This window comes from Hordeum vulgare, chromosome 1H, assembly GCF_904849725.1.
Source record: "Hordeum vulgare subsp. vulgare chromosome 1H, MorexV3_pseudomolecules_assembly, whole genome shotgun sequence".
Classification (NCBI taxonomy): Eukaryota; Viridiplantae; Streptophyta; class Magnoliopsida; order Poales; family Poaceae; genus Hordeum; species Hordeum vulgare.
Genome location: NC_058518.1, coordinates 203190408 through 203478765, shown reverse-complemented (window position 1 = coordinate 203478765; position 288358 = coordinate 203190408). Strand labels below are relative to the sequence as shown.

The 288358-nt window shown below is 45.5% G+C and overlaps 1 protein-coding gene across 1 annotated transcript; it reads left to right on the top strand.

The window, feature by feature from the left end:
- The first annotated feature begins 210575 nt into the window (after positions 1 to 210575).
- On the top strand, positions 210576 to 226234 carry LOC123428732 (RING finger and transmembrane domain-containing protein 2-like). The gene is made up of 8 exons (XM_045112900.1): positions 210576 to 211282; positions 213423 to 213499; positions 214145 to 214313; positions 217706 to 217794; positions 218795 to 218959; positions 219080 to 219157; positions 225069 to 225172; positions 225611 to 226234. The coding sequence occupies exons 1-8, from the start codon at positions 210712 to 210714 to the stop codon at positions 225714 to 225716; spliced, it is 1359 nt and encodes a 452-aa protein (XP_044968835.1). The 5' UTR covers positions 210576 to 210711; the 3' UTR covers positions 225717 to 226234.
- The last annotated feature ends 62124 nt before the right edge of the window (positions 226235 to 288358 follow it).

The window sequence follows — 288358 nt, the reverse complement described above, 5'->3', positions numbered from 1 at the left end:
GTCACTGGGAATGGGTGCCGCAGCCCTGGATCCGCCCATGCCCGCCGAGATCTGGGCCCCATTTCCTTTGAGCCATGATACGTCCCAAACGTATCTATAATTTCTTATAGCTCCGTGCAAGTTTTGGGTGATATTGCTATGTGTTTTGTACACTTTCATACCTTTTCAACATATTGGCACTAACCTACTAACTCAGTGCACCAGCGCCAGTTTCTGTCTGCTGATGTCTGTGAATTACAGGTTTATACCCATATTTACAGTGCCTGAAAAATTCCATAAAAAATATAAAAAATCAGCGTTCCAGAAGACTTCGGACGGCCAAGGAGGGCCAGAGGGGGGCACTAGGCCTCCAGGCGCCCTGGTGTCGTGATCTGCCCCCCTGGTCGTGCGAGGAGGCCGCTTGGTTGGGAGCCACCCCCTCGGGTGCCCTACTTTGGCTCCTATTTTTACCTCCGTGGAGGAAACCCTGATTCCTGAATCCTTTTCTCCAGAAGCAATTTTGATCTCCGCCGCCATCGCCAACAAGTTTCGGGGGACCAAAATTCATGTGTTGGCACCCTGCCGGGATGGGGAAGTGCCCCCGGATTCATCTCCATCGACGTTGCTTCCTCCCTCCATGAAGCGTGAGTAGTTCCTCCTCGGGGCTGAGGTCTCCTACAGTAGCTATGTGGTTAATTCTCTCTCCCGTGATGTGATCTTGATTGTGATCATAGGCTATGTTAATCTAGGGTGATACCATGATGTTTCCCCTTCTTCTACGTATTGGATTGATGTACTCACTTGATCTTATCTAGTATAATCCTCGAGACCATGGTGACTGCGGTCTATTGGACATTGATTAGAAGAATATTTTCATGAGTGATTTCCTCTTTTGTGAATTGATTGAAGATTGAGAGTCTCTTGGTGATTGTCTTTGACTATCCTTGAGATATGTTGTGGTGATTGTGGTACTCTCTTTGGATGGTCGCGGTGACATTGGGAAATCCATAGATGAGGACTACGAACTCTGAGGTGTGCTTTTGTAGCCCTACATAATTCTCGTCCTCTCTTGATCACAGAGGAATGAGCTCCGAGTACGTCTCCATTACATGTTTTAGTGGAAATATCATGTGATTAGACTATGTTAATGTTGTTGGGAGTTGCCACTAGTGAAAGTATGAAGCCTAGGCCTTATTTCTCACCATTGTTACACCGTTTATGCTCACTTTTGTCACTTGCTACCTTGCTATAATTTTTATTACAGATTTATATTACCTTTCTTTGCCACACCTATGACCCATATTTTACCATCTCTTCACTGAACTAGTGCACCAATACAATTTACCATTGTATTAGGTGTGTTTGGGACACAAGAGACTTCTTGTTTCTTAATTGCAGTGTTGCTTGAGAGAGACCATCTTAAACCTCTACTTTCCTGAGTTCAATAAACCTTATGTCATCCACTTGAGGGAAATTGATGTTGTCCTACAAACCTCTGCGCTTGGAGGCCCAACATAGTCTACAAGAATAGAAGTGTGCCTAGACATCAAGTTATTTCTGCGCCATTGTCGGGGAGGTGAGTGCTTGAAGGTATATGTTTAGATCTTGCAATTAAATATTTTTGTTTCTTGTTTTTATTTCACTAGTTAGGCTTAATGGAAAACAACAAAAATATGAGAGAGCTTTATAAACTTTATGTTGAACTAGGACATGAAGTGTTTCAGGAGAAAATTAAAAAACCTATGGAACTTTATTATTTGCATAACAATTATGATGGTGGCAATGTTATTAGTATGCTTTCTTTGAATATCAATATTCTAATGACATGGAAAGTTCTAAACTTGGGGATGACGGGTTTGATGAACTTGTATTTTTGGTCCCCCAACTTTTGAACAGAAAATTTGCTTGGATGATACTATGCTTCCTAAATATGATGATTACCATGATGATAATGATTGCTTTACTCTCACTATTCCTAATAAGAAAGATTTTTCTTATAAGAAGAGTAATGATACTTTTATGCTTTTGGATCATGGAAATAATGCCTTATGTGGTAGTTATATTGTTGATTTCATCCATGATGCCACTGAAATTTATGATGATAGGGGGAGACATGGTTCTAAATATCTAAAAAATAAGAAGTTTCCCCTCTTTATGTCGAAGGTTTTGAAGCTGCACTTGTTTTGCCGTCCTATGCTTATTTCTTTGTGCTTCAATAAATTATTCCATTGCAATATTCCTATGCATAGGAAGCATGTTAGACTTAAATGTGTTTGGTATTTGCTTCTTGATGCTCTCTTTTGTTCTACAACTCTTATTCCTACGAAAGCATCATTAAAATCTTAAGCCTATCTTTACGGCTACAAAGAAAGAGCTCTAGGGAGACAACCCTTGTTATATTTACTTTGAGTTTTTACTTTCATTTTTAGTGGTCTTGATGTGTGTTACTACTGTATGAACATCACTGTATCTTTACTTTTAAGCTTTGTGCCAACCTTTAGCCTCCGATTACAAGAAAGTTCAAAAGTTGTGACATGTTGTCCAGAAACATATTCTGTCTGCTTGACGGAACAATTCACCACAAATCACCATATCATCTTTTCGATCTGAATTTTTTCATTGTATGCTCTATACAATTGGTTTTCTGGCATCTGTTCTAAGTTTTTTGATTTGAGTTGCATAAGTGCCCTAAAAAATTATTTACTACATGTTGGTCTGTTTTTCACAGATAGTGCCACGTTTTGCATTTTCATCTTTTGCAAATCTTAAGCTTGCTTTTTCTTTGCAAAACCTTTTTGGCAATCTTTAGAAACAGTAGCTCTTCAAGAAAATCTTTATTTCCACTGGAGAAAAGCTATTTTATTATGGGTACTAACCACTCTAATCAGCTTATGATGACTTCTGTATGAAGGGAGTTTTCAAGTATGCGATGGAAGATGAAGAAAGAAGATCCAGGAGTGTCAAACGCTCAAGCTTGGGGATGCCCCCATGCACCCCCCCATAAATATCCAAGGAGACTCAAGTGTATAAGCTTGGGGATGCCCCCGTGCATCCCCTTCTCCATCAACAATAATCAGTTTGTCCTACTCCATGCTATATTTTTATCACTTCATATGTTATGTGCTATGCTTGGAGCGTCCCGCTCTTTACTTTTTAGTTTGTTTTAGTTTTGCTTGTTGTTCATAACAAGTTGGACCCTAGCCTTCTTTGTTTGGGGTAGAAACACGCTCCACTCCACTATAGAACACAACATAGGTTTTCATGCTTATCTTTTTGTGTGTTCTTTATCTTTTCATAGCTGTTGTCACGTTTAGCTCTTAGTTTTCATGCTTTATCTTTTTAAGAGCTTTTATTTAGGATGCTTTTGGAACTCTCTTGAGTTATCATATTTTTCTTGTTTAGAGAGTTGCACTGAGTTGTGTGTCTTGCATGAGTAGGTAATTGAGGTTGCTATTTAAGTATAGTAGTAACTTGCAATAGTTTTGAGTTATTAATTTGAGTAATGTTTGTACTTTTGGTGTCAAGAGCTTGAGCCTATTAGTGATAGGTGTCGTATTTTGGAAAATCCGTGTGTATTTTCAAAAACAAAAAATTAGTTGAGAACTCTAGCTACTAGATGGATCGCTAACCTCTGGAGGGGTTGGAATATATAGAGTACCCTCACGTTATCATGGGTCGAGGATGCACAAGGATAACCAAACCCCCAAACACTCCTCCTTGGGGTACTTATCTCTTTGTGAATCTCCTGACTAGATACAGAGTTACCGAAAATAAGTGCATGAGTTCTTCAGACTAATGCGAGTATTCGATTGTTGGCACTTCCACCATCCATATTTTGTAGCATGTTCGGTACCGTGCACTGGCCATTCTCACCTTGAGAGTTGGTGCATACTTCGCCGGTGCATACAAACCCTTGGTATGATACGCTCGGTCATCATAAGCCTCATTATATCCTTCCTCAAAACAACCACCATACCTGCCTATTAAGGCATTTCCATAGCGTTTCCGAGATACATTGCCATGCAACATCAACCATCTCATGACTTGTTCTTCATGTCATACATGCTTTTTATTGATCGAGGAGCCGTATGGTAGTTGGGCCTTGCCCTTATTATTGCTACATGACGCGCTAGTATCATTGCATATCCTGCTAGCCTGGCAGAGGCATACATTTGCATGCATCATGATAGTTTTCATTTATCTTTATGTTGAGTACTTCATATAAAGTGTGAAGATCTTCTTTTTATTCTTGTAAAATATAGAGTGTTGCCCTTAAGTGAGGAAAATATCCCAAAGAGGACAAATTAAAAGATCCCAAAAGAGGACACATGAAAAGATCCGAAAGAGGACAAATGAGATATCAATGGAAAGAGCCAAAGAGGCCACACAAAAAAGAGAAGGGGGCAACACTACTATTCCTTTTGAAAGATCCACACTCGTACTCCATTATTATATTTGTACTTCATAGAGATTATTATTCATGCGTAACTAAGTGGGGACCCTTACACTATAGAACTTGGCTTGTATATTCCAATGATGAGCCTCCTCAAATGAGCTCTAGGTCTTCATGAGCAAGCAAGTTGGATGCACCCCCACTAGTTCCATTGGAGAGCTTACCTTAGCTCATGTGTGCATTCGTTGCATGGCAATCCCTACTCCTCAAATCATATCTATCATTTGGCTTTCTCTCTCCTATGGTTGTCCGCATTGATGTGAGCCTTTCACACCTTTCTTCTCTTCCTTCCCCATCATTATTCTCTTTGCCATCCTAAGTTCCAACATATCTTGCTCGCGCTCATCCATTGCATGAGTGCTCAAAGTCGAAAGGGAGAGGATCATTTTGACTTGTGCCTGACTAGTGGTCTGGGGATGAGTCAAAATAAGATTGCGAAGGAGGCCAAGTGTGAAGTTTTAGTAGATTGAGTTCTCAATTAAACTATATATTATTTTATGCTCTAAACCCATCTCCCAATTCTTGCACGCAAACACCATTTGGAGACATTCGAGTCACGGACAGCGAGAGCTCTTGCACCTTTATGTTCTTACTTTGCTAGTTTCAATACTAGATATAGACTCTTGCTTGTTATTGTCTTGACTTGAATTGCATATCTTACTTTCTTTACTTTGAAGTTCTTATATGTGTGTTAGCATGTCACCACAGAAATTATGCTTGTTATTATTTACCTACTCAAGGACGAGCAGGAATTAAGCTTGGGGATGTTGATACGTCCCAAACGTATCTATAATTTCTGCTTGCTCCATGCAAGTTTTGGGTGATATTGTTATGTGTTTTGTACACTTTCATACCTTTTTCAACATATTTGGACTAACCTACTAACTCAGTGCACCCAGTGCCAGTTTCTGCCTGCTGATGTGTGTGAATTGAAGTGCCCAAAAAATTCCACAAAAATATATAAAAAATCAGCGTTCCAGAAGACTCGAGACGGCCGTAGGAAGGCCACAGGGGGGCCACCATGCCTCCGGGCGCCCTGGTCGTGCGGCCTGCCCCCCACACCGCGCGAGGAGGCCGCCTGGGTGGGGCCCACCCCCTCTTGGTGCCCTACTTTGGCTCCTATTTTTACCCCCATGGAGGAAACCCTTATTCCGGAACCCTTTTCTCCATAAGCAATTCCGATCTCCACCGCCATCGCCAACAAGTTTCAGGGGACCAGAATTCATGTGCCGGCACCCTGCCGGGACGGGGAAGTGCCCCCGAATTCATCTCCATCGATGTTGTTTCCTCCCTCCATGAAGCGGGCGTAGTTCCTCCTCGGGGCTTAGGTCTTCTACAATAGCTATGTGGTTAATTCTGTCTCCCATGATGTGATCTTGATTGTGATCATAGGCTATGTTAATCTAGGGTGATCCCATGATGTTTCCCCTTCTTCTATGTATTGGATTGATGTACTCACTTGATCTTATCTATTATAATCCCCGAGACCATGGTGACAATGGTCTATTGGACATGGATTAGAAGAATATTTTCATGAGTGATTTCCTCTTTTGTGAATTGATTGAAGATTGAGAGTCTCTTGGTGCTTGTCTTTGACTATCCTTGAGATATGTTGTGGTGATTGTGGTACTCTCTTTGGATGGCTGCGGTGACATTGGGAAATCCATAGATGAGAACTACGAACTCTGAGGTGTGCTTTTGTAGCCCTACATAGTTCCCGTCCTCTCTTGATCACAAAGGAATGACCTCCGAGTACGTCTCCATTACATGTTTTAGTGGAAATATCATGTGATTAGACTATGTTAATGTTGTTGGGAGTTGCCCCTAGTGAAAGTATGAAGCCTAGGCCTTGTTTCTCACCATTGGTACACCGTTTATGCTCACTTTTGTCACTTGCTACCTTGCCGTAATTTTTATTACAGGTTTATATTACCTTGCTTTGCCACACCTATCACCCATATTTTACCATCTCTTCGCTGAAGTAGTGCACCTATACAATTTACCATTGTATTAGGTGTGTTGGGGACTGTCGGTGTTGCTAGGTCGACACCTATGGGAATCCACGTGATTCCCTTGTGATCGTAGGGCAGGGAAAGACGACGTCAAGAGGGGAGCTAACGATCAACACCCGGCAAGCCTTTTCACCCAGGTTCGGGCCACTTATGCGTAAAACCCTACGTCATGCTCGTCTGATCGTATTAAGCGTTTCATTGTTCGTTACAGTGACTGATAATAACCGTCTTCTAGCCAATGTCCAAAAATTCTAACTCCTTGTGAATGAGCTAAGGGCCTCTTTTATAGGCAAAGGGTCACCTACAGTGCTCGGTGGTAGGTTCACAAGAAGTTACAGTGAACCTAGAGCGGTGCTTATCCATCTACCGTTGTCAGGTGCATTAAATGCACGTCTTGTCTTTGTCTGCATCATGCTGGTGAAGACATGTGTCCAGGTGTTTCGACACCTGGACACCGCGCTGGCGCATGCAGAATGCGCTGGAACTTGGCGGCGGCGGCACTGTGGCAAGGGTGGTTTCCCTCCAGTGTCTAGCCCGTCATCCCGGGAAGGGAGCTTGCCGTGGCCTTGGGTCTTCATCCCGGCAAGGAAGCTTGCTGGGGGCTTTGGTTGTCGTCCTGGAAAAGGAGATTTGTCGAGGCCTCGTGCTTGGTGGGTTCATCACGCCTTCCAAACGGGCGTGGCCTTGGTTATCCTCCCGGCAAGGCAGGCTTGCCTGGGCCTTAGTAATCTTGGGGGCGCATCTTGTATGTACTCTGCCACGCCCTGCCGTCATGGGCCCTTTGCGCACGTGCACAAGTCTGGGGCACTAGGGACCCCAGTCTTTAGTGCATCGACAAGAGCCCCCGGGCCTGGGCCACACATGCGCGCAGAGCATTGTTGGGCCAGGCCCAAAGAGGTGCACGGGCCTTCGTGGATGGATCTGCTAGCAGTTGCCGTTCCCCACATCGCGCATCAGATACGTGAAGTGGGAGGTCGTGTACGGAGTGGCCTCTCCGCCTCCTGAAACGCGTCTGCCACGCGTGTGGCGTGCACAACCATGGATGAATATGTGGCACACGATGCCTTGAAAGGTGCAGTAGTGGTTGGGCCCTCCTGTGTATGCATTGGCGCATCAGGGCGGTTCTTTGTTTGCCTGTGAACTCGAGCGATTGCGCGCGAGGGGTGGTGGCTTCTGGAGCAAGGGAGGCTAGCCCCCGTGCCCCGTCCTATAAGTTGGGAGGGTTTGCGAGGGGTTTTGCTCACCCCAACTCCTTCTGGATCCACCAACTCCCCGATCTTGGCCTTCAGAATCTCCTCTTGTTTGTAGGTGGCGCTCGCCTCTAACCATGGTTAGGGGACGAGGTCGGCCACCGTCGGCCGCCAGGGCGGTGAGGGGATCCCGTTCGAATCATGCCATGGCTTCTGGGGATGTCGTGGCGGAAGATGGCCCGAACGCCCGTGGTAGAGGAAGGGCGAGAGGCCGAGGTCACCGTGGACGTCGAGGCCGGGGAGGAGAAGCGCTACTCCAACGCCTCCGCCTTCCCCGGGGCTTGCTCCTGTGGGAGCCCACGCTGGAAGGAACCCGATGGAGTTCCTTGTCCAGCTGCGTGGACCCATCCGGTCTCGCCTACGACTCCCTGATGTCTTCCTTGAGGCAACGGAAGGAGATGGGGGGCCCGACCCTGTGGCTCCGCATGCACGGGTGCGACAATGGTGCTTTGCCGGTGGCTGCGGAGCGCACTAGGCCTCGCTCCCTGTTCCTCGTCCGCGGGTGGAAAAGCTTCGCCCGCGCCCACAGCCTCTGGGATAGGCATGTTCTCCACTTCAAGAAGGTGGCGGAGAACACGCTCTCCGTCAAGCTATATGGGAGCTCGGGTGCGCGTCTCGGCTGCTGCGAAGAGAGCTTGAGCGCGACTGAAAGCCCTTTCTCGCATGAGAGTAGCGAGGAAGGAACGGACGATGACGGCAGCGGAAGCGGGTCACGCCCCCTGTAAACACTATCTGTATAAGGGGGCCTGTCCTCGGGCTGATCGTCGGCCGTACCATCGCCGTTAGTCTGCCGCTCGCTCTCTCACGCGTCGGACTGACCGGAGCTGCCTCATCATCCCGTCAGCACCCGGGCTTCTGCTCCTCCATCTCTTTAGGCTCCGTTCTCCTCCGCGCAATGCTGGTCCCAGAGGAACGAGCCTGGATCGCGCGGAGGGCCACTCCATGTCTTCCTGAGCTCTAGCCTGGGGAGCGTAGTTCCTCGCCAATGACAAAAGTTCTAGGTTAGAGTATATCATATCATCCATGTGTCATGTTTGAGAATACCCCAAACAAATGAATTAAAAGACCGGTCTTCCCTTTTTCCATTCTGTTCTTTGTATGATTCGTTTTTGCATAATCTGGGAGCTTGCCGGCAACTATCGGCAAGTCTCCTTGCCGTGTTCAATGCAACCATGAAAATCGCCAAGCGCAGCTTGAGACGAAATCAGGTGCTACGTAGCCGCTTGCTCTGTTGATCAGGTTCGCAACTTTTTGAAGGCGCTCTGTGTCCATTTAGGTCATTTGAACGAGTTGGAAACAGAGACAAGGTGCACCGAACTTTGGGAAGGTCCCAGTACACGCAAACTCCACACACAAAGACCGGAAGCTTTCGAAGGGAAAAAGCAAAGGATCTATTTACTTCAGATCTGAATCTTAAACTTAAAGACTTATCTGCTCACGTCGTGGTTGCGTGGCGTTTGAGTCTTTTGTGAGGGCGCCGGAGCCCTCGGCAACCAGGGAATCACCGCTCCCGGCGGCTTCTTCCTGCAGCAAAGTCTTCTTGTCGACGGTCCTTGACTGTCGTTTGGAGGGAAAGCCGACCGGGGTGTAACCTTTTCATTTTTCTCTTGCTAGGCTATCCTTGCGGAGCCCCCGAGCGTGTCTTTGGGCGACAATGCGATGCTTGCAGGGGCGTAACAGTCGCACTGGAGTGTGCGTTAGGACTTCGGCACCGTGTGGCGCATCCTCAACGACTATGCATCGCTCCGGGAGGTGCGTCTGCCGGAGTATGCGCCGGGGCCTCTGTGAAGTGCCCAGGAACGCTCTCAACAGCTGTGCATCGTCCACCGAGCAATGCATTGGCCTGCCGATGCTTCTCTTGGAGTCTCCGCCTCCCTGTCCCGCACGCGCGTGTAGCAACACGCTCAAGTTGGCTTTGGGAAGCCGTAGCACAACAGGGCACCCAAAATTTGATGGAGCCGGTGTCGAGCTTGCTTTGATTCATGCGTCTCTCCGCCGCCCCCTACCTGGCACGCCAAAGATGTCGGCGTTGCTAGATCGACACCTATGGGAATCCACGTGATTCCCTTGTGATCGTAGGGTGGGGAAAGACGACGTCAAGAGTGGAGCTAACGATCAACACCCGGCAAGCCTTTTTACCCAGGTTCGAGCCTCTTACGTGTAAAACCCTATGTCCTGCTCGTCTGATCATATTAAGCGTTTCGTTGTTCGTTACAGTGACAGATAATAACCGTCTTCTGGCCAATGTCCAAAGAGTCTAACTCCTTGTGAATGAGCTAAGGGACTCCTTTTATAGGCAAAGGGGCTACAGTGCTCAGTGGTAGGTTCACGAGAAGTTACAGTGAACCTAGAGCGGTGCTTATCCATCTACCGCTGTCAGGTGCATTAAATGCACGTCTTGTCTTTGGGTGCATCGTGCTGGTGAAGACATGTGTCCAGGTGTTTCGACACCTGGACGCCGCGCTAGCGCATGCAGAATGCGCTGGAACTTGGGGGCGGCATCACTGTGGCAAGGGCGGTTTCCCTCCAGTGTCTAGCCCGTCATCCTGGCAAGGGAGCTTGTCGGGGCCTTGGGTTTTCATCTCGGCAAGGAAGCTTGTCGGGGGATTTGGTTGTCGTCTCGGCAAAGGAGGTTTGCCGAGGCCTCGTGCCTGGTGGGTTCATCATACCTTCTAAACGGGTGTGGCCTTGGTTATCCTCCCGGCAAGGGAGGCTTGCCGGGGCCTTGGTAATCTTGGGGCGCATCTTGTCTGGACTCTGCCACGCCCTACCATCAGGGGCCCTTTGCACCCGTGCACAAGTCTGAGGCACTAGGGACCCTAGTCTTTACTGCACCGACATGGACACAAGAGACTTCTTGTTTCTTAATTGCAGGATTGCTTGAGAGAGACCATCTTCAACCTCTACTTCCCTAAGTTCGATAAACCTTAGGTCATCCACTTGAGGTAAATTGTTGCTGTCCTACAAACCTCTGCGCTTGTAGGTCCAACATAGTTTACAAGAATAGAAGCGTGCGTAGACATCAAGCTGTCGGTCGAGCTGCCGCAGATCCCGCCGCCAACTCTCGTGCCTGCGGTTCGTGCGCTGCGCATAGGGACAAGGAACCTCGCTCGCCCTGCAGCGCCCTCGCTTGGGCCGCATGAGCCTCTACAGCTAGGCCTTGCCAGGCCTAGCGACCGGACTGCTCGCCTAGCCAGGCCCAGCCGCACCCAGCGCCGACACCACACGCCAACCCACCACGTGGCCAATCCGGCCCAGCCAGCATCGGCCCACTCGCCCGCGCGAGATCGCCCCGGCCTACTCCATCGACCGGCATGCTTAGGCCCATGGTGAGCGCCCCAACCCCACCTATCCCTCACCCAGTGCGATCATTAACTATTTCGTGCGCGTTGCACTGTTTTGGCCCGTAGAAGATTCGGCCCATAGTTGTTTTTTTATTTTAACCTGCGATTTATTCTTTTTTAGATAAAAAGGCATGATTTTAAAACGCCCGTAGTTTTTAAGCCATGCGTCAGATCAGAAGAAATTGGATATGTAAAACATGTAGAATTTTGTGTAGAATAATATTTTCTAACTCTCATGCATAATTAAAGCTGTTTAGTTTGCTGTTTGCATCGGTTTGCGTGCCAACCTTTTAGAAAAGGTTTAAGTCATAGTTAATTAACCGTAGCTCGGTTGGAGATGAGCCATATATGTAAATGGACTAGAATGACGAGTAGAATCACGTGAACCACATTGTTTTGCCATTTAGCAAACATAAAATGTGATTAGGACAAATCTGGACAGAATTAGAATGTAACCCGTGGGATAGTTTCGGAGATGCTATATATCATTTCTAGCCTCATTTGAAATGCCTAGTCAGGTAGTTTATTTGTGCTTCGCCCCTTGCCATGTTCCTCCAGCCAGGCCTTGCCAGGCCTAGCGACTGGACCGCTCGCCCAGCCAGGCCCAGCCGCACCCAGCGCCGACCCCACACGCCAACCCAGCACGTGGCCAATCCGGCCCAGCCAGCATCGGCCCACTCGCCCGCGCGAGATCGCCCTGGCCTACTCCATCGACCGGCATGCTTAGGCCCATGGTGAGCGCCCCAACCCCACCTATCCCTCACCCAGTGCGATCATTAACTATTTCGCGCGCGTTGCACTATTTTGGCCCGTAGAAGATTCGGCCCATAGTTGTTTTTTTATTTTAACCTGCGATTTATTCTTTTTTAGAAAAATGCATGATTTTAAAACGCCCGTAGTTTTTAAGCCGTGCGTCAGATCAGAACACATTAGATATGTAAAACATGTAGAATTTTGCGTAGAATAATATTTTCTAACTCTCATGCATAATTAAAGCTGTTTAGTTTGATGTTTGCATCGGTTTGTGTGGCGACCTTTTAGAAAAGGTTTAGGTCATAGTTAATTAACCGTAGCTCGGTTGGAGATGACCATATATGTAAATGGACTAGAATGACGAGTAGAATCATGTGAACCACATTGTTTTGCCGTTTAGCAAACATAAAATATGATTAGGACAAATCTGGACAGAATTAGAATGTAACCCGTGGGATAGTTTCGGAGATGCTATATATCATTTCTGGCCTCATTTAAAATGCCTAGTTAGGTAGTTTATTTGTGCTTCGCCCCTTGCCATGTTCCTGCAGCAAGGCCTTGCCAGGCCTAGTGACCGGACTGCTCGCCCAGCCAGGCCAAGCCGCACCTAGTGCCGACCCCACACGCCAACCCAGCACGTGGCCAATCCGGCCCAGCCAGCATCGGCCCACTTGCCCGCGCGAGATCGCCCAGGCCTACTCCATCGACCGGCATGCTTAGGCCCATGGTGAGCGCCCCAACCCCACATATCCTTCACCCAGTGCGATCATTAACTATTTCGCGTGTGTTGCACTGTTTTGGCCCGTAGAAGATTCGGCCCATAGTTGTTTTTTTATTTTAACCTGTGATTTATTCTTTTTTAGAAAAAGGCATGATTTTAAAACGCCCGTAGTTTTTAAGCCGTGCGTCAGATCAGAACAAATTAGATATGTAAAACATGTAGAATTTTGCGTAGAATAATATTTTCTAACTCTCATGTGTAATTAAAGCTGTTTAGTTTGCTGTTTGCATCGGTTTGCGTGCAGACCTTTTAGAAAAGGTTTAGGTCATAGTTAATTAACCGTAGCTCGGTTGGAGATGAGCCAGATATGTAAATGGACTAGAATGACGAGTAGAATCACGTGAACCACATTGTTTTGCCATTTAGCAAACATAATATGTGATTAGGACAAATCTGGACAGAATTAGAATGTAACCCGTGGGATCGTTTTCAGAGATGCTATATATCATTTCTGGCCTCATTTAAAATGCCTAGTCAGGTAGTTTATTTGTGCTTCACCCCTTGCCATGTTTCACAACATTTCATATTTCCATGTAAATAAACGGGAGTGAACTAAATAATTAAACGTGGAGTTTCGTCAATATGCAACTTGTTGCATATTGAGCTTCACTTAATGTGTAGTGTTTGATTGTGTGATTGCCATGCCATGCCTTGCATATTTGAAACTGATCATGCATCATATGTGTTGTGCATCATATCGTGCATGTCCCGTGGTGAATATCGTGTGTTGATTGTTGTTTCCGGTTTGCTTCGTCTCGGTAGAGTTCCGGAAGCGTGTCAAAATGTGAGGATCCATTCAACTACATCGGTCTGTCTGCTTCACGGAGTTGTTCTTCTTCCAAGTGGGATCTCAGGCAAGATGATCATTTCCCTAGATACCATTACTATCATTGCCATGCTAGTTGTGTCATTTCTTTTGCTATGTCTCGCTGCCTACCACTTGTTTAATATGCCTCCCAACATTGCCATGAAATCCTTCAACCTATCTACAACATAGCAAACCACTGATTGGCTATGTTACTGCTTGCTTAACCATTGGATAGTGTTGCTAGTAGCAGGTGCAGTTGCTTCCATGTGATAACATGGGTTCCTTGGATGGGCGTCGTTCTTTTATCGTTTGTTTTCGTCCGTAGTCAGACCCTGCTCTTCATCATGATGATTGTATGTATTGTATTGATGTGACTCTGATGTAGCTTGTGGCGAGTGTAAGGCAATTCCATATACTCATCTCTTTAGTACATGTACTTGTAACGATATCCATTCTTGCGAATCGACAAGATACGTTTCTACCCATGTCGAGGCCTTTGCGCCCAAAATAAGGATAGGACCGCATCTTGGACATTACAAGCGCCGAGCTCCAGGTGGGAGCACGCGCCACTCTCTGACCCGAGGTTGTCGATGGTTTGGAGGATATTGGAGACCTTGAAGGAAGTAGGGGTGACCATTGCGCTAATCATGAGGGAGTTCCTCAGGCATCGGATTGCCCTGCTTCAACGTTACTCCCGACCAATGTGGTCCTTCTTCGGGCCGAACGATCCCATGTCGCATCACCCGGGGCGTGTGCCAACCGACATGTTCGACGGGGTGCTCCTGGTCCTGCTCGACAAATCCATTGGTGGCCTCCCCTGCGGGGGGGGGGGGGGGGGCTCCCTTTGTACAAGTACAAGAACAGGGGAGACTCTGCCCGGGCGATGCCTCTCTTCGACCAGCGAGGGGCGCTTCCGTGAGTCAACGAGGGGCCTCGGGACGTGCTTATCTTGGTGGCCTCCAAGTCAGGGGTATTGGGAGCCGCGCAGCCCCCAACTACAGCAGCATGAGGTGGCAGGCCTGCACCTCAGGCCCGACCTGAGGGCAGCACTAGGGCTATGCCAAGGGTGTTGAAGAAGAGGAGGAGGTGGACCGCCAAGGACCCGTAAGCACCACCCTCCATTTTCCTAGCCTTCTTGCTTCAGGTGTGACTGACCCTTCCTCTGTGCACGCTTCCGGCAGGCAAGAGGGCCGGCCAGCCACCTGGCCGGGCGCGAAGTTTCTCGCCATCGGTCGGGGCTGGGGAGAGTGACCTTGGCATGCCGGACCACCACGGGAGCGGTGCGCCTGGTCACGACGAGGCTCCACCCTCGCTTGCCGAGGCCGCGAGGCAAAGGAGGGCAAGTCTCCCGACGTCCCCCGCGGGAACCCTGTTGGTGAGGATGTGTCGAGGGGCACGGAGCCCCCAGTCGTCCCCGGCGCCCCTCGAGACGTTGTAGAGGATTCGGGGGGGCTAACCTCCCGAGATGGCGCCTCAACCCCGCAGCGGACGGTGCCTAGCTCCTACGTGGTGGGGCGGCCATCAACTATATTCTTGCCCCGAGCGAGCAGAGCCAAGGCCTCCCGGGCCCTGCCCGGGAGCGGAAGTGTTGGGCTTGAGTCGGATCGGCCCCTGGAGCTCGTGGGGTACGCCACAACCTCCCGACAGGTACTTTGAGCATGGTGAAATAGCTTGGGGCAGAGCTTCAAGACGTAGATGCGTGCTTTGCCGAGGAACGGCAACGCTTGGCTTGCGTGTGGCTATCAAGTTGAGCCGTCGGCAGCATGAAGAGGCACATGTCAAGATTGAAGCGTCCGCCTCCATGCCGAGGGAGGCGTGCGAGCGCGCCCTCCATGAGGCCCACGAAGCGGGTGAGCACTGCGAGGCCGCCCACGAGCGTGAGCGGGAACTTCGGCCTCGAACGCCACTTTGGAACAATAGCTTTAGGGGCGGAGGGTCGAGACGGAGGAGCTCGCCCTTCGCGAGACAGACCTTTGGGCCCTCGAACAATAGCTTGCCTTGGCACCATCGCAACTGGCCTAGGAACGTGAGCGACTGGATGCGCTGGATAAGGACATCGCCGACACCGAGTCCACCTACAACCAACAAGTGAAAAAGATCCAAGGGTATGCCGATGCGTGGGTCGAGCAAGCCTCCAAGGATTACAAGAGCAAGTTGCAACTACAGGAGAGCTGCTTCATTGCTCGGTGTGCAGAGCTCCAACGGGAGATAGACGGTCTCAAGGAGGCCCTTACCTTTGGAGGAGGCCGGGAGGAAGCCGCGCTTCAGGCTCAGGCTCCCACCATGGTCGACTTGGTGTCGCTCCAAGGGCAAGTGAGCGGCTCCTCTTACCCCGTGGAGCGGGCAACTCACAAAGCGAGAGAGGCCCGGGAGCTTTAGCTTCAGCGCTCGAAGATGTTCCGAGGCCTCTAGCGGTGGGCGCGTCAAGCCCTGGGTTTCATCTGCAGGGGAAGCGTCTCCGGCCCTCTCGTGCTCGACAAAGCCGGTTACCTTGATTTCTTTACCAAGCTCGTGGAACGGCTCGAGGCACGCGCCCGAGAAGCAGAAACCTCCTGTCCCAGGCGCCGATGAGCGTCTTCAGTAACCTTTTCCACAGCGGTCCCGACTTCAATTTCGAGACCGCGATGGTGCCTATTCTAGAGGCAAGCCACGACACCTTGGGGTTGGCACTGAGGGATCACGTCAACACACTAAGCGTGTAGTTCGCCCCCGTCGGCTTCAACGTCCAGGAGGTTCCGAAGCCGTAGTCGATGAAGATGACGATGAAGCCGAAGCACACAAGGACGATGGCAACGGCGATGATAGTTGTGCATATCTCTATGCCTCTCCGGTCTCATGGCCCTGCCGGCTTGTAGTCTCGCCAAGGCGCGAAGCCAGCAACTTTTGCTTGAACCTCATGTTCCTGTCATGAATGTTTGTTTTTGTGTGGATTCTGGTGCCTCTTTTGTCGTTTGGTACATTGCATTGCCCGACTTGTGTCCCGCGTGCGGGGCCTAGCTTCCACCTGGTAACCAGGGTGCGATCACCCATGTCGGGCCAAGCAGCAGGGGTACCCGAGGCAGGCTGGGGGGCCTACCGAGGTGCATGCCCGATAGTGTTAGGGCATATTTATCCCTAAGTGATTTTGGTGATTGATGACAGTACCTCAACGGACTAATCGTGTGCATTGAGCATTTCAGATAATACATGACAAAGGCACAAGACGTTTCGGCTCCCCCTGTGGATCGGAAGCACGGTGGCTTCTACGGTTCTCTTTGGTGGTTTTGAGTCGTGGGAACGCCGTACTATTAAGAGGGGATCCGTGTCGGAAAGGTTGGGTGGAATCAAACTCTCACGCGCACATTTTATCTCCACCGCTTTTTCCCTTGCTGCTATGGAGCTTCCCCCTTGTTCTTTCTCTCTCTCTTGGCAAAAAGGATCTAGCGGTAGTACCACTAGAGGTGAGCGGTAGTACCGGTAGTACTGCTAGTAAGCGGTAGTACCGCCCCCTGGCTAGCGATAGTACCGTTCCAAGACTTTAGTACCGCTCTCGTAGTGGTTGTGCTACGTCGGACTTTTTACGAAGACTTTCTCAGTGGTGGTAGGCCCAGTAGTAGCTCTTGCACTACCTTGGGTAAAGCGGTAGTACCGCTCTAGTCCTAGCGGTAGTACCGCTCGGGCTTGCGGTAGTACCGCTAGGGGCAGCGGTAGTACCGCTGGAGGTAGCAGTAGTACCGCTACCCCTGAGCGGTAGTACCGCTCTGCTCGTGTAGTAAGTCGGGTAACGGTTGGTTTTGTTCCCCCACTATATAAAGGGTTCTTCCACTCCGTGAACCCTACCTTCGACCCTCCAAGACTCCATTATTGCTCCCTAAGCTCATATGTGCCCGATCTCTCTCCCTAGCCAATCAAACTTGTTGATTTCCTAGGGATTGGTTCAGAAGGCCAAGATCTACACTTCCACCAAGAGAAAATTGATTCCCCCCACTAATCCCTTGCGGATCTTGTTACTCTTGGGTGTTTGAGCACCCTAGACGATTGAGGTCACCTCGGAACCATATTACATTGTTGTGAAGCTCCGTGGTCTTGTTGGGAACCTCCAAGCTTTGTGTGGACATAGCCCCAACCTTGTTTATAAAGGTTCGGTCGCCGCCTTGAAGGGCACCTATAGTGGAATCACGGCACCTTGTATTGTGTGATGGCGTGAGGAGAATACGGTGGCCCTAGTGGCTTATTGGGGAGTATTGTGCCTCCACACCGCTCCAATGGAGACATACTTCCTGTCAAAGGGAAGGAACTTCGGTAACACATCCTTGTCTTCATCGGTTCCACTTGTGGTTACCTCTAACCTTTACATTGTGTATGTTATTGTTGTAGAGTATTTCTTACTTGCTTTAGCGGTTATAGTTGGTAGCATCATATAGGTTGCTCACCTAGTTGTCATTTTAGAGAACCTTTATGTTGCTAACCCTAACTTGTTAAGAATAGCTAAAAATTGGTAGTTGCCTATTCACCCCCCCCCCTCTAGTCAACCATATTGATCCTTTCAATTGGTATCAAAGACACGTCTCTTTATTAAGGGTTTCACCACCCGAAGAGTATGGATGATGATGAGGGAGGAGTCCATGGACAAGCCGAGGTCGTGGCCTTGACTTCGGTCACATGGGACGACTTGAATGCGGCTATGGCCAACCTCAGAACGTCCTTGATGAACGAAGTCAAGACCATGCCTAAAGAGATAATTGAGGGGATTAAAAGTTCTCCCGAACCGGCGTTGGTGGCTAAACCCGCCAACACAGATTCGGAGGCCAATTCCTCCAAGGAAGTGGCTAAAGGTATGCGACCTTCTTCCCCTCTCGACAATAATGGGATTGGAACCTATGCCTCAGTTCCACCTCCCCTGGTCTACGAGGACCGGTTCCTACACCGCGTATTAATCCTGTTGGTCCTCCTCCTAAGCTTGTTAAGGGTGATTTTGCTAACTGGGTGTTTTCCATTAAGTCTCATTTGAATCACATCTCAACAAATTTATGGAGAATTATTGAGCAAGGATACTATCCACATGACCCAAGCAACCTCACTCCAAGAGAAGAAGCGGACAATCAATATAATCACTCCGCATTATTCATTCTCCAGTCCGCAGTGCCTCCTGAAGATCTTCCACACTTGCGCCCATTCACTCTGGCTAAGGACTGTTGGGAGCACATTATGGTGATGTACAAGGGAAGCTCAAGCATTCAACGGTCCAACTATGAAGTGGTTCTTGATGAGGCCGATGAGTTTGTGATGTAGGAAGATGAGGACCCTCGAGATCTCTATCGAAGGGTGACTTCTATTGTTGTTGCCCTCAAGGATCATGGAAGCAAGGATGTGGATGACACATGGATCAAGCGCAAGTTTCTCAAGGCCATCATGCCATTCAACAAAGCCATGTCATCCGTCATTCGCCAACGGTCATATTTCCACTCCTTGTCCTCGAGTGAGGTGTTGGACGAATTCATTGCAATGTCAATCATGAACAAGACCGCTGATAATGCTCTTGCTCGCGTACGGTCAAAGATAGCTTCAACCAACCTTGCCTTAAAAGCAAAGGCTGCTTCTGAAGAAGAAGAAGAGGAGGAGGAAGAGGAAGGCTGCCCTGAAGACACTAAGTATGCTTATCATGAGCACATGGCTCTTGCGTCAAGGCAATTCTGGGGCAACAAGAGAAACTCAAGGCCCAATTTCTCCAAGAATAACTCAAGTGGGTTCAAGACAAAGCAACGTGTGAGGACATGCTATAACTGCGGCAATGTGAGTCACTTTGTGGCAGAGTGTCCCTATGAGAAGAGGGAAGATAGCGGGGGTAAGCTCATTCTCAAAGACAAAGCCAAGTCTTTCCCAAACAAGAACAATTTTGTCAAGAAACCCCATCCAAAGGGTATGGTGGCACTTGAAGAGTACCCCTCCGATGATGATGACGATAATGATATGGTGGCAACGGCTACTGTAGCCATCGCCACCCCTCTCCCAAGGTGTCTCTCTTCGGCGCCCCCAACGATAACCGCATCGCCAAGTGCCTTATGGCCAAAGGTATCGATCAGGTAACACCCAGCATTAAGACCACCATCACTACTGCTCCTTCATTGTTAAACGGTATTGATGATAGTGATGTTGTGGAACTGAATGAGCATAATTTTGACAAATTTCCATGTAAAATCAAAGGAGAATCCAAGCAGCACTTTATTTCTCTTTCGGAACAACTGGAGAGGCGAATGACCTCATCGAGTCTCATGAGGAGACTATGTCCAAGCTGCAAGGACATAGTCATGACTATGCCGATGAGATTGCAGAATTATCTATTGCTCTAGAAAAAGAGTGTAGTCTTTGTTTGGCTCTTGAGGAGTCACACAACGATGAATGTGCTAAATTACAAAAGGATCTAGATCAAGCTATTGTCCTTACACGTGTGCTTAAGTCTGAAAAGGCTGCACTTGGGGTTGGCCATGACGGACTCAAGGAGGAGTTTGATACACTTGACAAGGCTCACAAGGTCTTGAAAGGTTCTCATTTCTCCCTGAAAGAGTCTCATGATCAACTCCAAGCAAAGCTTACCAAGGATATCTCTACATTTCTTCCTTTTGTTATAAATGATAATGCTTGTACAACTACCCCTTGTTGTGAGCATGTACATCTAGTGGAGGAAAATGCTAAGTTGAAGGATCAACTTGAGAAGGGCCTTGTGTCATGCCTCCAAGGCGAGAAGAACCTAAACGACCTTTTGATTAATCAAAAGGGAGTTGTAGGAAAGGAGGGACTTGGACTTACATCCAAGTCGAAAAGGAAAAGGAAGAACAGGAACAAGCGATCTCCTACCCTCATGGACATCTTTGTCAAAGAGGGCGAAGGGACTCAGAAGGAGAACAGGAACAAGGTGGAGGATGGTAGCGTCAAGAAGGGCAAAACCATTCCTACCAACACAGACGACAAACTTAACCTATCTTATGTTTTATGTCGTGCTGGTGATGGGCATGTTTATGCCAGATTTGTTGGTTCTTACTATGAGTCCATTGAATGGGCTATTTGGGTTACTAAGACCCTTGTTTCTAACATTAAAGGACCCATTCAAAAATGGGTACCTAAAACCAAGCCTTGATCCATTGGAGGAGTTTGCTTCCCGTGGGGTGTCATGGTTGCTCGATAGCGGAGCAACAAATCATATGACCGGACGCAATGACTTAGTGGTGGACGTGCATCCTTCCCCATATATGCCCACCCATGTCCAATTTGCTGATGCTTCAACATCCAAGTGATACGTCTCAAACGTATCTATAATTTTTGATGGTTTCACGTTGTTATCTTGTCTTCTTTGGTTGTTTTATGTACCTTTTTATATCTTTTTGGGACTAACCTATTAATTCAGTGTCAAGTGCCAGTTCCTGTTTTTTCTGTGTTTTTGACTCTTTTCAGATCTGATTTTGGAACGGAGTCCAAACGGAAGAAAAACCGCGAAATGATTTTTTTCCCGAACGAAAGAAGTCCAGGGGGCTTTTGGGCCAAGCCAGGTGGGCTCCAGGGAGCCCACAAGCCCCCACTCCGCCACCAGGGGGAGGCGACGGTGGGCAGGCTTGTGGCCTCCCTGGTCGCCCCCTGACCTAGGTCTTTGGCCTATAAATTCCCAAATATTCCGCAAAAAATCAGGGGAGCCTCGAAAATACTTTTTCGCCGCCGCAAGCTTCCGTTTCCGCGAGATCTCATCTGGAGACCCTTCCCGGTGCCCTGCCGGAGGGGACTTTGGAGTTGGCGGGCTTCTTCATCCTCATCATAGCCCCTCCAATGACTCGTGAGTAGTTCACTTCAGACCTACGGGTCCGTAGTTAGTAGCTAGATGGCTTCTTCTCTCTCTTGGATCTTCAATACAAAATTCTCCATGATCTTCATGGAGATCTATCCGATGTAATCTTCTTTGGCGGTGTGTTTGTCGAGATCCAATGAATTGTGGTCTTGTGATCAGAATATATTTGAGTCTTTGATCATTTCTTATATGCATGATTTGATATCCTTGTAAGTCTCTCCGAGTCTTGGGTTTTGTTTGGCCAACTAGATCTATGATTCTTGCAATGGGAGAAGTGCTTGGTTTTGGGTTCTGCCATGTGGTGACCTTTCCCAGTGACAGTAGGGGTAGCAAGGCACACATCAAGCAGTTGCCATCAAGGGTAAAAAGATGGGGGTTTTATCATTGGTTTGATATTATCCCTCTACATCATGTCATCTTGCTTAAGGCATTACTCTGTTCTTAGGGACTTAATACACTAGATGCATGTTGGATATCGGTCGACATGTGAAGTAATAGTAGTAGATGCAGAAAGTATCGGTCTACTTGTTTCGGACGTGATGCCTATAGAAATAATCATTGCATAGATATCATCACGACTGTGCACAGTTCTATCAATTGCTCGACTGTAATTTGTTCACCCTCCGTCTATTTGCTTTCATGAGAGAAGCCACTAGTAAACACTACGGCCCCCAGGTCTATTCCCATCCATCGTTTACAACTCCGCTTTACTTTGCTTTGTTACTTTGTTGCTTTCAGTTCTCACTTGGCAAACAATCTATAAGGGATTGACAGCCCCTTCATAGCGTTGGGTGCAAGCTTTTGTGTTTGTGCAGGATCTTGAGATACTCTTTCGCCGGATTGATACCTTGGTTCTCAAACTGAGGGAAATACTTACCGTCGATGTGCTACATCACCCTTTCCGCTTCGAGGGAACACCAATGCAAGGCTCCAAGGCCACGGGGGAAATCCTTTGAATACTTGCCTAGGAAGTCCCTTAAGGCGTAGCCGTAGCTGAAGGATTCCTGGTGCCGTCGACACAACTATTTCTGGCGCCGTTGCAAGGGATACACAGCAAACATCAGAGATATTTCTGGCGCCGTTGCCGGGGAGGAGAAATCAAGATCTATCCAAGTAGGTCTCACAAACTCTTCTCTTGCATTTACTTTTGTTGCCAGTTGCCTCTCGTTTTCCTCTCCCCCACTTCACATTTGTCGTTTTCATTCGTCTTTCTCCTTCGCCGTTTTCTTTTGCCCTTGTCGTTTTCCTTTGCCGGTTTCTTGCTTGCTTGTGTGCTTGTTTGTTTGTTGAAGACATCATGTCTGAAAACACCAAACTTTGCGACTTCTCGAGCACCAATAATAATGATTTTATTAGTACTCCGATTGCTCCCGCAACTAGTGCGAAATCGTATGAAATCAACGCAGCTTTGCTAAATCTTGTTATGACAGAGCAATTCTCTAGCCTTCTTAGTGAAGATGTCGCATCCCATCTCAATACCTTCATTGAGCTTTGTGATATGCAAAAGAAAAGAGATGTGTATAATGACGTGATTAAGTTGAAACTTTTTCCTTTCTCGTTGCGAGATCGCGCAAAAACTTGGTTTTCTTCTTTGCCTAAAAATAGTATTGATTCTTGGGATAGGTGCAAAGATGCTTACATATCCAAGTATTTTCCGCTCGCTAAGATAATCTCCTTACGTAACGATATCATGAATTTCAAGCAACTTGATCATGAACACGTTGCACAATCTTGGGAGAGGATGAAGCTTATGATTAGAAATGGTCCTGCTCATGGCTCAAGTTTGTGGATGATTATACAAATCTTTTACGCTGGCTTGAATTTCGCTTCAAGCAATATCTTGGACTCCGCCTCAAGTGGAACGTTCATGGAAATCACGTTAGGAGACGCTACAAAACTCCTAGACAATATCATGACCAACTAATCTCAGTGGCACACTGAAAGGTCGCCTGCTAGCAAAAAGGTGCACGCTATAGAAGAGATTAACTCGCTTAGTGCTAAGATGGACGAGTCGATGAATTTGGTTGCTAGTAGAAACGCTACCGTAGATCCTAATGACATGTCACTATCTTCTTTGATTGAGAGTAGCAACTCTAGTTTGGACGTGAATTTTGTTGGTAGGAACAATTTTGGCAACAACAATGCTTTTAGAGGAAACTATGTTCCTAGGCCTTTTCCTAGTAACTCCTCTAACAATTATGGCAATTCCTACAGCAACACTTATGGAAATCATAACAAATTACCCTCTGATCTAGAGAGTAATATCAAAGAGTTCATCAACTCTCAAAAGATTTTCAATGCGTCCATAGAGGAAAAACTACTCAAAATAGACGATCTGGCTAAGAGCGTTGATAGGATGTCTTGTGATATTGATGCTTTGAAAGTTAGATGCGCTCCTACCAAGATCAACTTGGATGAAACTTTGAAAGCTATGCATATCTCCATGAATGAGAGCAAAGAAAGAACCGCCCAAATTCGCGCTAGACCTGAATTGTTTAAAAGGGTGCGTTCTAGTGATGCAAATCGTGAAGATCTTAAAGTGCTTGGTGTGTCTCCTCTTGAATCATTGTTTTCGCGTGTCAAACCTACTTATGGAGGGGCTGGATATGAATCCACTTTGGTTGAAAAATGACCCAATGATTCGGAGTCCACCTATCTTGATGATAAAGGTGTGGAGAGTGGAGTAGAAGAAGTCAAAATTTTGGGTAGTAATGAAACTCCCACTTTGGATTTCAAGGAATTCAATTATGATAATTGCTCCTTGTTTGAATGCATTTCTTTGATGCAATCCATTGCAAACTCTCCACATTCTTATAGCCAAAGCAAAGCCTTTACCGCGCATATCGTAGATGATATGATGAAATCTCTTGAAGAGAAGCTCGAACTAGAAGTCTCTATACCTAGAAAAGTTCATGATGAGTGGGAACCTACTATCAAAATCAAGATCAACAACTATGAGTGCAATGCTTTGTGTGATTTGGGTGCTAGTGTTTCCGCGATTCCAAAGTCTTTATGTGATATTCTTTGTTTTCATGAGATTGAAGAGTGTTCTCTCAATTTGCATCTTGCGGATTCTACTGTCAAGAAACCCATGGGGAGGATCGATGAGGTTCTTATTGTTGCAAATAAGAACTATGTACCCGTGGATTTCATTGTACTTGACATAGATTGCAATCCTTCATGTCCCATTATTCTTGGTAGACCTTTCCTAAGGACTATTGGTGCTATCATCGATATGAAGGAAGGGAATATTAGATTTCAATTTCCCTTAAAGAAAGGCATGGAGCACTTTCCTAGAAATAAAATAAGATTGCCTTATGAATCTATGATGAGGGCTACTTATGGTTTGAGTACCAAAGATGACTATACGTGATTCCATCACTTTCGCCTAGGTAAGGGCGTTAAACAAAAGCGCTTGTTGGGAGGCAAGCCAACGAATCTATCCTTTTTCTTTCTGTTTTGTGTTTTCCACACTTTCATAATTCTTTTATGATTGTGTTTTTTGTGTTTCTTTTTGCGTTTGTGCCAAGCAAAACCGTTATGCTTAGTCTTGGGGATGATCGTTTGGTCATGCTGGAAAAGACAGAAACTTTCTGCTCATGAAAAGAATTTTCCTTTTTTTCTGTACGAGCTTTTGAGTTGATTCTTTTTGCTGCTGATTTCTACGCAAATTCTTGAGACTGTCGTAATTTGTTAGAATTTTGGAAGTACCAGAGGTATACGAAACATACAGATTGCTACAGACTGGTCTGCTGTTAACAGATTCTGTTTTTGTTGTGTTGGTTGCTTATTTTGATGAAACTATGGATAGTATCGGGGGGTATTAGCCATGGAAGATTGAAAGTACAGTAACCCAACATCAGCACAAGTAGAATTTAAAGTTTTCTATAGTACCTAAGGAAGCGGTGGTTTGCTTTCTTGTACTAATATTATCACGAGTTTTTGTTTATGTTTCGTGTTGTGAAGTTTTCAAGTTTTGGGTGAAGTTCTTATGGACAAAGAGATAAAGAGTGGCAACAGCTCAGGCTTGGGGATGCCCAAGGCACCCCAAGAGATTCAAGGATGCCGTAAAAGCCTAGGCTTGGGGATGCCCCGGGAAGGCATCCCCTGTCTCGTCTTCAATCCATCGGTAACGTTACTTGGGGCTATATTTTTATTCACCACATGTTATGTGTTTTTGCTTGGAGCGCCTTGTATCGTAGGAGTATTTTATTTTGTTGTGTCACAATCATCCTTGCTACACACCTAGAGAGAGAGACATGCACTCACCGTGATTTTGTCGAGCTTCACTTATATCTTTTGGTAGACAATTCAGCTCACATGTGATTCACTTATATCTTTTGAGCTAGATACTTTTGCTCTGTGGCTTGGTAGTTGATCTATGCTTTGAAAGTAGTCTCAAAATGGGTAGTTATCCAAAGGGATACAAAAACTTCCACCTTCATGTGCATTGAATAGTTAGAGAAGTTTGATTCATCTCAATTAGTTTTGAGTTGTGGTTATGGTAATATTGAAGTCATGCTAGTAAGGTGTTGTGGATCAAGAAATACTTCTGTTGAAGTTAGTGATTCCCGTAGCATGCACGTATGGCGAACCGCTATGTGATGAAATATGAGCATGATTAGTATATTGATTGTCATCCTTTGCGTGGCGGTCGGGATCGCGCGATGGTTTATACCTACTAATCGCGCAATCTCCGGCGTTAACTACACGAATGCTTATGACAACGAACCTTCTCCTGCAACGGCACCAGAAGAATGCTGATAGCACTCCCCGGTAATGAAACTAGAAGAATGTTGTTGACGGCCCACCAGCGCGTTTTGACAAAAATCCCCAAAAATCATACAAAAATTTTTAGGATGTTTGGAGAACTTTGATTTCCGCACAAAAATAACACCAAGGCAATTCTGCTGAAAATAGCGTCAGTCCAGGTTAGTTCCATTCAAATCATGCAAATTATAGTCCAAAACAAGGGCAAAAGAGTTTGGAAAAGTAGATACGTTGGAGACGTATCAACTCCCCCAAGCTTAAAACCTTGCTTGTCCTTAAGCAACTCAGTTGACAAACTGAGAGAGAAAGAAAAACTTTGAGAAACTCGGTTTAATCTTGTTGTTGCAACTATGTCTAACTCATAACCAGAATTTCAGCAAGATCACAAGTTAACCACATAAGCAAATGACACAAAGGTCTCACAGTAAACTAATATCAATGGCATAATCATCTAACGAGCAAATAATAATGAGTTTCAAATACCAACACTTCAATCAAAACAAGCATGAAGCAATATGAATAGGTGGTATCTCGCTAGCTCTTTCTGAGACCGCAAAACATAAATGCAGAGCACTTTCAAAGATCAAGGGCTAACTAAACATTGTAATTCATAGCAACAAAGGTCCAGTCATAGCCATACTCAATATCAATCAAAAGCAAAGCATAAAAATGACAGAGGTGCTCTCTAATTTGTGCTTATAAAAGAGGATGACTCAACAGGAAAATAAATAGACAGGTGCTTCGCAGAGGGAAGCATTGATTTGCAGAGGTGCCAGAGCTCAAGCTTTGAAAACAGAGATAATAATTTTGGGTGGCATGCTTTCATTGTCAACGCAATGACCAAGAGTTCTCAATACCTTCCATGCTACTCATGGTATAGGCGGTTCCCAAATAGAAAAGTAAAGTTTTAACTCCCCCACCACCAATCAATCACACTCCACGGCTAGCCGAATCCTCGGGTACCGTCCATACTAACATCAATCCGGGGGGAGTCTTGTTTTACAGTTATGTTTATGATTTAAGAATGGAACTGGGCATCCCAAATACCGGCCCCTTTCTCGTGAATGACTGTGAGTAAACACATGTCGAGGATAACACTCCTAGCATGGAAGATACCAATAGCCCTCTGTCACCACATGAGCGGTTCGGGCATGCAAAACAGATTATTTCTTGAAGGTTTAGAGAATGGCACATGCAAATTTACTTGGAACGGCAGGTAGATACCGCAAATAGGTAGGTATGGTGGACTATCATGGAAAAACTTTTGGGCTTATGGGAGTGGATGCACAAGCAGTATTCCCGCTTAGTACAAGTGAAGGCTAGCAAAAGACTGGGAAGCGACCAACTAGAGAGCGACAACGGTCATCAAGATGCAATGAGTTTGACTAACATTGAATGCAAGCATGAACATGATATAAATCACCATGAACACGAACATCATAGAGGCTATGTTGATTTTGTTTCAACTACATGCATGAACATGCGCCAAGCCAAGCCACTTGAAACATTCAAAGGAGAATACCATCCTATCATACCACATCATAGTCATCTCAAAATCTATGTTGGCAATCAAGACAAACCATTATAAGCTCTCAGCTAAATAAGCATGGCATCAGAAACTATGATCTCTAAGTTGTCATTGCAAACATGGTTCTCTCACAACAAAGCTAAATCTGGGTCGACAAGCTAGTCATATTTCAAAAACAAAATAGATAGAGTTCATACCAGCATTTTAGTCTCAGTCACTTCATCATATATCATCATTATTTCCTTTCATTTGCACGATCGAACGATGAAAACGATAATAAGCGCATTGGACTAAGCTGAATCTGCAGGCAAACACAAAGGAGAAGATAAAATAATATGACTCTTTGAAAGCTAAACAGGTAAACATGCAAGAACCAATAAACATTGTAACCAATATCTTCTACCTTGACACAAAGAAAAAGAAAACTATTTACACGGGAAAGCTCCCAACAAGCAAAAGAAGAAAGAAAAATCTTTTTGGGTTTTCTCAAAAGGAGACAAAACAAGAAAACAAGAAAACAAAAAGAAACTAGCATGGATAATACAGTGGCAAAGTGTAAACACCGGCTAACAAAGCGAAAGCATAAGCATGAAAATAAAGTCGGTGAGAACACGTACTCCCCCAAGCTTAGGCTTTTGGCCTAGCTTGGTCTACTCCCATGGTGGGAAATAACCAGCTCCAAGATACACTGGAGAAGACTGTGGATACCACTGATAAACTGGCGTGTGGTACTCGACTGGCGGCTCGGGCGCGAGCGCCTGTGGTTGGACCAAGCCCCAATATGCGTAGATGTCCACGGGCATAATAGTGTACCTGCATTCATGAAGATCAAACAAAGAAGGAGCAGGCAAAGTAATAGTCTCCCGAGTACCCTGACTAAACACCAGGTTATAAATCATCCGTCTACTAGCATCTCTATCCAGACAATCATGGCGAACCATGCTGTCATAATCCAGATATCTCTCAGGGAGAAGCATCTCTCCTTCCTCTCCCAGTCTAATGGGTATCTCAAAGTGTCCGGCAAGACGGGTAGCATAGTTACCTCCATAGACAACACCCTTGGAATGGTTCAGGTTCAACCGTTGAGCGACTATAGCGCCCAAGCTATAAGTCTTATCGTTATAAAGGCCTTCGCGCAAAACCGCAAGGTCTGGAGAAGTATGTGATCCAGCCTCCCCACGGCAAATCAAACATTTTCCCACAAATAGTGAGAAATACCCAAGCACAGGAAAATGTATGCTAGAAATTCTAGCACGAGACACTCCTCTCTGCTCTCCAACAGCAATAGAACCAATGAAATCCTCCAAGTCCCGTGGACGAGGGTCACGGATATCCCCAACATAAGGTAATTTGCATACATGGGAGGTAATTTGCATATCCCCAAAAATCCTGCAGCGCCATGCACTGGGGGATATCGTAAATCATGAACTCAACCATGGGAGGATTCTTCCTCGGATAAAAGTTGAAGCTTTGAATGAAAATATTGGTGAGGAGGAGATATTGTGGGCACTTATGTTCAACAAACGCAGTAAGACTTGCGTTCTCCACCAAGTAATAAAAGTCTTCATAAAGTCCGGCGGCGCGCAAAAATTTATCACTTGGCCACTTGCATGCTCGAACTTATGTGAATCAAAGGACTACGTACTTGGGGTGGTTCTTCTCATACTCCTTGGGGTTACGGCTTGAAGAGCCTCTCAAGAACCTCCTCATCTTTTCTCTTTTCTAGCTCTGAAAAATTCTGAAATTTTTAGAGACTTCGAAAGAAAAGTGAATAAGGATTAACCCAACTGGTAGCAACTACTCCTACTAGTGCCTACAGACCGTATCACGCGCTAAAACTACTTGGGACCGGCTAAAATCAACATTTCTAGCTCAAGAACAGGGTCACCAAGGTAGCAAGAATTCGCGAAGGATAAAGCACTAGAGCAAAAACTAATTGGACCAATGGAGGAGTCACTTACCAAGGAGCAATTTCCCCAAAACAGTTCGGAGAATGGTGCTTTGAGCAAGGAGATCGAAAATCACAGCCAAATGAGCAAGAACACGGGTTTGAGCTGCGAAACAATTTTTTCTGGAGGTGGAAGAAGAGGCTGGGAGCTGGAATGAGTGGAGGGGGTGCCTGTGGGCCCCACAAGCTTGCACCCAGCCACCAGGGGGTAGGTGGTGGGGGGGGCTTGTGGCCCACTGGTCAGGCTCCCTGGCCAGCTCTCAGGCCCAGAAATTTTCAAAAATTCGAGAAAAAATCATACTAAATTTTCAAGACCATCGGAGAACTTTTATTTTCGAGGTATTTTTCTCTGGGACGCTAAAACAAAAAACAGGAAAAACTAAACTAATTCTATCATTTTTCTTCTAAGCAAAAGAAAAAGAAAGCTTAAAACAGAGGTATGTGACTCTCTGATTCATCCGTTTCATGGTCATCGAAAGAAATCCGTCAATGGGATTGATCAAGTCCTTATGACAAAACCTTCTTGAATTGCAAGAGAGAACGAAGAATTTTATGATAGCCACTAAGTCACCTCATGGGGATATGTATCTCCCCAACAAGCAAATCATACTTCATCTTGACACGAGGAATAGGGCATTCAAATCTCCCAATGAGAATCGCTGAAGTCTTTTCGATAGCATTGATGCAATGTACTGGATATCATTTCTTCGGAAAGTGCACTATGTGCTCATTACCGTTGACATGGAAAGTGACACTGCCTTTGTTGCCATCTATAACAGCCCCTGCAGTGTTAAAAAAGGGTCTTCCGAGGATGATAGCCATGGCATCGTCCTCGGGGATATCCAAGATAACAAAGTCTGTTAAGATAGTGGTATTAGCAACCACAACAGGCACATCCTCACAAATGCCGATAGGGAAAGTAGTAGATTTGTCGGCCATTTGCAGAGAAATTTCAGTGGGTGTCAACTTATCCAACTCAAGTCTACGATAAAGAGAAAGCGGCATAACACTAACACCGGCTCCAAGGTCACATAAGGCAGTTCTTACGTAGTTTCCTTTGATGGAGCAAGGTATAGTGGGCACTCCGGAATCACCAAGTTTCTTAGGAGTTCCACCTTTGAAAGTGTAATTGGCAAGCATGGTGGAGATCTCAAGATCTGGTATCTTCCATTTATTAGTCACAATATCTTTCATGTACTTGGCATACGGAGACATCTTGAGCATATCAGTTAACCGCATCTGCAGAAAGACGGGTCTTATCATCTCAACGAAGCGCTCAAAATCCTCATCATCTTTTTTCTTGGATGGCTTAGGAGGAAAGGGCATAGGTCTCTGAACCCATGGCTCTCTTTCTTTACCATGCTTCCTAGCAGTAAAGTCATTCTTGTCGTATCTCTTAGGTTGTGGATTATCAGGATTAACCGTAGGTTCAATCTCCACATCCTCATCATGGCTAGGTTGAGCATTATTATGAACATCACTGTCCATATTGTCACCAGGTTCATGTTCATCACCTGATTGTGTTTCTGCATCAGACGCAGAAATATCATTAGGGTCTTCAGGTGTGATAGTATTTGGTGAACTGGCGTGCAGGTTTCTATCATCCTTCTTCTTCTCCTTAGGATGACTAGGTGTATCAGCATTGATTCCTTGAGAATTTTGATCAATTATCTTAGGATGACCTTCAGGATACAAAGGTTCCTGGGTCATTTTGCCTCCTCTAGTAATGACTCTGACAGATTTGTCATTTAATTCATTGAGCAGGTCATTCTGAGCTTTAAGTACTTGTTCTACCTGAGTAGTAATCATAGAGGCATGTTTACTCAGAAGATTCAGAGCATTGACATTTCTGTCTACACAAGCACTTAAATGGCTAAGCATACGAGCACTTTGTTCCAAATGTCAGCTAACATAATCATTGAAACTCTGTTGTTTGGCAACAAAGTTGTCAAATTCAACAAAGCATAGGCTAGCAGGTTTATCAAAAGGAATATCACTCTCATCAAACCTACGCAGAGAATTCACTTCTACTACCTGTACCGGGTTATCGAGACCATGGATCTCTTTGATAGGTGATAGATTTTTGACATCTTCAGCTCTAATGCCTTTCTCTTGCATAGATTTCTTGGCTTCTTGTATATCTTTGGGACTGAGGAATAGAATACCTCTTTTCTTAGGAGTTGGCTTAGGAGGTGGTTCGGGAATAGTCCAAGCATTATCGTTGATCAAGAGGTTATTCAGTAGAGTCTCAGCTTGTTCTACAGTTCGTTCCCTAAAAACACAACCGGCACAACTATCTAGGTACTCTCTAGAGGCATCGGTAAGTCCGTTATAGAGGATACCAAGTATCTTGTTCTTCTTAAGAGGGTGATCAGGCAAAGCATTCTGTAGCTGGACGAGCCTCCTCCAAGCTTGTGGAAGACTCTCTTCTTGGAGTTGAGCAAAGTTGTAAATTTCCTGCAAGGCAGCTTGCTTCTTATGGGCAGGGAAATATTTCTCACAGAAGTAATAGACCATCTCCTGGGGACTATGCACACATCCAGGAGCAAGAGAGGTGAACCAGACTTTAGCGTCATCCTTTAGAGAGAAAGGAAACAACTTAAGGATATAGTAGTGGCGGATCTTCTCCTCATTAGTGAAAAGGTTGGCTATTTCGGATAGTTTGGCAAGATGGGCTATGACCGTCTCAGACTCATAACCGTGAAAAGGATCACATTCAACTAGAGAGATTATCTCAGGGTCGACAGATAATTCATAATCCTTATCGGTGACAAAGATAGGCGAAGTGGCAAACTTCGGGTCATTTTTCATCCTAGCTTCACGAGATTTTTCCTTCCACTTGAGAATTAATTTCTCAGCGTCATAGGCATCCTTACATGCAAGAAAATCCTCAGCTATCTCTCCCTCCATAACATAACCCTCAGGTATATCAGACAGTTCATATCTAGGAGAGCTAGATCTAGCAGGAGCAAAAGCAGGTTATATCTCAATAGTACCGGCAGTATCAGAAGCATCACGAGCATTGGCAGTAACTCTAGAAATATGAGCATCAAGGAACACTCCTAGTGGAACATCAGGCAAAGGAGTATCTCTAGCAGTATCAAGCATAGCATCATCAGGCAAAGCAGTATCAGGCATAACATCTCTAGCAGTATCAGGCATAGTATCAAGCATAGCATCATCAGGCATAGTATCAAGCATAGCATCATCAGGCATAGTATCGAGCATAGCATCTCTAGCAGTAGTATCACAAGCATCATCAAGCACAGGCGACATATCAAGATTTCTAGGAGGAGGTGATGTCGCAAACTTACTCATAACTGAAGATGAATCAAGTGCAGAGCTAGATGGCAATTTCTTAACTCCCCTCATAGTTGAGGGCAATACTTTGGTCTTCAGATCCTTCAGATTCTTCATTGTGATCAGCAGATATAAATCCCAAGTGACTAAGAGAATATAGCAATACCTCCCCGGCAACAGCGCCAGAAAAATGTTGATCGCGCATTCTCTGGCGTTAACTAGACGAATGCTTATGACAACGAACCTTCTCCTGCAACGGCACCAGAAGAATGCTGATAGCACTCCCCGGTAATGAAACTAGAAGAATGTTGTTGACGGCCCACCAGCGCGTGGGTTCGCAGCAGTTTTCGAGGCTAGAGTATTCGACCCAATTTGTTGATAAGCCCGTCAGGAGATGAGAGTATACTCTCAAGTATTAGCAGCTGAATTTGTCAAATTCAACCACACCTGAAAGATTAGTATCTGCAAGCACAGTAGTAACAACAAAGTAATATGTTAACAACGGTGTCAGAAACGATCTGTTGACGGTAGACTATTCCTAACGATTGTATCAATGGCACCTCCGTTGCCGCGTTGACGGAAGTTGTCAATTCCCGTCAACGGTCTGGCGAATCAACAGTGTAGCAGGTAGTAGCAGTGTAATGAGCAATAGAAGTGGCAAGGAACAACAGTAGTGACAGTAGTAGTGACAGCAGTAGCAAGTAGCAACAGTAGCAAGTGACAGTAGTAGTAACAGTAGTAGCAGCAGCAGAGCAAGACAAGTAACAACAGTAGCAACAGTAGTAGCAGCAGCAGAGCAAGACAAGTAAGAGCAGTAGCAACAGTAGTAGCAGCAGCAGAGCAAGACAAGTAATAGCAGTAGCAACGGTAGTAGCAGCAGAGCAAGACAAGTAACAACAATAGTAGGACAAACTCGTAGGCAATGGGTCGGTGATTTGTTTGGATGATATTCATCATGCAACAGCTATAACACGGAGAGATAAGTGGCTAGCTCCCGTTCGTCAATGTAATGTAGGCATGCATTCCGTGTGCCGTCATACATGCTTAGGGAAAAGAACTTGCATGACATCTATTTTCCATCCCTCCCGTGGCAGCGGGGTCCAAAAGGAAACTACGGGATATTAAGGTTCTCCTTTTAATAAAGAACCGGACCAACGCATTAGCACTTGGTGAACACATGAACTCCTCAAACTATGGTCATCACCGGGAGTGGTTCCCGTTATTGTCACTCCGGGGTTCCAGATCATAACACATAGTTGGTAACTACAACTTGCAAGATCGGATATAAAACACACATATATTGGTGACAACATAATAATTTCAGATCTGAAATCATGGCACTCGGGCCCTAGTGACAAGCATTAAGCGTGGCAAAGTAGTAGCAACATCAAATCTCAGAACATAGTGGATACTAGGGATCAATCCCCATCAAAACTAACTCGATTACATGATAGATCTCATCCTACTCATCACCGCCCAGCGAGCCTACGAATAGATTACTCACGAACGACGAAGAGCTTCATGGAGTTGGAGAGGGAAGAAGGTTGATGATGATGATGGCGACGATTTCCCCTCACTGAAGCCCAAGACGGACTCCAGATTTTCCCTCTAGATGAGAAACAGGTGGTGGTGGCGCCTCCGTATCGAAAACGCGATGAAAACTTCTCTTTTTATTTTTTCTAGGACGAAAGACAACTTATAGAGCTGGAGTTGGGGGTGGCAGGTGCCTGTGGGCCCCACAAGCCTGCCCACCGCCACCAGGGGGGTGGTGGCGGACCAGGGGCTTGTGGCCCACTGGCCCACCCCCTGAGGTGGAACTTGCCGCATATATTTTTGATATTTTCCAAAACTGCTCATTGTAAATTTTCAGGACATTTGGAGAACTTTGATTTCTGCACAAAAATAACACCAAGGAAATTCTGCTGAAAACAGCGTCAGTCCAGGTTAGTTCCATTCAAATCATGCAAATTATAGTCCAAAACAAGGGCAAAAGAATTTGGAAAAGTAGATACGTTGGAGACGTATCACCTACCAACCCTTCCCCTAGGAGTATGCGTTGAATGCTTTGTTTCGATTACGAATAAAACTTTTGCAACAAGTATATGAGTTCTTCATGACTAATGTTGAGTCCATGGTTTATATGCACTTTCACCTTCCACCATCACTATCTTTTTAGTGCCGCGCAATTTTCGCCGGTGCACAAAACCCACCATTAGCCTCCCTCAAAACAGCCACCATACCTACCTACTATGGCTTTTACAAAGTCATTCTGAGATATATTTCCATGCAACTACCACCATAACATATGCCACCACGTCTACATTTCCTTTGCATGATCGTAGATAGCTAGCATGATGTTTCCATTGATGTCTATGCCATGCTAGATCATTGCCACGGTACACTACCGAAGGCATTCCATATAGAGTCATAATTGCTCTAAGTTTTGAGTTGAAAGTGCGATGATCATCATTATTGGAGCATTGTCCCATGTGAGGAAATAAAAGAGGCCAAAGAAGCCCACAAAAAAAGAGGCCAAAGATACCACCAAAATAAAAAAAAATGAGAGAAAAAGAGAGAAGGGACAATGCTACCACTTTTTCCACACTTGTGCATATTGAGCACCATGATCTTCATGATTGAGAGTCTCTCGTTTTTTCACCACCATATAGCTAGTGGGAAATTCTCATTATATTACTTGGCTTGTATATTCCAATGATAGGCTTCCTCAAAATTGCCTTAGGTATTCGTGAGCAAGCAAGTTGGATGAACACCCACTAGTTTTCTTTAAGAGCTTTCACATACTTGTAGCTCTAGTGCATCATTTGTATGGCAATCCCTACTCATTCACATTGATATCTATTGATGAGAATCTCCACTGCTCATTGATATGCCTGGTTAATGTGACTATCTTCTCCTTTTTGTCTTGCAACCTCCACCACATTCCACACCATCTATAGTGCTATAACCATGGCTCACGCTCATGTATTGCGTGAGAGTTGAAAATGTTTGAGAAAGTAAAGGTGTGAAACAATTACTTGGCCAATACCAGGGTTGTGCATGATTTAAATTCGTTGTGCAATGATGATAGAGCATATCCAAACTATATGCTTTTGTAGGGATAACTTTCTTTTCGCCTTGTTATTTTGAAAGTTGATGATTACTTTGCTAGTTTGCTTGAATTATTATTGTTTCCACGTCAATAGCATACTATTGTTTTCAATCTAATGGATCTGAACATTCACGTCACATAAGAGGAATTACAAAGGACACCTATGCTAGGTAGCATGAAAGCATCAAAAATTCATTCTTATCACTTCCCTACTCGAGGACGAGTAGGAGTTAAGCTTGCGGATGCTTGATACGTCTCAAACGTATCTATAATTTTTGATGGTTTCACGCTGTTATCTTGTCTTCTTTGGTTGTTTCATGTACCTTTTTATATCTTTTTGGGACTAACTTATTAATTCAGTGCCAAGTGCCAGTTCCGGTTTTTTCCGTGTTTTTGACTCTTTTCAGATCTGATTTTGGAACGGAGTCCAAACGGAAGAAAAACCTCGAAATGATTTTTTCCCGAACGGAAGAAGTCGAGGGGGCTTTTGGGCCAAGTCATGTGGGCTCCAGGGAGCCCACAAGCCCCCACTCTGCCACCAGGCAGGCGGCGATGGGCAGGCTTGTGGCCTCCCTGGGCGCCCCTGACCTAGGTCTTTGGCCTATAAATTCCCAAATATTTCGCAAAAAATCAGGGGAGCCTCGAAAATACTTTTCCGCCGCCGCAAGCTTCCGTTTCCGCGAGATCTCATCTGGAGACCCTTCCTGGCGCCCCGCACAGTTCTATCAATTGCATATTTTGGAACGGAGTCCAAACGGAAGAAAAGCCCCGAAATGATTTTTTCCCGAACGGAAGAAGTCGAGGGGACTTTGGAGTTGGAGGGCTTCTTCATCATCATCATCGCCCCTCCAATGACTCGTGAGTAGTTCACTTCAGACCTACGGGTCCGTAGTTAGTAGCTAGATGGCTTCTTCTCTCTCTTGGATCTTCAATACAAAGTTCTCCATGATCTTCATGGAGATCTATCCGATGCAATCTTCTTTGGCGGTGTGTTTGTCGAGATCCGATGAATTGTGGATTTGTGATCACATTATCTATGATATATATTTGATTCTTTGCTGATTTCTTATATGCATGATTTGATATCCTTGTAAGTCTCTCCGAGTCTTGGGTTTTGTTTGGCCAACTAGATCTACGATTCTTGCAATGGGAGAAGTGCTTGGTTTTCGGTTCTGCCATGTGGTGACCTTTCTAGTGACAGTAGGGGCAGCAAGGCACACATCAAGCAGTTGCCATCAAGGGTAAAAAGATGGGGGTTTTATCATTGGTTTGAGATTATCCCTCTACATCATGTCATCTTGCTTAAGGCGTTACTCTGTTCTTATGGACTTAATACACTAGATGCATGCTGGATGGCGGTCGACGTGTGGAGTAATAGTAGTAGATGCAGAAAGTATCGATCTACTTGTTTCGGATGTGATGCCTATAGAAATAATCATTGCCTAGATATCGTCACGACTCTGCACAGTTCTATCAATTGCTCGACAGTAATTTGTTCACCCTCCGTCTATTTGCTTTCATGAGAGAAGACACTAGTAAACACTACGGCCCCCGGGTCTATTCACATCCATCGTTTACAACTCCGCTTTTACTTTGCTTTGTTACTTTGTTGCTTTCAGTTCTCACTTGGCAAACAATCTATAAGGGATTGACAACCCCTTCATAGCGTTGGGTGCAAGCTTTTGTGTTTGTGCAGGATCTTGAGATACTCTTCCGCCGGATTGATATCTTGGTTCTCAAACTGAGGGAAATACTTACCGTCACTGTGCTACATCACCCTTCCCGCTTAGAGGGAACACCAACGCAAGGCTCCAAGGCCACGGGGGGAATTCTTTGCATACTTGCCTAGGAAGTCCCATAAGGAATAGCCGTAGCTGAAGGATTCCTGGTGCCGTCGACACAACTATTTCTGGCGCCGTTGCAAGGGATACACAGCAAACATCACCAAGGTATTGGGATTTGGTAAGGTGGTCATCTCTCAAGAGTTATCTATTGAGAAGGTCATGGTTGTTGAGTCCCTTGCTTACAATTTACTTTATGTTCGTCAACTTGCAATTATGGGCTTTGCCACATTCTTTAATCTTGATACCGTGGTCCTTTTATGGAGCAAGACTCTCTAAGTGGCCTATGTTGGATATGTCGAAAATGGTCTCTATGTGGTGAACTTTTCACGGCGACCCACTAAGACTGCATCTTGTCTAATGGCTAAATTTGATGTGCGCTGGCTTTGGCATCGCTGACTAGCTCATGTCAATATGAGATCTTTGCAAAGTCTCCTCAAAGGGGACCATGTTCGTGGACTACCGCATGTGAGTTTTGCCAGAGATCGTGCTTGCGGTGCCTGTATTGAAGGGAAGATTCACGAAACTTCTCATCGTCCAACGACTCTCATTTACACTAAGAGGCCTTTGGAGCTCCTTCATATGGATCTCTTTGGCCCTCCATCGTTTGATAATCTTGGAGGCAGAAATGACTGCTTGGTGATTGTTGATGATTACTCAAGATACACTTGGGTATACTTCTTCAAGAGGAAGAGTGAGACTCAACAAACCATCATCAACTTTGCTAATGAAGCTCAACGTTAACATGAAGCAAAGATTTTGATGATTATAAGTGATAACGGCACCGAGTTCAAGAACTACACCTTGGATGAGTTTCTTAGTGATGAGGGAATCAAGCATCAATATTCAGCACCATACACCCCTCAACAAAATGGTGTGGCGGAGAGGAAGAACCGGACGTTGATGGACGCGACAAGAACAATGATGGCGGAATTCAAATCTCCGTATAACTTTTGGGCCGAAGCCATCAACACAGCATGTCATGCATCCAAAATCTCTATATCTGCAAAGGCTGGAACAAGACCCCATATGAGATACTCACCAGAAACAAACCCAATCTCAAGTACTTCCGTGTATTCGGGTGTAAGTGTTTCATTCTCAAGAAAGGTGCGTGTTTAGCTAAATTTGATTCTAGAGCTCAAGAGGGCATTTTTGTTGGTTATGCCATAAACTCTCATTCTTACCGTGTCCTCAACAAGTCCACCAGGCTCATTGAGCAAACGTGTAATGTGGAGTTTGATGAACATAATGGCCCCCAAGTGGAGCAAAGTGGTCTTTGTGATGTAGGTGATGAAATTCCTCCCCAAGCCATAAGAAGAATGGGGGATTGGTCAAATACTCCCCATTGAGGAACCCCTTGTGCCTGAAGGAGAAGGACAATGCTCTAGTCAAGTGGAGCCATCACCCTTGCAAGCCCCACGCGCTTTTGATGAACAAAGAGAAAACCCTCAACCAGCTGAACAGGATCAAGGGCAAGATCAACCACTCGAAGATGGTGATGCACCACATGATGTCCAAGTGCTTACACAGGGTTCCAAATCTGCTCAAGATCAAGATCAAGTGCAGCTACAAGATCAAGATCAACTGCAACACAAGATGAAGATCAAGAGCAGCCACAAGATCAAGAACAAACCAGTGAGTCTGCTCAAGACGAAAATCAAGTTGATCAGGATGTTGCTTCTCAATTTCCTTCTTCAGCACCTAAGAGGGGTAATGGTGCCAAGGAAGGATCAAAACTCAAGGCCAAGCAATATGATCAAGTCGATGCTCCCCGGTTATCAAGCGCGGAACTCTTGGAGCCTCGCGCGGCCAAGATTGCATCCAAGCTGAGAGTCAAGTCACATCTTATGAAGAACGTGCTTGGAAGTTTAAAAAGGGGAGTATCCACTCGTCAACAAATTTCAAATTATTGTGAGCATCACGCGTTTGTTTCGTATTGTGAACCTCAATGGTACAGGAAGCGCTCGATGATGAGGATTGGCTTATGGCCATGCATGAAGAACTCAACAACTTCGAGCGTAATCAAGTCTAGAAATTAGTGCCAAGACCAAAGGAGGAACATAATGTCATCGGGACCAAATGGATCTTCAAAAACAAGCAAGATGCCAATGGGATTGTGGTTCGAAACAAGGCAAGATTGGTGGCTCAAGGCTACTCCCAAGTCGAGGGTATCGACTACGGTGAAACCTTTGCCCATGTTGCTCGTCTAGAATTTATTCACATGCTGCTTGCATTTGCAACTCAACATGATTGCAAATTACAAAAAATGGATGTGAAAAGTGCTTTTCTTACTGGTCCTTTAATAGAGTTGGTTTATGTCAAACAACCCCCGGGATTCGAACATCCCAAGCTCCCCAATCATGTATACAAACTTAATAAGGCACTCAATGGCCTTAAACAAGCCCCATGTGCGTGGTATGGGTACCTTACTGAGGTTTTACAAGATCCTGGGTTTGAAATTGAAAAGATTGATCCCACTCTTTTTACTAATAAGGTCAAGGGGGATTTGTTCATATGCCAACTATATGTTGATGATATCATTTTTGATTCCCCTAACGAATCTTTCAATGAAAAATTTGTTGCACTAATGACCCAGAAATTTGAGATGTCAATGATGGGTGAGTTGAACTTCTTCCTGGGGTTCGATATTAAACAATTTTTAGAAGGGACCTTCATCAAACAAGCCAAGTACACCCAAGACATGCTCAAGAGGTTCGATCTAGAGGACGTCAAGCCGATCAAGTTTCCCATGCCAACCAGATGCAAGCTTGAGAGTGATCCCGTTGGTAAAGCAGTGGATCAAAAGGTATATCGCTCCATGACTGGATCCCTTCTTTACCTTTGTGCATCTAGACCGGATATCATGTTGAGTGTAGGGATTTGTGCACGGTTTCAATCTGCACCAAAGGAAAGCCATTATATGGCTGTCAAACGAATCTTTCGATATTTGGCTCATACCCCAAACTTTGGCCTATGGTATCCAAAAGGAGCAAACCTCAACCTAGTGGGCTATTATGACTCGGATTGGGTAGGAGACTGTGTGGAGAGGAAGTCAACTTCTGGAGGATGTCAATTTCTTGGTCGTTCACTCGTAAGTTGGTCTTCAAAGAAGCAGAATTGTGTCTCATTGTCTTCCATCGAAGCTGAGTATGTTGCAGCTGTGACTTGTTGCGCACAGTTGCTATGGATGAGGAAAACTTTAAAGGATTACAATGTCACTTGTGACAAAGTGCCTCTTCTATGTGACAATCAAAGTGCTACCAAGATTTCCCTCAATCCGGTGCAACATAGCAAGACCAAGCACATTGATATTCGTCATCACTTCATTCGTGAGCATATCAAGCATGGTGATATTGAGGTTCACTTCATCAACAATGAAGAGCAACTTGTAGATATTTTCACTAAGCCCCTAGATGAAGCAAGGTTTCGGGAGTTAAGGCATGAGCTAAATATCATTGATTCAAGTAATGTGGATTGAAACTAGGCACTCTGCACCTCATTCTGCATTATATCTAGTACTAGGTGTAGGCATGGACATAGGGGGAGTGTTGTTCTCTCAATGAACTTTCCCTCCCCCCATTATGCATAAAGCGATCAAGTCTTTCACATCGACCATTATAGATGGCACTTGTGCTTCAAAGATGAGCATTGGTTATGAACCCAAGGATAATTCTTCGCGGTGTCATACTTTTTGTCTCAAACATAGGTGGCTCTGGCCACCGCCCCCCCCCCTTCTCTTCAGATAACGGAAGGTTATAATATGGCTAGTCAGTATATCTTGCTTGTGATTTTATTTCTCCCATAGTGACTACTCGGTGCCCACGATGATTTCGCATTGTTTTGGCAAGTTCTGAAGCTCTTTATGTTTTCTGGAGCGGTACTACCGTTTAGAGGAAGCGGTACTACCGTCAGGGGGAGCGGTACTACCGCCCGGGTAGCGGTACTACTTCTATGACCCGAGCGGTACTACCGCGATGAACAACACGGTAGTACCGCTAGCTAGGGCTAGGTCGGCTTGATTTTGCATTTTTGTCAGGGGGAGCGGTACTACTGCTCATGACCCGAGCGGTACTACCGCCAGCCCAACGGTACTACCACCAGCCCAGTGGTACTACCGCTCCGGCCCGAGCGGTACTACCGCCCTACCCATGACCTAGGGGGTATATAAAGGGAGGGAGCTGTTTTCTCTACCCCGTTTGCTTCTTCTTTGTGGAGCTCTCTTTCTCTCTCTCTATCCCGAAATCCCCAGATCTGGTCCTCCTCCGCGGAGCTTCTCCTCCCTTTCCAGTTGAGGGATTGCTCCCCCTCCTCCTTCCTCCTTCGGGTGTTATTGATTCTGGTACAGCTCCTCTCCTTCCTCTCTTGGTTGGTGTTATTGCTTCTACGGTTAGGAGCTTGATGTACTAGATTCATTGTTTTGATGTATGCTTAGTCTTTGGTTGGAATGGAGGAGAAATCTTAGGAGATTTTAGGTCCAATGTTCTCTCTTGAATCAATCCAACATGCCCTAGAGTTCTACATGTTTTAAAAATATGTTGGTTCTTGTCAAGATTATTATGGATGTGGTTTAGATGTGGATCCTATCTAGAAATCCATCCCTGCGCGGTACTACCGTTGGGGGCAGAGGTACTACCGCTTGCCTGGCGGTACTACCCCTCGGGAGCTAACGGTACTATCGCTGGGGGCTAGCGGTACTACTGTTTTTCTTTGGAGTATTGTGCTTATTATTTTGTGTTTTGGACCTTGCCATGACTCTTTTGTCGCCTTTTTTGTGTGTTTGTGTTGTGTGTCACACGTGGTGGTTCCCGTCGTTCTAACCCAGTCTGTGACACCCAGTTGAAGAGCTTCCGCAATCCTCACATCCCAGAAGGTTCAGAAAGCTCCAATCCGAATCCTCCAAAGCGGCACTTCAAGAAGACTCCCTCGAAGGAAAAGGAGGCCAACATTGACTACATCACTATGCCTCCTAAAGAGTTTATGCGGCACCATGGGAGCAATCCTTATAACAATGAGAGAGTTCAGCTCAGCCGTTCTGATTTGTTCTGGACAAAGCAGCAAGCCCTGATATATCAATTTGTGATCATGTCCTTCAAGAAGATCTATGTCCCTGTGCAGTGGATTGATCTCCATCATCTCCAGAGGTATCCTGATGATCTTAGAGAGGCCCTCTCTTTGATTAAGCAACTTGGTCTTGCAGACGTCATCACCTTCCATCATGACTTCGATCCGGAGATTGTGGCTCAATTCTATGTCACTGTCCACTTTCATAGTGATGAGGATCGTACTATGACTTGTATGACGAATGTCCAGAGAATATCTAGAACATGGGTAGAATTCATGAAGCTTCTGAATGTGCATGACGAGGGGCCGCAGACTGCTATTGTCTTGTGCCCTCATGCCCAACCTGGTGCGACCCCCAAGAACAAGTTGCATCATCTCTATGTGAGGAAGAATGTGCTTCCCCCGCTCTTGGATATCATGCACCGGATCTTCCACAACATGTTGTTTCCTTGTGTTGGCAACAAAAACGAGGTTCATTCCTATCTGGTGGACATGCTTCTGAGCTTAAGAGTGAGGAGGGAAGGACAAAGAACACTGGTCCACTTGACATATCTGATGTGATGTTCTCTGAGCTTAAGAGTTCGATCTCTCATCGTAAGGTCCCCATCTATGGGTCTTACTTGTTCTTTTTCATCAAGAAATAGTGGGCAGAGTCATGTCTGCAAGTGCCCTTTCCTTCTGGCTCTGGGTGTGTCGGCCATGATCCTATCAAGCTGCGCCATAAGGATAAGTGGGCCAACACCTCAAATTCAAGTTTTGCTCAACGTGACAGGGAAACTGCTACCGCTGAGGGAGGCCCTGCCTCGCATACCCGCTCCTCTATTGTGCCATCTTGGGCCGTGAAGCTGAAGGACCAGATGAAGATCCTCTTCTGCATGCGGACCAAGGGACAATATCAGACTCATATGGCCCAAAAGGAGAACCATCAGAGGCACAAGCGTGTCTTGAGGATGATTGATGTGCATATTTCGAGCGGCTCTGAGGACATCATCACTCCAGAGGCTGACTGGATGCTGGCACAAGACTACCAGTGGGCTGAGTCCGACGCTGGGGAGGAGGCATATGACGAGGATGCTGAGGAGGAGGAGGATGAGGAGGATGCGGATGCTACGGAAGAATCTGATGCGGATCCTGAGCTACCACCTGTGTCCTAGGTGTCCTCTCTGCCCTTTTTGGTTTCTTGATGCCAAAGGGGGAGAGAGTGTAGGGATTTGGTTTGCTTTATCGTTGCTTTGTTTTGTGAGTCTTTCCGTGTTCAACTTGGCTGGTTTTATCGCGTTGGATTACTTATCATGGTTGTGAGACTTATTTTATCATATGGTGTGAGACATATGCTATCCCTAAATTATCTTTATTATTATCTTCTTTATCTCCCTATATGATAGCCTCTGAGTTAATTATCGTGTGCCCCTATCTTCATGCTCACATGCTATACCTTGCTTCCTCACTTAATATTGTATCAGGTATTTGCAAGGAGCCTTCTCCTTGGACTAAGTGCACTGTTGTTCATAGCACTAACCTTAATCGTGCACTCATCCAGGGGGAGCCAGTCCCTAGACCATGGACTCTGGGTTTGCAGTTATATTCAGTATACTTTCCTTTTGTGCAAATCCGTTATTGTCATGAATTCACCAAAAAGGGGAGATTGTTAGGGCATATTCATCCCTAAGTGATTTTGGTGATTGATGACAGTACCTCAACGGACTAATCGTGTGCATTGAGCATTTCAGATAATACATGACAAAGGCACAAGACGTTTCGGCTCCCCTCCGTGGATCAGAAGCATGGTGGCTTCTACGATTCTCTTTGGTGGTTTTCAGTCATAGGAACGCCGTACTACTAAGAGGGGATCTGTGTCGGAAAGGTTGGGTGGAATCAAACTTTCACGCGCACATTTTATCTCCACCGCTTTTCCCTTGCTGCTATGGAGCGTCCCCCTTGTTCTTTCTCTCTCTCTCTCTTGGCAAAAAGGCTTTAGCGGTAGTACTGCTAGAGGTGAGCGGTAGTACCGCTAGCATAGCGGTAGTACCGCCCCCTGGCTAGCGGTAGTATCGCTCCAAGACTGTAGTACTGCTCTGTAGCGGTTGTGCTACGTCAGACTTTTTGCGAAGACTTTCTCAGCGGTGGTAGGCCTAGTAGTAGCTCTTGCACTACCTTGGGTAAAGTGGTAGTACCGCTCTAGTCCTAGCGGTAGTACCGTTGGGGGCAGCGGTAGTACCGCTACCCCTAAGCGGTAGTACCGCTCTGCTCGTGCAGTAAGTGGGGGTAACGGTTGGTTTTTTTGCCCCACTATATAAAGGGTTCTTCCACTCCGTGAACCTTACCTTTGACCCTCCAAGACTCCATTGTTGCTCCCTAAGCTCATATGTGCCCGATCTCTCTCCCTAGCATATCAAACTTGTTGATTTCCTAGGGATTGGTTGAGAAGGCCAAGATCTACACTTCCAATGCAGAGCATAGGGACTTTGACTTGGACGTGGGAGGGGCCCTCCACCGCATCCATGACTCGGCTCGTCGTGGGGTCACACATAGGAGGCCCCAGTCGTATACAACCCCCTCGGTATTACGTGAGAGGGTCACGGGTAGAACCTCCGAAGATGCTGAATGTTCCATGCGTTGGCCACCGTGCTCCCACCCTCAGTCTCCAAGCGCGCGGCGCCAAGCCTGGAGACATGGGCAATTATGAAGGGGCTATCCCACACAAGGGAGAGCTTGTGAAGGCCCTCCTTGGAGAGGACCCACCTCAGGACAAGGTCTCCAACTTCAAGGGTGCGGGGGCGAATGTGACGGTTGTGGTAGCGCCGCAGGGCCTGCTGGTATCTTGCGGCACGAAGGGAGGCCCAATGGATGGCCTCCTCGGCTTCCCGTGAGTCGCCTTGATGTGCCTCATCAAACGCCAACACCCACGGGGAACCGCACTTGAGCTCCGCGAGAAGTACAGCCTCTACCCCGTAGACGAGGAAGAAGGGGGTCTTGCTAGTGGGTTGGTCGCGATAGTGCGAATAGACCATAGCATAGACTTTAGCTCGTCGAGCCAGCCCTTTCCACAAGCCTCGAGCTTCTTCTTGAAGCTCCTTGTCTTGAGGCCCTTAAGGACCTCGGCGTTGGCGCGCTCAGCCTCGCCGTTGGTGCGCGGGTGCGCCACCGAGGCATAGCATATCCGTGTACCAAGGTTAGCACAATATGATTCAAAAAGACCGCTCATGAACTGGGACCCATTGTCGATGATGATGTGGTTGGAAACGACAAAGGGTGCACAAGGCTCTTGATGAACTTGATGGCCGAGTCAGCCGGGATATAGCGCATGGCTTTGACTACCGTCCACTTGGTGAACTTGTCGATGACGACGTAGAGGTAGAGGTATTCACCGGCCCCGTGGGGGAAAGGGCCCAGGATGTCCAGCCCCCACATAGTGAAGGGCCACAAGAGAGGAATGGTTTGCAGCCCCTGCGGGGTTGGTGAATATGTTTGGCTTGGAACTGGCACACCTCACAGGACCGGACCAGCTCAGTGGCATCGCGAAGCGTAGTGGGCGAGTAGAAACCGTTGTAGAACGCCTTGCCGATGAGGTTGCGCGACGAGGTGTGGTGCCTGCATTCCCCTCCGTGGATGTCGGCAAGTAACTCATGCCCCTGCTGCTGTCAGATGTACCGCAACGAGACGCTGTTGGGACGCGTGCGGTACATCTCGCCATCCTACATGCAGTAGGTAGTGGCCTGCCGGACGACATGCTCTGCCCCCTCGTACTCTACGGGGAGGTCACCATAGATTAGGTAGGCCTTAATCTCATCGGTCGAATCTCCCTCTGGAGTCTCAAGTGTGAGTAGCAGTCAATCCCTCGAGGGCGAGTCATAGTCCGGCATGGCCATCATTGGCACACGCGACAGTCCTTCAGGAAGCGGTGCAGTGTTGTCGACAAGCGGCACGGATGACGGCTTGAGGAGACGCTCCTCGAAGACACCAGGTTGTTGGGGCTCCCGACGCAATGCCCGCTTGGCAACATCATCAGCCTCCTGGTTGGCATGTCGAGGGATGTGCTGCAATTCCAAATCGAGAAATCGTATCTCAAGTTTAACTACCTCCTCAACGTAGGCCGCCATGTGCTCGTCATTGGGCGTGTACTTCGTGTTGGAAAAGTTGACCAGGAGTTGGGAGTCGCCTTTTACCATGAGGTGCTTGACGACAAGGGCCGAGGCGGCCTTTAGGCTGATGATCAGGCCTTCGTACTCAGCAATGTTGTTGGAGACCTTCATGTCGTGCTTGACGCTCAATTGGACCGCATAGTAGAGCTTGTCGCCTTTCGATGAAGCGAGCACTACGCCAGCCCCTGCGCCCTATATGGAAAAGGCGCTATCAAAGCGCATGACCCAGCTACAAGGCGCTTCATCCCCGGGAAGGGTGGCACGAGGCTCTCCTTTGCTCGGGTCCGTCCACTCTGCGACGAAGTCCGCCAAGGCCGCATCCTTGATGACCCTGGTGGAGCAGAATTTTAACTCGAAGGCTTGTATAACACCCCAAAATTTTGCCAAGATTTTTTTTACAAATTTGGCCTAAATTGTTTTAAATTTTATTTTTGGGTTTTCTGTTGATTTCAAAACCTCTATTATTCTTGGTTTTGTGAATAACTCTTCTATGAGCTAGAGCTTTTTGAAAATTTAATTGTGGCTTGAGTGTTGACTCAAATACTTTCCCCATTGAATACTGCAGATAAGACTTTCTCTTTAGATATTATCTTCCAATTATATTTATTCAAAACTGGTTTTTATTTTCCTAAGGGTCCAGTTTTGAACTGCAGCCATGTGTTATCTTCTTCTAATAAATCCACAACAAACTTGGCAATTACCTACTATGTTTCTGGATCAATTTTATATTATAATATAGCCAAGTGTTTTGGTAAGATTAAGCAAATTAATTGCTTTTACTTTCTGGTCCAATTGAAGATTTGTACTACAACCCCTTAAATAAAGTCTCCAAAAATTCTACCAAAATTTGTGGTAGCAAGGGGTTCATACAAATGAGTTTTGTGCAAAAACCCAGCTGAGTATTTTGGTAAAATATTGCTCATTGATATATTTTCTATTCTGGTCGTCGTAGGTACTTTGCACTGCAACCTCTTCATTGAAGTATTTAATAATTCTGTAAAAAAATTGTAGAAGTCAATAGGTTTATATGAATGAGTTTTCTGCAAAAATATATATTGGCCTTTTGAAATATTTGAGCACCACTTCTTGTTTTCTATTCTGGACCAGATTGGCATTTTGTATTGCAACACCACTTTTTCCTTCCCCAATGCTCTTGAAATATTTTGTGCTTGTAGTTCACCCTATAAGACCCTTAGTTATCAAATTTCAACCCCTCCGGAATTATTTTGATCCCTGTTGCATCATCATATTGTTTCTGTCCAGAAATGAATTTTTGCTATAGCTACATTAGAAAGTTGTTTGGTTGCTAAATCTAACCTTGCCATCTTTGTGCCCATCCAATGAGGCTTATATCTGGTAAATATTATGGCTAGCAAGTGCCCCTAGACGCCCTTGGCATTCTGTCAAACACCTCGTGTCCCTGACAAGAATTGACATGGAGTTCTGTTTGTAAGGTGGAGTTGAACCCCAGTCTAAACCAGCATGTCTAGCAGGCCCCCAGTAAGGCCATTAGTCACTCTGGAATGTTTCACCACTAGCCCAAGCCCCTAGCTAGCTGTGGCAATTCGTCGAGCACCTGGCAGGCATGCCAGAGCATGCTCTGGAGCGCACGTATTGCAGCCAGCAGAACCGAGTCGCCGCGTCGCAGCCCTGCCGCTCCCTCGCTATCCGAAGCAACCTCAGCACGTGGCCACAGTCGCACGAGCTCCTCGTGCACCCCTGTTTTCCCTACTGCCCATGCCGCCACTGCAACACCGTAGCCGCACCAGCCGTCGTCAAGCAAGCCCTCCTCGAGCGCCACCTACCCCGTGGACCACCTCCCTGTGACGAGCCGCTGCTTCCCCGCCTTGTGGCTGCATCGAGGCACTCCTATGTCCTCGCCAGCAGCTGACGCTGACGATCTCATCCATCCCCGCCACGGAACCGACACTTTGAGGCTATAAATAGGACCCCCGGCAACCTCAGAGCATCGCAAGTCCTCCCTGGTAGCCGTAGCCAGCCCCTCTAGCTCCAATTTAAGGCCAAGACCCCTTAGTTCCCAACTCCGGTGACCTCCGGCCACCGTAGCCCTCGGGACGATTCGGTCTAGTTAGGCCCCCTTTGCCCCCACCTGAGCCTACCACTTGAACACCCTGGACCCAGCGGAGCTGCCCCACCCCTTGCCTTGCGCCTAGGACCTCTCCTAGCTAGCGCCCCGTCGAAGCCGAAGCTTCCTCCACCGTGGAGGAAGGGTTGCTCGCTTCCGGCAGCCGCCGCAGCCCCAAGACCGTGAAATGGATGTGCCGTGACCCCCTGAGCATGCCGGTGCCCTCAGTTCCTCGAATGGAGGACCCTGTCATCAGCGAGCCTCGCCGGAGTCCCTCCCTCCTTCGGCCACAGGAGGAAGAAGGAGCCCCGAGTCAAACCTGCGCGTGGGCCCCGCGTGTTAGCGTCCCTGCCCCAGCTAGAGCACGCGCTAGTGGAGATGCCTTCTATCGAGTACGTTTTCTCTCTTGCGCTAACGTATTTTTGTCCGAAGCGTTTCTTTTCTTTTTTATTATTAAAGTAGATTTTTGACCAAACTTTTACTTGCTATAACTTTTTATAGAAAACTCCAAATGAGTTGATTCTTTTTCTCACCTCTTTCAAATTCTGTCTAATTTATTTTAGTATTTATTTGAAAAATTTCGAACACAACTTTATGTGATGTTTTTATATTGTGTGTTAATTAGCATATATTTTAAATAGGCTTTGAAGAGAGGAGTTAAAACTTGCAAAAGTTTTGTGGTGAACCCCACCTCTCTACACTTGGTAGGCAAGCATCCTGAACCTACTTTTAACTTGGTTATGTGTGTTTGCTTGGTGAAAGTAACATAGGGTAATGTGATGCACGTGGTGTTATTTCATGTGGCAAATCATGCATGTGGTTTCATGAGATTGAAAGTATGGATTTCTATGATTTTGGTCCATGGACAGTGGTCACTCTTTCCTACCCTACATGCCTACCGGATGGGATTTGGTGAGAGTCGGTGTCTTGTGGAGACACGGCCGTGGGATTGACATCCCATGGACGAGAGTGGTCAACGAGGCCTGTTAGGTGGGTAGTGGCTCTGCCTGCACATGGTTTGTGCTCATCATGCAGGTAAGACTTAAACCTCCTATTTCGACCATAGATCGAGTCTTGTCAGTATGTCTCCTTATTTGCGTGCTACCATAGCTTCCTGGATAAAGGATTCGGTATAGTCAGTTGCAGACCTATTATCAGTCACACCAGTAGAGGGGTCGGGATGAAGGTATCTACGGCCGTGGTATAAATCCAGTCATACGGTCAAGGGGCATGGGTGTTTTCGGTCTGGGACCAGAAGGGAGGGCACTCCCCGTGAGCGCGCGGTATAAATATTTTTGATCCCATGCTAGTCGAGGTCGGAGCCTCCCCGTCTTATCGTTTTACCTTGGCAGCGTAGTCCGGGTGAATCCGGGCTTCGTGGAGGTAAAGTGGGTGTGTGCTGATTCTCAGTGTCCACTTCTAAAATGTCGTACGCGGGATTAGTCATGATGACTATTGAAAACCGTGAACTACGGGTAAAGAGTACACCCTCTGCACAGTCAAAACTATTCGAGTAGCCGTGTCCACGGTCAAGGACGTTGGTTGACTAGTCAAGTGTCGGTCTAAGTGTCGGTCTTTGGAGGTAGTTAAAGGAGTATGAGACTAATCGGGAAATATGGTTGATGATTACGAATATTATTATTTGTCGACAAACCCTTATGATTTTTATTGTTGAATATCCCTGGGACGGTTCTACCTCCTAGATATTCTTTATTATTTCATATAGGCCCTTTATGTGGTGTCGCTGAGATGCCCGACTGTGGCATGTCTATGATTTCATATAAGCCCTTTATGTGGTTTCGCTGAGACGCCCGACTATGGCATGTTTATTATTTCATATAAGCCCTTTATGCGGTGTCGCTGAGACGCCCGATTGTGGCATGTTTATTATTTCATATAAGCCCTTTATGTGGTGTCGCAGAGACGCCCGACTGTGGCATGTTCATTATTTCATATAAGCCCTTTATGCGGTGTCGCTGAGACACCCGACTATGGCATGTTTATTATTTCATATAAGCCCTTTATGTGGTGTCGCTGAGACGCCCGACTGTAGCATGTTCATTATTTCATATAAGCCCTTTATGCGGTGTTGATAAGTCTCGGTTATATCTATAATTTTTGATTGTTTCATGCCAATATTCTACAACTTTCATATACTTTTGGCAACTTTTTATACTATTTTTGGGACTAACATATTGATCCAGTGCCCAGTGCCAGTTCCTGTTTGTTGCATGTTTTTTGTTTCGCAGATTATCCATACCAAACAAAGTCCAAACGCAATAAAAACTACGGGGATTTTTTTTGGAATATTTATGATTTTTGGGAAGAAGAATCTACGCGAAACGATGCCCGAGGAGGTCACAAACCCACGAGGCGCCCCCCCCCTAGGGCGCTGTTGGAATTATGCCCTAGAGGCAATGATAAATAAGTTATTATTATAATTCATGTATCAAGATAATCGTTTATTATCCATGCTATAATTGTATTGAATGAAGACTTAGATACATGTGTGGATACATAGACAAAACACTGTCCCTAGCAAGCCTCTAGTTGGCTAGCCAGTTGATCAAGGATAGTCAAGGTCTTCTAACTATGTACAAGGTGTTGTTTCTTGATAACTGGATCACATCATTGAGTGAATCACGTGATGGACTAGACCCAAACTAATGAACGTAGCATGTTGATCGTGTCATTTTGTTGCTACTGTTTTCTGCGTGTCAAGTATTTATTCCTATGACCATGAGATCATATAACTCACTGGCACCGGAGGAATGCCTTGTCTGTATCAAACGTCACAATGTAACTGGGTGACTATAAAGATGCTCTACAGGTATCTCCGAAGGTGTCCGTTGAGTTAGTATGGATCAAGACTGGGATTTGTCACTCCGTGTGACGGAGAGGTATCTCGGGGCCCACTCGGTAATACAACATCACACACAAGCCTTGCAAGCAATGTGACTTAGTGTAAGTCACGGGATCTTGCATTACGAAACGAGTAAAGAGACTTGCCGGTAAACGAGATTGAAATAGGTATGTGGATACTGACGATCGATTCTCGGGCATGTAACATACCCAAGGACAAAGGGAATGACATACGGGATTATATGAATCCTTGGCGCTGAGGTTCAATCGATAAGATCTTCGTAGAATATGTAGGATCCAATATGGGCATCTAGGTTCCGCTATTGGATATTGACCGAGGAGTCCCTCGGGTCATGTCTACATAGTTCTCGAACCCGCAGGGTCTGCACACTTAAGGTTCGGCCATGTTTTATGCGTATTTGAGTTATATGGTTGGTTACCGAATGTTGTTCAGAGTCCCGGATGAAATCACGGACGTCACGAGGGTTTCCGGAATGGTCCAGAGACGAAGATTGATATATAGGATGACCTCATTTGATTAACGAAAAGTTTTCGGGCATTACCGGGAATGTACCAGGAGTGACGAATGGGTTCCGGATGTTCACCAGGGGGCCAGCCCACCTAGGGGAAGCCCGTAGGCCTTAGGGATGCCGCACCAGCCCTTAGTGGGCTGGTGGGATAGCCCAAGAGGCCCTATGCACAGGAGATAAGGAAATCAAAAGAAAAGGAAAAAGGAGGTGGGAAGGAAGGGAAGGACTCCACATTCCAATCCTAGTTGGACTACGATTGGAGGTGGACTCCTCCACCTTGATTCGGCCGACCCCTTGGGGCTACCTTGAGCCTCAAGGCAAGGCCCTCCCCCTCCGTCTTATATATACTGAGGTATTAGGGCTGATTTGAGACAACTTTGCCACGGCAGTCCGGCCACATACCTCCACGGTTTTTCCTCTAGATCGTGTTCTGTGGAGCTCGAGCGGAGCTCGGGCGGAGCCCTGCTGGAATAGATCACCACCAACCTCCGGAGCACCGTCACACTGCCGGAGAACTCATCTACCTCTCTGTCTCTCTTGCTGGATCAAGAAGGCTAAGATCATCGTCGCGATGTATTTGTGCTAAACGCGGAGGTGTCATCCGTTCGGTGCTAGATCGGATCGTGGGACGAAGAGTACGACTACGGTGATTTGAATCACGCCAGCTGTTCCACTACATCGTCCGCGTTTCTTAACGCTTACTGTTGTGCGATCTACAAGGGTGCGTAGATCGGAAATCCCCTCTCGTAGATGGACATCACCATGATAGGTATTGCGTGTGCGTAGGAAAGTTTTTGTTTCCCGTACCACGTTCCCCAACAGTGGCATCATGAGCTAGGTTCATGCATAGATGTCATCTCGAGTAGAACACAAAAGTTTTTGTGGGCGGTGATGTGCGATTTGTTGCCCTCCCTAGTCTTTTCTTGATTCCGCGGTATTGTTGGATCGAAGCGGCTTAGACCGACATTACTCGTACGCTTACAAGAGACTGGTTTCATCCCTACGAGCAACCCCGTTGCTCAAAGATGAATGGCGAGTGTGGGTTTCTCCAACTTTAGTTGAATCAGATTTGACCGAGGAGGTCCTTGGAGAATTGTTAAATAGCAATTCATACATCCCCGTTTGGGTGTTTGCGTAAGTAAGATGCGATCCTACTAGATACCCATGGCCACCACGTAAAACATGCAACAACAATTAGAGGACGTCTAACTTGTTTTTGCAGGGTATGCATGTGATGTGATATGGCCAGTGACGTGATGTGATATATTGGATGTATGAGATGATCATGTGGTAATAGTTAATATCGACTTGCACGTCGATGGTACGGCAACCGGCAGGAGCCATAGGGTTGTCTTTAAACTAATGTTTGTTCTTGCAGATGTGTTTACTATATTGCTAGGATGTAGCTTTAGTAGTAATAGCCTGAGTAGCACGACAACCCCGATAGCGACACGTTGATGGAGATCATGGTGTGGCGCCGATGACAAGAAGATCGTGCCGGTGCTTTGGTTATGGAGATCAAGAAGCACATGATGATGGCCATATCATGTCACTTATGAATTGCATGTGATGTTAATCCTTTCCTGCACCTTATTTTGCTTAGAACGAGGTAGCATTATGAGGTGATCTCTCACTAAAATTTCAAGACGAAATTGTGTTCTCCCGACTGTGCACCGTTGCTACAGTTCATCGTTTCGAGACAACACGTGATGATCGGGTGTGATAGACTCAACGTTCACATACAACAGGTGCAAAACAGTTGCACACGCGGAACACTCGGGTTAAGCTTGACGAGCCTAGCATGTGCAGACTTGGCCTCGGAACACATGAGGCCGAAAGGTCGATCATGAATCATATAGTTGATATGATTAGCATAGGGATGCTTACCACTGAAACTATCCTCAACTCACGTGATGATCGGACTTGAGCTAGTGGAATTGGATCATGAACCACTCAAATGACTAGCAATTAGACGTACCTTTTGAGTGGGAGTTTAGCAAGTAATTTGATTAGTTAAACTCTAATTATCTTGAACATAGTCTAAGTCCACTTTGAATATATTTGTGTTGTAGATCAATGGCTCACGCGACAGTCACCCTGAATTTTAATACGTTCCTAGAGAAAGCTAAGTTGAAAGATGATGGGAAGAAGGATTATGTCCTTAAGTTGCCCCTGCAAGCTGGGAAGAAGGATTATGTCCTTAATGTTGCGCTAGGAGATGAACCACCCACCACGGCTGACCAAGATGCTAAGAACGCTTGGTTAGCACGCAAGGAGGACTACTTAGTAGTTCAATGTTCAGTCTTGTATGGCTTAGAGCCGGGACTTCAACGTCGCTTTGAGCATCATGGAGCATATGAGATGTTCCAGGAGTTGAAGTTTATCTTTCAGAAGAACGCCCGGATCGAGAGGTATGCGACCTCCGATAAATTCTATGCTTGCAAGATGGAGGAGAACTCGTCTATCAGTGAACATGTGCTGAAAATGTCTGGGTACTCAAACCGTCTAGCTGAGGTGGGGATTGAACTCCCGCAAGAGGCTATCACTGACAGAATTCTTCAATCACTGCCACCAAGCTATAAGAGCTTTGTGTTGAACTATAACATGCAAGGGCTGAACAAGTCACCCGGCGAGTTATTCGCGATACTGAAAGTCGCAGAGTCAGAACTCTGTAAATAGCATCAAGTGTTGATGGTGAATAAGACCACTAGTTTCAAGAGAAACGGCAAAGGAAAGAAGGGTAATTCAAAGAAGAGCTGCAAGCCTGTTGCCAATCCGACGAAGAAGCCCAAAGTTGGACCTAAGCCTGAAACGGAGTGCTATTATTGCAAGGGTATGCGTCACTCGAAGCGCAACTGCCCCAAGTATCTGGATGATAAGAAGGTGGCCAAGGAAAATCAGGTATATTCGATATACATGTTATTGATGTGTACTTAACCAGCTCTCATAGTAGTGCCTGGGTATTCATACCGGTTCTGTTGCTCACATGTGCAACTCAAAACAGGAACTACGGAATAAGCGAAGGCTCGCGAAGGATGAAGTGACGATGCGCGTGGGAAACGGTTCCAAGGTTGATGCGATTGCCGTCGGCATAGTCTCACTTCAGTTACCATCGGGATTAGTTATGAAATTAAATAACTTTTATTTAGTGCCTGCATTAAGCATGAACATTATATCTGGATCTTGTTTATTGCGAGACGGTTACTCGTTTAAGTCAGAGAATAATGGTTGTTCTATTTCTATGAGTAATATCTTTTATGGTCATGCACCCAATGTGAGAGGATTGTGCATACTAAATCTTGATAGCAATGATGCACACGTACATAACATTGAGACCAAAAGATGTAGGGTTAATAATGACAGCGCCATGTTTTTATGGCACTGCCGCTTAGGTCATATTGGTGTAAAGCGCATGAAGAAACTCCATTCAGATGGGCTTTTGGAGTCACTTGATTTTGAATAACTTGACACTTGCAAACCATGCCTCATGGGCAAGATGACTAAGACTCCGTTCTCCGGAACAATGGAGCATGCAAGTGACTTGTTCGAGATTATACATACCGATGTATGTGGTCCGATGAGTGTGGAGGCATGCGGCGGATATCGTTATTTTCTCACCTTCACTGAGGATTTGAGTAGATATGGTTATGTCTACTTGATGAAGCACAAGTCCGAAATGTTTGAAAAGTTCAAGCAATTTCAGAGTGAAGTAGAAAATCATCGTAACAAGAAGATCAAGTTCCTACGTTCCGATCATGGGGGTGAGTATCTGAGTTTCGAGTTTGGTACTCACTTGAGACAATGGGGGATTGTTTCACAGTTGACACCGCCTGGAACACCACAGCATAATGGTGTGTCCAAACGTCATAATCGTACTTTACTAGAGATGGTGCAATCTATGATGTCTCTTACCGATTTTCCATTGTCGTTTTGGGGCTATGCATTGGAGACAGCTGCATTCACTTTAAATAGGGCACCATCAAAATCCGTTGAGACGACAACACATCAGCTGTGGTATGGCAAAAGACCAAAATTGTCGTTTCTTAAAGTTTGGGGATGTGATGCTTATGTGAAAAAGCTTCAGCCTGAAAAGCTGGAACCCAAAGAGGAAAAGTGCGTCTTCATAGGTTACCCAAAAGAGACAGTTGGGTATACCTTCTATCTCAAATTCGAGGGCAAAGTGTTTGCTGCTAAGAACTGAGCTTTTCTTGAGAAGGAGTTTCTCTCGAGAGAATTGAGTGGGAGGAAGATAGAACTTGATGAGGTTGTCGAACCTCTCATCCCTCCAGATGGTGGCGCAGGGCAAGGGGAAACCCCTGTCGTTGCAACTCCACTTGAGGAGGAAGTTAATGATGATGATCATGAAACTCCGGATCAAGTTCCTATCGGACCTCGCAGGTCGACGAGACCGCGTACTGATCCAGTGTGGTACGGTAATCCCGTCTTATCAATTATGTTGTTGGACAACAATGAGCCTGCGAATTATGAAGAAGCAATGGTGGGCCCGGATTCCAGCAAATGGGTGGAGGCCATGAAGTCCGAGATAGGATCTATGTATGAAAACAAAGTGTGCACTTTGGAAGTACTACCTGAAGGCCACAAGGCTATTCAGAACAAATGGATCTTTAAGAAGAAGACGGACGCTGACGGTAATGTGACCGTTTATAAAGCTCGACTTGTGGCAAAGGGTTTTTCACAAGTTCAAGGAATTGACTATGATGAGACATTCTCACTCGTAGCGATGCTTAAGTCCGTCTGAAACATGTTAGCAATAGCTGCATTTTTCGATTATGAAATCTGGCAGATGGATGTCAAAACGGCGTTCCTTAACGGTTTCCTTAAGGAAGAGTTGTATATGATGCAACTCGAAGGTTTTGTCGATCCTAAAAATTCTAACAAAGTGTGCATGCTCCAGCGATCCATTTATGGACTGGTGCAAGCATCTCGGAGTTGGAATAAATGCTTTGATGAGGTGATCAAAGCATTTGGGTTTATACAAGTGGTTGGAGAATCCTGTATTTACAAGAAAGTGAGTGGGAGCTCTGTGGTGTTCCTAATACTATATGTGGATGAGATATTACTGATTGGAAACAGCGTGGAGTTTTTGGAGAGCATAAAGGATTACTTGAATAAAAGTTTCTCTATGAAGGACCTAGGAGAATCTCCTTACATTATAGGCATAAAGATCTATAGGGATAGATCAAAACGCCTGATACGACTTTCGCAAAGCACGTACCTTGATAAAGTTTTGAAGAGGTTCAAGATGGAACAGTCCAAGAAGGGGTTCTTGCCAGTTTTACAAGGTACGAGATTGAGTAAGACTCAGTGCCGAGCAACTGATAAAGATAGAGAGCATATGAGTGTCGTCCTCTATGCTTCAGTCATAGGTTCTATCATGTATATAATGATGTGCACTAGACCAGACGTTAGCCTGGCCATAAGTTTGGCAGGCAGGTTCCAGAGTAATCCAGGAGTGGATCACTGGACGACCGTCAAGAATATCCTGAAGTACCTGAAAAGGACTAAGGAGATGTTTCTCGTATATGGAGGTGATAAAGAGCTCGCCGTAAAAGGTTACGTCGATGCAAGCTTTGACACAGATCCGGACGACTCTAAGTCGCAGACCGGATACGTATTTATTCTTAATGGGAGTGCGGTAAGTTGGTGCAGTTCCAAGCAAAGCATCGTAGCTGATTCTACATATGAAGCGGAGTACATGGCCGCCTCGGAGGCAGCTAAGGAGGGTGTCTGGATGAAGCAGTTCATGACGGATCTTGGAGTGGTGCCGAGCGCATTGAATCCAGTAACCCCGTTTTGTGACAACACGGGTGCCATTGACTTAGCAAAGGAACCACGGCTTCACAAGAAGACCAGACACATCAAATGACGTTTCAACCTCGTCCGCGACTACGTAGAGGAGGAGGACGTGAATATCCGCAAAGTGCACACGGATCTGAATGTGGCAGACCCGCTGACTAAACCTCTTCCACGGGCAAAGCATGATCAACACCAGAACTGTATGGGTGTTAGATTTATTACAATGTAATTCGCATGACGATGTGAGGACTAGATTATTGACTCTAGTGCAAGTGGGAGACTGTTGGAATTATGCCCTAGAGGCAATGATAAATAAGTTATTATTATAATTCCTGTATCAAGATAATCGTTCATTATCCATGCTATAATTGTATTGAATGAAGACTTAGATACATGTGTGGATACATAGACAAAACACTGTCCCTAGCAAGCCTCTAGTTGGCTAGCCAGTTGATCAAGGATAGTCAAGGTCTTCTGACTATGTACAAGGTGTTCTTGCTTGATAACTAGATCACATCATTGAGTGAATCATGTGATGGACTAGACCCAAACTAATGAACGTAGCATGTTGATCGTGTCATTTTGTTGCTACTGTTTTCTGAGTGTCAAGTATTTATTCCTATGACCATGAGGTCATATAACTCACTGGCACCGGAGGAATGCCTTGTGTGTATCAAACGTCACAACGTAACTGGGTTACTATAAAGATGCTCTATAGGTATCTCCGAAGGTGTCTGCTGAGTTAGTATGGATCAAGACTGGGATTTGTCACTCCGTGTGACGGAGAGGTATCTCGGGGCCCACTCAGTAATACAACATCACACACAGGCCTTGCAAGCAATGTGACTTAGTGTAAGTCACGGGATCTTGTATTACGGAACGAGTAAAGAGACTTGCTGGTAAACGAGATTGAAATAGGTATGCGGATACTGATGATCGAATCTCGGGCAAGTAACATACCCAAGGACAAAGGGAATGACATACGGGATTATATGAATCCTTGGCGATGAGGTTCAATCAATAAGATCTTCGTAGAATATGTAGGATCCAATATGGGCATCCACGGCCCGCTATTGGATATTGACCGAGGAGTCCCTCGGGTCATGTCTACATAGTTCTCGAACCCGCAGGGTCTGCACACTTAAGGTTCAGCCATGTTTTATGCGTATTTGAGTTATATGGTTGGTTACCGAATGTTGTTCGGAGTCCCGGATGAGATCACGGACGTCATGAGGGTTTCCGGAATGGTCCGGTGATGAAGATTGATATATAGGATGACCTCATTTGATTAACGGAAAGTTTTCGGGCATTACCGGGAATGTACCGGGAGTGACGAATGGGTTCTGGATGTTCACCGGGGGGCGCCAGCCCACCCAGGGGAAGCCCATAGGCCTTAGGGATGCCGCACCAGCCCTTAGTGGGCTGGTGGAACATCCCAACAGGCCCTATGTGTAGGAGATAAGGAAATCAAAAGAAAAAAAAAGAAAAAGGAGGTGGGAAGGAAGGGAAGGACTCCACCTTCCAATCCTAGTTGGACTAGGATTGGAGGTGGACTCCTCCACCTTGATTCGGACGACCCCTTGGGGATCCCTTGAGCCTCAAGGCAAGGCCCTCCCCCTCCCTCTTATATATACTGAGGTATTAGGGCTGATTTGAGACAACTTTGCCATGGCAGTCCGACCACATACCTCCACGGTTTTTCCTCTAGATCGTGTTTCTGCGGAGCTCGGGCGGAGCCCTGCTGGAATAGATCACCACCAACCTCCGGAGCACCATCACGCTGCCGGAGAACTCATCTACCTCTCCGTCTCTCTTGCTGCATCAATAAGGCCGAGATCATCGTCGCGTTGTACGTCTTCTGAACGCGGAGGTGTCGTCCGTTCGGCGCTAGATCGGATCGTGGGACAAAGAGTACGACTACGGTGATTTGAATCACGCAAGTTGTTCCACTACATCGTCCGCGTTTCTTAACGCTTACCGCTGTGCGATCTACAAGGGTACGTAGATCAGAAATCGCCTCTCGTAGATGGACATCACCATGATAGGTATTGCGTGTGCGTAGGAAATTTTTTGTTTCCCCTACCATGTTCCCCAACATGCGCGGCTGGCAGGCTTGTGACCAATCCGTAAGGCGGTTGGGGCCCTTCTTTCGCCGAAAGAAAGATAATATCTGGAAGAAAATCGTATTAAAATTTCAGCCCAATCGGAGTTAGGAATCGCTCGGAATTTAAGAAACGGTGAAAGGCAGAATCTGGGAGCGCAGAAACCGAAGGACACAGAGAGAGAGATCCAATATCGGAGGGGCTCTCGCCCCTCCGCCGCCATGGAGACTGTGGACCAGAGGGGAAACCCTTCTCCCTTCTAGGGAGGAGGTCAAGGAATAAGAAGAAGAAGGGAGGCTCTCTCCCCCTCTCTCCCGGCAGCACCGGAACGCCGCACGGGACATCATCGTGTGACGGTGATCTACACCAACACCTCCGTCATCTTCACCAACACCTCCATCACCTTCCCCCATCTATATTCAGCGGTCCACTCTCCCAAAAACCGCTGTACCCTCTACTTGAACATGGTGCTTTATGCTTCATATTATTATCCAATGATGTGTTGCCATCCAATGATGTCTGAGTAGATTTTCGTTGTCCTATCGGTGATTGATGACTTGCTATGATTGGTTTGATTTGCTGGTGGTTATGTTGATGTCCTTTGGTGCCCATCATATGAGCGTGCACGTGGATCACACCATAGGGTTAGTAGTATGTTGATAGGACTATGTATTGCAGGGCAAGGGTGACAGAAGCTTCAGCCTAGCATAGAAATTGATGCATACAGGATTGAAGGGGGACCAATATATCTTATTGCTATGGTAGGGTTTTACCTTAATGAACGTTAGTAGTTGTGGATGCTTGCTAATAGTTCCAATCATAAGTGCATAGAATTCCAAGTAAGGGATGGCATGCTAGCAGTGGCCTCTCCCACATAAAACTTGTCATCGGTCTAGTAACATAGTCAATTGCTTAGGGACAATTCCGCAACTCCTACCACCACTTTTCCACACTCGTTAAACTAACATAATTCTTTCTTTATGTAACGAGCCCCTAGTTTTTATTTACGTGTTTTTTCTTTTCTTGCAAACCTATCCTATCACACCTACAAAGTACTTCTAGTTTCATACTTGTTCTAGGTAAAGCGAACGTAAAGTGTGCGTAGAGTTGTATCGGTGGTCGATAGAACTTGAGGGAATATCTGTCCTACCTTTAGCTCCTCGTTGGGTTCGACACTCTTACTTATCGAGAAAGGCTACAATTGATCCCATATACTTGTGGGTTATCAAGACCTTTTTCTGGCGCCGTTGCCGGGGAGCAATAGCGTGGGGTGAATATTCTCGGGTGTGCTTGTTTGCTTTATCACTAAATAGATTTATTTGTTGTTCTAAGTTGTTCTATATCTTTAGTTATGGATATGGAACACGGAATACCAAAAAAATTAGGTGTACTTGCTACTCATGGAGATGGGGAACCTCCTAAAACCCTCGATGCTCGTTATGTGGAAAATATTATGCACTTCTTTAATAATCCTGAGAAAACCCCCATTAAATTATATAATGGGATACACGTTGGATCAACGTGAATACTTTAGGGATTATCGCTTGACTCAAAAAGGGAAACTATTATCAGATCAAATTCATATGTTGAAATGGTATGCTTGGGAGCTGTGCTCGAGATATGATATTACTTGTTGCTCTAGGATGAAGGCTCAACACCTTCCCTTTTCCTGTAAATTTAATGCTAATGAAACCTTGGCTTCTTATGCTAATGGTATATATGATTACTATATGTGGAACTAATAGAAGAGTTTGTTGCTTTTATGGGTGCTTATGAAATTGAAGCTTTGTTTAAAAGGCGTGATGACAATGATGATGATGCTTACCAATCTGAAAATTTGGTTATGCTTCATTATTGCTATACTAATTATGAATATAATGCCCATATTTATCGATTTATGGAGAAATTCTACGCTTCCCAAGAAGAGACTAATATTTTGCAGGAAACTATGGAAGAAGAAAATGTTGAAACTATGAGCTCATTAGATGAAAAAGATGACGAGGAGAGCCAAGAACAAAAGGAGGAAGATCGGACTAGCTACCCGTGCCCACCTTCTAATGAGAGTAACTCTTCAACTCATACATTGTTTAATTCCCCTTCATTCTTACCGAAGGATGAATGTTATGGTGATTGCTATGATCCCTTGGATTCGTTTGAAATATCCCTTTTTGATGAACTTGATGCTTGCTATGCTTGTGGCCATGATGCCAATATGAATGATGCTTATGAAGATGAACTTGCTATAGTTCCTTATGTTAAACATGAAATTGTTGCTATCGCACCCACTTATGATAGTCCTATTATCTTTTTGCACTCTCCCAACTACACTATATCGGAGAAGTTTGCTCTTATTAGGGATTACATAGATGGGTTGCCTTCTACTATTACACATGATGATTTTGATGAATATAATATGCATGTGCTTGCTTCTCCTACTTGCAATTATCATGAGAGAGGAACTACATCTCCACCTCTCTATGTTTCCAATACGATAAAATTGCAAGAAACTGCTTATGCTATGTATTGCCTTTACTTGATGTGCATGAATTGTTATTTTATGGCATGCCAATGCATAGGAAGAGAGTTAGACTTCGTCATTGCATGATATATGTTACCTTGTGCTCACTACTAAATTACAAATAATTGTTAATTAAAATTGTCTTTGATATACCTTGGGATCCGGGTGGATCCATTACTTGAGCAGTTTATGCCTAGCTTAATGGCTTTAAAGAAAGCGCTGCCTGGGAGACAACCCAGAAGTTTTAGGGAGTCATTTATTTCTGTTGAGTTCTTTTATATAGTTTAAAAACAAAAAAATATAGAGGGGAACTTAAAACTTTTTCAAAAAGAGAAGCGATTGAAAGGTGATGCATTGCGGAAGTGAGGGTCGACCTTGAACACTTGTGTTCATGCTCATGGAAACAATGTAGAATTTTTCATGGAAGTTTCTCACAAAAATAATTATCCCCTTGTACAATTCCATTGTATTATAAAAATAATGTGCCAATTAAAGCCTTTATGATTAGTTTGGGTGATAGTTGTTTGATCATGCTGAAAAAGACAGAAACTTTGTGCTCACGAAATTATTTTTAATTCCTATCCAGAAAGAGCTTTTGAGTTGATTCTTTTTTATGATGATTTATATTAAAATTTCCTTAATTATAATAATTGTTCCAGAATTGTTGGAGTATCAGAAGTATGGTATAAGTTCAGATTACTACAGACTGTTCTGTTTTTGACAGATTCTGTTTTCTATGCATTGTTCTCTTATTTTGATGAATCTATGGGTAGTATAGGGGGTATGAACCATTGTGAAGTTGGATTACAGTAGATATAATGCTAATATGAATTTGTAATGAGTTCACAACAGTACTTAAAGTGGTGATTTACTTTATTATACTAAGGGGTCTCACGAAGGTTTTGTTGAATTTTGTGTGATTGAAGTTTTCAAGTTTTGGGTGAGACCACGATGGATCAAGGAATAAGGAGAGGCAAGAGCCTAAGCTTGGGGATGCCCGAGGCACCCCAAGGTAATAGTCAAGGAAGACTCAAGCGTCCAAGCTTGGGGATGCCCCGGAAGGCATCCCCTCTTTCGTCTACAATCTATCGGTAATTTTACTCGGAGCTATATTTTTATTCGTCACATGATATGTGCAAATGCTTGGAGCGTCTTTTGTGTTTATTTTTCCTTTTTATTTTATGCAACATGCTGGTATGGGATAGTCCTTGGTTGATTTATAGAATGCTCTTTGAACTTCACTTATATCTTTTGAGTGTGGCTTTATAGAATGCTTCATGTGCTTCACTTATATCATTCGAAGTTTGGATTGCCTGTTTCCCTACACATAGAAAACCGCCATTTGTAGAATGCTCTTTTGCTTCACTTATATTTGTTAGAGCGGGGCATATCATTTGTAGAAAGAATCAAACTCTCATGCTTCACTTATACCTATTTAGAGAGTTAACAGGAGTTGGTCATTCACATGGTTAGTCATAAAATCCTACATAAAACTTGTAGATCACTGAATATGATATGTTTGATTCCTTGCAATAGTTTTGCGACATGAAGATGTGATATTAGAGTCATGCTAAGTGATTAATTGTGTATTCGTAGAAATACTTGTGTTAAGATTTGTGATTCCCGTAGCATGCACATATGGTGAACTGTTATGTGACGAAGTCGGAGCATGATTTATTTATTGATTGTCATCCTTTGTGCGGAAGTCGGGATCGCACGATGGTTAACTCCTACCAACCCTTCCCTTAGGAGCATGCGTGTAGTACCTTGTTTCGATGACTAATAGACTTTTGCAATAAGTATGTGAGTTCTTAATGACTAATGTTGAGTCCATGGATTATACGCACTCTCACCCTTCCACCATTGCTAGCCTCTCTAGTACCACGCAACTTTCGCCAGTGCATTACACCCACCATATACCCTTCCTCAAAACAGCCACCATACCTACTTATTATGGCATTTCCATAGACATTCCGACACATATTGCCATGCAACTTCCATCGTTCCATTTATTATGACACGCACCATTATTGTCATATTGCTTTGCATGATCGTAAGATAGCTAGCATGATGTTTTCATGGCTTGTCCATTTTTTGATGTCATTGCTACGCTAGAACATTGCATATCCTGGTACACTGCCGGAGGCTTTCATATAGAGTCATATTTTGTTCTAAATATCGAATTGTAAGTAAATAAAAGTGTGATGATCATCATTATTAGAGCATTGTCCCATGTGAGGAAGTAATAAAAGAAGCCAATGGAGCCCAAATAAAAAAAGGCCAAAGAAGCCCACCAAAAAAAGAACAAAAATAAATAAAAATAATAAAAAAATGAGAGAAAAGAGAGAAGGGACAATGCTACTATCCTTTACCACACTTGTGCTTCAAAGTAGCACCATGATCTTCATGATAGATAGTCTCCTATGTTGTCACTTTCATATACTAGTGGGAAATTTTCATTATAGAACTTGGCTTGTATATTCCAATGATGGGCATCCTCAATTGCCCTAGGTCTTCATGAGCAAGCGAGTTGGATGCACACCCACTTAGTTTCTTTCTGAGCTTTCATAAACTTATAGCTCTTGTGCGTCTCTTGCATGGCAATCCCTACTCACTCACATTGATATCTATTGATGGGCATCTCCATAGCCCGTTGATATGCCTGGTTGATGTGACCATCTCCTCCTTTTTTCCTCACAACCACCACCATATTCTATTCCACCTATAGTGCTATGTCCATGCTCACACTCATGTATTGCGTGAAAGTTGAAAAAGTTTGAGAACACTAAAGTATGGAACAATTGCTTGGCTAAAACCGGGGTTGTTCATGATTTAAATACCTTGTGTGGGGAAGATGGAGCATAGCCAGACTATATGATTTTGTAGGGATAACTTTATTTGGCCATGATATTTTGAGAAGACATGATTTCTTTGTTAGTATGCTTGAAATATTATTGTCTTTATGTCAAATGATAGACTATTGCTTCGAATCACTCGTGTTTTAGTATTCATGCCATGATTAGATTATATGATCAAGACTATGCTAGGTAGCATTCCACATCAAAAATTATCTTTTTTATCATTTACCTACTCGAGGACGGGCAGGAATTAAGCTTGGGGATGCTGATACGTCTCCATCATATCTATAATTTTTGATTGTTTCTTGCCAATATTCTACAACTTTCATATACTTTTGGCAACTTTTTATACTATTTTTGGGACTAACAAATTGATCCAGTGCCCAGTGCCAGTTCCTGTTTGTTGCATGTTTTTTGTTTCATAGATTATCCATACCAAACGCGATAAAAAAACTAGGGGGATTTGTTTTTAATATTTATGATTTTTGGGAAGAAGAATCTACGTTAAATGATGCCCGAGGAGGTCACAAGCCCAGGAGGCGCCCCCCTAGAGCGCGGCTGGCAGGCTTGTGACCAATCCCTAATGAGGTTGGGGCCCTTCTTTCGCCGCAGGAAAGATAATATACATAAGAAAATCGTGTTAAAATTTTAGCCCAATCGGACTTACGGATCTCCGGGAATTTAAGAAACGGTGAAAGGAAGAATCTGGGAGCGCAGAAACAGAAGGACACAGAGAGAGAGATCCAATCTCGAAGGGGCTCTCGCCCCTCTACCGCCATGGAGATCATGGACCAGAGGGGAAACCCTTCTCCCATCTAGGGAGGAGGTCAAGGAAGAAGAAGAAGAAGAAGGGGGGCTCTCTCCCCCTCTCTCCCAGCGGTGCCGGAACGCCGCCCGGGACATCATCGTGTGATGACGATCTACACCAACACCTCCGTCATCTTCACCAACACCTCCATCACCTTCCCCCGTCTATATTTAGCGGTCCGCTCTCCCGCAACCCGTTGTACCCTCTACTTGAACATGGTGCTTTATGCTTCATATTATTATCCAATGATGTGTTGCCATCCTATGATGTCTGAGTAGATTTTCGTTGTCCTATCGGTGATTGATGAATTGCTATGATTGGTTTAATTTTCTTGTGATTATGTTGCTGTCCTATGGTGCCCATCATATGAGCGCATGCGTGGATCACACCATAGGGTTAGTAGTATATTGATAGGACTATGTATTGGAGGGCAAGGGTGACAGAAGCTTCAGCCTAGCATAGAAATTAATGCATATAGGATTGAAGGGGGGCCAATATATCTTATTGCTATGGTTGGGTTTTACCTTAATGAATGTTGGTAGTTGCGGATGCTTGCTAATAGTTCCAATCATAAGTGCATAGAATTCCAAGTAAGGGATGACATGCTAGCAGTGGCCTCTCCCACATAAAACTTGCTATCGGTCTAGTAACATAGTCAATTGCTTAGGGACAATTCCGCAACTCCTACCACCACTTTTCCACTCTCGTTAAACTAACGTAATTGTTTCTTTATCTAACCAGCCCCTAGTTTTCATTTACGTGTTCTTTCTTTTCTTGCAAACCTATCCTATCACACCTACAAAGTACTTCTAGTTTCATACTTGTTCTAGGTAAAGCGAACGTAAAGTGTGCGTAGAGTTGTATCGGTGGTCGATAGAACTTGAGGGAATATTTGTCCTACCTTTAGCTCCTCGTTGGGTTCGACACTCTTACTTATCGAGAAAGGCTACAATTGATCCCCTATACTTGTGGGTTATCAGGTGTCGCTGAGACGCCCGACTGTGGCATGTTTATTATTTCATATAAGCCCTTTATGTGGTGTCGCTGAGACGCCCGACTGTGGCATGTTCTATATTGCATATGTTAATATTACCCTTATTTATTGCTTAATAAATTTCAGTATGATTATAATTTCACTACTAATGGTTGAGTAGTATTTTGGGCTGACGCGGTATTATGGCATCATTATGAGTGTATAATTAACACTGCAAATTATATGTTTGTCTCTTGATGTTTGCGAGTACATTCAAAGTACTCACTGGCTTGTCCCTGGCTATTGTCTTGGCCAGATTGCAAGCTTGGAGAGGAGATGCTTGATGATAAGCTTGGAGCATAGGCTTCGAGGACAGCAGTCGCGCGAGATAGGAATTAATCCGGTCAGCTGTTCCATTGGGAAATTGAGTCCTAGAGGAGTTGGAGATCTGTGTAACGCTTCCGCCATCAACCACTACAAATCCTTTTGATGTACTCATTAGACCACCTTGGTCTTGTAACTCAAATTTGTATTTTGCTTGGACATTTGTATCAAGGCAAGGTGTGCCAGCTAACAGTATTCCTGGGGCTGGTATACTTGAGGGCCACTTGAAGGGCAATTCAAATCCCAGAAAATCTCGTCCCCACAACCTTGGTATCAGAGCCAGGCTGACCGTTGGCTAATCCTATCTTAGCCTGGTCAGTAAGCACTAGACAACCACCCATCAAACTAGTGCCATAGCCACCAGTCAAGTCTGCCCTAACCAGTAGCAGAATAGTGTTCGCCAACACCTTTAGGCAAGGCGGTGCCCAACCTATCAGACTAGCCCTATGGTCACACGCCAATGACCACGGCCATTTTCTCCTTCTCGCAATCTTGTGAGAGAAGACTTTGTTCTCCTTTCTATAAAGGGAGTGATTGTCCCACACAACACATCACGACCACAACCACCTCAAGATTCCAGGCCCCATTATCCACAATGAAACCACTGCTGCAGACCAAGGATGTTTCGTAGCCATTCTGGCCAGCCTAACCCGTCGTGCCTTTGCCATTGAAGAGCCTCTGGAGTATGTTGTGTACGAAGAGCGCACGAGAGGTGACATTCATCACTTTTGGGCCACCGTACACATCTACGGCAGGAGTATCACCCAAGAGCGTCCCCATCGGTTCACCGGAAGGTCAACTTCCTACGAGCCTGAAGCCATCCAGCTGGCAGCTCGAGAGGCAATAGTTCAACTCTGACACCTATTGCCGGGAGTTAACTATCGCTCGTTCTACTACTACCCTAGCCGTGAAGGTTATGGTAGGCCGATCCAGGTCGCCAACAAAGATCATGAGACCGACCTTGCCTTGTTGCACCTTGTGCGCTACGTGAGAGTGCAAGAGGGACTGTACGACCAGGTCATCTTATCTGATTGCAGCTCGTGTAGAGCAGGCTCTTCTGAGGAAGAGAGAAGCGGAGCCCGAAGCCAGCAACCCATTAGTGCTATTTGGGAGACCGATTGAACTCCAGCGGTATGTCCTAGCTGCCGACCCAAATCACGCGCCTATCTCCCCTGAGGAGCTTCGCCGCATTTTGGGGATTTCCTCCAACAGAACGGTAGCCACAACACCCCGCAATGGACACCCCCGCTACCCTGACCTTGTAGCTCCACCCCCTTCCCCGAGAAACCGTGACACCATAGTTCCAGCAAGCTCGACGTTCGCAAGACCTGCTCACCTAGATGTAAACGAAGTAGACTAAGCCTTGACCCTGCGGTAGAGTTTTCTTGCATCTAATGTATGAGATAGTATTTCTGAATGGGCAAACCGTTTTTTTGTTCCATTATTGCAAGCACTGCAGGTAATCACCTATGTATGCTTTTAGGCTGCATAGCTATAGTTGGACGTGACCATGGCAGTCTATCACCATAAGGTGTCACATTTTGTGAACTTTTATCTGTGGTCTTGACCAAACCCCACTGGAGCGAAGCGGACCACCGAGACCAACCCAACCTATGGCTTGTGTCCCAATCTCGCCAATATAGGGGTCACCCAGTGATCTTCCCAGCATCCCTCACCTTATGCACTGCCCTCGTAGCCTTTTGCCATGCTACCCCAAGGGAGTTACCTCAGAACCCTCGATGGAACTCCGGGCAGTTTTGTTGAAATATTGTGGGATATTACCCGCAGTACCATGGGTTCTTCCTTCCCAGCCCGGTACGAGCTGTTCAAATCGAGGATCACTCCCACCACCTCAAAATATTGGGCAGTTGTGCACATTTTCCCAGTAGACCCTAACCAAGACCCCACGGAAATCTGCTTCAGTGGAAAATCTTTGCCTACCCAAGAAATGGCCATAGAGGTTGCTGCCTATGAAGCGGTTACTCGTCTTCGATATGCAGTACCATATGCCAGTGAAAGGGGGTATTGTTATTTTCCCAGCCGTGCAGAACCCAGAGGAGCAGCATCTTTTCCGGGGACCCGTTCAGAGAGAGACCCCGTGTTGGTCAGGCTCGTGCAATATGTCATAGCTCAAGAGCGTTTGACATAGCACGTGATGGATTTTCTCCAGAACCTCGCCATCCAGAACCCTCGGATCGCCATTGGCAAACCCCTAAGGATGGGCCCAGCAGGACGCATTTTGTGAGTCCTCCAACCCCTCTCCCTTGAAGACGAAGTGGATATTCCCCTGCAAGGAATATTTCCCCATGACCATTAGATTTTTCTTTTGTGTCTGATGTTAACGCCTTGTTGTATCTACCAGTATAGTTATGTTTGTGTAATAAGATGATCGTGCCTTGTATTTTATATTATTGCATGCATGTGTTTTAGATTAGTGTGATCGTAGCAAAAATTTGCCTTAAGCTGTTTTTCTTGCAATAACCCTTGCGTAATTAATTTTCTTAAGATAACCACTTCAGTAAATAGATCATTCAACAGAGATTTTTTTTTTCGCATGCCAGATAGCTCACAACCACACACAGTACCCTAGCTAGCTACCTCGCTAACACCATAGTTCCTCTGAAAGAAATACACTGTGAGTAATTTATTTTCGCGAGAGTGCTACCAACACACTAGCAGCCAGCCCCGCAATTTTTGCACACGCCTAGTCTTCTTGTTCATCGCCCTTGAGGAGATCCGCCACTCGAGCGGCAGTATAATGATGATAATCTTGGATCATCGCACACAGCAGCACCAAGAACCCGATCAGCGCGGCCACTCCTCCAACCAGCAAGATGATCAGCCACCCCGGGTACTCATACGCCATTGGAGCCTCGCTTCGAGGTTCTGCTCACAGAGAGGAGGAACAGGAGGAGGCAGGAAGAGTGAGGCCGAGAGTGAGGTAGAGGAGAGAACGTCGCAACTGTTTTATAGCCCGAACTCGTTGCACGATGGACGCAGTCCACCAGCGCCGCTCGTCGCTCGATCGCCGGTGTTCGGAAACGAATCCGCGAGAAGTGACGACAAAGCACTGGCCTGCAATGCGAGTGCTTGTTGCGCCGACAGCTAGTACGTCGCGCACTAGCACGGTACGGCCCTAGACGTCTACGAGCTAGACGCCACGCGTGGAGAAATGTCGGGACCCCGATCCTGAATCATAAGAACCCAGCCTGTAACACATCATATCACTTTGCGGCCTCACGCACGGTAAACTCCACGGCTGCCACCTTACCTTGGCCGGGACCGTTTGCGTCTTTTGGCTCAAGTATATGAATGTGTCGCTAGCATTCAAACGACAAAGAACCCGGGTCGACATGACTAGTTATAAACCCAAGTGGTACATCCGTACAGGGACACACATACATAACCCAGCAAAGCAGGTGTCGGTCATCAGCGTGTGTAGACAAGTCGTAGCAAGCTACAAGGACTCCATTACACCGCGTGACATTTCCCCGAACGGATAGACACAGCAGCAAAGAAGGATACATGTCGGTCAATCAATGTGTCCAGAGCAGTAGCAAGCTACCAAAGCTCGGTGGAAGCACAAAGAGGCATTTCCCCGTAAAGAGTACTACTAAAGGAACACAACTAGGTGTCGAATCCCACACATATAATGCATTTCATAACATACACACAATATGAACGATATGTGTAGATACAACATGGCATCACAACGTAACTCTATGTCTCAAGCTTTTATTAAAGACTCATAGAAGTCAACATAGTATGATATAACAAACAGGGATCTCGTGACCCGACAGTCAAGTCATACAAACATCAAGCGGAAGCACAACATGTCTGGGTACAGACATCTACTAAAAGTGGCTGGAAGAGCCTGAAAAGCTACTACGACCCTACCAAAGGAACCAGACCTATGTCTGGGATTCCCAAGCTATTCTGGTCAACATCGAACACATCGCGTAGAACCTTTTAATGAGACTAAATCTTCTCTGCAAAAACATAATTAAAGCAACCGTGAGTACAAGGTACTCAGCAAGACTTACATTAGAACTATCTACATATGCATCATGTATCAATGAAAGGATTGTGGGGTTTGATTGCAGCAAGCCAGCTTTGACCCTTGGCTAACCTGTACTACGACTACAAGTTCTTTCTTTGAGGTGGGATAGCGCACACGAGTCCACATATTCACCAATTCAATACACCACTATGGATCCACTCTCATCTCCCTACGAGAAGGCCATCCATAGCACTCACACTTATCTTGCATGTTTTAGAGTATCCATTTAAATTGTCTATGTACCACGTAATGTTTCCAAGTAACCCATATCTGAGGATGCGGCTATTCGACCAGATTAAATCACCCTGCAGGGGTATACTTATTCACACACGCTCTCATCACTTAGCACCATATGCACGTCATGCATCTCGGCAACCTTCAAGTGGAAGCACTGGCGTGGGTGTCGGCCACGACCGTTAACCACACAAGACCCTAGTCCAGGTTTATCGCCTATTTGAGACTGAACCCGCAAGGAAGTCCGGCCGAGGTTTCCTGTACGGCCCCAAACGATGTGCGCAGGGTTCCCAAGCCCACCATCTGGGTGCCACTTGGTACACCGTGCCACTGTGTATCTACCGCAGAGAAGCCTACCCCGTCGGGCAGAGCTAAACACGGCCGCCAACACTTTTCCTACAAACACCAGAAACTAGTTGCAACTCCTGGACACAGATCTAGGTGATTAATAGGCCAAGAGGGTCAATTAAGTATCCCAATGTGTGGTAGTATCTTGTCTTGGATAACATACACAGAACTCAGTTCTTAAGGACGGTCCCAATGAGACAACCCACCATGTACTCCTACATGGCCTCTCATCGCTACCTTTACCAAATCAGATTCACACCTTTACTCTCACATTGTAGGACATAACTCAACAATTCTGATTCATCATCCAGATGGATCAGACTCGACACGACTCTAAGCAAAGTAGGCATAGTAAGAAAGCATGGATGAGTAAGCACAACAAGGCTCAAGCAGTTGCTACCCATGCTAAGTGGTTTTCAACTATTTACTGTGGCAAAATCAGGTCATGCAGAGGAATGGGTTCAACTACCAAGAACATGTAACAGTTGAATCGTGTTTGTCCTAATGCAATAAAAGAGAGCAGGAGTGAGAGAGTGGGTTTATATAAATATGCTCAAGGGGGTTTGCTTGCCTGACATGTCTGAAGATAGCAATGAGTCTTCATCAATGTCAACAATCACATCGTCGGAACCATCGTCTACCGAGAGGGAACAGCACCGGCAAACAAGAAAGAACAATAATTACTTCATGAAAATGCAACACTATGATGCATGATCATGAAAAAAAGATGAGAAGTGACAGGGCCAATGTAGCTACCATTTCTTAGGTTGAAGCTGAATTTGAATTAGAATTCAAATATCACTTCAAGCAAGGTATTTTCCGGATACCCTTTTAATTGATTCGACTTGATGCTCAGGTATAACTTGTATTAGCATGCATGAAGATGGCATTTTGAGGTACTAGTTTTCCTAGCTCAATGTTTGGTCTTGTTAATTGAAGTGGAATTCAAATATATATCAAATTCCAACTCCAAACTATTTGTTAAATTTACCCTAATCATCATTTTGCCTACTTGGTGATGTTAACTTTCTCAAACATGCATGAAAATGTCATAATCAGATTCCTTGAATTTTTCTGATCATTTTTCATATATAAATTATTTTCATTGGACTTACAGATTATTTTCTATGATTTTTAGGAGTTTTCAGCATTTTCTGAAATTTCTTTTATATTAGAAAATCAATTATTGCGCCAGCCTGACGCCAGTATTGCGTCAGCAGTCAATAGCGGCCGTCCCAGGTCAAACCTGACGAGTGGGGTCCACTGGTCAGTGACCCAGGGCTGGCTACGGTCACTGGCAGGTGGGACCCAGTGGTCAGCGGCACAGGGATTAATCTCGCGCTGACCCGGGCTTTGACCCACACCAGGGCCCACTGTCAGCGTCTGTTAGCTACACTAATTAGTGGATTAGACTTATAATGACTAGCCACGTCGGACTTCGCCGGAACTTCACCGGCGGCAAACAAAACAGTGGTGGGTTCTCGTCGGAGTTGCTCAAACTCGCGCTACAGGGCTCGGGGCAATGCACTGGGGGCACTGGGAGAAAGCCCGTGCTCGACCGCATCGAGCAGAGGGGTCGAGAGGGCATGGGGTCAACGGAGACGACAACCACGATGAGCTTGGCAGCGGCCGGCGTTCGGCCGCATGTGGATGCGGGGCTGGAGGGCACTAGTGTCATAGAGCAAGGGGCCCTACGAGCTCTACTCAGCTCTAGGAGCTCATTCCCGAGCTCTAATGCATCGGTGGCGGACCACAGTGACGAAAACGACGGCGACGGCGGCGAGGGGATCTCGGCCATGGTGGGGAACGGGGCTACGGGCACGGGAGAGTGTGGGAGGAGAGGAGAAACAGTGCAGCAGCTCACCGCGAGTCCTATGGCATCGACGAAGAGCTCGGGGACGCTTTGGTTGGTTCGAATTGACGACGACGGCTCTGCTGGATCTCAGCCACGGCGAGGAGAAACGACAGGGAGCGAGGAGGGAGAAGAGAGAGGGGGGAACATAGGAGGTTGCAGGGCATCTCCAGGCATGAAGATAGACTCGGGGCGCATCAAACGTGGCAAGCAGGAGGTGGAGGCCGGCGCACGCGCGGGCGACCTCATCTGCACACTGGCGGGAGGAGGAAGATGACCTCCTCGCCCCTGGTAGGCTGGGCCGGCCACGTGAGCGCTAGATAGGTAAGATTTTTATCTTTTTTTATATATTCTTTTTGTTTGTAATTTTTGACATTTCTTTTATTTTGTTTTGGCTTTAGGCCTAACTCAAAAATATTGAAATCATTTTTAGGGTTTGTTTTGGGTTATTTCCTGGCTCCAGAAACAGATTCATCATTTTTGCAAAGACTAAAGTATTTATAGCACTTTAGTTATCATTTTCAGACGCATTTATGATTAAATTAAAATGGCAAAAGACTTGTTAAAAAGTTTATCACCTCTGGTATGTGGCTTCCAACATTTACCAAAAAGGGTGAACATTTTTGAAGACCAATTGAGTTCATTAAAAATAATCCTTGTTGAACCTATTTGGATTTTATTATGTGCTAGGGTTTGGTCATCCCCACTTGTAGATCATCCCCATTTGAATTAAATTGATTTGAATGCATACATGAATGCTCACTGATGCAACTAACTACAAGCTATAATCTAGGGTTGTGACAAGAAAGCAGTGTAAAGCGCACGAGAGAGAGAGGAAAGAGGAGAGACGGAGGAAGAAGAAGAGACTGGACGTGGGCCCTGGACCCACATGTCAGCGAGAGAGAACGCTATGCACTCGGGTACGACAAACAAATTCGGAAATTTAAAATTTTCCTTTTTCTGAAATTTTTGTCGTAGCCATTTGTAGCAACCACTCGTTTTGCCAAACCATAGCTTTTGTCTGTATCACCAGTACCACACTGTAGCTGCACCGATTATTGTTTTTTACTGTGATCTCCTTGATTCTCTTTAAATACCACTTGAGCTTTGTTTCTAACAAATCTTGAGGATGATATTTTTCTTAAGGGGGTAGAGTTTGTAACACCCCAAAATTTTGCCAAGATTTTGTTTATAAATTTGCCCTAAATTGTTTTAAATTTTATTTCTGGGTTTTCTGTTGATTTCAAAACCTCTCTTATTCTTGGTTTTGTGAATAACTCTTCTATGAGCTAGAGCTTTTTGAAAATTTAATTGTGGCTTGAGTGTTGACTCAAATATTTTCCCCACTGAATATTGCAGATAAGACTTTCTCTTTAGATATTATCTTCCAATTCTATTTATTCAAAACTGGTTTTTATTTTCCTAAGGGTCCAGTTTTGAACTGCAGTCACCAGTTATCTTCTTCTAATAAATCCACAACAAACTTGGCAATTACCTACTATGTTTCTGGATTAATTTTATATTATAATATAGCCAAGTGTTTTGGTAAGATTAAGCAAATTAATTGTTTTTACTTTCCGGTCCAATTGAAGATTTGTACTGCACCCCCTTAAATAAAGTCTCCAAAAATTCTACCAAAATTTGTGGTAGCCAAGGGCTTCATATAAATGAGTTTTATGCAAAAACTGTTGGAATTATGCCCTAGAGGCAATAATAAATGTATAGTTATTATTATAATTCCTGTATCAAGATAATAGTTTATTATCCATGCTATAATTGTATTGAATGAAGACTCATTTACATGTGTGGATACATAGACAAAACACCGTCCCTAGCATGCCTCTAGTTGGCTGGCCAGTTGATCGATGATAGTCAGTGTCTTCTGATTATGAACAAGGTGTTGTTGCTTGATAACTGGATCACGTCATTGGGAGAATCACGTGATGGACTAGACCCAAACTAATAGACGTAGCATGTTGATCGTGTCATTTTGTTGCTACTGTTTTCTGCGTGTCAAGTATTTATTCCTATGACCATGAGATCATATAACTCACTGACACCGGAGGAATGTTTGGGTGTATCAAACGTCGCAACGTAACTGGGTGACTATAAAGATGCTCTACAGGTATCTCCGAAGGTGTTAGTTGAGTTAGTATGGATCAAGACTGGGATTTGTCACTCCGTGTGACGGAGAGGTATCTCGGGGCCCACTCGGTAATACAACATCTAACACAAGCCTTGCAAGCAATGTAACTTAGTGTAAGTTGCGGGATCTTGTATTACGGAACGAGTAAAGAGACTTGCCGGTAAAGAGGTGGAAATAGGTATACGGATACTGACGATCGAATCTCGGGCAAGTAACATACCGAAGGACAAAGGGAATGACATACGGGATTATACGAATCCTTGGCACTGAGGTTCAAACGATAAGATCTTCGTAGAATATGTAGGATCCAATATAGGCATCCAGGTCCCGCTGTTGGATATTGACCGAGGAGTCTCTTGGGTCATGTCTACATAGTTCTCGAACCCGCAGGGTCTGCACACTTAAGGTTCGACGTTGTTTTATGCGTATTTGAGTTATATGGTTGGTTACCGAATGTTGTTCGGAGTCCCGGATGAGATCACGGACGTCACGAGGGTTTCCGGAATAGTCCGGAAACGAAGATTGATATATAGGATGACCTTATTTGATTACCGGAAGGTTTTCGGAGTTACCGGGAATGTACCGGGAATGACGAATGGGTTCCGGGAGTTCACCGGAGGGGGGCAACCCACTCCGGGGAAGCCCATAGGCATTTGGGGGGATCACACCAGCCCTTAGTGGGCTGGTGGGACAGCCCACCAATCCCCTATGCGCCAAGAGAGAGAAAATCAAAGGAAAGAAAAAAAAAGGAAGAAGTGGGAAGGGGGAAGGACTCCCTCCCACCAAACCAAGTAGGACTCGGTTTGGGGGGGAGAGTCATCCCCCCTGGCTCGGCCGACCCCTTGGGGATCCCTTGGACCCCAAGGCAAGGTCCCCCTTCCTCCACCTATATATATGGGGCTTTTAGGGCAGATTTGAGACGACTTTCTCACGGCTGCCCGACCACATACCTCCATAGTTTTTCCTCTAGATCGTGTTTCTGCGGAGCTCGGGCGGAGCCCTGCTGAGACAAGATCATCACCAACCTCCGGAGCGCCGTCACGCTGCTGGAGAACTCTTCTACCTCTCCGTCTCTCTTGCTGGATCAAGAAGGCCGAGATCATCGTCGAGCTGTACGTGTGCTGAACGCGGAGGTGCCGTCCGTTCGGTACTAGATCGTGGGACTGATCGCGGGATTGTTCGCGGGGCGGATCGAGGGACGTGAGGACGTTCCACTACATCAACCGCGTTCTCTAAGGCTTCTGCTGTACGATCTACAAGGGTACATAGATCACTCATGCCCTCTCGTAGATGGACATCACCATGATAGGTCTTCGTGCGCGTAGGAAATTTTTTTTTTCCCATGCGACGTTCCCCAACAGTGGCATCATGAGCTAGGTTCATGCGTAGATGTCTTCTCGAGTAGAACACAAAAGGTTTTGTGGGCGGTGATGTGCGTTTTGCTGCCCTCCTTAGTCTTTTCTTGATTCCGCGGTATTGTTGGATTGAAGCGGCTTGGACCGACATTACTCGTACGCTTACGAGAGACTGGTTTCATCATTACGAGTAACCCCCTTTGCTCAATGATGACTGGCAAGTGACGGTTTCTCCAACTTTAGTTGAATCGGATTTGACCGAGGAGGTCCTTGGATGAGGTTAAATAGCAACTCATATATCTCCGTTGTGGTGTTTGCGTAAGTAAGATGCGATCCTACTAGATACCCTTGGTCACCACGTAAAACATGCAACAACAAAATTAGAGGACGTCTAACTTGTTTTTGCAGGGTATGATTGTGATGTGATATGGCCAACGATGTGATGTGATATATTGGATGTATGAGATGATCATGTTGTAATAGAAATATCGACTTGCATGTCGATGGTACGACAACCGGCAGGAGCCATAGGGTTGTCTTTATACTAACGTTTGTGCTTGCAGATGCGTTTACTGTTTTGCTAGGATGTAGCTTCAGTAGTAATAGCATAAGTAGCACGACAACCCCGATGGCAACACGTTGATGGATGATCATGGTGTGGCGCCGGTGACAAGAAGATCGTGCTGGTGCTTTGGTGATGGAGATCAAGAAGCACGTGATGATGGCCATATCATGTCACTTATGAATTGCATGTGATGTTAATCCTTTTTGCACCTTATTTTGCTTAGAACGACGGTAGCATTATGAGGTGATCTCTCACTAAAATATCAAGACGAAATTGTGTTCTCCCCGACTGTGCACCGTTGCTACAGTTCGTCGTTTTGAGACACCACGTGATGATCGGGTGTGATAGACTCAACGTTCACATACAACGGGTGCAAAACAGTTGCACACGCGGAACACTCGGGTTAAGCTTGACGAGCCTAGCATGTGCAGACATGGCCTCGGAACACATGAGACCGAAAGGTCGATCATGAATCATATAGTTGATATGATTAGCATAGGGATGCTTACCACTGAAACTATACTCAACTCACGTGATGATCGGACTTGGGATAGTGTAAGTGGATCATGAACCACTCAAATGACTAGAGAGATGTACTTTTTGAGTGGGAGTTTAGCATATAATTTGATTAAGTTGAACTCTAATTATCTTGAACATAGTCTAAGTCCACTTTGAATATATTTGTGTTGTAGATCATGGCTCACGCAAGTGTCATCCTGAATTTTAATACGTTCCTAGAGAAAGCTAAGTTGAAAGATGATGGAAGCAACTTTGTAGACTGGGCTCGTAATCTTAAGCTAATCTTACAAGCTGGGAAGAAGGATTATGTCCTTAATGCTGCGCTAGGAGATGAACCACCCGCTACGGCTGATCAGGATGTTAAGAACGCTTGGTTAGCACGTAAGGAGGACTACTCAATAGTTCAATGTGCAGTCTTGTATGGCTTAGAACCGGGACTTCAACGTCGCTTTGAGCGTCATGGAGCATTTGAGATGTTCCAGGAGTTGAAGTTCATCTTTCAGAAGAACGCCCGGATCGAGAGGTATGAGACCTCCGATAAATTCTATGCTTGCAAGATGGAGGAAAACTCGTCTGTCAGTGAACATGTGCTCAAAATGTCTGGGTACTCAAACCGTCTAGCTGAACTGGGGATTGAACTCCCGCAAGAAGCTATCACTGACAGAATCCTTCAATCACTGCCGCCAAGCTATAAAGGCTTTGTGTTGAACTACAACATGCAAGGGATGAACAAGTCTCCCGGCGAGTTGTTTGCGATGCTGAAAGTCGCAGAGTCTGAACTCCGTAAAGAGCATCAAGTGTTGATGGTGAGCAAGACCACTAGTTTCAAGAGAAACGGCAAAGGCAAGAAGGGCAATTCGAAGAAGAGCGGCAAGCCTGTTGCCAATCCACCGAAGAAACCCAAGGCTGGACCTAAGCCTGAAACAGAGTGCTTCTATTGCAAGGGTATGGGTCACTGGAAGCGCAATTGCCCCAAGTATCTGGCAGATAAGAAGGCGGGCAAAGAAAAATCAGGTATATTTGATATACATGTTATTGATGTGTACTTAACCGGCTCTCGTAGTAGTGCCTGGGTATTCGATACCGGTTCTGTTGCTCACATTTGCAACTCGAAGCAGGAACTGCGGAATAGACGAAGGCTGGCGAAAGACGAAGTGACGATGCGCGTAGGAAACGGTTCCAAGGTTGATGCAATCGCCGTCGGCACAGTGTCACTTCAACTACCATCGGGATTAGTGATGAACTTAAATCATTGTTATTTAGTGCCTGCGTTGAGCATGAACATTATATCTGGATCTTGTTTATTGCGAGACGGTTACTCTTTTAAGTCTGAGAATAATGGTTGTTCTATTTCTATGAGTAACATCTTTTATGGTCATGCACCAAATGTGAGAGGATTGTTCATATTGAATCTTGATAGAGATACGCATATACATAACATTGAGACCAAAAGAGTTAGAGTAAACAATGATAGCGCCATATTTTTGTGGCACTGCCGCTTGAGTCATATTGGTGTAAAGCGCATGAAGAAACTCCATGCCGATGGACTTTTGGAGTCACTTGACTTTGATTCACTTGACACGTGCGAACCATGCCTCATGGGCAAGATGACTAAGACTCCGTTCTCCGGAACAATGGAGTGTGCAAGTGACTTGTTGGAAATCATACATACCGATGTGTGTGGTCCAATGAGCGTGGAGGCACGCGGCGGATATCGTTATTTTCTCACCTTCACTGACGATTTAAGTAGATATGGTTATGTCTACTTGATGAAGCACAAGTCTGAAACATTTGAAAAGTTCAAGCAATTTCAGAGTGAAGTGGAAAATCATCGTAACAAGAAGATCAAGTTCCTACGGTCTGATCGTGGGGGTGAATATCTGAGTTTCGAGTTTGGTACTCACTTAAGACAATGTGGAATTGTTTCGCAGTTAACACCGCCTGGAACACCACAGTGTAATGGTGTGTCCGAACATCGTAATCGTACTTTGTTAGAAATGGTGCGATCTATGATGTCTCTTACTGATTTGCCGTTATCGTTTTGGGGTTATGCATTAGAAACAGCTGCATTCACTTTAAATAGGGCACCATCGAAATCCATTGAGACGACACCATACGAACTGTGGTATGGCAAAAGGCCAAAGTTGTCGTTTCTTAAAGTTTGGGGATGTGATGCTTATGTCAAAAAGCTTCAGCCTGAAAAGCTGGAACCCAAAGCGGAAAAGTGCGTCTTCATAGGTTACCCAAAAGAGACAGTTGGGTACACCTTCTATCTCAAATCCGAGGGCAAAGTGTTTGTTGCTAAGAACGGAACTTTTCTCGAGAAGGAGTTTCTCTCGAGAGAATTGAGTGGGAGGAAGATAGAACTTGACGAGGTTGTCGAACCTCTCATCCCTCTGGATGGTGGCGCAGGGCAAGGGGAAACCTCTGTCATTGCGACGTCGGTTGAGGAGGAAGTTGATGATGATGATCATGAAACTCCAGTTCAAGTTTCTATTGAACCACGCAGGTCGACGAGATCACGCGCTGCTCCAGAGTGGTACGGTAATCCCGTCTTATCAATCATCTTGTTAGACAACAATGAACCTGCAAATTATGAAGAAGCAATGGTGGGCCCAGATTCCAACAAATGGCTAGAAGCCATGAAATCCGAGATAGGATCCATGTATGAGAACAAAGTGTGGACTTTGGAGATATTGCCTGAGGGCCGCAAGGCTATTCAGAACAAATGGATCTTTAAGAAGAAGACGGACGCTGACGGTAATGTGACCGTTTATAAAGCTCGACTTGTGGCAAAGGGTTTTTCACAAGTTCCAGGAATTGACTACGATGAGACTTTCTCTCCTGTAGCGATGCTTAAGTCCGTCAGAATCATGTTAGCGATAGCTGCATTTTTCGATTATGAAACCTGGCAGATGGATGTCAAAACGGCGTTCCCTAACGGTTTCCTTAAGGAAGAGTTGTATATGATGCAACCCGAAGGTTTTGTCGATCCTAAAAATGCTGACAAGGTGTGCAAGCTCCAGCGATCCATTTATGGACTGGTGCAAGCATCTCGGAGTTGGAACAAACGCTTTGATGAGGTGATCAAAGCATTTGGGTTTATACAAGTGGTTGGAGAATCTTGTATTTATAAGAAAGTGAGTGGGAGCTCTGTGGCGTTTCTAATATTATATGTGGATGACTTATTACTAATTGGAAACAACGTAGAGCTTTTGGAGAGCATAAAAGGTTACTTGAATAAAAGTTTCTCTATGAAGGACCTAGGAGAAGCTGCTTACATTCTAGGCATTAAGATCTATAGGGATAGATCAAAACGCCTGATAGGACTTTCACAAAGCACATACCTTGATAAAGTTTTGAAGAGGTTCAAAATGGAATAGTCCAAGAAAGGGTTCTTGCCAGTGTTACAAGGTGCGAGATTGAGTAAGACTCAGTGCCCAGCAACTGATGAAGATAGAGAGCATATGCGCTCCGTCCCCTATGCTTCAGCCATAGGTTCTATCATGTATGCGATGCTGTGCACTAGACCGGATGTTAGCCTGGCCATAAGTATGGCAGGCAGGTTCCAGAGTAATCCAGGAGTGGATCACTGGACAGCGGTCAAGAATATCCTAAAGTACCTGAAAAGGACTAAGGAGATGTTTCTCGTGTATGGAGGTGACGAAGAGCTCGCCGTAAAAGGTTACGTCGATGCAAGCTTTGACACAGATCCGGACGACTCTAAGTCGCAAACCGGATACGTATTTATTCTTAATGGGGGTGCAGTAAGCTGGTGCAGTTCCAAGCAAAGCGTCGTAGCAGATTCTACATGTGAAGCGGAGTACATGGCTGCCTCGGAGGCGGCTAAGGAGGGTGTCTGGATGAAGCAGTTCATGACGGATCTTGGAGTGGTGCCAAGTGCACTGGATCCAATAACCTTGTTCTGTGACAACACTGGTGCCATTGCCTTAGCAAAGGAACCAAGGTTTCACAAGAAGACCAGACACATCAAACGACGCTTCAACCTCATCCGCGACTACGTCGAGGAGGAGGACGTAAATATATGCAAAGTGCACACGGATCTGAATTTAGCAGACCCGCTGACTAAGCCTCTTCCACGGCCAAAACATGATCGACACCAGAACTGTATGGGTGTTAGATTTATTACAATTTAATTCACATGGTGATGTGAGGGCTAGATTATTGACTCTAGTGCAAGTGGGAGACTGTTGGAATTATGCCCTAGAGGCAATAATAAATGTATAGTTATTATTATAATTCCTGTATCAAGATAATAGTTTATTATCCATGCTATAATTGTATTGAATGAAGACTCATTTACATGTGTGGATACATAGACAAAACACTGTCCCTAGCATGCCTCTAGTTGGCTGGCCAGTTGATCGATGATAGTCAGTGTCTTCTGATTATGAACAAGGTGTTGTTGCTTGATAACTGGATCACGTCATTGGGAGAATCACGTGATGGACTAGACCCAAACTAATAGACGTAGCATGTTGATCGTGTCATTTTGTTGCTACTGTTTTCTGCGTGTCAAGTATTTATTCCTATGACCATGAGATCATATAACTCACTGACACCGGAGGAATGCTTTGTGTGTATCAAACGTCGCAACGTAACTGGGTGACTATAAAGATGCTCTACAGGTATCTCCGAAGGTGTTAGTTGAGTTAGTATGGATCAAGACTGGGATTTGTCACTCCGTGTGACGGAGAGGTATCTCGGGGACCACTCGGTAATACAACATCACACACAAGCCTTGCAAGCAATGTAACTTAGTTTAAGTTGCGGGATCTTGTATTACGGAACGAGTAAAGAGACTTGCCGGTAAACGAGGTGGAAATAGGTATACGGATACTGACGATCGAATCTCGGGCAAGTAACATACCGAAGGACAAAGGGAATGACATACGGGATTATACGAATCCTTGGCACTGAGGTTCAAACGATAAGATCTTCGTAGAATATGTAGGATCCAATATGGGCATCCAGGTCCCGCTGTTGGATATTGACCGAGGAGTCTCTTGGGTCATGTCTACATAGTTCTCGAACCCGCAGGGTCTGCACACTTAAGGTTCGACGTTGTTTTATGCGTATTTGAGTTATATGGTTGGTTACCGAATGTTGTTCGGAGTCCCGTATGAGATCACGGACGTCACGAGGGTTTCCGAAATAGTCCGGAAACGAAGATTGATATATAGGATGACCTCATTTGATTACCGGAAGGTTTTCGGAGTTACCGGGAATGTACCGGGAATGACGAATGGGTTCTGGGAGTTCACCGGAGGGGGGCAACCCACTCCGGGGAAGCCCATAGGCATTTGGGGGGGTCACACCAGCCCTTAGTGGGCTGGTGGGACAGCCCACCAATCCCCTATGCGCCAAGAGAGAAAAAATCAAAGGAAAGAAAAAAAAAGGAAGAAGTGGGAAGGGGGAAGGACTCCCTCCCACCAAACCAAGTAGGACTCGGTTTGGGGGGGGAGAGTCCTCCCCCCTGGCTCGGCCGACCCCTTGGGGATCCCTTGGACCCCAAGGCAAGGTCCCCCTTCCTCCACCTATATATATGGGGCTTTTAGGGCAGATTTGAGACGACTTTCTCACGGCTGCCCGACCACATACCTCCATAGTTTTTCCTCTAGATCGTGTTTCTGCGGAGCTCGGGCGGAGCCCTGCTGAGACAAGATCATCACCAACCTCCGGAGCGCCGTCACGCTGCCGGAGAACTCTTCTACCTCTCCGTCTCTCTTGCTGGATCAAGAAGGCCGAGATCATCGTCAAGCTGTACGTGTGCTGAACGCGGAGGTGCCGTCCGTTCGGTACTAGATCGTGGGACTGATCGCGGGATTGTTCGCGGGGCGGATCGAGGGACGTGAGGACGTTCCACTACATCAACCGCGTTCTCTAACGCTTCTGCTGTATGATCTACAAGGGTACGTAGATCACTCATCCCCTCTCGTAGATGGACATCACCATGATAGGTCTTCGTGCGCGTAGGAAAATTTTTGTTTCCCATGCGACGTTCCCCAACAAAAACCCAGCTGAGTATTTTGGTAAAATATTGCTCATTGATATCTTTTCTTTTCTAGTCCTAGTAGGTACTTTCCACTGCAACCTCTTCATTAAAGTCTTTAATAATTCTGTAAAAAAATTGTAGAGGTCAATAGGTTTATATGAATGAGTTTTCTGCAAAAATATATATTGTCCTTTTGAAATATTTGAGCACCACTTCTCGTTTTCTGTTCTGGAACAGATTGGCATTTTGTACTGCAACCCCACTTTTTCCTTCCCCAATGCTCTTGAAAACTTTTGTGCTTGTAGTTCACCCTATAAAACCTTTAAGTATCAAATTTCAACCCCTCAGGAATTGTTTTGACCCGTGTTGCATCATCATTTTGTTTCTATCCAGAAATGAATTTTTGCTATAGCTGCATTAGAAAGTTGATTAGTTGCTAAATCTAACCTTGCCATCTTTGTGCCCATCCAATGAGGCTTATATCTGGTAAATATTATGGCTAGCAAGTGCCCCTAGATGCCCTTGGCATTCTGTCAAACACCTGGTGTCCCTGACCAGAATAGACATGGAGTTTTGTTTGTAAGGTGGAGTTGAACCCCAGTGTAAACCATCTTGTCTAGCAGACCCCTAGTAAGGCCATTAGTCACTCTAGAATGTTTCACCACCAGCCCAAGCCCCTAGCTAGCCGTGGCAATTCGTCGAGCACCTGGCAGGCATGCCAGAGTGTGCTCTGGAGCGCGCGTATTACAACCAGCAGAACTGAGCCGCCTCGTCGCAGCCCTGCCGCCCCCTCGCTATCCGGAGCAACCTCAGCACGTGGGCACACTCGCAAGAGCTCCTCATGCGCCCCTGTTGAGCATGCTGCCCCTACCGCCCCTGCAACATCGCAACCGTGCCGGCGGTCATCAAGCAGCAGTAGCAGCGCAGCGATGCAGCGCCGCCCAAGCCCTCCTCGAGCGCCACCTGCCCCCTGGACCACCTCCCTGCGACGAGCCGCTGCTTCCCCGCCCTCTGGCTGCATCGAGCCGCTCCTATGCCCTCGCTAGCAGTTGTCCCCGGTGATCTCATCCATCCCCGCCGCAGAACCGACACTTCGAGGCTATAAATAGGACCCCCGGCAACCTCAGAGCATCGCAAGTCCTCCCTGGTAGCCGTAGCCAGCCCCTCTAGCTCCAATTTAAGGCCAAGACCTCTTCGTTCCCAACTCCGGTGACCTTCGGCCACCGCAGCCCTTGGGACAATTCGGTCTGGTTAGGCCCGCTTTGCCCCACCTGATCCTACCACTCAAACCCCCTGGACCCAGCGGAGCTGCCGCACCCCTCGGCTTGCGCCTAGGACCTCTCCTAGCTAGCGCCCCGTCGGAGCCGAAGCTTCCTCCGTCGTAGAGGAAGGGTTGCTCGCTTCCGGCAGTCGCCGCAGCCCCAAGACCGTGAAATGGATATGCCGTGACCCCTAAGCATGCCGGTGCCCTTAGTTGCTCGAATGGAGGACCCTGTTGCCGGTGAGCCTCGTCGGAGTCCCTTCCTCCTTCGGCGAGAGGAGGAAGAAGGAGCCCCGAGTCAAACCTGCACGTGGGCCCCACGCATCAGCGTCCCTGCCCCAGCCAGAGCCCGCGCTAGTGGAGACGCCTTATGTCGAGTACGTTTTCTCTCTTGCGCTAAAGTATTTTCGTCCGATGCGTTTTCTTTTCTATTTGATTACTAAAGCAGATTTTTGACCAAACTTTGACTCGCTATAACTGACGGGGATATAGCCCTAGGGTAGGGTCATAGGTCTGACCAGTACGTCCTACCCAAGGGCACCTCATTACTAGTTTAAGGACTACAAGGGAAATTCCTACTGGATCGTGACAACATCTAATCCACTTGGTACGGATCCACTCGGACAAGTACATTCCATCCACTCGGATGACAGTCAACCACTCGGCCGTATGACTCACTCGGTCATGCAAATACCAACAGTCGGCAAGACATCTGTAGTGGGCTGACATTATGGCATCAATGTCCCATCTTGTAACATAAGAGGTGAGGAGGTGGCGCACTCTATATAAGCCACCCCCTCCACATAGCTAGAGAGATGTTCTTCTTCTCCTCCTTCGGGCTCATTCTTTCCCTCGAGCTCCGGCTCTCTCTCTCTACACCATGTAACTCATGTCCATGACAGATAAAACAAAGCCTCTCCGGAGCACGAGACGTAGGGTTGTTATCTCCATTGTGAGAGGCCTGAACTCGCTAAAACCACCGTGTCACCCATGTGCATCTTGATAGATCATGCTCCGTTATCCTACCCTCTTTCTATTGTCGGAATCGTTACCATGACATTTGGCGCCCACCGTGGGGCGTGGCGTCTATCGAGCCATGATGCATACGGTTTGTGTTCGCTCTTATATCTATTTTTTTCTGTTTTTGATGCATCTTACTTCTATCAAGAACAGGAACACCTCAATGATTCGGTATTTTCCACCGGAGACAAGCCATTTGTCAACGAAGAATTCAATCAGTGAACCTCCGGCCATCAGCTGGAACTTGATTGAGGATCCAGCTCCCGAGCGTCCAAGCACCATTATCGATGGCCTCTTCCTCCAGTCGACTACACATTGGCGGATTCCTCGATGGGAGCGTGGACCCGACATGGTGCGAATGTCGGGACTTGCCATGTATCTACACTTGGTGGATCCTCCCTATAGCATCAACCATCCGACGCGGCGCCGGCGTCGAGGCTGGCCGCGTCCTCGACCGTGGCACTTCCCCATACCGTCAACTGTAGACGGTAATCTCTGCGGTACAGACACGGCTTCGATGCGCGCGCGTGCCAGTGCTGGCCGCTCGTGCTCAACCGCGACACTTCCCTTCCTCTCGGCAAATGCTCGACGGCACCAGCCCAACCGGCGCTCTGGCTCCTCGAGCGACAGGTCGCGGCAACCGGCACGTGGGTCTCCCCTGCCGTAGTGGCCCACGCACCGGGGAGGTGCAGAGTCAACTGGCGTCCCCGACGTTGAAGGTCCAGCGGCCGCCTCTACGGTGGAGGCATAGGGCTGGCACAACGCCACAACCAGGACAGTCCGCTCCACCATGACGGTACCTTCCTCCATTCTACCAATTTCTGCCCATAAATCGCGTCAGTTTGTGAAGCAGGATGTGCACATGTAAGGAAGGCATGCAGCAACGCTCGCGGCTTGAGTGCCTGGGTAGGACCGGCCCACCATTACATGTGTATAATACGCAGCATGTTGGTCTTAGTTATGCGGTGATTAACACCCACGCTTAATTGCATGCTCTTAAAATGAGTAACGTAGATGTTATTTCATCATGAAGTCTGAAATTGCTTACCTTTCAGTTTCCACACCGATTAATTCGTGCATGCATGCGCAGCCATCCGTGGTGTTTACTTCTTGCAAAATAGCATCCATATGTGGACACTTTAGTCCAACAAAAAATATTTTTGGATGTACGTGTATTTGCTAAACTTGCAGGCTTACTGAGACAAATAACGCCGCCCGGCCGACTCATCATTTATTACACTCGGCTGATGGTGTGGCGACCGGATCGCGGCCCAGCTGTGGTTCATTCGGCCGATTCTCCTTTTCACTCGGTCAGCTAACGAACAGGTTACCTGGACGCCTCCGCGCACCATTCTCAACAACATTCTCGATACGGCTGCCCCGCGCACCGTTACACGAACAGTGGACGCTCCTTCGTCACTCGGTCGCTCCGTGCACCGTCACTCAACAGGACGCATCTTCGTCGCTCGGGAGCTCCGCGCATCGCCACTTGACTGGACGCTCCTTCGTAACCTGGCCGCCCCACGCGTCGCCACTCGGCGAGACAGACCTGCATCACTCGGTCGCTCCGCGCACCTTCACTCAGTTGGTCGCTCTTCCATCACTCGGCTGCTCCTGCGCCGTCAGAAAGCTAAGTCATTCTCCATACGCTTCATTCAATTAAATAGTTGCTTCCGCATTACCGAGTGTCGAGGAAGTCTCACATGACGTTCACTCGGATGCCACGCCACCGAGTGTACCTCTGCACTCGGTTGTTTATTTTTATTTGGGAACACTTCACTTTCGCTTCGTTTGGGTCCAGTACTCAAACGAGTTCAGCCGGATCCTTCACTCTTTTAGACTCTTGCTGGTTCTGAACCAGCAATCACGTGGCACAACCAGTGGGTGTCTATGGGTGCAATTTACATGAACTATTTCAGATAAGATCATATTACTTTGATAATTTTTTATGCTGGCTTGTGCTATTTTTCATACACAGGTTACTCGACGCATCCGTGTGCCATCCTCGTCGCTGCTCAGGCTCAGTCGCCGCAACGATCATTCATGCGTTTTCATGTGTTCGGAAGCCCCTGCAATGACGTAGTGGACACGGCCGCCCCACGTGCCGTCAGTGGGTCGGACGCCTCCTCGACATACATCACTTGGCCACCCCGCGCGTTGCCACTCAGCCAGAATCGTCTACCTCACTCGGATGCCATGCGCGTCGCCACTCCGTGTGGCACGTCTTCATCATTCGGCTACCTCGCGCGCCACCGCTCAGCTTAGCTGCGACTCCGTGTTGCCTAAGTTGAAACTACTCCGAGTGCGGACATGCTCCACACTCGGGGGCTTAGTTGCGATTCCGTATCGCCTAAGTTCAAAACTACTCCGAGTGCGGACATGCTCCACACTCGGGGACTTAGCTGCGACTCCGTGTCGCCTAAGTTAAAACTACTTCGAGTACGGACACGTTGCACACTCGGGGACTTAGCTGCGACTCCGTGTCTCCTAAGTTAAAACTACTTCGAGTACGGACACGCTCCACACTCGGGGGCTTAGCTGCGATTCCGTATCGCCTAAGTTCAAAACTACTCCGAGTGTGGACATGCTCCACACTCGGGGACTTAGCTGCAATTCCGTATCGCCTAAGTTCAAAACTACTCTGAGTGCGGACATGCTCCACACTCGGGGACTTAGCTGCGACTCCGTGTCGCCTAAGTCAAAACTACTCCGAGTGCGGACATGCTCCACACTCGGGGGCTTCACTGCGACTCTGTATCGCCTAAGTTAGAACTACTCCGAGTACAGACACGCTCCACACTCAGGAACTTAGCTGCGACTCTGTATCGCCTAAGTTAAAAACAACTATGAGTGCGGACATGCTCCACATTCGGGGGCTTAGCTGCGACTCTGTATCGCCTAAGTTAAAAACTACTCCGAGTGCGGACATGCTCCACACTCGGGGGCTTAGCTGCGACTCCGTATCGCCTAAGTTAAAAAAAACTCTGAGTGCGGACAAGCTCCGCACTCGGGGGCTTCACTGCGACTCTGTATCGCCTAAGTTAAAACTACTCCGAGTACAGACACGCTCCACACTCGGGAACTTAGCTGCGACCCCGTATCGCCTAAGTTAAAAAATACACTCGGAGACTTGACTTTGATCCAGAAATCATATAATGCAGATACAACAAACATTCAACATGACGAGCATTGGATGACTTAAACCCTCTGCCGGACTCTTCTAGTCCGACAGAGGCTCGGGGACTACACCCAGTGGGTGCACTTAGCGTGCCCCCACTAGGAGAGAAGAACAAAAAAGAAACATTATGCTTGGTCAGGTCCACCAACAACATCCAAGTTCAACAGATTCAACAGATTCCAACCGACTACCAGCAGTCAGTCACAGTCTCAAGATCCTGTTGGTCACTCGGATCAACTTCAATTCTTAAGTTCACTCGGACGTACTACTCAGCGGAATCGATCAGGGCGAATGATGAAGACTTCAATCAACGCATAATTTTGCAAGGCCCTGAAGCACATTCAAGTTCGGTCTGCTGCTACAAGATTTACATCGACACCTTCACCACTCAGACCCTGATCCATTCGGGGGCTAATGACGGGGATATAGCCCTAGGGTAGGGTCATAGGTCTGACCAGTACGTCCTACCCAAGGGCACCTCATTATTAGTTTAAGGACTACAAGGGAAATTCCTACTGGATCGTGACAACATCTAATCCACTCGGTACGGATCCACTCGGACAAGTACATTCCATCCACTCGGATGACAGTCAACCACTCGGCCGTATGACTCACTCGGTCATGCAAATACCAACAGTCGGCAAGACATCTGTAGTGGGCTGACATTATGGCATCAATGCCCCATCTTGTAACATAAGAGGTGAGGAGGTGGCGCACTCTATATAAGCCACCCCCCTCCACATAGCTAGAGAGATCTTCTTCTTCTCCTCCTTCGGGCTCATTCTTTCCCTCGAGCTCCGGCTCTCTCTCTCTACGCCATGTAACTCATGTCCATGACAGATAAAACAAAGCCTCTCCGGAGCACGAGACATAGGGTTGTTATCTCCATTGTGAGAGGCCTGAACTCGCTAAAACCACCGTGTCACCCATGTGCATCTTGATAGATCATGCTCCGTTATCCTACCCTCTTTCTATTGTCGGAATCGTTACCACGACAATAACTTTTTATAGAAAACTCCAAATGAGTTGATTCTTTTTCTCACCTCTTTCAAATTCTGTCTAGTTTATTCTAGTATTTATTTGGAAAATTTCTAAGACAACTTTATGTGTTGTTTTTATATTGTGTGTTAATTAGCATATATTTTAAATAGGCTTTGAAGAGAGGAGTTAAAACTTGCAAAAGTTTTGTGGTGAACCCCACCTCTCTACACTTGCAAAGCAAGCATCCTGAACCTAGCTTTAACTTGGTTTTGTGTGTTTGCTTGGTGAAAGTAACATAGGGTATGTGATCCATGTGTTGTTATTTCATTTGGAAAATCATGCATGTGGTTTCACGAGATTGAAAGAAAGGATTTATATGATTGTGGTGCATGGACAGTGGTCACTCTTTCCTACCCTACATGCCTACCGGATGGGATTTGGTGAGAGTCGGTGTCTTGTGGAGACACGACCGTGGGATTGACATCTCGTGGATGAGAGTGGTCAACGAGGCATGTTAGGTGGGTAGTGGGTCTGTCTGCACATGGTTTGTGCTAATCATGCAGGTAATACTTAAACGTCCTAAGTCGAACATAGATCAAGTCTTGTCAGTATGTCTCCTGATTTGCATGCAACCATAGCTTCCTGGATAATGGATTCGGTATAGTCAGTTGCAGACTTATTATTAGTCACACACCAGTAGAGGGGCCGGGATGAAGGTATCCACGGCTGTGGTATAAATCAAGTCATACGGTCAGGGGGCATGGGTGTTTTCGGTCTGGAACCAGAAGGGAGGGCACTCCCCGTGAGCGCGCGGTATAACTATTTTTAATCCCATGCTAGTCAAGGTCGGAGCCTCCCCATCTTATGGTTTTACCTTGGCAGCGTAGTCCAGGTGAATCTGGGCTTCGTGGAGGTAAAGTGGGTGTGTGTTGATTCTGAGTGTCAACTTCTAAAATGTCGTACGCAGGATTAGTCATGATGACTATTGAAAACCGTGAACTATGGGTAAATAGTACACCCTCTGCAGAGTCAAAACTATTTGAGTAGCCTTGTCCACGATCAAGGACGTTGGTTGACTAGTCAAGTGTCGGTCTAAGTTTCGGTCTTCAGGGGTAGTGAAAGGAGTATGAGACTAATCGGGAAATATGGTGGATGATTACGAATATTATTATCTGTGGACTAACCCTTATGATTTTTATTGTTGAATATCCCTAGGACGGTTCTACCTCCTGGATATTCTTTATTATTTCATATAAGCCCTTTATTCGGTGTCGCTAAGACGCACGACTGTGGCATGTCTATCATTTCATATAAGCCCTTTATGTGGTGTCGCTGAGATACCCGACTGTGGCCTGTTTATTATTTCATATAAGCCCTTTATGCGGTGTCGCTGAGACGCCCGACTGTGGCATGTTTATTATTTCATATAATCCCTTTATGTGGTGTCGCTGAGACACCCGACTGTGGCATGTTTATTATTTCATATAAGCCCTTTATGTGGTGTCGCTGAGACGCCCGACTGTGGCATGTTCATTATTTCATATAAGCCCTTTATGTGGTGTCGCTGAGACGCCCGACTGTGGCATGTTCATTATTTCATATAAGCCCTTTATGCGGTGTCGCTGAGACGCCCGACTGTGGCATGTTTATTATTTCATATAAGCCCTTTATGTGGTGTTGCTGAGACGCCGGACTGTGGCATGTTCTATATTACATCTGCTAAAATTACCATTATTGATTGCTTAATAAATTTCACTACTAATGGTTGAGTAGAATTTTGGGCTGACGCGGTATTATGGCATCATTATGAGTGTATAATTAACACTGCAAATTATATGTTTGTCTCTTGATGTTTGCGAGTACATTCAAAGTACTCACTGGCTTGTCCCTCGCTATTGTCTTGGCCAGATTGCAACCTTGGAGAGGAGATGCTTGACGATAAACTTGGAGCATAGGCTTCGAGGACAGCAGTCGCGCGAGATAGGAATTAATCCGGTCAAGTACTCCTGTGGGAAATGGAGTCCACACGAGTTGGAGATCCTACGCTTCCGCCATCAACCACTAGAAATCCTTTTGATGTACTCATTAGACCACCTTGGTCTTGTACCTCAAATTTGTATTTTGCTTGGACATTTGTATCAAGTAAAGGTGTGCCAGCTAACACTATTGCCGCGGCTGGTATACTTGAGGGCTATTTGAAGGGCAATTCAAATCCCCAAAAATCCGGTCCCTGATACGTCCATTTTGCATCATGTTTTCACGTTGTTATTTATCGCTTCTTTGGCTGTTATTTCACTTCACGGTACTATTCTTATGCCTTTTCTCTCTTATTTTGCAAGGTTTACATGAAGAGGGAGAATACCGGCAACTGGAATTCTGGCCTGAAAGTGGGGCAAAGTTCAGATACCTATTCTGCGCAACTCCAAACGCCGTGAAAATCAACGGAGGTTTTTTCCCCAATATATAAAAAATACTGGGCCGAAGAAGTGCCAGAGGAGCATCAAGGGGTGGCCACAAGCCTGCACGGCGCGGCCACCCCCTAGGCCGCACCATGGGGGCTTGTGGGCACTCTGCTGGCCCAATTGCCCCCTCTTTTGCTATATGGAGGGTTTCGTCCAGAAAAAAATCAGAGGGGAGCTTTTCCGTGGTTTCGCCGCTGCCACGAGGCGGAACTTGAGCAGAACCAATCTAGAGCTCCGGAGGACGATCCGGTCAGGGAAACTTCCCTCCCGGAGGGGGAAATCGTCATCACCAACACTCCTCTCGTCGGAGGGGACTCGTCACCATCAACATCTTCATCAGCACCATCTCATCTCCAAACCCTAGTTCATCTCTTGTAACCAATCTCCATCTCGCGACTCTGATTCGTACTTGTAAGGTTGCTAGTAGTGTTGATTACTCTTTGTAGTTGATGCTAGTTGGATTATTTGGTGGAAGAGTTTATGTTTAGATCCTTGATGCTACTCATTACACCTCTGATCATGATTATGATTATGCTTTGTGAGTAGTTACTTTTGTTCCTGAGGACATGTGATAAGTCATGCTAATAATAGTCATGTGAATTTGGTATTCGTTCGGTATTTTGATATGTTGTAAATTGTTTTTCCTCTAGTGGTGTTATGTGAGCGTCGACTACATAACACTTCACCATTAGTTGGGCCTAGAGGAAGGCATTGGGAAGTAGTAAGTAGATGATGGGTTGCTAGAGTGACAGAAGCTTAAACCCTAGTTTATGCGTTGCTTCGTAAGGGACTGATTTGGATCCACTAGTTTAATGCTATGGTTAGACTTTGTCTTAATTCTTCTTTCGTGGTTGCGGATGCTTGCGAGAGGGGTTAATCATAAGTGGGATGCTTGTCGAAGTAAGGGCAGTACCCAAGCGCCGGTCCATCCACATATCAAACTATCAAAGTAACGAACGTGAATCATATGAACATGATGAAACTAGCATGACAGAAATTCCGTGTGTCCATGGGAGCGTTTTTCCTCTTATAAGACTTTGTCCAGGCTTGTCCCTTGCTACAAAAGGGATTGGGCCACTTTGCTGTACCGTTGCTACTTTTGTTACTTGTCACTATGGATACTCTTTTATGGCGCCGTTGCCGGGGAGTGAAGCGCCTTTGGTAAGTGGAACTTGGTAAGGAAACATTCATATAGTGTGCAGAAATTTCTTGTCACTTGTCACTATGGATACTAATCCTTTGAGGGGTGATACGTCCCAAACGTATCTATAATTTTTGATGGTTTCACGCTGTTATCTTGTCTTCTTTGGTTGTATTATGTACCTTTTATATCTTTTTTGGGACTAACTTATTGATTCAATGCCAAGTGCCAGTTCCTGTTTTTTCCGTGTTTTTCACTCTTTTCAGATCTGATTTTGGAACGGAGTCCAAACGGAAGAAAAACCCCGAAATGATTTTTTTCCCGAACGGAAGAAGACCAGGGGGCTTTTGGGCCAAGCCAGGTGGGCTCCAAGGAGCCCAGAAGCCCCCACTCCGCCACCAGGGGGAGGAGGCAGTGGGCAGGCTTGTGGCCTCCTTGGCCGCCCCCTGACCTAGGTCTTTGGCCTATAAATTCCCAAATATTCCGCAAAAAATCAAGGGAGCCTCGAAAATAATTTTCCGCTGCTGCAAGCTTCCGTTTCCGCGAGATCTCATCTGGAGACCCTTCCCGGCACCCTGCCGGAGGGGACTTTGGAGTTGGAGGGCTTCTTCATCATCATCATCGCACCTCCAATGACTCGTGAGTAGTTCACTTCAGACCTACGGGTCCGTAGTTAGTAGCTAGATGGCTTCTTCTCTCTCTTGGATCTTCAGTACAAAGTTCTTCATGATCTTCATGGAGATCTATCCGATGTAATCTTCTTTGGCGGTGTGTTTGTTGAGATCGAATGAATTGTGGATTTGTGATCAGATTATCTATGATATATATTTGAGTCTTTGCTGATTTGTTATATGCATGATTTGATATCCTTGTAAGTCTCTCCAAGTCTTGGGTTTTGTTTGGCCAACTAGATCTATGATTCTTGCAATGGGAGAAGTGCTTGGTTTTGGATTCTGCCACATGGTGACCTTTCCCGGTGACAGTAGGGGCAGCAAGGCACACATCAAGTAGTTGCCATCAAGGGTAAAAAGATGGGGGTTTTATCATTGGTTTGAGATTATCCCTCTACATCATGTCATCTTGCTTAAGGCGTTACTCTGTTCTTATGGACTTAATACACTAGATGCATGCTGGATAGCGGTCGACGTGTGGAGTAATAGTAGTAGATGCAGAAAGTATCGGTCTACTTGTTTCGAACATGATGCCTATAGAAACAATCATTGCATAGATATCGTCACGACTTTGCACAGTTCTATCAATTGCTCGACAGTAATTTGTTCACCCACCGTCTATTTGCTTTCATGAGAGAAGCCACTAGTAAACACTACGGCCCCCGGGTCTATTCACATCCATCGTTAACACCTCCGCTTTTACTTTGCTTTGTTACTTTGTTGCTTTCAGTTCTCACTTGGCAAACAATCTATAAGGGATTGACAACCCCTTCATAGCGTTGGGAGCAAGTTTTTGTGTTTGTGCAGGATCTTGAGATACTCCTCCACTAGATTGATACCTTGGTTCTCAAACTGAGGGAAGTACTTACCACCGCTACGCTACATCACCCTTTCCGCTTCGAGGGAACACCAAGGAAAGGCTCCAAGGCCATGGGGGAAATCCTTTGCATACTTGCCTAGGAAGTCCCTTAAGGTGTAGCCGCAACTGAAGGATTCCTCGTGCCGTTGCTGAGGAGTATCAAGCAACACTCCTATTTCTGGCGCTGTTGGAAGGTCTTTTGTTGCAGTAGCAAGGGGCTTGTTCGGGGTATCTTCACCTCGAATGGAAGAACAAAGAGGTGCTCCTCAAGTTTCTGCACCTACTGAAAATATTTGCTTTGAATTTCCTTCGGGTATGCTTGAGAAACTGCTGGCTAATCCTTTTACAGGAGATGGAACATCACATCCATACTTGCATCTAATCTATGTAGATGAAGTTTGTGGTTTATTTAAGCTTGCAGGTGTGCCCGAGGATGAGGTCAAGAAGAAGGTCTTTCCTTTATCTTTGAAGGATAAGGCGTTGACATGGTATAGGTTATGTGATGATACTGGATCATGGGACTACAATCGGTTGAAATTGGAATTTCATCAAAAGTTATATCCTATGCATTTAGTACATCGTGATCAGAATTATATTTACAATTTTTGGCCTCGTGACAGAGAAAGCATCGCTCGATCTTGGGGGAGGCTTAAATCAATGCTATATTCATGCCCCAATCCTAAGCTCTGGAGAGACATTATCATTCAGAACTTCTATGCTCGGCTTTCTCATGATGATCGCACCATGCTTCACACTTCTTGTACTGGTTCTTTTATGAAGAGAGATATTGACTTCAAATGGAATTTATTGGAGAGAATTAAACGCAACTCTGAAGATTGGGAGCTTGAAGAAGGTAAGGAGTCAGGTATGAATTTCACTTTTGATTGCGTTAAATCCTTTGCTGAGACAAATACTTTTTGTGACTTTAGCGCTAAGTATGGACTTGACTCTGAGATAGTAGCTTCATTGTGTGAATCTTTTGCTGCTCATATTGATCTCCCCAAAGAGAAGTGGTTTAAATTTCATCCTCCTTTAGAAGTCAACGTAGTTAAACCCACTCCAATTGAAGAGAGAGTCATTGCCTATAATGTTCCTGTGGTACCTAGTGCTTACATTGAGAAATCACCTTTCCCTGTTAGGATAAAGGATCATTCCAAAGCTTCAACTATGATACGTAGAGGCTATATTAGAACACCTACACCCCCTGAGAAAATTAGAGTTGAACCTAGCATTGCTATTATCAAAGTTCTTCTGTCTGAAGAAGTTGAGGGACACAATATTCACTTTTGTGAAGATGCTGCTAGAATTGCTAAACCTCACGTTAGAGACAAGCATAGGCCTGTTGTTGGCATGCCTGTGGTTTTTGTTAAGATATGAGATCATTGTTATCATGGTTTATGTGACTTGGGTGTTAGTGTTAGTGCAATACCTCAATCCTTATACGATGAAGTCAAAGATGAGATTGCACCTGTTGAGATAGAACCTATAGATGTCACTATTCAGCTTGCCAATAGAGATACTATCTGCCCTGTGGGAATTGTTAGGGATGTTGAAGTTTTGTGTGGTAAAACGAAGTATCCTGCTGATTTCCTCGTTCTTGCTACCGCTCAAGATAGCTTTTGTCCCATCATATTTGGCAGACCCTTTCTCAATACCGTCAATGCTCATATTGACTGTGAGAAGCAAACTGTCACTGTTGGCTTTGAAGGTGTGTCACACGAGTTCAATTTCTCTAAGTTTGGTAGACAACCTCATGAAAAGGAGTTGCCTAGTAGGGATGAAACTATTGCCTTAGCTTCTATTGTCGTGCGTCCTACTGATCCCTTAGATCAATACTTGCTTGAGCATGAAAATGATATGCATATGGATGAAAGGGATGAAATAGATAGAGTTGTCTTAGAACAATATCCTATCCTTAAGAATAACTTGCCTATTGAACTACTTGGGGATCCGCCCCCACCAAAGGGTGATCCTGTGTTCAAGCATAAACAGTTGCCTGATACTCTTAAGTATGCCTATCTTGATGAAAAGGAGATATATCCTCTTATTATTAGTGCTAGCCTCTCAGAGCGGGAAGAACAGAAGTTACTAAAAACTCTGAGGAAGCACCGTGCTGCTATTGGATATACTCTTGATGATCTTAAGGGCATTAGTCCCACTCTATGCCAGCACAAGATCAAAACTGATCCTGATTTCAAACCAGTTGTTGATCATCAAAGGAGATTGAATCCTAAGATGAAAGAAGTAGTGAGAAAAGAAATACTAAAGCTCCTAGAAGCAGGTATTATCTATCATGTTGCTCATAGAGATTGGGTGAGTCTAGTGCATTGCGTTCCTAAGAAAGGTGGCATTACCGTTGTCCCTAATGATAAGGATGAGTTGATCCCACAGAGGATTATTACGGGCTATAGGATGGTGATTGATTTTAGGAAGTTGAATAAGGCCACTAGGAAAGATCATTACCCTGTGCCTTTTATCGACCAAATGCTAGAAAGACTATCCAAACACACACAGTTCTGCTTTCTAGACGGTTATTCTGGTTTCTCCCAAATACCAGTTGCACAATATGATCAGGAGAAAACCACTTTCACCTGCCCTTTCGTTACCTTTGCTTATAGACGTATGCCTTTTGGCTTATGTAATGCACGTGCCACCTTTCAAAGATGTATGATGGCTATATTCTCTGACTTTTGTGAAAAGATTGTTGAGGTTTTCATGGATGACTTCTCCGTTAATGGGTCTTCCTTTGATGATTGCCTCAGCAACCTTGATCGGGTCTTGCAGAGGTGTAAATACACCAGTCTTGTCTTGAATTGGGAGAAGTGCCACTTTATGGTCAATGAAGGCATCGTCTTAGGACATAAAATTTCCGAAAGAGGTATTGAAATCGATAAGGCTAAGGTTGATGCAATCGAGAAAATGCCATACCCCATAGATATCAGAGGGATAAGAAGTTTCTTGGTCATGCTGGTTTCTATAGAAGGTTCATCAAAGACTTCTCTAAGATGTCTAGGCCTCTTACCAATCTCTTGCAAAAGGATATTCCTTTTGTTTTTGACGATGATTGTGAGGAAGCCTTCGAAATACTTAAGAGGGATTTGATAACTGCACCTATTGTTCAACCACCTGATTGGAACTTGCCTTTTGAGATCATGTGTGACGCTAGTGATTATGTTGTTGGTGTTGTTCTAGGGCAAAGAGTTGATAAGAAGTTGAATGTTATTCACCACGCTAGTAAAACTCTAGACAGTGCCCAGAGAAACTATGCTACTACACAGAATGAATTTTTAGCAGTCGTGTTTGCGTGTGAAAAGTTCAAGTCTTACATTGTTGATTCCAAAGTCATTATTCACACTGATCATGCTGCTATTAAGTACCTCATGGAGAAGAAGGACGATAAACCTAGACTTATCAGATGGGTTCTCTTGCTACAAGAATTTGATCTGCACGTTGTTGACAGAAAGGGTGCTGATAACCCAGTAGCAGATAACTTGTCTAGGTTGTATAACTTTCGTGATGACCCACAACCTATTGATGATAGCTTTCCCGATGAGCAATTGAATGTCATCAATGCTTCACGTAGTGCATCGTGGTATGCTGATTATGCAAACTATATCGTTGCCAAATATATACCACCTAGTTTCACGTACCAGCAAAAGAAGAAATTCTTCTTTGACTTGAGACACTACTTTTGGGATGATCCTCACCTTTATAAGGAAGGAGTAGATGGTGTTATTAGACGTTGTGTACCTGAACATGAACAGGGACAGATCCTACAGAAGTGTCACTCTGAGGCCTACGGAGGACACCATGCGGGAGATAGAACTGCACACAAGGTATTGCAATCAGGTTTCTATTGGCCCACTCTCTTCAAGGATGCCCGTAAGTTTGTCTTGTCTTGTGATGAATGTCAAAGAATAGGTAATATTAGCAAACGTCAGGAAATGCCTATGAACTATTCACTTGTCATTGAACCATTTGACGTCTGGGGCTTTGGTTATATGGGACCTTTTCCAAAATCTAACCGGTGTACGCACATCTTAGTAGTTGTTGATTACGTCACTAAGTGGGTAGAAGCTATCCCCACTAGTAGTGTTGATCACAACACCTCTATCAAGATGCTGAAAGAATTTATCTTCCCTAGATTTGGAGTCCCTAGATATCTAATGGCCGACGGTGGTTCACACTTCATTCATGGTGCTTTCCGTAAAACGCTTGCTAAGTACGATGTCAACCATAGAATTGTGTCTCCCTATGACCCTCAGTCCAGTGGTCAAGTAGAGCTAAGTAATAGAGAGATTAAACTGATTCTGCAAAACACTGTCAATAGGTCTAGAAAGAATTGGTCTAAGAAGCTCGATGATGCACTGTGGGCTTATAGAACTGCCTATAAGAATCCCATGGGCATGTCTCCGTACAAAATGGTGTATGGGAAAGCATGTCACTTACCTCTTGAGCTAGAGCATAAAGCTTATTGGGCAATCAAAGAGCTCAACTTTGATTTCAAACTTGCCGGTGAGAAGAGGTTATTTGACATTAGCTCGCTTGATGAATGGCGAACTCAAGCATATGAGAATGCCAAGCTCTTCAAAGAGAAGGTTAAGAGATGGCATGATAAGAGGATACAAAAGCGTGAGTTTAATGTAGGTGATTATGTCTTGCTATACAACTCTCCTTTAAGATTCTTTGCAGGCAAGCTCCTCTCTAAGTGGGAAGGTTCCTATGTTGTTGAGGAAGTATATCGTTCCGATGCTATCAAGATCAACAACACGGAAGGTAATTGTCCGAGAGTGGTAAATGGGCAGAGAATCAAGCATTATATCTCAGATATTCCCATAAACATTGAAAGCAATATCATCAATACCATAACTCCGGAAGAATACCTAAGGGATATTTATCAGCCTGTTTCAGACTCTGAAAACGAAGAGGTATGTGATTCGGTAAGAAAACAGAGTCCAAAACTTTTCGAGTAGGAAATTTTCTCTCTTTTGGAATATTTGAAAAAATACAAAAATTGGAAGTATCCGGAAAGTGCGCGAGGAGGCGACAAGCCTGCACGGCGCGGGCCCACCCCCTGGCCGCGCCGTGAGGGCTTGTGGCCACCTCGTGCGCCTCCCGAACTCCATTGTCGTGCAGGGGACTCCTTCTGGTCTGAAAAAAATCATTATATATACTTCCGTTTGGTCTGACCCCTGCATCACGCAGATTTCCTTTGTTTTTTTGTTTCGAGCATGTTTCTATTGCAGATCTAGATCACCATGACTTCCCCAAAAGCTCCTAAGGACAAGATCTTCGAGAAGGTCATCAATCCCTACCTCACGGAAGTGCTGCAACACCCTCAATCTATTGAGATGCGTGAGGGGATGTTGCACATCCGTGATGTTGAGGGGCCTAAGAAGACCGGAAGCATGGAGACGAGGCTCGAAGCAATGGAGCAACAAGTCTTCAAGTGCCAAGGGATGGTGGAGCGTGGACTCAACGCCAACCACATGATGATCATGGAGTTCACCAACAAGCACAATATGGATGCCAATGACATTGGGAAGCACCTCTCCAGGCTCTATGACAGGGTTGATCAACTCCAGGGACAGATCTATGACCTGCAGAACCAAAACTGTGAGTATGAGTATAGATTTAAATCAATACGGTTGGGTGCAGATTTGAGGATTCCGGCGACTCGTTCATCCTTCCATGATGGAGCACCTATGCCTTGGAAGACGAAGGATCAAACTAATTTTGCAACAACTCCACCATCACCACCAAAGGAAGACAACTGAGCATTGGTATGGGCAATCCCCTTGGTTTTTTCCAAGCTTGGGGGAGTTGCCCCGGTATCGTATCACCATCACATCTTTTGCCTTTACCTTTTTTTTAGTTTTCCTTTTCAGTTTTCTCTTTTTCTAGTAGAGTAAAGTCTTAGTGTTTTAGTATTGAGTTTTTCTTTGTGTCACCCCCGATGTTTTCTTGCTCGTGAGCCATATAATAAAGAGTGTGTAAGTTGAAGGGCTTTACCTCTTGCCATGATCAAAAGAGTGAGAATAGAACAAAAGCATGAAAGATCATGTAGTGATCTTATGGGAAGTGATGGCTTCACATATAAAAAGAATGATGATTGAAACTTGTTGAGGGTAGGCAAACGTAGACCTTGGTCATTGTTGCAATTAATAGGAAGTGATAAAGAAGGAGAGATTCACATACAAATATATCATCTCTGACACCACCTATGATTGTGAACACTCACTAAACTATTGCATGCATAGAAGTAGATGTTGGACAAGGAAGACAACATAATGGATTGTGTTTTCTTGGCTCTGAACAATGCTATATGATTAGAGATCCCTTAGCATGTGACGATTGCTTCCACCTCACATTAGCCAAAACTCCCGCACTAAGTAGAGATACTACTTGTGCATCCATAAACCTTCAAACCAATTTTGCCATGAGTGTCCACCATACCTACCTATGGATTGAATAAGATCCTTCAAGTAAGTTGTCATCGGTGCAAGCAATAAAAATTTCTCTCTAATATGTATGATCTATTAGTGTGTGGAAAATAAGCTTTATATGAACTTGTGATGAGGAAGACATAAAAGCAACAGACTGCATAATAATGTTCGTTATCACAGGAGGCAATATAAAGTGACATTCCTCCGCACTAAGAGGACACGCATCCAAACCTCAAAAGTGCATGACAACCTCTGCTTCCCTCTGTGAAGGGCCTATCTTGTACCTTTACTTTTTGCCCTTGAAAGAGTCATGGTGATCTTCACCAATTCCTTATTTTGCCTTTGTCTTGGCTACCATCACATGCTTGGGAAAGATCTATACTCGTATGTCAACTTGGAGGTAAGTACCCATGAATTATTATTGTTGACATTACCCTTGAGGTAAGCAGTTGGGAGGCAAAACTATAAGCCCCTATCTTTCTCTGTCTCCAGCTGAAACTTTGATCTCATGAGTACCACGTGAGTTGTAGCAATTGTAGAGAAAGAAACAATGATTGAGTATGTGGATTTGTTTTGCAAGATCTTATTTGACTCTTTCTGATGTTGTGATAAATTGCAATTGCTTCAATGACTAAAGGCTATCGGTTGTTACTTCTTGGTAAGGTTCTTGATCCATGCTTTACTTTGTGAAGGAATTATCACTTTAGCATGAGAGATTATATGTTGGTATGTTGTTCTGATCATGATCATGATGCATGCATGTTCGTATCTTGTTTTGTCGACACCTCTCTCCCTAAACATGTGGACATATTTATTGAGCTCAGCTTTCGCTTGAGGACAAGCGAGGTCTAAGCTTGGGGAGTTGATACGTCCATTTTGCATCATGTTTTCACGTTGATATTTATCGCTTCTTTGGCTGTTATTTCACTTCACGGTACTATTCTTATGCCTTTTCTCTCTTATTTTGCAAGGTTTACATGAAGAGGGAGAATACCGGCAACTGGAATTCTGGCCTGAAAGTGGAGCAAAGTTGAGATACCTATTATGCGCAACTCCAAACGCCGTGAAAATCAACGGAGATTTTTTTCCCAATATATAAAAAATACTGGGCCGAAGAAGTGCGAGAGGAGCGCCAGGGGGTGGCCACAAGCCTACACGACGCGGCCACCCCCAGGACGCGCCATGGGGGCTTGTGGGCACCCTCCTGGCCCACTTGCCCCCCTCTTTTGCTATATGGAGGGTTTCCTTCAAAAAAAATCAGAGGGGAGCTTCTCCGTGGTTTCGCCGTCGCCACGAGGCAGAACTTCAGCAGAACCAATCTAGAGCTCCGGCAGGACGATCCTGCCGGGGAAACTTCCCTCCCGGGGGGAAATCGTCGTCATCGTCATCACCAACACTCCTCTTGTCAAAGGGGACTCGTCACCATCAACATCTTCATCAGCACCATCTCATCTCCAAACCCTAGTTCATCTCTTGTAACCAATCTCCGTCTCGCGACTCCGATTGGTACTTGTAAGGTTGCTAGTAGTGTTGATTACTCTTTGTAGTTGATGCTAGTTGGATTATTTGGTGGAAGAGTTTATGTTCAGATCCTTGATGCTACTCATTACACCTCTGATCATGATTATGATTATGCTTTGTGAGTAGTTACTTTTGTTCCTGAGGACATGTGATAAGTCATGCTAATAATAGTCATGTGAATTTGGTATTCGTTCGGTATTTTGATATGTTGTATGTTGTTTTTCCTCTAGTGGTGTTATGTGAACGTTGACTACATAACACTTCACCATTAGTTGGGCCTAGAGGAAGGCATTGGGAAGTAGTAAGTAGATGATGGGTTGCTAGAGTGACAGAAGCTTAAACCCTAGTTTATGCGTTGCTTCGTAAGGGACTGATTTGGATCCACTAGTTTAATGCTATGGTTAGACTTTGTCTTAATTCTTCTTTCGTAGTTGCGGATGCTAGCGAGAGGGGTTAATCATAAGTGGGATGCTTGTCCAAGTAAGGGCAGTACCGAAGCGCCGGTCCACCCACATATCAAACTATCAAAGTAACGAACGTGAATCATATGAACATGATGAAACTAGCATACCAGAAATTCCTGTGTGTCCTTGGGAGCGTTTTTCCTCTTATAAGACTTTGTCCAGGCTTGTCCCTTGCTACAAAAGGTATTGGGCCACTTTGCTGCACCATTGCTACTTTTGTTACTTTTTTCTTGCTACGAATCATCTCACCACACAATCACTTGTTACCGACAATTTCAGTGCTTGCAGATTTTTCCTTGCTGAAAACCACTTGTCAGATACTTCTTCTCCTCGTTGGGTTCGACACTCTTACTTATCGAAAGGACTATGATTGATCCCCTATACTTGTGGGTCATCAGTCCCCACAGCTTGGAGGTTGATGTTCCATGCGTTGACCTTGCCAGCGGCGTTAGGGCTGCAAAGGATCTACTCTAGGGGTAGGCAGAGATAACCTTGATCGGGTGCCCCTGGAACTAGTGGTGCAGCTTCTTGGAGGCGACGAGGAGCATGAGGAGGAGCTTCTACTGCATGGTATAACGCTCGTGGGGATCCCTCACTACTGTGTTGACGTAGTACATGAGGTGCTCCATGATACGTCTCAAACGTATCTATAATTTTTTATGGTTTCATGTTGTTATCTTGTCATCTTTGGATGTTTTATGTACCTTTTATATCTTTTTGGGACTAACTTATTAATTCAGTGCCAAGTGCTAGTTCCTGTTTTTCTGTGTTTTTGGCTCTTTTCAGATCTGATTTTGGAACGGAGTCCAAACGGAATAAAATCCCCGAAATGATTTTTTTCCCGAATGGAAGAAGATCAGGGGGCCTGTGGGCCAAGCCAGGAGGGCTACAGGGAGCCCACAAGCCCCCACTCCGCCACCAGGGGAGGTGGCGGTGGGAAGGCTTGTGGCCTCCCTGGCGCCCCACTGACCTAGATCTTGCGCCTATATATTCCCTAAAAATCAGAAAAAAAATCACGGGACCTCGAAAATACTTTTCCGCCGCCGCAAGCTTCCATTTCCGCGAGATCTCATCTGGAGACCCTTCCCGGTGCCCTGCCGGAGGGGACTTTGGAGTTGGAGGGCTTCTTCATCATCATCATCGCCCCTCCAATGACTCGTGAGTAGTTCACTTCAGACCTACGGGTTCGTAGTTAGTAGCTAGATGGCTTCTTATCTCTCTTGGATCTTCAATACAAAGTTCTCCATGATCTTCATGGAGATCTATCCGATGTAATCTTCTTTGGTGGTGTGTTTGTCGAGATCCGATGAATTGTGGATTTGTGATCACATTATCTATGATATATATTTGAGTATTTGCGGATTTCCTATATGCATGATTTGATATCCTTGTAAGTCTCTCCGAGTCTTGGGTTTTGTTTGGCCAACTAGATCTATGATTCTTGCAATGGGAGAAGTGCTTGGTTTTGGGTTCTTACCATGTGGTGACCTTTCCCAGTGACAGTAGGGGCAGCAAGGCACACATTGAGTAGTTGCCATCAAGGGTAACAAGGTGGGCTCTGTCGTTGATATGAGATTGTCCATATACATCATGTCATCTTGCTTAAGGCGTTACTCTGTTCTTTTGGACTTAATACACTAGATGCATGATGGATAGCGGTCGACGTGTGGAGTAATAGTAGTAGATGCAGAAGGTATCGGTCTACTTGTTTTGGATGTGATGCCTATAGATATAATCATTGCCATAGATGACGTCACGACTTTGCGCGGTTCTATCAATTGCTCGACAGTAATTTGTTCACCCACCGTCTACTTGCTTTCATGAGAGAAGCCACTAGTAAACACTACGGCCCCCGGGTCTATTCACATCTATCGTTTACACCTCCGCTTTTACTTTGCTTTGTTACTTTGTTGCTTTCAGTTCTCACTTTGTGAACAACCTATAAGGGATTGACAACCCCTTCATAGCGTTGGGAGCAGGTTCTTTGTGTTTGTGCAGGCACTTGTGATACTCCTTCACTGGATCGATACCTTGGTTCTCAAAACTGAGGGAAATACTTACAACCGCTGCGCTACATCACCCTTTCCGCTTCGAGGGAACACCAACGCAAGGCTCCAAGGCCACGGGGAAATCCTTTGCGTATTTGCCTAGGAAGTCCCTAAAGGCATAGCCGTAGCAGAAGGATTCCTGGTGCCGTTGCTGAGGAGAATCAAGACAAGAATAGTCTCCCGTCAGCACGTGTTTCTGGCGCCGTTGGAAGGTCTTTTGTTGCAGTAGCACTCCACGTGCCTTGCGAACGTGGTGTCATCATCGCATTCGATGAAGGGCTCGTGGGGTGGGGCCACGGAGACCATCGAAGGTGCGGAGTTGCGGGCCTCAGGAGACCCTGGCAACGAGGCAGCCTCTCGAGGCAAGATGTCCTTCAAGGGGAGGCTAGTCTCCTCAGAGGGGATGCTCTCCAGAGTAGTGGAGGACTCTCGAGGGTCGACCGTGTCGGGGACTTACGGGTCCTGCTCCAGCCCATGCGAGCTTGTCGCGGGGTCGTCGGCTCCTTCTTGGGGCGAGCGGGGCCTTCCCACTCCACCATGAGGGATGCGCTGGCCGTTTGTGGGATGGCTGCCAGGTACAGTAGCGAGGGTTTGCGAGGCCACAACACAACCATGACGGGAGGGCTCATAAGGTACCGCTTGAGATCCACGAAGGCGCTGTCAGACTCTGGAGTCCATACGAATGGGCCCAACCTCTTCATCAGCTTGAAGAACGGCAACACCCGCTCGCCGAACTTTGAGATGAAGCGCCCCAGGGAGGCTAGTCATCCCGCCAGCTTCTGCATTTCCTTGAGGGTTCGGGGAGGGAGAATTTGCACAGTGGCCTTGACCTTCTCTGGTATCGCCTCTATCCCTCGATGCAACATGAGGAAGCCGAGAAGCTTGCAAGATTGTCAGGGTTGAGCTTTAGGTTGACCTTTCACAGATTGGTGAAAGTCTCCTCCAGATCCCTCACGAGCATTATAGACTCTAACGTCTTGACCAGGATGTCATCGACATAAGCCTCGGCGTTCCTCCTGAGCTAGGCCCCAACGCAATCTGCATCACCTGTTGGAAGGTGGCGCCATCACTCTTCACACCAAAGGGCGTGCTCACATAACATTACACCCCGCAAGGGAGACAAAGGCCGTCTTATCCACATCTTTCTCTGCCATCTTGATCTAATGGTAACCCGAGAAGGCATCCAAGAAGCACAAGAGAGCGCCAGACCATGGAGTCTATGATCTGGTCGATGCATGGGAGCGGGAAAGGGTCCAGCGGGCAGGCCTTGTTGCCCCTGGTGAAATCTACACACATACGTTCCTTGCCTCCCTTCTTAGGGATGATGGAAAGGTTAGCAAGCCACACCGGGTGGGGCACCTCGCGTGTTAGAGCATATATCTCCATATGTGGTTTTGGTAATTTATGGCAATTCCTATGGACTAATGGTTGCCTTAAGTTATATTTATAGGATTTGTCCATAGGCACTTCTTGAAGTCCATCTGTTGGGTTCAAGGAGTGTATATGATGACCAAGATGATATTCAAGGTATTATCCAAAGAATGGTCATAAAGACACAAGGTTGATCAAGATCTCAGACAAAGAGTAAATCAAGATGATCAACACACAAAGCGTACAAGATGTACCGAGAGGAATCAAGTAATCCCATGGTATGGTAAGCATTGTCCATTACGTGTTTGTGTACTAACCCATGGTCTTCGTGAGAGTTCTATGTGGGGGTTAGGTGTGTTTCCATGGGCTTGCTTCAAAAGGAAGATCTCATACAACCCATGAAGGATGACATCAAGTGGTGATCGTCATAAAGATTGCGATGTGCAAGTTCAAGTGGATCAGCACGAATATATCATGCTTGAAGCTTGTAGTCCATTGTGGTGGCCATGGACTTGTGAAGATATGCTGAAGAGTGGCTCACCCATAGTGAGTATGGGGGAGCAATCAACTAGTCTTCATCAAGCCAACCCAATCAAGAAAGGTGGTCCATCTTGAGGAAGCCAAGATCATCATCATCTAGCTCAAGAGGTCGAGGTGTAAGGTATAGGTTTGTCCTTGATAGGTTTTCTGTTTTAGGATAGAATGTTGTACTGTCAAGGGGGCTCTCAAGTGAGTAGCTTGATCGTATCATTCGTTGAGAGCTCAAACCATTTGCATCGTTGCATCATACTTCTTGGTTCTTATTTGGTGTTTCTCTTTGTGAGTTTTATAGCTTATGGTCATCTTCCTAACAAGCTCGAGTTCATCGAAAACGGAGTCCATATGCATCTACTATGATGTTTTCGATATTGGAGTTTTTGTCGGTTCTTCATTCATAGAGATCTCACATCTCTATATTGCTGTTTGGATAGCTCTTGTCGCCCTGAATCCAACAAGCTTGGGTTTGCTTGATTCGAAGCTCGTATGCGAAAGTTATGGTTGTTTCAGTGGCGAGCGGTAGTACCGCTGAACCTAGTGGTAGTACCTCTGGCCCTAGCGGTAGTACCGCTAGAGTTGGCGGTAGTACCGTTGTCCCAGCGGTAGTACCGCCCCTGGTCAGCGGTAGTACCGCTACAGGACTTTAGTACCGTCATCCTTGTGGCTGTATTTCGTCGGAATTTTTGCGAAGACTTTCTTGGCGGTGGTTGGCCCAGTAGTATCTTTGCGCTACCATGGGCTCAGCGGTAGTACCGGTGCAGCCAGCGGTAGTACCGCTGCAGCCAACGGTAGTACCGCTGCAGCCAGTGGTAGAACCGCTGGAGGGTTAGCGGTAGTACCGCTGCAGTCAGCGGTAGTACCGCTGGGCTTGGGCTATAAGTGGGGGTAACGGTCTGATTCCTTCCCCCACTATAAAAAGGGGGTCTTCTTCCCCCTTGGACTAATCCATCCGTTGAGCTCATGTTCTACCTCCATTGTTGACATTCTTAGAGCTTGCTTACTCTCAATCCCTCCAATGATTCTTGCTTGTTCTTAAGGGAAAAGAGAGAGGAGATCTAGATCCACATCTCCACCAATCACTTTCTCCTCTATGTGAGGGGAACCCCTTGGATCTAGATCTCGGAGTTCTTTGTGAGCTCGTTCTTTGTGTGTGTGTATATATATATATAGAGAGAGAGAGAGGGCTTATTCTCCTAACACCCCTTAAGACCGTTATTCCCTTAACACTTCCGACCCACTCATGTAGCTACAAGCCAACCATTTGAAAAGATGTTACCGAACTACTCGGGGTAAAAAAACACAGCAACCTTATCCTCTCCCCCCGTTCCCCCACGACCTCCACCTCCCACACCCCTCCCCCACACCTCCTCCCTCCACCACGGGGCACCACGCCACTACCCGCCATGCCCACCTCCCTCCACCGGCCACCATGCTGCCGCCTGCCCACGCCACCTCCTTCCATGCGCCGCCACGCCACCCCTGCCTCCTCCTCCTCCTCTTCTCAGTCAGCAGGTGCCACCCCGCCTCCTCCTCCCGGCCTCTTTGTTCGCCCCGCTTCCTCCTCCTCTTGGTCGACCGGCGCCGCCCTGAGCTCCACCCAGTCTGCCTTGTCCTTCGCACCAGAGCATTGCACCGCCGACTACCCCTGCCTCCTACTCTCGCGACCGCTGCTTCGTGGAGCCTCTACGAGCCTCCACCATAGGATCCAGCCACGGCAAGGCCTCCACTGCCAGATCCAGCCACCACGACCATCGGACCCGGCCGCAACAACCACCAGTGCAGGCACAAGCGAGCGGATCTGTCCGCCACGACCTCGGCTCCCTACTCCCCATCTCCGACATCAGCCTCCTCTCCTCTTGGCCTCTGCTCCAACGAGACAACACACACCACTGAGCAGCTTGAATAGGTGGGGAGGTGGTCTCATCCACACACATTCAACGGCAGTCATGACAAAATCGATGGAAGAGTATTAGCGAGCGTACAATCCACTTGGTTCTTCTTTTGCGATTTTTGTCTTGAAATGTTGGTTGTGTGAAATCCGCATGTTTTTTCAAGAACACTAATGCACATGTTTTTATTGGTATATGACAGATTTCATACAGAATGTATTCCTCTTATTTGTTTGAATGAGATGGGGGAGAGATGCTTTGGAGAGATTAAGGGTTTTTCTGTAACCACGCAGCAGAGTGCCAGGGTTTTTCTTGTATAAATACATTAGTTTACCACCGATAGTTCATATACTTGATATTTTTTGAAAAGTTTGTGTCATTGTAATCAAGGTGGTTTACTTGTTCCGCTAGCGACATTAAGTTATGGTAGACACGGGGGGTGCCTGAGGCTATGCGGTTCTTTGTGTGTTCCTTTTTTCTTATATTTTTGGCCGCGTGGATGAATTCTTGTATATAATGCATATGTTGGGTGTGTTTGGTTTACCTCTAGTAAGAAAACAAAATATTTTCTTTTACAAAATACTATTGCAGTACACACACAAAAATGCTGTAAAAATGTTAGTTCGCTCAATTGCGTTCATGAAGTCCAGATATGGCATTCATGAATACCAGATAGGGTGCTCATGAAGTCTAGATAAGTGCATGGTTCACTAGCGAGAGTGATATGGTTCACTCGTTTGGAAAAAATCACGTCTGGCAAAAAGAAACTTTGCAGTTTGCTTGTGCATAGGATGCAGTGCAGTTTTTTGTCCAAAGTAGTGCGTTCTTTTTGTCTAAGACTGAACAAAAAGTAACGGGGTTCACTTTGGATAATATTGCGGTTCACTTACGCCCATTGTGAAGTGCATTGCACTTCCTGTCTGGAAAATTCATGTCCAACAAAAGAAAAATCATGCAGTGTAGTTGTCCGTCGGATGCAGTGCGGTTTTCCTTCAAAAATCAATGTGCTCTTCTATCTAATGTGGTTCACGCGTTGATTAGGGTGTCGCGAAAAAACAAAGTGTCCGCATTTCGGTAATTTCAAAACTGCTCTTAAACCATAAGGAATTATAGAGAGTGTTGTACATGAAAAACATGCGCCTCATCAATATCTTTCCAATGCCGTATCATTTGCATCATTCCAACAAGAGGTTTGGAAAAATTTACGAAAATACGCTTCCTGCAACTCATAGGCTCCACACCGTTTTCAAAATTCATTTAAAACCGCGAGGAATCTCAACAAATAATCACCTCATGAAAGTTGCGCCTCCTTCACACATTTTGAACGCGGTATCACATGCCTCGTTCTGATAAACAGTTAAAAACTGCAGCAAAACAGTAACAAAATAATCAAAATATTTGAAAAATAGAATTCTGTTTTTTAGTAAATTTAAAATTACTCTCAAACAGTAAGTAATTAGAGAGAGTGATATACATGAAAAATATGCGGATCGACTATAGCTTTCCAACGCCATATCATTCCTTTCATTCCGACGAGCGATTCCGAAAAAATTGCCAAAATACGCTCCCTGCAGCCCGTCACCCGCCCAATATTTTCGAAACAGCTCTCAAACCGCGAGGAATCTTGAAAAGTGTTCAACATCACGGAGTTGGGAATTTTCCTTACCAATCCAATGATATATTATACGCCTTGTTCCAACAAACGGTATAAAAACTAGAGCCAAAACGGTGTCAAAAAATGAGTGCAGTTTTTTCTAGTGACATTGGAGTGCTTGTTTTTAAAGGGATGGAGTGCACTATCATTGAGCGTGCAGTTGCGAAGTGTTAGCAGAATAACTATTGTGTTAATATTAGCAGAATAGACCGTATATATATATATAGCCAGTCTATTCTTCTGTTATTAGCGAGGGCACTTCACTTTCTGTGGCACATGTACTGCAATACACAAACTCGTGAACTTCGTGTTGGAAAAAGCTGCCCGACACTCTTTCTCGCGACACCAAATTCGACGTGTGAACTGCATCAGAGAGAAGAACACATTGCTTTAGATTGAAATCCGTACTGCATCCTATAGGCAAGCAAACTGCATTATTTCTTTTGTGAGACGTCATTTTTCAAAGATGAGGACCAGGAAACTCACACGTCCACGCAAACTACACGTGTGCACCAAAGGACCAACCAATAGTGAACTACATCACTGTCGTAACACTACTGCACGCATGCCCGTAGTTCACACCACCGGCCGATGGGCTGCAACAAGATAAGCTCTGCACCGCACGGATACATCGACTGAACTACACGTGGGCTGTGGTGGAGAGTGAGCTTATGAGCAACCATAACACAAAAATTCTCAACACGCACATACATTTTCTCACAAAGGGAAAATTTCAATCTACACCAAATAGAGGAGTTCATCATGGGTGAGGTCAACCGTTTTTGTTTTATACGTGTCTCCTTCCATGCAAAAACAACAAAAATGAACCTGCATAGATTAGTGAGCTTACTGCATGTTCGTCACTACCAACTGAACCTCAAAATTCTATTTTCATATGGGAGGAAACTTGTTTCTAGAGTGTTAAATCAAATGCAAGATGACTGCAAGTTGTATGGACCCGTTGTCGAGAACGGACACAAGGAGATGCGACCTGCAAGGAAGGGGTGTGGGCAGAAGCATCCATCATCGAAGACGAGAGGTGAGCTCCCCATCTTCGACTGCATAAAACATAGTTGGTGGAGTAGGGAACAGTGACTTCAAAAAAAGCCTTCTAGGTTGCGTGTGTTCGACATGAGGTGGTGCAGGGCATGAGGTGGAGAACCCCTCCTCCCCCACGATGGTGAAGAGAACGTGGCGATCTTCGATAAGCACCCACCAGATATGTGGCACAGAGGAGTGGCTGGGGTCATGCCCGCTAGATCTGCATCGCGGAAGGATTCTGGTGGCAGCGGATCCAGTGGTCACCGCGAGCACACTCCGGATCCGACGTCGTGCTTGCAGAGGGGAGGATGTTCCTGCAGCGTTCAACACGAGGGAGTTGCAGGAGACACGCAGATCTCGCTGGATCCCGACGGATCTGGTAGGGCGGCGGCGGCCGGGGAGCCTCATCGGCGGTGCTGGTTGTGCTCGAGACTGGAGATGGCTGGGTGGTGCAGACAGCTTGCGGTTTACAGCGGAGGCGCTGGTTGCACCCGTGGTGGGAAGTTGTGGGGGTGGGGGAAGGTGGGACGAGCGAGGTGTGGTGGTAGGCTGGGCTGGAGCGACAAGAAGATCGGGGTTGTTGGGGGGAGTGGGAGGGCGCCGGGAGGTGGGTTACGTTGGCGAGACATAGAGGGGGTATGTGGTTGTGGCGATGGATAGAAATAGGATGGGGAGTGGGTGGTTCGAGGGGTACCGGGAAGTCTGGTGTTTTTTATGTTCCGGTTAGTTTGGGGTAGGACGGGGTGATGGAGGGGCACGAGGTGGGAGGTGTTATTAGAATAAGACTTTTAAGGGTATTATTAGGATAGACCCACCATATCTCTAGGACAACCGTTCGACCCCAAATAGTGTTTTTGATCTCACACCCTTCCTAATGAAAGATCACGGCTCATCAAGGCCAATGACCCATTACGAAAACGTGTTTCAAAGTAGTCCTTACTGACACGTTCCATTAAGGAGATTGTGTCCCTCTTTTCTAGGGATATGGTTTATGATTTGTGTTATCCCGTGCGCGCATAACCATATGATTTTATTGGGAAATGGCGAAGTTCACAACGCAGCAGTAGGGCTCTCCGTATTTTAGCAGTTCGTAAAAGGAAAACCGCCACCATAGCCTCCTTACGATTTCCATATCTCACATCGTCGTCGCCATTCTCAACCCTCAAAGCTCCAGCCTTTAAATGCCCCTTTTCCCCCAACCTCGAACCCTTTCCAGTTCATCCATGGCTAGCTCGGGCTCGAATGGCAAGTGGGAGTTCTCTTGCTTCACCGAGGAGGACATCCAGGAGTTGAAGAGCGCTGACTATTTGTCGGCAAACATCGTCCACCGTGTCCTGGAAAAAGGCCAGGTCATCCCGACGCCCAAAGAGGGTGAGAGGGTAGTCTTTGTCCCACATTTCCTTCGGGATCTTGGTTTCCCTCTCCACCCCTTTGTTATACTACGGGTTGGACTTCCATGACCTCTCCCCACATTCTTTCTTGCACATCTCAGCCTTCATCGTAGTTATCGAGGCCTTTCTGTGGGTCCACTCCCACTTCGGCCTATGGCTGAAAGTCCTCAATGTTAATCCCAAAGTCGTCAATGGTCAACAGTCTGACTCCGGGGAACAATGATTACCAAGCTCCCACTAGTTCAATGGCCCAAGGGTACCTTCGTCGACACAATCAAGGCGTGGCAAAAAGAATGGTTCTATATCACTGAGCCAAGCGACGCTGAAGGGGATGCTCCTCCTGCATTCAGATTCGGCACTCCTCTCCGACTAGTGTCCTAGATGGAGAAATCCCTGGATTTGGGGGAGGCTGCAGAAGTAAAGGCGCCAAATAAGTGCGTCTCTGTGTTGCTGGAGAAGAAAATCGAGTTGACCAATGTCATCCAAGTCATGTTGCATAGCCGCATCCTCCCTTGTCAACATCGAGCTACTCTGATGTCGGCTTACACTCCGGGTGATCCGCCACTGTGCAGGGCTTCTTCCACACTACCACGAGAAATTGTGGAAGGTGTTTTTCAAGCCACAGAAAAATTGGTTGTCCGAAGAGGAGAACATCGGCATCAGCGTTACTAAGCCCTTGGACCGGTAAATTTTACCACACATTTGGTTTTCTTCCTTTAACAAGTTCTCAACTCTCTTTTTCTTCCATATTTGCAGATCTGGTTGAAGAAGTCCTAGCAGATTAACTATCCAGCGCCCTTGCCCGAGGAACCCAAGACGACCTTATTGACAGCCATGCTAGTCAAGAAGCCATATATGGCCCCGAAGAATAAGGAAGAAAGAAGAAGGCCCGAGAGGGTCTTCGGTTGAAAGGACCTCTGAACATCAAGACCGAAGACACCCTTGCTACCTCTCATCTGGAGGGTGAAGAGGAAGAAGACGGGGAGGAGAGCGGCTCCTCTCACACCAAGAAGAGAGCAGTGTACGAAGACGTCAAGGGAGATCCGGCTCCCTCTCCTCCGAAGGGGTAATGCAGGGCCCTAGTGGCCCTATTTGTTAATGTTCTAGACTCTAACGAGGAATCTGAGGAGTTCGAACTAGTCCCTCAAAGGACCCACAGGGTAAAGCCCCGAGCGCATAGGAAAACCCAAATATCTTGTTGTTTTGATATTTTGTTATTAACACTGAGTCTTCTTTCCGTATTATAGCCTACCTCGTGATTTCCTATGGAGACCGTGACTCATAAGTCGTGATCACCGAATGCACGTGCAGAGTGATCCCACGGATAAATGCTCATAGAACACACAACAAGAGTCATACATCCATTACGTACCGTTTTACTCGAATATGGCCTTCATGGACAAGTCTTGATATATATATATATATATATATATATATATATATATATATATATATATATATATATATATATATGTATGTATGTATGTATATATATATATTAGAGTGGAACCCATGCCATGTGCCTTAACCCTATTAGCATTCTGACTGGGAAGCATCCGAGATCGCACGAATGTCACCAAGATATTCTTCATCATATCATGTTCTCTCATGACTGGTCAATGAAATAACCTGCGGCAAGCCAATTATTACTTTGAATGTACTCGCAAGCAACCCATGTTTGGAACAAGGCAATTACAATCCTTGATATAATACTAAGTAGGTCATTTGCAGAAAGCTAATTTTGGGTGCACTGTCACGGTCGATCAGCTTCTAAAAGCATGCATCAATAGGTTGCAGATATGTGTATGAACAAGTTATAGATATCATCATAAGTAGGGGTTGAACATCTCATGTTCATTCATCATGTCAAGTCATCCGACTTAGCTCAAGTATCATTTTTCTCATGCAACCATCTTTCACACACACACACCTGGTTCATGCGAAAACTTATGGACGTACTTTAAGCAACACCACGTGAAAATGTGTTATATCGACAAGAGGGTGTGAATAGGCGATTTTTACAAATTCATCATTGTGGAAATTCCTAGTGAGGAAATTACTCACTCACGAACATAGTGCAACGGAATAAGTACTCAACAGATGTGCAAAAACAACTATAGCTTAGTCTTCAGAGTGAAGTGAACGTTCAGGTTGCACAAGTCATGTGAACAGGATAAGTAGGTGATGAATAACTTAAGTGAAGAATTTGAGGTGAGTAATTGGAGAAAGTCTTCTGTCAAATTCTTCAAACCGTAAAGATCAAAGTAATCAACATGCAACTGAGGAAATGAAAGAGTTGAAGAAATAGAACACGTTGCTCGATGAAGAAAATGGTTTGATGACCCAGTTCCAACTACCGTGACAGTCGTACGTATGGGTTGGAGTGACTTGGTATTCAAACCAAAGGACACACAGTCCCGGGACACACAGCCCCAATCGTATTCTCCTTGAACTAAGGACACACACTCCTAGCCCAACACGTGTGGCAAGTCTTTTGGGCAGACTTCCAAATCCTCACAAAGTCGGTAACTCGGCGACCCACAATTGACTGTTGGATGGTCTAGACCATTAACGCCTAACTGTCTGGAGAATGCATAGTCCTCAAAGGTAACAAGTGTCGATTCCACATAGGAACAATCCCTTCAATGATGCTCAATCACTTTGGGGGTTTTGGGTTTTGGTTTGGGTGTTTGGGGTTTTTCCTCGCTTGATGATTTTTCTCTCAAAGTCCTCGAGAAATGGGTTGCTCTAAATGACCATTGTCAGTTTCTCCGATAGGAGCCAACCAACTAGTGGTTGTGGGGAGGCTATTTATAGCATGGGAGTATCTTGACTTGATTTGACATTAATGTCCCCAATGGTATGATCGTTGTGTGGATAACATTGGGGACAGGTGACGCGCGATGCGGCAACGGTCAGATCTTCCAATTATGGAACTCCTCATGTCTCTCATGTTCCTCACTCATAGGCAGTTCACACTGGTGAAATCGTAACTCCTTAGTTACTGCAATTTCTTTAGCGACCAAAAGAACTTCATCTCTGTCACTTAAGACTTTGACTAAGCCGTGAGAGATTTTCAAAGGCTTCACTTGAAGGATTTGGTATGTGTAGGTTTTGAGTTGAGCATCATTAGGAAGTCTTTCCTTAGTATTACCTCGCCCCCCTTTAATAGTACGGTGTTTCTATGACTCAAGAAAGAAGAAAATGAAACAGAAAGAGTAAATCTTCAAGCTTCAAAGTCTTCGGAGCATTTTCTTCGGGATACACCAAATTCCTCATTTTCAAAGTCTTCATGAGGAATAGCAATTTCTTCGCTATCAAAGTCTTCAAGGAATGAACAAAGTCTTCACCGGAAGACATACTTTTAGGGGTTAATATTCTCGAATAACTCAAACTCCTCGGCGACTTATAGAGCATGTGTACACTCACAAACCTATCAGTCTCTTAACCTATAAGTCTTAAATCCACTAAAATCACTAAGGGGCACCTTTTGCACTTACACCACCCAACTATCCTTCACCGTGTACACGACTATTCAAATAGTTTTACATTGTGCACAGGTTGTGGCTGTACCTGCAAGACTCGGGAAACTTCCGTGTCATCCATGACTCGCGGTATATTTTATACCCGAGGTAATCACCCGAACAATGCCTTTCCCCTGCCAACACTAAACAAAGAGTCCACTCGTTGGCCCACGTCCTCATGATGTACATGTTGGGGAACGCTGCATGGGAAACAAAAAAATTCCTACGCACACGCAATACCTATCCACGGTGATGATCATCTATGAGAGTGGAGAGTGAATCTACATACCCTTGTAGATCATTAAGCGGAAGCATATATAATGCGGTTGATGTAGTGGAACATCTTCGCGATCCAAATCGCATCCCGTCCCGCGATCTCATCGTGATCCGTCCCGCGATCCCATCACGATCCATCTCGATCTAGTGTCGAACGGACGACACCTCCGTGTTCAGCACACGTACAACTCGAGGATGATCCCCGCTTTCTTGATCCAGCATGAGGGGCGGAGACGTAGATGAGTTATCCAACACGACGGCATGGTGGTGGTGGTGAACTAATCCAGCAGGGCTTCGCCTAAGCACTGCGGAACTAGACTAGAGGAGAAGCATATCTAGAGGGAGAGAGGGCATCACGTGGCTATTAGGGTTAGCCCTCACCTCTAAAACCTCTAGTATTTAAAGGAGGAGAGGAGGGAGACCGGCGCCCTAGGTCTTTCCCTTTGGGTCGACCGAAGTGGGGAGGACGGGATGAGTCCTCCTTCAATCCTAGTAGGATTAGGACTCCTTCCTTACCACTTGAAAACTATTTCCACCTTTTGAGTTTTTGCCTTATCTCCGCACTCCAGCCGCATGGGCCCTTAGGGAAAGATTTGGCCAGCCCACCATGGACTGGTATGCCTCCTCTCACAACCCATGAAGCCCTTGGGTCGTCACACCCGTCTCGGTGGTCCCCCGGTACCCTCCCTGCACTCCTAGTACACTACCGATGAGCCCGAAACTTTTCCGGTGACCAAAACAGGACTTCCTATATATCAATGTTTACCTCCAGATCATTCCGGAGCTCCCCGTGACATCCAGGATCTCATACGGGACTCCTAACATCCTTCATTCACCAAAACCTATAACTCAATTATACCGAAACGTCATTGAACCTTAAGTGTGCAGACCGTGCGGGTTCGAGAACTATGTAGACATGACCTGAGACATTCTCCAATCAATAACCAATAGCGGGACCTAGATGCCCATATTGGCTCCTACATATTCTACGGAGATCTTTACCGGTTGAACCTCTATGTCAAGGATTTAGTTAATCCCATATGATGTTCCCTTTGTCCATGGGTATGTTACTTGCCCGAGATTCGATCGTCGGTATCTCCATACCTAGTTCAATCGCGTTACTTGCAAATCTCTTTACTAGTTCTGTAATACAAGATCCTATAGCTACCTCCTTAGTCACATTGCTTGCAAGGCTTGTTGTGATGTTGTATTACCGAGTGGGCCGTGAGATACCTCTCCGTCATACGGAGTGACAAATCCCAGTCTTCATCCATGCCAACCCAACACACACCTTCGGAGATACCTGTAGAGCACTTTTATAGTCACCCAGTTACGTTGCCACTTTTGACACACACAAGGTATTCTCCCATGTCCAGGAGTTGCATGATCTCATGGTCACAGGAATAGATACATTGACATGAAGAAAACATTAGCAATAAACTGACACGATCATATGCTATGTTCCTAGTTTGGGTCTTCTCCATCACATCATTCTCCTAATGATGTGATCCCGTTATCAAGTGAGAACACTTGTCTATGACCAAAAAACCTTGACCATCTTTGATCAACGAGCTATTCAACTAGAGGCTCAGTGGGGACATTGTTTTGTCTATGTATCCACACATGTATTTGAGTTTCCAATCAATACAATTCTAGCATGGATAATAAACGATTATCATGAACAAGTAAATATAATAATAACCAATTTATTATTGCCTCTAAGGCATATTTCTAGCAGTCTCCCACTTGCACTAGAGTCAATAGTCTAGTTCACATCACTCTGTGATTGCAATGAATCTAACACCCATACAGTTACGGGGTTTGAGCATATCTTGCTTGTGAGAGAGGTTTTTACTTAATAGGTCTGAAACTTTCAAATCAGTGTGTACTTTACAAATCTCTATGTCATATTATAGATGTTGCTACTACGCCCCACTTGGAACAATTCCAACCGACTGCTCCACTATATGAATCCGGTTTATTAATCAAAGTCATTCGGATTAGTGTCAAAGCTTGCATCGACGTAACCCTTTACGAGGAACTCTTTTATCACCTCCATATTCGAGAAAAAAAAATCCTTAGTCCACTAGTTACTAATGATAACTTTTGACCATTATCTAGTAATCCTTTCCTGGATCACTTCTGTACCCCTTGACAGATTCATGGCAAGGCACACATCAGGTGCGGTACAGAGCATAGCATACTATAGAGCCTTACGGATAATGCATAGGGGACGACCTTCGTGCTTTCTCTTTCTTCTGTCGTGGTCGAGCTTTGAGTCTTACTCAAATTCACACCTTACAAGACAACCAAGAACTCCTTCTTCACCGATCTATTTTGAACTCCATCAAAAACTTGTCAAGACATGAATTTCGTTGAAAGTTCTACTAAGTGTTTTGATCTATCTCCATAGATCTTGATGCTCAATGTTCAAGTAGCTCAATCCAGGTTTTCCTTTGAAAAACTCCTTTCAAACAACCCTTTATGCTTTCCAGAAATTCTACATTATTTCCGATCAACAATATGTCAACCACATATACTTATCAGAAATTCTATAGTGCTCCCACTCACTTCCTTGGAAATACAAGTTTCTCATAAACTTTGTATAAATCCAAAAGCTTTGATCACCTCATCAAAGCGCATATTCCAACTCCGAGATGCTTACTCCAGTCCTTCGAAGGATCACTAGAGCTTGCATACTAGTTAGCATCCTTAGGATCGACAAAACCTTCCGGTTGTATCACATACAACCTTTCCTCAAGGAAATTGTCGAGGAAACAATGTTTTGACATCCATCTGCATGATTTCATAATTGAAAAATGCAGCAACTGCTAATGTAATTCCAACAAACTTTTAGCATCGCTACGAGTGAGAAAGTCTCATCGCAGTCAACTCCTTGAACTTGTGGGAAACTTCTTTGCGACAAGTCGAGCTTTCTTAATGGTGACATTTACCATCATCGCTTGTCTTCCTTATAAAGATTCATCTGTACTTAAAAGTCTTACGACCATCAAGTGTTTCTTCCAAAGTCCACACTTTGTTTTCATACATGGATTCTCTCTCGCATTTCATGGCCTCCAGCCATTTGTTGGAATCCAGGCCAACCATCGCTTCTCCATAGCTCATAGGTTCATTATTGTCCAACAACATGACCTCCAAGATAGGGTTACCGTACCACTCTAGAGCAGTACGTGACCTTGTCGACTTACGAGGTTTGTAGTAACTTGATCCGAAGCTTCATGATCACTATCATCAGCTCCCACTTCAATTGGTGTAGGCGCCACAGGAACAACTTCATGTGCCCTGCTACACACTGGTTGAAGTGACGGTTCAATAACCTCATCAAGTTTCCGCCATCCTCCCACTCAATTCTTTCGAGAGAAACCTTTTCTCGAGAAAGGACCCGTTTCTAGAATAAACACTTTGATTCCGGATCTGAGATAAGAGGTATACCCAACTATTTTTGGTGTCCTATGAAGATGCATTTATCCTCTTTGGGTTCGAACTTATCATGCTGAAACCTTTTTCACATAAGCGCCGCAGCCCCAAACTTTTAAGAAACCACAGCTTAGGTCTATTAAAACCATAGTTCATACAATGTCATCTCAACATAATTACATGGTGCCCTATTTAAAGTGAATGTGGTTGTCTCTAGTTCCTAACCCAAAAACGATAGTGGTAATTTGATAAGAGACATCATAGTATGCACCATACCCAATAGGCCGCGGCTATGACGTTCGGACACACCATCACACCTTGGTGTTCCAGGTGGCATTTGTTGTGAACCAATTTCCACATTTTCTTAAATGTGTACCAAACTCACAACTCAGATATTCATCTGTACGACCATATCATAGACAATTTATCCTCTTGTTCCGATGATCTTCAACTTCAATCTGAAATTACTTGAACCTTTCAATAATTTCGACTTGTGTTTCATCAAGTAAATATACTAATATCTACTAAAGTCATCTATGAAGTAAGAACATAAATATATCCACTGCGTGCCTCAGCACTAATTGGATTACATACATCAAAAATGTATTACTTCCAATAAGTTACTTTCTTGTTCCATCTCACTAGAAAACGAGGCCTTCAGTCATCTTGCCCATGATTTGCATGTCCCAAGTGATTCAAAATCAAGTGAGTTCAAACGATCCATGTGCATGGAGTTTCTTCATGCGTTTACACCAATAGGCATGGTTCGCATGTATCAAACGGTTCAAAAACGAGTGAGTCCAAAGGTCCATTTGTATGGAGCTTCTTCATGCGTTTTACACCAATGTGACTTAAGCGGCAGTGCCACAAGTAAGTGGTACTATCATTACTACTTTGTATCTTCTGGCATCAATAACATGAACATGTGTATCACTACGATCGAGATTCAATAAACCACTGAAGGTATTTATTCAAGCAAATAGAATAACCATTATTCTCATTAAATGAATAATTGTATTGCAATAAGCACGATCTAATCAAGTTCATGATCAACGCAAACACCAAATAACATTTATTTAGGTTCAACACTAATCCCTATGGTAGAGGGAGTGTGTGATGTTTTGATCACATCAACCTTGAAATTTCTTCCAAATCATCATCACCCCACCCTTGCTAGTATCCGTTTATTCCACAGCTTTTATTTCAAGTTACTAACACTTAGCAATCGAACTGGTATCTATTACCCTCGTGCTACTAGGAGTACTAGTAAAGTACACATCAATATCATGTATATCCAATATACTTTTGTCGACTTTGCTAGCCTTCTCATCTACCAAGTAACTAGGGAAGTTCTGCTCCAGTGACCGTTCCCCTCATAATAGAAGCACTTAGTCTTGGGTTTTGGGTTTAACCTTGGGTTTCTTCACTAGAGTGGCAACTGGTTTGCCTTTCATGAAGTATCCCTTCTTTCCCTTGCCCTTCTCGAAACTGGTGGTTTTACTAACGATCAACACTTGATGCTCCTACTTGATTTGTACCTTCGCGGTGTCAAACATCGTGAATAGCTCAAGGATCATCATCTCTATCCCTAATATGTTATAGTTCATCACGAAGTTCTGTAGCTTGGTAGCATTGACTTTGGAGAACTATGTCAATCACTATCTAATTTGGAAGATCAACTCCCACTCGATTCAAGCGATTGTAGTACTCAGACAATCTGAGCACATGCTCAACGATTGAGCTTTTCTCCCTTACTTTGTAGACAAAGAATCTTGTCGAAGGTCTCATACCTCTCAACAATGGCACGGGACTGAAATCCCAATTTCATCTCTTGGAACATCTTGTATGTCCCGCGATGTTCGAAACGTCTTCAGCGCCTCAATTCTAAGTCGTTTAAGCATTATGCACTGAACTATCATGTAGTCATCAAAAACGTGTATGTCAGATGGGTTCAGTACACTGAGCGGTGCATTTAGGAGATAAGCCTTGTGCGCAGCAATGAGGAAAATCCTCAGTTTACACACCCAGACCGCATAATTGCTACTATCAGGTTTCAACTAAATTTTCTCTTGGAACAAATAAAAAACAGTAGAGCTACAGCGCAAGCTACAACATTATTTGTGAAGACCTTTTGACTATGTTCATGATAATGAGTTCAAATAATCATATTACTTAAAGAACTCCCACTCAAATTGACATCCCTCTAGTCATTTGAGTGTCACATGATCCAAATTCACTAACTCAAGTCCGATCATCACATGAGTTGAGTTTAGCTTCAATGGTGAACATCTCCATGTTGATCATATCCACTATACGACTCATGCTCGACCTTTCCGTCCCTTGTGTTCCGAGGCCATGTCTGTACATGCTAGGCTCCTCAAGTTTAACCCGAGTACTCCGCGTGTGCAACTGTTTTGCACCCGTTGTATGTTAACGTTGAGTCTATCACACCCGATCATCACGTGGTATCTCGAAACGATGAACTGTCGCAATGGTGCACACTCGGGGAGAACACAATTTTATCTTGAAATTTTAGTGAGGGATCACCTTATAATGCTACCCTTGTCCTAAGAAAAATAAGGTGCATAAAAGGATTAACATCACATGCAAATCATAAGTGACATGATATGGGCATGAGCTTGTGCTTCTTGATCTCCATCATCAAAGCATTGGCATGATCCCCATCATCACCGGTGCCACACCATGATCTCTATAATCATGATCTCCATCATTGTGCTGCCATCGAGGTTGTCGCGCTAACTATGATGTTACTACTAAATCTAATACTAGCGATAAAGCAAAGCATCACCAAGCGCAAAATAATTAAAGACAACCCTATGGCTCATGTCGGTTGCCATAGCATCGACGTGCAAGTCTATATTTAACTATTACAACATGATCATCTCATACATCCAATATATCATATCATGTCTTTGGCCATATCACATCACATGCATACCCTGCAAAAACAAGTTAGACGTCCTCTAATTTGTTGTTGCATATTTTACGTGGCTGCTATCTAGTATGATTGCATCTTACTTACGCAAAACCACAACGGTTCTATGCAAGTTGCTATTTAACCTTCTCCAAGGACTGCCTCGGTCAAATCCGATTCAACTAAAGTTGAAGAAACAAGCACCCGCGAGTTATCTTTATGCAACAAGTTGCATGTTAGTTGATGAAACCGGTGTCTCGTAAGCGTACGAGTAAGTTAGTCCGGGCCGCTTCAATCCAACAATATCGCCGAATCAAGAAAAGACTAAGGAGGGCAACAAATTGAACATCAACGCCCACAAACTATTTTGTTTTCTACTCGAGATATCATCTATGCATGAACCTAGCTCTGATACCACTATTGGGAAATGTTGCATGGGAAACAAAAAAATTCCTACGCACACGCAATAGCTATCCATGGTGATGATAATCTATGAGAGTGGAGAGTGAATCTACATACCCTTGTCGAACGCTAAGCGGAAGCGTATCTAACGCGATTGATGTAGTGAAACATCTTGGCGATCCAAATCGTAGCCCGTCCCGTGATCTCATCACGATCCGTCCTGCGATCCAATCACGATCCATCCCGATCTAGTGCCGAATGGACGGCACCTCCGTGTTCAGCACACGTGCAGCTCGATGACGATCCCTGCTTTATTGATCCGGCAAGAGGGGCGGAGAGGTAGATGAGTTCTCCAACACGACAGCGTGGTGGTGGTGGTGGTGGTGGTGGTGAACTAATCCAACAGGGCTTCGCCTAAGCACTGCCAAACTAGACAAGAGGAGAAACATATCTAGAGGGAGAGAGGGCGGCACTTGGCTATTAGGGTTAGCCCTCACCTCTAAAACCCCTAGTATATATAGGAGGAGAGGAGGGAGGTCGGCGCCCTAGGGATTGCCCTTTGCGTCGGCCGAAGTGGGGAGGATAGGAGGAGTCCTCCTCCAATCCTAGTAGGATTATGACTCCTTCTTTCCCACTTGGAAACTCTTTCCACCTTTTGGCTTTTTGCCTTATCCCTCCACTCCAGCCACATGGTACCTTAGGGGAGGCTTTGGCCAGCCCACCAGGGGCTGGTCTGCCTCCTCTCAAGCTCATTAAGCCCTTGGGTCGTTACACCCCTCCCGATGGTCCCCGATACCCTCCCGGTACTCCCGGTACACTACCGATGAGCCCAAAACTTTTTCCGGTGACCAAAACAGGACTTCCTATGTATCAATCTTTACCTCCAGATCATTCTGGAGCTCCTCGTGACGTCCAGGATCTCATCCGGGACTCCAAACAACCTTCGGTCACCAAAACCTATAACTCAACTATACTGAAACGTCATCGAACCTTACGTGTGCAGGCCCTGCGGGTTCGAGAACTATGTAGACATGACCTGAGACATTCTCCGGTCAATAACCAACAGCGGGACCTGGATGCCCATATTGTGTCCTACATATTATATGAATATCTTTATCAGTTGAAACTCTATGTCAAGGATTCAGTTAATCCCATATATTGTTCCCCTTGTCCATGGGTATGTTACTTGTGTTGGAAATATGCCCTAGAGGCAATGATAAATAGTTATTATTATATTTCCTGTTTAAAGATAATCTTTTATTATCCATGCTATAATTGTATTGAATGAAAACATAGATACATGTGTAGATACATAGACAAAACAATGTCCCTAGCAAGCCTCTAGTTGGCTAGCCAGTTGATCAAAGATAGTCAAGGTTTTCTCACTATGTGCAAGTGTTGTTGCTTGATAACTGGATCACATCATTAGGAGAATCATGTGTTGGACTAGACCCAAACTATGAACATAGCATATTGATCGTGTCGTTTTATTGCTATTGTTTTCTGCGTGTCAAGTATTTATTCCTATGACCATGAGACCATATAACTCACTGGCACTGGAGGAATACCTTGTTTGCATCAAACGTCACAACGTAACTGGGTGACTATAAAGGTGTTCTACAGGTATCTCCGAAGGTGTCCGTTGAGTTAGAATGGATCAAAATTGGGATTTGTCACTCCGTGTGACGGAGAGGTATCTCGGGGCCCACTCGGTAATACAACATCACACACAAGCCTTGCAAGGAATGTGACTAAGTGTAAGTCACGGGATCTTGTATTACGAAACGAGTAAAGAGACTTTCGGTAATGAGATTGAAATAGGTATGCGGATACCGACGATGAAATCTCGGGCAAGTAACATACTGAAGGACAAAGGGAATGACATACGGGATTATATGAATCCTTGACACTAAGGTTCAACCCATAAGATCTTTGGAGAATATGTAGGATCCAATATGGGCATCCAGGTCCCACTATTGGATATTGACCGAGGAGTCTCTTGGGTCATGTCTGCGTAGTTCTCGAACCCGCAGGGTCTGCACACTTAAGGTTCGATGATGTTTTAGTATAGTTGAGTTATATGTGTGGTTACCGAATGTTGTTCGGAGTCCCGGATGAGATCACGGACGTCACGAGGGTTTCCGGAATGGTCCGTAAACGAATATTGATATATAGGATGGTTTCATTTGGTCACAGGAAAAGTTTCGGGCATTACCGGCACTGTACCGGGAGTGACGAATGGATCCGGGTGTTCACCGGGAGGGGCCCACCCACCCGGGAGTGAGCCCTAGGCCCTAGGGTGGCGCCACAAGTCCTTAGTGGGCTGGTGGAGTCAGCCCAAGTGGTCCATGGCGCCACATAAGAAAATACGAAAAGAAAAGAAAAAGAAAAAGGAAAGAGGGAGGTGGGAAGGAAGAGGACTCCTCCTTCCCAAACCGAATTGGAGGAGGAGTCCTCCTCCTCCTCGCGGCCGAGACACCTTGAGGGACTTGTCCCTCAAGGCTAGCTCCTCCCCTCCCTCCTATATATAGTGATGGTTTAGGGCTTTTTGAGACACAACTTTGCCACGTGCAACTCTAGCCTATACCACACAGTTTCATCTCTACATCGGATTTCTGCGGAGCTCGGGCGGAGCCTTGCAGGAGTAGATCATCACCACCACCGGAGCGTCGTCACGCTGATGGAGAACTCATCTACTTCTCTGTCTTTCTTGTTGGATCAAGAAGGTCGAGATAATCGTCGATCTGTACGTGTGCTGAACGCGGAGGTGTCGTTCGTTCGGCGCTAGATCGGAACGGATTGTGGGACGGATCGCGGGACGGTTCGTGGGACGGTTCGAGGGATGTGAAGACATTCCACTACATCAACCACATGTCTTAACGCTTCCCGTTGTGCGGTCTACAAGGGTACGTAGATCTAATCTCCACTCGTAGATGGATATCACCATGATAGGTCTTCGTGTGCGTAGGAAAATTTTTGTTTCCCATGCAACGTTCCCCAACAACTTGCCCGAGATTCGATCATCGGTATCTCCATACCTAGTTCAATCTCATTTCCAAGGAAAGTCTCTTTACTCGTTCTATAATACAAGATCCATAACTAACTCCTTAGTCACATTGCTTGCAAGGCTTGTTGTGATGTTGTATTACCGAGTGGGCCCCGAGATACCTCTCCGTCATACGGAGTGACAAATCCCAGTGTTGATCCATGCCAACCCAACAGACACCTTCGAAAATACCTATAGAGCACCTTTATATTCAGCCAATTACATTGTGACGTTTGATACACACAAGGTATTCCTTGATGTCCGGGAGTTGCATGATCTCATGGTCATAGGAACACATACATTGACATGTGGAAAACAGTAGCAACAAACTGACATGATCATATGCTACGTTCGTAGTTTGGGTCTTGTCCATCACATCATTCTCCTAATGATGTGATCGTGTTATCAAGTGACAACACTTGTCAATGGCCAGGAAACCTTGACCATCTTTGATCAACGAGCTAGTCAACTAGAGGCTCACTAGGAACATTGTTTTGTCTATGTATCCACACATGTATTTGAGTTTCCAATCAATACAATTCTAGCATGGATAATAAACGATTATAATGAACAAGGAAATATAATGTAACCAATTTATTATTGCCTCTAGGGCATATTTCTAACAGTACACCATATGATCCTCACTCAAGGTCATACCATCCCTGAGGGGACACAATGGTGTGCCCAGTAACTGCGAAAACAGCCCATGGTCGCCCTACGTGGCATGACTCCCTATTGAGAGAGTGACTAGGCTCTCCCGCCACTAGTAATGTGAGATCTCTGCTAGCATCCACCAAGGTAATCAATAAAGCCCCGTCCCATAATGGGGTATCGTGGTCGCGCATGTAAGGTTAGGACGATCAACTAATATTAAATCTCTCCTATTTCAAAACCACTCACGCAACTTGCCTCGATACACCACTTCTTTCTCAAGTGGTTGCCTAGCTCAACAACATCTCCCTCGGGCATTAGTGGCACCAAATGGAGTTTTTTGAAAAATCTTCGAAATCATTTCCTTCATTGTCACCATGCATATTCCCATCCCATTTGCATAACAACTACTAGCATCCTAACTACTTCCCAACCACTATACCCTTATAGGAAGGTAGGGTCATGCTTAGTGCAATTATCTACGAGGAGTTGCCGGAGACAACCACCATGGTGGTCACCGTTTCAACATGATTCAAATGGATCAAAATAAAATGCCACATGACATGCATAAAAATGGTTTCAAGTCAAGGTCAAGGGGCTGCTTGCCTGGCTCAGCAAAGTCTTTGAGGTCGTCATAGTTTCTTGTCCAACTCAGACCACTTCGTCTACTTCATCAACTATCATTGCAAACAACCACTCTAAGCCACACAACAAGCAGAAAAACAAAGTGCTCTATAAATATGAATTTTATTTTTCTTGGACATCTCTAGTCATAAGAAAAATACCTAAGATTTATGACGGGGTTATAGCCCTAGGGTAGGGTCATAGGCCTCACCTATAAGTCCTACCCAAGGGCACCTCATTATTAGCTTAAGGATCACAAGATACTTACCAACTGGATTAAGACAACCTCTGATCAACTCGGTAAAGAACCAATCGGAAGGTTACCTAATAATTGACGACTGGATTCCACTCGGTAAATACCAGAAGCCAATCGACATAGAAGGCCAGAAGCCACTCCAGCGAGGCTAACGGTCACACGTTATACTACTGTAGTTAATGTCATTAATGGCATACGTTACGTGTAACATATGCATTCAATTTCATTTATTGCGCCCTTAAAGGCTGGACACTTATGAGGGGTAGTGCACTCTATATAAGCCACCCCTCCCCTTTGGCACAAGGGTTCACATTCTGTAACATTCATATTCCACTCGACACCAAGCTCCAAGAGCACTGAGACGTAGGGTTGTTACCTCCACCGCAGAGGGGCCTGAACTCATACAACCTTCCCATAGCTAGGACTCTGCCCTCTACTTTCATACCCTACACAGCTATTGTGAGGCTTATATCCACGACAGTTGGCGCCCATCGTGGGGCAGGCGTCTAGGCGACTTCCGGCAAGTTTGCATTTTTTTCTCTTCACCATGTCTTCCGGCAGTGATTTGTGCCTTGGCCACGAGATTGTATTCGGCACACTCGTCTTCATCGCCGATGATTCGGCATGGCTCCAGGAGGCGCCTCTCGATGTCGAGGTGCTTCCAGTCCACGGAGCGACGTTCTTCCACGCCAGCTCCTACGGAGTCCTTCTTCGCCAACCGTCGACTCTGACGTCGACTGTGCTACCCATCGCACGTCGCCACACGCGATCGGTCGCTCATAGCTCCAGTGTTGGGTGCGTCATGCACTCGCGCGTCAAGCATCTTCGCCGCAGGTGGCAGCAATCGAACCTGCTACACCTCTGTGTGTTGCATCTCACTCAGTGTTAGATATGTATGGCCCTCCTTCCGAGTGTGAGAACCGCGGCCCTGTGGCGGAGGTTTTCATGGCCGGCTCACACGAGAGCCCTCCAAGGACCAATCGGGACAAGTGGGAAACCGGAGAGACTTCTGGTGCGCGTCATCATCTGCGTCCCCCAGCATTCGGTCGGCGTTCTCATCAGGTCGACAACATCGACGTATTCCGCACGCCTACCCTCAACTTGGCTGCGGCCGCAAGGATTGCTGACTCCATCCAGCCGTCAAATTCATCAGCGGGCACAGGAGTGCAGCAGATCCATGCCGTGTTGCAGGCGGTGGAGCAGCAGAATTCCGCTGTCTCTCAGTCTCACAACAGACTGCACAACAATTCTGTCCGAGCAGACACAGTTCGGTCGGTTTACAGCACGGGTTCTCCTCAGTGTCGCAGAGGAGGAGATCACCGAGAAGATCAGTACAGAGACCAAGGGCGGAATCAGCTTCCCCCCGGGTTCAATCGTGAAGATCGCCATTGTTCGGACTCTCCTCCATGGAGTGGTTCGTATGCGCCCCGACGCAATGACGAAAGGCGGTCGGTGGGCGACGACCGCGACCAGAGGCGTGATGTAAGGGACTATCTCACTCAGAAGAGAGTTGATAGAGGTCGAGCCCATCATGACGGATACGACGGCGATCGTCCGAGTGGAAGTGGCTCTGTCATCTCTGGGCCCGAGTGTTTTAGTCGAGCAATCCGCTCCGCTGATATTCCCCCCAACTTCAGGTTGGCGGCCGGAATAAGCAAGTTCACTCGAGAGTCCAAGCCAGAGACGTGGCTAGATGATTACCGAGTGGCAATTCAGATCGGCGGCGGCAATGACAACATTGCAATGAAGCACTTACCCCTGATGTTGGATGGTTCGGCCCGCGCCTGGCTGAATCAACTGGCTCCATCAAGCATATATTGCTGGGCAAATTTGGCCCGAGTGTTCATCAAGATCTTTGAGGGCACTTGCAAGCGCCCTGCTGGTCTCTCAGAGCTACAGCATTGTATCCAGAAGCCGAGTGAGTCTTTGCGCGATTACATCCAGCGCTGGACCACTCTTCACCACACTGTGGAGAATGTCACCGAGCATCAAGCAGTGTGCGCTTTCAAGGCAGGCGTCAGGTACCGTGAGTTGTACTTGAAGTTCGATCGGACAGGAGATATGTCTAAGAGAAAAATGATGGAGATAGCAAGCCGCTATGCCAATGGAGAAGAAGAAAACCGCCTCCGTAGCGGCAAAGGCAAAGCAGTCGACGGAGATGCCAACCGAAAGCAAAAACAGAAGATGGAGCGCACTCCCCCGACAGAAGCAGCCGCTCTGAGAGAGGGAAAGTTCAAGGGAAAAGGCAAGGGCCAATTCCCCCAAAGAAATTCAAGAAGCAGTCGGGACCAGATGTCCTTGATCAGCCATGTGCAATTCACACGAAGATAGATGAAGAAGGAAACACCATCGTGCCTAAACTTACTACTCGGCAGTGCAGACTGTTGATCCAGAGATTTGGAGAGGATCGGTCGAGTGAGGAAGACCAAGAGAAAGAGGATGAGGAACAAGAAGACCACTTCCCGAAGGTCCATGCCACTCTGATGATCTTCGCTGATGTCGAAAGCAAGAGTCGACTGAAGGTGGTCAACCGAGAGGTCAACATGGCGGCTCCTTCCACCCCGAAGTATCTGAAGTGGTCGCAGACTACCATCACCTTCGACCAGTCGGATCACCCACCACATGTCCCCACTCCAGGACGTCAGACTCTTGTTGTCAACCCGATGGTAGAAGGAGTTCGACTCCACAAGGTGTTGATGGATGGAGGGAGCAGTTTGAGCATCATCTACGCCGACACTCTCATAGGGATGGGCATTCCGATGTCCAAGCTCAGCGACAACAATATGCAGTTTCACGGAGTGATCCCAGGGAAGAAGGTTGTTTCACTCGGTCAGATCACGTTGGATGTCGTCTTCGGCTCTGACAAGAACTTTCGCAAGGAGAAACTCATGTTCGAGGTGGTAGACTTCCAGAGTGTCTACCACGCCATACTTGGGCAACCAACATATGTACGTTTCATGGCCTAACCATGTTACGTTTATTTGAAGATGAAGATGTCAGGACCGAAGGGAGTCATCACCATCACTCGTGATCGGCAAAGAGTAGAAGAATGTTTGCAGCAGGGCTGCAAGATCGTCGACCAGCAGATGGCAATGGCAGAGCTCGATGAGTATCGGGAGACAGCAGATCCTGCCGAGCTCATGCACGCAAAGAAGCCAGCTTTCGAGTCAGCATTCCAGTCGGCAGGCAAAATCAAGAAGGTCAGCATCCACCCGACGGATCCTACAGTTGCCCCGACCAACATCTCAACAACCCTTGACCCTAAATAGGAAGCCTAGCTCATCCAGTTCCTACGTGACAACTGGGACACTTTGCATGGAAGCCCGCTGACATGCCTGGTGTACCCAGGGAACTGGCTGAGCACCGACTGAGGGTCGACCCCAAAGCTTGACCTGTCAAGGAACATCTGTGTCGGTCTGCCACCCAGAAAAGGAAAGCAATCGGCAAGGAGGTGGCTAAGCTCCTAGAGGCCAAGTTCATTCGCAAGGTTTACCACTCTGAGTGGCTCGTGAATGTTGTCATGGTGCCTAAGAAGGACAAGTCACTACGAATGTGCATTGACTTCAAGCATACCAATCGGGTCTGCCCGAAAGACCACTTCCCACTTCCCCGCATAGATAAGATCGTCGGTACCACCAGATCCGTCTTTATGGCCCAGATGAAATAAAAACAACCTTCATCGCCCCTTTTGGGTGCTTCTGCTACATCACTATGCCATTCGGTCTCAAACATGTAGAGCCACTTTTATGCGCATGATTCAAAAATGCCTCCTCGATCAGATCAGTCGGAATGTGGAGGCATATATGGATGTTATCGTAGTCAAGTCACGCAAAGGTTCCGACCTGCTGACTGACTCGGCTGAAATATTCGCCAACCTTCGAAGGTACGATATCAAGCTCAACCCAGCCACGTGCACGTTCGAAGTACCCAGCGGCAAGTTACTCGGTTTTCTTGTTTCCGGACGAGGAATCGACGTTAACCCCAAAAATATCGGGGCAATCGTCCGAATGAAAAGCCCCGTGCGAGTGCACAATGTCCAGAGGCTTACAGGATGTTTGGCAGCATTAAGCAGATTCATATCTCAACTCACAGAGAAATCTTTGCCATTATACCGACTCATGAAGAACTCAGATACCTTCGAGTGGACTCCCGAAGCAGAAGTTGCATTCGTCGAGTTAAAGACTCTGCTATCCACCCAGCCGGTTCTTGCTGCTCCGTACAGCAAAGAGCCACTCCTCTTATACATAGCGGCTACAAATCAAGTTGTCAGCACAATCCTGACAGTCGAGCGAGAGGAGGAAGGCAAGGCTTACAAGATTCAGCGCTCAGTATATTATGCTTCTGAGGTATTGACTCCTTCCAAGCAGAGATATCCCCACTATCAGAAGCTCCTTTATGGGATTTATATGACTGCCAAGAAGGTAGCTCATTATTTTCAAGATCACTCGGTGTCTGTGGTCAGTGATGCCCCAATGTCTGAAATCAATCACAATCGGGATGCATCAGGCCGAGTGGCGAAATGGGCAATGGAGCTATTATATTCTGACATAAAGTTCGAAGCCAAGAAAGCCATCAAATCTCAAGCTCTGGCAGATTTCATGGATGAATGGGTGGAACAACAACAACCGGCCCCTACTCACTCGGCACATTGGACTATGTTCTTTGACGGCTCGAAGATGTTGAGTGGTTCTGGTGTTGGCGTTGTTCATATATCCCCGAAAGGCGACAAGCTCAGTTATATATTGCAGATCCACTTTGATTCCTCTAACAATGAAGTAGAGTATCAAGCTCTCCTTTATGGGTTGTGTATGGCCATTTCACTCGGCGTTCGTCGTTTAATGGTATATGGTGACTCGGATCTAGTACTTAATCAAGTAATGAAAGAGTGGGACGTGAGAAATCCTGCCATGACTGGTTACTGTAATGCGGTCAGAAAACTTGAGAAAAGGTCTGAAGGGCTGGAACTTCACCATGTTCCTCGACTGAAGAATCAAGCTGCTGATGAGTTGGCAAAAATCGGATCCACTCGGAAGATGGTGCCTAGTGATGTTTGTGTGGAGCACATTCATACACCTTCAGTCCAAGAAGATCCATTCACTGAAGAACCTCCTCAACCTACAAGTGCAGTTGATCCGACTCAAGTTGAGATCCCGACAGTCGTCGACCTAATCATGGAGATTCGAGTAGTCATGCCCGATTGGACAGTATCGTATATCGCATATATCTTGAGGCAAGAACTACCCGAAGACGAAGATGAAGCTAGATAGATTGGTCGCAGATCAAAGGCTTTCACAGTCATGGGAGATCAGCTCTACAAGGAAAGTGTGTCTCGTGTAGCTCAACGTTGCATTTCTCCTGAAGAAGGCAGACTGATTTTGGAGGAAATTCATTCGGGAACCTCTCGACATCATGCATCCTCCAAAGCCATCATTGATAAGGCGTTCCGAGCTGGATTCTTCTCGCCACGTGCAGGTGAAATGGCTAAAGAGCTTGTGGACCGCTGTGAAGGATGTCAATTCTACTCCAACAAATCGCATAAGCCATCATCTGGTGTGAAGACATACCCCCTCATATGGCCTTCTGCCGTATGGGGCTTGGACATGGTTGGACACTTTCGTATAGGGCAAGGCGGATTTACTCATTTGCTAGTTGTAGTCGACAAGTTCACTAAGTGGATAGAAGCCAAACCAATCAAGAAGCTAGATGCTCGCACTGCAATAAAGTTTATGAGAGAAATCATTGTCAGATTTGGAGTCCCACACAGCATTATCACTGACAATGGATCGAACTTTGACTCGGACGAATTCAAGAGTTTTTGTTCCAATCAAGGAACCCGAGTGGATTACGCATCTGTTGCTCATCCCCAAACAAATGGCCAGGCAGAACGAGCGAATGGGATCATACTTTAGGGGTTAAACCTCATCTCTTGAGAGAGATAGGGCAGGCTGCGGGTGCTTGGGTCACCGAGTTACCTTCTGTGTTATGGGGACAACAAACGACCCCGAACATGTCGACTGGACGATCTCCATTCTTCCTTGTGTACGGTGCAAAGTTGTCCTTCCGAGTGATCTGCTTCACAATTCCCCTAGAGTTGAGATCTTCTCAGAAGCCGAAGCTGAACAAGCCCGCCAGAATGGAGCCTTTTGATGTGACCAATCGCTCTGTCAGTTCCGGATTTTCTGGGATTTGAAAATTTCGGTTGTCGCGCATTACGCGAGGGTGACATCCTCGCCATCAAGTGGATCTCGTCGCCTCGATTCTTGTGCCTCAATCTCCGACACGTATCTTGCGGTGGCTCACGCAGAGATAGGCTAAGGGTCCACCTGCCAGAGACATAGTCGGCTGGATATAAAGGTCTTCAACGTTAGGGTTTGGAACCGCATCGTCTTCTTCCTCTCCTCTGCTCTTCCTTCTCCTTAGCCACAAGCGCACACAGAAGCGACCAATCTTGCCGCCGCCACTATGACGAAAGGGCAGACCGGCAAACTAGAGAAGGCAAAGAAGAAGGGCGACGCCAAGTCGAAGAAGCAAGCCCTGCCGCCGGGCTAGAACCAGGGGGATTTCCTCCCTTCCACTGTGCAGAAGGAGGATCTCCTTGAACTAGTCGAGCATGTGATGCTCATGGACAAATCTTGGCGTCTTCCTGGAGATGACGTTGAGCCTGAGCCGCGAGAGGGGGAGCGGGTCCTCCTCCTGACTCATGTAGAAAGAGGTTTCTCTGTGCCACCCCATCCTTTTATTCGGGGGTTTCTGAACTTCTTTGGGGCGCAGCTGCATCACTTTTCGTCGAATGCTATTGCCCACCTTTCTTGTTTTATCACCTTGTGTGAATGTTTCCTGGGGTGTCCTCCTCACTGGGGACTCTTCAAATCCATCTTCACCGTACGATCTCAGTCGGTGAAGAAAGTCAATCTGACTGATGACAAGACTAATGTCATCCAGCTGTGTGGGGGTCTAGGGCTTCAGATAAGAGCCAAAAGTAGCTACCCTGTAATGACCTTTCCCGAGTCGGTTCGCAATTGGCAATTGACTTGGTTCAATTGTAATGATGTAGCTTGCGCGAACATGTCGAGTGGACTCCCTCCCTTTACTCTAGAACGACCGAGTGCCCCGAGGACGTTAGTGTTGACGAAGGAGGAGAAAACTCTCATTGATCCCCTGGTCAAAGCACTGATTGGTCTGGTCCGCAATAGAGTGACGGGAATGGATCTATTAGACACTTTCCTGGGCAGACGCATCCAGCCTCTCTAGGCTCGAGATCACACCATGTGGCACTACACCGGTCCTGAAGACTCCACTCGGTCTCATCCTCAAGAGGTGAGTGAAGACACAGTAGCCAAGTGGATCCGCGGGATAGTGGGTCCTTTTGACAACCCGATGGGGACAAAAAGGGTCCTGCCCTTCTCAGCTGACAATCCGCTGATGAACAAGGTTAGTTCCACTTTGTTGAACATTGTTGTGTTTGAACCAAGTGCTTGTAATTGCCTTGTCGACTGAATTTGTGTATTGTATCTTGCAGGAGTGGACGAACCTTCATTCCCCAGTACCAAATGGAAACTCACTCGACCTTGATGAGGGGAGGACGGAGGACAGTGCGGACAACGAGGAATATGCTGAAGACAGCAAAGAAACTGAAGAAGATGAGTCGGAGGAAAGTGAAGAAGAAGACTCATCTCCATCTCGTCACGAACATCGGTCCAAGCTGCGTCACGATCCCGCGGGCACCCCGAGCAAACCTTTGGCGCCGAGTGGCAAGAGCACCAAACGTACCAGGGGGTCGTCTGGTGAACAAGTGGAGCAACCTGCAAAGGTACCCAAGCCCAACGGACCCAAACCTCAGAAGGCTCTGCCTAGGATGAAGATCGTCGTGCCAGTTGCTTCTGCGTAAGTTCTTAACCTTGTTCTCTTATCCGAGTGAAAAAAATTCAATTGGTGATGACCGACTGAAACTATATCAACAGGGCAGCTACCTCTGTGACATCACCACTTCGAGGGGCGAAGACCCCATGGAGGTTGACACCGCAAATGCCGCCACTTCTCAACTAGGTATTGTTGGTTTACCACTCTGTATACTCTTCCATGTATATGCTTTCTTGTTTGTAATCTATGGTGTTTCTGTCTGCCAGCTGCGCCTGCCGCAAGGGAGGTCATTCAGCTAGAGGACGACGATCAAAGGCCACCAGCTGCTACGATGGAACCTTTAGTGTCCGAGGTGCCCGTGGCAGAAGCAGCTGTAACGAATGCTCTGCCTGTTAGTTCAGTCGTTGTCACTACAACTCCGACTGGATTGCAGCCGAGTATTCCAGTTGTTTCTACTGCTGCCCCATGATTGGTATCACCCGTGCTCGTGTACACCACGCGACATGTCCCTGAAGACCAGACTGGTGCCGCCAAGGAGGCTATGATCCAGGCAAGGCTGATGACGCAACAAGCAAGAACACCCTATGACGCCATCATGTCGGTGTACAACCACAGCGTGGTGCTTAAATATAACGTCCGAGTAAGTTCGACCATAAGTTTGAATTCTAACTCAAACCCAGTGGGTGGTTTGTAGAAGTATCTTCATTTTGTTTGTGTTTCCACTGGGGTCACTCCGAGTGAACCACTGGGTGTAGTCCCCGAGACCGCTATCGAGTGCTTGCACAGGCACGGGTCTTAATCGGTAGAGACTTTTTCTTTACTGTTGATCAAAATCAACCAGAGCTGATTTTGTTGATTTCTGAATCCAGTAGGGGCAGGCTAAGTGCACCCACTGGGTGTAGTCCCCGAGACTATTATCAGTTCTGTAATGAATGATAATAGTCTGAAGTTCCGTTTTGAATGTATAATCCTTTTCGCTCGTCGGGATAAACCTGATCAAGTGATAAGCCAGTGGGGTCACTCTGAGTGAACCCACTGGGTGTAGTCCCCGAGGCCACTGTCAAGTGCTTGCACTTGGAGGTCTGATCGGAAACATTTCTTGTACTTCAATTTGGGTGAAATTACTATCACCCGGAAGTGATGTTAGTAGGACTATATATCACTCGGAGGTGCTATATATGTCGACTGATGTTTATCTTCTCACTCTTTCAGAAAGCTTGTGAAGTGGGTTCTGCGTACGCTACCTTAGCTGTAGAAAAAATGAACTAGTGGCGAACCTGGAGAAGGCCACAAATGAAGTATGTGCTCTGAAGAAAACACTGGAGGAGAAAGATAAAGCGCTGGTAGAGGCTCAGGAAACCAGTAAGATTTTGCAGGTGGAGGTTGAAAAATTGCAGAGTGAGTGACAAAAGTGGATGAACCAGCTGAGGGATATGAACAAGAGGGTGAATGCCCAAGAGAAGTACGTGGGAGACTTTGCCACCAAGATGCTGGAGTTGCTCACTGGTAAGTGTTTCATCGAATGAATAATGCTATTGAGTGTGTGGTGTTTCATTGATGATCTGAAAACTTCTCTCCCGCAGAGTTCTGTCAAGACTTGGAGAAGGAAACTGAAGAGGTTGAGCATTCGCTTGACCTAATCAACACTCCACTCGGTGACGGTCCAGCTTTAAATCTTTTCCGAATGAGTTTTCGACTGACGAAGGTTAATAAGTATGTCGCAACTCAGGGCTGCTGTGAGCAAGATTCAAAAGGAGTTATGGCCTGAGGACGAACTCCAGCATGACGTGGAGGCTATGATGACCCGAATGGAGCAGATCCCTCAGCGTGTTCAAGCGTGGAAGAAGTCCGTTGCTCGGTGTGGGGCGGACGTAGCTTTGTCACTCGTCAAGGTCCATTGCAAGCAGACTCGAGAGGAGAAGCTGAAGGCGTTGCAGGTTGCGAACACGAAGAAGCTTCATTTTGAAGACTTCATGGAGACCTTCATTGATGCCGCAACCCGTATCGCTGACGCCATCGACCTCGACACCTTTGTGGAGCCAGCCAGTCCAGGTGAGCTGTAAGGAAATCGATCACTCGTGAGAAAAAACAATTATTTGCCTCGGTATGCCGAGTGGATTTTGAAAACTCTTAAAACTTCGTTCGTGTCTTGACTCGAGTGCTTTTGTCCGGCATGGATAACCTTGATCTGCGCTGGGTATTATTCATTTGCTCGCTTCGACTGAATTTTGAGTTTATCGTTGTCTAATGAACTTTTTCTTTTGGGGATGCTCTTGGGCATACTCAAAGTCTTCCCACCTAAGCGAAGTTGGATTCACAGTTGTGTAGGGATTTGGGCGGGATTCCGACACTTCGGCAAATCTGGTTCGCAACTAAGACTCTGAGTGAGATGGTAGCTCTTCACTCGGAGAAATTTTGAACTTAGGCGCTAAGCCCCCGAGTGAGACGGTACCTCTTCACTCGGAGAAGTTTTTTAACTTAGGCGAATCTGGTTCGCGGCTAAGCCCATGAGTGAGAGGGTAGCTCTTCACTCGAAGAATTTATTTAACTTAGGCGAATCTGGTTCGCGGTTAAGCCCCCGAGTGAGAGGGTAGCTCTTCACTCGGAGAAGTTTTTAAACTTAGGTGAATCTAGTTCGCGACTAAGTCCCCGAGTGAGAGGGTAGCTCTTCACTCGGAGAAGTTTTTAACTTAGGCGAATCTGGTTCGCGGCTAAGCCCCCGAGTGAGAGGGTAGATCTTCACTCGGAGAAGTTCTTTAACTTAGGTGAATCTGGTTCACGGCTAAGCCCCCGAGTGAGCGGGTAGCTCTTCACTCGGAGAAGTTTCTAAACTTAGGCGAATTTGGTTCGCCGCTAAGCCCCCGAGTTAGAGGGTAGCTCTTCACTCGGAGAATTTTTTAACTTAGGTGAATCATGTTTGCGACTAAGCCCCTGAGTGAGAGGGTAGCTCTTCCCTCAGAGAAGTTTTTTAACTTAGGCGAATCTCGTTCGCAGCTAAGCCCCCGAATGAGGGTAGCTCTTCACTCGGAGAAGTTTTTTAACTTAGGTGAATTTGGTTCGCAGCTAAGCCCCCGAGTGAGACAGTAGCTCTTCACTCAGAGAAGTTATTTCACTTAGGTGAATCTGGTTCGCGGCTAAGTCCCCGGATGAGAGGGTAGCTCTTCACTCGGAGAAGTTTTTAACTTAGGCGAATCTGGTTCGCAGCTAAGCCCCCGAGTGAGAGGGTAGCTCTTCACTTGGAGAAGTTTTTAAATTAGGAGAACCTGGTTCGCGGCTAAGCCCCCGGTGAGAGGGTAGCTCTTCACTTAGAGAAGTTTTTAACTTAGGCGAATCTGGTTTGCAGCTAAGCCCTCGAGTGAGAGGGTAGCTCTTCACTCAGAGAAATTCGCTAAACTGGAGTCGACAGTTATATTGTCGTGATCAATACCTCTGCCAAGTAAATTGCTTTATGGAATCTTGTTCGTTACATCAAAACAGTCGAAAGTTAGGCATAAAAACGCTTAAGTAAGTCTCCGTTCCATGCTCGTGGCTCGTCGATCCTCTTCTCCAAATTGTAGAGTCTATATGCTCTGTTGTTCAACACCTTGGAGATGATGAAGGGTCCTTCCCAGGCGGGTGCCACCTTGTGTGGTCTCTGCTGGTGCACTCGGAGCACCAAATCGCCTGATTGGAACGTCCGACTCCTGACGTGTCTAGAATGGAACCGTCGCAAGTCTTGCTGGTAGATCGTTGACCGAATCAACGCCATCTCGCGCTCCTCCTCCAAAAGATCAACTCCATTCTGGCGGGCTTGTTCAGCTTCGGCTTCTGAGAAGAGCTCAACTCTAGGGGAATTGTGAAGCAGATCACTCGGAAGGACAGCTTCTGCACCGTACACAAGGAAGAATGGAGATCGTCCAATCGACCTGTTCGGGGTCATTCTGAGTCAACATAACACAAAAGGTAACTCGGTGACCCAAGCACCTGCAACGTGCCCAATCTCTCTCAAGAGACGAGGTTTTAACCCCTGAAGTATGAGCCCATTCGCTCGTTCTACCTGGCCATTTGTTTGGCGATGAGCAACGGATGCGTAATCCACTCGGGTTCTGTCATGGTTTTGTCACGGCAGATGTCCCCGCGAGAGAACTTAGATGTGAGGCCATCGCAGCTATGTGGCGGCTTGAGAGGGGTTGGTCAGAATCGAGAGACGCAGATTTACCCGGGTTCAGCCCCTCCGATCGAGGTAAAAGCCTACGTCCTGCTTGTGTTTCATTGGTGAAGATGATGGTCTCGATTACAAGGGTGCAGACTTGGCACCTCTAATCTCGTGGGTGTCTAAACTATCTATCTCATGATCTGTCTTGTCTAGACCTAAGTTGTGAATCTTGTCCCTCTTGGGGGACCTTACCCCTCCTTATATAGGTCGAAGGGGTAGGTTTAGTAGAGTCCTACTAGGAGTAGGAATAGTACTAGTCTCTCTTGAATCCTAATCCGGGTCTTGTTCCATTCTTGTGGGAGTCTTTCCTCTTCTTGGGCCTTCTGTGTGAGTCGGCCCTCATGGCCCCTCTATGAGTCGCCTTATGCCAGGGTGCACGCTGGGCCTTGGGACTTTGTCGTTTGTGTGAGTCGCATGTGAGTCATGTATGACCCGCCGGCCAGGTCACTGCTCAGTTGCCGGTGAGTCGCCAAGTCCTTGGCGGGTCATACTTCAAGCCTAGTTACACCGTGGGGTATATCCCCCGGGTTAGGTTGAATTTATTCAAGGTAAGCTCCAGAAATTAGAATAATAAATATGTCAAGGGACCAGCTTGCTCCACTGGCCGGCTTGATTTATTGAAGTGTCTCTTTGAAAAATCCGGGTTTCTTCGAGCCGCCTTCAATCATCTCGTAGGTATGTGTCCTTTGCAATAAAATACATATGTCATTGAATCGGCCTCCAATGCTTTGGCTTGATGAAAATTTCGGGAATAAAAAATCCACACAATGTTGAACCAGATTTTCTTGCTTCGGCGGGATATGATTGACAATGGCGGGTCATGATTGCTAATGGCGAGTCATGATTATTGGTAGTGCCCCGTCAAACAACTGAACTCCAATTGACTATATCAAATTATTGGGGATAAAGAAATCCGTGTGATGTTGAGCCGGTCTTTCAATGCTTCAACTAGATAAAAAATATGTTGAACCGGTCTCCCAATACTTCACCTCCATGACGAAATTAAATGTGCTCTTCAACTTTTTGCTATATTCATATTACCTGTAGCCCCCAAGGGTCGGGTCATCAGTGTGTGATGGGCCGGCTCTTCAATTTGAACCTCGTGATCTATGAAACAACTTAGTGTTGTAGCCCCCAAGGGTCGGGTTGTCTTGCCTGCGGCAACGTGGGACTTCAGAAATTATGATCTGAATAGTGTAGCCCCCAAGTGATGGGTTTGATTGCTTGTGGCGACTCGGGACTTCCACGTTCTTCTCCTTTGAAAATAAAACATCATATGATGTAGCCCCCAAGGGCCGGATCACTATGTAAATTTGAGCGGCAATGTGTAGCCCCCAAGGGTCGGGTCATTATAAAAATAATGAGACGGTTCTTCCTTGAATCCATACTTGAATAAAGAGCGACCTGTAGCCCCCCAGGGCCGACTTATCTCCTTGAAATAGTCGGGTCTGTTGATGATGTGATGATTTGAAAGAGCAGTTTGAATTAGCCCCCAAGTGTCATGGTGGATGCTTACAGCGACATGGGACTTTCATACTTTGATGTAATCTTGATCTGAATAATGTAGCCCCCAAGTGTCGGGTTGTGTGCCTGCAGGGATTGATGATGATTCCCTCGAGACCTGAAGTTCGGGTCATGGTCTCACAATTTGTACGATGATTTTGGTGACAAGTGCACACAGCCGCTTAACAAAAAATAAGTAGACTCTATCCCTGTCAGTCTCGACGACTAATCTGTTTTCTGATTCGACCGAACGCCAAGAGGTGCACACGCGGTGACGTGAAGTGCGGCCGCAATAGCGGAAATCGATATTCGGACGAAATCGACGGATCGTTCAAGCGCGCACGGTGGCGCCCGATAACCCTAATTTCTCTTGTCTCGATACGCCGGATCTTTTCCAAGGTTGTCCCGGTCGGGTTATCCTGTGTGGTTGCTTCATGTCATCTCTTCTTCGTCCAACCAATTGCGATCTTCTCGATCCCTCAAGAATTTCCTCCAAGAATACAATACCACCGTACGATCAGCCCCACGGTGGGCGCCAACTGCGTGGTTTTGTCACGGCAGATGTCCTCGCAAGAGAACTTAGGTGTGAGGCCATCGCAGCTATGTGGCGGCTTGAGAGGGGTTGGTCGGAATCGAGAGACGCGGATTTACCCAGGTTCGGCCCCTCCGATCGAGGTAAAAGCCTATGTCCTGCTTGTGTTTCATTGGTGAAGATGATGATCTTGATTACAAGGGTGCAGACTCGGCACCTCTAATCTCGTGGGTGTCTAAACTGTCTATCTCATGAACAGTCTTGTCTAGACCTAAGTTGTGAATCTTGTACCTCTTGGGGCGCCTTACCCCTCCTTATATAGGTGGAAGGGGTAGGTTTACATGTAGAGTCCTACTAGGAGTAGGAATAGGACTAGTCTCTCTTGAATCCTAATACGGGTCTTGTTTCCTTCTTGTGGGAGTCTTTCCTCTTCTTGGGCCTTCTGTGTGAGTCGGCCCTCATGGCCCCTCTATGAGTCGCCTTATGCCAGGGTGCACGCTAGTCCTTGGGCCTTTGTCGTTTGTGTGAGTCGACTATGAGTCATGTATGACCCGCCGGCCAGGTCACTTCTGAGTCGTCGGTGAGTCGCCAAGTCCTTGGCGTGTCATACTTCAAGCCGAGTTAAACCGTGGGGTATATCCCCAATAGGTTCCTTGATTGGAACAAAAACTCTTGAATTCGTCCGAGTCAAAGTTCGATTCATTGTTAGTGATAATGATGTGTGGCACTCCAAATCTGACACCATTTCTCTCATAAACTTGATAGTAGTGCGAGCATCTAGCTTCTTGATTGGTTTGGCTTCTATCCGCTTAGTGAACTTGTCGACTTCAACTAGCAAATGAGTAAATCCGTCTTGCCCTGTATGAAAGGGTCCAACCATAACCAAGCCCCATACGGCAAAAGGCCATATGAGGGGGGTTGTCTTCAGAGCAGATGATGGCTTATGCGATTTGTTGGAGTAAAATTGACATCCTTCACAGCGGTCCACAAGCTCTTTAGCCATTTCACCTGCACGTGGCCACAAGAATCCAGCTCGGAACGCCTTAGCAACGATGGCTTTGGAGGATGCATGATGTCCACAGGTTCCCGAATGAATTTCCTCCAAAATCAGCCTTCCTTCTTCGGGGGAAATGCAACGTTGAGCTACACCAGACACACTTTCCTTTTAGAGCTGATGTCACATGACTACGAAAGCCTTTGATCTGCGAACAATTTGTCTAGCTTCATCTTCGTCTTCGGGTAGTTCTTGCCTCAAGATATATGCAATATACGGCACTGTCAAATCGGGCCTGACTACTCGAATCTCCATGATCAGGTCGACGACTGCCGGGATCTCAACTTCAGACGGATCAACTGCACTTGTAGGTTGAGGAGGTTCTTCAGTGAATCAATCTTCTTGGACTGAAGGTGTATGAATGTGCTCAAACAAACATCACTAGGCACAATTTTCCGAGTGGACCCGATTTTTGCCAACTCATCAACAGCTTGATTCTTCAGTCGAGGAACGTGGTGAAGTTCCAACCCTTCAAACCTTTTCTCAAGTTTTCTGACTGCATTATAGTAACCAGTCATGGCAGGGTTTCTCACGTCCCACTCTTTTATTACTTGATTAACCACTAGATCCGAGTCACCGTATACCATTTAACGATGGACGTCGAGTGAAATGGCCATACAGAACCCATAAAGGAGAGCTTCATACTCTGCTTCATTGTTAGAGGAATCAAAGTGGATCTGCAATATATAACTGAGCTTGTCGCCTTTCGGGGATATAAGAACCACGCCAGCACCAGAACCACTCAGCATCTTTTGGATGAGGAGCGCGAGATGGTGTTGATTCGGTCAACGATCTACCAGCAAGACTTGCGACAGTTCCATTCCAGACACATCATGACTCGGACGTTCCAAGGAGGCGATTTGGTGCTCCGAGTGCACCAGCACAGACCACACAAGCTGGCACCCCCCTGGGCAGGACCCTTCATCATCTCCAAGGTGCTGAACAACGGAGCATGCAGACTCTATAATTTGGAGAAGAGGATCGATGAGCCGCGAGCATGGAACGGAGACTTACTTAAGCGTTTTTATGCCTAACTTTCGACTGTTTTGATGTAACGATCAAGATTCCATAAAGCAATTTACTTGCAAGAGGTTTTGATCACCACAATATATGTGTCGACTCGTGTTTAGCAAATTTCTATGAGTGAAGAGCTACCCTCTCACTCGAGGGCTTAGCTGCGAACCAGATTCGCCTAAGTTAAAAACTTCTCCGAGTGAAGTGCTACCCTCTCACCCGGGGGCTTACCCACGAACCAGATTCGCCTAAGTTAAAAACTTCTATGAGTGAAGAGCTACCCTCTCACTCGGGGGCTTAGCTGCGAACCAGATTCGCCTAAGTTAAAAACTTCTCCGAGTGAAGAGCTACCCTCTCACTTGGGGACTTAGCCGTGAACCAGATTCGCCTAAGTTAAAAAACTTCTCTGAGTGAAGAGCTACCCTCTCATTTAGGGGCTTTGCAGCGAACCAGATTCGCCTAAGTTAAAAAACTTCTTCGAGGGAAGAGCTACCCTCTCACTCGGGGGCTTAGCCAAGAACCAGATTCGCTTAAGTTGAAAACTTCTCCGAGTGAAGAGATACCCTCTCACTCAGGGGCTTAGCCGCGAACCATATTCGCCTAAGTTGAAAAACTTCTCCGAGTGAAGAGCTACCCTCTCACTCGGGGGCTTAGCCACGAAACAGATTCGCCTAAGTTAAAGAACTTCTCCGAGTGAAGAGCTACCCTCTCACTCGGGGGCTTAGCTGTGAACCAGATTTGCCTAAGTTAAAAACTTCTCCGAGTGAAGAACTACCCTCTCACTCGGGGGCTTAGCCGCGAACCAGATTCGCCTAAGTTTAAAAACTTCTCCGAGTGAAGAGCTACCCTTTCACTCGGGGGCTTAGCCGCTAACCAGATTCACCTAAGTTAAAGAACTTCTTCGAGTGAAGAGCTACCCTCTCACTCGGGGGCTTAGTCGCGAACCAGATTCGCCTAAGTTAAAAAACTTCTCCGAGTGAAGAGCTACCCTCCCACTCGGGGGCTTAGCGCCTAAGTTAAAAACTTCACCGAGTGAAGAGCTACCCTCTAACTCAGGGGCTTAGCTCCAAACCAGATTCGCCTAAGTTAAAAACTTCTCCGAGTGAAGAGCTACCATCTCACTCGGAGACTTAGCTGTGAACCAGATTTGCCTAAGTGTCGGAATCCCGCCCAAATCCCTACCGAACTATAAATCCAGCTTCTCTTAGGTGGGAAGACTTTGAATATGCCCAAGAGCATCCCCAAAAGAAAAGGTTCATTCGACAACGATAAACTCAAAATTCAGTCGAAGCGAGCAAATGAATAATACCCAGCGCAGATCAAGGTTATCCGCGCCGGACAAAAGCACTCGGGTCTAGACCCGAACAAAGTTTTAAGAGTTTACAAAATCCACTCGGCATACCGAGGCAAATAATTGTTTTTTTATCATGACTGATCGATTTCCTTACGGCTCACCTGGACTGGCTGGCTCCACAAAGGTGTCGAGGTCGATGACGTCAGTGATACAGGATGCGGCATCAATGAAGGTCTCCATGAAGTCTTCAAAACGAAGCTTCTTCGTGTTCGCAACCTGCAACGCCTTTAGCTTCTCCTCCCGAGTCTCCTTGCAATGGACCCTGACGAGTGACAAAGCTACGTCCGCCCCAAACCGAGCAACAGACTTCTTCCACGCTTGAACAGGCTAAGGGATCTGCTCCACTCTGGTCATCATAGCCTCCAGGTCATGCTAGAGTTCGTCCTCACGCCATAACTCCTTGTCAATATTGCTCACAACAGCCCTCAGTTGCGTGACATACTTATTCACCTTCGTCAGTCGAGAACTCATTCGGAAAAGATTTAAAGTTGGACCGTCACCGAGTGGAGTGTTGATTGGGTCAAGTGAAGGCTCAACCTCTTTAGTTTCCTTCTCCAAGTCTTGACAGAACTCTACAGGAGAGAAGTTTTCAGATCATCAATGAAAAACCACACACTCAATAGCATTATTCATTCGACAAAACACTTACCAGTGAGCAGCTCCAGCATCTTGGTGGCAAAGTCTCCCACGTACTTATCTTGGGCATTCGCCCTCTTGTTCATATCCCTCAGTTGGTTCATCCACTTTTGTCACTCACTCTGCAATTTTTCAACCTCGACCTGCAAACTCTTACCAGTTTCCTAAGCCTCTACCAGCGCTTTGTCTTTCTCCTCCAGTGTTTTCTTCAGAGCATATACTTCATTTGTGGCCTTCTCCAGGTTTGCCACTAGTTCAGTTTTTTCTGTAGCTAAGGTAGCGTATGCAGAACCCACTTCACATGCTTTCTGAAAGAGTGAGAAGATAAACATCAGTCGACATATATAGCACCTCCGAGTGATATATAGTCCTACTAACATCACTTCTGAGTGATAGTAATTTCATCCGAATTAAAGTACAAGAAATGTTTCCGATCAGACCCCTGCCAGTGCAAGCACTTGACAGTGGCGTCGGGGACTACACCCAATGGGTTCACTCAGAGTGCCCCTGGCTTACCACTTGATTAGGTTTGTCCTGACGAGCCAAAAGGATTATACATTTGAAACGAAACTTCAGACTATTATCATTCATTACAGAACTGATAATAGTCTCGGGGACTACACCCAGTGGGTGCACTTAGCGTGCCCCCACTGGATTCAGAAATCAACAAAATCAGCCCTGGTTGATTTTGATCAACAGTAAAGAAAAAGTCTCTACCAATTAAGACCCGTGCCAGTGCAAGCACTCGACAGCGGTCTCGGGGACTACACCCAGTGGGTTCACTCCGAGTGACCCCACTGGAAACACAAACAAAACGAAGATACTTCTACAAACCACCCACTGGGTGTGAGTCGGAATTCAAACTTACGGTCGAACTTACTCGGACGTTATTCTTTAAGCACCACGTTGTGGTTGTACACCGACACGATGGCATCATAGGGTGTTCTTGCTTGTTGCGTCATTAGCCTTGCCTGGATCATAGCCTCCTTGGCGACACCAGTCTGGTCTTCAGGGACACGTCGCATGGTGTACATGATCGTGGGTGATACCAATCCTGGGGCAGCAGCAGGAACAACTGGATCACTCGGTTGCAATCCAGTCGGAGTCGTAGTGACAACGACTGAACTAACAGGCGGTGCATTCGTTACAGCTGCTTCTGCCACAGGCACCTCGGACACAAAAGGTTCCATCGCAGCAGCTGGTGGCCTTTGATCATCGTCGTCCAGCTGAATGACCTCCCTTGCAGCAGGCGCAGCTGGTAGACAAAAAACACCTGAGATTACAAACAAGAAAGCATATACATGGAAGAGTAATACAGAGTGGTAAACCAACAATACCTAGTTGAGAAGTGGCGGCATTTGCGGTGTCAACCTCCATGGGGTCTTCGCCCCTCGAAGTGGTGATGTCACAGAGGTAGCGGCCCTGTTGATATAGTTTCAGTCGGTCATCACCAATTGAAAAAAATTCACTCGGATAAGAGAACAAGGTCAGGAACTTACGCAGAAGCAACTGGCACGATGACCTTCATCCGAGGCAGAGCCTTCTGAGGTTTGGGTCTATTGGGCTTGGTTACCTTTGCAGGTTGCTCCATTGGTTCACCAGACGACCCCCTAGTACGTTTGGTGCTCTTGCCACTCAGCGCCCAAGGTTTTCTTGGGGTGCCCGTGGGATCGTGATGCAGCTTGGACCGATGTTCGTGACGAGATGGAGATGAGTCTTCTTCTTCACTTTCCTCCGACTCATCTTCTTCAGTTTCTTCGCTGTCTTTAGCATATTCCTCGCAGTCAGCACTGTCCTCCATCCTCCCCTCATCAAGGTCAAGTGAGTTGCCATTTGGGACTAGGGAATGAAGGTTCGTCCACTCCTGCAAGATACCATCCAAAAATTCAGTCGACAAGGCAATTACAAGCTCTTGGTTCAAGCATAACAATGTGCAACGAAGTGGAACTAACCTTGTTCGTCGGCGGATTGTCAGTTGAGAAGGGCAGGACCCTTTTTGCCCCCATCGGGTTGTCACTAGGACCCACTATCCCACGGATCCACTTGGCTACTGTGTCTTCACTCACCTCTTGAGGATGAGACCGAGTGGAGTCGTAAGGACCGGTGTAGTGCCACATGGTGTGATCTCGAGCCTGGAGAGGTTGGATGCGTCAGCCCAGGAAAGTCTCTAATAGACCCATTCCTGTGACTCTGTTGCGGACTAGACCAACCAGTGCTTTGACCACGGGATCAACCAGAGTTTTCTCCTCCTTCGTCAACACTAACGTACTCGGGGCACTCGGTCGCTCTAGAGTAAAGGGAGGGAGTCCAGTCGACATGTTCGCGCAAGCTACATCATTACAATAGAACCAAGTCAATTGCCAATTGCGAACCGACTCGGGAAAGGTCATTACAGGGTAGCTACTTTTGGCTCTTATCTGAAGCCCTAGACCCCCCACACAGCTGGATGACATTAGTCTTGTCATCAGTCGGATTGACTTTCTTCACCGACTGAGATCGTACGGTGAAGATGGATTTGAAGAGTCCCCGGTGAGGAGGACACCCCAGGAAACATTCACACAAGGTGATAAAACAAGAAAGGTGGGCAATAGCATTCGGCGGAAAGTGATGCAGCTGCGCCCCAAAAAAGTTCAGAAAACCCCGAATAAAAGGATGGGGTGGCAGAGAGAAACCTCTTTCTACATGAGTCAGGAGGAGGACCCGCTCCCCCTCTCGTGGCTCAGGCTCAACCTCATCTCCAGGCAGACGCCAAGATTTGTCCTTGGCATCCCATGCTCGACTAGTTCGAGGAGATCCTCCTTCTACACAGTGGAAGGGAGGAAATCCCCCTGGATCCAGCCCGGCGGCAGGGCTTGCTTCTTTGACTTGGCGACGCCCTTCTTCTTCGCCTTCTCTAGTTTGCCGGTCTGCCCTTTCGTCATAGTGGCGGCGGCAATATTGGTCGCTTCTGTGTGCGCTGGTGGCTAAGGAGAAGGAAGAGCAGAGGAGAGGAAGAAGACGATGTGGTTCCAAACCCTAACACCGAAGACCTTTATATCCAGCCGACTGTGTCTCTGGCAGGTGGACCCTTGGCCTATCTCTGCGCGAGCCACCAAAGATACGTGGCGGAGATTGAGGCGCAAGAATCGAGGCGACAGGATCCACTTGATGGCGATGACGTCACCCTCGTGTAACGCGCGGCAACCGAAATTTTCAAATCCCAGAAAATCTGGAACTGACAGAGCGATTGGTCACATTAGAAGATCCTGTCAAATGCGCCGTTTTGTTTTCTCACTCGGATCTTTGAATCTATTTTGCGCCAAGTAGAATCGATCAAGATAGCTAACGAAGATTGCAATCGACATCCCATTCATCAAAACCTTGAAGAACGTTCAAACGCAGTTTTTCATATGAGGATTTGCAGCTGCACCTTCGCCACTCTAACCTTGATCTATTCGGGGGCTAATGACGGGGTTATAGCCCTAGGGTAGGGTCATAGGCCTGACCTATTAGTCCTACCGAAGGGCACCTCATTATTAGCTTAAGGATCACAAGATACTTACCAACTGGATTAAGACAACCTTTGATCCACTCGGTAAAGAACCACTCGAAAGGTTCCCTAATAATCAATGAGTGGATTCCACTCGGTAAATACCAGAAGCCCTTCGACATAGGAGGCCAGAAGCCACTCCAGCGAGGCTAACGGTCAGACGTTATACTACTGTAGTTAATGTCATTTATGGCATACGTTACCTGTAACATATGCATTCAATCTCATTTGTTGCCCCCTTGAAGGCTGGACCCTTATGAGGGGCAGCGCACTCTATATAAGCCACCCCTCCCCTCTGGCACAAGGGTTCGCATTCTATAACATTCATATTCCACTCGACACCAAGCTCCAAGAGCACTAAGACGTAGGGTTGTTACCTCCACCACAGAGGGGCCTGAACTCATACAACCTTGCCATAGCTAGGACTCTGCCCTCTAATTTCATACCCTACACATCTACTGCCAGGCTTATATCCACGACAATTTACTCTAAGGGATTTGGATCATCTGAGAATTTCGAACGGTGGAAATGGAGGCATCATTGGCCCCACAAGAAGTCTATAGAAGATACTCTTTAAAAATGAGTGGAGGCACTCATTTAATGGGGCATGATTTCAGAAACATTTAGGAAGTGGTTTCACTCGATTTGGAGTTGGTATGAATTCCCTAGAGATTTAATAAGATGGAATAAATGGAAATGGGGATATTTATTTGGCCTAGCAGAAACAATGCACAAGAAAAATGTTGACCCATGCTAGAAAAATAGAGGATAATTTTATAGAAAACTAGGAACTTGAATCACTCCATTTGGAGTTGATTTGGATGTTCTAGGAAATTTGCAAAGTGGGAGTCTGAAATCTTCAAATTCAAATTTGAATCGTAATACTACAGAAAAGTTCTTTGGAAAAATGTGCAATGCACATATTTGGATAGGCCATGATTTTAGAGATATGTAGGAATTTGAATTATAAAAATTGGAGGCTATTTGAGTATTCTATGATTTTTCAGAATCTATGAGAAAAGAAAAAGCCTAAGCTACACACTGGGCGTAACTTAGCACCTCTGATAGTTGGGTCGGCTCAACCTGCTCAGTCGCGCATGCGGAGGTCCATGGCAGAGGCATACTTCCAGGAGTATGCTTCCATCACAGACAGGTGCAACCTATGGAAGATGTTTCCACTCAAAACTCTAGGCCCAGCCGACGGGTCGGTGATGAGTGGGTCGGCCGGTCGGGTCTCCTTCCTCCCATGCTGACCTTGGGGCGGACAGGGGCGATGCCGGTGCCTCCCGCCGGAACTGCTCGCCACCATCTTGGTTGACCTGGCTACCGACGCGTTCAGGAAGGCGAGCCACACCCACGTGGGTGTTGCACGCCTACCACGGAGAGGCATAGTAGCGAGGGCCTGGCTGACAACACAGGGGCCGCTAGCCATCCTTGGCTTTAAGCGCTCGATGCTCGGAGTAGGAACAATGGTGAGGGGAGCTTCGGGGCGATGAGGAGAAGGCGCTAGGTTGTCAAGTAGGGAGGAGGAGTTGAGGGTTGGGATGATTTAGGAGGAGGACGAACGATGACATGGCGGCCATGTGGGGGCAGTTCGAGCTCGAGAGCTCCAATGGATGGGTCAGGGGGGTTCCTGGGAAAGAGGGGAGTAGCCTAGGGTGCGAGAGTGAGATCAGAGGGGAGCTAAATGGAGGGGGCAATGAAGTGGGGCTTGGGCGCGCCTTGGATGCCTTCGGACACGGGGAGCACACGTGCCATCGGTGAGTTGGCGGCTTCTTGGCATCGGGGTGAAGCGTGGGAGGTCAAAGGAAGGTGTTTGGCGCGTATGGACACCCTGCTGCAGCCGGACGCAAGCAACAAGACATCTTCCTTAGCTAGAGCAGCGTTACTACAGGTCCGCAGTGTGGTCACCACGCCATGGTCTGTCTAGGAGGACTATTTGGTCGGACAACCATGTTTAACGCGTGAGGCATGCATGGAGGAGAGCACTCATGCATTTAGGTCTCATATGGGGCACGGTAAGTGGGGTTTCAATAGGGGGTAAGTTTGCAACAGAAAACTTGGGCTCTTTCAAAAGTGGTTTTACTCCTGGGCATAGGAGATGAAACCTTGTATAGAGGTATTAGGTATGGAAGGACTACAAGTACACAAAGTTTGAGCTCACAGAGATGATAATAACTAGTACTTACAGTTCAAGGCTACATTTCTACCAAAAATCTAGTTTTCGAAGGGTTGCTCATATTTTCCACATGAGCCTGCCATTTTTGGGAGTGGCAAGATGCATTAGCATACTAGAGGTGTTGTGGAAAAAATTGGGAGCATTTGCATGAATATAAATAATGGGAGAGGGGTAAAACATGTGTTGCCATGGTGAAAAGGAGAGAGAAAGAGAGGGAGTTACCCTCCCATAATTGACCAGGGGCCATGGCAAGGTTACTAGGGGTGGAAGAGGGCCATCACATGCTATGGTAAAAATCTTGAAGCAAGGAGAAAATAATGTCCACATTTCTTGTCCTCTAGCTTGTGGATGAAGGTGTTTGGTGCTGTCTAGGGGCATCTAGGGATATCCAATTGCATTGATACCTACCAGGGGTAAATGGTAAGACCATTTGGCCTTGATAACTGCTGCGGCAACAAAAGTCCTTCCCTGGCGCATAGGAATTCTTCTTGTTACTTCTCTGGTTTGCATCGGTTTTTCCCTTGAAGAGGAAAGGGTGATGCAGCACAGGAGCAGTAAGTATTTCCCTCGGTTTGAGAACCAAGGTATAGATCTAGAAGGAGGGCCTCCTCAAGTCCAAAGTACCTACGCAAACACAAACAAGCTTGCACCCAACGCTTCAAAGGGGTTGTCAATCCCTTCAAGCTTGTTTGCAAAGTGAGATCTGAAGGCGGAAAGTTCAACGAAGTAAAAAGTGTAAGGCTGAAAATATGGTGTGGAGTAGACCCTGGGGGCCATAGTGTTCACTAGAGGCTTCTCTCATAATAGCAAATATCACGGTGGGTGAACAAATTACTGTCGAACAATTGATAGAACCGCGCAAACTCATGACGATATCTAAGGCAATGATCTAGCATATAGGCATCACGTCTAGACAAGTAGACCGATACTTTCTGCATCTACTACTATTACTCCACACATCGACCGCTATCCAGCATGCTTCTAGTGTATTGAGTTCATGACGGACAGAGTAACACTTTAAGAAAGATGACATGATGTAGAGGGATCATCTCAAACCAATGATGAAAACCCCATCTTTTTACCCTTGATGGCAACAACACGATACGTGCCTCGCTACCCCTTCTGTCACTGGGTGAGGTCACCGCACGATATGAACCCAAAACCAAGCACTTCTCCCATTGCAAGAATCATAGATCTAGTTGGCCAAACAAAACCCACAACTCGAAGAGAATTACAAGGATATGAAATCATGCATAAGAGAGATTGGAAGAAACTCAAATAAGATTCATAGATAATCTGATCATAAATCCACAATTCATCGGATCTCGACAAACACACCGCAAAATAAGATTACATCGGATAGATCTCCATGAAGATCATGGAGAACTTTGTATTGAAGATCCAAGAGAGAGAAGAAGCCATCTAGTTACTAGCTATGGACTCGTAGGTCTATGGTGAACTACTCACGCATCATCGGAGAGGTCATGGTGTTGATGGAGAAGCCCTCCGTGTCCGAATCCCCCTCCGACAGGGCACCAGGAAGTTCCCCAGATGGGATCTTGCGGAGACAGAAGCTTGCGGCGACGGAAAAGTAATTGCGATCTTCTCTTGATTTTTTTTGGGAATATTTGGGAATTTATAAGCGCAAGATCTAGGTCAGCGGACCTCCAGGGGGCCCACAAGCCTGGATGGTTCCCCCCGTGGCCGCGGGGTGGGGGCTTGTGGGGCCCCTGGGGCTCTTATGGCTTGGCTCCCAAGTCCTCCGATCTTCTTCCGTTCCAGAAAAAATCTTTTCGGGGATTTTCTTCCGTTTGGACTCCGTTTCAAAATCTCCTCTGAAAGGGGTCAAAAACATGGAAAAAACAGGAACTGGCACTTGGCACTGAATTAATAAGTTAGTCCTAGAAAATAAATAAAAGGCATGCAAAACATCCAAAGTTTGACAAGATAATAGCATGAAACCATAAAAAAATATAGATACGTTGGAGACGTATCAAGCATCCCCAAGCTTAACTCTTGCTCGTCCTCGAGTAGGGAAGTGATAAAGAATGAATTTTGGATGTGGAATGCTACCTAGCATAGTTGTCCTTTGCAACTTCTTTCACGTGGCATGAACGTTCAGATCCGTAAGATTCAAAACAATAGTTTGCTATTGACATGAAAACAATAATACTTCAAGCAAACTAGCAAGGTAATCATGAACTTTCGAAATAACAAGGCCAAAGAAAGTTATCCCTACAAAATCACATAGTCTGGCTATGCTCCATCATCCTCACACAACTAATGTAAATCATGCACAACCCCGGAATTGGCCAAGTAATTGTTTTCGCACTCTTACTTTCTCAAACTTTTTATAACTATCACGCAATACATGAGCGCGAGCCATGGATATAGCACTATAGGTGGAATAGAGTGTGGTGGTGGTTGTGAGACAAAAAGGAGGATATGGTCACACTGACTCGGCGTATCAATAGGCTATGGAGATGCCCATTAATATATATCAATGTGAATGAGTAGGGATTGCCATACAAGAGATGCACTAGAGCTATAAGTATGTGAAAGCTCAAGGGGAAAACTAGTGGGTGTGCATCCAACTTGCTTGCTCACGAAGACCTAGGACAATTTTGAGGAAGCCCGTCATTGGAATATACAAGCCAAGTTATAAAACGAAGATTCCCACTAGCATATGGTAGTGACAAAGCAAGAAGCTCTCAATCATGAAGAACATGGTGCTAGCATGAAGCACAAGTGTGGAAAAAGATAGTAGCATTGTCCCTTCTCTCTTTTTCTCTCATTTCTTTTTTTTATTTGGGCTCTTAGGCCTCTTTTTTTCTTTTCTCTCTTCTTTTTTTTGGGGCTCTTTGGCCTCTTTTTTTCCTCACATGGGACAATGCTCTAATAATGATGATCATCACACTTTTTAGTTACTCAAAGCTCAAAGATCACAATGATGATGACTCCATAGGAAATGCCTCCGGCAGTGTACCAGGATGTGCAACGATCTAGTATGATCATGCAATGGCAATATGAGAGTGACGGCACAAGTCATGAGACGGAGCGGTGGGAGTTGCATGGAAATATATCTCGGAATGGCTATGAAAATGCCATAGTAGGTAGGTATGGTGGCTGTTTTGAGGAAGGAGTTTGGTGGGTTTGTGCACCGGCGATAATTGCGCGGCACTAGGGAGGCTAGCAATGGTGTAAGGTGAAAGTGCATCTATACCATGGGCTCACATTAGTCATGAAGAACTCATATACTTATTGCGAAAGTTTTTATTAGTAGTCGAAACAAAGTGCTAAATGCATACTCCGAGGGGAAGGGTTGGTAGGTGTTAACCATCGCGTGACCCCGACCTCAACACAAAGGATGACAATCAATAGATCAATTATGCTCCGACTTCCTAACATAGTGGTTCACCATACGTGCATGCTACGGGAATCACTAACTCCAACGCAAGTATCTCTAGATGCACAACACCCTACTAACATAACTCTCAGTATTACCGAATCCACGTCTCAAAACTAATTGAGAGGAATCAAAACTTCTCTTTCTATTCAATGCACATAAAGATGGAGGTTTTCGCATCCTCTTTGGGTACCTAGCACATTTGGGACTACTTTCATAGCATAAGCCAACTAGCAAATCACGCACCGCTGTGCTCTAAAGATATAAGTGAAGCACAAGAGCAAAAGTATCTAGCTCAAAAGATATAAGTGAAGCACTATGAGCATTCTAGCAAAATCATGATGAGTGCATGTCTCTCTCTCTCAAAAAGGTGTGCAGCAAGGATGATTGTGACACAACAAAAAGAAAAGACTCCTAAGATACACGACGCTCCAAGCAAAATACATATCATGTGGTGAATAAAAATATAGCTCCAAGTAATGTTACCCATGGATTGAAGACGAAAGAGGGGATGCCTTCCCGGGGCATCCCCAAGCTTAGGCTTTTTTGGTGTCCTTGAATTTTGCTTGGGGTGCCTTGGGCATCCCCAAGCTTGGGATCTTTCCACTCCTTACCTCTTTGTCCATGAGAACGTCACCCAAAACTTGAAAACTTCACAACACAAAACTTAAACAGAAACTTGTGATAACATTAGTACAAGAAAACTAACTACCACTTCTTTTGGTACTGTAGCAAACTTGAATTCCATCTATATTGATGATGGGCTACTGTATTCGCACTTTTCCATGGCTAGTACCCCCCCCCCCCCCATTACTAACCATAGTTTCATCAAAACAAGCAACCAACTCAACAAAAACAGAATCTGTCAAAAACAGACTAGTCTGTAGAAATCTGTACACTTCGTATACTTCTGGTACCTCAAAAAATCTGAAAAATTACGAAGGTCTGGGGAAAAAGCATATCAATCAGCAGCAAAAAGAATCAACTCACTCTTTCTGAATAAAAATGCAAAATCATCTCGTGAGCGAAAAGTTTCTGTCTTTTTCCAGCAGTGTCAAACAACCATTACCAAGACTAGTCATAAAGGTTTTGCTTGGCTCAAACACAAAAAACACAATCACAACAGAATTATGAAAGTGTGGACGCAACAAAACAGAAAGAAAAAGATAAATTCATTGGGTTGCCTCCCAACAAGCGCTATTGTTTAACGCCCTTAGCTAGGCATAAGGATTTCAATGATGCTCACATAAAAGACAAGAATTGAAGCACAACGAGAGCATCATAAAGCATGTGAAAATCACATCTAAGTCTAACGTACTTCCTATGCATAGGCATTTTATGGGAAAACAGATTGTCAAGACAACCAATAGTTGCCATATGCAAGGAAAAAGAAAGAGACAATAGCAATCTCCACATAACAAGAGGTAATTTGGTAACATGAAAGTTTCTACCAAAATATTTTCCTCTCTCATAGCAATTACATGTGGGATCATATTCGAATTCAACAATGTAACTATCACATAGGATATTCTTTTCATGATCCACATGCATGCAAAGTTGACGCTCTTCAAAAATAGTGGGATTATCATCAACTAAAGTCATGACTTCTCCAAACCCACTTTCAATAATATTGCAAACATCATAATCATCATGAAGGTTAAACAAATTTTCAAGAAAGAAAAATCATCACCCCAATCATGATCATTGCAACCAGTAGTGGACATAGCAAAACTAGCATCCCCAAGCTTAGGGTTTTGCATATTTTTAGCATGATTGTCACTAATAGAATTTATAGTGAAACCATTGCAATCATGCTTTTCATCCAAGGAGCCCTCGTGAATGACTTCATAAATTTCTTCCTCACAATTTTCAGATTCACGCAACTCAAGCAAAACTCCATAGAGAAAGTCAAGTGCACTCAACTCACTAGCGATTGGATCAACATAATTGGATCTCTTAAAGAGATTAGCAAGTGGATGAGGATCCATATCAATAGATTTTCAGCAAGCAAAGATGCAAGCATATTGAAGGCACATAGCACAAAAGAAAACAGAAAGCAAGCGAGAGAAAAGGGCGAACGAAAAAGGAAAACAAAAAAGGCAAACAAAAAAGGAAAACGGAAAAGGCAAATTGGTGAAGTGGGGGAGAGGAAAACAAGAGGCAACTGGCAAACAAAGTAAATGCAAGAGATGAGTTTGAGACACCTACTTGGATGAGTTCTTGACTTGATCCTCCTCCCTGGCAACGGTGCCTGAAATTCTTCTGCTGCGGCCACAAAAGTCCTTCCCTGGCGCGTAGGAATTCTTCTTGTTACTTCTATGGTTTGCCTCGGGTTTTCCCTTGAAGAGGAAAGGGTGATGCAGCACAGGAGCAGTAAGTATTTCCCTCAGTTTGAGAACCAAGGTATCGATCCAAAAGGAGGGCCTCGTCAAGTCCAAAGTACCTGCGCAAACACAAACAAGCTTGCACCCAACGCTTCAAAGGGGTTGTCAATCCCTTCAAGATTGTTTGCAAAGTGAGATCTGAAGGCGGAAAGTGCAACGAAGTAAAAAGTGTAAGGCTGAAAATATGGTGTGGAGTAGACCCTCGGGGCCATAGTGTTCACTAGAGGCTTCTCCCATAATAGCAAATATCACGGTGGGTGAACAAATTACTGTCGAGCAATTGATAGAACCGCGCAAAGTCATGACGATATCTAAGGCAATGATCTAGCATATAGGCATCACGCCCGAGACAAGTAGACCGATACTTTCTGCATCTAATACTATTACTCCATACATCGACCGCTATCCAGCATGCATCTAGTGTATTGAGTTCATGACGAACAGAGTAACGCTTTAAGCAAGATGACATGATGTAGAGGGATCATCTCAAACCAATGATGAAAACCCCATCTTTTTATCCTTGATGGCAACAACACGATACGTGCCTCACTACCCCTTCTGTCACTGGGTGAGGTCACCGCACGGTATGAACCCAAAACCAAGCACTTCTCCCATTGCAAGAATCATAGATCTATTTGGCCAAACAAAACCCACAACTCGAAGAGAATTACAAGGATATGAAATCATGCATAAGAGAGATCAGAAGAAACTCAAATAAGATTCATAGATAATCTGATCATAAATCCACAATTCATCGGATCTCGACAAACACACCGCAAAAGAAGATTACATCGGATAGATCTCCATGAAGATCATGGAGAACTTTGTATTGAAGATCCAAGAGAGAGAAGAAGCCATCTAGTTACTAGCTATGGACCCGTAGGTCTATGGTGAACTACTCACGCATCATCGGAGAGGTCATGGTGTTGATGGAGAAGCCCTCCGTGTCCGAATCCCCCCTCCGGCAGGGCACCAGGAAGTGCCCCAGATGGGATCTTGCGGAGACAAAAGCTTGCGGCGGCGGAAAAGTAATTGCGATCGTCTCTTGATTTTTTGGGAATATTTGGGAATTTATAGGCGCAAGATCTAGGTGAGGGGACCTCCAGGGGGGCCACAAGCCTGGATGGTTCCCCCCTGTTTGTGGGGTGGGGGCTTGTGGGGCCCCTGGGGCTCTTCTGGCTTGGTACCCAAGTCCTCCGATCTCCTTTCGTTCCAGAAAAAATCTTTTCGGGGATTTTCTTCCGTTTGGACTCCGTTTCAAAATCTCCTCTGAAAGGGGTCAAAAACATGGAAAAAACAGGAACTGGCACTTGGCACTGAGTTAATAAGTTAGTCCCAGAAAATAAATAAAAGGCATGCAAAACATCCAAAGTTTGACAAGATAATAGCATGAAACCATCAAAAACTATAGATACGTTGGAGACGTATCAATAACCAATTTTGAGATTACATGGTGAAAGTTGACAATGTAAACTTGATAAACTACAAAAATGGGCAGAAATGGTTTCTCTTAGACAAATCCATGCAATTTAATTCCACCTAAGGCACCACTTGGACTGGTGGCATTATTTCAGGATTAGAGCATGCCCAAAAAGTTTGGGGTCATTTGGAAAAACTTCCCAATGCAAATACTCCCAATTCTAGAAATCAGCACGAGAGGTTTTGAGGGATTTTGGACTGGTTTTCTTGTTCTCCTTTATACACCACTTTGTGTGGATGCATTATTAGAGTATTAGAACATGTCAAAAAAATATCACAAAAGGAGTAACGTGGCAATGCAGAGTTGCTCAAATTTGGTTCTGGATAGAGAGGGTTTTGGAATATTTTGGTGAATCAAATCAACTTGGATTGAGATGAAACTTTGCAAGATCGTCACATATATCATGTGTGACTCGCTAAAATTTTCCTAGAAATTATTGAGAATATTTCCTATGGAAATATGTAAAAATCTTGAAAGAGGCAGAAAGGGTGTAGAGGGGTTTTGTCCAATCTTTCGAACATGACCATGTGTTCAACCTCTTATATATGGATAATATATGTCCATTGTGTTCCCTACATATTCTCAAATATTTTGAAAGCAAGAAAATAATTTGTTCTTCACAAAAGACCATTTCTGGTCTAAGAAAAAGGTATTTAAATAAAATAGGAAAATAGCTTTTAAAATAATAATTTTGTGGTTTTGTGAAGTCATTTTTTGGAAAGCTAAATCAAATAAATGCCATGTTGTTAAAGCAATATTTTATAAAGATAGTTTCTGGTCCTGTACACATTGCATGATCATTGGGAAAAGGTGTGGGGTCAATGAGATGAGTCTAGAGAGGAGGAGAATGTTTGTGATTTTAAACACAATCAAACAAGCAAGCAATCACAATCAGTTCAAGCATCACATCACACAGAAATAGTTTTAATTGGTACTAATTTCTGAGTTGTGTTAACTTAGCAAAGTAAGGGAAAATGGAGGGTGTGATAGACCTACCCCCTTACAAGAATCTTGTCCCCGAGATTCCTAGGCTAGGCATTGAAAAGATACGTAATTTGGGTCTGAGGTGGTCTTCACGTTTCCATGTTGTTCCTTCTTCAATGTGATGGCTTGAGTGGGTCTTGATGTGCTTGATGACACCGCTTTGAATGCTTCTCTTGGCTTCGTTTGAGAGTGAACGGGGTTCTTGCAATATTTTAGGGTTGGCTAAGGGTTAAGGGCTTGGTGAACGAGGTTCAGGCAAAGGTCTGGTTTGCGTGTGTATTCCAAAGTCGGAATACACAAAAAAGTAGTGTGTGTGTGTGTGTGTGTGTGTGTGTGTGTGTGTGGGATAGTCCTGGGGGTTACTCATGTTGGTTAGCGATATCCACATGTCTCGTGTTAGAATAGAAGGGTCGAGTCTAGGTGTAGCTCTCTATTGACAGGGAGGTCCTTGACTTCCTTGAAGCTGGTGATCTTGAGTCACAGGTGGTCTTCTTTCTTGAGAGTGTGAACATAAGCTTGAGGCCTTCATCTTGACAAGTTGTCCAGGTACGTTCCCTATTTGTCTTTAGCCATTTGTCTTTGTCGACACAGATGCACGTTTCCAGTGTGCCTTCGGATGCTTGGTCTTTGTAGCCTTTCGTGGCTACTTGCGAAAATGTCTAGGTTGAGTCTCGTCCATAAGACTAAGCTTAGAGACACGGTGTTTAAAACAAGTTCTACCATCTAGGAAAGTTTTGAGGACCCTAGATGAGCTGGATGCCCAAAAGTATAGACCGGCCATCCAATCCCAATGTCTGAGGCTTGAAAAGCGGGGTGAACTTCCTTTGACAAGGGTTTTACCATGGCCAATCAGGACTCACATTCTTGATTGGACCAAAAAGGGCTATTTGATTTCTCTTGATGTCCAAAGGCTTCATCGTGCTTGAATGTCGATGCTTCCTAACATAATTGATGTAGTCGGCAGATGAGTGGTGGTTTACTCCTGTTGTTTCTTATTCATTGTCGTGGCTTCCTAGTCGTGGTGGTTCTTCACCTTGCTTGGGTAGGATTGTCTATTGCTTCTTGGAGGGTGCTTCGAGGAGTCCATCTCCTTCATGGTAAAACCTTACACTTGAGAGGCATGGCCATTGGTGCTTCTGGAGGCTTATCCACACAGAACTAAGGTGTTCCTTCTTCGACCGGGTAAATAAGTATGTCATCCATGAGGACAACGACATATTTATCCAAGCATCACAACAGCACAATGCTCATGGGATGTGTGAGAGGAGCAGGTATTTGTTCTGGACGGTCACTTGCCCAGGGGTTTAGTGGTGGTCGAGGTGGAGTATTGCCCATAGTCTAAGGACTTAAAGCCAAGACCAATGGTCACCATCCGGCCATTTTATGGCTTGGCAAAGCTTCAGGGTTTTGAGGAACTTAGGATGTGACTGAACGATTACCAACTTATCGTTGAGCACACTTACTTAGATGCCAATAGTCCTACCTAATCTTCTAAACAGAACCATCCAATATCATAAAAAGGTACCACGTCATATAAGTCAACTCCAACCTCACTTATGCTATTCATATCCCCATGGATTTGAGGGAAGGACTAAACCATAAATCTCATAGTATATTATAGTTAACTCATGTATATCCCTATGTAAAAATCCTCGGGAAAGCATACAAGCTGCTAAGCTTTAATAAGATTCTACAATCCAAGTTCTTAGCTAAATTATCTAGGGCCTAAGGTAATGTTGTTCTATGCTAAGGAAATACGTAATATACCAATCCGAGATCTTGTTTCCTCCCTATGAATCCTATCAAGGGGGTCCTTAAATGCCATCGATCATTACATGATCCATTAATACTACACATCCAATTATCAATGGAGTTCTACATATTTTCCTAAAGTCCATATAATCCATATATCATTACAAGGACTATAGCACATTATATCCACCAACTCCTAATATCATGAGCAACTAAAGTCCAAGGTCGAGCTATACAGGTTCTTAAAACATCCATAGCAATCATCAAATTTCTCCTACTTATCATCCACCGAAAGACATGGTATCATCATAATGTCACTCGACTAAATCCAAATTACTCTGAACCATGTAGACTTATTTAACACCAACACCCAATTAGAGTTACTATTTAAATCCAAATCTCATGTCCGACGAGAATTCCTACTTGCATATCCAAGTCATTATTGTAACATCATCAAACCATGACCAATACTTGTCAGAGTCAAGTTATCATACCACCAAGAATTCTAGCTCGTCATCATAATTGCCCTACTAAATCCAAATTTACTCTAGGAATATGTAGGTTATGCTACTTTATCAACTTGTTCCACCAAGTCACCTATCACCATGAAAGTTCCCGTAATCCACCAAAGGGGTTAGCTACATCATTAAGACACCTACTATAGTCACATCAAATCATTGTCTACAAATCATATGTCCTTAGAACGATCATTCCTATGGCATCAAGGTTCTCGTGCTATCTTAAGAATGAAGGATACTTGTTCACTGCGCTCGTTAACTACTGAAGCCAGTGCTAAGCAGGGTTTATCGGAGCTCAACGGGTGCTCTAGAAAATATGTGCATTAAACATGTGATCAGAGGTTTGAGTTGGGGAAGCTTGTGATGTTTAGGATGGTTTAGGGAGGGTTCCCAATCAGGGAGAAGCATAAACCTACGGGGTTGCGTGTGGCTGAGTACGTTGTAGTCAAAGTCTTCCGTGTTAGCCATCTGTCGAGGTGGATCCTTGGTGCATCTTGTCTTGCTATTCTTCAGTTGTCGAGAAAGGTGAGAGAGAGAAAATTAGCATAGAGGGGAGTAACTAAGGGGGTGGTATAGTGCAAGTGCAATAAAACAAGTGCCAAAATGCCAAACACAAACATCATGATGAGGCACGTGACATAGTCGCGTACTTGTTGCCTCGGAAAAAGTGTGGCTTATATCAAGGCCCAAACAAGCAAAACAAGCAACACACAATATGGTTCCATTTGAATCAGCACACGGACTCAAGTTCGCATATGGAATTCACAACTCATCCTACTCTAGGGGGTCTCAGACTCAATAATCGTGCTCGCTTTGTGTCTTGGAGGGAACTCTGCTCAGTCTTCTAGGTCTTCTCGGGTGTTGATATGCCCCTTGTAGTTGTTTGTCGAAACGACTCGGTTCAGCTGGAACGAGTCCTTGATAACCTCTCATCTGGTGAGCTGACGGCAAAAATGGTTCCTCATGGTTGTCGTTGACAGGGCCTCCTGTTGTCTTCGTAATCCTGTCAATGCATTCTTGTGTTCACGACGTCGAGGTTTCCGAGTGGACAATCCATTATGCAATGACATCGACAAAGCATGATAGAGTTTCGAATTTTTCAGTTATGTTGAAGACAATATCGACAACAAGAGTGGAGGATGGTGATATAACAAGGAACCCATGTTATCACATGGAAGCAACTGCACCTGCAACTAGCAACTCTAACACATGGTTAAGCAAGCGGTAACATAGCCAGTCAGTGGTTTGCTAGGTCGTACAAGGTTGAAGGTTTCATGGCAATGTTGAGATGCTGACATTTAATAGGTGGTAGGCAACAAGACATAACGAAAGAAACGAGACAACTAGCATGGCATTGATAGTAATGGTATCTAGGGAAATGGTTATCTTGCCTGAGATCCCGCTTGGACGAAGAACGACTCCATGAAGCAGACGAACCGACGTAGTCGAACGGATCCTCACATTCCGGCACGCTTGCGGAACTCTATCGAGACGAAGCAAACTGGAAACAAGAATCAACACGCGGCACTCACCACGGCACATGCACGATATGATGCACAACCTAATATGATGCATGCCCATTCAAATATGCAAGACATGGCATGGCAATCACAACAATCAAACACTACACATTAAGTGAAGCTCAATATGCAACGAGTTCCATATTGATGAAACTCCACGTTTAATTATTTAGTCCACTCACGTGCGACATGATATGATAACACTACCCGTCCAGTGTATCACATCCTTCAACACATAACCATAGATCTCAGAAACTCATCTATCTCAGACCCTCGTAATCACAATGATACTAAGTATGGCGATACATCCGGACCTATCTGCACCAGTACTGGGGAAGCCACAGTCCTCTCGCCACTACTAGTATTGAATTTTTTTCGAACATCCTTCATCCTGAGATACTAACAAATATGAATGATAACGATGTGCTCAAAATCCCCTACAGCTCTACTCCGTGGAATAAAATCAACACAGCAGGAGGCACAAAGTCAGACCTCAGCCACATCAGCATCATATATATTCCAAAAATATCCGCGTGATCCTAAAAATTTTTGAGTGAGAAGAGTAGTAGAATTAAAATTATTACGTCAAGATTCCTCTCTAGAGCATAGAAGAGGAGAAAAAAGAATCCTACTCTCCGATATATATAACTAGACTCAAAGCAGTTTTTTCACTAGACTCGCCTCGGCCAAGTTCGATTAATCAAGGGGGCTCATGGGTCGGTACTGCTCTAATACCAACTTGTAATGCCCAAGATGTGGTCCTATCCTTTTTGGCGCGAGGACCTCAACATGTATAGAAACGCATCTTGTCGTTTCGCAAGAATAGATATCGTTACAAGTACATGTACTGAAAAGATGAGTATAAAGAGTTGGTTTACACTCCCCACACGCTACATCAAGATCAAATCAATACAACAATATCGAGTCATCATGAAGAAGAGCAGCGTCCGACTACGGTCAAAAATAAATGATAAAAGAAGGGACGCACATCCTTGCTATCCCAGGCTGCCGGCCTGGAACCCATCCTAGATCGATGATGAAGAAGAAGAAACTCCAAATAACACAATCATCGCTCCCACGTCAAAGTATGTCAAAGTATAGCTTTCAATGTACCTGCAACTGGTGTTGTAGTAATCTGTGAGCCACAGGGACTCAACAATCTCATTTCCAAAGGTATCAAGACTAGCAAAGCTTAATGTGTGAGGTATTGTTAAGTGGTGAGGCTGCAGCAGTGTCTAAGCATTTATTTGAGGTGGCTAACTAACGAGTACAAGAATCAAAGAGGGAGATGATCTATGCATAACGAACGTGAACTACTGATGATCAAATGAATGATCATGAACTCCTACTTACGTTAGACATAACACCACTGCGCCCTAGGTCGGAGAAGGAGATCACGAAAGAGACAGTCACGGTTACACACTCAGTTGGCATATTTTAATTTAGCTTACTTCAAGTTATCTAGAACCGTATGTTAAACAAAGTTTCCAAGTAAGCCACATAACCGCGGGCATGGCTTTCTGAAAGATTTAACCATGCAGGGATGCTCCAACTAGTCCATCACAAATTACCACAAGCCGCATAGAAACCCTCGATCACGAAACTCGTGATCTCCTCGGATTCCTCAGTGGAAAACCTCAACTCCGAGATACCCAAAGCATCACTAGAATCCCGATGCACAAGATATTTCATAAAAGGTAAAACTAATCCAGCAAGGCCGTCCGATGTGTCGACGAACCCGATAGGAGCCGCGTATCTCGTTCTCAGGACACGACCGAATGGGACTAGCTACGAGTAAAACCAAACGTCGAGTTTCCTTGTTGTGGCCCCGCAGGCAGCCCATTTTGGATCAACACTCATGAGCAGCACTGGCCTGGGGGTTAATTAATTATCCACGCGGCGATCAAACCCTACACGGTTCATTAGTTAATTAGGCAAATATAGTATCAAAGTTGGGCCTTGCCAAACCAGTTTTAATCTAAGACGAATTATCAAGGGGGTCCCCATAACAACCCTCATCGTATTAGGAGCGCTCAATTATGGAATATAACACCGGTAGCCAAAACTAAGGCGGCAAAGGTGGAACAAAATACCAGGCTAGAAAGCCGAGCCTTCCAACTTTACCAAATATATAGGTGAATTAAATTAAGTAGCAATTATATGGTGATGTAACAAGGAACCCATGTTATCACATGGAAGCAACTGCACCTCCAACTAGCAACGCTAACACATGGTTAAGCAAGCGGTAACATAGCCAATCAGTGGTTTGCTAGGTTGTACAAGGTTGAAGGTTTCATGGCAATGTTAAGAGGCTAAAATTTAATAGGTTGTAGGCAACGAGACATAACGAAAGAAACAAGACAACTAGCATGGCACTGATAGTAACGGTATCTAGGGAAATGGTCATCTTGCCTGAGATCCCGCTTGGAAGAAGAACGACTCCATGAAGCAGACGAACCGACGTAGTCGAATGGATCCTCACATTCCGACACGCTTACAGAACTCTACCGAGACGAAGCAAACCGGAAACAAGAATCAACACGCGGTACTCACCACGGCACATGCACGATATGATGCACAACCTAATATGATGCATGCCCATTCAAATAGGCAAGGCATGGCATGGCAATCGCAACAATCAAACACTACACATTAAATGAAGCTCCTAGAACCGGATGTTAAACAAAGTTTCCAAGTATGCCACATAACCGCGGGCATGGCTTTCTGAAAGATTTAACCCTGCAGGATGCTCCAACTAGTCCATCACAAATTACCACAAGCCGCATAGAAAGCCTCGATCACGAAACTCGTGATCTCCTAGGATTCCTTAGTGGAAAACCTCAACTCTGAGATACCCAAAGCATCACTAGAATCCCGATGCACAAGATATTTCGTAAAAGGTAAAACTAATCCAGCAAGGTCGTCTGATGTGTCGACGAACACGATAGGAGCCTGATACGTCTCCATCGTATCTACTTTTCCAAACTCTTTTGCCCTTGTTTTGGACTCTAATTTGCAAGATTTGAATGGAACTAACCTGGACTGACGCTGTTTTCAGCAGAATTACCCTGGTGTTATTTTTGTGCAGAAATCAAAGTTCTCCAAACGTCCTGAAAATTTACGGGAAGCAGTTTTGGAAAATAAGAAAAATATATGTGCCAAGTTCCACCTCAGGGGGTGGGCCAGTGGGCCACAAGCCCTGGCCCCGCCACCACCCCCCTGGTGGCGGTGGGCAGGCTTGTGGGGCCCACACGGCTCTACCGCCCCCAATCTTAGGTCTATAAGATCCCTTTCATCCCAGAAAAAATGAAAAGAGAAGTTTTCGTCGCGTTTTCGATACGGAGGCGCCGCCACCACCTGTTCTTCATCTGGAGGGCAGATCTGGAGTCCTTCTTGGGCTCCGGAGAGGGGAAATCGTCGCCATCGTCATCATCAACCTTCTTCCCTCTCCAATTCCATGAAGCTCTTCGTCGTTCGTGACTAATCTATTCGTAGGCTCGTTGGGAGGTGATGAGTAGGATGAGATCTATCATGTAATCGAGTTAGTTTTGATGGGGATTGATCCCTAGTATCCACTGTGTTTTGAGATTGATGTTGCTACTACTTTGCCATGCTTAATGCTTGTCACTAGGGCCTGAGTGCCATGATTTCAGATCTGAAATTATTATGTTTTCACCAATATATGTGTGTTTTAGATCCGATCTTGCAAGTTGTAGTTACCTACTATGTGTTATGATCCGGCAACCCCGGAGTGACAATAACCGGAACCACTCCCGGTGATGACCATAGTTTGAGGAGTTCATGTGTTCACCAAGTGCTAATGCGTTGGTCCGGTTCTTTATTAAAAGGAGAACCTTAATATCCCGTAGTTTCCTTTTGGACCCCGCTACCACGAGAGCGATGGACAATAGATGTCATGCAAGTTCTTTTCCCTAAGCACGTATGACGACACATGGAATGCATGCCTACATCACATTGACGAACGGGAGCTAGCCACATATCTCTCCGTGTTATAGCTGTTGCATGATGAATATCATCCAAACAAATCACCGACCCATTGCCTACGAGTTTGTCCTACTGCTGTTACTTGTCTTGCTCTGCTGCTGCTGCTACTACTGTTGCTACTGTTGTTACTTGTCTTGCTCTGCTGCTGCTACTACTACTATTGGTACTGCTGTTACTTGTCTTGCTCTGCTGCTGGTGCTACTACTGTTGCTATTACTGTCGCTTGCTACTGTTACTACTTGCTACTGCTGTCACTACTGTTGTTCCTTGCCGCTGCTATTGCTCGTTACACTGTCGTTACTCGCTACTTTGATTTTACTACTGTGCTTGCAGATACTAATCTTTCAGGTGTGGTTGAATCTGACAAATTCAGCTTCTAATACTTGAGAGTATACTCTAACCTCCTGACTGGTAAACCAACAAATTGGGTCGAAGACTCTACCCTCGAAAACTGCTGCGAACCCACGCGTTGGTGGGCCATCAACAACAATCTTCTAGTTTCGCTGCCAGTGACTGCTAGCAGCATTCTTCTGGTGCCGTTGCAGGGGAAGGTTTGTTGTCATGAGCATTCGTCTAGCCATCGCCAGAGATTGCAATCAACATTTTTCTGGCGTCGTTGCCGGGGAGGTATTGCTATATTATCTGAGTCACTTGGGATTTATATCTGCTGATCACTATGAAGAACCTGAAGGATTCAAAAACCAAAGTCTTGCCCTCAACTACGAGGGGAGGTAAGGAATTGCCATCTAGCTCTGCACTTGATTCACCTTCAGTTATCAGTAAGTTTGCGACATCACCTCCTGCTAGAAATCTTGATATGTCGCCTGTGCTTGATGATGCTTATGATGCTACTGCTAGAGATGCTATGCTTGATACTATGCCTGATACTGCTAGAGATGCTATGCTTGATATATGTCTGATACTGCTGGAGATACTATGCTTGAGACTGCTTTGCCTGATGATGCTAGAGATGCCATTTTGCCTGATGATACTATGCTTGATACTGCTAGAGATACTATTTTGCCTGATGTTCCACTAGGAGTGTTCCTTGATGCTCATATTGCTAGAGTTACTGCCAATGCTCGTGATGCTTCTGAAACTGCCGATACTGTTGAGATAGAACCTGCTTTTGCTCCTGCTAGATCTAGCTCTCCTAGATATGAATTGCCTGATATACCTGAGGGTTACGTTATGGAGGGAGAGATAGCTGAGGATTTTCTTGCGTGTAAGGATGCCTATGACACTGGGAAATAACTTCTCAAGTGGAAGGAAAAATCTCGGGAAGCTAAGATGAAAATGACCCGAAGTTTGCCACTTCGCCTATCTTTGTCACCGATAAGGATTATGAATTCTTTGTCGACCGTGAGATAATCTCTCTAGTCGAATCTGATCCTTTTCACGGTTATGAGACTGAGACGTTCATAGCCCATCTTGCCAAACTATCTGAAATAGCCAACCTTTTCACTAATGAGGAGAAGATCCGCCACTACTATATCCTTAAGTTGTTTCCTTTCTCTCTAAAGGATGACGCTAAAGTCTGGTTCACCTCTCTTGCTCCTGGATGTGTGCGTAGTCCCCAGGAGATGGTCTATTACTTCTGTGAAAAATATTTCCCTGCCCATAATAAGCAAGCTGCCTTGCAAGAAATATACAACTTTGCTCAACTCCAAGAAGAGAGTCTTCCACAAGCTTGGGGAGGCTCGTCCAACTACAGAATGCTTTGCCTGATCACCCTCTTAAGAAGAATGAGATACTTCATATCCTCTATAACAGACTTACTGATGCCTCTAGAGACCACCTAGATAGTTGTGTCGGTTGTGTTTTTAGGGAACAAACTGTAGAACAAGCTGAGACCCTACTGAATAACCTCTTGATCAACGATAATGCTTGGACTATTCCCGAACCACCTCCTAAGCCAACTCTGAAGAAAAGAGGTCTTCTATTCCTCAGTCCCGAAGATATGCAAGAAGCCAAGAAATCTATGCAAGAGAAAGGCATTAGATCTGAAGATGTCAACAATCTACCACCTATCGAAGAGATACATGGTCTCGATAACCCGATACAGGTAGTGGAAGTGAATTCTCTGCGTAGGTTTGATGAGAGTGATATTCCTTTTGATAAACCTGCTAGCCTATGCTTTGATGAATTTGACAACTTTGTTGCCAAACAACAGAGTTTCAATGATTATGTTAGCAGACATTTGGAACAAAGTGCTCGTATGCTTAGCCATTTAAGTGCTTGTGTAGACAGAAATATCAACGATCTGAAGCTTCTGAGTAAACATGCCTCTATGATTACTACTCAGGTAGAACAAGTACTTAAAGCTCAGAATGACCTGCTCAATGAATTAAATGACAACTCTATCAGAGTCATTACTAGAGGAGGCAAAATGACTTAGGAACCTTTGTATCCTAAAGGTCATCCTAAGAGAATTGATCAAGATTCTCAAGGAATCAATGCTGATACACCTAGTCATCCTAAGGAGAAGAAGAAGGATGATAGAAACCTGCAAGCCAGTTCACCAAATACTGTCACACCTGAAGAACCTAATGATATTTCTGCGTCTGATGCAAAAACACGATCAGGTGATGAACATGAACCTGGTGACAATATTGACAGTGATGTTCATAATAATGCTCAACCTAGCCATGACGAGGATGTGGAGATTGAACCTACGGTTAATCCTGATAATCCACAACCTAAGAGATACGACAAGAATGACTTCACTGCTAGGAAGCATGGTAAAGAAAGGGAGCCATGGGTTTAGAGACCCATGCCCTTCCCTCCTAAGCCATCCAAGAAAAAGGATGATGAGGATTTTGAGCGCTTTGTTGAGATGATAAGACCCATCTTTCTGCAGATGCGGTTAACTGATATGCTCAAGATGTCTCCCTATGCCAAGTACATGAAAGATATCGTGACTAATAAACGGAAGATACCAGATCTTGAGATCTCCACCATGCTTGCCAACTACACTTTTAAAGGTGGAACTCCTAAGAAACTTGGTGATCCCGGAGTGCCCACTATACCTTGCTCCATTAAAGCAAACTACGTAAGAACTGCCTTATGTGACCTTGGAGCCGGTGTTAGTGTTATGCCGCTCTCTCTTTATCGTAGACTTGAGTTGGATAAGTTGACACCCACTGAAATTTCTCTGCAAATGGCTCACAAATCAACTGCTTTCCCTATCGGTGTTTGCGAGGATGTGCCTGTTGTGGTTGCTAATGCCACTATCTTAACAGACTTTGTTATCTTGGATATTCCCGAGGACGATGCCATGGCTGTCATCCTCGGAAGACCCTTTTTAAACACGGCAGGGGCTGTTATAGATTGCAACAAAGGCAACGTCACTTTCCACGTCAACGGTAATGAGCACATAGTGCACTTTCCGAAGAAACGGTATCAAGTACATTGCATCAATGCTATCGAAAAGACTTCACCGATTCTCATTGGGAGCTTTGAATGCCCTATTCCTCGTGTCAAGATGGAGTGTGATTTGCTTGTTGGGGAGATACATATCCCCATTGAGGTGACTTAGTGGCTATTCAAAAATTCTCTGTTCTCTCTTATGATTCGAGAAGGTTTTGTCATAAGGACTTGATCAATCCCATTGATGGATTTCTTTTGATGACCATGAAACGGATGAATCAAGGAGTCACATACCTCAGTTTTGAGCTTTCCTTTTCCGTTGCTTAGAAGAAAAATGATAGAATTAGTTTAGTTTTTCCTGTTTTTTGTTTTAGCGTCCCGGAGAAAAATACCTCGAAAATAGAAGTTCTCCGATGGTCCTGAAAATTTAGTATGATTGTTTTTGGAATTTTTGAAAATTTCTGTGCCTAAGAGCTGGCCTGGGGGCCTGACCAGTGGGCCACAAGCCCTGCCACCGCCACCTACCCCCCTGGTGGCGGGGTGCAAGCTTGTGGGGCCCACAGGCACCCCCTCCACTCATTCCAGCCCCCAGCCTCTTCTTCCACCTCCAGAAAAAAATTGTTTCGCAGCTCAAACCCGTGTTCTTGCTCATTTGGCTATGATTTTCGATCTCCTTGCTCAAAGCACCATTCTTCGAACTGTTTTGTGCAAATTACTCCTTGGTAAGTGACTCCTCCATTGGTCCAATTAGTTTTTGCTCTAGTGCTTTATCCTTCGCGAATTCTTGCTACCTTGGTGACCGTGTTCTTGAGCTATAAATGTTGATTTTAGTTGGTCCCAAGTAGTTTTAGCGCGTGATACGTAGTCCCTCGAGTCACAGAAGTTCGAGCGTGCGAGTGGCCAAGTGATGAATTTTTACGCGCCGCCGGACTTTATGAAGACTTGTATTACTTGGTGGAGAACGCAGGTCTTACTGCCTTTGTTGAAGATAAGTGCCCACAATATCTCCTCCTCACCAATATTTTTGTTCAAAGCTTCAACTTTTATCCGAGGAAGAATCCTCCCATGGTGGAGTTCATGATTTACGATGTCCCCCAATGCATGACGCTGCAGGCTTTTGCAATGTATGCAAATTACCTTATGTTGGGGATATCCGTGACCCTCGTCCACGGGACTTGGAGGATTTCATTGGTTCTATTGCTGTTGGAGAGCAGAGAGGAGTGTCTCGCGATAGAATTGCTAGCATACATTTTCCTGTGCTTCAGTATTTCTCACTATTTGTGGGAAAATGTTTGATTGGCCATGGGGAGGCTGGAGCACTTAGTTCTCCACACCTTGCGGTTTTGCGCGAAGGACTTTATAACGATAAGACTTATAGCTTGGGCGCTATAGTAGCTCAACGGTTGAACCTGAACCGTTCTAAAGGTGTTGTCTATGGAGGTATCTATGCTACCCGTCTTGCTAGACACTCTGAGATACCGATTAGACTGGGAGAGGAAGGAGACATTCTTCTCCCTGAGAGATATCTGGATTATGACAGCATGGTTCGCCATGATTTTCTGGATAGATATGCTAGTAGACGGATGATTTATAACCTGGTGTTTAGTCAGGGTACTCGAGAGACTATTACTTTGCCTACTCCTTCTTTGTTTGATCTTCATGCAGGCAGGTACACTATTATGCCCGCGGACATCTACGCATATTGGGGCTTGGCCCAACCACAGGCGCCCGTGCCCGAGCCGCCAGTCGAGTACCAGACGTCAGTTTATCAGTGGGAGCCAGAGGATCTCACACAGCAGTGGCATCCACAGTCTGCTCCGGAGTATCCTGGAGCTGGTTATTTCCTACCTTGGGAGTAGACCAAGCTAGGCCAAAAACCTAAGCTTGGGGGAGTACGTGTTCTCACCGACTTTACATTCATGCTTATGCTTTCACTTTGTTAGCCGGTGTTTACACTTTGCCACTGTATTATCCATGCTAGTTTCTTTTCATTTTCTTGTTTTCTTGTTTTGTGTCCTTTTGAGAAAACCCAAAAAGATTTTTCTTTCTTATTTTGCTTGTTGGGAGCTTTCCCGTGTAAATAGTTTTCTTTTTCTTTGGGTCAACGTAGAAGATATTGGTTACAATGTTGTTACTGTTGTTACTTGTCTTGCTCTACTGCTGCTGCTACTATTGTTACTTCTCTTGCTCTGCTGCTGCTGCTACTACTGTTGCTACTGCTGTTACTTGTCTTGCTCTGCTGCTGCTGCTACTACTGTTGCTATTACTGTCGCTTGCTGCTGTTGCTACTTGCTACTGCTATCACTATTGTTGTTCCTTGCCGCTACTATTGCTCGTTACACTGTCGTTACTCGCTACTTTGCTGTTACTACTGTGCTTGCAGATACTAATCTTTCAGGTGTGATTGAATCTGACAAATTCAGCTGCTAATACTTGAGAGTATACTCTCACCTCCTGACTGGTACACCAACAAATTGGGTCGAATACTCTACCCTCGAAAACTGAAGCGAACCCACGCGCTGGTGGGCCATCAACAACAATCTTCTAGTTTAGTTGCGGGTGAGTGCTAGCAGCATTCTTCTGGTGCCGTTGCAGGGGAAGGTTTGTTGTCATCAGCATTCGTCTAGCCATCGCCAGAGATTGCAATCAGAGTCGCGTATCTCGTTCTCACGAAACGACCGGATGGGACTAGCTACGAGTAAAACCAAACGTCGAGTTTCCTCGTTGTGGCCCCGCAGGAGCCCATTTTGGATCAACACACATGAGGAGCACTGGCCTGGGGGTTGATTAATTATCCACGGGGTGATCAAACCCTATGCGGTTCATTAGTTAATTAGGCAAATATAGTACCAAAGTTGGGCCTTTCCAAAGAAGTTTTAATCTATGACGAATTATCAAGGGGGTCCCCATAACAACCCCGATCGTATTAGGAGCGCTCAATTATGGAATATAACTCCGGTAGCTGAAACTAAGGCGACAAAGGTGGAACAAAATACCAGACTAGAAAGCCGAGCCTTCCACCTTTACCAAATATATAGGTGCATTAAATTAAGCAGTAGTTATATGGTGATATAACAAGGAACCCATGTTATCACATGGAAGCAACTGCACCTCCAACTAGCAACGCTAACACATGGTTAAGCAAGCAGTAACATAGCCAGTCAGTGGTTTGCTAGGTTATACAAGGTTGAAGGTTTCGTGGCAATGTTGAGAGGCTAACATTTAATAGGAGGTAGGCAACGAGACGTAACGAAAGAAACGAGACAACTAGCATGGCATTGCTAGTAACGGTTGTTGGGTCACGTAGCATAAATTCAAAATTTTCCTACACCATATTCAGATCTTCCTATGGAGAGACCAGCAACGTGAGAGGGGTGAGTGCATCTTCATACCTTTGAAGATCGCTAAGTGGAAGCGTTGCTAGAACGCGGTTGATGGAGTCGTACTCGCGGCGATTCAGATCGCGGTGTGATTCCGATCTAGTGCCGAACCACGGCACCTCCGCGTTCAACACACGTGCAGCCCGGTGACGTCTCCCGCACCTTGATCCAGCAAGGAGGAGGGAGAGGTTGGGGAAGATCTCCGGTAGCACGATGGCGTGGTGTCGATGGAGAGACGAGGTCTCCCGGTAGGGCTTCGCCAAGCACCGTGGGAGAGGAGGAAGGAGGGAAGCAGGGTTGCGCCGAGGGAGATGGAAAACCGTGTGTAAAATAGCCCCAAAACCCTCTCTATATGTAGGAGGAGGGGAGGGGGTGCCACCCCTAGGGTTCCCACCCTAGGTGGTGCGGCAGCTCCGCCATATGGGAGGTGTGGCGGCCAGGGCAGGGGGAGGGGTGGCGCACCCCTAGGTGGGCCTTAGGCCCACAGCCGCCTAGGGTTCCCCCCCCCCCTCTCCACCTCCTGCGCCTTGGGCCCCTTTGTGGGTGGTGCACCAGCCCACTTTGGGCTGGTTGCCCTCCACCTTTTGGCCCATGCTACCTCTTGGGGCTGGTGGGCCCTCCCGGTGGACCCCCAGAACCATTTCCGGTGGTCCCGGTGGTCCCGGTACGCTACCGGTGACGCCCGAAACATTTCTGCCGTCCAAACCCATCCATCCTATATATCAATCTTTACCTACGGACCATTCCAGAGCTCGCCGTGACGTCCGGGATATCATCCGGGACTCTGAACATCCTTCGGTAACCTCGTATAATAATGCCCTATAACCCTAGCGTCATTTAACCTTAAGTGTGTAGACCCTACGGGTTCGGGAGGCATGCAGACATGACCGAGACACTCTCCGGCCAATAACCATCAGCGGGATATGGATACCCATGGTGGCTCCCACATGTTCCATGATGATCTCATCGGATGAACCACGATGTCAAGGATTCAATCAATCCCGTATACAATTCCCTTTGTCTGTCGGTATAAAACTTGCCCGAGATTCGATCGTCGGTATACCTATACCTTGTTCAATCTCGTTACCGGTAAGTATCTTTACTCGTTCCATAGCACGCCATCTTGTGACTAACTCCTTAGTCACATTGAGCTCATGATGATGTTCCACCGAGTGGGCCGAGAGATACCTCTCTATCATACGGAGTAACAAATCCCGATCTCGATTCGTACCAACCGAACAGACACTTTCAGATGTACCCGTAGTGCACCTTTATAGTCACCCAGTTACGTTGTGACGTTTGATACACCCAAAGCACTCCTACGGTATCCGAGAGTTGCACAATCTCACGGTCGAAGGAAAAGACACTTGACATTAGAAAAGCTTTAGCATACGAACAATACGATCTAGTGCTATGCTTAGGATTGGGTCTTGTCCATCACATCACTCTCCCAATGATGTGATCCCGTTATCAATGACATCTAATGCCCATGATCAGGAAACCATGATCATCTATTGATCAACGAGCTAGCCAACTAGAGGCTTGCTAGGGACACATTGTGATCTATTTATTCACACATGTATTACTGTTTCCTGTTAATACAATTATAGCATGAACAATAGACGATTATCATGAACAAGGAAATATGATAATAACCATTTTATTATTGCCTCTATGGCACATTTCCAATAGTCTCCCACTTGCACTAGAGTCAATAATGTAGTTACATTGTGATGTATCAAAAACCCATAGCAATATGGTGTTGATCATGTTTTGCTCGAGGAAGAGGTTTAGTCAACGAGTCTGCAACATTCAGATCCGTGTGTACTTTACAAATATCTATTACTCCACTCTGGACATGGTCCTGGATGGAGTTGTAGCGGCGTTTGATGTGCTTGGTCTTCCGGTGAAACCTGGGCTCCTTGGCTATGGCAATGGCCCTAGTGTCATCACAGAAGAGTGTCATTGGACCCGATGCGCTTGGAACCACTCCAAGGTCGGTAATGAGCTCCTTCATCCAAATTCCTTCATGAGCCGCTTCTAAAGCAGCTATGTACTCCGCTTCACATGTAGATGCTGCCACGACTTCTTGCTTGTTGCTGCACCAGCTCACTGCCCCACCATTCAAAACATACACGTATCCAGTCTATGACTTAGAGTCATCTGGATATGTGTCGAAGCTAGCATCAACGTAACCCTTTACGACGAGCTCTTCGTCACCTCCATAAACGAGAAACATCTCCTTAGTCCTCTTCAGGTACTTAAGGATATTCTTGACCGCTATCCAGTGTTCCATACCGGGATCACTTTGGTACCTCCCTACCAAACTTATGGCAATGTTTATATCAAGTCTGGTACACAGCATGGCATACATTAGAGAGCATACGGCTGAAGCGTAGGGGACAGTACTCATCTTCTCTCTATCTGCTGCCGTGGTTGGTGACTGAGTCTTACTCAATCTCATACCTTGCAAAACTGGCAAGAACCCCTTCTTTGAGTTTTCCATATTGAACTTCTTCAATATCTTGTCAAGGTATGTACTTTGCGAAAGACCTATGAGGCGTCTTGATCTATCTCTATAGATCTTGATGCCTAATATGTATGCAGCTTCTCCAAGGTCCTTCATTGAAAAACTCTTGTTCAAATAGGCCTTTATGCTCTCCAACATCTCTATATTATTCCCCATCAATAATATGTCGTCCACATACAGTATGAGGAAAGCTACAGAGCTCCCACTCACTTTCTTGTACAGACAGGCTTCTCCATAAACCTGTATGAACCCAAACGCATTAATCACCTCATTAAAGCGAATGTTCCAACTCCGAGATGCTTGCACCAGCCCATAGATGGAGCGCTGGAGCTTGCACACTTTGTTAGCACCCTTATGGTCGACAAAACCTTCTGGTTGCATCATATACAACTCTTCCTTAAGATTCCCGTTAAGGAACGTTGTTCTGACGTCCATTTGCCAAATTTCATAATCATAAAAGGCGACAATTGCTAACATGATTCGGACTGACTTCAGCTTTGCTACGGGAGAGAAAGTCTCTTCGTAGTCAACTCCTTGAATTTGTCGAAAACCCTTTGCGACAAGTCGAGCTTTATAAACAGTCACATTTCCGTTTGCATCAGTCTTCTTCTTGAAAATCCATTTATTTTCTATGGCTCGCCGATCATCGGGCAAGTCCACCAAAGTCCGTACTTTGTTTTCGTACATGGATCCTATCTCGGATTTCATAGCCTCAAGCCATTTGTTGGAATCTGGGCCCGCCATTGCTTCTTCATAGTTCGAAGGTTCACCGTTGTCTAACAACATGATTTCCATCACAGGGTTGTCGTACCACTCTGGTGCGGAGCGTACCCTTGTGGACCTTCGCGGTTCAGTAGCAACTTGATCCGAAGCTTCATGATCATCATCGTTAACTTCCTCTTCAGTTGGTGTAGGTGCCAGAGGAACAATTCCCGCGCTGCGCTACTTTCCAGTTCGAGAGGGGGTGTAATTACCTCATCAAGTTCTACTTTCCTCCCACTTACTTCTTTTGAGAGAAACTCTTTCTCTAGAAAGGATCCGTTCTTGGCAACAAAGGTTTTACCTTCGGATCTAAGATCGAAGGTATACCCAATAGTTTCCTTAAGGTATCCTATGAATACGCATTTCTCCGCTTTGGCTTCGAGCTTCTGTGGTTGAAGTTTCTTCACATAAGCATCGCAGCCCCAAACTTTAAGAAACGACAACTTAAGTTTCTTGCCAAACCATAGTTCATACGGTGTCGTCTCAACGGATTTAGACGGTGCCCTATTTAAAGTGAATGCTGCAGTTTCTTATGCGTATCCCCAAAATGGTAGCGGTAAGTCGGTAAGAGACATCATAGATCGTACCATATCTAATAAAGTGTGATTACAATGTTCAGACACTCCGTTGCGTTGGTGTGCCAGGCGGCGTCCGTTGTGAAACGATTCCACACTTCCTTAGGTGTGTGCCAAACTCGTGACTCAAATATTCTCCTCCACGATTAGATCGTAGACACTTAATTTTTCTGTCACGTTGATTCTCGACCTCACTCTGAAATTCCTTGAACTTTTCAAACGTCTCAGATTTGTGCTCCATCAAGTAGATATACCCATACCTACTCAAATCATCGATGAGAGTGAGAACATAACGGTAGCCACCGCGAGCTTCAACGTTCATTGGACCACACACATCAGTATGTATTATTTCCAGTAAGTCGGTCGCTCTCTCCATTATTCCTCAGAATGGAGTCTTAGACATCTTGCCCAAGAGGCACGATTTGCATGTGTTAAATGATTCAAAGTCAAGAGACTCTAATAGTCCATCAGTATGGAGCTTCTTCATGCGCTTAACACCGATATGACCAAGGCGGTAGTGCCACAAGTATGTGGGACTATCATTATCAACTTTACATCTTTTGGTACTCACACTATGAATATGTGTAACATCACGATCGAGATTCATCAAGAATAAACCATTCACTAGGGGGGCATGACCATAAAACATATCACTCATATAAATAGAACAACCATTATTCTCTGACTTAAATGAGTAGCCGTCTCGCATTAAGCAAGACCCTGATACAATATTCATGCTCAAAGCTGGTACTAAATAATAATTATTAAGGTTTAAAACTAATCCCGACGGTAGATGTAGAGGTAGCGTGCCGACGGCGATCACATCGACCTTGGAGCCATTCCCAACGCGCATTGTCACCTCGTCCTTGGCCAGTCTCCGCTTATTCCGCAGTTCCTGCTTTGAGTTGCAAATGTGAGCAACAGCACCGGTATCAAATACCCATGAGCTACTACGAGCACTGGTAAGGTACACATCAATAACATGTATACCACATATACCTTTAACGTTGCCGGCCTTCTTGTCCGCTAAGTACTTGGGGCAGTTCCGCTTCCAGTGACCTTTTCCCTTGCAATAGAAGCACTCAGTCTCAGGCTTGGGTCCATTCGTTTTCTTCTTCCCGGTATCTAGCTTACCGGGCGCGGCAACGGCTTTGTCGTCTTTCTTTAAGTTCTTCTTACCCTTGCCCTTCTTGAAACTGGTGGTCTTGTTGACCATCAACACTTGATGCTCTTTCTTGATTTCTACTTCTGCAGACTTGAGCATCGAGTACAACTCGGGAATGGTCTTCTCCATCCCTTGCATGTTGTAATTCAGCACAAAACCTTTGTAGCTTGGTGGGAGAGACTGGAGGATTCTGTCAATATAGCATCATCCGGAAGTTCGACTCCAAGTGAAGTCAGACGACCGTGTAACCCAGACATTTTGAGTATGTGCTCACTGACAGAACTGTTCTCCTCCATCTTACAGCTAAAGAACTTGTCAGAGACTTCATATCTCTCGACACGGGCATGAGCTTGAAAAACTAGTTTCAGCTCTTGGAACATCTCATATGCACCGTGTTGCTCAAAACGCCTTTGGAGCCCCGTTTCCAAACTGTATAACATGCCACACCTAACCACAGAGTTGTCATCACTCGATGTTTGCCAGACGTTCAGAATGTCCTGGGCTGCTGCACGAGCAGGAGGGTCACCTAGCGGCGCATCAAGGACATAAGCCTTTTTAACTGCTTCAAGGATGAGCTTCAAGTTGCGGACCGAGTCCGCATAGCTGCTACCATCATCTTTCAGCTTGTTTTTCTCCAGGAATGCGTTGATATTGAGGTTGACGTTGGCCATCTACAATATTTATAAAGACAACTTTTAGACTAAGTCCATGACAATTAAGTTCATTTAATCAAATTAGGTATGAACTCCCACTTAAATCGACATCCCTCTAGTCATCTAAGTGATACATGATCCATGTTGACTAACCCGTGTTTGATCATCACGTGAGACGGACTAGTCGTCATGGTGAGCAACTTCATGTTGATCGTATTCAACCATACGACTCACGTTCGACCTTTCGGTCTCTTGTATTTGAGGTCATGTCTGTACATGCTAAGCTCGTCGAGTCAACCTAAGTGTTTCGCGTGTGTAAATCTGGCTTACACCCGTTGTATGCGAACGTTAGAATCTATCACACCCGATCATCACGTGGTGCTTCGAGACAACGATCCTTCACAACGGTGCACACTTAGGGGAATACGTTCTCGAAATTTCTAAGAGGGATCATCTTATCATGCTACTGCCGTTCTAAGCAATAAGATGAAAAACATGATAAACATCACAATGCAATCATATAGTGACATGATATGGCCATTATCATCTTTGCTCTTTCAATCTCCATCTTCAGGCATCGCATGATCATCATTTTCACCGGCGTGACACCATAATCTCCATCATCGTGTCTCCGTGAAGTCATCACGCCAACTACTACTACCACTGCTACTATAGCTAACCGTTGTCAATGAAGTAAAAGTAGTAAGCACATGGCGTTGCATCTCATACAATAAATTAAGACAACTCCTATGGCTCCTGCAGGTTGTCATACTCATCGACATGCAAGTCGTGAAACCTATTACAATAACATGATCATCTCATACATCATAAATGCAACATCACAACTTTGGCCATATCACATCACATGTCAAACCCTGCAAAAACAAGTTAGACGTCCTCTAATTGTTGTTGCAAGTTTTACGTGGTTGATTTGGGTTTCTAGCAAGAACGCCTTCTTACCTACGTGACAGCCACAACGATGATATGCCAAAGCTATTTACCCTTCATAAGGACCATTTTCATCAAATCCAATCTGAATTGAGTGGGAGAGACAGACACCCGCTAGCCACCTTTATGCACGGTGTGCATGTCTGTCGACGGAACCAGTCTCACGTAAGCGTACGTGTAAGGTCGGTCCCACAATACCGCCAAAAAAGAATAAGACTAGTAGCGGCAAATATGATGCATGCCCATTCAAATATGCAAGACGTGGCATGGCAATCACAACAATCAAACACTACACATCAAGTGAAGCTCAATATGCAACGAGTTGCATATTGACGAAACTCCACATTTAATTATTTAGTTCACTCCCGTTTAGGTACACGCCAATATTAAATGTTGTTTTAACATGGCAAGAGGCGATGCATGTGATTCTACACGGCATTCTCGTCGGTTTACACCCTAGAACAATTAAACGGAACTACGGTCTACCAGACACGTGGAATACACGATACTAAGCCATGAATGCAACATACATGCAAATGACAACCACAAGACATTAAACATTTCAAACACATGTGAGAGTTGGATATTGTGAAATTCGCAGAGACGTCCAAGTACGTGCGACAGCAAAAATAAAAAATAAAGGACAAAAAAAAGATGGGGCGCATAGGATTTGATCCTATGACCTCCTGATGGGGCATGGACGCGTGACCACTAGGCTAGATGTGCGATCTTGGCAAAGTAATAGTTGCGGATGGAGTATAGCGTGCGTGCGAGATTTAAAATACAACATGCAAAAATTAGGGGTGCCTCGGACACGAACCCGGGACCTCGCGTTTGCAAATCGATGAGCTGATAGAGGCGAAGTTGTCCATGTCTTTCCAGTGAGATGATAACTATCGATCTGATGGAGACGACTTTGACGATCCGACTACAAACATGCACGACGTTGCGCCTTAGCAATCGCTAAACCAATCTCCAAGAGGTTATTGACCACGCCGGAGCACGATCAACCTGACCACGAAGGTCTATTCCTGCAAGCAATCGAAGAACAAGCAATAATATGATATTGCAATCTAAATATTGCGAATATAGATGAAGTATTGATGAGGGTGGGGATCCAAAAACAGTCTTAGTCTGGACGTTGGACACAACCAAAGTACACGAAGTTGCAATGGCTAACTTTTAACTAAACAAATCCCAAGCAAAAAGCTACTAGGTTGATCTACTTATATAGGAGCAAGGGGTGGCGGCCAAGGAGGTGGGAGGACGTCCCAAAGCAGCCTAAAACTAACTCTAGGTCATACAAGGCCTATGGTCCCAAGTGGAGGTGATGCAACACCTTTGGGTTTGTTGTTTGACTCGGATTCTGATGCAACGTCATATTGTTTGGTCGATATCTCCATGCTCCAGAGAATTTTGAAGGTGATTCAAATTGGGCTGGAAAGCACATAAAATCTACTTTGCAGCCCCAAAAAATCACCCAATTCAAAGTCCAGATGTAAAAGTTCTTGGCGTTTTGGTGTAGGCATGTCTGTGCAGTCCTAATCTGAGTCCAAAACGTGAAAGAATTGGACTCTATCTTCTCTTGGGCTAAAAGTGACGTGAGAGAGCTTCTTGAACAACAACTAATTACTTACTTTGACATGAGAGGACCTATTGAATAGCACCCAACTATTTTCTCATCGCTTGTCATCACACGTTGTTCATACAAGTGTTCAGCCATTCTGCATTTAGGCATAAAATAAAAACAGGTGAATTATTTTTGTTTCGGATAACGTAACTAAATTATTGCATGAATTTTATGAGAAATCACCTCAAATAAATACGCATATGCAATGATTTTGATAATATCCAAGGTAGCCATGTCCTCATCATGAGCTAACCAGCCGGGCTACGACGGAACTGTGCAAAACTACGGGCGTTTCTCTAGAAGAACTTACCGAGCCACGAATTCTGACGAAACTGAACAGAGATAGCTCTATTGTCGTGGTTGAAGATAAAACAGATGCACTAATTCAAACTATGAAAACGCAAATAACTGCAGAAGCTAAAAAACAGTCGTGGGATTTGATCCCTGGACATCAGGATGTAGCACTGTTGCGCTAACCATCTCGCTAATACTTGTGGAGGATAACAGGGGTGATGGGATATAACATCTACGGCAAAACAGATCTAGCCAAAACACTGATTTTTCAGTTGCGTAGAACTGCTCACATCGGGGAAGCAGGGACCGGCGAACAGAGTTGGTAGCCATGGCGCGTAGGGGCTTGCTCCAGCCAGATCCGACGCGGCTCTTCGCGGAGGGGGTGGGTGAAGACAACATATCCAAGCACGATGAACCCGTTCCCGACGGCGAGGCTCGACGGTGTTTTTTGGGCTGCCATGGCGTGGCTGCATCAGGAGAGGGGGAGAGGGGTTAGGGAAGAGGAAAAGGAGGAGAGCAGGAAAGGAAGGAGAGGGAGGAGCGGGGCATGGGGACGACCTGCTGCTGCTCGGGTGCAGGGGAGACACACGGACGACGCTGATGGAGTCCGGTGGCTCACTGGTCAACAATGGCGCTGGCTCCTGACGGGTACAACAAGGGGAAGTGGAGCTTGGGCGTTGGGGACGAAGGAGAGGAGGAAGGACCACGTCGGGGTGCGAGTGACGGGCGCCACGGGGTTGCAGAAGCTTCAGACGGCGCTCTCCTGCTCGTGTGTGGACGCGGCCTCCACTGAAACCTCGCGTCCACGCACACACACAGGGCTGCGGTGGAGATGCTCCTACGAAAGAAACACACACACACAGAGAGAGCGCTAAGAAAGAGAAGGAGAAGGGAAGGAGGCGCGATGGAGAACTGTCTGGTCCGACGAGGCGCTGCTGCTGCCGATGGCATCGCGACAAGGCCAGGGAGCTGGTTGTTGCGGGGCGCGCTCGAGGGGAGGCTCGAGCGATGGGGAGCTAGTTGGTTGGCTGCAGGTGCAAAACGAGGTCGATGGAATGCATTAGGCTGGCCATAGTGAGAGTAACTTAGTAGTATCATGTACTTGGATTAGCAAACATGTTGATGTGGCACACAATTAAAGAGGAGAGAGATGGTTAGAGTAAGAGCAAGTACAATAAGATACAGTCAGCAGGCTGTAAGGATTAAAATAGTATATTTTTGCTGAGTTGGATGAGAGAGAAGAGGAGAGAGAAGTGAAGCGGGCTCTTCGTGAAGAGCCAGCTCTAGCACGTGCTCCTAGGTGCTTTGTGAGAATGAAAGGTGGGCCATATATGATAAAGGTAGTACTATTTTATAGCTAACTATTATACAAGCTAGCTATAAGATGGGCTATAAGACTGCTTATAGCCAGCAGTTGGCTATACTATTAACCATGCTCTAATGTAGGTAGATACCGTAACATGTTAAATGCTATACTACTATTTGTCATGCATGTCAATAAATAAGGTCATGTATGATACTAATTTATGATACTATGCACTATGGATATAATATCATATAATAGTATCATATGCATGATACTACTATATGATATAATAGTATCTTGATCGAGTGGTCGAGAAAAAAAAGGGGTAGGATGACTAATTGACAAACCGAAGATGGTTTGTGGTATAACGGGGTTGATCCGGACCCAACGGTTACGATCGTGTGTTTCGGGTACCCGGAGTTTTCGGGCTAGGTTGCCAACAGGGTCGGTGCACTATGCAGAGGGGCTAGGCGAAGATGAGAGGGAAAACATGCAACCCGGCGACAGAGTTTAAAGCAATGAAAGACGTCCAACGTTGGACCGGCTTTAGTGCCGCTATAGGTTTGACGGTTCGGGTATCAAACGATCTCCAATCGCGATGAAATTTGACACGTGGTCTACCTACACTATATTAAGACCACACGCCAACTTTCAACCCAATCCGAGAAAGTTTGATACATGTTTTTAAAACAAGTGTTTTAACGATGTCGCGGGCGCGGGCGTGTATGGTTAGTCTCGAAACGGTCAACGAAAAAACAGGAGAGAACCGGGAACTAACGACGGATGCAAGTTTTGGAAACACGTGACAATGGAGTGCCGAGGCAATGCGGATGATGTGAATGATGAGACAAACAAATAATCACACAACATCAATGGAACAAAAGGGGAATCTTCTCGAGCGTCGGTCTCGGGTTATCACAAGATGCCATAAGGGAAAGCTATGGCCCATGGGTCTATTCACAACATATAAATAAAACCTTCACTACCTTGTTGTTATTTTCTTGTTTTCTATCTTACTATCTACAATTAGCTACACGCCTCACTTGCTTGCAAATAACCAAGACAAGAGGATTGACAACCCTCTTGCCCATGTTGGGTGCAAGTTGTTTGTTCTTTTATGTGCAACCGCTGAAGATGGTTGTGGTTGATATTCATATTGGTTCGATAAACCTTGGTATCATATCCGAGGGAAATAATTACCCACTTTGTGTTGCAATAACCCGCTCCTCTTCACAGAAAACCCAACGTAGATCATGAGTATCAGGAAGGATTTCTGGCGCCGTTGCCGGGGAATATCATCACCACCTACCAAGTAACTCCACACAAAATTTCATTCACTTGTTCCTCTTTTTATTTGCTGGTATATTTAGTTTGTCTCATAAAAAATACAAAAATAATTATCTTTGCTTTCTACTCACTTAAAGTCATGGCTAGTTCTCCGTTTGTTCATAGTGATACACATGTTCATAGTATTGATGCCAAAAGATGCAAAGTTGGCGATGATTGTACCACTTACTTGTGGCACTGCCACTTAGGTCATATTGGTGTAAAATGCATGAAGAAACTCCATGCCGATGGACTTTTGGAACCACTTGATTTTGAATCGCTTGATACGTGCAAACCATGCCTCATGGGCAAGATGACTAAAACCCTGTTTTCTGGTACGATGGAGCGGGCAAGTGATTTATTGGAAATAATACATATTGATGTATGCAGTCCAATGAGTGTTGAAGCACGCGGTGGATATTGTTATTATCGTACCTTCACAGATAATTTGAGTAGAGACGAGTATATTTACTTGATGAAACACAATTCTGAAATATTGAGAAGTTCAAGCAATTTTAGAGTGAAGTTGAAGATCATCGTGCGAGAAGATAAAATGTATATGATATGATCGTGCAGATGAATATATGAGTTATCAGTATGGTATGCAAGACAATGTGGAAATTATTTCACCACTCACGCCACCTGGAACACCATAGTGTAATGGTGTGTCCATACGTTGTTGCCGTGCTTTATTGGATATGGTGCGTACTATGATGTCTCTTACCGATTTGCCACTATCGTTTTGGGGTTATGCATTACAGACAACTATATTGTCACGCCCAAGATGCGACCCTATCCTCAATTTGGCACGAAGGCCTTGTCAGGGATAGAAGCGCATCTCGTCGTGTCGCAAGAATGGATATCGTTGCAAGTACATGTACTGAAAAGAAGAGATATATATACAGAGTTGGCTTACACTCGCCACAAGCTACATCAGAGTCACATCAGTACATTACATAATCATCAAGAGTAAGAGCAGGGTTCGACTACGGATGAAAACAAACGAGAAAAATAAAAGCGATGTCCATCCTTGCTATCCAAGGCTGCCGGCGTGGAACCCATCCTAGATCGATGAAGAAGAAGAAGAAGAAGCAACTCCAAATGAACAATCAACGCGCTTGCGTCAAGTAACCTTTACCTTTACCTGCAACTGGTGTTGTAGTAATATGTGAGCCACAGGGGACTCACCAATCTCATTTCAAAGGTATCAAGACTAGCAAAGCTTATTAGGTGAGGCATGGTTAAGTGGTGAGGTTGCAACAGCGGCTAAGCATATATGAGGTGGCTAAACTTACGAGTACAAGAAATAAGAGGGGGAAGATCTACGCATAACGGAAGTGAGCTACTGATGATCAAATGAATGATCCTGAACACCTACCTACGTTAGACATAACCCCACCGTGTCCTCGATCGGAGAAGGGACTCACAAAAGAGACCATCACGGTTACGCACACAGTTGGCATATTTTAATTAAGTTAACTTCAAGTTATCTAGAACCAGTGTTAAACAAAGCTTCCACGTTGCCACATAACCGCGGGCACGGCTTTCCGAAAGATTTAACCCTACAGGGGTGCTCCAACTAGTCCATCACAAATTACCACAAGCCGCATAGAAATCCTCATAGAATATGTAGGATCCAATATGGGCATCCAGGTCCCGCTATTGGATATTGACCGAGGAGTCACTCGGGTCATGTCTACATAGTTCTCGAGCCCGCAGGGTCTGCACACTTAAGGTTTGATGATGTTTTATGCGTATTTGAGTTATATGGTTGGTTACCGAATGTTGTTCGGAGTCCCGTACGGGACCACGGATGTCACGAGGGTTTCCGGAATGGTCCGGAGACGAACATTGATATATAGGATGACCTCATTTGGTTACCGGAAAGTTTTCGGGCATTACCGGAAAAGTTTCGGGCTCATCGGTAGTGTACCGGGAGTGCCGGGAGGGGTAACGGGGACCATCGAGAGGGATGTCATGCCCCAAGGGGTCTCATGGGCTATGGGAAGAGATAAACCAGCCCCTAGTGGGCTGGAATAAGTTCCCACTAAAGCCCATAAGGTTCAAGAAGGGAAAAACACAAGGTGGAAAGAGTTTCCAAGTAGGAAGGTGGAATCCTACTCCAAGTAGGATTGGAGTAGGACTCCTCGACCTCAAATTTTGGCCAAACCTTGAGTATTTGAGGCTGCCTCCTCCCCTCCCTCCCTCCTATATATACTGAGGTATTAGGGATGATTTGAGACAACTTTTGTCATGGCAGCCCGACCACATACCTCCACGGTTTTTCCTCTAGATCGCGTTTCTGCGGAGCTCGGGCAGAGCCCTGCTGAGATTAGATCACCACCAACCTCCGGAGCGCCGTCACGCTGCCGGAGAACTCATCTACCTCTCCGTCTCTCTTGCTGGATCAAGAAGGCCGAGATCATCGTCGAGCTGTACGTGTGCTGAACGCGGAGGTGTCGTCCGTTCGACACTTGATCGTGGGAAGGATCACGGGACGGTTCGTGGGACGGTTCACGGGGCGGATCGAGGGATGTGAGGACGTTCCACTACATCAACCGCGTTCACTAACGCTTCTGCTGTGCGATCTACAAGGGTACATAGATTGGAAATCCCCTCACGTAGATGGACATCACCATGATAGGACTTCGTGCGTGTAGGAACTTTTTTGTTTCCCATGCGACGTTCCCCAACAGTGGCATCATGAGCTAGGTTCATGCGTAGATGTCTTCTCGAGTATAACACAAAAGTTTTTTGTGGGCGGTGATGTGCGCTTTGCTACCCTCCTTAGTCTTTTCTTGATTCTGCGGTATTGTTGGATCGAAGCGGCTCGGACCGACATTACTCGTACGCTTACGAGAGACTGGTTTCATCGCTATGAGTAACTCCGTTGCTCAAAGATGACCGGTGAGTGTCGGTTTCTCCAACTTTAGTTGAATCGGATTTGACCGAGGAGGTCCTTGGATGAGGTTAAATAGCAATTCATATATCTCCGTTGTGGTGTTTGCGTAAGTAAGATGCGATCCTACTAGATAGCCATGGTCACCACGTAAAACATGCAACAACAATTAGAGGACGTCTAACTTGTTTTTGCACGGTATGCTTGTGATGTGATATGGCCAACGATGTGATGTGATATATTGGATGTATGAGATGATCATGTTGTAATAGTTAATATCGACTTGCACGTCGATGGTACGGCAACCGGCAGGAGCCATAGGGTTGTCTTTAAACTAACGTTTGTGCTTGCAGATGCATTTACTATATTGCTATGACGTAGCTTTAGTAGTAATAGCATGAGTAGCACGACAACCCCGATGGCGACACGTTGATGGAGATCATGATGATGGAGATCATGGTGTGACGCCGGTGACAAGAAGATCGTGTCAGTGCTTTGGTGATGGAGATCAAGAAGCACATGATGATGGCCATATCATGTCACTTATGAATTGCATGTGATGTTAATCCTTTATGCACCTTATCTTGCTTAGAACGACGGTAGCATTATGAGGTGATCTCTCACTAAAATTTCAAGACGAAATTGTGTTCTTCCCGACTGTGCACCGTTGCGACAGTTCTTCGTTTCGAGACACCACGTGATGATCGGGTGTGATAGACTCAACGTTCACATACAACGGGTGCAAAACAGTTGCACACGCGGAACACTCGGGTTAAGCTTGACGAGCCTAGCATGTGCAGACATGGCCTCGGAACACATGAGACCGAAAGGTCAAGCATGAATCGTATAGTTGATATGATTAGCATAGAGATGCTTACCACTGAAACTATTCTAGACTCACGTGATGATCGGACTTGAGATAGTGGATTTGGATCATGTACCACTCAAATGACTAGAGAGATGTACTTTTTGAGTGGGAGTTCTTAAGTAATATGATTAATTGAACTAATTGTCATGAACATAGTCTAATGGTCTTTGCGAATTACGATGTAGCTTGCGCTATAGCTCTACTATTTTTATATGTTCCTAGAGAAAATTTAGTTGAAAGTTGATAGTAGCAAACTTTGTAGACTGAGTCTGTAAAACCGAGGATTGTCCTCATTGCTGCACAGAAGGCTTATATCCTTAATGCACCACTCGGTGTGCTGCACCTCGAGTGTCGTCTGTAGATGTTGTGAAACATCCAACATACACGTTTCTGATGACTACACGATAGTTCAGTACAAAATACTTAATGGCTTAGAAGCAAGGCGCCGAAGACATTTTGAAACATCACGGAACATAAGAGATGTTCTAAAGAGATGAAATTGTGATTTCATGCTTGTGCCCTTGTTAAGAGGTATGAGACCTCCGACAAGATTCTTTGTCCACGAAGTAAAGGAGAAAAGCTCAATCGTTGAGCGTGTGCTCAGATTATCTGAGTACGACAATCGCTTGAATCAAGTGGGAGTTGATCTTCCACATAAGATAGTGATGGTTCTCCAAAGTCACTGCCACCAAGCTGTGAGAGCTTCGTGATGAACTATAACATATCAAGGATAGATACAATGATCCTTGAGCGATTCGCGATGTTTGACACTGCGAAAGTAGAAATCAAGAAGGAGCATCAATAGTTGATGGTTAGTAAAACCACTAAGTTTCAAGAAAGGCAAGGGCTAGAAGGGATACTTCCTGAAACGGCAAAGCAGTTGCTGCACTAATGAAGAGACCCCAGATTAAACCCAAGCCCGGGACTAAGTGCTTCTGTTATGAGGGGAACGGTCACTGAGGCGGAGCAACTCTAGATACTTGGTAGATAAGAAGGCTGGCAAAAGTCGAAAGAAGTATATTTGATATACATGATGTTGATGTGTACTTTACTAGTACTCCTAGTAGCGTGAGGGTATTGGATACCAGTTCGGTTGCTAAGTGATTAGTAACACGAAATGAAAGCTACGGCATAAATAGAGACTAGCTAAAGGCGAGGTGACGATACGTGTTGGAAGTGTTTCCAAGGTTGATATGATCAAACGCCGCACGCCCCCTCTACCATCGGGATTGGTGTTAAACCGAAATAATTGTTATTTGGTGCTTGCGTTAAGCATGGACATGATTGGATCGTGTTTATTGCAATATGATTATTCATTTAAAGATAATAATGGTTACTCTATTTGCTTGAATAATCACCTTCAATGGTTTATTGAATCTCGATCGTAGTGTTACACATGTTCATGATATTGGTGCCAAAAGATACGAGGTAATGATGATAGTACCACTTACTTGTGGCACTGCCGCTTGAGTCATGTTGGTATAAATTGCATGAAGAGGCTCCATGCTGATGGATCTTTATACTCACTTGATTTTGAATCAGTAGTGACATGCAAATCATACCACATGAGCAAGGCCTTGTTTTCATTGAGATGAAACAAGATAGTAACTTGTTGGAAGTGATACATTTTGATGTATGCAGTCCAATGGGTGCTGAGGCACGCAGTGGATATCATTATGTTCTTACTTCAATGACGATTTGAGTAGATACAAGAGTATTTACTTAATGAATCACAAGTCTGAAATATTGAAAAGTTCAATTCTGTTTCGGATTGAAGTTTGTCGTAACAAGAGGATAAACTGTCTACGATATGATCATAGAAATGAATATATGAGTTACGAGTTTTGGTACGCAGTTAAGACAATGTGGAAATTGTTTTGCAGTTCATGCCACCTGGAACATCATAGTGTGATGATGTGTCTGAACGTCATAGCCACGCACTATTTGGTATGGTGCATGCAATGATGTCTCTTATCGAATTACCACTATCGTTTATGGGTTATGCATTAGAGACAACCGCATTCACTTTAAATAGGGCACCGCGTATTTCCGTTGAGATGACACAGTATAGACTGAGGTTTAGAGAAATCTAAATTGTCGTTTCTTGAAAGTTTGGGGCTTCGGCACTTGTGTGAAAAAGTTTCAGTCTAATAAGCTCGAACCCAAAGCGGATAAATGCATCTTCATAGGATATCCAAAACAGTTGGGTACATCTCCTATCTCAGATCCGAAAGCAAAGCGTTTGTTTCTAGAAATGGATCCTTTCTCGAGGAAAGGTTTCTCTCGAAAGAATTGAGTGGGAGGGTGGTAGAAGTTGATGAGGTTATTGAACCATCACTTCAACCCGTGTGTAGCAGGGCGCACGAAGTTGTTCCTGTGGCGCCTACACCAATTGAAGTGAAAGCTCATGATGGTGATCATTGAGCATCGGATCAAGTTACTACAAACCTCGTAGGTTGACAAGGTCGCGTACTACTACAGAGTGGTACGGTAACCCTGTCTTGGAGGTCATGTTCTTGAGCAACAGTGAACCTACGAGTTATGGAGAAAGCAATGGTGGGCCCGGATTCCGACAAATGGCTGGAGGCCATGAAATCCGAGAGAGGATCCATGTATGAAAACAAAGTGTAGACTTTGGAAGAACTACCTGATGGTCATAGGACTATTGAGTAAAGATGGATCTTTAAAAGGAAGACAGACGATGATGGTGATAAGTCACTATTAAGAAAAGCTCGATTTGTCGCAAAGATGTTTCCGACAAGATCAAACAGTTAACTATGATGAGACTTTCTCACTCGTAGCGATGCTAAAAGTCTGTTAGAATTATGTTAGTAGTTGCTGCATTTTTTATGAAATATTGCACATAGGATGTCAAAACATTGTTTCCTCGATGGTTTCTTTGAGCAAACATTGTATGTGATACAACCAGGAGGTTTTGTCGATCCTAAAGATACTAGCAAGTATGCAAGCTCCAGCGATCCTTCAATGGACTGGTGCAAGCATCTCGGAGTTGGAATATACACTTTGATGAGATGATCAAAGATTTTGGGTTTGTACAAGGTTTATGAGAAACTTGTATTTCCAAAGAAGTGAGTGGGAGCACTATAGAATTTCTGATAAGAATATGTGGTTGACATATTGTGGATCAGAAGTAATGTAGAATTTCTGTAAAGCATACAAGGTTGTTTGAAATGAGTTTTTCAAAGGAATACCTGGATTGTGCTACTTGAACGTTGAGCATCAAAGATCTATGGAGATAGATTGAAAGCGCTTAATGGAAGTTTCAACAAGATGCATGCCTTGACAAGTTTTTGGAGGAGTTCAAAATAGATCAGCAAAGAAGGAGTTCTTGGTTGCGTTGTAAGGTGTGAATTTGAGTAAGACTCAAAACCCGACCCCGGCAGAATAAAGAGAATAGACGAAGGTCGTCTTCTATGCCTTGGCCGTAGAATCTGAAGTATGCCATGCTGGGTACCGCACCTGATGTGTGCCTTGACTCAAAGTTTGTTGAGAGGTACAGAGAGTGATCCATGATTGAATCACTAGCAGCGATCAAAATTTATTCTTAGTAACTGATAGACTAAGGAATTTTTCTCGATTATGGAGGTGGTTAAAGAGTTCGTCGTAAAGGGTTACGTCGATGCAAGCTTTGACACTAATCCGAATAACTATGAGTAGTGAAACGGATTCGTATAGTGGAGTAGATATTTGGAGTATTTCCGAATAGCACATAGTAGCAGCATCTATAAGATGACATAAAGATTCGTAAAGAACACACGGATCTGAAAGTTTCAGAACCGTTGACTAAAACCTCTCTCACGAGCAAGACATGATCAGACACCATAACTATATGGGTGTTGGATTCGTTCGAATCACATGGTGATGTGAACTAGATTATTGACTCTAGTGCAAGTGGGAGCCTGTTGGAAATATGCCCTAGAGGCAATAATAAATTAGTTATTATTATATTTATTTGTTCATGATAATCGTTTATTATCCATGCTATAATTGTATTGATTGGAAACACAGTGCATGTGTGGATACATAGACAAAACACTGTCCCTAGTAAGCCTCTAGTTGACTAGCTCGTTGATCAAAGATGGTCAAGGTTTCCTGACCATAGGCAAGTGTTGTCACTTGATAACGGGATCACATCATTAGGAGAATCATGTGATGGACTAGACCCAAACTAATAGACGTAGCATGTTGATCGTGTCATTTTGTTGCTACTGTTTTCTGTGTGTCAAGTATTTGTTCCTATGACCATGAGATCATATAACTCACTGACACTGGAGGAATGCTTTGTGTGTATCAAACGTCGCAACATAACTGGGTGACTATAAAGATGCTCTACAGGTATCTCCGAAGGTGTTCGTTGAGTTAGTATGGATCAAGACTGGGATTTGTCACTCCATGTGACGGAGAGGTATCTCAGGGCCCACTCGGTAATATAACATCACACACAAGCCTTGCAAGCAATGTGACTTAGTGTAAGTTGCGGGATCTTGTATTACGGAACGAGTAAATAGACTTGCCGGTAAACGAGATTGAAATAGGTATGCGGATACTCACGATCGAATCATGGGCAAGTAACATACCGAAGGACAAAGGGAATGCCATACACGATTATATGAATCCTTGGCACTGAGGTTCAAACGATAAGATCTTCGTAGAATATGTAGGATCCAATATGGGCATCCAGGTCCCGCTATTGGATATTGACCGAGGAGTCACTCGGGTCATGTCTACATAGTTCTCGAGCCCGCACGGTCTGCACACTTAAGGTTCGACAATGTTTTATGCGTATTTGAGTTATATGGTTGGTTACCGAATGTTGTTCGGAGTCCCGGATGGGATCACGGACGTCACGAGGGTTTCCGGAATGGTCCGGAGACGAAGATTGATATATAGGATGACCTCATTTGGTTACCGAAAAGTTTTCGAGCATTACCGGAAAAGGTTCAGGCTCATCGGTAGTGTACCGGGAGTGCCGGGAGGGGTGACGGGGACCATCGAGAGGGGTGTCATGCCCCAAGGGGTCTCATGGGCTATGGGAAGAGGTAAACCAGCCCCTAGTGGGCTGAAATAAGTTCCCACTAAAGCCCATAAGGTTCGAGAAGGGAAAACACAAGGTGGAAAGAGTTTTCAAGTGGGAAGGTGGAATCCTACTCCAAGTAGGATTGGAGTAGGACTCCTCCACCCCAAATTTCGGCCAAACCTTGAGGGTTTGAGGCTGCCTCCTCCCCTCCCTCCCTCCTATATATACTGAGGTATTATGGATGATTTGAGACAACTTTTGCCACGGCAGCCCGACCACATACCTCCACGGTTTTTCCTCTAGATCGCGTTTCTGCGGAGCTCGGGCAGAGCCCTGCTGAGATTAGATCACCACCAACCTCCGGAGCGCCGTCACGCTGCTGGAGAACTCATCTACCTATCCGTCTCTCTTGCTGGATCAAGAAGGCCGAGATCATCGTCGAGCTGTACGTGTGCTGAACGCGGAGGTGTCGTCCGTTCGGCACTTGATCGTGGGACGGATCGCGGGACGGTTCGTGGGACGGTTCGCGGGGCTGATCGAGGGACGTGAGGACGTTCCACTACATCAACCGCGTTCACTAATGCTTCTGCTGTGCGATCTACAAGGGTACATAGATCGGAAATCCCCTCTCGTAGATGGACATCACCATGATAGGACTTCGTGCGCGTAGGAATTTTTTTGTTTCCCATGCGACGTTCCCCAACAGCAAACCACACCTAAACATGCATTTCTATTGCAACCAAAAATAACAGGGGCTAGTCTAAACATCCAAGATCAACTCTCTAGTTGACAACTTAATCAAACGAAGCTCGGAATAAATCCTACAAAATAAACAAGAGGGCAACATAGCAAAATATCGCGCGAACTAACTTGCTCTAATGCTAAAACTAATTGCACAGAAAAATCCATGGGATTTTTCTACCCGGGAACATATAAAACATGTGGGTTGCACAACAATATAATGCCACACGAAAAATGCGAAATAATACCCTAGACACGGTAAAATAAACTAGCGCATTTCCCTACACGCAAAAATATGAATGACTACTCTAAAATACATGAAAAAATGGTCCCTAAAACATGGACATTTTACCTAAGGCATCCGAGCTATCCGGACACGCGCGAGAAAGCAATCGGCACGTAAAACTACGTCAAACAATTGGTCAAGTTTTATAAACTGATTCTACGCGCAAAACTACCCGAAAACCATATAAAATACGCCTCGTTCCGACTTACGGATTAAAAATTACGGGCATTTTAATATTGTTATATTTCTGGAATTTATTAAATTCCAAAAAAATCCTATGTGGTTAACGGGCCGAAACCATGGGCGCAATTTAGCAACTCTCGCCCAGGGCGAGATATAGCTCACCTTGGGGGGGGGAAGCCACTTGGGCCGGATGGTGGAGAGGAGGATGGGCCTCGGGGCAGAGGCGGTTGCTGCTGGGTCGGCGTGGCCCACCTAGCGCTAGCCACGGGAGACTCGCGAGCGGGCGGTCGGGCAGCCCCCTGGCTCTCCCGCACAAGGAGCTCATGGGCAGCCATGGCGGCGGCCATGCAGACGAGGCGGGGCGAGGAAACCGGCGACCTGGGGCGGCGTGATCCGGAACGGGGCGGCGTGCAAAGGCGCCGCGGGCTGGCGGCGCATGGCGGCGGTGCCGATCGGGGAACCCGCGCGTCTCGGAGGAGGCGTGGGCGAGGCGGCGGCCGGATCTGGCTTTGCGGCGAGCGGAGGCGCGCGCGGGCAGGAAGGGGCGACGAGGAGGGGGCCCCGACGGCCAAGGCGGCCGACGGCGGCGCGGCGACCAGTGGGAGACGCTCGGGCAGGCAGGGCGTGCTCCTGTGGGAGGAGCTTGGGGAGAGGGAGAATCCCCTGTGGTCGCCCGGACATTGTCCACTAGAGTGGACATTGTCCGGTAGGTGGGATTTTTGGACGAATCTGAGCCCCATATCTTAGATCCGAAGGCTGAGAAAGGCTATGGAGCTTGGGCTGCGGGATTTGAAGGGTGTGGGCTAGCAGGTGGGGATTTCAAGGGGGGGTGGCTGCAAAACGACTAGGGGGAACCCTAGTGAAGTGAGAGAAGTCTCTCTAGAGGGTGCTACTTATATAGGGTTGGTCTCCGGTGGGGTGGACCCCGTCCGTCCGATCGCGATCCGATGACCACGAACGGAGGAAGTGGCTAGGTGGAACTAGTGGGCTGTGTAGAGCGGTTATCCGGAGACGAGAGGGAAAACGGACGGCGCGGCAACGCAATTTTAAAACACTGACAAACGTCCGACGGTAGACCAAATACGGTGCCGCTACGGTCGACCGTTCGGGTACGAGACGAACTCCGATCGTGACGAAATTCGACAGGCGGCCTAGCTATATCTGATTACGACCGCATGCCAAGTTTCACCCCGATCAGAGAAAGTTTTACGCACACTTTCGAAAACAAGGTTATGACGATGCCGCGGGCGCGTGCGTGGTGCGGTCGGGCTCAGAACGGACAACGACGAGAACCGGCAACTAACAACGGATGCAAGTTTTTGAAAACTGGCGGCAACGGAGAGGCCGATGCAATGCAGATGATGCGAATGATGCGATGATGATGCGACAAAAGAAAATAGACACATGACGAAAATGGAAAGAAGGGGGAATCTTCTGGAACGTCGGCATCGGGCTGTCACAACTCTCCTACACTACAAGAGGATCTCGCCCCGAGATCCAAGAATGAAAGGGGGAGAGGATGAGAAAGCAAGAGGTAAAAATTTAGTCGCTTCTTTGACAAACGAGTGAAACCAATGATCCTTGAAAGGTTGCAAAGCGATGAGGAATGATATGAGAAAGAAGCAAGAATTCACGGAAAATTTCGGCAGCACTTCGATAGGAAAATGGGACAAAAAATTCGATAAGATGGAAGAAATAGACAATATTCACAACAAACAACTAAGTAGAGCAAGGGAACACCATGATCTTGGTAGAACAACAAGATTGACCCAAAGAGCAACATCACAATGCCTCCGGAACAAAAGAATAGGAACTAGCTCATACGGAAGATGAGAAAGAAGAAAAGAATGACAACTATCATCACAATAGAATTGAAGAGCCTTCGGACAGAGAATTGACTTAGTAGTTGGAAAACCAACAACGAAAAGAACAAGATAGTAGTGGGCTTGTGAAAATCATCTCAACAAATATTAGGTGACAACCAACCACTAAAAGAAACAAGGATTGATTGGGAGAAACAAGATATGAACAGTTTCTTACACCAAGAGGATACATTGAAAACTAGGATTAATGACAAGCACCATGATAGCAACAATCCATAGGAAAAGCTTTAGGTGAAATCCAAACCAAGATAGCTCAAAGAAGAACTCATGGGTTGAAAATATCTCATGATCATAGAATTGGTCGGTTTAATTATCTCATTCTTGAAAGGAATTCTCTTCGAGGCTCCTACACTAACAAGAATGCTATAATACCACCTCAAAGGATAAAGGAAGAACAATTGCACATATAAATGCAAGAGAAAGGATACTTGAGGTTCTCCAATAAGATTCTTGAAGAACACTTGAGAATGGATTGAAACCTTGATGAACCACCAAGAAGGACCTCCGTATACGAATGAATGATGCAAAGATATCAAGGAAGAAAAGAATAATATTATGACCTTGCCAAGATTTAGATGAAGCAACACGAAGAGATACTTGAGAAAACTTGGAACTCCGGAAAAGAAAGATAAGAACACTAGAGAAAAGGAATTGATATCGTGAGCCACTCCGGAAGAAGAATTGAAATCTCTTTGAAGAAGGAAGAACAAGAATAAGAATTATGTTATGCTCATCCTTCATCAAGTATAATTGATGACAAGCAACGGATCTAGCATACAACTTATTCTTCTTGAAAAGATTGAGGAGAGATATGAGCACAAACTAGAAGAAGTCTTGAAGGAGACACCGGTGAGAATTGAAATAATGAGGCAACCATGAATGAATGGAGATACAAGAGAACAAAGAGATCATGAGCCACCTGAGAGAAAAACTAGAACACGACACCAGAATAATTGAGAGACGAACGAAGAGACAACAATTGAGAAGAATTGGAGAACGAAAGCTGAAAGCTGAGAACGAAAAAGTCTTCTGAAATGATGGCCTTCGGAGGAACGAGAAATAAAAACAACTCAGAAATGCACCGGATAGCAAGAAAGGGATACCCATGATTGGAACAAATAAGATGACGACACCAAGCTGAAATGATGAATCTCCAAGAGAATGGACAAAGATTAAGAGAAACACTCCTTCGGATTTGCAAGCTGAGAATGATGACGAGAAACAACACCAAGAATACTGAGACACTCCGGAATAATGAAGAATGAAAGGTTGAGCCAAATATGAGAATTAATTCAAATTGATCTTGAAGAAGGAATATGACTGATGAAAATCATACTTACGTCATAGTTGAAAATAATTAGAGATCTCCGGAAAGATTAAAAGAGCTATAACAGATCCTGGGAAAAACCTGTGGGTTATGGGCCCACTCAAAGAAATCATCGTTGAAACAACTGATTATAAGGAGAGATATTGCACCAGTATAACGAGAACTAGATGAGGTTGGCACCTCGAAATAATGAAAGATCCGAAAACAAGAAACTATTGGGATATCTTCAACGCTCCGGAAAGAATAGAGATAACTGACAACAGAATACTAGATAAGAATTTCCAACACATGAAAGAATTACAAGGACGAAAGGAATATGATGAACACGGAGAACTGAATTAAATTCACCGGTAAGGATGACAAGAATGAACAAATATGAACACGAATCTCGTGAGAATCTTCACAACGAATCACCGGATAAGAGAGAAAAGAACAGACAGCGGGAGCATAATGAAAAGAAAACTCTTGGATGAAAATTGAATCACTGAAGAAAAGGGTGGGAGGGCGGGGAAAAACAAAAATAACTTGAGACAGATGAGATGAACTCCGGAATAAAATGAGAGAATGATCTTGCGAAAATTGGAGAGGATTGAATCCACTGAAGAGAAGCACACCGATTGGAAAAGAATTAACATGACGACTCCGATTGACAAGAATGATAAGACAACTGATTGAGCAAAAGAGTTAGTACTCTCATAAAAATATGAGAACACCACTTGGAAAGGTCTGAAATCACTAGTTGACATCGAAGCAACACAAATTACCATATACAACAAAACAAAGGGAGAGGCTTATGAAACAAGCCAGAATAAACTCATGAGAAAGATTTTGTCCAATATTTTGATGGACTGGAATCCACTAGATGTCGAACCCCAACCTAACATCATGCATTTGTTGGAAGATTGTCCTATAAGCAACTACTTGAATTCCCACCTATGAATTCCCGAAATTTTTGGTCATGCAATCTGGTACACGGATACAAGGAGTAATATCACACAACTCCTATACTAACCCGTCACATGTATCACATCCGTCAACACACAACCAGAATCTCGGACCTTCATCTACAACAGACACTCGTGATCACAACGATACAAAGTATGGCAGTACTCCCGAACAATCTGCACCAGTACTCGGGACATCAGGGTTATCTCGCCACTACTAGTATTGAAGCAATTACGAACATCCTTCGTTCTGAGATACTAAGAAATCTGAATGATAACGATGTGCTCGAGAATCCCCTGGAGCTCAAATCCCATGAAACTTAGAGCAGATAGGAGGCACCAAGACAGAACTCCGTCACATCGGCATCATATAGATTCCAAAAATATCCGCGTGATCCTAAATTTTTTTTGAGTGAGAAGAGGAGTAGAAAAAATTATTACGTCAAGATTCCTCACCAGAGCATAGAAGAGGAGAAAAAAGAGTCCTACTCTCCGATATATAACTAGACTCAAAGCAGTTTTTCACTAGACTCGACTCGGCCAAGTTCGATCAATCAAGAGGGCTCCTAGGTCGGTACTGCTCCGATACCAACTTGTCACGCCCAAGATGCGACCCTATCCTCAATTTGGCACGAAGGCCTCGTCAGGGATAGAAGCGCACCTCGTCGTGTCGCAAGAATGGATATCGTTACAAGTACATGTACTAAAAAGAAGAGATATATATACAGAGTTGGCTCACACTCGCCACAAGCTACATCAGAGTCACATTAGTACATTACATAATCATCAAGAGTAAGAGCAGGGTCCGACTACGGACGAAAACAAACAAGAAAAATAAAAGCGACGTCCATCATTGCTATCCCAGGCTGCCGGCCTGGAACCCATCCTAGATCGATGATGAAGAAGAAGAAGAAGCAACTCCAAATGAACAATCAACGCGCTCGCGTCAAGTAACCTTTACCTTTACCTGCAACTGGTGTTGTAGTAATATGTGATCCACAGGGGACTCAACAATCTCATTTCCAAAGGTATCAAGACTAGCAAAGCTTATTAGGTGAGGCATGGTTAAGTGGTGAGGTTGCAGCAGCGGCTAAGCATATGTGAGGTGGCTAAACTTACGAGTACAAGAAATAATAGGGGGAAGATCTACGCATAACGGACGTGAGCTACTGATGATCAAATGAATGGTCCTGAACACCTACCTACGTCAGACATAACCCCACCGTTTCCTCGATCGGAGAAGGGACTCACGAAAGAGACCGTCACGGTTACGCACACAGTTGGCATATTTTAATTAAGTTAACTTCAAGTTATCTAGAACCAGTCTTAAACAAAGCTTTCACGTTGCCACATAACCACGGGCATGGCTTTCCGAAAGATTTAACCCTGCAGGGGTGCTCCAATTAGTCCATCACAAATTACCACAAGCCGCATAGAAATCCTCAATCACGAAGCTCGCGATCTCGTCGGATTCCCTAGTGGAAAACCTCAACTCTGAGATTATGCAAGTTTTGAAAACTAGCGGCAACGGAGATGCCGATGCAATGCAGATGATGTGATGATGATGCGACAAAAGAAAATAGACACACGACGAAAACAGAAAGAAGGGGGAATCTTCTGGAACGTCGGCATCAGGTTGTCACATATATTCACTTTAAATAGGGCACCACCTAAATTTGTTGAGATGACATCATATGAATTATGGTTTGGCAAGAACCCTAAGTTGTCATTTATTATAGTTTGGGGATATATACGACACTTATGTCTGATAATCCTGAACCGAAAGCAAAAAATGCATCTTCATAAGATACCCTAAGCGACAATTGGGTATACCTTCTATCATAGATCCGAAGGCAAGTCTTTGTTACCAAGAATGCATGTTTTCTAGAGAAGGAGGTTCTCTTGAAAGAAGTGAGTGGGAGGAAGGTAGAACTTGATAAGGTTATCAAAATTTCACTTGAATGGAAAGTAGCATAACGCAGAAAGGTGTTCCTGCAATGCGTACACCAATTGAAGAAGAAGCTAATGATGATTACCATTAATCTTTGGATCAAGTTACTACCGAATCTCGTAGGTCGACAAGGAAATGTACTGCCCCGAGTGGTATGGTGACCCTGTCTTGGAAGTCATGTTATTAGACAACGATGACCCTACGAACTATGAGGAAGTGATGATGGGCCTGAATTCTGACAAATGGCTAGAGGCCATGTAATGATAGATACGACCCATGTATGATAACCAAGTATGGACTTTGGTAGACTTGCCCGATGACGGGCAGGCCATTAAGGATAAATGGATATTTAAGAATACAAATGCTTGTAGTAATGTCACTATCTATAAAGCTCGACTTGTTGCAAAGGGGATTTTGACAAGTTCAAGGAGTTGACTATGATGAGACTTTCTCACCCGTAGCGATGCTAAATTCTATTGGGATTATGTTAGTAGTTGATGTATTTTCCGATTATGAAATCTGGCACATGGATGTCAAAACATTTTTTCCTTAATGGTTTCCTTAAGGATAGGTTGTATGTGATACAACTAGAAGGTTTTGTCGATCCTAAGGATGCTTAAAGGCATGCGAGATCTAGTGATCCTTCTATGGACTGGTGCAAGCATCTCAGAGTTGGAATATGCGCTTTGATAAGGTGATCAAAGCTTTTGGGTTTATATAAAGTTTATGGAGAAACTTGTATTTACAAGAAAGTGAATGGGAGCAGTATAGAATTTCTAATAAGTATATATGGATGACATATTGTTGATCATAAATGATGTAGAATTTCTGGAAAGCATACAAGGTTGTCTCAAAGGAGTTTTTCAAAGGAAGACCTCAGAAAAGCTGCTTATTGGTCATAAAGATCTATAGAGATAGATCAATACGCTTGATAAGACTTTCACAAAGCGCATGCCTTGACAAGATTTTGAAGGAGTTGAAAATTGATCAGTTAAGGAATGAGTTATTGCCTGTATTGTAAGGTGTGAAGTTGAGTAAAACTCAAAGCTCGACCATGGAAGAAGAAAGAGAAAGGACAAAGGTCGCCCCATATGCCTCAGCCATAGGCTTTGTAGTGTATGCCATGGTGTGTACCACACCTAATTTGTGCCTTACCATGAGTCTGGCAACGGGGTACAAGAGTGATCTAGGAGCAGATCACTGGACAACTGCCAAAATTATCCCTAGAGGACTAAGGACATGTTTCTCAGTTATGAAGGTGATAAAGAGTTCGACATAAAGGGTTACGTTGATGCAAGCTTTGACACTGATCTCGATGACTCTCAATAGCCAACCGGATACGTATAATGGAGCTGTCATTTGGAATAGCTCTAAGTGGAGCGCGATATCTACATCTATGGTATGACATAATAATTTGCAAAGTACACATGGACTTGAATGTTGCAAAGTCATTGACTAAAACCTCTCTCACAAGCAAAACATAATCAAACCCCACAACTCATTTGGTGTTAATCACATGGCTATGTGAACTAGATTATTAAATCTAGTGCAAGTGGGAGACCGTTGGAAATATGCCCTGGAGGCAATCATATTTTTTTATTACCATATTTCCTTGTTCATGACAATTCTTTATTATCCATGCTAGAATTGTATTGATCGAGAACTCAGATACATGTGTGGATACATAGACAACACCGTGTCCCTAGCGAGCCTCTACTAGACTAGCTTGTTGATCAAAGATGGTTAAGATTTCCTAACCATAGGCATGAGTTGTCATTTGATAATGGGATCACATCATTGGGACAATGATGTGATGGACAAGACCCGACCGTAAGCATATCATTTGATCATATCACTTAGTTTATTGCTACTGCTTTCTTCATGTCAAATATCTATTCCTAAGACCATGAGATCATGCAACTCTCTGACACTAGAAGAAAACCTTGTGTGTATTAAATGTCATTTTTTAACTAGGTGATCATAAAGATAATCTACAGGTATATCTAACGGTGTCTGTTAGGTTGGCATGGATCAAACTGGGATTTGTCAATCCGTATGATGGAGAGGTATCTCTGGGCCCTCTCGGTCATACAACATTACAAGAAGCTTGCAAGAAATGTGACTACGGAGTTAGTCACGAGATCTTGTATTACGTAACAAGTAAAGAGACTTGTCGGAAACGAGATTGAACTAGGTATGAGATATTGACGATCGAATCTCGGGCAAGTAACATATCGCTAGACAAAAGGGAATTGCATATGGGATTAACTGAATACTTTGCATCGTAGCTCAACCGATGAAGACCTTCGTGGAATATGTAGGAACCAATATGGGCATCCAGGTCCCGCTGTTGGTTATTGACCAGAGAGGTGCCTCGGTCATGTCTACATGATTCTCGAACCCGCAGGTTCGCACGCTTAATGTTTGGTAGCGCTAGGAATATTAATAGTGGAAATTTTGAATGTTGTTCGGAGTCACGGATGGGATCCGAGACATCACGGGGAGCTCCTAAATGGTCTGGAGGTAAAGATTTATATATGATAAGTCATATTCAAGGTTCCAGAAAAGTTTGCTATTTTTTTGGTAGAGTGTCGGGAAGGTTCTAGAAGGTTCGCGGGGGGGGGTCCACTGCGGGTCCCAACGACCCAGGAAGGGCCCACGTGAAACAAGGGCCGGTCTACAGCCCACATGGGCTGGTTGCACCATTCCCCAAGGCACATGTCGTTTAACTCTAGAGATAAGATCTTATGACTAAATTTAAAGGGTTGATTCTAAAGATAAGATGTTATCTTCATGTATAAAGGGTTTTCTGCCTTGTGGCCGACCCTAGGAGGGTTTTGGATGCCCTCCCCTGCCTTGTAGCCTATATATAGATGGGGGAGGTGCATGGGGGGGGCAACCAACACTTCACCCTTGGTCGTTGTCTCTCCCAAGTCCTCCTCATGTTTCTTTGGTACGTGCTTGGCGAAGCCCTACCAGAATTCCGCTACCACCACCATCACCACCACGCCGTCGTGTTGGTTCGGATCTCATATACATATTCTCCCTCTCCCGCGGTACCAAGAAGGAGGATATGTCACCGAGCCGGACGCGTGCTAAACTCGGAGGTGTCGCACGTGCTGTGCTTATATTGGATTGGATCGCGATGTGAGTACGACTACGCCGACCATGGTCTCTAGATTGTTAACGCTTTTGGTCTACAAGGGTATGTAGACACCTCCCCCTCTTGTTTCTAGCATCTCCATAGAATAGATCTTGGGTGTTTCGTAGGATTTTTTTGTTTCCCATGCAACGTTCCCCCAACAAGGAGATGACTCACCTTTATATGCATGAAGTAGTAGATGACACACATGTCACTTGGCAAAGGTGATCTTGACATGGTGTGTCCGTAGGATGCTTTGCATCAATCATTCAGGGTTGTAGGACAATAAAATCCTTGCTAGAAAGGCTATTCGACGAGTGATTGCGACCCATAGTGGGTACCACACATCCCTTTACGAATCTCCGCCAAGAGAGCTTGTCCTTGTTTTGTGGGAATACATCAAAGTTTCACCCCCATTTGGACGTCTTCGATAAAGGTTCCCATCTATGAACACATACATTCTGGCTTGGCTGGATACTTTTTTGGCTTCTTTTAGATCCTTTGCTACCTCATCTTTTTGGGTACAACGAGCGATCTTTGTTGCCCAAGTTGGAATTTGGGGCCCAACCACACATACAACAACGTTGACAAAAGTTGTGTCTCCCACAACACCCGAAGATAATCTTCGAGGAAAGTGTTCTTTACCAGGGTTGATTCTGGGATTCTTACTCTTGTGCTCAAAGTGGGAGGCACATGGTTAGATGAGCCTTTGGACAAATATACCTGGTTCCACAGGTTCCTTACGAGCATCGATCCTTGATAACTCATGTGTTGGAAAATTTTGAGCATGGGGGGTGTGCTCCATCCGGAGGATATCAAAGTGACGTTCCATTTTCCTCACCTCGTCAACATATGCTTCCATCTATGGACATTGGTAAGCCTTATTGACTTGCATCACAACCAACCGAGAATCACCCTCAACTATTAATTTCTTGATGCCCACACTAGATATTGCCCTTAATATGGCGAGTTAGCCTTCATACCATGTCGTATTGTTGGTTGCTCTGCTGCCAATGTACAACATCTGAACAACATATTTGAGGTGTTCGCCAGTCGGAGAAACCGGTACCACACCGGCTCCTGCACCTTCAAGTGAGAATGAGCCATCAAAATACATTACCCATTCATCGGAATCTTCATTCCTAGGCAGCAAAATCGGCTCTTCTGTATTTTCTTGAGTGTCATTGGGGTGACCCCATCCTTTGCCCCTAGAGCTTGTCCGTAAAGGGGCGACTCAATGCCTCAAATGCCTCTTGCACGATATGAGGGACGACCCAACACATGCTTGGTTCAGGATTTTTGGCCGCATTCTAGGCGGACCATAATAATACAAACACCAAACAGATCTCTAATTCACAACTAAAGTACATAACATTACTCCATATATTGATTCACAACAGGTGTCCATCACACGATAAGTGGTGGGATGAATCGGCTCCAGCACCGCTGTAACTCCTTTGGTATGCCTACACAACTGCCACGTGTTGTAAAACGTCTGCGTACACAGAATTGGCATGCCACGCGTTGGGTGCGGTGGCCTATTGCTTTTGCTTGCCGAGTGTGTGCCACTCAAATTGGACGTTGACGGGTGCCACGGCTATCCTCGAATTCCTCCCTCCATGAGTCGTTGTCGAGTTGTTGGCCCGAGCAACTTCCCTTAGTCACACCATGCCGTTGAGGCAGAAAGTTACATGAGATATTGACAAAGATCGCCACTGATCGAGGTGGTATTTGCTCGCCGGAGAGTTCTACGTGCGACTTCTTGTTGCAATGAGACCACCGTGGCCAGTGTGTAGTTGAGTTAGTGAACCCAATGGTCACGGAACCACCAACCACGGGGTGTACATGCCGGCAGGCGTGTTCGGCTCGCCTACCACACGTGGGACAACGCGCCAGACCACACATGCGAGCGTGGGTGCCACCGCCCAATGACGGTGACCTTGGGCACGCTAGGTGGTCCATCCATCATGTACCTCCGAGCCGGGTCGCACGGGTCGAGTCAGCCGGGCAAATTCGATGGCTCAGAGCGACTTCGAGAGGCTCGCGTGGCAAGCCACCATAGTCAGATGGCCATGAGGCTCTTTTCACCCACGAGAAACCCCTAAGGCCTTGTTTGGTGCGCAGGGTTTGAGGAGGGTTGTAGGGGATTATCCACGAGGGGATCAGAAACCCCGCGATTCCCTACATGTCCATTTGATGGACAGGGTTTGTGATGAGCAAACCCCTTCAATCCTCTCTAATCCCCCTCGATTTTTTCCTACCCACGCGGCTCAGAAACCTTGTCTCATGGCTCAGGGATTTGACAATTGAGGGGATTTGAGAGTATTGGGTGGAAGGAAGGGATTCACCCAATCCTCTACCCCCCCTCCACAATCCTCCCCAACCCCTTCCTACCAAACCAGGCTTAAAGACGGGTGCTCCATCATCCTTTATATGAGTAATTATTCCAATACCAATTGTTAGACATATATTTAGTAGTAGAGATTGTCCGGGATTAGATATATTTATTTCCATCTTATTTCTAGGAGACGTCTTGATGTGCAAATCTTGTACTCTCAGTTTCTAAATATAAGTTTTTTTAAATGTTTTACTAGTGGACTAATACAGATGTATATAGACATATTTTAGAGTGTAAATTCACTCATCTACAAAAACTTATATTTAAAAACGGAGAAAGCACTCAATATATATACCCACCTCGAGGTTCAATAATACATCCATCATAATTCCATCAATCCCTCTCTATTCCTTATATACTAATGTAATTTGCCCCTTTTCTACAACCCTTTCTCAAAGGTTAGATTGAACACATAATTCATGCTGTACATTGTAATGAATTCTGAATGAAAAAGTGGGATTGGATGGCGCCTTTTTTGTGTTTAAACAGAAAATGAGGAGGTGTTTGTTTTGTCAAATTTTACCCGTCATGTGTTTACTCCGTAAACAGAATACGTTCCGCGCGTTTGTTGATCCATCTCCGTAATCGCATCCCTCCGTAAACAGCTCCATACCAGCTATCCATCGATACCACTCACCCCTCACCGACAAGCGTTTGCGTTACCACCCACGAGCCCTCCTCCTTCCCCACGACTCCCTCGTCCTCTCCTCGAGTTGTCCAGCGCTGCCACTCCCTCCGATCTCCTTCCAAGTCCAGCGCAGCTGCCCTCCCTTCACCCCCTTTGAGTCTAGCACCGCTGCCTCCCTCGATCCTCTCCTCCTGGTCGAGCGCATCCGCCTCCTTTCGATCCATCCGCGTCGACGGAAATGATCCGCATTACCACGCCGCTACCAAATAGGTTTTGATTTTTGCAGTCCGAAGCTATTACATCCTGTGATTTGATTTCGTTTTCATTTATATTACCACTCCTCAAAACAAACACCTCCTAAAAATCCACAGGTTCGAATTTTGAAACCAAATTAAAGCACACAAGGAAAAAGAGGGGAGGGGCGCCTCGACGAAAGGTCGAAAACGAAAACAAAAGCAATGTAAACAACAACCCAAGCAAAGTGGGGATCTCCCGAACTTCCCATTTCAGGGGTCTCCGCCTCCGCGTGTGCCGTCGGCTTCGCTTTTCTAGGTTTCCGCCGCCGGTTATGGAGACACCGTCGGGAGGTTCCGCCGATCGCCGGGGAACCGTGTCTGGCGCCTCCGCCGGTGCCGCGGCTTCTGGCCTCAGCCGCTACGGTCTCAATTTCTCCGCCTCCAGCCTTCTTCAGGCTCCGCTCGCCGCGCTCCTCGAGTACTCAGGCATTGTCCCCTCGGGGCCCGGTCCGCACACTTTGCAGCAGGCGGTACCCTCCTCCTCATCGCCGTCTGAGGCTGACGGGCTACTTTCTGCCGCCGCTGCTGGGGATGGAGAGGTCTCGATTCGGATCCAGGGTGGCCCCGGCGACCCTGACGCGAGCGCGACGGCTACAGGGGCCTCGCCGCAGGACTCGATTGAGGTGGCTGCCGCCTCCAACTTTGACCCGGCCTCCGTGGCGGGAAGGGGAGGCGGTGCTGATGCGGAGGCAAGCGGCGGCGGCAGTGGCGGTGCTACGGGGAATGGGGTGGGGGACCGCGCGTATCAACGTTACGACGTGCACCACGTTGCTCGGTGGATTGAGCAGATATTACCATTCTCTCTGCTGTTGCTTGTCGTCTTCATACGGCAGCATCTCCAAGGTTTGATACTCATTTTCCTCCCGGTTTAAATGATGTTTTCTCTGCGGAAATGGCATGCTCTCTGTCTAAATGTGGTTGCAATTATGAGCGTTGTAACCTCTCAAGAATATGTTGTCAAACAAATTGGATGCCTTTTAGGGCACAAGTCCACAAGAACATAGTTGGGGTGTATTAATGGTTGCCATAGCTTTGGTACATTCTAATGTGGATGCTAAAAAAAATACTCCCTCCGTCACGGTTTAGAAGGCACACTTGAAAAATCTATGGAACCAAGGTAGTCACCGATTGGTTGTGAGATGTAGTAGGTGTAGATGCTAATGCGCCTAATCAACTGAGAAAATACTAGTACTAATGCGTGAGCAGCAAATTAGGAGGGCGCATGCATGAGTAGTACTAGTACTAATTAATGAGAGTAATTGCTTTCACGCCTTAAAGCTTGTTTATTTTGGAAACGCACGCAAGTTTAACTGTGCCTTCTAAACCGTGACGGAGGGAGTACAACATGTTTTAGGTGTTCAAGTACTTAATTCTCATGATTAATGCCTGCTTTAAGCTTGTGATATTTTGCATTTTGTTTTGTCATAGCGTCCATTTGACTTTTTTGTTGTTGCGGGGGATCATTTAGTTCTTTTTTTGTTAGAAATACAAGATCTTAGTTCTGATCCCTAATGCTAGTAACTAATATGATAACATGTTAAAGTTCGATTTTTCATAGCGCCTATTCAACTTTATAATGCCATGGTATTATTTTATTAACTTTAGGTCATCATGGTAAGATGGATATTATGGTTTTTATTTACAGTTTAGTGACGTGAATGCAATGTGGATACACTCATAGCCAGGTCTTGGGAGTTAGCTTTCATTACTTAACATAACTAGCTATTTGCCTGTGCGTTGCAAACGGGGGCATAAATATTCTAGTGGTTCAACATCAATCATGTCCCACGTATACCTTACACTCACCGTATTCTTGATTTTGATAAGATTTAATTTGATTTGAGTAAGGGTAGGGGAATGCAAGGAAATTGTTAGTGTAGTTGAGGTTTTGGTAATATTTGATTTGATTTTGGTATGGGTAGGGGTAGGCAAAAAAAGTTTTGATTGAGTTGGGATTTGGTAAGAATTGATTCTATTTGACTTGGTTGAGTGAATGCATGCCTTGGTTTTGGAAAGTACCGATTTTATTTTATTTATTTCAAGTTACTATGTTTATGTTGGTTTTTATTTTGTGCGGCATCTGTTGAGATTACCAATACCCAAAAGGAAACCAAAGTGGAGGTGGAGGCGTGGGGAGGAAAAAACCAGTGGAGGAGGTGGAGGCGACGCTACCAATTCCCCTTTAATAGTAAAGATTGTTCTGGCTTGTCCCTCTGTTAGCTGAGAGCCATCCTTCTCTTTCCCAATCTGGAGGAGCTTTTTTTACCAAATCTGGTGAAGCTTGAGATTAGTTGATGAAGTATTCCAATCAGTCTTCTATGCTTCCAAATAAATGCATTTTCTTCCTGCCTTAAGCGATGATTCAAAAGAGATATATCAACACCTATGAATAACTAGAACTTTCTTGTATGGTGTGTTTATGTTTTCATGGTTTTGCAGTTATACTTAAGATTGGTATATCTGGCTTAGTCTCTTAGCACTTAATTTGTCTGGCAGGGGAGCCTATGCCAACCAGCTTATAGCTTGTGAGGTTTGGGCCAACCTTCTTTTTCCATACAATAAGGGAGCATCTGGTGTAACTATCATTTTCCTATATAAAGTTTCATTTGTTGGGTCCTTTCCATTTCTATCTTATCCATTCATATTATACTTTGCCCATATAATGTATGGACAACAAATCAGTTTTTTCTACTACTCCCTCCGTTCCTAAATATAAGACCTTTTAGAGATTGTACTATAAACTACATACGGATGTACATAGACATATTTTAGAGTATAGATTCACTCATTTTGCTCCGTATGTAGTCTCCTAGTGAAATCCCTAAAAGGTCTTATATTTTGAAACGGAGGGAGTAGGAAAGTTGTAAGAATCATATTGAGTTGGATTTAAATTTCCCGCTTCAGTTGTATGTTCCTGTTACCTTTTTGGCAATGGTGCAATAGAAGAATTTGCATCCACAATAATGGAAGGATTGATCTGCAGGTTTCTTTGTCACAATTTGGATTGCTGCTGTAATGTTCAAGTCAAATGATATATTGAAGAAGCAAACTGCTTTGAAGGTTTGATATACCAAATTTAGCATACCATAAGAAACTCAGTTCCAGTCTAGTATGACATATGTGGAAGTCTACTAAGACAGTCCTTTCTTTCTGTCATCCTCATTGATCTGGACGGACCATGATGACTGTCTGAAATAAACTGATGATCTGTATTACTAGCTTCATGAACATAAAAGCATTTTCAAATAATGAATTTCCTGATGCAATCATTTATAAACTCTTGTAGTTAAAAGAAGTGCTAGGCATTAATTGTGCGTTTTGCCACTGCTTTGCGCTTTTCTGATCAATGCACACGCTTACGCGCAGATCAATCGCTAGGCGTTTTGCTATTGCCTAGAGCCTTAGGTCCACTTAAACGCCCGCCTAGGTGTGCCTTTTTTAACTAGTAGAGAGCTTTTAGTCATAATGGCCTCCCTTTTATCCTCGGTGTAGTGTGGAAATTATTATAGAAAATGAAAATTTCAATGCAGCTGATGTTGATTTATATTTTTACCATTCATATTAGGTCATCTAATAGCATGTGGCTCGGATTGTGCCCTATCTTTTGTGGTCAAACATGTCGGAAACCCATTAGTTAGATCATGAGAACATTTGCCAGTGTCAGCAATATTGATATACCTAACTCTTATTTTAACTCTTCTACAGGGTGAGAGAAAAGTTGCTATGCTTGTTGGAATCACCATAATCTTCATGGTTCACGTGTTTGGCTTCTATTGGTGGTACAGAAACGATGATCTTTTTAGACCTCTGTTCATGGTTCCTCCAAAAGATATACCACCATTCTGGCATGTAATTTTTATCATCATGGTCAACGGTATTGCTACTGCCTGAAACACTTGTCAAATTTGTTCTCACATATTCACAATGCTATCTAGTGTACAATTGCTGAATCTTGTCCAAGCTATATAGAATTGTCTTCCTTGAGTTGTTGGCTCTTCTGTTTATAGGCCTACTAGGAAAATACCCGTGCGTTGCTACGTGCAAAAGGTGAAAATGCTTCAACAAGCACTAGAGTTTCTCTTCTCACATCCCACCTTTTCATCGACCACTGTGATTCCCAAGCAGGCTTAAGTTTTCAAGATCAGACATGGGAATAATATTCTAGTAGTTCACTTCTCTTCCTCCACACTTCTCCACCTTTCCAATCTTAGTTCGTCATGACCTGTCAATTCATTTCTTCTTCAGAAGGAATAGTCATTGTTGCATACTATTTGGTGCAGGAAAATAATATACCTTTTACAATCTTATTTTCCTCTTGAAAACAAATTATTACACTTCTACATCGCACAAATTAAATCCCATAGCTAAGAGACGACATGCTTGCGACGAAGCAAGTGAGCAAGAAAGGAGATGTATGGACCATAAATGCCCCCTCCCAATTGTCTTGGTCATCAGTGTATCTAGATTCACTCTTAGCCTAACCCAACTCACATCCCACATGCAATTGTGCCCTTCTACAAACTTCGATGACCTTCTTCGGCGGGGTTGTGATTACTAACCCTTTATTCTTCTTATCAATGGATCATTTGAATTCAGGCCAAACCATTAATCAATGTCCCATAATTCATTTATTCTTGCAAATTAGTTGACCTTTTTTACCGTTAAATAATTTCTTCGCCATCATGCAAGTAGTACTGTAGGCAATGTCGATAGTTGTAGAAGTAACGAGACTGAAAGAACTATTCTTGTGTTCTACATAATTTTGCAAGAATAAATTTACTAAAGGTGCCTAAGTGTGCTATTTCTTAATCAAGTAGTAACCAACATATGGGCACCGGGCGAAAGCGCGGGCAGCAGGCTCCCCCATGACGACATAGGGCGGGTGGCAGCAGGGAACTGCAGTTTGGTCGGCCGGGTGGGCTGCAATTGAGATTCGAGTAGAGGATGGTGGGGTCGGCGGAGGCATGAGGAAGGGCGCTAAGTTTTGGTGCCAGATGTGCGAGAAGTCATTTTGATTTTTCTCGTACCCTAGCCGGGTCAGAGCACAGAGAGTACAAAACGAAAAAAAACATCAAAACCAAAATGGAAGGAGGACGTGTGGGAGGTAGATGTGGATGGAACGGGAGCGAAACAGGGTGGAAGCCAGGAAAAAGAACATTGCTTCTCAAAAAATAGTATAGCTAGTTGCTTGTAGCACTATTCCGAATCTTGAAACACCTAGGGCGAAGATACATCTGCTTCAGTGGAGCAAAGCCACATGTTACTATATATATTCTATGTATCATGAAATCATCAAACAAAAATCTCCAAGAGTTGCATCTTTCATCATCTGCAATTCAAGATCATTCAAGCAAACTCTTTTATAGGATGAGAATTCTAAAAACCAAATCATCATATTTGTTAGAGCTCTGAAAGAAAAAAAGACCAACAAGTGCACGAATTGGAATGGACAAGAAGCTCACCTTTGCATGATGCCATCTGAGTGTGTAGTTGCTCATCTCCAGCTCGACAATCTTCTTTCTTATTGTTCTGCCACGCTCAATCTTTATATACCGCTCCTGCTGTGTAAGGAGCAGCGTAAACCAGCCACGATTCAGGGCCGCACCGTCGTTCTCACTTGGCATGCAATATTAGCGACGCGTTCTTCTCACGTAGCGCGTTTGATGCAACTTCCCTAATCAGATCCACGATCCACGTCACGGGGTTCCTTGTGTCGTCCATGTCGGTTGCCGTTGCCATGTGTTCCTTGAGGACGTTGACCTACCTCTCCTCATGCACATGATCCACCACATGATCCACCGTGCGCGAGGCGAGATGCCATGTCCATGGCCTAAGGCATGTCTAGCCCGCAGCATCTCCAACACACGTCCTGCATGGTGTGGTGTGCCTTACGTCGAGATAAAACTTCACGGGGGAGGCGACACCCGCTTGCAAGACGCCGATGGGGCCGCATGGGGCTGCTCCGTCGTGGGAGAGGTTGCAATCGCCGGCTCGGCGGCCGTGGGGGAGGCGGCGACACGGGAAGCGTATGGACTGGAGGAATCGGGGGTAAGGCCGTGGCTCGTGGCCACCGGCGCGGCACCGGTCGAGGTCGCATGTGGATGCCGAGCGCGATAGTGAGATTTGTTTTATTCGAGATGTTGTGACCTCGTGTAGATGAACGGAATCCAGCAGCTGAGCTCGGTTTCTTCATGTCCATGATCTCGTCGGATGAGAAGTCCTGTGCAAAAGTCCATACATCGCTCATGGTAGTTCTCCACGGGTGTGGCGTGCGAGGTTCCTAGGGAGCCCTGGCCAGTGGCGACCCCCCTCTGTGCGGGTCTATTTACAGTGCCATGCTTGGTCCCGGCCCTGGAGTGCTCCCTGTCCGTGGAAACAACAATTCCGTAAATAATGCAATTATCCCGTGCAAAGCTCGATGAGGAACTGCATGCCACCCGTTGAAGGCAAAGTAAAAACATCGGTTCATGAAAGGGTAGCACCACTTTTTATGGGATCTTCCCCCAAGATTTACGTAGTAGTATATGTACGGGTGGTTTTCTCCCGATTTTTTCCATGCGAGCGAGAGGTGGAGGCATGTGCTTTCTTTGGAAAAAATCGGTGGGGGTTCCTATCGATTGATTGGGAGGTGAGGAAACGAACGAAACGTACTCCCCCTTTAGGAGTAGAGGTTTGAATCATTTTGTGTATTTCTTATTTATTCTAGATAATTTCATTTTGGACTGCCAATTGACTAATTCAGCTTGTTACTTTGACTGGCTACTAATATAGTACTCCCTCTGTCCGGAATTACTTGTTTTAGATGTATCTAACACTAAAACATGTCTAGATACATCCATGTCTAGACAAATCTAAAACTAGTAATTTGCGACGGAGGTAATATAAATGTATAATTGGAGTTAGCATTGTTGTTTTCTCCCGTTAGCTTGTTAGAACTTTATGTGGTACAGCAGAAATAATGCTCTTGTTGTGCCTTCATTCCTTTGAGGTTGTCAACTTCTCTCGATTGCACCTTTAGAGAAATTGTAAAAAGTTCCAATAAAATACTCAAAAGAAAAATAAGTATGCTGGAAAACTTATTTCAGTATTTATCTGCACCAGAAATTTGGGAATGCTAGAAATACGGCGTGAACTTGATTGCATCCAGCAATTTCAGTGTGGAGTTGGCAACTCATATTTTTTCTTCAGCCAAAAGGAAATCTTCATAGCTATAGGTTAGCATAGTTGGTTCTGCCGCATCTATTTATAAACAAGAATTACCTGCAGATACAATGGTCCGCCAGGCAGCTATGACTGTCAAGTGCATGCTACTTATGTACTACAAGAACAGCAGAGGCCGTAACTACCGTAGGCAGGTAAAAAATCTCTTGTGTGTCTGTGTACTTACACTTATTATTTACTTATTTAGTGATGCTCTTTTAGTCATATTTATAACATCCTGTGTGTAGTGTTTTGAAAAAAACCTTCTGTCCCCCAACTGCACAATCTTTGTTGTAAGAGGAATTTGTCCATGCCCATAGTAGTACTGGTCTTATTCTCTTGGATACCCCTATGTACTCGTATTTTAGTTGGCTGGTCATCCCCAGATACTCCTGGAGTGTAAGTCGGGTGCCTAATTAATTGTAAGGGCCAAAACTGCATGCTCTCATTTCTAGCCTGTATGCCCTCCTTTCCATCCCTTGTAGAACGGCTAGCCAATGCATTCTGCGGTTGCTACTCAATGACAGGGCTGCATGGGGAGGCCAACAAGCGTGCAATAATGATGGCAATTAACCGCTAATTTCTGATTCAGTTAGGGAGTAGATTTAATATGCATCTTGATCGCGGAGCCATGGTCCTCCTGACTTACTATCCCGTCCAGACTGAGTACCAAAAATCTCTACTGAATTAGTGTGTGCAGCTGTTGAGTGCTTCATGTGTTCTCACAGTATGCAACTTTTAGCAGCAGCTAGTTTTTAACATTCTCACACCTAGGAAGAATTGCAAGTTTCTCTCACAAGTTTCTGACGGTATGCCGCTTGTTGAATAATATTGAAAATTCATCATTTGTCTGAATTCTGCTGTTGGCTTCTTCCGCTATTTGTTCTGGAGTAAGAGTAACATGGACCGAACTTTCATGTTTAGAACAACTGGTTATGGGGACTTCATTCATGCCTAAATGGGATAATGCTTCCAAATGTTGGGTTTTCAATCATTGTGATTTTGATGCTATTAGATGAGTCATATCTCGAATTCAGTTAAGTTCTTGTGTAAATTCTCTCTGTTATTAGAAGCTGCCAAGTTCCTTTGATCCTTTGTTAAGTACTGATGGGCTTTTACCTGGTTCTGAGGATTTTCCTATTCTTATTTTCTTAGGGACAAATGCTAACACTTGTGGAGTACCTTCTGCTTCTATATCGTGCTCTGTTGCCGACACCTGTTTGGTACCGTTTCTTTCTGAACAAGGAATATGGGAGTCTGTTCTCATCTTTAACTACTGGGCTATACCTAACTTTCAAGTTGACTTCGGTAGTTGAGAAGGTACTTTTGCTTATTGCTTATTGCATTTCGCATGCTGATGCAGTTGGTCAAAACCATAAAAAATTGTCTTGTGCATGTGACATTTTTACCATCTTCTCATTTTGGCCATGTGTCCTCCAGGTTCAATCATTCTTATCTGCAGTGAAAGCATTGTCACGTAAAGATGTGCACTATGGGTCTTATGCAACAGCAGAACAGGTGAAAAGATAATTTGTTCTCAAGTGCCTGAACTAAAAATGCAGTATCCTGTGAATACTCGTTACATTATAGGATACTATCTTTCCTACAATAATGTCGATAACTCCCTGCGTTCAACTGTGTAATAACGTTTGCTAATGTTGGCGCACTTCTTACAAGTCGATCTTTTGCAATGGCTGTTTTTAAATATGCGAAGTTGGCAGTGTCATATGCCGAATTAACCCAACTCTTGCTTGTTGTGATTAGTTTTTTTTTCTGTCTCCTTTGTGGAGTTAAAAATGATTGCTAGCAGGAGTTTCAGTGTCACTTAACTCTTATTTTTAATTGCAACACAAAACCTGAGGAAGTTTCTAATTCTGTGTTGCTCTTCTTATATTATACTCCCTCCGTCCCAAAATAAGTGTCTCAACTTTGTACTAGTTCTAGTATAAAGTTGTACTAAGCTTGAGACACTTATTTTAGGACGGAGGGAGTATATGTTAGGAATAAGCAACTTGCATTCCCATGAGGCCATAGGCCGATATATATACATGTACATGTGTGGAATATATGCAGGAAACCCTTATACAATGGGATAAGTACAAAAGGGTACATGGCTATATCACCCCCCTCAAACTTATGTCGGATGAACAACACTGAGTTTGGAGAGATAGAAGCCATGTTGTGCTCTAGTCTGGGCCTTCCTCAGGAAATCCGCCAACTATAACTCGGAAGGCACATACTGAAGAGCAATAACCTGATCCTGCACACCAGCGCGCACATAGAAAGCATCAACACCAATATGCTTGGTGAGCTCATGCTTCACAGGATCGTGTGCAATGCTGATAGCACCTGTATTGTCAGATAAGAGCAGAGTAGGTGTAGTGACAGAAACACTAAAATCCTGAAGTAACCACCGTAACCAAGTCACCTCTGCTCTCAAAAGAGCCATCACTCGCAACTTAGCCTCTGCACTCGAACGGGAAACTGCTGTCTGTTTCTTCGTCTTCCAGGCAATGAGAGAACCACCAAGAAAAACACAGTAAGCAGAAAGTGAACGGCGATCTGAAGGATCACTAGCCCACGTAGCATCCGAATAGGCCCGAAGCTGTAAAGAACTGGAGCGACGAAAGAATAGACGGTGAGAGATCGTTGCCCGAAGATATCGGAGACCACGAAGGAGGTGACTAGTGAACCGAGGTGGGAGCGGAGACAAACTGACTCAGAGTATGAACCGGATAAGAGATATCCGGACGGGTGACAGCTAGATAGATAAGACTGCCAACAAGATGACGATAACGCGTGGGTCAGGCAGGGGGTCACCATGAGTATCACGGAGGTGAACATTGAGCTCCATGGGAGTCTCAACAATGCGCTCGTCAGTAAGAGCAGCACGAGCAAGAAGATCCTGGAATACTTTTCTTGGGATATAAAAAAACCATCAGAGGTAGAAGAAACTTCAATCTCAAGAAAGTAGCGAAGAGGTCCAAGATCAGACATAAGAAACTGCTCACTAAGACGGGCCTTTACAAAGGCAATATACTCGGGGTCATCACCAGTGATGATCATGTCATCAACGTAGAGAAGAAGAAGAGTCCGACCACGAGGAGAAAGGTGGACAAACAATGCTGGATCATGAGCACTTGCTGAAAAACCAGCGACAGTCACCACAGAGGCAAAACGCTCAAACCAGGCGCGAAGGGCTTGCTTAAGGCCATAGAGAGAGCGACGAAGACGACATACCATGCCATCAGAAACATAATACCCAGGTGGTGGCTGCATGTACACCTCCTCACGCAGCTCACCATTAAGAAAGGCATTCTTAACATCAAGATGAGATACAAACCAGTGGCGTGCAGAGGCCACGGCAAGAAGTGTACGAATAGTGATCATATGGGCCACAGGAGCAAAAGTCTCGTCGTAATCACGACCATGCTCCTGCTGAAAGCCACGAGCCACAAGACGAGCTTCGCAACGCTCAAGAGAACCATCAGAGCGAGTCTTAACCTTGTAGACCCACTTACAAGTGATGGGACGGACACCGGGAGGAAGAGAAACAAGATCCCATGTACCAGTGCGTCCAAGAGCAGTAATCTCCTCTGCCATCGCAAACTGCCATTCAGGATGAACAACAACCTGACGATAAGAAGTCGGCTCAAGAACAGCAACACCAGCGGTGGGAAATCCAAGGCGATCAACAGGCGGACGAGGACATGGGCGCAAGCCATAGGTAGGCTAAGACGAGGAGGACGACACATCCGCAGAGGCATCCACATTACGTGAACGACGAGTGAAATACCGAGGAAAAGATGGAAGAATACAAGGAGGAATCGCTGAGGTAGAATCGAGGGGTGGAGACGAAGAAGTCACCGGAGATGAAGGTGCAGAATCCGGTGACATGCTAGGTGAGGAAACCGTGGGAGATGGTGGCGGCAAATCGGTAAGAGGTGGAGAAGCAGAGGTAGCAGAACGAATAGACAAAGGCTCGGTGGGGGTGATAGGTATGTCAGGAAAAGTGAGGAAAGAGATATCCTCCACTGAAAAGGTCGAGGAAGATGGGTGCGAGTACAAGGGACGAGACTCATCAAAAGTCACACCCCGAGAAATACGCATCCGACGACCGATAGGATCCCAACAACGATAGCCCTTATGCTCATCACTATAGCCTAAGAAGACACACTCAACAGACTGAGCAGTCAGTTTGGTGCTTTCGCGAGGGGCAAGAAGAACATAACAAACACAACCAAACAAACGAAGCGCTGAGTAATCGGGAGAACGATCAAAGAGACGCTCGAAAGGAACGCCACCCTGCAAGGCAGCGGATGGCTGAAGGTTGTTGAGATAGGTGGAAGTGGAGACAACCTCAGCCTAAAAGTGAGGCGGAAGAGAGGCAGCGATCATCATCACATGAGCCGTCTCAAGAAGGTGACGATGCTTGCGCTCAGCCACACCATCCTGAGCATGAGCACCAGGGCAAGAGAACCGAGCAAGTGTACCCTGCTCAGTGAGAAATCTACGCAACATCTTGGAGATATACTCTCCAGCAGAGTCAGCACGAAACACACGAATAGGCGTAGAGAACTGAGTGTGAACCATGGCAGCAAAATGCTTATAGATAGATAAGACCTCACTACGAGAAGACATGAAATAGATCCACGTGTGTCGAGAGAAATCATCTATAAAGATAATATAGTAGCGATGGCCTCCCTTCGAGGCAAAGGGAGCTGGACCCCAAACATCAGAGTGAACAAGGTTAAAAGGACGCTGAGACACAGTCTCGCTATGAGGATAAGGTAACTGAGCCTGTTTACCAAGCCGGCAACCCGGCAACCCTGACAGTCTAAAGACACACCACCGGAGACGGATCCAAGAAGACCACGTCGAACTAAGGATGAGAGACGAGAGCCACATAAATGACCCAGACGATGATGCTACTGCTGAAAAGAGCTGGTAGACAAGGCAACAGAGGTGGAGAGACTGGCTGCGGTGGCAGCGGATGGAAGGTGAAGCCAGTCAAGCTCCTAGAGACCCTGAGAGTCACGGCGCCGAGGGCCAGCACCAAGAAGAGCACCAGTGTGACGTCCAGAACTGAACATGAGTCAAAGTCAAGAATGACCCGACAACCAGAGTCAACAATCTGACCACCAGAAATGAGCTGCATGGTAAGCCGAGGAACATGAGCAACATCGGGAAAATGAAAAGATGGAGTGCTAAGAGTGCCTCGGCCAGTAACCGGGAGAGAAGTACCATCAGCAGTAAGAACATGAACAGGAGAATCAAGAGGTCGAGTAGATGACATAGTCGATGAATCACGAGTCATATGAAAAGATGCTCCAGTATCAAAAATCCACGGAGATGTACCTGCTTGTGTAGAAGGTGGTCTCACAATGCCAGAAGAGTTCGTAGCAGAACCAACATAACCTTCGATGAAGAACCAGAAGATGGAGCGAGCAGACATCGAAATTGTCCAATCTCCTGCTCAGTCAGGGGCGCAACTGAAGATGTCGATGTAGACGCACCCGAGAATAGAGTCAGAGGCAATCAGCAGGGTGCGAAGTCGCGTAATCTCGTCCTCGGTGAAGGACATAGCTGAAGCAGGCGACGGAGTGGCACGAGGAGAGAAGCGATCACCACCACCTGTGGAAGCCGCTAAATATGGTGGTGTAGCATGTCCAGGATCGTCGGCAAAGGTCGGTGAAGAAGACGAGGCCGTGTGCAGACAGTCACCGAGCGCCAAGGGGAGACGCATGGACGAAGAGCAGTCCATGGAGTCAGAGGCACCAGGGCAACCGGTGAAAGTCGCGAGAGGTGTCGGGGAAGAGCGACATGCACCGATGAAAGACACGAGAGGAGTCGGTGTAGAGTGACAATCACAATATGTAGAGCCCGCAAGAAGAGCAGCAGAAGAGCTACCAGCACAGCCGTCAGGAGTCACCGGGAAGCAAGGGACTGGGACATAGCTGAAGCAGGCGACGGAGTGGCACGAGGAGAGAAGCGACCACCACCACCTGTGGAAGCCGCTAAATATGGCGGTGTAGCATGTCCAGGATCGTCGGCAAAGGCCGGTGAAGAAGACGAGGCCGTGTGCAGACAGTCACCAAGCGCCAAGGGGAGACGCATGGACGAAGAGCAGTCCATGGAGTCAGATTCACCAGGACAACCGGTGAAAGTCGCGAGAGGTGTCGGGGAAGAGCGACATGCACCGATGAAAGACACGGGAGGAGTCGGTGTAGAGCGACAATCACCATATGTAGAGCCCGCAAGAGGAGCAGCAGAAGAGCTACCAGCACAGCCGTCAGGAGTCACCGGGAAGCAAGGGACTGCAACGTTGCGCGCTGGTGTATATATATATATATATATATATATATATATATACCAAAGGAACTCAGTCAACGAAAAACAGACCAGGAAAGTCTGCCATCTGGCAGAAACACCTGCTCGTGCGGGCAGGGCAGAATTGATCTGCTGCGTGGGAATCCGGAACCCGGCCTGGAGGCTGCTTTGCTCGATCTGGAAACCGACCTGGAGGCTGCGTGATCTGGAAATCCACCCGGCCTGGAGGAACGACGGAGTGCTGCAGCAGCAGCAGCGAGATCCAGCGAGATCGGCGGCTGCGGCGGAGGACCGGCGAGGGCGAGATCGGATTGGGGCGGCGAAGGACCGGCGCGGCTGCGGCTGCGGCGGAGTCCAGCAAGACCGGCAGCAGAATCCGGCGGAACTGCTGCAGAGGACGGGTGGAGGCAAGATCCAGCGAGCGTTGGCTGGAACAGGGTTGGTGGCGGAGTTGACTGCGAGCGGGAGAAACCCAGCTGCCGGTGGCTGGATCCGGAGCGGGGTTGGTGGCGGGGTTGACTGCGATCCGGAGCGGGGTCGATCCAATCGGGAGAAACCCAGCGGCCGGTGGCTGGATCGGGATGGGAGACTGGGCGGCCCAAGATCGACTGCAGGGCGGAGGCGATCGGCAGCAGCAACCAGCGCGACTGGATCCTTGGCCAGGAGGAGGAAGCAGCAGCCGGACCAGAGGAAACACGGCGGTGGCAGTGACGAGAAGAGGATCAAGCACGGATTGCGCGTGCTAAAAAAAATGTAGGCTCTAATACCATGTTAAGAATAAGCAACTTGTATTCTCTTGAGGCCATAGACCGATATATAGACATGTACAGGTGTGGAATATATGCAGAAAACCCCTTATACAATGGGATAAGTACAAAAGGGTACATGGCTATATTATATATACTAACAATATAAAGATGACTACACCACATTATTGTTTTGTTATTTACCTTCTACTTCAGTATATAAGTTCTCAGTAGTCCACAATCTAGTGAATATGGATAACAGATTAGTTCTTCTGTCTGTTTTGCTATTTCAGTTAGGAGCTAAGAATTTTCTGATTGCTAATGTATCTGTGTGTCGGTGGAACTCACTGCAGGCAATCGCTGCTGGTGATATGTGTGCCATCTGCCAGGAAAAGATGTATGTTCCTGTCCTCCTTCGCTGTAAACATATTTTCTGCGAGGACTGTGTCTCTGAATGGTAACACTCTCTTCTTATATGTTCTTTTATTGTGCTTTATTTGGTTGGTTGAATGCGTAATTGATTCTCTAATTTTATTTGGTTGGTAACACTCTTCTTATATCTAGTTTGTTGTACAATTGATTCTTCCATTTTCTTAACATTTGGCAATATGTTCTTGCACATTCATTGTGTTTGAATGAACTTGCAAGGGGTTTACAGGATAATGGACCACTTTGTAACTCTTATTACGACAGGGGTTCTAGAGCTCATATGAACAAGGCCTTTTAATTGGCAGTGCAGAAGTTCTATTGAATTTTTGTAATTAGGAGTTCATTAGAATTTTCTTTTCTTTCTTTTCAATACCATATTTCAATGTATAGTTTTATGCCTTAATTTTACCTTTATCCACATCTTGAAATTTCAACTAATGATAGTTTTATCCTGTTTCTGTTCTAGGTTTGAGCGAGAACGAACTTGTCCTTTGTGTAGAGCATTGGTAAAGCCTGCTGACATTCGGTCATTTGGTGATGGTTCTACAAGTCTCTTCTTCCAGTTGTTTTAGGGCCCAAATGGCAAACCCTAACACATAATAATCGATCACAAGTAATTGGCTATAAGGAAAGTTCATGTGGAAGTCGTTTGTTCTTTATCATGTGGCATCATCTTCCCTCCCTGTGTGGAATGAGTATACTGAGAATGTTTTGTGAAAGTTATCTCACTGCAACCATTCCATTCAACCATATGTTCAAGCAATGGTTGGAGAGCTGGTCAGTTGCAGCATCTGCATAAGTTTGCAACAGAAGGAAATATAGCTGGAGGAATCTGCTCCTGCGAACCCTGAAAAGCCGGACCACATCTTGCTATTGACTTGCGTAATGTAAATTTGGGAACATTTTTTTTACAAAAGTGAATGTGTCTTGGTTTAATTCGAGCTTGCAAGTTTTGCATGCTAGCGAGAATTCTGTTTGAGAAAGGCATAGAAATGTAACCTGTAAAGCTGTGATACATGAAATGTTGAGAACCATATACATTGTACTATTTACAAACAGTAAATATTACGGGGACCACAATGTTAACACATGTCTTGTTCTGGTAATCAGATATGTTTCCGGGATTGCTTGTAATCCTGAAGCGCTGGTACATTTTGTCTCAATATTCGTTGTTTCTGGTTTCCTACTCCTTCTTTGCTATATTTGTTTATAATAATCGCAATTCTAGTTGTACCTCTTTAATTGGCCATTCTCATATTTTTTTTTTCCAACCAATAGAATCAGTTCTTTGTACGCAATTTCATTGCTTTGTTGTATTTTGTGACTTAATTTTGACAATCAATTAGGCTAGTACTACTATATATGACAAAAGTTATATCTTTGAGCACTTTTAAGAACTAGCAGGTGTTTGCTACACCAAAAGGTAACGGGACTGGTAATGGAACTAGGTTCCGGTGGGATCATGATGTAACAGTAATAGGAGCATTTGCTCTTCTGTTTGTTTCATGCATGTGAAGGTATCAAATTTCTAAAGTCTGTTTGGATGTGTTGTGTAAACAGATTACAGGCTAGCACTAGCTTACGCATGACATCAACGAGCACAATTTCAAAACCATCAATTTGGCATAGGATTTTTAAAAGTATTTCACATGAGCAAACACAAATACGTCGCTATAAATTCTCAATCAGGACTTTAACACACTTCAAAATAAAAAGAATGACATAGTTCTAAAATTCATAATTTAGTCCTAAGATTATACCTCCCAAGTGTCCTAAAATTCCCAAGTGACCTAGAATTCATAATTCAAGAAAGTTCAACGAATGAATTGACTAGGAATTGTGAGAAAGATCCCCTAAGATGCAAATAACACCTATTGGCAAAAGCTCTAAGACTCTACATTTTGTTTTATGTAAGCAATCACATTTTTTTGAGAAAACCCCCACTGTATTCATTAGAGATAACCAATACATCATTTGTGAGGATCATTACAATTTCACATAAAGGTTCCTCGAACCAATCCGAAGTGGAAGAAAATCTAGCTAATCTAGCAAGCTCATGAGCTACTTTATTTGCTTCTGTGTTACGATGTTCAAATCTCGAAATTATGAAATCACAGGCATAATGGAAGTAATCATAAGAAATAGTTGCCGCCACTCCTGCCGACTGCCCTTCGTCCTGCATGGTCTCAATCACCTCAAGGTTGTCGGAGTTAATAATGAGGCGGTTACATCCTCCCCTCTGCGCTAGTATTAGACCAAATTTGAGAGCTAAGACTTCCGCCGTTAAAACATCCGTGTAATAGTCAATCTTCCCATTTGCTCCAGCGATGAACCCACCTTTGTCATTTCTCAGAACCGCCCCCATCGTTCCCTTAAGGTTGTCATGGTCAAAAGAAGCGTCACCATTAAGTTTAACAAATCCCCTAGGGGGACTGACCAACCCCTTTTCGCATAGAAGCCTTTATGGACGATGCATTCACACAGTATGACGTATGCGCTAGAATCCCCATTGAAATCTGTTGTGCATTTTGGTTATCTCGTTATGCACCACTTTTCGTCTCTCCCACCAAAGGTACCATGCAGTAATAGCAATCATTTCACGTACATTGTGATGACCCAAAATACATAATTCTTGATCTGGCAGAAGCAACAAATATGCCAACACATCTTCTCCACCTCGATCAATCTTGCATGCTTTATCAATAATATCATCCAACCCTAGCCTTTTCCAGACCTCCTTGGCTTTACTTCATAGGAAGAGCATGTGTTTTGCGTCTTCTAAGCCCTCTGAGCAAACATGACAAATGGGCGAGATCTTCATATGTCTATTTGCAAGTGTAACCCAACATGGAAGCGTTCCATGAAGCATGCACCATATAAAGATTTTAACTTTTGCTGGACAACATAAATGCCAGATTTTACTCCAAATAGGGTTTGCTATGGTTCGTCCCATCCCATTAGAATATCTTAATTTATTTTCATATTGGTAATCCCACTCCACTGAGTAGGCATACCGAACCGAGAACATACTATTTTTTGTAAAGCTCCAAGCAATTTAGTCCATAGGAAAGCCAATACTATTAAAAAGGGATGAGGTATTGATGATGAACTCGTTGCTCAAGTGCTTAGAGATATGCCACCAAAAGCCTCAACCAAATTCGCACAAGAAGATTCTGTCCAAAACCCTAAACTACCAAAATCGGTGGAACCAAGTCCTCACTTTGGTCTCACCGAGTTAGCCCCACACAGAGCCTATGCCAAACCGTAGCACCTCAGTAGAACCGAGACTGCATTCGGTGGAACCAAAAAGCAGTGACCAACTTTCTATGGTCGAGATTTCGAGTTTCGGAATTTCTGAGATTTCATTTTCGGAACCTCCGAAGTAGTGATCTACTTAGGTTAAGCTGAATCGGCCTCACCGAAAAGCCAAAACTTAGGACATTTTGCACTAGTTGGTAGAACCGAGTTTTCGCTTCGGTGTCACCGAGTTGGACAATAATGTTGCAATGGTTGAATTTTTGGAGATTGCTATATATAGCCCTCCACCACCCTCTCTTTCATGAAGAAAGCACTGAGAACGAACCAACATTTCCACCATCCATTTTCCGAGAGAGAATCACCTACTCATGTGTTGAGATCAGGATATTCCATTCCTACCATATGAATCTTGATTTCTAGCCTCCTCAAGTAGCTTTCTACCCAATCATCCTCTTCTACCATGCCAAATTGTATGAGAGAGTGATTGAGTGTTGAGGAGACTATCTTTTGCAGCACAAGAGCAAGGACTTCATCATCTATACACCATCTATTACCTTATGGAGAGTGGTGTCTCCTAGAGGTGTCGCTTGGGAGCCTCCAAATCTTATGGAGTTGAACCAAGAAGTTTGTAAGGGCAAGGAGATCGCCTACTTCATGAATATCTACCCCGAGTGAGACTAGTCCTTTGTGTACCTAAGCCATGGTGAACCCTTCGTGGGTGGAGCCCTTCGTGGACTCGCACAACCGTTACCCTTCGTGGGTTGAAGTCTCCATCAACGTGGACGTACAACAGAACCACCTATCGGAACCACGCCAAAATCTCCATCTTCATTGCGTTTGATCTTCCTATCCCTCCCTTTACTTATACTTGTTATGTCATTACTTTCCGCTGCAAAACTCTTAGACTTCCATGTGTAGGATGTGCTAGACTTGGTAAAATCGCTAAAACTTGCCAACCAATAAAATTAGGAAAAGATTAAGTTTTAATTTGATCAAGTAGTCTAATCACCTCCCTGTAGATATAATTTCGATCCTACAAGTGGTATGAGAGATTTGGTCTCCATTGCATTGGTTTGACAACCTAGGAGAGTATGGCGTCTAGCGAGGGAAATTATCACCATAGAGGTCCATCTCGATGATACAAACTTTGCTAGTTGGAAGCATAAGATGAATGTAACATAAAAAATTCTAATTTTTGGAATGTTATATTAAGTAAGTGATTATAATTGCTTCAGTGATTGTTGTTTGAAATTGAGTGGAATTTGAAACTTTTGAAACCGTAATAAGAGGGAATAAAAGGACTTTCCCAATTCTTTCTTTGATGACAATTTGAATTTCATTTGAAAATAATTCAAATCAAAAACTTTACGCAACTAAAGGATTTTCATGAGAGAAGATAATATGAGTTCTTCACAGTATGAAATAGAGTGGGGAGTTGTGGAAAATCATTTGTGACTTTCCATTTGAATTCACTTTTGGAAAGTTTCCATTTTGAGTTTCAAGTTCAATTCCATTTATTCAAAAAAAGAGAGAGAAGGAAACATGAATCCTTCAAATACCACAAAGAAAATTTGGAAAATGAAGTATGAAACCAAGAGAAACTTATTTAAAAAATATTTGAAATCCAATTCAAACTCATTTTTGGATTTTTCAAAAATGTATTTTCAAAAAATATTTTATTTGGCCTTGAAAATATGTTCGTGTTTTAGGAATTTTTGTTGAAATTTTTGATATATTATATGTCTATGAGATTTGTATATTTTTATTTTATTTTATGCCTTTCTTTTCTCTCTTTATTTAAAAAAGAAAAAAAACTTTCTTTTAAAAGAGGACGAAGCCTTTAGCCCTAGCCCACTAGCCACCAAGGCCCAACCCAAGGCGTAGTCTCCCGAATCATCTATGGGTCCACGCCCGTTACATCTCTTTGATCGTGGGTCCCACTGCCCGATCGGCCCCCTTTTTCCTTCTCTTCTTCCTGGTGCCTTCCCTCATCGGAACCACGCCGACAGCACATCCCCGCGTCTATTCCTTCCATCTGGTGACACCTCCTCCTCGACGGAACCCCATCTATAAATACCCGAGGGGAGGGCCTCCCGTTTTCATCAAAACCCTAACCCCACAGCCCACCCTGCTCAACGTGCCCACCGGAGTTCCCGAGCGCCGCAACACATCCATTGCCGCGCCATGCTCGGTCCTGATGCTCTCGATCCTTGACAACGTCGCCATCCTTCGCCATCACTGGTCGCATCGCCAAGACGTTCCCCGAGCATGGAGACCCTTGGGAACTGTCGCCTCCATCGAGCCGAGCCGCCGTCGGGACATCGCCGGAGTCCGTCCACCTCGCTGTAAGTCGCTGGCATCCCTTTCCCCGGTTAGATCTCGTACGTACGTCTAGGATTAGAACTTTTAAATCCTGAAGCTGTACACGCTAAAGATCGGTCTTCCGCCCGTTAGCTTCCGCGATGCACACCACCAACCAAGCACATATAGCCATGTGTCCCTTAGCCGATCCCTAACTAGTTTATATTTTTCTATTTTATTTCTTTTTGAGAAATAGTTCCTGTTTTAGATTCTTTATATCTTTTATGTTTTAATCCAAATTGAGTGATTTTTTTTGCATTAGATCAATATTTTTTTCTAGTTTCTGTAGATGCAAAGTTTGGTCCTGTTTGAAAACTATAAATTTGAATTTGATGAAATTTGTTCAAATCACTATTTGGCTTATAACTTTTATGAAAAAATAGGTTTTAGTTAATTCTTTTTTGCTCCTGTTTTGTAGTTGATGTTATCTACCAAGAGGAGCAATTTTTTTATATTTTATTTCTTTTTGAGCCAGATTCAAATCTGACTTGTTTATGTGGTTTTATTTGAAAAGAAAAAGTAGTTTATTTTATTTCTTAGTATTTTTATTTTTGTCAAATTCGAAAAATTATTTTATGTTTGTGTTAAGCATTAGTAGAGACTTTTTATAGTATTGAAAATATTTCTTTTGCTTTTGTGTTGTATTAAAAACTTGTATAGGTCATACATCGAGTTTTATTAAAGCTTTTTAGTTGATTCTTTTTCCTATGGAAAAATATTATAAAATACTTTATGTTTATTATTTTATTTTCTATTAATTTAGTTGTTTAGATTTTTCTTTGCTGTTAAGTTTTACTTAGGACAAAACCTCCGTTCCTAAATATATGGTGTATAGTTTTTGGCACAGAAATTAAAGAACGCACGTGGAGGGAAAATTTCACAAGTTTTGAGAGAGATTACACGTGACTAACTCACATCAGAAAATAGAGGAGCTTGTGTGATGTAAGGAAATGCAATCAAATCCCTAAAACAAATATCCTAATGAGTGGTGCAAGGCAATACATCTTATATTTCAGATTTTTTTCTCAAAAATCTATACACCTTATATCAAGGAATGGAGGGAGCACTATTTTTTGTTGTTTGTTGTAAAGTCCGATAGTTTCCTTTAGAAGTTTTCTTTGGATTTCTTGAAGTTTTCTTTGGATTTTTATCTGGTTTTATTTGAACTCATTATTGTTTATTACTTTTAATTGTTGTTTGTTATGTTGATTTCTAGAATGCTTGCTTATTGGAATGCAATGTTTGAATATATTGATTTTCATCGAAGAGTGATGAATAGTTTTTTCAAGTTTTATGAGCGATATTATCTTCATTAACTAATACTAGGCAAGTTCACTTTGACCATATTTTCATGCCTATGCTTATTGCATTTTAGTGTCACCATTTCACCATTTTCTCTAGTAGTGATACTGAATCTTGTAGTCGTAGAAAGCATGAGGTAGGAACCGACCACCCTATTATCAAGCCCCCAAACGTTATTTATTTGCTATGCGATAGTAGAAGGGGATTGGTATGAGTGCTCGGGAGTGGTGTGAGAAGGACGACTCTACATGGAAGACGACTACTTCATGAAGGCACCTTCAAGGCCTACATTCCTCAATACCTAAAGACCTCAAGACTTCAAGACTCAAGACAAGATTTCAATACGCACTACTAGGTGGACTGGTTGTGAGGCACCCTGGAGTGCCGAGTGGATGCCTAGTGAGATGGAGTAGGCCATTACTCATGAGGAAAGTTCCACCTAGACTCAAAGAGATGGATGAACACTTCATGCGAGAAGCTTATCCATGCAGCCACAAAATAATTATGGGCTCTCGCTTGGTTGATCTTAGTTGCGACTCTAACTGGACAATTGCTAGAAGATGTAGACGAATGGTAGGGTTGGATGGACACTATTAGTGGTTAGGGAACTCTTTGAAAGGCCATGTTTTGTTCTGTTATGAAACACCAGGTAGTGCGATGACATAAAAAGAGGGAATGATTCTTGTGGGTAAAGTGCACAAGACTCTATAGAGTTAAAACCTTATCGATTAGCCATTTCCCCGATGATGGACAGTTTGAGTCTCTGGAATTGGATCTATCTCAGAACTCTTAACACCGGACGGATAATTAATAGTGGGCAACTTATAATTATTTGGGTTACAAGACATCAGTTGGCGGAACCATGTCATAATAGATAACTCTGTAGTGAAGACTCCTAACATTCCCGTGATGTAGGGAAAATAAAACCAACTTTTACGCAAAAACTCATACACAGAGCCACAAAGCCATATTGCATATAGAATAGTTTTATTATCTGCTTTCTTATTGTGATCTTGCTGGTACATTCAGTGTACTGACCTACACGGCTGTAACATCTCATGTTGTAGATATTTCTACTGACGGATAAGAGTTATGATACAGGGTTATGATCTACACTCAACTTGGAATTGGCGTTGATGCCACACCATTATTGATTTGTTTCCACTTTGATAAATAAGGTATACTCTTGATCTACAATACTTATTTTACATATGATGTTATGGAATTTCATCGAAGCATTGTGTGTGCCAGCATACTGATCTAGGGATGACACAGAAAGCACAGAGACTTGAACATAGTAGGCCGGGTCGCTGTAGAGATGGTATCAGAGCACATGTTGACTGTAGGACATGACCCAAGAAAATGGCTTATAAATAGGAAGACCGTGATAGGAACAACTTTTACTTTAAAATACCCTCGTAACCTTTGAATTCTCTTACTAAAACATTCCTTACTTAAAATTATAGATGGAGAGCTACATAGTGAATGAAAGAGAACACTACGAGGATGTTCTTGGTGGCCCATTCTTTATGGAGCTAGTCAGACTGCTGAAGCTGCCGATACATGAGATCGAGGTGTGTAAGAGGAAGTCTTGGATCATAGGGAGTCAAGACTGAAGTTTTTATTCGTAAAGAAGACCCCAAGACTGAAGACATCACCTATGGGATGTTAAATCACAACTCTGATTTGGGCATAAACACTGCCATCCATGATGCTATTGCGCGGTTACGCTATCGTCATCCGGCTGAGCTAGGCAATCACTACTTTGGAAAGGTTGGGTGGTAGAAGGTTGATGAAGCAACTATTGCCCTGACGAATGAGTTGAAGATGAAGTTTTCACCTATATTGTTTTATAACCAGGATCTCGAACAATACATCAAGAATCTACACATGGACCTTCTCAAGCTTTATTTGACAAGGAAGCAATTCATGGGGAACTCAAGACCCAGAAGGTGAAGGTAGCCAATTAGGAGAAACAAGACCTCGAGATCCAGACGATTTGTCAGGAACTGAAGGACAGTCGGACCATGGCTGATGCCAAGGATGTTGAAATCCACAAGCTACGAGCCCAACCCTAGGAGATTCAAGGACATCACAAGAAGCTCCACATCAACAGTGATGATGTCGCAGAAGAGCTTGAGAACATCAAGCATGACCAAAAGAAGCCTATTGGAGATGAGAATCAAGACCTGGATAAGCTAGCTTAGTAGTAGCCCCACCATGAGAGAATGAAGATGAACGTTTTGTGATTAAAGTACCTGACCGTACCAACTCATGTGGCTGGCGGTACTATAAGATCGATTGAATAAATGAATGTTTGGTTGTTTTTATTTTTGTGTTTATTGAGTAGTTGGATATATTATATCTTAAGATATGACTTTTGTAGGTTAGCATTTATTCGACCATGAGATACATAAGTTACAGAAGAATAACAAAGGCCTTCATATGTGAGATACTACAACAATTGGAAAACTCCCGAGCATTGAAGACCCGAAGTAATGAAGACTTGGTAACAAAACCGTAGTAAACTAACCCATTACAAACGGTAGAAACCTTGAGCTAGGTAATGTTTGTTGATTGTGGGTGGGTATTTCCCTCTCTTTATCTTCCCCACACCAAAGCCTTGAACCCATGGACTATATGATCACAAAACCTTTTCGGGAGACAACCACATTTTACCCAACGAGATACATACTTTATTTCGAGTACCCATTTTCTTACACCTACAAATGATAACCCTTTATGAGTCTTTCCTCAAGGGACCGTTAACGATCATGACCCTGACTAGTGATCATAATTACCCAAAGATCCCGAAGGATATGATGAAGCATATTCATCTTGAAGGAGATACAACCTACAAGGGCTATCCTTTCATGGACAATGGAGTAGTACTTTGGTACGTGGAGGTACACCTCCACCATGTGAAAGGAGTTTTCCCAAAGACCATGGTTCAATAATTTTTAATTTCTTGAGTACCACGAGCAACTTTCTTCGACTCTATTCGTGAAGCTTCCATTGAAGCCATACATAAGATTGGAGAAATACTTGAAGCAAGACTCCATCATAACCAGGAATACCTGAGAGAGGTGCCTGCACATATGATGGGGATTAATCTCATGACCACCATGATAAAGAAAAATATGGATGATTTCAAGGAGCACATCACAAAGTTAAAGTGGGGCTTAAGCGTATTCAAGGGGGACAAATGAATAAAGATGGAAGTAATGCTTGACCATACAAAATTATGTGGATGGCAGCATTTGTAATAAAGTATTTTTGAATTTCGAGTTCTGAGAAGTGGTTCAGGATGTAATAAAGGATTTGATATGAAAAGAATATGCTTTATGAATGAACCAGTGCTTTTTTTATGGTGATATTCCCATTGTGAACACTTTACCAATGGAAAATAAAAATGTATTCCATAGAGTGGTTTGGACAAAATAAGTTTGTATTTTATTTTGATATGTTGGTTACCCCAAGAGTATGAAGAAATGAAGTACTAATGGTTTTAAAGGAGGTGTAATGTTGGAATATGGAAAAGTAGTAACGCCATGGATGAGTTAAATCTATACAAGTGTTGAAGTGAACTCATAACCCACACGACCGAGATTTAATAAAGATCAAGCACTACCTTGTTGAAGGAAAAAAATTGGAAGACGCTCTAATTTCATGAGCAAACATTTTTGTAAGGATATGAAAACCTTAGAGTCGTGAAGAAAATGCTTGCCCCACCCATGAGTAAATATTTCATAGTTGCCTCATTAGACCGTACGCTACACCCGCTTGTGAAATAAAGACTAAATAACCTCCTCTCACCCCCATATCCAAATAAAAAAGCGCTCCTGTTTTTTTTTGCAACTTTCGTAGTTGCTGGAACTATGTGGTATGTGGTATGGGTCAGCAACGACCCCAGTCAAGAATTGGGGCTTCACAATTACTAGCCAATATTTATCTCATGCCTTTCCTCGTTCATGGTTCGATATTCTGGTGTCCTAGGCATAGAGGAACCACACCAATCCATCCCGAATTTGGTGGTTAAACTCAAGAATTTGCAAACTAATAAAACCGGGTGGACAAATTTTCCATCTCCAGGGAAAAAGGCTATCATCAGTCAAGAAATTCTCATCGAAATATCGAGAAATTGCGTCGGACCTCCCCTACAGTACCATCACCGCAGTAGAGTTTAACCACCAAATTCGGGATGGATTGGTGTGGTTCCTCTACGCCTAGGACACCAGAATATCGATAGATGTTTTGTTCAGCTTGCAGAACCAATGGATTTATCCGAACTTAGTTCGTCGGTAAGAGAATATCTGCAAAGCTTGTGAGGATGCCCTCGTGTTACAATAAATGATTCACTATGTACGTATGCAGTAATGATTCAAGTACGGGATGGATTGGCCCCTACCCCGGAGACTTCTCTCATGAACTATCATATGTTGATGGAAAATCCGAGAGCCTTAAAACCTTGGGAATTTTTTTTGCCACACTAGATTTTGCCAATTTTCCTAAAGACACTCTAGATTTTGTCATTTCACTTTTACCACTCTTAGTTTTTGACAATTATCACAATTGCCATTCAGTGGCAAAAGAAAAATAATTTTATTTCAGTTTTGCCGCTCTTAGCTTTTGACAATTATCACAGTTGCTAATCTTGAAATTTTTGTTTTGCCACAAAATGGAAATTCCTATAATTGTCAAAGACTAAGAGTGGCAAAAGTAAAATGTCAAAATCTAGAGCGACATAAGAAAAAATGGCAAAATCTAGAGTGACAAAAACAAAGTTTTTCCTAACACCTTAGAAGAGTGCCGATATGACAAACCAAAAACCTAAGAATGACAGGACGATGGAACCCTGCACATGCAACCATTGGCATTGTAAGTTATACGTTGATAATCAACCCACACCCATTTCCTGTATGAGAAACCATTAATAGTTGACCTCCATGAGATTTCGATAGTTGTTTAGTATTGGTGACATACCTGTTAGCTAAGGAGACCTAGTCTCAGAAGAACCATACCATGATGAAAGGACACAAGAATTTGAGGAAAAGGTTATGTCCCTATTAGAAGAGCCTTAGTGAAAGAGTTATCCTGGAGAATATGAGAAGACCGACACCGTCAACTCTAAGGATGGAGTACATGAGTTTTGATAGAACCGTAGCCTTGCTTTTGAGTGTGGTAGCACCCCAAAACTTTGTGATGATCAACAAATTTTCAAGAAGCTCCATTAAACCTAACCTTCTTTCTAGCCTCTCCAAATCTCAAGGATGAGATTCATTTTATGTGTGGTAGTTTGTAACATCCTAAAATTCTGAATTTTTGGAATGTTATATTAATTAAGAGATTATAATTGCTTGAGTGATTGTTGTTTGAGATTGAGCGGAATTTGAAACTTTTGAAAACTTAATGAGAGGGAATAAAAGGACTTTCCCGATTCTTTCTTTGATGACAATTTGAATTTCAGTTGAAAACATTTGAAATCAAAAAAATTATGCCACTCAAGGTTATCATGAAAGAAGATAATATGACTTCTTCAAAGTATCAAATAGAGTGGGCAGTTACGAAAAATCATATGTCCCTTTCCATTTGAATTTATTTTTGGAAAGTTTCCATTTTGAGTTTCAAATTTAGTTCTATTCGTTCAAATAAAATAGAGGGAAAAGTAAATATGACTCCTTCAAATATCTGATAGAAAATGTGGAAAATGAATTATGAAACCAACAAAAACTGATTTCAACAATATTTGACATCCAATTCAAACTCAATTTTGGAATTTTCAAAAATTATTTTATTTGGATCAAAAATTATGTTCATGTTTTAGGAGTTTTTCTATTGAAAATTTTGATATATTATATGTCTTTGAGATTTGTCTGATTTATTTTAGTTTGCGCCTTTCTTTTCTTTGTTTATTTTAAAAGAAAAAAGCTTTCTTTTTCGAAGAGACTGAAGCCTTTAGCCCGAGCCCACTAGCCACCAAGGCCCAGCCCAGCGCGTAGTGTGCCGAATCCGTTAAGGATTGGCGACCGTACCTCTCTCTTTTTTCCCTCCTTCTGATCGTGGATCCCACTGCCCGATCAGATCCCCTCTTAGCTTCTCTTCTTCCTCCTTCCTTCCCTCATTGGTTCCGCGCCGGCAGCAGATCCCTGCGTTGATTTCTTCCATATGGTTGACACCCCCTCCTCCACAACCCCATCTATAAATACCCGAGGCCAGACTCTCCTGTTTTTGTAAAAACTCCAGCCCCGGAGCCCTGTGCTACTCACAAGCGCCCGTCGGAGTTCCCGAGCGATGCCAAACCTCAATTGTCGTGCCACGCTCACCGCGACACTCTTGACCCATGACGCCGCCGCCATCCTCCTCGCTATCATCCGCCGCATCGTCATGATGTTTGCCCAAGCGCGGAGACCCTTAGGAAGCGCTGCGTGCATCAAGTCGAGCCGCCACCGCTATCGGGACATCGCCGGAGTCCGCCTACCTCGTTGTAAGTCGCTCGCATACCTTCCCCCCGTTAGATCTCGTACGTACGACTAGGATTAGAACTTTTAAATGCCAAAGTCGTACGTGCTAAAGACCGATCGTTTGCCCTTTAGCTTCCGCGGTGCACACCACAATCAAACCATAGATAGCCACATTGTAGCGACCCGACTCAAAACGAGTCAAGCCTCTGTGTTTCTGTGCCATCCCTGGATCAGTATGCTGGCACACACAGTACATCAATGTATATATCAAAGTGCAATCACATGTAAATAGCGTAAAACTGATATATACCTTAATTATCTCAGCGGAAGCGGTCAAGGGAGTGGAGTCCCAATAAACACCAACGGCAAGTTGAGTGTAGACCGTAACCCCGAATCGTACTCTTACTCGTCGAAGAAAAATATCTGCAACATAAGACGTTGCAGCCGTGTAGGTCAGCATATTGAATATGCCGACAAGTCACAGGGGTGAAAAGTAATCATCTATACTATATGCATATATGGCAGGTGGGGCTATAAGTTTTTAGCGAAAAGCAAGTTTTCTCCTACATCAAGAGAGGGCTAAAAGAAAAATGTTACTACATTGTTGGTTGTTAACGAGATGGTTCTGCCAACCAGTTCTCGTACCTGAGTTGTCAATAATTACCCTCATCAAATATATATAATGGTGTTGAGAAATCCAGATAACTCCTTTGGCTCAAGTTGTCCATGACCGTGGACACGGCTAATCGATTAGGTTTGAGTACTCTGCAGAGTTTTGCACACGTTCCCCACAAGATTTGATCGCCTCCGTGTATGTCCTCGCACTTCAGGGTGTTTGAAGACCGGATGATCAAAACATGGTCTTTCAACGGGTCCCTCTGAATCCCTGTCGGTGCCCATCCATTCCTACCGTTCGTCTACATCTGCTAGCACCGCCTGTCCAGAGTCGCCGCGTTGTCCAACCAAGCCAGAGCCCATAATGACTTGTGGCTGTGCAGGTAAGCCTTGGGTCTTGAAAATATCCGTCCGTCTCTTTGAGCCTGGGTGAAGCTTTCCGCAGGATGACATGGCCTCTCCAGCATCCCGGGTTTTCACTGGGTTCTCCAGGGAGCCGATCAACCGTCCTTCACCCAGAGTTGCATTGCGTCCGAGGTCTTGAAAATCTTGTCTTAACCGGTCTTGATTATTATATCAACCTTGCATCACTCGTGTTATGCACTCGACCGAAATCCCGTCTACTCAAGCATAGCAATATGAAATTTGTCGTCCCGGGGCCAAGTATCGGGGTTGTTGTGTGCCTACCACATGATACTACAATCTATACTAAAATTTCCAAGTACCTAAGCAACATGCAATTGGGCATAGGATGGTAGAACTACGATGCATAAAATATAGGTGATAGTATGATCAAAGTGACTTGCCTGTGATGTTGACGAAGAAGAATTTCTCGAGAAAATAACTTGATAGACTACTCGTCACTCTCCGATGAAATCTATATAGCAAACATAGCATTCACATAAGCACTCATACTAGCAATCATTCTAGCAATCAAAACAAAAGAGAGAGCGAATAGGAAACCGAAAGAAACTTCAAATAAGACTAGGGAGTCTTCTACTACGTCAAACACTAAATAGTTTTTGTCTAAAAGAAAATAATAACAAGGAACTTAGATATAAATCTAACTAAGATAAAATAAAGTATTTTTCACAAAACTTTTTGAAAGTATTCCCAAATGGGATTTGAAACAACGGTGAAACCAATTGCAAGTTACTAAGGAACTAGAATTGAGTTTGTGAAAACAAATAAATATAAAATAAAAACTTGTTGCAAAACTACTGTTTAACTAACATAAACAAAACATAATATTTCTGAAATCATAAAGAAAATATTTTAAAACAAAAGTAGAAAAGGAATTAGCCGAAATCCTAAAAGAGGTGAAACAGAAATTGTTTCACATGAAACAGTGAGCTAAAATACTCAAAAAAAATCTGAAATTTTTACCACTGATACATAAGATCACTAGTGATCAGTACCAAAAGGAATCAAATTAAAAGCTATTTTTAAACTCCTGGAATAGGCAAAACAAGGTTTAAACTAAATCTGATCTAACTTATATTTTAAAATTTCAAACATAGACAAATTATATGTTTTTAAAAACTACAGGAAATTTGTGAGCTACAGGAAAATGAATCACTATCATTGGACCTCGGGATCAAAAGTTATGGCCAAAACAAGATTGAAACTTTCTGTTTTTGCAATTTAGACAGAAAAAAAACTGAAGTTGACTAGCTAACAAATAGGGGTACACGTGGCAAGTTGCTATAGGCCGAGAGGGCTGTTTGTCGGAATGCTTTGGGCAAACGGCCGAGGCTAAGCAAAACTCGCTGGTTAAATGATAAGTGAAACTAAAAACCGCTGGCTTTCTAAACTAAACCGAAAGGGTAAACTAGGGATCTAATCTACACCATCTAAATATGATCTAAGGGCTAACAAAACAAAAGAAAAAAAAAACAGAGAAGGGGAGGGAGATTACCGTGGCTGGGAGGTTGCTTCCTCGCTGGCTATGGTGGCCGAGGGGCTGGGTCGCCGGTGGTGGAGCTCCGGTGAGGATGGGGTGGTGGCCGGCGAGGGTGGGGAAGGGGGGCCGAAGGTGGGGTGGGGCGCTCCTGGGAGGGGGTGGTGGCGAGGTGGAGGGGGAGGGGCTGTAGGGGGCGAGGTGGAGGAGGAAAGCTACTGGAAAAACTGCTGCTCGCTGGTTCCAGAGGGAGGAGCCGAAGGGTGGGGGCCGAAGGGTGGCAAGGGGGCGGCGGTGGAGGGGGCCGAGGTGGGGAGGTGGTGGCCGAAGTGGTGGAGGTGGAGGAGGTGCAGGGGGTGGCGAGGTGGAGGAGTTCCAGTGAGTTTTCCGGTGACGACTCCGGCGAGGGGTGCGCGAGCTAGAGGCGAGTAGAGGGGGTTCTCCCGGGAAAAATGGAGAGAGGGGGACGGTGGGAATTTATAGGCGGTCTCGGATGGCGTCCGGAAGGAAGGAGGAGGGAGATCGGGAAGGAGGGGTTCCTTCCTCCATGGATGGAAGGTTTCTGTCACGTGGGAGAGATGGAGGTAGGAGAAGATCTCTTGTTGGGCCAAAAATAGGAAAGTGTTTAATGGGCCAGGGGGCATTTCCTAATAAAAGTGATTTCCTTCCTATTTTCAAAACTAGGAAACTAAAACGTTAAAAAGGAAATCAAATCAATTCGGAATAAAGAGTTTTTATATACTAAAATTATCAGAAAAATAAAATATAGATGATGGGCATTTTTCCATGGCAAAAATAAAAAATTCAGTTATTTTCACAAAATTGCCTAAAAGATTTATTTTCTTTTGCAAATAATTTTCAAATGACCCTCTAAGTTTTTAGGGTGCAAATAACATTCAAAATGCCCGGGTATTTGAGGGTCATGTTCCTTCGCTCTTTTTTTTTCTGTTTGACGGAAAGTATTTCCCGGCATTTCTAGCACGAAGAAAACAAATAAAAAGGCAAGAGAATTCAAATGCAAATATCTCCGTTCAAATTATTTATAGTTGAAGAAGTCATGTCATCTTCTCTCTTTGCTTTTAAAAGCTTGAATTTGAATTCACCGGAGAAGGGGAAAGTCATTTTATTCCCTCTCATTCAAAAGTTTCGAAAAGTTTCAAATTTCACACAAGTTTCAATCACTCAGCAAACAAACAAACAATCAATCTAATAATTATATTAACATTCCAAAATTTATAATTTTGGGATGTTACACACATTTTCGTTAGCCGACGAGTAACTGATTTTTATTTTTTGTTTTATTTCTTTTTTCAGGGATAGTTTATATTTTAGATTCTTTATTCTCTTATGTTTTTAATCCTAATTGAGTGATTCTTTTTTGCATTAGATCAATAATTTTTTCTAGTTTCTGTAGATGCAAAGTTTGGACGTGTTTGCTAACTCTACATTTGAATTTAATGAAATGTGTTCAAATCACTATTTGGCTTATAATTTGTGTAATTGATGTTATTTATCTAGAGGAGAAATAAATTTTTTGTGTATATTTTATTTCTGTTTGAGCCAGATTCAAATGTGACTTGTTTATGTGATTTTATTTAAAAAGAAAAGTAGTATCTTTCATTTCTTAGTATTTTCTTTTTTTCAATTTTGCCAAATTATTTATGTTTCTATTAGGCATTAGTAGACACTTTTTATAGTATTCAAAATATTTCTTCTGCTTTTGTTTTGTATTAAAAACTTGTATAGGTCATAAATAGAGTTTCACAAAAGCTTTTTAGTTGATTCTTTTTTGCTTGAGAAAAATATTATGAAATACTTTATGTTTATTTATTAGTTTATGGTTTTATTTTCTGTTAATGTACTTGTTCAACATTTTATTTTTCAGTTTAGTTTTATTTGGGACAAAACTATTTTGTTGTTGTTTGTAGTAAAGTCCTATTGTTTCCTTTATGAGTTTTCTTTGGATTTCCTTGAAGTTTTATCCAGATTTTTGTTTTGTTTTATTTGACTTAATTTTTGTTTTCTTTATTACTTTTAATTATTAGTTGTTATGTTGATTGCTAGAATGCTTGCTTATGTGAATACAATGTTTGACTATATAGATTTTCATCTTAGAGTGACGAATAGTCCTATCATGTTTTGTGAGCGATATTATCTTCATCAACTAATAGAAGGTAAGTTCAGTTTGACCATATTTTCATGCTTATGCTTATATTGCATTTTAGTGTCACCATTTCACCATTTACTCTAGTAGTGATATCAAATCTTGCAGTTGAGTAGAATGCATGAGGTAGAAACCCACCACCCTGTTATTAAGCCTCAAAACGTTATTTATTTGCTATGCTATAGTAGACTGGGATTGGTAGGAGTGCTTGAGAGTGTTGTGAGAAGGAGGAATCTACATTAAAGACGAATACTTCATGATGGAATCTTCAAGGCCTGCATTCCTCAAGACCTCAAGACTTCAAGACTCATGACAAGATTTCAATACAAACTACTAGGTGGACTGGTTGTGAGGCACCCTAGAGTACCTAGTGGATGCCTAGTGGGATGGAGTAGGCCAATACTCACTAGGAAAGTTCCACCCAAACTCAAAGGGACGGATGAATACTTCATGCCCAGAAGCTTACGTGCGTAGCCACAAGTCACTATTGGCTCTGGCTTGGTTGATCTTAGTTGTAACTCTGGCTGGACAATTGCTAACAGATGTCGATGAATGATAGGGTTGGATGGTGATACGTCTCTAACATATCAATAATTCATAAAGTATTCATGCCGATGTTCTACAAACTTTCATATACTTTTGGCAACATTTTATATTATTTTTGGGACTAACTTACTTATCTAGTGCCAAGTGCGAGTTCTTGTTTTTTGTGTGTTTTTTGTTTCGTAAAAATTCCATATGGAGTATAAACGAGATAATTTTTATGGAGGTTTTATTTGGAATACATGTGAAGTTTGGGAAGAAGAATCAATGCCACACGATGCCCAAGGATGTCACAAGGCAACAAGGCGCGACCAGGGGGTGGCCGTGCCCTGATGCCTTGTGGCCACCCCTTAAGTCGCTTTGGGCCTACTTTCGGTGCAAGAAAGATATTTTTGTGATATAAATCCCCTCAAAATTATAGCCCGGTCGGAGTTACGGATCTCCATATATTTAAGAAACGATGAAGGACGAGAAAACAACAACGAAAACAGGAGAGAGAGAGAGAGAGCAAGAGCGGGCGAGCGAGCGAGCGAGAGAGAGAGAGAGAGAGAGAGAGAGAGAGAGAGAAAGATCCAATCTCGGAGGGGCTCTCTCCCCTTCGGGAGCCATGGCGGCCAAGTACCAGAGGGGATAACCTCTCACCATCTAGGGAGAGGCCATGGAGGAGGAAGACTAAGGGGGAGACTCTCTTCCCCTCTCTTCCGTGGCACTGGAGTGCCGTCGGGGGAACCATCGCCGCAGTGATCGTCTTCATCGACATCACTGTCTCCATCAGCTTCCCTAATCTATCTATGGTGGTCCACTCTCCCGCACCCCGCTGTAATCTCATACGTGAACATGATGTTTCATGACACATATTATTAATCAATGATGTGTTGCCATCCTATAATGTTTGAGTAGATTTATGTTGTCCTTTGGGTTGATTAATGAACTCGATTGATTTGAGTGTTTTTTTTATTTTTGTGCTGTCCTATGGTGCCCTTCGTGCCGTACACACGTGTGGGAATTCTCCCTATAGGGTTTGCAATATGTTCATGTTTCTCTTATAGTGGGTGGTTAGAGTGACATAAGCTTATACCCGAGTAAGAGAGTTGTTTGCGAGTGGGAGTAAAGGGGACTTGATATTTAATTCTATGGTTGGGTTTACCTTAATGATTTCTAGGAGTTGTGGATGCTTGCTAGAGATCCGATCATAAGTTCATATGATCGAAGTACGGATATTATGTTAGCTCATGCCTCTCACTCATATAAAATTGCAAGAATGATTCTCAATCTTGTTATCAATTGCCTGGGATGACTCCGCACACCATACCATCATTACTCCACAGTCGCTCTTTGTAATATATTGTGATATATTCTAACTCTATCTAGTGCAGCAACTATTTTTCAAATTTTAGTTCTCCAATATCATGCAACACCATGCTCTCGTTACTAGATAGAAGCAAACGTTCGGTGGCATATATGACTTGAGAGAATATTGATCTTACCATTTGCTCCTTGTGGGTTGAACACTCCATACTTACCACGTCCATCTCTGGAAAGTGGTGCGATGATTCCTTGCAATTAGGGATTATCAAGCTCTTTTTTGGCACCGTTGCCGGGGAGCAATATCATGGAGTTAATATTTTCGTGTATGCTTGTTTGCTTTTATCACTTAGTATATATTTTTTTTCTTTTGTTTCTTTCTTATTGTTTTCCTTTTTTAGTTGTGGGTGAAACAAACAAAAAAATTGAAAATTTAGAAGTCAATTTTTTTACTTGCTTCTTAAAAAAGAAGCGATTGGAAAGTTATGCATTGAAGAAGTGAGGGTCAACCTTAAACACTTGTGTTCATGCTCATGGAAACAATGTAGAATTTTTCATGGAAGTTTCTCATAAAAAATTTTATTCCCTTACATTTACCACTGTACCATACAAATAGTGTGCTTGTCATAATATTCAGGATGCTCTTTTGCATGTTTCATCTACTATTCTTATGTGAGCATCATTGATATTATCATGCCTAGCTAAAAGGCTTTAAAGAAAAGGGCTTGTTGGGAGACAACCCAACACTTATCCTTTTTGTATTTATGTGTTCACATGATTAAGCTAGTGTATTAATTATTTTTTGTGTCTCTTATTTTGATAATGTGCCAAGTAAATCCTTTGAGATGATTTGGATGATAAGTAGAATTGATATGGTGCAAAAATAGAAACTTTGACGTCCAATGCAGAATTTCTATGATATTAAGGGAATGTATTTTTTATCTGAATTTTTAACACATAATTAATATATAAACTCCCCAGGTCCTCCTAAGTTTTCAGAATTGTTTGAGTTACATAAGTTTGGTATTTGTGGTGATCATTACAACCTGTTCTGCTTTAGACAGATTCTATTTTTCCTTACATAGTTTGCTTGTTTTGATGATGCTATGGATTGTATTAGGGGGTATAAGACATGAATAAGTTAGAATACAATACCTTATGCAATAATTAAATATGACTAAATTTGTAAAAGTACCTAAAGTTTATGATTTGCTTATTACACTAACGAATCTCACGAGGTTTCTGTTAAGTTTTGTGTGATTGAAGTTTTCAAGTTTTGGGTGAGATACCGATATGAGGGGAATAAGGAGAATAAAGACCCTAAGCTTGGGGATACCAAAGGCACCCCAAGGTAATATCCAAGTAATACTCAAGCATCTAAGCTTGGGGATGCCGTGTAAGGCATCCCCTCTTTCGTCTTCAACACTATCGGTATATCTTACTTGGAGCTATATTTTTATTCGTCACATAATTTGTGTTTTCCTTGGAGCGTCATTTTATTTTGTTAGTATTTTCTTGCTTTTACTTATAATCTTGTTTCTCAATAAGAAGTTCCTAGAATTTCCTTTAGAATGCTTGAATTGCATGTGTGAGGTGTGCTGTACAAAAACAGAAAGTTTTGCTGTAGTATTTGAATTATGAGATTTTACTGCAACATGGAAAGTTTCTAAATTTTTTATATAGTACTTCCATACAAATTCTTTAGCTTGTTCTAAATTTCAGAAATAAAGAAGTACTGTTTAAATGAATTGCTACAGACTCTTCTGTTTGGACACATTGCTGCCATAGTTTTGTTATCTACTTATCCTAGTGTTTTCATGGCTTATATTGGTAGATATAAATTGTGGAAATGATAATATACACCTTAATGTTTGAAAATTATTATGCAACTTGTCTTGGAAATACATGAAGTGTAGGTTTATTCTTATATGTACTAACTTATCTCACGAGTTATTTTCATGTTTTGTGCGGCTGAAGTTTTTGAGACTTAGGTGAAAACTGGATATGAGAGGATTGAACGGGATAAACAGTCTCGAGCTTGGGGATGCCAAATCCACCACAAGTAAATATTACAAGAATTTTCAAGCATCTAAGCTTGGGGATGCTACACATCCCACCTCTCTTTGTCATCGGTTAGCCAATGTTGAGCCTAAGTTTTCATCGTTCACATGTGCTATTCTTGGAGCATATTTTGTGTTTACTATTCCCTTTTATTTTATGCACCACGCTGGTATGAGATAATACTTGGTTGATTTATAGAATGCTTCAAGTGATTCACTTAAATCTTTTGAGTATGGCTTCACGTGCTTCACTTATATATTTAGAGCTTGGATATTGGTCTCTCTATATTCATTGAAGAGTGCTCTATGAACTTCACTTATATCTTTTGAGAATAGTTTGATGTTTACTCTTGTGCTTCACTTATATCCTAAGAGTAAATTGTGAATGAATGAAATATTATAAATACGAATTATCAATGCTCTATATTGTTAGCAGTAATTTCACATTTGGTTCTAGAAAGTAAAATCTATTGAAGTGTGATAATCATAGTATTGGTCATACACGCAATTCATGAATGACTAGTATAAGAAAGAGAACTTTCACACAGAAATATATTATCTTGGACATATTTTATGATTGTGACCACCCATTTATTATTTCAAACTTAATCAAATAGTTTAAGTTCTGAGTGCTTCTCTCTCGAATGAGAGATGGGTGGTGGGGTATATATAGGCAGTCTCCGACAAGGTGCCTAACGGTTAGATGACACAACTCGGTGACACCGATTCCCAAACTAAGAAATTCCGATTTTGTGTACCGAGGCAACATGAAGTTGGTCACCTAAACTCGGTAGCACCGACACAGTTTCTGCTGCACCGATTTTGTGGCTCTAGCTAGGGTTCTATTTGGGATGAAAATCGGTAGGGCTGAATTGAGAAACTTGGTGACACCAATTTTGCGTATGTGGCTTTGCACAGAATGGTTATGTGGGAAAATAACTGAGCATTTTTGGTAGCTATCTCTGAGCACTTGAGCAACCAGTTCATTTTAATACCTCACACCCTTTTAATAGTATTGGTTTTCCTATGGACTCGAAAGTGATTTCTCACAAATATAACATGAAGAGTCTTCTAGCTTGAAGCTTGGGCCAATCTTATTCCTTTCTTGCATCAAGGGGCATCTCCACATAAGCCTTTAGACAATGCATCTTTTTAACTTTTGTGAAATATACTTGCATAGAGATATTAGTCCAATGATTCATATGTTGTGATCAATTATCAAAACTACCTTAGGGAGCAATTGTGCTTTCACTTTGGCCCTGCATTACACGCGGTATGACCTGATAGGGGGGAAATATGGCGATGCGAGACTTAACCATCCACTGGCCAGGTATGACACGTGGCACTTGATGGAGCGCACGCTGCCCCACTCCCCACGACGCATCAGGGACTGCGGTTGCACCTATAAATCAGCTACACTACAGGGGCGGAGCCGCCATTGCACAACTTTCCCCTTTGCTTCCTTCCCGTGGTGCTCCTCCATCCTTGCGGGAACACTGCTTCTTCCCCTTATCCTTTCCATGGCGGTCAGGAGGAGTGCTGCGAGCGCAGAAGCACGGGCGGGGTCTCCGGCTCCGCCATCATTGTAATGCCCCAGATGTAACCTTGCCATATTTGGAAACCCTTCAAGTTTGGATCCATTATGTAATGCTTTGGAGTTATCATTTCATGTGATCATGTGGCTTACTTTCATGTCTTCTCTCATGCATCATACCATTCAATGCATCATGTCCTATCCCTGTGTTGTTGTTGTTGGATCTATGAGGAGTGCATGTGTTATGTGGTGTGTGATGATGTGGTGTTTGCAAGATTGGGTTTCAAACTATGTTAGTTTTCAAACTAGATTCCAAAAGGCCCCTTCTTCTTTATTCTTTTGAGCTCATGTTTTACTTGCTCCATTCCTGTTTTAAAAATGTAGATCATTTAGTGCTTTTTCTTGTGGATGTGGAGATGTGACTAGGGGTTTTAAAAACTTTGCTTAGATGGGGATTTATTTACAAAACAGATTAAATTAATTCTGTATTGTAATTATTTAATTGCTCCAAAAATCATCCTTGTATTTTATTTAATTGGGTCATAATTCCCTTATGACCAGGGTTATTTTATTTTTATTCTTGGAGACCTAGAATTCCCTAGGTGATTTGTTTTGCTGTGTATTTCTTTTAAATGGAAAAACCCACTTGGGGTTTCTCCCTGTTATCTGGCACCGGCGAGGTGGGCCTCCTCCTTCCCGCACGCCCAGTACCTCTTCTCCTCGCAGCGCAGCCCAAACCCCCGTCCCTCTCTTCTTCTCTGACGGCATCTTCTTCTTTCTCTGCTTTCTGTCAATCCCGAGAGAGAGAGAGAGCGCGCCCGGCGTCCCCCTCACGGACGTCGAGGACTCCCCCTCGCCCTCTATTTATCCCCCCTCGACATCTGGACCCGTCTAGGGTTCCTCCTCGCGCCGCCACCTCCTTCTCCTTCCTCCATCTCCCTCTTCCTCCCCCTCGACAGGTAAGTTTCAGTGAGGTTCAGAGAGTTGCCTCCGTCGATCCGCGTCCTCCTCGTCCGGTAGCCGTCCCCGCAGCGTCCGAGGCGTCTGCGAGCATGGGGCACCCCCGTTCCGTTCCCGTTGCTAGAGGGGTGGTTCCCCCTCTCTGGCGATCCCTCCGCGGCGGCTCCGTCAGGCCGGAGTAGCTCGTCGTAGTCTGCTTCCTCTTCTCCCTCTTCGCGGTAGCAAGCCTTCCCCGAGCACGCCAGCGTGAGCAGCTCATCCCCTCCTTCCTTTTCCCCTCGCGCGTAGAGTCTCCAGATGCCGTAGCGTCGTAGTTTCTGTCGCCGTTGCCGCCGTGATGCAGAGCATAGGTGCGCCGCCGTAGCGGGCCTCCTGCTGCTGCGGTTGGCACGGGAATGGATCTCTGGGTTACTCCTTTTCCTCCCCGCTAGAGCCGCTGTGCCAATTTGGCCCGTAGCAAAGCCGATGTGGTTCCCCTGTTCGTGTCACCATCGATCTGTAGAAGGAACAGAGGGGGATGCTCAAAAGAGCAACGTCCCCCTCTCTGGTAGACTCCGATTCGTGTAGCATAGTGGTTTGCTGTTTCTTGTGCAACGGGCAGGTTGTGGGTTCGATCCCCGGTGAAGCCCCCCTTTTGGCTATTTGTTTAGTATAGTGGTAGTTCGACACCAGGGGTAGCTTACTTGTCCTGCTGCTCCTCTTAGAGCAGTAGTCGAGCAGTAGCTCAGTGGTAGTAGGGTTGTGATGTAGTCTAGGGGGTCCTGGGTTCGAAACCTTGTACCCCCCTTTTATTTTTTTTGCCTTGGTCATTTTTATTTGTTCTGTTGCATTGCCTTGGGCAGCAAGTTGTTTGTGTTTACATCACAAACCAGTGGGTTTTAACCCCTTTTATGCTAGCTCGTGTATGTGAGTGTGTGAGCATGTGCTTGTGTGTGTGCACCATTGTATGTGTGCACTTGTAGGTGTGTGTGTGTATATGAAGTTGTGTGTGCATGTGTGTGGGTTACACCCACATACTTTTGCAAGTGTGCACCAACACATGAATGTGTGTGTGTGTGTGTGCAAGTGCTTGTGCATGCACTAGTGTGTGTAGGTGGTGTGTATGAGTGAGAGTATGTGGTGTAGTTTGTGTGTGTGTGCACTTGGGAAGAGGTGCATATATGTGAGTGTGTGTGTGTATGCATGTGGTGGCACATTCATATGTGCAAGAGGCAGCTCTCTAGATGCACCCCTTTTTGGTGTGTGTGTGTGTGTGTGTGTGTGAGCACACATGATGATGTGTAGGTGTGTATGTGTTCATGCATGTGTGTGTGTGGGCATGAGTGCACCTATGCCCTTGTGCATGAGGGCTAAACCCTCATGCTTGCCACTATGGTGTGATGTGGTGATAGATGGGCTTGTGTGTATGCATGTGTAGGTGTAGGAGTGGCTAAATATGATTTCTACACATGTGATGATGTCTCATATAAGCATGTTGATTTCTATGTTGTTTTTCGAGCTAGCTTTGTGCCTACTTGTTCCATGAAAGTACCCATGTATTATATATGCTTTTGGGGTAGAATCATCCCAGGAATCCACTGGTGGAATCAGATTTCAGTTTAGAGCAACTTCATAAACTGTCATTTTTCTGTCTTGATGCCATGTTTAGAGCTTAGTGTCAGGTGGTGTGTCGGCCCTATGAGGATGAATCCTTGATGTGGCAGTAGTGGGTGAACCCCTATACAACATGGAGTCTTTGTTTTATACATAGGAGTTTGTATGCACTTGTTGTGCCTTGTCAAAGTTGACATTTGGCTGAAATTGTCAGCTTTGTGAAAATCTGTGATTTTCACTAAGTGTGAGAATCTGCTGTTATTTTCTTCCCTTGTTGATGTGGTTGCACAAGCTCATGTGTTGGGAATCAGCCCATGCAACAAACTAAGGTTTGTGAGCTTTTGGATTTGTCTAGCTCTCTGTTAAATTTCATGCTCTTTTACTTCCTGTAGATATCATTTTGGAGGCTGCCAAAATGCTTCATAGCATAAGCAGCTGGTAAAAATCTGAGATTTTCACTAAGTCCCAGAATCTGTTATTTTTTTCCAAGTTTGTGTCCATAGATCTTCTCATGTGAGATGCCTTTGCTGTAGCTTCTTGCTCAGGCTTGTAGAGCTTTTTAATGGCTTTTGCCAGATATCTTGTTTGGCTCATTTGGGTGGTTGTAGGTACTCTGAATGTTGTAGACAAACTGCTATGATGCCGTTTAGAACAGATTGAATGTTTTAGTTGTTTTGAAGCTTGTGTGGGCATTGTTGGTGGTGTGGTGTGTTCCCATGCACCACCCCACTTATATTTGTTTGTTTGATCATGTGGCAACCTAGGAACACCAGAAGAGTGCCATTGGAGTGTGCTTGTGGTGGATTTGAACCGTAGGACTCCATATCTTGTTTTGTAGTTTCGGATTGATCCGTAACTCCGTTCTCAATGTTCTTTTTATGTTTTTGCATCGTTTTCTCATGATGCACCTGTTCATGCCATTCCCATGCATGTCAATATAGCATAGTATGAAGTTCTGTCCAAAAGTTTATCAACTCATCTCATGCATATGAAAGTGACTAGAATAGTGATGCATGCTTCCTTCTCATCTCATGCATCATAGTGTTTGTTGCATCATGTTGTGTTGGTGTTCATTGGCTGTTATGTTTATCTTGGGTAGCATCGGGATCGTAGAGCGATTACGTGGATTCTAGAGAGGACGTGCAAGATGATCAAGAGCAGTTCCAAGCTGAAGACATCACAGGCAAGATGACCGTGACCTTGATACCGTATCTAGCTTTGTTATGCTTAGAATCACGTTTCCTTCGATATATGCTCGCTGCCTACGACTTGATAAAAATGCCACATGTCATTTGCATGAAACCCAAACACCTTCTCCATCTAGCTAATGTTGTTTGGCTAAGTAGGCTTCCTCAGCTTCTAATGATTAGCTTGGCTAGTTGCAGGTGCCAGCTGTCTCATGTGATAACATGATTATTTTGATATCATTATGATTAAAATGCTATTTAATTAATGCACCTATATACTTGGTAAATGACGGAAGGCCTAGCCTTTTGCCGGGTGATTTGTTCCGTTGTTGCCGCCTTAGTTTCGGCTACCGGTGTTTGATTCCATAACTGATCACTCCTAACACGTTCAGGGTTGTTATGGGGACCCCCTTGATAAATCGTGTAGTGTTAAGGCTTGTCCGGCAAGACCCAACATTGGTTTTAATTTCCTAATCACCTAATAATAATTTGCATAGGGAATAGCTACCCCGATGATTTAATCAACAACCCGGGCCAGTGCTCCTAATGAGTGTTGGTCCAAACTAGAGCACCGTGCGGGGCCAACCTGGGGCAACTCGGGAGATTTCTATCAGGCCACCGTACGCTTCGCTTATCCGGCGTGTCCTAAGACTGAGATACGTGGCTCTTATCGGGGTCGTCGACACGTCGGGAGGTCCTGCTAGATTTGTCTTACCTTAGTGATATATCTTGCGTATAGGAATCCCGGTGAAACTTTGGGTCTCCTCGAAGTTGAGGTTTTCCTCTAAGGAATCTGACGAGATCACGAGATTCGTGATAGAGGATTACTTTGCGGCCCGTGGTAGTTTGTGATGGACCAGTTGGAGCACCCGTGCAGGGTTTAATCTTTCGGAAAGCCGTGCCCCCGGTTATGTGGAAAACATGGATAATTTGTTAACATCCGGTTCTAGATAACTTGAATTTAATTCTAATAATAATGCCAACTGTGTGTGTAACTGTGACTGTCTCCTTCGAAGACCTCTCTTCGATCGAGAACACGGTGGGGTTATGTTTGACCTAAGTAGGTGTTCAAGATCACTTAGTGATCATCTAATCTTCGACCGCTCGCGTAGAGCACCATATCAATAACTCTGATCATCGCAAGTTAGACACCATATAAGCTTAGGATGCTGCAACCTATACACTGAACCTTCCACACCTAATAACTTGACTAGTTTCGGTACCAAGGTCATCCGATTGCTGAGTCCCCGTGGCTCACAGTTTACTACAACACCCCAACAGGTACAGGTATGCCCGACGCAGGAGATCCTGACGGCACACAGCTCGCGTGGTAGTACGATGAGGAGAATGACCGACTGCACGTGAACTATCCGGAGGACTGAGGCCGTGGTCGTGATCGTGGGCCAGCATGCAGGATGTCATAGTCTTTTCCTTGTTTCATATTGTCCGCAGCGGGACTAACTTGTCTGAATAATTATGTGGATGTAAACCTTATATTATACTATGTCAGATGGCAAATGTATGCCCTATTTGTCATTCTTCAATTATGTATTGCTATGATTATCTCGCTTGCGAAATGTTTAGATGCGCCTCTTTCCCTTTTGGGGCATCGCCCCCAAAATAGGAAAGGGCCTCATCTTAGTCGTTACAAGTTGGTAATCAGTGCCTTACGACCATAGGAGCCTTTGTGTGATCGAACTTGGCCGAGTCGAGTCTAGTAAAATGTTTTGAGTCTTAGTTATATCTGAGAGTAGGTTTCTTTTTTCTCTTCTTCTATGCTCTGGTGAGGTTGTCGACTTAGGAAATCTTAATTCTACTCCTCTTCTCGCTCAATTTTTTTAGGATCAAGCGGGTATTTTGAAATCTATATGATATCGATGTGACGGAGTTCTGTCTTGGTGCCTCCTGTCTGACTTGATTTCTTCCAGGGAGTCGAGCTCGAGGGGATTCTTGTGCACATCGCCATCATTCAGATTTCTTAGTATCTCAGGACGAAGGATGTTCGAAATTGCTTCAATACTAGTAGTGGCGAGATAACCCCGATGTCCCCAGTACTGGTGCAGATTGTTCGGGAGTACTCCCATACTTTGTATCGTTGTGATTACGAGGGTCTGTAGTAGATGAAGGTCTGAGGTTTTGGTTATGTGTTGACGGATGTGATACACTGGACGGGTTAGTATAGGAGTTGTGTGAAATATTACTACTTGTATCCGTATACCAGATTGCATGACCTGATATTTCGGGAATTCATAGGTGGGATATCAAGTAGTGACTTATAGGGCAATCTTCCTGCAGATGCATGATGTGAGATTGGGATTCGACATTCCGTGGGTACATTTGTTCACGGTCGTCTTACAACGGTTCTCGTTGTGTCTTAAAGAGTCCTTGTAGCTTGCTACGACTCGGGGATGCTTCGTAAGTCGTGTGCACTGCCTTGCACAGGATGGCTACTGTAAATTCGAGCCCGTGCGATCATATCCACGAAGATATCGGATGGAATCTCGATCATACGTCTGTTCCGAGCAGTTCTTTCTCATACTTGGTTTGCAAGTGGTCTTTAATCAGAATTTTGTCGACAATCACTTTGAGGAAGCATTCTTACTATTTTGTTCGAGTGCAATTGCTAATATTCCTGTTCAGATATTCGTGCCTTTTGATTCAGCTTTACCTTCAATATTGTTCTCTGGTCTAATGTGTTGTCCATCTTCAGGATGGATCCACCAACTCGTCAGAATCCGGGTCGTGAGGGTGCTGAGATGCTGCCACCACCCCCTCCGCCACCTCCTCCTCCGCCGCCTCCTCCTCCTGCAGAGGCTTGGCAAGCGGTGATGGCTGCAACAAATGCTAACACTCAGATGCTGATCTAGCTGTTGCAAGAGAGGACTAATCAGCAGCAGGGCAACTTCAACCATGGTGGTAATCAGTTTGCTACTCTGAGTCAATTCCTGGCAAACCAGCCGAACACCTTCACGTCGTGTGATCAGCCATTTGACGCTGATGACTGGATTCGGGATATGAACAAACACTTTGATTGCAGCAATGTCCGTCCACAAGATTTCGTCAAGTTTGCAACATTCCAGCTCAAGGGGCAGCATCAGTTTGGTGGCAGCAGTTGAAGGACTCCAGGGGTGCCAGAGTGATCACTTGGGATGAGTTCTGCAGAGATTTCAGGTCCCACTATATCCCGTCTAGCTTTGTGAAGGAGATGCGTGAGAAGTTCAGGCGCTTGAAGCAAGGTGGTTCCTCCGTGTACAAGTACAATGTCGAGTTCCACGAGCTATCCCGATATGCCTTGCAGGACATTACATATCAGAAGAGTAACATCTATCAGTTCAGAGGTGGTTTGAAAGAGGATTTGTAGCTGGCCCTCGCCTTTCATGATCCTGATGAGTTTGATAAGTTCTACAACTTGGCTCTCAGGGCTGAGGCAGCTTTGCTCAGGGCAGAGAATTCGAAGAAGCGTTTCAGAGATTCCAGCTCGTCTTCCTCAACTCAGGTGGTTCAGAAGCAACAGAAATATTGGGTTTCTCCTCCTCCTCCTCGGCACACACAACAGTTCAAGCAAGCAGGTGGTCGTGGTTCTTCCCACCCACCCAACCCAGCTTTCGAGCAGAGGTTTTTGCAGCAGAAGGAAGGGAATCCTCAGACACAGTTCCGTCAGCCGGCAGATGTTACTTGTCACAAGTGTGGGAAAAAGGGTCACTATGCCAACAAGTGCACCTCTCAGCTGCGTCTTCCGCCTCCTCCTCCAGGCAAACCTCCAAGCAATGATATAGTGAAGTTCAACCCCAGGTCTACGAGAGTCAATATGGTGAATGCAGCTGAAGCAGATAACTCCTGAGACGTGATTATGGGTAATCTCTTAGTCAATGATTTTCCTACAAAAGTCTTGTTTGATTTTGGTGCTTCGCATTGCTTTATGTCAAAGTCATTTTTTCATCAAGCATGATTTCCCCTCGACAAATTTGGATATACCTTTGGGTGTTGTTTCTCCGGGTGCGCAGATGAGGTCAAATTCTGTAGTTCCTCATGTCTCTGTCAAGGTGGGCGATTATGCTTTTCTCGCATCTCCGTATGTCTTAGGCAACTCCGACATTGATTTGATCCTTGGGATGGATTGGTTGGCTATGAACAAGGCGTCTATTGATTGTGAAGCTAAAGAAGTGAAGCTAACTCATTCTTCGGAGGACGTGATTATCTCCGCAGCGCGTGATGACACAATCCATCTGTTTTCTTTGAATGAGAAGGGTGAGATCTCTCCAATTTCGCAAGTCCCAGTGGTCTGCGAATATGAAGATGTTTTTCCGGAAGAACTGCCAGGAATGACTCCGCACCGAGCAGTTGAGTTTGTAATTGAGCTTGAACCGGGTACTGAGCCTGTGTGCAAACGGCCATACAAACTGGGTCCAGAAGAGCTGAAGGAGCTGAAGAAACAACTCGATTAGCAGGAGCGTCTGGGTCTGATCAGACCAAGCTCATCTCCTTGGGGCTGTGGAGTTCTTTTCGTCAAGAAGAAGGATGGTACAGAACGACTGTGTGTCGATTACCGCCCATTGAATAATAAGACGATTAAAAACAAGTATCCACTTCCCAACATCAATGAGTTGTTCGAGCAATTGAAAGGGGATACGATCTTCTCGAAGCTTGATCACATAATGGGTTATCATCAGATTCACATTCGCGAAGAGGACATTCCAAAGACTGCTTTCAGGACAAGCTTTGGCTCGTATGAGTATACAGTGATGTCTTTTGGTGTGGCCAATGCTCCACCGAACTTCTGTCAAATGATGAATTATATCTTCTCCCCATTCAAGAATGAATTCGTCTTGTTGTATCTTGATGATATTCTGGTCTTTTCGAAAACCGAGGAAGAGCATGAAGAACATCTCAGGCTGGTGCTTGATAAGCTAAGAGAGCATAAGTTCTATGCCAAGTTTTCCAAATGTGAGTTCTGGTTGAAAGAAGTTGTCTACCTTGGGCACATCATCTCTCCCGAGGGCATCAAAGTTGATCCGTCGAAGGTGCAGGCCATTGTTTAATGGGAGCCTCCGCAAAATGTGAAGCAGATTCGAAGCTTTCTCGGGCTTGCAAGCTATTGTAGAAGATTCGTTGAGAATTTCTCCAAGATTGCTAAGCCTCTCTCAAGTCTTCTTCAGAAGGGTGTGAAGTATGTCTAGTCTCCAGAGTGTCAGTTGGCTTTCGACACACTCAAAGAGAAGCTCACTTCTATTCCAGTCTTGGTTCCTCCTGATGACTCCAAACCTTATCAAGTGTTGTGCGACGCCTCTCTTCAAGGTCTTGGTGCAGTGTTGATGCAAGACAAGAAAGTGGTAGCTTATACCTTGAGGCAGTTGAAGCCAAGTGAGAAGAATTACCCTACTGATGATCTTGAGTTGGCGGCAGTGGTACATGCTCTGATGACTTGGAGACACCTCTTGTTGGAACGAAAGGTTGATGTGTTCACCGATCACAAGAGTCTCAAGTACATCTTCACCCAGCCTAACCTCAATCTTCGGCAAACTCGTTGGGTGGAAATGCTCCAAGATTTTAATCCGAGCGTTGAGTACACTCCAGGCAAAGCTAATGTCGTGGCAGATGCTTTGAGCAGGAAGGCTTACTGCAATAGTCTCATTCTAAAGCCTCTCCAGCCTGACCTTTCTGAATCTTTCAGAAAGCTCAACCTTCAGTTAGTACCTCAGGGATTTCTTGCAAATCTTTAGATTTCTCCTAGCTTGGAAGACTAGGTCCGACAAGCCCAACTTCTTGATGCAATGGTGAAGAAAGTTAAGATTGGCTTGGCAAAGGGAGCTCCCAAATATAAGTGCTTCAGTGTTGATGCGAGAGATACATTATTCTTTGAGGATCGTCTCATCGTTCCGAAAGGGGATCTCAGAAAGGTTATCATGGAAGAAGCTCATAACTCTCTTCTCTCCATACATCCAGGTAGTTCCAAGATGTATCAGGACTTGAAACAGACCTTCTAGTGGACTCGCATGAAGTGTGAAATTGCTCAGTTCGTAAATGAATGTGATGTATGTCGAAGGGTGAAAGCAGAGCATCAACATCCAGCAGGTCTTTTGCATCCATTGCCCATTCCTGAGTGGAAGTTCGCCATATTGAGATGGATTCGTCACCAGGTTTCCGAAGTCCAAGAAGGGTAACGATTCCATCTTCGTCGTCATCGACAAGTTGAGTAAAGTAGCTCATTTCCTTCCAGTCAAGGAGTCCATCTCGGCAGCTCAGCTTGCAGAGTTGTACACTTCGAGGATAGTCTATTTGCACGGCGTGCCTATGCTGATTTCTTCGGATCACGGAAGTATCTTCAATTCCAAGTTCTTGGACTCTTTTCTGTCTGGGATGGGTACGAAGATTCAATTCAGCACAACCTTTCATCCTCAGACTAGTGGGCAAGTTGAGAGAGTCAATCAGGTCCTCGAGGATATGCTAAGAGCCTGTGTCATTTCCTTTGGCATGAAGTGGGAAGACTGCCTACCTTTTGCTGAGTTCTCTTATAACAACAGCTATCAGGCAAGTTCAGGCAAAGCTCCATTTGAGATTCTCTATGGCTAGAAGTGCTGTACCCCGCTCAACTGGTCCGAGACCGGCAAGCGTCATATTCTTGGGAATGACTTGATCGAAGAAGCAGAAGAGATGTGTCGGGTCATTCGGATAATCTCAGAGCAGCACAGTCCCGTCAGAAGAGCTACTATGATAGCAAGCATCATGACATGTCTTATGAGCTCGATGACTTCGTCTATCTCAAAGTGTCTCCTATGAAGGGCACTCAGCGTTTTGGCATCAAAGGCAAGCTTTCTCCTCGTTTCGTTGGTCCTTTCAGAGTTGTTGGCAAGAGAGGTGACCTTGCTTATCAACTTGAGCTCCCTTCAAACTTCGCAAATGTGCATGACGTGTTCCATATCTCTTAGGTCCGGAGATGCTTCAAGACTCCCGAGCGCACAGTTGATCTTCAGGATATCGACCTTCAACCCGACCTATCCTATCGTGAGCATCCAGTTGTAGTTCTTGAGACAACTGAGCGCAAGACCCGCAATAAGTCAATCAAGTTTCTCATGGTGCAGTGGTCACATCATTCCGATAAAGAGGCCACTTGGGAGCGCGAGGATCACCTCCGTTCCGAATTTACAGATTTCTTTCAGTCCTAGATCTCGGGACGAGATCTTCTTGTAGTGTGGGAGAGTTTGTAATTCCCCAGATGTAACCTTGCCATATTTGGAAACCCTTCATGTTTGGATCCATGATGTCATCCTTTGGAGTCATTTCATGTGATCATGTGGCTTACTTTCATGTCTTCTCTCATGCATCATACCATTCAATGCATCATGTCCTCTCCCCGTGTTTTTGTTGTTGTTGGATCTATGAGGAGTGCATGTGTTATGTGGTGTGTGATGATGTGGTGTTCGCAAGCTTGGGTTTCAAACTATGTTAGTTTTCAAACTAGATTCCAAAAGGCCCCTTCTTCTTTATTCTTTTGAAATCATGTTTTACTTACTCCATTCCTGTTTTAAAAATGTAGATCATTTAGTGCTTTTTCTTGTGGATGTGGAGATGTGACTAGGGGTTTTAAAAACTTTGCTTAGATGGGGATTTATTTACAAAACAGATTAAATTAATTCTGGTTTGTAATTATTTAATTGCTCCAAAAATCATCCTTGTATTTTATTTAATTGGATCATAATTCCCTTATGACCAGGGTTATTTTATTTTTATTTTTGGAGACCTAGATTTCCCTAGGTGATTTATTTTGCTGTGTATTTGTTTTAAATGGAAAAACCCACTTGGGTTTTCTCCCTGTTATCTCGCGCCAGTGAGGTGGGCCTCCTCCTTCACACAGGCCCAGTACCTCTTCTCCTCGTAGCGCAGCCTAAACCCCCCGTCCCTCTCTTCTTCTCTGACGGCGTCTTCTTCTGTCTCCGTGTTCTGTCAGTCCTGAGAGAGAGAGAGCACGCATGCCGTCCCCCTCACGAACGTCGAGGAGTCCCCCTCGCCCTCTATTTATTCCCCCTCGACGTCTGGACCAGTCTAGGGTTCCTCCTCGCGCCGCCACCTCCTTCTCCTTCCTCCATCTCCCTTTTCCTCCCCCTCGACATGTAAGTTTAAATGAGGTTCAGAGAGTTGCCGCCGTCGATCCGCATCCTCCTCGTCGCCGGCAGCCGTCCCCGCAGCGTCCGAGGCGTCCGCGAGCATGGGGGTCCCCCCGTTCTGTTCCCGTCGCTAGAGGGGTGGTTCCCCCTCTCCGGTGATCCCTCCGCGGCGGCTCCGTCAGGCCGGAGCAGCTCGCCGCAGTCTGCTTCCTCTTCTCCCTCTTCACGGTAGCAAGCCTTCCCCGAGCACGCCAGGGTGAGCAGCTCATCCCCTCCTTCCTCTTCCCCTCGCGCGTAGAGTCTCCAGATGCCGTAGCGTCGCACCTTCTGTCTCCATCGCCACCGTGATGCAGAGCACACGTGGGCCGCCGTAGTGGGCCTCCTCCTGCTGCGGTTGGCACGGGAATGGATCTCTGGGAGACTCCTTTTCCTCCCTGCTAGAGCTGCCATGCCAATTAGGCCCGTAGCAACTCCGATGTGGTTCCCCTGTTCCGATCGACGTCGATCTGTAGAAGTAACAGAGGGGGATGCTCAGAAGAGCAACACCCCCCTCTCTGGTAGACTTCGATTCGTGTAGCGCAGTGGTTTGCTGTTTCTTGTGCAACGGGTAGGTTGTGGGTTCGATCCCTGGTGAAGCCCCTTTTTGGCTATTTGTTTAGTACAGTGGTAGATCGACAGTAGGGGTAGCTTACCTGTCATGCTGCTCCTCTTAGAGGAGTAGTCGTGCAGTAGCCCAGTGGTAGTAGGGCTGTGATGTAGTCCAGGGGGTCGTGGGTTCAAAACCTTGTACCCCCTTTTATTTTTTTTCCTTGATCATTTTTATTTTTTCTCTTGCACTGTCTTGGGAAGCAAGTTGTTTGTGTTTACATCACAAACCAGTGGGTTTTAACCCCTTTTATGCTAGCTTGTGTATGTGAGTGTGTGAGCATGTGCTTGTGTGTGTGCACCATTGTATGTGTGCACTTGTAGGTGTGTGTGTGTATATGAAGTTGTGTGTGCATGTGTGTATTTGTGTGGGTTACACCCACATACTTGTGCAAGTGTGCACCAACACATGAATATGTGTGTGTGTGTGTGCAAGTGCTTGTGCATGCACTAGTGTGTGTAGGTGGTGTGTATGAGTGAGAGTATGTGGTGCAGTTTGTGTATGTGTGTGCACTTGGGAAGAGGTGCATATATGTGAGTGTGTGTGTGTATGCATGTGGTGGCACATTCATATGTGCAATAGGGCAGCCCTCTATATGCACCCCTTGTTGGTGTGTGTGTTTGTGTGAGCACACATGATGATGTGTAGGTGTGTAGGTGTTCATGCATGTGTGTGTGTGGGCATGAGTGCACCTATGCACTTGTGCATGAGGGATAACCCCTCATGCTTGCCACTATAGTGTGATGTGGTGAGAGATGGGCTTGTGTGTATGCATGTGTAGGTGTAGGAGTTGCTACATATGATTTCTACACATGTGATGATGTCTCATATAAGCATGTTGATTTCTATGTTGTTTTTCGAGCTAGCTTTGTGCCTACTTGTTACATGCAAGTAACCATGTATTATATATGATTTTGGGGTAGAATAATCCCAGGAATCCACTGGCGGAATCATATTTAAATTTCGAGCAACTTCATAAACTGTCATTTTTCTGTCTTGATGCCATGTTTAGAGCGTAGTGTCATGTGGTGTGTTGGCCCTATGAGGACGAATCCTTGATGTGGTAGTAGTGGGTGAACCCCTCTATAACATGGAGTCTTTGTTTTATACATAGGAGTTTGTATGCACTTGTTGTGCCTTGTCAAAGTTGACATTTGGCTGAAATTGTCAGCTTTGTGAAAATATGTGATTTTCACTAAGTCTGAGAATCTGCTGTTATTTTCTTCCCTTGTTGATGTGGTTGACAAGCTCATGTATTGGGAATCAGCCCATGCAATAAACTAAGGTTTGTGATATTTTGGGTTTGTCTAGCTCTTTGTTAAATTTCATGTTCTTTTACTTCGTGTAGATATCATTTTGGAGGCTGCCAAAATGCTTCACAGCATAAGCAGCTGGTAAAAATCTGAGATTTTGACTAAGTCCCAGAATCTGTTATTTTTGTCCAAGTTTGTTTCCATAGATATTCTCATGTGAGATTCCTTTGCAGTAGCTTCTTGCTCAGGCTTGTAGAGCTTTTGAATGGCTTTTTCCACATATCTTGTTTGGCTCATTTGGGTGGTTGTAGGTACTTTGAATGTTGTAGACAAACTGCTATGATGCTGTTTAGAACAGATTGCATGTTTTAGTTGTTTTGAAGCTTGTGTGGGCATTATTGGTGGTGTGGTGTGTTACCATACACCACCCCACTTATATTTGTTTGTTTGATCACCTGGCAACCTGGGAACACGAGAAGAATGCCATTGGAGTGTGCTTGTGGTGAATTTGAACCGTAGGACTCCACTTCTTGTTTTGTAGTTTCCGGTTGATCCGTAACTCCGTTCTCAACGTTCTTTATATGTTTTTGCATCATTTTCTCGTGATGCACCTATTCATGCCATTGCCATGCATGTCAAGATAGCTTAGTATGAAGTTCGGTCCAGAAGTTTATGAACTCATCTCATGCATATGAAAGTGACTAGAATAGGGATGCATGCTTCCTTCTCATCTCATGCATCATATTGTTTGTTGCATCATGTTGTGTTGGTGTTCATTGGCTGTTATGTTTATCTTGGGTAGCATCGGGATCGGAGAGCGAGTACGTGGATTCTGGAGAGTACGTGCAGGACGATCAAGAGCAGTTCCAATCTAAAGACATCATAGGCAAGATGACCGTGACCTTGATACCGTATCTAGCTTTGTTATGCTTAGAATCACGTTTCCTTCGATATATGCTCACTGCCTACCACTTGATAAAAATGCCACATGTCATTGCCATGAAACCCAAACACCTTCACCTCCTAGCTAATGTTGTTTGGCTAAGTAGGCTTGCTCAACTTCTAATGATTAGCTTGGCTAGTTGCAGGTGCCAGCTGTCTCATGTGATAACATGAGTATTTTTATATAATTATGATTAAACTGCTATTTAATTAATGCACCTATATACTTGGTAAATGACGGAAGGCCTAGCCTTTTGCCGGGTGATTTGTTCGGTTGTTGCCGCCTTAGTTTCGGCTACCTGTGTTTTATTCCATAACTGATCGCTCCTAACACGTTCGGGGTTGTTATGGGGACCCCCTTGATAAATAGTGTAGTGTTAAGGCTTGTCCGGCTGGACCCAACATTGGATTTAATTTGCTAATCACCTAATAATAATTTGCATATGGAATAGCTACCCCGAGGATTTAATCAACAACCCGGGCTAGTGCTCCTCATGAGTGTTGGTCCAAACTAGAGCACCGAGCGGGGCCAATCCGGGGCCACTCGGGAGATTTCTATCAGGCCACCGTACGCTTCTCTTATCCGATGTGTCCTGAGACTGAGATACGTGGCTCTTATTGGGGTCGCCGACACGTTGGGAGGTCTTGCTATATTTGTCTTACCTTAGCGAGATATCTTGCGTATAGGAATCCCGATGAAACTTTGGGTCTCCTCAAAGTTGAGGTTTTCCTCTAAGGAATCCGACGAGATCATGAGATTCTTGATAGAGGATTACTTTGCGGCCCGTGGAATTTTGTGATGGACTAGTTGGAGCATCCCTGCAGGGTTTTATCTTTCGGAAAGCCGTGCCCGCGGTTATGTGGCAAACATGGTTAATTTGTTAACATCCGGTTCTAGATAACTTGAATTTAATTCTAATAATACTGCCAAGTGTGTGCATAACTGTGATTGTCTCCTTCGAAGACCTCTCTTTGATCGAGAACACGGTAGGGTTATGTTTGACGTAAGTAGGTGTTCAGGATCACTTAGTGATCATCTAGTCTTCAACCGCTCGCGTAGACCACCATATCAATAACTATGATCATCATAAGTTAGACACCATATAAGCTTAGGATGATGCAACCTATACACTGAACCTTCCTCACCTAATAACTTGACTAGTTTTGGTACCAAGGTCATCTGATTGCTGAGTCCCCGTGGCTCACAGTTTACTACAACACCCCAACAGGTACAGGTACGCCCGACGCAGGAGATCCTGACGGCACGCAGCTGGCGTGGCAGTACGATGAGGAGAATGACCGACTGTATGTGAAGTATCCGGAGGACTGAGGCCGTGGTCGTGATCGTGGCCCAGCATGCGGGATATCATAGTCTTTTCCTTGTTTCATGTTGTCCGTAGCGGGACTAACTTGTCTGAATAATTGTGTAGATGTAAACCTTATATTATACTATGTCAGATGGCAAATGTATGCCCTATTTGTCATTCTTCAGTTATGTTTTGCTATGATTATCTCTCTTGCGAAACGTTTAGATGCGCCTCTTTCCCTTTTGGGGCATCGCCCCCAAAATAGGAAAGGGCCGCATCTTAGTTGTTACAATCATCCCCCGGGGGTGATGGGTGCTAGCCCTCGAGGCCGGTTCGGACGTGCTGGCCGTGGACTTCCAATGATGAGTAAGTGCGTTGTCGTCATTGCTCTTTCTCGCATACCTTGTCTGGCCCGACGAGTCTGATTGCCAAACTCTTCAGGGCGCTTACACCCAAGAGGCGCAGGGATGCCTCGCCAGGGATGCTCTCTCGTGCGTCGCTTATCATTGAGGCCTCTTCCTTCGCACTTGGCTAGATGAGGCCCGGAGGAACCGTGGCCCCCTCCGGGGCAGCTATGGAGCCATGGCAGCGCGCGGCTCATGCCGCCGCACTCACCTCCCGACGAGCCAGGAGAAAGGTGGATCTGACCCGCAAGGTCGCAGCCGTCATCGTGCGGGAGGCGTACATTGCCCTCCGTGAGCGGGAGGCGAACATGGTACTCCATGAGCGGAGCGGGAACAACTACATGTCTTGGAAGGGCGTGTCCTTGCCGAAGATGCCGCCCTCACGGCGTCGCGTAGGGAAGCCCTTGCCGAAGTAGACTCGGGGGCGGCTCAAGAGCAGGAGTCCGCCCTGTGGGATCATCGCACCAAGCTTGCCCGATAGGAGGCCCGTCTCCAGCTCAGGTACGATGTGCTCTAGGATGAGGTGAGCACAGTCAGTGCCTAGCTACAGGGTGCCCAGGCCGCCCTCCAGGCCTTCTTCAGGAGTGAGGGGGAGGTCAAGGAGGAGTTGAAGTCGCTTCAGGCCGAAGTTGGTGAAGCCATCAATGCCATGCAGGCGATCAAGGACGACAAGGCGCACACACGACATATGGAGGCGCAGTGCGCCAAGCAGTTCCTAGAGCTTGCATGTCGCGCGGGCGGTGCGCTCCGCCGCTTCGTTAGGGACGCCCCTGCGCTACTGCAAGCGCATGGCGATGGAGGCTTCCTCGATTTCTTCCTCAAAGTAGTGGAGGCGGTGGAGTCGGGCGTCTCCAAGGTGGACGAAGACATCGAGTCCAGTACGTGCGATCTCCTGCAGAGCGCGTCGATGCGCATCTTCTCCAATCTGCATTGATGTGACACCACCTTGGACCTCTCCCATGCGATGGAGATGGTGCCCGTGGAGCTTTGGACCACCCTCTAGGATGAGGTTCTCGAGCACATGGAGTCCTTGGTCGGGCGGTTCATTCAGGCGGCATCCTTCGAGGGGAGCAGCAGCCTTGGCGCCGAGGCCTCTGGGACCCACGATGAGGATAGCGCCTCCTCCGCTTGAGCTTTATTTTTCCTTTCCTATTTCATTGAAAACCTCTGGGCCGTGGGAGGGCGTTAGGCATTTGTAATATACTTTGGTGTTCAGTAGTAGTTTCCTATTATGATTGGTGCGCCTTTGTTCCTTCCACGAGGTTTTCTGTTTTCCTTCGCGTGTTCCGCTTGTTCTGGCCTGTGATGGCTTGTCCTTTGATCTGGCCTTGCATTGATGATGGTGCGTCCCCACGCGTGACTCATGGGCCAGGGGCGGAGGCTTGTGAGGATGACAGGGACCCGCGGGCGCGGCTCCCGTGGCTCTCATTCTTGACGCGCGTCATGGGCCCTGAGATGAGAGCCGTCGGACGTTTTTCAGTACTTGCCCTTTCCTTGCTAGGTTGCTTATTTTTGCCAGATCTTTCTTAAGGGACCCCGTAGTGGGGCGCCCTGCCCCAGGCATCATATGCCCGTCGGCAGGTGCCCGGATTCTACACGAGGGCCCCTCTACCGGATGTCTCAGAGAAGAGACCAAGGGCCTCTACATTTCCTCACATGCGGTGGCGAGCTCACGGGCCAAGGCCAGCTTTGGGGCCGGTCGGCCGTGAGCACCATGCCCAGCTTCACGTCTCCTTGGCCATCTGTCTTGTGAAGCACCCGAGGGCAGCCTTCAAATGCAGCCCCACAAGAGTGCTACGGATCCTCTGACGGTTGTTCCTCGCGCGAGTCTTGCGAGGCTGGTGCTCTTGCTAGGGTCTTGTCCGCAAAACTCGATGGTGGGCCCATCCTGTGCCCCGACACGCGCTGTGACTGGGGCCGCAGGCAGACGTATCTGAGCTTCCTTAACCCGCGGGCCCAGTAGAGCGGCCCATGGAAGCGATGGCCGCGCCTTACCTGGCAGGGGAATCGGAACAGGCCGTGATCGCGTGGGTAGGGCCAAGCGGCAAGGATGCCCGGAGCAAGTCGGGATCATCCCGAGGTGGTACACTTAATAGGCCGTCTTTTTTCCTAATGTCACCCTTTCCTGCGCATGGGGTGTTTTCCCTCGAGGGCATGACGCACGCTTGTCAGCTTGGTCTTGCGTGTCATATGAGAGAATTAGGCACTAAGGGACTTGGTGAGGTGGTGCGTGTGGGGACAGGCCCGTGGACGATGCATGTATCTCGGGCATGGGCACCGTACCCCAGCCCCAGCTTGTGTGACATTCAAGAGGGAGACACCGAGCGCACGTGGTAAGAAAATAAAAAAACAACAAAACTCCACGAAAACCATAAGACCAATATCTTTATTGAAACCAGAGGCGAATTTGTTTACAAGCCAAAAAGGGGAGATGCGGTTGCCGTGTCCGATAGAGGTCAGCCTGGTGAGTCTGTTTACAAGTCAAAAAAGAAGGGAAGAAAAGTGGCTGCCGTGTCTAGCATGGGTCAGCCTAGAAAGAAATGTGGTTGCCGTGTCCAGCACGGGTTAGCCTAGAAAGAAATACAGCTACGGTGAAGGTAGCGCCGACAATAAAGTGTTGCCACATTTCTTTCTAGGCTGACTTGTGCCGGACATTACAGACGCTTTTCTTCCGTTCTTTTTTGACTTGTAAACAAACCGGACACGGCAGGCGCATATCCCCTTTTTGGCTTGTAAACAAGTTCACATATGGTTTTAATAAATATCTTTGTCTTCTAGTTTTCGTGGAGTTTCAATGGTTTTCTCTTTTCTTACCACGCGCTCTTGGCGTCTCCCTCTTGAATGTCACACGAGTGGAGCTAGGGTATGGTGCCCATGCCCGACATACATGCTTCGTCCATGGGCCTATCCCCGCGGGCACCACCTCACCAAGGCCCTTGGTGCCTAATGCCCTCGTACGACACAGAAGAGCGAGCTGACGAGCGTGCCTCATGCCCCCGAGGCAAAAGACCCCATGTGCGGGGAAGTGCGATACTCGACAAAAATATGGCCTATTGAGCGTACCACCTTGGGAGTATCCCGACCTGCTTTGGGCATCCTTGCCGCATGGCCCTACCCAGGCAATCGCGACCTGGTTCACCGGTGACGGTTGAGCCTCACATAAGGGCTGCATTCGGATAATACAAGGTATGGAGTGGCACCAAAGGGGGCCACACGAAAGCACAAGTATTCATGATAGGAGCGCGGAGTTCGAAACAAAAGCCATTGGCTTCATGCCTTGGCGGGACTACAACCTGTCTTGTACATGGGGGTTGAGGGAAGCGTGGAGGGACGCGTCGCTCTCATCGCCACTGTCATCCCCGTGCGCTTCAACTCCATCACGGACATCATCGATCGCGTGTCCCTCAGCACCCCCTAACCCTCAAGGTAGTTAGGGGTTAATTGTGCGCTCCACACATCAACGTGGTCTCCCACCGTGTCCCCCAGGGCACCACATATCGCCTCAGGAACGGGGGCCATTGCATACTCGAAATCGAAGTTGGGGTCGTTGCGAAGGAGGTTGCTGAAGACACACGTCAACGCCTGGGATAGGAGATCACGACTTTCCTCCTCGATCAGGACGCCCACCAGTCTGGCACATTCCTCAAGCCGTTCCATGACCTTGGTGAAAAAATGAAGATAACTAGCATCATCGTGCACGGGAGGACTAGAGATGCTCCCTCCGAAGATGGAACCCAAGGCTCGGCATGCTGGCCGCTCGAGGCCTTGGAACATCTTTGAGCGCAGGCATTGCAGCCCCCGGGACTCCTTTGCCTTGTCAGTCGCCTGCTCCAGAAGGGACACAACACCACCCACTTGCCCCTGAAGTGACGCCAGCTCGGCCGTGACAGCGACCTCGGCCTGAAGCGCAGCTTCCCACTAGCCTTGAGCGAGAGTAAGAACCTCTTTAAAACCATACGTCTCCTGCTGCAGCTCTGCACGCCGAGCAGTGAAGCGGCTCTCCTGCATCTTTAGTTTCTTTCCGTAATCCTTGCAGGCATACTCAACCCACACATAGGCATCCCCTTGGATCTCTTCCACTTGTTTATTGTAGGTGGCTGCGGCAATGGCAACGTCTCGATCCAGGGCCTCCAGCCACTCGCACTCCAAGTCCACCTCTGAGGACGTCAAGGCAAGCTACTATTTGAGGGCCTTGAGATCTGCCTCGAAGAGGCTGAGCTCACCCGCCCTCTCTGCTTCGACCCTCTGCTCCTGAAGCTGCTGCTCCAAAACTGTGTTCAAAACATGAAGCTCTTGTTCACAAGCCTCTGCGGCCTTGCGGTGCTTGTCCTCTTCTCCGGCTTCTTGGAGGGCGCAATCACGTGCCTCCCTCGCCTCGGCGGTGGATACTTTGACCTTCGTGCGTGCCAATTCATGGTGGAGGTGACTCAGCTTGACGTCCACGTAGAGCTGATGCCACCCGTGAGCCAAGCGCAAGCGCTCCTCGGTGAAGCGCCCGTCGACACCCCGAAGCTTTGCCCCGAGATGCCCCAGCATGCTCACGACATTCCGCAGGAGCTCGTGATGGATCAAGGTTCGAGAAGCCATTAGTGTGTCGGCGTTCTAGGAATGGGGGTACCCAGACCTGCCTGCCTGTAGCCCAGGGCTGACCCACTTCATCAAGCAAGCACAATCGGGCACGACACCACTCAAGGCAAAGTCCTCGCGAGGGGCCAAGCTTCATGAGGCAGAACAACATCAAGACCCGCAGGGCCTCATCTAGATCCCTCCGGAGCGGCGGATATTCCAAGGCGAGACCCAGCCTCAGGAGTAAAGGATGACGCGGAAGAAGGATAGGCGAGCAACAGACAACAGGACGGAGAAGTTTCCCCTTTAGTGCAAAGGGGGCAAGGACGAACCGGGTTCCCAAGGCATCTTCCAAAGGTTTCCTTTCCGATGCAAAAAGGCCATCGCCGCCCGTCAGCAGGGAAGACGTCATCCCTGGACCCGCCCCTGCAGCGCTAGGAGCCATTTTTGCAGGCGAAGACTACTTTTGGACATGGGAGGTAGGTTCCCGTGCCCCCCTTTGAAAATTGGCCGTGGTGGGATCTCTTCCCGCTAAAACGATAAGGGAAGAGGACCAGGGCCGTCACTATATATAGAGAGAGTAGGTTACTTCATAGGGGGGAGATTCATTCCTTCGCCCACCGACACCACACAAAGGCCACCCAGCCTCCGGAAGCCCTCGAACACTATACTAGTTCATCCACCAACCTCCACGAGAGGAAATCCACCTAAGCAGGAGTAGGGCATTACGCTTCTCAGAGGCTCGAACCTGGGTAAACTGCCGTGTCCTGTGTCTTCCTCACTGTCGAGTGAGTTCTCTGCCATCCCTAGTGAGTAGCGAGTTAGATGAGGCGAGGCCGCGAGAGATCATTGTACACGCCCCTGAGTTCGAATCTTTAGGGTTTTGCGGAGCCCGAAATTTGACATTTGGCATGCTAGGTAGGGGCTGTGTCAAGATCTCTCCCGGGGCTCGACCCGCTGAAGCTGGTCACACTCATGGTAGGGAGACGACGAATCTGCGCAGAGAGGAGGGCCGCTCGTGTGGCGCGGCCGGCGCAGACGGGCCGGGACGCCCTGCGACGCTCCACCACCCCGTCGGCTGATAACCCACAAGTATAGGGGATCACAACAGTGTTCGAGGGTAGAGTATTCAACCTAAATTTTTTGATTTGACACAAGGGGAAGCCAAAGAATATTCTCGAGTATTAGCAATTGAATTGTCAATTCAAGCACACCGGAAAGATTTAATATCTGCAACAAAGTTTTAGTAGTAAAGTAGTGTGATAGTAACGGTAGCAGCGGTAACAGTAGAAGTAGTGACTACAGTAGCGGTATAGTAACTTAGCAAGGACCAGTAGGAAAAGACTCGTAGGCATTGGATCGGTGATGGATAATTAGGTCGGACGGCATTCATCATGTAACAGTTATAACATGGGGTGATTTGTAGCTAGCTCCAGTTCGTCAATGTAATGTAGGCATGTATTCCGTATATGGTCATACGTGCTTATGGAAAAGAACTTGCATGGCATCTATTGTCCCTCCCTCCCGTGGCAGCGGGGTCCTAATGGAAACTAAGGGATATTAAGGTCTCCTTTTAATAGAGAACCGGAACAAAGCATTAGCGCATAGTGAATACATGAACTCCTCATACTATGGTCATCTCCGGGAGTGGTACCGGCTATTGTCACTCCGGGGTTGCCGGGTCATAACACATAGTAGGTGACTACAACTTGCAAGATAGGATCAAGAACACATATATACTGATGAAACCATAATAGGTTCAGATCTGAAATCATGGCACTCAGGCCCTAGTGACAAGCATTAAGCATAGCAAAGTAGTAGCAACATCAATCTTAGAACATAGTGGATACTAGGGATCAAACCCCATGAAAACTAACTCGATTACATGATAGATCTCATCCAACCCATCACCGTCCAGCAAGCCTACGATGAGATTAGTCACGAACGGTGAAAAGCATCATGGAATTGGCGATGAAGGATGGTTGGTGATGACGACGCCGGTGATTTCCCCTCTCCGGAGTCCAGAACGGACTCCAGCTCTGCCCTCCAGAGGAAGAACAGGTGGTGGCGGTGGCTCCGTATCGTAAAACGCAATGAACTCTTCTCTCTTAATTTTTTCTGGGCGAGAGAGACTATATAGAGCTGGAGTTGGAGGCGGCGGAGCCACGAGGGCCTCACAAGCCTGCCAGGCGCAACCTGGGGGGGGGGGGGGCGCTTCCTGGGCTTGTGGGCTCCTCGCTCCGTCCCTCCAGGTCATTCTTGCGCCAGTATTTTTTATATATTCCAGAAAAAATCCTCGTAAATTTCCAGGTCATTCCGAGAACTTTTATTTCTGTGCAAAAACAACACCATGGCAATTCTACTGAAAACATCGTCAGTCCGGGTTAGTTCCATTCAAATCAAGCAAATTAGAGTCCAAAACAAGGGCAAAAGAGTTTGGAAAAGTAGATACGATGGAGACGTATCAACTCCCCTAAGCTTAAAGCCTTGCTTGTCCTCAAGAAGTTCAGTTGACAAACTGAAAGAGACAAAAGAAAAACTTTTACGAACTCTGTTTGATCTTGTTGTTGTAATTATGTCTAACTCATATTTAGATTTTCAGCAAGATCATAAGCTAATCACATAAGCAATGACATTTAGGTCTCATGATGTACTCATATCAATGGCATAATCAACTAGCGAGCAATAATAATGAGTTTCAAACGTCAACATTTCAATCAAAACAATCATAACACAATATGAACAGGTGGTATCTCGCTAGCTCTTTCTGAGACCGCAAAACATAAATGCAGAGCACCTTCAAAGAACAAGGGCTACTGAACATTGTAATTCATGGCAAAGAAGATCCAGTCACAGTCATACTCAATATCAATTAATAGCAAAGCATAAAAATGATGGAGGTGCTGTCCAACTCGTGCTTTTATAAGAAGAGGATGACTCAACAGAAACGTAAATAGATAGGCCCTTCACAGAGGGAAGCATTAATTTGCAGAGGTGCGAGAGCTCAAGCTTTTAAAACAGAGATAAATAATTTTGGGTGGTATGCTTTCATTGTCAACGCAATGACCAAGAGTTTTCATCATCTTCCATGCTACACATACTATAGGTGGTTCCCAAACAGAAAAGTAAAGTTTTGACTCCCCCACCACCGATCAATCACACTCCACGACTAGCCAAATCCTCGGGTGCCGTCCATACCAACAACAATCCAGGGGGAGCTTTGTTTACAATTATATTTTCGATTTGAGCAAGGAACTGGGCATTCCGATTACCAACCCCTTTCTCATGAGTGATAGTGAATAAACACGTATCGAGGAAAACACGCCTAGCATGGAAGATACTGACCGACCCTTGTCACCACATGAGCGGTTCGGGCATACAAAACAGATTATTACTTGAAGATTTAGAGAGTGGCACATGCAAATTTACATGGAACGGCAGGTAGATACCGCATATAGGTAGGTATGGTGGACTCATATGGAACAACTTTGGGTTTATGGAAGTGGATGCACAAGCAGTATTCCCGTTTAGTACAAGTGAAGGCTAGCAGAAGACTGGGAAGTGACCAACTAGAGAGCGGCAACAGTCATCAATAAGCATTGAAATTAACCAACGTTGAGTGCAAGCATGAGTAGGATATAAATCACCATAAACATGAATATCATAGAGGCTATGTTGATTTTGTTTCAACTACATGCGTGAACATGTGCCAAGTCAAGCCACTTGAATCATTCAAAGGAGGATACCATCCTATCATACTACCTCATAATCATCTTGAAATTCATGTTGGCATCCAAGACAAACCATTATAAGTTCCTAGCTAATTAAGCATGGCATCAGAAACTATGATCTCTAAGTTGTCATTGCAAACATGTTTCTCTCATAACAAAGCTGAATTAGGAATGATGAGCTAGTCATATTTACAAAAACAAAATAGGTCGAGTTCATACCAGCTTTTCCAGGCTCAATCACTTCATCTTATATCGTCATTGTTGCCTTTCACTTGCACGACTGAATGATGTGAATAATAATGAGAGTGTTCGTGCATTGGACTAAGCTGGAATCTGCAAGCAAACTCAAAAGAGAAGACAAAGTAATATGGCTCTTTGACGGATAAACATATATGCATGTGAGAGCCACTAAACATTTTAACCATGGTCTTCTACCTTGACCCAAAGAAAAAGAAAACTATTTATACGGGAAAGCTCCCAACAAGCAAAAGAAGAACGGGAAATCTTTTTGGTTTTTTTTAAACACCACTAAGCAAGCTGGAAAGTAAACTTGCAACTATTTTTTTTGTTTTTCTCAATATAAACAAACACACGAGAAGAAAGCGAGAAAAAAGAAATAAACTAGCATGGATGATACAATGGCAAGGTGTGAAGACCGACTATCAAAGTGAAAGTGTGAGCTTGAATATAAAGTCGATGAGAAACACGTACTCCCCCAAGCTTAGGCTTTTGGACTAAGTTGGTGTACCCCCACGGCTGGTTCGTGCGATATCCAAAATCATAATGGGGGTTGTACGGGAACGCGGCAGCTACCGCCTGAATAGTTGCCTCGCGGAGGCGAGCAGCCTTTGCCTCCCTCTCATACTCCTCTGCCTCTCCTCTGGTTATGTAATATCTCCATTTTACCTGAAAGTCAAAGAAGGTAGGAGCAGGAAGGGTAATATGGAAAACATGTTGTCGGTTAAATATTAACCGGTATAGGAGGGGTTCATTATCCCTCTCAAGGAACTGATAACCTGTCATAGCGGCGCGATCAAGGAAAGCTGTATGGAGCGGGGGTCTCCTTCGCGGATGGGTACTCCAAGAAAATTTGCTATGCGAGTGGCATAGATCCCACCAAAGAAATCCCCTTCATTAGCATTATTATTTAACCTCCTCGCGATTATAGCTCCCATGTTTAAACTTCTATCACCCGTTACTGCGCTCTTAAGAATACTAAGGTCAGGTGCGCAGAGGTGATAATGCTCAATCTTGCCGTTAATGCATCTACCTATGAAGAGGGCAACGTAATGTAAGGTAGGAAAATGAATGCTCCCCATGGTAGCCTGCGTAATATCTCTAGTTTCTCCAACAGTTATACTAGAGATAAAATCTCTAACCGAAGACTTAGGAGGATCATTGAGACTACCCCAATCAGGTATCTTGCAAATTCTATTAAATCCTCTAAATCCATGGTATACGATTTGTCATAAAGATCAAACAGTATGGATGTGTCACGGCCAACTGAAAATTTGAATCTGCAAACAAAAGAGGCAGTGAGTGTAGTATACTGTTCGCATTTGTTGGAGACGAATTCTTCGAGCCCGATGTTGTGAAAAAATGTATCAAACTCGTCCTTGAAACCTGCATCAATCATGAATTCATCGGAAGGCCATTTACATGGTTGTACCTGTGCGTTCCTCGGCTGATAGGGATTGGGCTCCCGAATCGAGAGAAGGGGACCCCTTTTGCTTGAGGAACCACCATGATAGTTTCTCCTAAACATCTTCTTTTTCTGAAATTTTTTAGTGACTCAAAAGAAAAGTGAACAAGGCTCAACAAAATTCATAGCAACTACTCCTACAAGTGCCTAGAGGCCATATCATGCATCAAAACTACTTGGGACCAACTAAAATTAACATGCAAATCTCAAGAACAGGGTCACCAAGGCAGCAAAAATATGCAACGAATAAAGCATTAGAGCAAAAACTAATTGGACCAATGCAGGAGTTACATACCAAGGAACAATTCCCCCCAAAACAGTTTGGTAAATGGGGCTTTGCACAAGGAGTTCGAAAAATGCAGCAAGAAGAGCAAGAACACGGGTTTGAGCTGTGGAATGATTTTTTCTGGAGGTAGGAGAAGGATATGTGAGCTGGAATAAGTGGAGGGGGGCCACGTGGGGCCCATAAGCCTGCCAGGCGCGGCAGGGGGTGCCCGCGCCTCCTGGGCTTGTGGCCCACTGGTGCATCCCCCTGACTAGCTCTCTATCTCAGATTTTTTCAAAAATTTCAGAAAAAATCATACTTGATTTTCAGGGCATTTGAAGAACTTTTATTTTCGGGACACTTTTCTAAGGGACGGAAAAAGCAGAAGACAGGAAAATAAAGCTAAATTTATCATTTTTCTTCTAAACAACAGAAAATAAAAGTTCGGAACAGAAGGTTGTGACTCCTAGATTCATCCATCTCATGGTCATCAAAACAAATCTGTCAATGAGGTTGATCAAGTCTCCTTGACAAACTTTTTGGAATCACATAAAACCAGAGAATTTTCGAATAATCACTAGGTTACCTCAATGGGGGTGTGCATATCCCCAACAAGTAAATCATACTTCATTTTGACAGTAGGTATAGGGCATTCAAAGCTTCCAATAAGAATTGATGAAGTTTTTTCAATAGCATTGATGCAATGTACTCAATATTGTTTCTTCGGAAAGTGCACCATGTGCTCATTACCATTAACATGGAAAGTGACATTGCCTTTGTTGCTATCAATAACAGCCCTGCAGTGTTTAAAAAGGGTCTTCCAAGGATGACCGCCATGGCATCATCCTCGGGAATATCCAAAATAACAAAGTCCGTTAAGATAGTAATGTTAGCAACCACAACATTCACATCCTCGCAAATGCCGATAGGAAAAGCAGTTGATTTGTCGGCCATTTGCAAAGACATTTCAGTGGGTGTAACTTATCCAATTCAAGTCTACGATAAAGAGAAAGAGGCATAACACTAACACCAACTCCAAGATCGCATAAAGCAGTTCTAACATAATTTCCTTTAATGGAGCAAGGTATAGTGGGCACTCCGGGATCACCTAGTTTTTTAGGAGTTCCACCCTTGAAGGTGTAATTAGCAAGCATGGTGGAAATCTCAACCTCAGGTATCTCCCTTTTATTAGTCACAATATCTTTCATGTACTTAGCATAAGGAGACATTTTGAGCATATGTGTCAAACACATTTGTAGAAAGATAGGTCTAATCATTTCAACAAAGCGCTCAAAATCCTCATCATCCTTTTTCTTGGATGGTTTGGGAGGAAAGGGCATGGGTTTCTGAACCCATGGTTCTCTTTCTTTACCATGCTTTCTAGCAATAAAGTCGTTCTTATGGCCTGTTCTTAGGTTGTGGGTTATCAAGATCAACAACAGGTTCAATATCCACATCCTTATCATTACTAGGTTGAGCATCAACATGAACACCACTATCAATATTATCAACATGCTCATGTTCATCACCAGATTGTGTTTCGGCATCAGAAACAAAGACATCATTTGGATTCTCATGTGTAATAGCAACAGGTTTGCTAGCATGCAAGTTCCTATCATCTTTCTTTTTCTTCCTACTACCAGGATGACTAGGTGCATCAGTGCTAACTCCTTGAGAATCTTGTTCAATTCTCTTAGGATGGCCCTCAGGATACAAAGGTTCCCGAGTCATTCTACCACCTCTAGTGACAACTCTAACAGAATTATCATTCAACTCATTTAGCAAGTCATTTTGAGCCTTAAGTACTTGTTCTACTTGAGTACTGACCATAGAGGCATGTTTACTCAAATGCTTAAGATCATTGACACTTCTATCTACACAAGCACTTATATGACTAATCATGCGAGCATTTTGTTCCAATTGTCTGCTAACATGATCATTGAAACTTTGTTGTTTGGCAACGAAGTTATCAAATTCATCTAAGCATAAGCTAGTAGGTTTATCATAAGTAATATCACTCTCATTGAATCTACGAAGAGAATTTACCTCTACTGCCTGTGTCGGGTTATTAAGAACATGTATTTCTTTGATAGGTGGTAGATTCTTAACATCTTCATATTTAATACCTTTCTCTTGCATAGATTTCTTGGCTTCTTGCATATCTTCAGGACTGAGGAATAGAATACCTCTTTTCTTCGGAGTTGGCTTCGGAGGTAGTTCGGGAAAAGTCCAAGCATTATCATTGCTCAAGATATTATTCAATAGAATTTCAGCTTGTTCCACAGTTCTTTCCCTGAAAACAGAACCAACACAACTATCTAGGTGGTCCCTAGAAGCATCGGTTATTCCATTATAAAAGATATCAAGTATTCCATTTTTCTCAAGAGGGTGATCAGGTAAAGCATTCAGTAAGTGGACAAGCCGCCCCCAAGCTTGTGGGAGACTCTCTTCTTCAACTTGCACAAAGTTATATATATCCTGCAAGGCAGCTTGTTTCTTATGGGCAGGAAAATATTTCTCAGAGAAATAGTATATCATATCCTGGGGACTACGCACACAACCAGGAGCAAGAGAAGTAAACCAAGTCTTAGCATCACCCTTTAGCGAGAAAGGAAACAACTTAAGGATATAGTAATGTTGATTTTTATCCTCATTCGTGAATAGGGTGGCTATATCATTCAGCTTAGTAAGATGTGCTACAACCGTTCCAGACTCATAACCATGAAAAGGATCAGATTCAACCAAAGTGATCAACTTAGGATCAACATGGAATTTATAATCCTTATCAGTCACAAAGATGGGTGAAGTAGCAAACTTAGGATCATATTTCATTCTAGCATTCAGAGATTTTTCTTTCCACTTGCGCAATAAATTCCCAAGATCATAGCTATCCTTACAAGCAAGAAAGTCTTGAGCTACCTCTCCCTCCATAACATAACCCTTAGGTATATCAGGCAATTCATAACTAGGAGAGCTAGGTCTAACAGGTGAAACATCAGGTTCTACTTCAATAATTTCATCAGTTTCAGAAGTATCATCACATTCAGCAGTAACTCTAGCAATTTGTGCATCAAGAAATGCACCTAGTGGCAAAGCAGTATCAAGAAAAGCATCATTATAAGAATCATGGATAGCAGAAGTAGCATCATCAAGCACATGCGACATATCAGAATTTCTAGTAGGTGGTGGTGTCACAAACTTACTCATAACTGAAGGTGAATCAAGTGCAGAGCTAGATGGCAGTTCCTTACCTATCCTCGTAGTTGAGGGCAAGACTTTAGTTTTTGGATCTCTAGGATTCCTCATAGTGATGAACAGACATAAATCCCAAGTGACTCAGAGAAGAGAGCTAGGCCTCCCCAGCAACGGCGCCAAAAAATAGTATTCATAACCCACAAGTATAGGGGATCGCAACAGTTTTCGAGGGTAGAGTATTCAACCCAAATTTGTTTATTTGACACAAGGGGAAGCCAAAGAATATTCACGAGTATTAGCAGTTGAGTTGTCAATTCAACCACACCTGAAAGATTTAGTATCTGCAGCAAAGTTTCAGTAGCAAAGTAGTGTGATAGTAACGGTAGCAGCGGTAACAGTAGCAGTAGTGACAGCAGTAGCGGTATAGTAACTTCGCAAGGACCAGTACGAAAATACTCGTAGGCATTGGATCGGTGATGGATAATTATGTTGGATGACATTCATCATGTAGCAGTTATAACATGAGGTGATTTATAGCTAGCTCTAGTTCGTCAATGTAATGTAGGCATGTATTCCGTATATAGTCATACGTGTTTATGGAAAAGAACTTGCATGACATCTATTGTCCATCCCTCCCATGGTAGCGGGGTCCTAATGGAAACTAAGGGATATTAAGGTCTCCTTTTAATAGAGAACCGGAACAAAGCATTAGCGCATAGTGAATACATGAACTCCTCATATTATGGTCATCTCCGGGAGTGGTACCGGCTATTGTCACTCCGGGGTTGCCGGGTCATAACACATAGTAGGTGACTACAACTTGCAAGATAGGATCAAGAACACACATATATTGATGAAAACATAATAGGTTCAGATCTGAAATCATGGCACTCGGGCCCTAGTGACAAGCATTAAGCATATCAAAGTAGTAGCAACATCAATCTTAGAACATAGTGGATACTAGGGATCAAACCCCATCAAAACTAACTCGATTACATGATAGATCTCATCCAACTCATCACCGTCCAGCAAGCCTATGATGAGATTACTCAAGAACGGTGAAGAGCATCATGGAATTGGCGATGAAGGATGGTTGGTGATGACGACGACGACGATTTCCCCTCTCCGGAGCCCAGAACGGACTCCAGATCTGCCCTCCACAGGAAGAACAGGTGGTGGCGGCAGCTCCATATCGTAAAACGCGATGAACTCTTCTCTCTTAATGTTTTCTGGGTGAGAGAGACTATATAGAGCTGGAGTTGGAGGTGGCGGAGCCACGAGGGCCTCACAAGCCTGCTAGGCGCGACCCGAGGGGGGGGGCGCCTCCTGAGCTTGTGGGCTCCTCGCTCCGTCCCTCCAGGTAATTATTGTGCCAGTATTTTTTATATATTTCACAAAAAATCCTCATAAATTTCCAGGTCATTCTGAGAACTTTTATTTCTACGCAAAAACAACACCATGGCAATTCTGCTGACAACAGCGTCAGTACGGGTTAGTTCCATTCAAATCATGCAAATTAGAGTCCAAAACAAGGGCAAAAGAGTTTGGAAAAGTAGATACGATGGGAACGTATCATCGCCCGACGTTCACACCGGACGAGCTTCCAACGAGCGCCGGGGGCTGCCGCCTTCACCAATCACATGGCATCCCCCCGTCACACCGACCCTTACACGCGTCCAGGTTGTTCCTCCCCTCTTCCGAGTCTGTTACCACCCGACGCACAAACATGTTGCGCTCCTCGTGGCGCATGAGCTCAGGCGCCGACACGCCGCCCGCCGCAGCCGCGTCAGCGGGCACAAGCGCACTTTTGGGCGTGACGTCGCCGGCGAGACCAAAGCGCGCCCGTGTGGGAATCACACTCGTCTGCCCGCATGGCCAGGGGCTACGGCAAGGGAACCACGCGGGCGCATCCCAAACATCCACTCAGGCCTACCCCCACTCGGAATTCGGCGGGAGCTGCTTGAGGCACGGGAATAGGCCGCACTGGGGAGGCATCGTCCAGCGTCCCCCGACGTGCTTTACAGAACAAGGAGGGAGTATTAGAGGCCTCACTACATCAACCCTTGGAGGCGCGAGCAGTTCGACGACGACCGCTTGGGCACAAGTCCGGGCTACGGAGGAAGCGGCGCAAACCATTACTGCGGCAGGAGGCACGCCCGCGACCCCGCGGCAGCCCCCACGCAAACAGGTATGAACAACACCGCGGGGGTGGCCCGCAGAGGTTGCTTAGCGGGGACACCCAGTGCAGGTGTCCTCGTGGGGCACACTTGTTGACCGGGAGCTGCTTTGGGCAGACGTTTGGGTTTGGGGACCGGGGATCTCTCTCCTGGGACAGGGTGGACGCACCCTTGTATCTAGGCTGAGAGACCCCAGCCTGGGAACAAAGGGTGGAGCGCACACCCATGTTCCCGTGCTAGACGATCCTAACCTGGAGGCCGGGGGTGGTATATCCGCTCCTGCCTCCGGGGGGCGCGACGCCCGCCTGGGGACGGAGGGTGCAACACACGCCCATGTCGCTAGTGCGGGCTTCGTTCGATCGTCAGCGGGTGTTCGGGTACCCGCCGCTGCCCTCAGGTTGGGCTAGCCCGGCCTGGGGGAATGGACCAGGGTACCAACGTGGGAACCTGGGGGGCCCCAGCGAGGCGCTTTGGGGCAACACCCTGGGGACTCAGGACCTACCGTCTGGGCGAGCTCTCCGGCCAGCGAGCGTTGGGGGCTCCTCGCACGCTCGAGGGCTCGCTCAAGGCAGACCACGCCACACCGCTACGAGCCCGGGGACCACGAGAGGGGCACACACGTGTGAGGCATGGGGCTCCCGAAGCGTCCCCGGGACCTACATCGACCCTTGATGTCTTTGCATCATCCTTCAATCCTTCCGGAACCTACTTCATCACGTGACACTCTCATGTAATAACGAGCTGCACCTGTATACGCCCGGGGCCCCCCGAGGATGCGGAGGGGTCCCTCCCACGCCGAGTGGATGACCTATGCTCCGCGCTGGGTGAAGACCAAAAAGGAATCAAACGTCTATGCCTTGGGGGTAGGGAGACTCGCGAGGCCAAAGCATCCTCGCGACCTCCGAGATACACCCCTGACACTCTCACGTAATAACGAGTTGTTGTTGTATATGCCCGGGCTCCACCGATGACGCGGAGGGGTACCTCCCATGCCTACTGTAAGCCCTATGCTCCTCGCTGGGGGGAGATGGCGGTGGAGAATAGCTTAGGTGCCGGACACGGCCGTTTTCTCGTTCCTTTCTTGCGTTTCAAGTTGTGACCCTCAAGGGCCTCCCCTTTTGTATTTTGAGCTATCAAAGGCTCGAAGATCTCTTCGCTTAATGTTTTGAAAAGAAAAGAAGGGCGGGGATTTCTTCTCTATGTTCTCTCATTTTACCAAACTCGAGTTCTCTTTCTCGCTTTGTTTTGATTGGTGTTTCACAAAAACCTCAGGAGACCGTCGGGCCTCCTGAGACAACCACAAGAGGGGCGGAATGGGGAATCGCTCGAGCGCCAAAGGGGACTCATGAGGCGCGCCTCAAGAGCCTTACCGGTCATAAGGCCACTTGCCCTCTTTGATGCTGTCCTGGAATTCCAGTGGGTATCAGGGGAGGCGGGCCCCCGCCCCTTAGACGCGCCCTTCGTTGCCGTACCTAATGGTGGCGGAGAAATGTGCGGGACTGGGACCTGTCGACGTAGAGCGGATTGAGTGTCATGGGGGACAACTGAGCAACATGCCTCGGGAGCCTTACCGCTCGCAAGGCCACTTGGCCACCCTGGTGCCGCCCGTGTCGGCACCCAGGGTGTCGGGGCTTTGCCCCGTGACGAACAACCTTGGTAATGGGTTGCGCCTCATGACGGCAGGGAAATGTGCAAGACAGGGACCTGTAGACATAGAGTGCCGAAAGGGTCCTCAAACCGCCCCACAATCACGGAGGAAGCGCTACGAACGGAGCCATGCTCGTGGGCTAGACCGTCAGCGTCACGACAACACGAGGCTGGCCACGACCGCGACCTGGAGGAAAGCATTGAGCACACCTCGTCTTCAGAGAACACATTGAAAGGTACACTCCAGATACACCAAAGTTACTGTTAAACCTAGTACATATCCCAATCAGGAGAACAAGGCGGCAGATCAGGAGGACACATCGCCGCTAGAGCTCACGCCGCAGCCTTCGGGAGCAAGCCTTGTCACCAGGTCTTCCACATGGACCTCGACCCATTCGGCTAGGGCGGCGCAGATCGTCTCTGGCACCGGACCCAACACTGCGGGGAAGTCAAGGTCTGGGTCGAGGCAAAGGAGGTGGCTGAAGACGTCGGGGCCTCTTGACCCAAGAGGTCATGGCTCTTCTCCTCTGTGAGCCCATCGGCCTTCTCGGCATTGTCGGGGACCAGGGGGCTTGAGACACCCTCGCCACAGATGTCACTCAAAGCCTGAGAGGCTCTCTTCTCGAGGGATTGGAACATCCGAGAGCATTCAAGCTGGAGGCCGCGAGCATGGATCGCCTCTTCGGAGGCCTCTCCAACCACGGAAGGCGCGTCTTTCACGTGTTTGTAAAGAAGAGACAGTTTACATTCGACAGTAGCCTCGGCGTCCAGTGCGACCTGCCGACGTTTAACTTCCTCATCCAACCTTTTCCAGAGGACATCGACCTCGCATTTCAGGTGGCTGCGGCGCTCGCGGAAGCGGGACTCCCAGAGCCTCAGCTTCGCACGATAGTCAAGAAGGGAATGTTGAGCCTCCGCCACCCCTCTATTGATTTCCTCCTGAAGCTTCGCCTCACGAGAGGCAAGGGATTTCTCAGAAAGCGACACCTCGCGCTCCCTCACCTCCAGACGCTCCTACTCCACGCTCTGCTCCACCTCTACAAGCGCCAGCAAATCGGCCAACTCCCGAAAGCCCATGCCGGAAGGGAAGAACTCAGCAGGCGGACCCCCTAGGATGACCCTCACGTGAGCTTTCTCTTCAAGATCGGCTTGAGGGTGCAAAGCTCCATGTGGCGATCCTTTGAGGCCCTGCGCTGACAATCAGCCTCCCGAGCCTCGGAGAGAGCACGCTCGCAGGGCTCCGCCGCCACGGCAAGGGACCCCTCTTCCTCCGCGCGGGCGCGCTCACGCTGCAGACGACCAAGGTTCACGGCAACTTCAAGCTGGCGCCACCCTCATGCAAGGTGCCGGCGTTCACCTTCCAGGCGGGCTTCGTTGCTGGCAAGCCCCGCCCCTAGACGTTGAAGCGCGTCCGTCGCGGTGCGGAGCAATCCCCACAATGCGGAACGCGAACCTTCGACACGTTCCAGTGGCCAGCGAGAGCTCTTGCCTTCCTCATGGCGGACGGGAGAAGGGTACGAGGGGCCCCGCAACCCGGTCCTATAATCAGGGGCTGGGGGCTCCTGTGCAAGCGCTGCATCGGAGGGGAGCGCCCCCTGAGGCCCCACATCACCAGGCAAGAGGGGGCATGAAGAAGGGCGCGACATGGCTCTAGGAGGGGCCGCAGGCGAGGGGAACGACCCCTTCCCGTGGAGCCTCAGGCCAGGGGCGAAGAAGACCGCAACACGCTCACGTGGCGGGGGCTTGGGAGGAAGGACCCCAAGGAGTATGCAAGAAGAAACCACGGGACGCTCGACGGGCATAGGGGCGGGCAGAACTGACTCGCCTCTTCTGTCGCCAGTAGGGAGCCTGCAGAACAAAAGCTTAGGAGGGAGGTGCTGAAAGAAAGACGAAAAATGAGCTGGAGCGCTTACTCGTCCACGGCGACCCATTTCCTCTTTACCGGGGCCCATGGCATTGAAGGATGGCCGTCCTCCGGCGACCTCCTTTTTCGGCTGACGTGGGGGACGTGGCGTGGAGGCCCAACAACTTGCGACCGAAGCTTGGAGGTGGGGACGACAACTTCCGCCATCAGCCGACCACCACCACAGGCCCCGGCTTGACCCGGAGCAAGAGACAGGGAGGCGGGCGGCAAAACACTACTCGCCCTGGCCGCGGAAGGGGCAACGTGACTGGAGCTCATGAAGGCTTGAACCCCGAAGGTCGGGGCCCCTCGGGGGCATGCGTCCCTCCCAGAGAGGAACCCCCATTCGTCAAAGAGCGGCATCTCCGCGACAAGGGCTTCTGGGCCTTGAACTTGTATAGAGGAAGACCGTTCAGGGGAAGCTCGTCGGGATCGCCGCCCGCCAGCCGACGGAGCAGCTCACGCAAGTCGGCAGGAGGATGCGGCAAAACCTGAATCCTCATTGGGTCCCGAGGCCCCCTGAAGGTCCACATCGGGCGGGAGTGGCGCTGGAGGGGAGCAAGCCGCCGATAGATGAACTCCCGCACCACCATCGCCATTGTCACCCGCGCTGCTTGAGCTCCTCCAGCCGAGTCAGGACCGGCGCGAATCGAGAGTCGCTGAGCTCCCGACACGTTCACCCCTGGTTCGGTGTTGCGGGGGTCGACGGAGGTCGGAACAGAGCTCCAACCTCGGCCGCTTCGACCAGTACCCACTTCTACCGGAACCCTTCCGCCTCGGGCAGGAGCATTCCATCCTTCAACGACGCGCACCCGGAGCATTGCTGTTTAGAGACCAGTTCGAGAGAAAAGAAGTGGCGAAGCAATGCCACAGAAGGGGTAACGCCAACAAAAGCCTCGCATAGAAACGCGAAGGCCAAGTGGAGAACAAAAGACCTGGGGTGAAGGTGGAGCGCATGGATCTGGTAATGCAAGAGCACTACGACGAGGAAGGTTGAGAATGGCGGCAGTACCCAAGCGAGAAGAGCATGGATGTGAATGGGAATCGCCGGGGCCGCCATATCGCCCTGAGGCCATGAGCCTGGCCAGATCCTGGTAGCCCCTCACTCATTGGAGCCGGCAGCGACTACGAGGCGAACCTTCTCCAACCCTCGGAGGTCACTACCGTCGGCTGGCCCAGCACGGGTTGAGGCGTCGTAGGATCGATCGGATTCCGCGGACCCCCCTTTTTCCCCCTTTGGAGGCATGGCGAGGAGGACAGAGGGGAATAAAACGACACGACGCGAGGCTCGGAGAGGGGAACCTAGACCGAGTAGGAGGAAGAACCGGTGGTGAAATCGACAGGAGGAGGAGGCGGTTTGCAGACGCGGGTCGGGAGGTTCTGCGAGGAGAAGACGTGTCCGCCATTTTAAAAGCCCGCCCCGCAAGCATTTGGGGCCTGCGATGCTTCAGGCCACCCTCAAGGCTTCACTGAGAAGCCAGCCTAGGCGCGTCTTGGGCCCGAGGGCTACTGTCGGCATTCTGGGAATGGGGTACCGAGACCTGCCTGCGTGCGGCCCAGGGCTGGCCCACTTCATCAAGCAAGCACAATCCATGTGGCACCACTCAAGGCAAGGTCCTAGCAAGGAGGAACAACATCAAGACCCACAAGGGGCTTCATCAAGATCCCTTCGGAGCAACGTATATTCCGAGGTGAGACCCGGCCTGAGGAGTCAAGGATGACGCGGAGGAAGGACAGGCGAGCAGTACACAACAGGATGGAGCAGTTTCCCCTTTAGTGCAAAGGGGCCAAAGACGAACTGGGGTTCCGAAGGCATCTTCCAAAGGTTTCCTTTCTGGTGCAACAAGGCCATCACCGCCCACTAGCAGTGCAGACATCATCCCTGGACCCGTCCCTGCAGCGCTGGTAGCCACTTTTGCAGGCAAAGACTACTTTTGGATAGGGGATGTATGTTCCCCTGTCCCCCTTTGAAAATTGTACGTGGTGGGATCCCTTCCCGCCGAAACGATAAGGGAAGAGGACCGGGGCCACCACTATATATATAGAGAGTAGGTTACTTCATAGGGGGAGATTCATTCATTCGCCCACTTGCACCACACAAAGGCCACCCAACCTCCGGAGGCCCTCGAACACTATACTAGTTCATCCACCAACCTCTACAAGAGGCAATCCACCTAAGGAGGAGTAGGGTATTACGCTTCTAAGCGACTGGAACCTGGGTAAACTGCCGTGTTCTGTGTCTTCCTCACCGTCGAGTGAGTTCTCTGCCATCCTCGCGAGTAGCGAGTTAGGTGAGGCGAGGCCGCAAGAGATCTTCGTACATGCCCCTGAGTTCGAATCTTTAGGATTTTGCGGAGTCTGAAATCCTACAGAGTGCTAGGGCCTAGTCCGGCTCGGGCCCAGAGCCTTTGTCCATCGACGAGGTCCCTCAGTCTCTAGCGCCTCTCGTCATGGGCTGGGATCCGGTTGATGCTTTTCGTGTCACATCAAGGCAGGGCTTCACGCCCGGAGCACTCGAGGCCCCCTCTAGCGGCCCATTTCCTCCTCTTCAGCACCCTTGGCAGCGAGCCGACACTGCCCTCCGGTTGGGCCTAAGGCGGGTGACTGTAACCCCCGCCGGCCCGGCTAGGGGCACTGGGCCTGTCAGAGCTCCCATTTCAGGAACCACCAAGATAGAACTGTCCCGAGGCCCCTCGTGGCCATCCAGAAGCAGCACCCACTGATAAAAGCGGGGCATTATCCTAATAAGGTCTTCCCCGTTCTTGTACTTGCCAAAGGGACACCCCTTGGGGGGAAGGCCGACGACAACCTCACCAATCAGGATTGGGAGCTTCCCATCGAGCACGTCGACCAACAAGCGCTCCAGATGGATCCGCATAGTGTCCTCCGGCCCAGAGAAGGCCAACATCGGATGGGAGTGATTTTGAAGGGGGCAATCTGCCTCGTGAGGAACTCCCTCATGACCAGCGCGCCGGTCACCACCGTCGCCCTTAAGGTGTCTAACCTCCTCCTCACCGGCGAAAGCCTTGGGTCGTCAAGCCTTGTGTCCCCCACCCAGAGCTCGGCGCCGCAAATGGACGATGGAGTTAACAACAGGGGGATGTACTAACCCGCGTCCACGTACACCTACTGTCTCGTGAAGCCTTCTGCAGTGTGGCTGAACCTCATATCGATGCACTTGCCCACCGTCGCATCCATGGCCTGGATGGACACACACCCAGAGCACTGGCCGCGTGCGGACAACCGAAGGGAGAACAAGTTCCGGAGCAATGCCACCAAGGGGGAACACCCAGGAAGGCCTCACAGAGGAAGGTGAATGACGATAGAAGAATAACTAATCTCAGATCAATGTGCAATGCGTGAATTTGGTAATGCATGAGCACATCGTTGAAGAACTCCTAGAACGGGGTAAGCTAGCCAAAGGAAAGCACGAGAATATGGAGGGCGACGGAGGTCGCGGACAGCTCACCGAGGGGAATCTAAGCCCATAAGATCTTGGTTGGTCCCCTTTTGTTGGAGTCGGCGACGACCATGAAGAGGAACTTGTCGAGCCCCTTACAATTCATCACTATGGACCTATCCGGGGTGGGTTCCGGTGCCTAGTGCCCTATCGCCTCAGCCATTTCCTTGCCCTTCCTGGCCAAGGGAGCTATGGCAGCGTTGCGGGATGGGGGCAACAATCGCGTGACGGGATGGAGACAATCTTATGAGGGAAGGAAGGCACAGGAAGGCAACACAAGTCAAGGAAGAGAAATGATGAATCAACTATACGTGTAAGCTTTATGCTAGCTTGGGACGGTTACCGAGCCGTCTTGGGGAGAAGGGGCATCCCACGACTTGATGGGCGCCACGCGTCGAGCCTAGCCCGCAGGCGGTTGAGGCCCATGTCGCTTCGCCCCTCACACCGGGCGGAGGTGTGTGCAATGCGGGCCCGGGGGTACCCACGCCCGTCGCCCGGCGGCCCTAGGCGCAACGTGCTGCACTGGCCTAATTCGATCCAGCGGTGGGCCTTCTCCTCATTAGGCAGGAGCGAGGGAATCGATTCCAAGGACCGCATGGAGCAGAACGCCGCCAAGGTGCATCCCGAGGCCGCCAGTGAGGTCCTCGCAGGGCGGGCTAGTTAAGGCCAAC

Coding starts and splice junctions, on each gene's coding strand:
- LOC123428732 (XM_045112900.1), top strand. CDS start 210,712: ATGGAGACACCGTCGGGAGGTTCCGCCGATCGCCGGGGAACCGTGTCT. Junction 213,500..214,144: donor AGAAGCAAACTGCTTTGAAG/GTTTGATATACC, acceptor ACTCTTCTACAG/GGTGAGAGAAAAGTTGCTAT. Junction 217,795..218,794: donor GCCGTAACTACCGTAGGCAG/GTAAAAAATCTC, acceptor TTATTTTCTTAG/GGACAAATGCTAACACTTGT.